The sequence below is a fragment of the Littorina saxatilis genome, linkage group LG1 (genome assembly GCF_037325665.1).
Source record: "Littorina saxatilis isolate snail1 linkage group LG1, US_GU_Lsax_2.0, whole genome shotgun sequence".
Taxonomy (NCBI): domain Eukaryota; kingdom Metazoa; phylum Mollusca; class Gastropoda; order Littorinimorpha; family Littorinidae; genus Littorina; species Littorina saxatilis.
In genome coordinates, this window is record NC_090245.1 from 12,670,426 (window position 1) to 12,958,783 (window position 288,358).

At 42.8% G+C, this 288,358-nt stretch overlaps 7 protein-coding genes across 11 annotated transcripts; 3 read left to right on the forward strand and 4 right to left on the reverse strand.

Moving 5' to 3' along the window:
• Positions 1-3,840: 3,840 nt before the first annotated feature.
• LOC138964990 (uncharacterized) lies at positions 3,841-13,131 on the reverse strand. The gene is made up of 7 exons (XM_070337144.1): positions 10,521-13,131; positions 10,054-10,149; positions 9,704-9,921; positions 8,631-8,731; positions 7,620-7,772; positions 6,433-6,511; positions 3,841-4,777 (listed from the first exon to the last, which is right to left on the reverse strand). Exons 1-7 carry the CDS (start codon positions 13,129-13,131, stop codon positions 4,634-4,636), a joined length of 3,402 nt encoding a protein of 1,133 aa, XP_070193245.1. The 3' UTR covers positions 3,841-4,633.
• Positions 13,132-15,563: 2,432 nt separating this feature from the next.
• LOC138962161 (uncharacterized) lies at positions 15,564-40,661 on the forward strand. Of its 4 annotated transcripts, XR_011454424.1 has the most exons (9): positions 15,564-15,715; positions 20,136-20,393; positions 22,692-22,841; positions 23,243-23,511; positions 25,659-25,679; positions 29,350-29,798; positions 30,860-31,414; positions 34,231-38,315; positions 38,713-40,661. XR_011454424.1 is itself a non-coding variant. In XM_070333890.1 (8 exons), the coding sequence occupies exons 1-8, from the start codon at positions 15,613-15,615 to the stop codon at positions 34,835-34,837; spliced, it is 2,412 nt and encodes an 803-aa protein (XP_070189991.1). In that variant the 5' UTR covers positions 15,564-15,612; the 3' UTR covers positions 34,838-40,661. The 4 variants fall into 4 exon arrangements, 3 of the variants coding, with proteins under 3 accessions (XP_070189991.1, XP_070190001.1, XP_070190006.1); XM_070333890.1 differs by having other exon boundaries at positions 34,231-40,661; XM_070333900.1 differs by having other exon boundaries at positions 30,863-31,414; positions 34,231-40,661.
• Positions 40,662-46,579: 5,918 nt separating this feature from the next.
• On the reverse strand, positions 46,580-71,234 carry LOC138962221 (mRNA (2'-O-methyladenosine-N(6)-)-methyltransferase-like). Its single transcript, XM_070333953.1, has 14 exons — positions 70,974-71,234; positions 66,524-66,729; positions 65,675-66,016; positions 64,876-65,093; positions 64,274-64,428; positions 63,622-63,853; positions 63,259-63,358; positions 61,569-61,731; positions 60,246-60,415; positions 59,088-59,174; positions 58,673-58,854; positions 51,157-51,351; positions 50,534-50,608; positions 46,580-49,818 (listed from the first exon to the last, which is right to left on the reverse strand). The coding sequence occupies exons 3-14, from the start codon at positions 66,014-66,016 to the stop codon at positions 49,683-49,685; spliced, it is 2,055 nt and encodes a 684-aa protein (XP_070190054.1). The 5' UTR covers positions 66,524-66,729; positions 70,974-71,234; the 3' UTR covers positions 46,580-49,682.
• A 5,242-nt stretch (positions 71,235-76,476) lies between these two features.
• LOC138962152 (calcium-transporting ATPase type 2C member 1-like) lies at positions 76,477-144,069 on the forward strand. Its single transcript, XM_070333879.1, has 24 exons — positions 76,477-76,653; positions 92,499-92,693; positions 93,137-93,226; positions 99,940-99,975; positions 101,522-101,583; positions 103,891-103,999; positions 104,764-104,922; positions 106,793-106,861; positions 107,957-108,099; positions 110,478-110,602; positions 114,792-114,889; positions 117,784-117,867; positions 119,733-119,822; positions 120,906-121,010; positions 122,533-122,692; positions 124,717-124,887; positions 125,911-126,059; positions 126,701-126,867; positions 127,837-127,905; positions 128,382-128,498; positions 129,875-130,022; positions 130,384-130,479; positions 132,284-132,425; positions 132,981-144,069. The coding sequence occupies exons 1-24, from the start codon at positions 76,579-76,581 to the stop codon at positions 133,115-133,117; spliced, it is 2,796 nt and encodes a 931-aa protein (XP_070189980.1). The 5' UTR covers positions 76,477-76,578; the 3' UTR covers positions 133,118-144,069.
• Positions 144,070-146,850: 2,781 nt separating this feature from the next.
• LOC138961917 (rotatin-like) lies at positions 146,851-183,758 on the reverse strand. 2 transcript variants are annotated; one of them, XM_070333600.1, is made up of 37 exons: positions 183,691-183,758; positions 180,950-181,059; positions 180,227-180,353; positions 178,395-178,523; positions 177,212-177,462; positions 175,179-175,347; positions 173,447-173,546; positions 172,090-172,190; positions 171,693-171,813; positions 171,146-171,242; positions 170,528-170,587; positions 170,047-170,247; positions 169,370-169,591; positions 168,684-168,911; positions 167,424-167,495; positions 166,930-167,064; positions 165,125-165,200; positions 164,652-164,780; positions 163,768-163,869; positions 163,217-163,375; positions 162,796-162,906; positions 161,487-161,664; positions 160,713-160,801; positions 159,275-159,362; positions 158,326-158,521; positions 157,701-157,924; positions 157,224-157,364; positions 156,495-156,671; positions 154,744-154,950; positions 154,120-154,214; positions 153,456-153,533; positions 152,947-153,073; positions 152,228-152,466; positions 150,875-151,022; positions 150,227-150,355; positions 149,130-149,236; positions 146,851-147,226 (listed from the first exon to the last, which is right to left on the reverse strand). In XM_070333600.1, exons 1-37 carry the CDS (start codon positions 183,730-183,732, stop codon positions 147,086-147,088), a joined length of 5,106 nt encoding a protein of 1,701 aa, XP_070189701.1. In that variant the 5' UTR covers positions 183,733-183,758; the 3' UTR covers positions 146,851-147,085. The 2 variants fall into 2 exon arrangements, with proteins under 2 accessions (XP_070189701.1, XP_070189691.1); XM_070333590.1 differs by lacking the exon at positions 183,691-183,758 and adding an exon at positions 183,611-183,680.
• A 173-nt stretch (positions 183,759-183,931) lies between these two features.
• On the reverse strand, positions 183,932-207,206 carry LOC138965182 (rotatin-like). The gene is made up of 13 exons (XM_070337339.1): positions 207,071-207,206; positions 205,877-206,064; positions 196,677-196,863; positions 195,320-195,502; positions 192,385-192,478; positions 192,025-192,139; positions 191,596-191,740; positions 188,669-188,822; positions 187,584-187,851; positions 186,131-186,310; positions 184,571-184,783; positions 184,331-184,393; positions 183,932-183,955 (listed from the first exon to the last, which is right to left on the reverse strand). The coding sequence occupies exons 1-13, from the start codon at positions 207,120-207,122 to the stop codon at positions 183,932-183,934; spliced, it is 1,866 nt and encodes a 621-aa protein (XP_070193440.1). The 5' UTR covers positions 207,123-207,206.
• A 100-nt stretch (positions 207,207-207,306) lies between these two features.
• Positions 207,307-214,070, forward strand: LOC138961929 (dual specificity protein phosphatase 22-B-like). The gene is made up of 6 exons (XM_070333613.1): positions 207,307-207,471; positions 208,231-208,352; positions 208,820-208,936; positions 209,641-209,765; positions 210,939-211,110; positions 212,217-214,070. Exons 2-6 carry the CDS (start codon positions 208,332-208,334, stop codon positions 212,523-212,525), a joined length of 744 nt encoding a protein of 247 aa, XP_070189714.1. The 5' UTR covers positions 207,307-207,471; positions 208,231-208,331; the 3' UTR covers positions 212,526-214,070.
• Positions 214,071-288,358: the final 74,288 nt, after the last annotated feature.

Below are 288,358 nucleotides of genomic sequence, written 5' to 3' on the forward strand. Positions count from 1 at the left end.
ACACATTTTGTGGCACTATGTAATTGTTAGTGCATCCTCCTGCGGATGCTTCGTGCTAAAAATGCACTTCCATTAAAATATTGTACGCTCATGTCAGTAATATATTTTCAATTGTTTCTCTGTCAATTTCAAGTGTTTGTTTCCAATTACTTCAGTATCTCCCTGTTGCAATTCCAGGTGATTCATTATGCATGTGCCAATTTGAGGTGTTTTATTCTGATTCCTGTATTTACAGTGTAAAATTAAAACTATTGTTTTCAAACATTCCTATGACACCTGGTAATGGTTCTGTGGTTTTGTTTTTAATTTGTATTTTGTTTTTCTGCAATAAATATTTGAAATGGATCTGAGGCCGACTTACTACTTTTAGCACTCTTTTTCACCACATTCCCACGTACAGATATTGCAATATCAACTCTTCCTTTCTACCTGTTTCAAACAAGCTCTATTTTTTAATTAAAAAGTTTTTACTAAATGTCTTAATATAGAGGGGGGAATCGAGACGAGGGTCTTGGTGTATGTGCGTGTGTGTGTGTGTGTGACGTGTGTGTGTGCGTGTGTGTGTGTGTGTGTGTGTGTGTGTGTGTGTGTGTGTCTGTCTGTCTGTGTGTGTGTGTGTGTAGAACGATTCAGACTAAACTACTGGACCGATCTTTATGAAATTTGACATGAGACTTCCTGGGAATGATATTCCAGGACCTTTTTTTTTTTTATAAACGTCTTTTATGACGTCATATCCGGCTTTTTTTTTGTACAAGTTGAGGCTGCACTATCACACCCTCATTTTTCAATCAAATTGATTGAAATTTTGGCCAAGCAATCTTCGACGAAGGCCGGACTTCCGTATTGCATTTCAGTTTGGTGGCTTAAAAATTAATTAATGACTTTGGTCATTAAAAATCTGAAAATTGTAAAAAAATAAATTATAAAACGATCCAAATTTACGTTCATCTTATTTTTCATCATTTTCTGATTCCAAAAACATATAAATATGTTATATTTGGATTAAAACAAGCTCTGAAAATTAAAAATATAAAAATTATGATCAAAATTAAATTTCCGAAATCGTTTTAAAAACTATTTCATCTTATTCCTTGTCGGTTCCTGATTCCAAAAACATATAGATATGATATGTTTGGATTAAAAACACGCTCAGAAAGTTAAAACGAAGAGAGGTACAGTAAAGCGTGCTAGGAAGCACAGCGCAACCGTTACCGCGCCAAACAGGCTCGTCACTTTCACTGCCTTTTGCACAAGCGGCGGACTACGTTCAGTTTCATTCTGTGAGTTCCACAGCTTGACTAAATGTAGTAATTTCGCCTTACGCGACTTGTTTTTTCTTGTGGCTGTTTGATCAATTCATAGCAAGCATTGACTGAAATAAACAATTGATATATCCAGCACAACATGCAATTCATTGACTTTTGACCCTAACCTTTTAACACTTCCCAAAATAAATCTTTGGTGGACATTGCATCGACGCTGTTCATTTTGAATGAACATTTTTCTTGTAAAGATTTTAGTCAAGCAGTATGTAAGAAATGTTAAGTCCTTTGTACTGGAAACTTGCATTCTCCCAGTAAGGTAATACATTGTACTACGTTGCAAGCCCCTGGAGCAAATTTTTGATTAGTGCTTTTGTGAACAAAAAACAATTGACAAGTGCCCGCTCTATCCCATCTCCCCCCTTTCCCCGTCGCGATATAACCTTCGTGGTTGAAAACGACGTTAAACACCAAATAAGAAAGATAGGCATTATATAATATTCCTGTCCCAAATTGCTTTTGTTTAAGTCTATTTGCAACACTTGCATGTCGCAAGTTTACAAGCACACGCCGATGCGGGCTGGCAGCATTACTGATGAACAAACCCAGAATCCATGTTGCCTAGAATAGCGTATTTGGGCGGAACCAGCGGCACATAGGCACTTGACACGGGGTGTTTAGCTATGACGGCATACTATAGCACCAACAGTGAAAATAACCAATATTACTAAAATAGTAATACCTACCACTGTCATAAGTGGCGGCGGGGTGGGGTGTGAGCTCTCCTGTCTGATAGTAGCAGGGCCGGACTAGGCTAAGAGGAGGGGGGGGTTGCCAGTGGGGGTCAGGGGGCGAAGCCCCCTGAAGCTGATGGGTAGGTCATATTCTGAGATAGCAAAATGGTCGCTCCTTGCATGAAACGGCATAAAATAAACAATAATAAAAAATGTTTTAAATAAGTGAGGTACATGTTTAGGCTAGGAGGGGGGGGGGGGTTGCACAACCCCCATAACCCCCCCGCCATGAGTAGTAAGTAGTATAAGGCAGGAGAGCTTACACCTCATCCGCCATTAACTTGTGACCCCCATCAACCCTGTATCACGTGCCTGTGTCAGTGCTTGGCAGTGATTCATCTATCGCCGCTACACCTCTTCTGATACACACAGCAGGAGAATGAATCTATTTCCTACAGTGTCCAGAGGAATATTACGAATTAGATGCACACAACACAGTACCACGGAACTAACCACAGCTTGCAGTGAAATTCCAGGAAAGCAGTCTCACACACACAATTTTCACAACTCTTTCGGCACTGAGAATGAGCAAGTTCCGGCGTCGAGTATGTACGATCTAGGCTACACAGACCGGTCCCGCCCTTCAGAAAGGGCTCCCACAAAACTTTGCTGGAGCGCTGTCTATCGGAGTTTTCGCTCTGCTTCAAGGCTTGTGAGTAGCCTATCTGCAACAATATTTTTTTTACAGCCAACGTAGCAGTGGTCTCTCCAGTTCGGCATCTGCCAATCTGCAGCCTTGTGGAGACTCAATAAGCTTAAAAGGCTATGAGTGTGGTGGGGCAAGTAGGTCAGATGCAGGCACACGGAAGTGTTTTTTTGCCTGTGTTAAAAGGATCAGCTGGCATCACTAACCTCTTGCGCATCCCCCCCCCCCCCCCCCATTCCCTATCGCTCTTTCTTTAATGATCCCTTCCCCTCGCCCGTACCAAAAGCCCCCCTACCCGTTGATCTCTGTGATTATTCAGTGATTGTTCGTGTGTGTGTGTGTGTGTGTGACGGTGTGTGCCAGTGTGTGTGTGTGTGTGTGTTCAAGGACAGATTGTAAGCAAAGGCCTAGCCTTAAATTTTAATCCTTGTTAAATAAATTTCAGTTCAGTTGAGTTCAGTTTGCTCTCTCTCAGTCTCTCTCCCTCTCTCTCTCTCTTTCTCTCTCTCACACTCTCTCTCTCTCTCTCCCCTCTCTCTCTCTCTCTCTCTCGCTCGCTCTCTCTCTCTTCTCTCTTTCTCTCTCTCTCTCTCTCTCTCACACACACACACCCTCCACATAAACTCCTCTCACGCTCTGCCTCTGCACTTCCCTGCTATTTTGTTTCAAAACAGGACAAGTATCGCCGCTTCGTATGTCGTTTTGCTAGTTTATTTTCGTTCACTTTATCAGACGTACAAGCACTCATACTTGCAGCACTGACTTTATATGAAAGTCTATTCGCAAATGTATGTGCGTGCGTACCACGCGTATGTGTGCGCCTGCACTGCGTCCGCCGACTGAGTCAGTGCCGCGCGCATTGTGTACGGTGTGTATGTGTGTGTGTGTGTTGTCACAAACATTTTCAGTTTTACGTGATAGTCACAAAAACCTGTTGTTTCAGTCGACAGCAAACTTTGTGCAACAACAAACTTTAATTTTTTTTTAAACAATTAAAGAAAGAAAGGGACAAAAAGAAAGCCTGGAAGGAACAAATAAAAACAGAACAACTTAAACACACAACAGAAGCTCTTCGGGAACGCGCAAACTGACTGATTTGTGATTGAACTTGAAGCGGCACAATTGACTTCAGGTGCTGACTTTCTTTTGTGCATTGTTGATGGTGAATGCATGTTAATTTATTTTTAATATACTTTCTTATGTGATAACCAATGTACTATATTTTCTCAGGACAAAGAACAAATGTTTATTTTGAATGTTTTATGTATGTTATTATTACGGACACAAACGCTCAGCAATGTAATTTCTCTTTTAGAGATTAATAAAGTTATTGTATTGTATTGTATTGTATTGTATTGTATTGTATTGTATTGTATTGTATTGTATTGTATTGTATTGTATTGTAAAGCACGGAATCACTGACGTCAGGAATGCCATATTTTAAAGTTCTGAAAATAGTTATCGTTTGCCGAATAAGTTTCAGATTCTTATTCTCTGTGTGCTATTCTGGAGGAGAATGATATTAAGTTTGACGCGGCTACGACGGTGCCATCATAGTAAACTCAGTTGCGCTATAAAACTTGATCAGTAAACTAGTGTTTACTCATGTGTGCTACAGAGTGCTAGGAGAAATATGTCACACTGTGTTGGAAATAGGTTCAACATACGTGTGTTCAAAAGTGGTACACTTCAGTTTAGATTTTGGGATCAACAGCTTTGGTAAAATCTCACCTAAACAGACAAACAAACACCCGCATGTCCCTCGTACAAGCTAATACGCTGAATGTTGACGAACCGTCCAACAACTGAACAACAACAACAACAACAACAAAGTAAGCAGCAAAGAAATGAAAGTCTTTCAGAAAATCAAAACGCTTGGGTGTTGTCGAGCCCAAGCCGTAGCCAGTGGTCACTCCGGCGAGCGACGGTCAGTCGCGGGGATGACACCTGAGGTTAAGGGAGGAGACGAAGAGATCTCCGGACACACGGAACTTGGACACCCTGGTCGTGGCCAGATGGAGCGGAGAGGAAGAAAGATCGTATGTCGCATGCACGTCACCCTTCACTTTCACCTGAAGAGAGAAAAAAACAAGTCGCGTAAGGCGAAATTAACATTTAGCCAAGCTGTGGAACTCACAGAATGAAACTGAACGTAGTCCGCCGCTAGTGCAAAAGGCAGTGAAAGTGACGAGCCTGTTTGGCGCGGTAGCGGTTGCGCTGTGCTTCATAGCACGCTTTACTGTACCTCTCTTCGTTTTAACTTTCTGAGCGTGTTTTCAATCCAAACATATCATATCTATATGTTTTTGGAATCAGGAACCGACAAGGAATAAGATGAAAGTGTTTTTAAATTGATTTCGAAAATTTAATTTTGATCATAATGTTTATATTTTTAATTTTCAGAGCTTGTTTTTAATCCAAATATAACATATTTATATGTTTTTGTAATCAGAAGATGATGAAGAATAAGATGAACGTAAATTTGGATCGTTTTATAAACAAATGTTTTTTTTACAATTTTCAGATTTTTAATGACCAAAGTCATTAATTAATTTTTAAGCCACCAAGCTGAAATGCAATACCGAAGTCTGGACTTCGTTGAAGATTGCTTGGCCAAAATTTCAATCAATTTGATTAAAACATGCGGGTGTGACAGTGCCGCCTCAACTTTTACAAAAAGCCGGATATGACGTCATCAAAGGTATTTATCGAAAAAAAGAAAAAAAGGTCAGGGGATATCATTCCCAGGAACTCTCATGTAAAATTTCATAAAGATCGGTCCAGTAGTTTGGTCTGAATCGCTCAACACACACACACGCACACACACACACACACACACACACACACACACACACACACACACACACACACACACACACACACACACACACACATACACCACGACCCTCGTCTCGATTCCCCCTCTATGTTAAAACATTTAGTCAAAACTTGACTAAATGTAAAAACACGTCAATCCCTCCCATTTTAAGCTCTCCAAAAACCGGTGCGGAAGGTTAGGCCGTCTTGAAAGAGACAGAATATTAAAACGGAGGTAAATGTTTCAACCGTATCTTAGAGAAGAGGGTTGTGTGTGCCAGTGTGTGTGTTTAAGTGTGTGTGTGTGTGTGTGTGTGTGTGTGTGTGTGTGTGTGTGTGTGTGTGTGTGTGTGTGTGTGTGTGTGTGGTTTTCAGTTGTGAGTGTGTGTTTTTGTTTACAGAATTTGAGCCTTGCCTTAATTATGCTGTTTTGTCTTAAGTAAACTGTACAGAAACAAGAAATTCCTTCGAGGTAGGAAAAACACCCCCGTTGGTCAAAGGGAAATAACCATTCTCACTGCCACCAACTGAGAAGGTTATTTCCCTTTGACCATTAATATGTCACTCTTAATCTTAATCCACCAATAACTCCCTAACCGTGTGTTTGACTGGTCCCAATTGTTGTAAGGACCGTCTCAGGAATGTATAGAACCTGTTCACCAAGTTTGGTGACGATCGGTCAGTTCATTCTTGAGATCTATATGCGAACACAAACAAACAAACAAACAAACACATCGAGTGAAACCTATACACACCCCTATACCGGGGGTGTAAAAAAAAACGGGGGGGGGGGGGAGGGGGTTGTGGACTTAAAAGGTGAGTTTCACCGTACCATCCGCACGACCATAAGCCGGCTAAGCTAAGAAATCTATCAACTTATTCACCATAACAACTGTAACACTTGACTCACAGTAAATTGAGTTTCGCTGGACGCTGTGATTTCCATGAGGATCTGGTCACCATCTATCGGGAAATTACCGGTGAAATTCCTGTGGATTGACAAAAAATACGGACACTCTGGGAAAACAAGAGAGAGACACTGGACACAGGAAATGTTGAATGACACAGGCCTATAGACCCTATTATTGGGTGAAACATAGAGATAGATGATATACATATAGAGAGAGACACACACACTCACACACTGGCACACTCATACACACGCACGCACGCACACACACAAACACACACACACACCCACACGCACGTGCCCTACACACACACACACACCATGCACACACACACACACACACACACACGCACACAGAGGAAACCGTGGACAGGGAAAAGTCACTGCCTGAAGCATTCAATAAAGCCAGAAAAAAAGAAAGTACGACATGTTCGGTATCTGAGCAGCTCTCGCGAGACACGCTCTTTGTTATGCTTTGAACATCGCGAGAACTTCGAACCTTCGCTTGTGCAGCTCGCACGAGATCGCTGTACCGCATGCTTTGCTATACTCTGAAGCTTGCGAGAGATTACGAGAGCTTGGAATACCGATAGGGTCTAATATATTTTTGCAAAGTGTGTGTTCGTGGCTGCTTTCATGGGGTGCCTGTATCCTCAGGAATTTGAGGATTTCTTTTATCTCTCTTTTTCTGACATCGACACCGTTCATTTAACGTCATTTTTACAGGACAGTTTTTTTTCCTTTCAGTTATACGTTGTGTTAGTTTGACCTTATTGTTTTAGTACAAGAAGAGCTCGTTCACCAGTAGCAAAGACTCACTCAGTCTGTCAGTGTGTCTGAGTGTGTGTCATGGGGGGAGGGCCTCTCCCGTGACCGGCCACCTGCAATGTACGGACAGGTTTGCACTGGCCCTAGGGTGTTCGTTCATGAGAGGGACTGCTGTAGCAGTAAAACTAGTGTGATACATAAGTAATCAATTTATCCACTTGACTATATTTACAACAGGGACTTATCACTCTTCTTTGCATGTTTTTATGCCTACGTATTTTCAAATACTCTGCAACAGTACACATGTAGCCTAACCCAAATACAACATGTGCCCGTACACTACCGCTTCTTTTATGAAAACATTGCTTCGGCCATCTTGATTTTAATCAACCAATTTTCTTGTGGTTCACTGTACTTACTTGTCATAGTCCTTGTAGCTTTTATCATCGGCACGCTTGGATGAAAAGACGGTGGACCAGCACGAAAGATCATCCTCATAATCCGTGTCCACTGTCGTCTTCATGCGCATGAGCGTCGAATTGTCGCTGGCCTTCAAATCTATTCTGAAATGACTGAAAGAAGCGAGTGTACTTCCTTTATTGAAATCGTCATTTTTGTCATTCGACGGTAAGGATAGTCGTGCTGAGGGGCCTGTAACGTACGTTTCCTATTACACTGTATTTCAAAAATAATCAAAACAAATTTTATATAATGCTTAAAGAAGAGAACTTGTTGAGGACGATTGGTAGTGTTCTGAAATTTAAAAAAGAGGGTTAAATGCCGTTCTTATTTGCTATTGTTTCACCCAGGTACATCAGTTATGGAGTCAGTTAAGTAAAAAGATTCACTACACATAAACAGCTCAACCACTATCGCTTAAAACACACACACGCACACACACACGCACACACATACACACACACACACACACACACACACACACACACACACACACCAGGGGCGGATCAGTTAATTTTATGGGGGGGGGGTTCCAAAATTATATTGTGAAGATATGGGTGTGAAGGCGCGAGGCGCCGAGCCGACGGCGCGAAGCGCCTAGCTTGCTAGGGGGGTCCGGGGGCATGCCCCCCCGGAAAATTTGGAAAAAAAGGATGCAAAATGGTGCAATCTGGTGCATTCTGAGGATGATCATTACCAGTTTCAGGCAGCAGATTTTGTCACTGATAAAGACCCCAAAAATTGAAACTCAACCCCAAAAAACACACACAAATATTTTTATTTTTTGGCTGGGGGGGTTTCCGGAAACCCCAGAACCCCCCCCCTCTCGTCCGCCCCTGCACACACACACACACACACACACACACACACACGCACACACACACACATTCCCAAATAAATAGCAAGAATAAAATCCAATGGAAACAAACTTTTGTGTCATTACATAGTGACGAACAAATGGAAGGACTCACATGGTGCTGCTATCTTCCGTCTTGAGGGGCGTGGCGACGACACAAGCTGACCAGCCCGCTTCAGGGGTGAACGGTATCACGTACTCCGGCCCCGGCGCCGCCTGCATGGTCAGTTATAGTCACTACATCATCCATCTGTCATTCATGTCTTTCATCGTCGTCATCTTTGGCATCATCACTATCATCGTTGTTGTCGTAATTGTCGTCGCTGTTGTCATCGTCATCATCCGCACTATTATTATTGTCTTTAGCATTAATACTATCATTTTTGTCATCGTAACCGTCATCGTTGTCTCTCAGTGGAAGCACCATACTATCATCGTTGTCGTCGTCTTTCTCATCGTCGTCATCGTCACTGTCATCATCGCCTTTGGCCGTATCACGTTTACACTAATTCTGATAAGCATCGCTCCACGGCGATTGCCAGTTGTCTCTCTGACCGGACGCTACAACGATCCTACGCGAATCTATCAAAATAAGAATACAGAGTTATCTCCCTTATGTTTTTCGCGAGCACTGATCTAAATTTGAGATCAGTGTTCGCAAGACGAAAATGATTGCAGATTGGCCGAATTCGACAGTGATCTCCGTTCTGTTCTTCACAGTATTGATAAAGACATCGTTCTAAGGTCAAAACAAGTCGAAATTTTGAGACTGCTGCCGGAAGGAGACCGTAATATATGGTTTCATCATTGTCAACTGGTTACAGAAAAAATCGTCTGCTCCAGTGAGCGCCGAAACCAAACGGTTGATTATCACGTGACACTTTTGTCATACTTCGAGTTGTTTGCACAGTAAATACAGCCGCGAAAAATAGCTCGCTTGAAACTGTCTTACACATCAATTCCTTTGTAATTTAAAAATTGCAAAACACCATGAAAAATCATTATCGACGATCGCGAATCTGCTTATATCAATAATACATTACAAAAAGCTCTAAATATGTAAACAAATCGGTTTCCTTGCCAGACAAGGAAACTCAAGGCATCCTGTCAGGGATAGAATGAGCCGAACTCATTTTGACCTGAGCTCAGGATGGTTTACACTTTCAACAAAGATGAGAGCCTTCCTACCGTGAAATTGTACCAGGTAGTCTCGTCACAGTGTCCCTCCATTGCGGTCACCCAGCCTTCTATGCCCGTGTCGTTGCAATAGACGGACGGCTGGTCAGTTCCGCTGTAGTAGGCATCCGGTATGCAGGTGATAGAGCCTCGGTACGATGACCCTGACCCTTCCCACGTCACTTCCGCGTTGAGCACGTCCGGTGCCAGCACCCGATTGCACACTGGGACTGGTGGACAAACAGCCACACTTAGTATTAGCTTAGCTTGTGTGGTCCCGATTGTCCCGGATGTACTATATATGCAACCTCATGTTCTTGGAATAAAATCATGTTTAAACCAAACATGACAACAGTACTCACCACAGACGCTTTCATCATCCCCCGAACACGCCAATCCCTCTGAGCACCTCACGGTCACGTTGCTACAGCTCTCCCCCAGACCCACAATCTCTTGGACTGTTGAATCAACCATACTCATGCTTGAAACAAAGCTATTCGTAAATGGAATTGAGCGCAATGACACGACTGGTACTAACTAGCAACAAAGAATAAGAACATTTTTATTCAACGCTGGAAAGACGGTAAAACGGCATAATTCGAAGAGCTGTGTTTTAGCTTGTTGATGCTTTCGTGTGGTGGGCAGAAGTGACCTTTTAGGATTTGCATCTTGGTTAAACAACAAAAACTTGGATTGGATATGGATTTTACATCTTACTGCTTGTCATCCTAGAATTTAAAACCCCCATCAGAAATATATTTCCACATAAATTATATATATTTAGTCTCATTCGCACAGACAAAATCCCACTGACACAATACAAACTTACGAGCCTTCAGCTCAGCGTATTTTTCTTGGACACGTGCGAATTTGGAGTTAAGTTCGAACCCCTTTTTTTCGCAGGCTGCAATCTTCCGTTCCAGGCTATCTTTTCCGGATATCAGGTCTTCGCATGTCTTCTCCAGGCCAGACTTCTCTTCTCGACATTGTGCGACGTCGCTGCTGAGTTTGGACTTTCCAAGCGTCAGTTCTTGGACCGAGTTCCTCAGGCCGTCCTTATCGGTGTAACATTGTTCAGCCGTCTTCTGCAGTATGAAGCTGTTTTCGTGAGACTCGATCAAAGAGCGATTCAGTTTGACCTTGTCGGTCTCCAGTTGCACAATGACGCTTCTGAGGTCAAGGTTGTCTCGCGCACATTGTGTAGCGGTGCTGTTGAGCTTGCAGTTTTCTTGTTGCAGCAGGGACGCGGAGTTACTGAGGTCTGAAATACGGGTGTTCAGGATCGCAGCTGCGGCCTTGAGCTTGGATTTGTCCACCTGGCATTGCGAAACCGAGGCGTTGAGTTCAGAATTTTCGGATCTTAAATTTGACATCGATGTTTGAAGGGTATGTTTGTCGTTGCTGCACTGTTCCAGGACTTGCTTTTGCTTGGTGCGTTCTCCTTCAGACTGTGCGACAGCTTCGTTTAGAGCGACACCGATGGCAAGCAGTTGAGCGGCCCCTGTCTTCAGCTCCAACGTCTCCTGGCCAAGCTGTTTAACCCTGCTCTCTAGCTGTGTGTTCTGGAAGATAAGTCCTGCAACCGACTTGCTCAGCTCTGCGCCATCTTTTCTACACACTTGGAATGCGTGCTGAAGTATGACGTTCTTGGCGCTCAGATCCTGGATACTGCCGTGTGCCTTCGCAAGGGCGACGTCTTTTTTACTCGCCATTTTGTTCAGGGCTGTTGTGTGTTCTTGTAACTTCTCCACCGATCCGCTGAGGTCAGCGGTGCGAGCTTGGCATCGTTTGAGGGTGTAGTCGTACTGCTCAGAAGCTTTCGCGCACTGGGAGGACATTAGGAGGAGGACTGCGTTTTCGGCGGTCAGTTGTGTGGCCGTCCTGTTAAACTGAGCAATTTCTCCGTTGCAGTAGGAGACAGCAGTAACAAGTGCAGAGTTCTGGGTGAGCAGCTGAGCCGCGGTGGTCTGAAGGGTCGCCCTCTCCTTCTCGCATCGCTTGCTTTTGTTCAACAGTTGACGGCTCACTGCGTACCACTCCTCTAAGGTGTGTTCAAATTTCCAGTCCTTGGTCTCGCTTTCATTTTTGTAGGCTTGTCTCATCTCGGAGTAGTTCTTCATGCATTGTAGGATTTTGCCGTGGTAGTCCAGATTCACTGCGTTGCATGTTTCCAGTGCTTTCTGGATGTCTTCCTTTTGGCTGCTGCACTGTGTGATGCGAAGAGTAATGTTGATGTTGACTTCTTTGAGTTGGTCTTTGGTTTGCAAGAGAGCGTCGTCCCTTTCCTTGACCTGGCTTTTGAGGACAGCGATTTGGTTAATACATTGAGCGTTTGCAGTTAGTGCGACCACGGCATCGTATCTACATGATTGCAGTTCTTTGTTCAGTTCTATCTTTTCCTTTGCATATTGTGCACCTGCGTTGGAAAGAGATGCGCCCTTAGCGGTACAGTTTTGTACTGTTGTGCTTAATTCCTCATTTTTGGCGTCGCTCTGTGACTTCGTTTTCTGGAGGGTCGTTTTCTCACCGTTGCATTGCATGACAGCTTTCTTAAGGTCTTTGTTCTTTGCTTGCAGTTCCTGGATCTTGGTCCCAGCTTGTGTAACTTCAACCTTTCTTTGTTGGGCTTTGTTTGTCACGAGAGTAGAGACCTTGCTGATAAATTGTAAGGCCGTGTGCTTGAGGTCCGAGTACTGTTTTTGGCATTGCGCGTTTGTGTTTACAAGGATCGAGTTTTGTGCTGCACAGGTGTGCAAGGACTCGTTGAGGTGGGCAATCCAACCGCTGCCTTGCCTAACACTTTTCTCAAGGCCAAGTTTCTCGTCTCTGCATTGCGAGACCGTAGCGTTCAGCTGTAAAATTCGAGAGTCTGCTTCTTGCAGTCTTTGCTGTTCAGCCCGAGTTAGTTGAACCTCCTTTAGCTTGCTTGCGTTAGTCAGCGTAGATACCTTCTTGATGCCTTCTTGTAGCTTGATATTAAAATCCTTTATTAGTTCTTCAAATTGCTTCTTGAGCTGGGCCTTCGCGGTCGTGGTTTGTGCAAGTTCTTGTTCTTGTCGTCTGCTTTTGCTCTGAAGCTTGGAGATGATTTCTTTGAGCTCCGCGATAGTCTTGTTGTTTTCGTGGTAGTGTTGCAAGGTACCGTTGACCAGTTCGGATTCTTTGTGCTCCGTGTTGGAGACTTCCTGCTTCAGGTCTTTGTGGGCATCTTCAAGCTGCTGAATCAACTTGATAAGTTCAGTTTTCTGGCCTGAGTCTTCTCCCTTTGCTTTCTTTGTTAGATCCTTTTCCTGTTGCTTGAGAACATCCTTCGCATGCTCTTTGGCAGGCACAGCATCTTGTTTCGTTACGGGAGGTGAGTTTCCACTTTTCTCGGTTCGAAATTCACTGAAACAGCCTAGCAAGAGAAGCAGCAGAGATAGCGGGCGATGAGGCGACATTTTCCTCAACCTTTTTTCAGTCTTGTCTTGATGACACTGACTCAGAAAAACATTTTCTCTTTCCAGGTGTGCAGTTTGACGTATGTATGTATCATCACCTTTCTCTTTCCAGGTGTGCAGTTTGACGTATGTATGTATCATCACCTTTCGTATCTACACCGACTGACAAAAATAACTGTGCAGTGGCTTATTTGACGTAACTGTCTTTTCTTCGCTGACAAAAAATAATCATGCGAGGAGTTATTTGCCAAAAACTATCATGCGAGCAGTTATTTGCCGTGACTGTCTTGTCTTGACTGACAAAAATAATCGTTTAATTAGTTATTTGCCGTGACTGTCTTGTCTTGACGGACACAAATAATCGTGCAATGAGTTATTTGTCGTGACTGTCTAGTTTTTTTTTGGTGAAAACAATAAATATTGTCTACAGAAAACACGTGGACAGATTTTACCAAAACCTTCCACGTCAATTATGTGTAATACCTACACAATTGTTGCATTTGACAACAGACAAGGTTTTATAAGCCCCCAAAACTTGGCTAAGTGCTCAAGAACTTTGATTAACGTCAACAAAACAAAGTACAACAAAATTGTAAGTGTTGTGCCTTTTCTTGAAATGCTGGGAATGGTAAAAACTCACAAGCCATTCGAATTTCTTGTTGATATTAATTCGTGTTTTGTGACCTCCGTTCATGCAGCCCTGTAACTGAGTTTTAGTCCCACAGATGCATTATTTTTTTCGAATCAGAGTTAGCGTTGCATTTGTTGGACAGGGTACTTATGTCTTTGTAGAAGTGTGGATTCATTTAGCGTTAAACATTGATTTTCTACGTTGAGGTGTTTATAATGGGCGTAATATAATTACGGTTGGCATATTCGCGTATGTATGATCTGATGCTGTGGGCAGTTGGCTAATGTCAGGGTGTTCCATGTTAAATGCTTATAATACCATGTTTTGCCGTTCAAATCATTACATTTGAATAATGAAGTATAAAGTGACATAATTATATATCCACAACAGAAGCGTGCAGAATCTCTGTCTGTCTGTCTGTCTGTCTGTCTGTCTGCCTTTCTGCCTGCCTGTCTGTCTGTCTGTCTGTCTAAATTCCTTCCTACACCACCCTCTATCTCCCCCGCCCCCTTTCTCACCACTTCTGTCTCTCTGTCTCTCTCTATCTATCTCTCTCTTTCTGGCTCTTTTCCTGGCTCTCTCTCTCTCTCTCTCTCTCTCTCTCTCTCTTTGTTTCTGTCTGTGTGTGTGTGTGTGTCTCTCTCTCTCTCTCTCTCTCTCCCTCCCTCTCTCTTTCTCTCTCTCTCTCTCTCTCTCACTCTCTCTCTCTCTCTCTCGCTCTCTCTCTCTCTCTCGTCTCTGTCTGTCAGTGTGTGTGTCTCTCTCTCTCTCTCTCTCTCTCTCTCTCTCTCTCTCTCTCTCTCTCTCTCTCTCTCTCTCTTTCCCTCTCAATCTCGTCTCTCTTCGCCAGTATTCCCCTCCCCAGCCCACCATCTATCTCCACCCTTCTCTCCCTGCCCCTCTCCCCCTCCCCGCTCTTTCCCATTAACCGGGCAGCCCGACTAACATTTCGCTGAGCAGTTGTACCAATAAATACACAGTTGGGCCGAATATACAGGTTGATTTTGTTTTACTGTCTTGAATATTTTGTGCCGACAAGTTAACCGCTGTCATCCAGGGTCGTACATTAGCCTTTCATCAGTCCAGGGAGAGAAAAAGAAGAATGTTACGTGGAGCTTTAAAAAAAATTTAATCAGTTTATCGTAATTCGTGAGGGTTTGTTTTTTTGAATGTGTTTTAAATCTATTTCTTCCAAATGGTGTCATTGTTTTTCATTGACGGTACGTGTGTGACTTAAATAATAATAATAATAATAAATAACTTTTCTATAGCGCGAGTCCCATCAATTGGCTCCAGGCGCTTTACAAATTCATTATAGAATAAACTAGCACAAATCAACAAGCATTGAAAGCATCAAGTTCCTCTCACTCTTCTTCTGTAGTCTGGCCCACTCAAAAGATTTACGGTGCGCAAAATATAAGGGGGGAGGGGGGGGGGGGGGGGGGTTTGAGTCTAAAGCAGTGAACGAAAAAACATCGTCGACCAATACCTACCAAGGGGCAATACCTATGATAAGAGCGGGTTCCGATTTGTCTCGGTTACCTCCCGTTATAGTCTTTCTTCGTCGTAATATGCTGCTGTTGTTTTGGGAGAAGAAAAGAAATACTGAAGATATACACACGCACACACGATCATTGTTGCTGTATTTATGCATACAAATAAATTAAACATAGTGGACTACACAGCACCGAAGGCAAACATTGTCCAGTACACAACGCATTCCAACCGCATTGTTACCTGTACGGTGATTCAATGAGCAAGCGATAGCATACCTGTGAAGGGGACACGAAAGTAGGTCAGGTGCGATCAACTTTGCGGCTGTCGCCGAGAGTGCTTTCATACTGGGCAACATGGCGACTGCGTCGGTGACAGCGTCGCTTCCATGTCGCTCAACGTTTGGTTTTCTTGTGATTTTCCTGGGATGTTTTCAACACGTGTCGTGTTATGCTCCATGTAAGTTGACAATTTTCTATCCTTCTGTTCCAATTTATTTCGTCAACTTGGCTTCGATCGTTTGTTATTCGGGGTAGATCGAGACAGGTACTCAAAGCGTCTGCTTGTGTCATTCAGCGTCGTCAGTGTCACAAAACATTTCGTGTTACGGTGAAGGAGTTTTGGAAACAACGAAGCTGCGAAGATGGTGTACATTAATTTATTGTCACCAAATTGTTGATGTACTGCGATTTCGATCTGCTGATTCAGAAGCGCAAAAAATGACGCGTGTGACCAAGTATTACCTGGTCAAAATTCTCGTCTGCTTCAAGTTTAACGAGGCATTCACTTCCGTATTCTATTTTTACGTAATGCTACGGGAGAAGCTTCGATCTCGAGCGTTCGTTGTGTACAAAACAAACTTTAATGTTCGTTACAAGTGTTTCGAAAGAAAAACAATTGTATTTTACGTTTTGAATAGTTTCTTGGGAGTAATAACGCTAGGTGATACGCTTTTTACTCATCGTCATGATTTTAGTCTAAACGGTGATAAAGTGCCATAAAAGCTCAGGTGATGGGATGACATTTGCGATGGCGATTATGTAGGCCGGACTACTGGGGGGGGGGGTGTTACAGGGGTTGCGCAACCCCCCCCCCCCCCCCCGGCTTAAGCATGTACCTCCCAAACGCATTTTTTTGTGTGGGGGAGGGAGGGGGGGTTGCATCTGGATCAATTCTTCTTCCTTGCCTAAACAGCTTACTGTCGAATTTACCTTTTTCGTTCAAGGAGAGGCTTCCTTTCCCTCCAGAAACATCAAAAAACGTTCAGCTGCAAGGGGGCAAAGCCCCCTTGCAACCCCCACCAAGCGGGGGGCTTTGCCCCCTGGACCCCCATCTGTAACCCCCCCCCCCCCCCCCCCATAGTACTTACCTACTCCGACCCTGCTGCTATAGTTCTTCGCATAGTTCTAACTATAATAATTTGATTAGCCTTAATACCGATGTGTGTGTGTGTGTGTGTGTGTGTGTGTGTGTGTGTGTGTGTGTGTGTGTGCCCATGGTGTTTGTTTTGTTTTGTTTGTTTAGTTTGTTTGTTTTGTGTGTTTGTGTCAGTGTTTTTGTCTCCATTTAGTCAACTTTTGACTAAATATTATCAGATAGACTGGAAATCGATACGAGGGTGGTGGCGTGTGTGTAACAGTGTGTGTGTGTGTGTGTGTGTGTGTGAAAAATACTGGACAGATCTCTATCCAAACCTGTTCATATCCCCACCAGGTTTTTTCTCCCTTTCAGTTTTCGTTGTTGCAATAAATGTCACTGATGGCGTCCTAACCTGCTTTTTACATACATTATAAAAGTTGAGGTGGCACTGTCCGGACCTTTTTTCAAAATTAATTGAAATTCAAGTAAACGACTAAAACATTCTTTGACTCCGGACTATGGGATTGCATTTCTGCTCAGACGCTTAATTAAAAAATAATTAATTAGTTTGTTCTTTTAAATTGGGATTAAAATCGATTTTCTGCTAGCAGAGGTAACATGATTACATTGAACACTTTATCATTTCCTGAGCCCCCCGCGGGTTAGGGGGAAGAATTTACCCGATGCTCCCCAGCATGTCGTAAGAGGCGACTAACTGATTCTGTTTCTCCTTTTACCCTTGTTAAGTGTTTCTTGTATAGAATATAGTCCATTTTTGTAAAGATTTTAGTCAAGCAGTATGTAAGAAATGTTAAGTCCTTTGTACTGGAAACTTGCATTCTCCCAGTAAGGTCATATATTGTACTACGTTGCAAGCCCCTGGAGCAAATTTTTGATTAGTGCTTTTGTGAACAAGAAACAATTGACAAGTGGCTCTATCCCCTCTCCCCCCTTTCCCCGTCGCGATATAACCTTCGTGGTTGAAAACGACGTTAAACACCAAATAAAGAAAGAAAAGAAAGATCATTTCCTGAATCCAAAAATGTATACATATGCTGTGTTTGAATTGAAAACAAGCTAACAAATCAAGAAAACGTGTTTTGCAAATAAAGTTTATTTGGCTTGGGTCACCAAGACAATGTGTCGGCGCTGTCTCAGCCGCAAGGTTAAGGCCAGCCTACGATTTACTAGTCTTGCTGGACAATCCGCAGTGCCTTATTAGTTTCATTCTGTAAGGCAAACAGATTGACTAAATGTATTGATTTCGCTTTACGCGACTTGTTTTCTTGGGACACGACGAACTTGAAATGTGGGTTGGTTGCCGGGTAGGTTGGTAAGTCGGTTGGTTCCAGTAATTAGTGAAACTGAAATCGCTCAAAAAATGAAAATTTGATTTTTGATTAAGTACAAAATTAATGTGCTACAGTAAGCTCTAAAAGATTTGATCGCCGATTCCGACGATCGTGGCGAGAATTACTACTATAACTGTTTTTCTTTCACAGCATATCCAAATGTTGAATCTTCTATGCAGCTGCTTAATGTTACTTTTTTTTATCCGGACACACAGACAAGTCTATCATTCGAAGTCGAATCGGTTGAGCAATAAACAGATCATTCAAAATTGTATAGGCATAGATAAAAATGTCCACCAAATACCCGTGAAAGGTGAATGCTCGCCCTAATATATTAGGCTTGAGGTTTGCTGGCCGATGTGAATGCGTGATATATTGTGTAAAAAATTCCATCTCACACGGCAGAAATTATTATGTAAAGCGCTTAGAGAACGTCAAGCGCTATATAAATCTCCCCATACAATACAATCAGAGTATGTACTCTGCAAATGCTTATCTAACTTTTACTCACAGTAAATGGTATGTACAACTAAAGAGGTAGATCTCGAACAGGTGAAAACGATTCTTTTCACAGCAGGCATTAATAATAAAAGCGAAATTGGTAACAGCATTCGACGTTTGATTGAATGGAGTATTCTACACCCGGATATTTCAAGCTGTATTCCAACTGCCATGCACAACTGACGTGTACGTCGCGACGTCGGTTTGACTGACGAAGTTTCGAGTTGTAGGTCCTCGCAGTCCTTTACACAGGTCAAGACATTGACGGGTGATACACTAAATAACGTCGGTCCCATCTACACATGTTTGTATCGAGTCAGGAGGAAAGAATGTTATCATAGCGGTGTCGTGTTTGTGTCGCAACGAGAGAGCCGGATAAAAAGAGGTGTGGGCGTTAAGAAAAAGAGAGAAAGGGGTGGGCGGGGTGGGGAATTATCGTTTTGGAGGCAGGATACTCTCTCTCTCTCTCTCTCTCTCTCTCTCTCTCTCTCTCTCTCTCTCTCTCTCTCTCTCTGTAGATATATTTTATCTATCGGATACTTAAACAATTTTATTTTTAAAGTCACCAAAGAACTGAAGCGCCATATATCTTGGAACATAGTGAAACCAACTGAATCTCAAAGTGCTTTTACTTTTAGGAAATCCAGGTTTCCCAATTGCTTCGTTTCCGGCCGATTGATGTGGAGCACGTGATGCGCACAAAAAAATATTGGCGGTCTAGAAGTGTCGTCTGCGCAATGATCGCGGCGGCTTTCCGCTTGACCGCCAAGGACGACCACGCACGTTGTGAGACGTCATTCGTTAGACCTCAATAGACAAGAAACACGAGAGCGAAATAATTATGTCCAGCCCTCAACTACAGGTTGGCTGTGACTGTAGGAAACACAAGGCCAGGGGCCTACCTTGGCACGTCTGACACATAATCACAAATACCTGTCCTTCAGGGGGAGAAGGGGGGGATGGCCGGGTCACATGGCAGCATAGGACCATCGTTTGTCTTTTTGTTTTCACACTCAGTGACAGTTGACCCTGGAAACAATTGGCCGAGGTCACAGTGAGGTACTAGGTGCCTGTGGGCAGTTATTAGACAAGCGAGGACCCTGCCTGTTGAGACGCTGATAATCAGGTTCCACTGGCACCCAACATCGTACAGTGTAAGCCTTGTGACAAGCGCAATTGACTAACTCCCTGGGAGTTAATGAGTCAGTCTCTGTGCACAGAGTCAGACAGACAGACAGAGAGAGACTCATATGCACACAAACACACACACACACAGAGGCAGAGAGACAGAGACAGACAGACACTCACACACACATAAACGCACACGCACGCGCGCACACACTCACACACATACACACACACACACACGCACACCTCGTTGTACTTTGGAATGTCTTGTAATAATAATAATAATAATAATGGACATTTGCTATAGCGCATAATCATATATATGCTCAATGCGCTTTACAATAACTAGAATTAACATAACTAATAATAAAACCATACACAATGAACAAGACCCACAATCTACATAACATAGCATACTCAGCATACTCCATGCAAGCAAACACAAAAGCTTGTTTTGGTAAACAAAATTAAACGTCCCAGTGATTAACGTGGTTGTTGTTTTGTTGTTACTCATTGCATTCCCTAAAATCCGTCCACAGCCATCGAGGTGACTTGCAAAAGCACGGTGGATCTTGGTAACAACAACTTCGATGCGGGACTAATCGTGTCCATGCTGCCTCCCCGCATCCCTATCTACGCACAGGAGGAGGAGCGATGCGATGTCTACCTCAGTATTCCCACGGGCCACGAGATGATGCTCTACTTTGATTGGCTCGACCTCTACAGCGGTGAACTGTCCAAGTGTGATACCACCAATATCGAGCTTTTCGACGGCTCTGCTAACAACTATGTTAAAGGTAAGATTGTTTAAAGTGAGTAGAACCCGCCTTCAAAGACCCCCCGATTAACGACCCCGTTTTTAGCGTATGAACACTTCATATCCCAAATAGTCACTAGTACTGGGGACATTAATAGTTACTTAGCATGCAGTAAGACCGTGTTTTCTCTGACTTTCTATTCATAAACCCATTAAGATTACCTTCGATGGATTGATTGATTGAGTGTGTGATTGATTGATTTCAACACTTTCAGTTTAAGAGTGTGAACTCAAAGTTGAAAAAATAGTGTCAAGTGATCTTTGTTCCTTTATTACTCATATTTTTTAACTCACGAGGATACAGTGGAATCCCCCCTTTTAAGACCCCCCAATCCAAGACTCCCTCCTGTTTCGGACGTTGTTTTTTCAGACTTTCTGTTCATATCTCTGTAAAATTACCCCCAATCCAAGACTCCCTCCTGTTTCGGACGTTGTTTTTTCAGACTTTCTGTTCATATCTCTGTAAAATTACCCCCAATCCAAGACTCCCTCCTGTTTCGGACGTTGTTTTTTCAGACTTTCTGTTCATATCTCTGTAAAATTACCCCCAATCCAAGACTCCCTCCTGTTTCGGACGTTGTTTTTTCAGACTTTCTGTTCATATCTCTGTAAAATTACCCCCAATCCAAGACTCCCTCCTGTTTCGGACGTTGTTTTTTCAGACTTTCTGTTCATATCTCTGTAAAATTACCCCCAATCCAAGACTCCCTCCTGTTTCGGACGTTGTTTTTTCAGACTTTCTGTTCATATCTCTGTAAAATTACCCCCAATCCAAGACTCCCTCCTGTTTCGGACGTTGTTTTTTCAGACTTTCTGTTCATATCTCTGTAAAATTACCCCCAATCCAAGACTCCCTCCTGTTTCGGACGTTGTTTTTTCAGACTTTCTGTTCATATCTCTGTAAAATTACCCCCAATCCAAGACTCCCTCCTGTTTCGGACGTTGTTTTTTCAGACTTTCTGTTCATATCTCTGTAAAATTACCCCCAATCCAAGACTCCCTCCTGTTTCGGACGTTGTTTTTTCAGACTTTCTGTTCATATCTCTGTAAAATTACCCCCAATCCAAGACTCCCTCCTGTTTCGGACGTTGTTTTTTCAGACTTTCTGTTCATATCTCTGTAAAATTACCCCCAATCCAAGACTCCCTCCTGTTTCGGACGTTGTTTTTTCAGACTTTCTGTTCATATCTCTGTAAAATTACCCCCAATCCAAGACTCCCTCCTGTTTTGGACGTTGTTTTTTCAGACTTTCTGTTCATATCTCTGTAAAATTACCCCCAATCCAAGACTCCCTCCTGTTTCGGACGTTGTTTTTTCAGACTTTCTGTTCATATCTCTGTAAAATTACCCCCAATCCAAGACTCCCTCCTGTTTCGGACGTTGTTTTTTCAGACTTTCTGTTCATATCTCTGTAAAATTACCCCCAATCCAAGACTCCCTCCTGTTTCGGACGTTGTTTTTTCAGACTTTCTGTTCATATCTCTGTAAAATTACCCCCAATCCAAGACTCCCTCCTGTTTCGGACGTTGTTTTTTCAGACTTTCTGTTCATATCTCTGTAAAATTACCCCCAATCCAAGACTCCCTCCTGTTTCGGACGTTGTTTTTTCAGACTTTCTGTTCATATCTCTGTAAAATTACCCCCAATCCAAGACTCCCTCCTGTTTCGGACGTTGTTTTTTCAGACTTTCTGTTCATATCTCTGTAAAATTACCCCCAATCCAAGACTCCCTCCTGTTTCGGACGTTGTTTTCTCAGACTTTCTGTTCATATCTCTGTAAAATTACCCCCAATCCAAGACTCCCTCCTGTTTCGGACGTTGTTTTTTCAGACTTTCTGTTCATATATCTGTAAAATTACCCCCAATTTAAGACTCCCTCCTGTTTCGGACGTTGTTTTTTCAGACTTTCTGTTCATATCTCTGTAAAATTACCCCCAATTTAAGACTTCCTCCTTTTTAAGACCTGATTTTCTCAGATTTTATTCTCAGGTCTTAAAAGGGTGAGTCTTAAATTGTATCATTACTGTGAAGTTCTTTCAGACGTCAAGGGGATGCAGATAACTGACCCGATGTCAATAAGTGTTTACGTTGACATAACAGTGTCCAATAAAATCACAACAATAACAACACTTTCCATGATTGTTCATTAGAAAATAATACATTAAAACGGAAAATTGTCTTGGACACGTCTTACCTGCCTGTCAACGATTATGAAATACACATCGAATTAAGAATTACAAGAATATTTTCCAAAAAACACCGTAAATGACTGTGGCAGGCCTCAATCGTAAGATCTGCGGTCGGGAGGAGCAGATGCCGACCAACGTGTACTTCGTGGAAAACAACTTCCTCGTCATCCGGGTCAACGCGCTGGGAGTCATACAGGGCACGGGATTCCGCATCCACTTCACCATCTCCAGGAGAGCTTGTGAGTTATACAATAGAACATCCCCCTCCCCTCCCCTCGCGGCGTGCGTGGGTGGTGTGCGCGTTGTTGTGTGTATGTTTTGATAGTCGTGGCGCGTGATTCAGACAGTCGGTCTTCGATGACCCCTGGATTCTCGAGACAAGAAACATCAACAACCAACCAACAGTCTCTTGCTTTTCTGTTGGTATTTATAAATATTCTCAAATTAGTATCTAATTTTGTCCGCCATCGCGTTGTTTACTTCTTTTAAGTTTCACCTCGGATTCGTTGATAAAAGCTTTATGCTTGAGTTCGGATCCCCTATGTCATATATTGAATGTCACGATATTCAAATTCAATAAAGTTTTGCTTAAATTAACAATCTTTGTTATGAATCACCGATCTATTTTTTCATTGCACAGTCCCTTGCTCCAACGACGAGTTTGCGTGCGAGACGTTCGGTTCGCGGCGTTGTATCGCCGAGCACCTTGTGTGCGATGACTGGAACGACTGTGGCGACTGGGTGGACGAGGAGCAGAACTGTAACAACATCACTGCTGGGGGCATCGCCGCCATCGTCGTTGCCTCGCTCCTCCTCATCGCCCTCATCGTCGGCCTCATCATCTTCTGCAAGATCCGCCGGCAGCACGAACTGAGGGAGATAAATGAGAAAGAGGCTGCCATCATGAGGGTGAGTTTCCTCCCCTTTGTGTTTTGTGTTATGGGTGATTGTTCTTTGGTTGTTGCTGTTGTGTTGTTGTTGTCATTGTTGACACACACACACACACACACACACACACACACACACACACACACACACACACACGCACACCGGGCCGTGCACAAACCGCCGTGGCCCACACACACACACACACACAAACACACACACACACTTGTTGTTGTTTTTGTTTTGGTTGCACTTACTGAAACAGAATTTGTGTCCGTCAGTCTGCTTTTAACTTTCCAGGTCGGAACATTAAACACAACTTCACAACAAAAAATTTTTTATTAAAAATAACATTTCTTTTTGAATACAAAAGAACGAAGTAACCCATCTCTGACGTACGCAGGTATTGAAAGACTGCTGCACAACTGAGGCACAGGCTGTGAACATAAAGACAAATCAGTAGTTCAACCAACATAACACTATCTACACATCTATTATGTTGTTAAAAGACCTCGTCCGTCTGTTACACTTTTATCGCTTATAACTCCGTTTTTTTATGGACCGACTCAGTGCCTGAAATTTAGCTACACATGTGCCATTATTTTGGCATATTTGTGGGTAAACTTCCTATACAATCGCTACATAATTATGCGATTAAGCACTCACGCGTACTTTCCTTTACTCATGCCTCAAGCGTATCATGACCAATACACGAATTCCGAGAAAAAAAACTCCGTTGGGTTTTTTGTTTTCAAGTTTTGGGAGAGCGCGTTTTCTTGCAAAACCTCTGCCAAACATTGGTGGGGCCAGTGGCACTAGCGAGGGGTCCCGTCCACGTGTTTCGGGCCGACACACACCTCGCTTGTGATTGGCCCCTCCAATGTTTGGCAGAGGTTTTGCAAGAAAAGGTTACTCTTCCTCAACCCATACAAACCCGACGGAGTTATTTCCGAAAATCTTCTATTCGCGCCTAATGGGGTGTGAATGTGGATACATTGATGGTGAATCAGCCGTCTCATACGTGGGCATTAATTTCTGTCCTTCCATCTTTCTTTGTGTGCTTTATTTTGTTTTGTTTTCTTTTGTTATTGTTGTTCCGTGTTACATTTAGTCAATGTTTGACTAAATGTTTTCAGATAGACCAGGAATCAAGACGAGGGTTATTGTGATGTATGTGTGTATGTGTCAGTGTGTTTGTATGTGTTGAACGATTCTAAGAAACACACTGTACCGTACCGATCTTCATGAAACTGTTCATACAAATTCTTCCAGATGATACCCCAGAGTTCTTTTGGATGTTTTCGAGAGATGTCTTTGATGACGTCATATCCGGCTTTCAGTGAAAATTGAGGCGGCACTGTGACGACCTCATTTTTGAACCAAATTGATTTAATTTCTTGTCAAGCCATCTTTGACTCATTCCAGACTAAAGGATTGCATTTCAGTTGGGAAGCTTAAACATTTAAAATAACATCGGTGCAAGTAAATTGGGTACTACGTTCGCATGCTTTTCCGAGACGAGCGCAATCTGTCTCAGAGTCAGTCTTCGGGCTTGGGCTAGCCAAGCCTTACTACATGTAGTCTCCGTGATGACTGGTTTTTGGCTCACGAAGTGTAGCCTATGCGATCGTAACTTTGTCTGTCTGTGCGTGCGTGCGTATGTGCGTATGTGCGTGCGTGCGTGTGTATGTCTGTGGTAGAAACTTTAACATTTCGTCATTTGAAGACGTCACATTATGGCGTAAGAGGGTTAGACGTCACGCGAAGGAATGTCTCGGTCATTGTTATTTTGAGCGGGCCGAGACTATTTGGCAGTCGTGTCTGTAAGTAGGCTACATGCAGACAGACAGATATAGATCTAGTGTCTCGCTTTCTTGCACAGTGTCACCAATGCTTACTGTGTGTATGTGTGTATGTGTGACGGAGTGATTGAGTTTGTGTTACTGTTTGTCGATTTCTTACGTGAGCCTTGAAGGCTTCGCCTCTTGTCAGTGTTGATGTTTTATTTTCAGGTCGACAGATTGGCTAAATGTTTTGATATCGCTTTTTGCGACTCGTTTTGCTTGTGTCTCTGTACTTTTTCAAACATCTCTTGCTTTTCAGATTTGTACATATTATTATTATGCACTTGCTCTATCACATGATCACATTCTTTCACACTTTCTTTCTAGGGTCAGGCTCTTCTGGGACCCGTACGTTCAGTAACGTAGATTTTTTTTCTTTTGTACATGTACATGGTTTTTATTTTAATCAGCGCGCCTCTTTGTTTTCCCTCTGTGTTAACGTGGACAGATGTTACACAAGGTATATTCCTTGACCCCGGTTTTGTCATTTTTGTGGAAGGTATTAACAAAACGACGTTTCATGTTTAACCTATCCTTAACAATGATACAAGCAGCTACACAAGCAGCGCAGTACCTTCAACAGACAAAATCCCCAGTGATAAGCCAAATGTCAATGTAAACCTTTGTTTGTAGTACAGTAACAATATTAAAATGAAAAATTACACTAACGTCTAGACAACGTGTTTGCCATTAAAAAAAATATGACCATGATTTGTGATTCGCTGCAACTGTCTTTGAATTGATACCCTTTTTATTTTTTTTATTTTTTATAAGGTCTTTTGGGTCCGAATGTCGGTGTATAACTGTGTTCACCATTTTATCTGAAAGCTTACATTTCACACACATGTAACGCCCCATCCCCTTTTTAAATAACATGTATCACAAGTGGATCATCTCACAAGTATAGATGACCCATTTGTGCGTGTATGTATTTATATTTCTACTTCGCCGATTGTTGCGGGTCTATTTACGTGTACTTGCACGAAGAGCCAGTTTCATCATTATGGGACATCACTGCATGTGCTCAGTGAATCCCGGCCGCCAGTTTTCGCTCGCGCTTGAGCTAGCCGCTGCCTCAACTATCATTGAGTCAACTGACTCCACGTGACCTCTCTGTCTCTGTCTCTGTCTCTGTCTCTCTCTCTCTAGATAATTTTATCTCATAGTCCTCCTCTCTCTCTCTCTCCTCTCTCTCTCTCTCTCCTCTCTCTCTCCTCTCTCTCTCTCTCATATCCATCCATCCCTATGACTTTCTTTCACCCCCCTCTCTCTCCCGTCTCTCTCTCTCTCTCTCTCTCTCTTTCTCTCTCTCTCTCTCTCTCTCTCTCCCGTCTCTCTCTCTCTCTCTCTCTCTCTCTCTCTCTCTCTCTCTCTCTCTCTCTCTCTCTCAGTCTCTCCGGTTACCTCTCTCTCTTGTTTCGTGCGGCAGCCCTTGATAAAAATGAACATCGATGACTGACACAGCGGTCAGATTCTTCTTGCTCACATGCCATTGCTATAACACGTGTGTCGGCTAGCCAATCTTGCTTTCGTCGTTTTAAAGCCGCCTCACTTCGCACGTAAACGATACTGAGTAATTATCAACCACCATAGATCTAGTCCAGGCTTATTGATATGTAGGGCCGGGGTTAAGGCATCCTTCTACTTTGACAGTTAATTTCTTGGGGCCTTTTTTGGTCCTTTTTGCCTACTTTGTAAAAATACACAACACAAGAACTAATACTTAATTTCAATTTTTTATGTGAAAAAGACAAGTACACTAGAGGACGGAAACAAGCCGTCCTAAATGCCACGAGAAAAAGAGCGGGAAACTGCTGGCTATAGTCCAAGACAGTTAATAACCGATAGGCATTTGATACAGACATTATATTATGGACTGTATAAGTCCAAAGCATAACTGACAGGATCATACCATAAGTCAAGTACCTTGCCTTAGTGCTTTGTGTATAAGTTGGGAACTGTTTTGCATCATTGAATACTGATACGCACCAATCAGTATTGAGTAACGAAATAAATTCAGCAAAACGTTCCCGCTCTGCACAGAAAACAACGAGACTAGATTTGTGACAAGTTATGATAACTGATTAGTTTTAACGTCCTCTTAGAACCATTTGGCCTATCTTGGGACAGGTAGAGTTAATATGCTTTATGTGGGGACAAGACACTGGACAAACATGCAGAGTACACATATGATCGTGTTATATATCTGGAGGTCTGTTGTTGCAATATTTCAAAATGGGGATGGAAGTAATGATTGTGTGCGCGGGATATTGTTGGACTGGAGCGGTTTTGTAGGCTTGTTTTTTTATGTTTGTAGAATATGTTTATATTTTGTGGCTGAATAAGTTTATAAAAAAAAATTATAAAATAAATAAAAATAGATTTGTGTATATATATGTCCAAGTGAATGGATACTGTTATCACACGTAAAAGCCTGGAAGGATTTGTGGTGGTTAACATGATCGCTAGCATGAGAAGGATGAAGGTACCTTTAATAAAGACAACAGGCATCATTCACAACTAACCTTGGGCTGGGTTGCACTTTATGTTGTTGATGGTGAAAGATCTGGTCAGTTAGACCAACAAAAAAAATAGGTGTGGTTACGGTAACATAGCCAAAAAAAATAGGGTAGGAAGGTAGGCAATCACTTTTTTTTTTGTTTACTTTTTTTTCTAATGTGTACAAATTAAACCTACTTGACAGGGAAATAAGTGTGTGACTCGGGCGCTTTCGCTTTCATTGCGTTTTCTGCACTCGTTTTCTTGTGGTTTTTTTTGGTTTTTTTTTTACAAATGTAATAAAAAGTTATAAGGTCGGCCCCTAAAAATAGGGTAGGTCGGGTTACCGTAACCACACCTATTTTTTTTTTTTAGGCCTTACTAACTCATGTCTGTTTCATAAAATAATACTCATTTCTGTCTGTTTTGTTTTGTTTTTGTTGGTAAATGAAATATTGCTTTTGTTCAAACATCGTTCATATTCAGGAGTAAAGGATGCTGTATTTTGATTCACATGAAAACCAAGAATATGTTGTATCAACTCAGGAATAACTTAACAGAAGAATAACAAAGGACAACTCAAACCATATCTAACACTCCTGTTTATAAGAATTCATCTTATATTACCCCAGTATTTATTATACAGTATTTATTAGTATACCTCTTATTTTTAAACTAAACTGCAAGTTCTATTCAGATGTATTAACAGTGGCCTTTTCCTTCTTTTTCATGTGACTATTTCTGTTTTTATTATTTAACGGATCATGTTGAACAAATAAGAATATTTACTTATATTATCTTTGATGCTTTTATTCTCTACCTTTCCAAAACTTGTATTTTTCTGTTTTTCATTCAGTCTTTGTTATAATAGATTAGGTGTATTTTTGCATGTTGGTGACCTTCTGATTTTCATGCATCTTTATTCATGCTTCAAGAGCAGCTTTCATCCATTTAGAATGAACGTGTTTTTACGACAGCCTTGCTCTTTCCTGTCTTTGCATTAAAGCCTTGCAAATTGTTCAAATCCTATTGGAGTTTGCCATCTATCTAGAGCTACACTATCCTTGCACTAGGTAACTCGCCAGAGAGCATGCTCCACACAAAAATGTATAAATGTATCAGTGGCTTTTGTTGTACTTTTCATAATAATGTGGCCTCATTCATTCACACCATTGTGTTTTATTTGGAATCTATTTGAAACGTCTTGCTTTCTCAAAACCTTCCATCTTTAAGAAAAAAAAAATGAATGAAGAAACAAATCAATGACATTTTTCTTAGATTTGAAAAAGACTAGGTTAAGCTTTTTCACGTCAAAGTGACATCGTAATATCCTGAACTAAAATGATGTGTGTGTGTGTGTGTGTGTGTGTGTGTGTGTGTGTGTGTGTGTGTGTGTGTGTGGGTGCGTGTGTGCGTGTGTTCGTGTGTGCGTATGTGTCTGTGCATGCCTTGCGTGTGTGTCTTGCTGCCTGTGTGAATGTGTCCGCCTGCGTCTCTTTGTGTTCGTCCCCCCAAATAGGATCAGTCCATCGCCAGCGGAGGGATGGTGTCCCCGTTCTCAGTGTCCAGCGAGACGATGGAGAAGGCGCCCTACATGCCTCGCTTCTCCACAGGCCGCAACTTGGGCCGCCGTTCTCAGGCCTCGGTCAGGAACATCGGCACGGATGACCGCCCGCCGCCGTATACGGAGAAACCCTCCTTCGACGACAGCCGCAGCGAGGGGGGTCTCTACGAGGACCAGGACGCCCCAAGGACCCGGAGCAAGAGTCGCAACAGGGAGTCCACCCCGGACGATGTTTTCCTGGCTGAGGAGGATGTACCCCGGACACGGCGAGGAAGGAGCAAGAGCCAGGAAAGAGCGCCCTCCCGTGTGGAGGAGGAACCAGTGAGAGAGGAGAGGTACCCGGCCAGAGAGGGCGGCAGGCACCCGTCTAGGAGAGACGACAGGGACTCCCCTCCAGAGGACAGGTACTGTTAGAGTTTCTTGAGTCGGCTTTAGATAATATTCCTTTTCAGAATTCCGTTTGGGGGTCAATAAACACGAATGGTATGTTACTGGAACGTTTAATTTATGACAAAACAAAACATTTCACTGTACCGCAACACAGCAGTCTTTTCAGTTGACAGAGTAGATTGTCTACTTAAAAGATCTATTGGTCGCAGACGTTTTGTTTTGTGATAAATTAAACGTTCCAATAACATACTAATTTGGTTTATGATTCTGAATTTTGGAAAGTTGACAGTCTTTCTGATTCCCGTGTTGGGGCTTACGGCAGGCTAGGTGTGCCAGGTATAGTTATTCATACTAGCATTTTACACTTATACTTACATTTTACGGTTCGTTCCATTGGTCTGTGATCATTTGAAAGCAATCCACATTTTCTTTTTTGCAAGTAAAACTAAGTTGAGGACGTGCATTGAGGTAAAAGGGAAAAAAGGTCATGTTCGATTGTTCCTTTTCTAATTTTTTTAAACCTTTTTTTGTGTGCATATATATATATAGGCCTATGTAACGTGGCTGTGTCTTTAGGGGGATAGACTAGGCTTACCCCAAGGAACAAAATAATGCCTTCTTCTTCTTCAAGCTTTCTAATTTGAACTGAAATCTTGATCTGGCACTTCTTCATAATACCACTGGTATTTTTTCCCTCCCCTTCTTTTTGCTGTAATAAGCAGTCATATTCAGTCTTTCGACACAGAGTTGTGATTGCATTACGTTTTTACATTTCATCAAGTTTAGTTTTAGTTCAGTCGCTTCATAGGACTTGTTCATTTCATTTCATTTACTTTATTATTCCATTTCTGGGAAATTAAGCTACACTTATGGCAGCACTAATGGCAGAATGACTGAGTTCTTTTATGTGGTGACCCGGGGTGGGACATGGATACCATCTCTGAGTCAGTCTGCAAATAAAATTGACCCGTGTCCGCCCCGGGCTGGAATCAAACCCTTGATCCTAGGATCAGAAATCCAGTGCTCTACCAACTGTGCTACCCGGCCCTGAATTCCCAACGCTCTGTTTTCTTAGCAGATACCCACGGGAGAAGGATGGCCGCCTCCCATCTCGACGTGACGACAGGGACTCCCCACGCAGCGACCACTACTCACGGGACAGGGATGATCGCCGAGATGACAACGAAAGCAGGCACAGCCGGGAAGACGATCTGGGGCGAGAAAGGGACCGATACCCCAGCCGTCGGGATGATAGAGACAGAGACGGGGACGGTCGTTACCCCAGACGTCGGGACGACAGAGACAGGGACGAGGATCGCTACCCAAGCCGACGTGATGACCGAGATCGCGACAGAGAAAGAGATCGTGACTCAAGGAGAGACCGACCACGCTCACGTCGAGAACCTTCACCAGACGAGAACGGCGGTGTGCCGGACCAGCTGCACCCACTGCGGGACCTGAAACGTCGCTCCATGCACAGCGATTCCGATCAAGATACATCTCGCGAAGATAGAAGGAGTCGCGAAGACGTTCGCCCTCAGTCTCGCGATGACCGTCACAACAGATCGAGAGACAGGGACAGGGAGAGAGAGGACCGACCAAGAGATGATCGCTATCCTAGGGATGATAGGTAAGTCTGACTCTAGCTTTAGTCTTCGTTGATTTCTTACTGTTTGTTAAAGCATCTCTGGACAGGACACTGCCTGTCTCAGTTCAAGGGAGGAAAAAAAGGGAAGGTGAATACTGAATTCGAAATGCGTACAGATTTAACTCTGACTCGTTCAACACTACCGTACAATCCCTAGCAAACGCCCACCCCCCCCCCCCCCCCTCCGCACAGATTTCGGGTAAAAGTAGGGGGTGGGCGTTTGCTAGGTATACACCCCTTTGCAAGATCGCTGTATAAGATCTTTATTCCTCGCCACTCTTCCCACAGCGTGTTCATCTTCCAAGTATTCCATCACACCGGCTTCAAATTCTTCAGATCTAACTGGCTGTCCTTCAGACAACTTTCTTTTTTACATTTAGTCAAGTTTTGACTAAATGTTTTAACGTAGAGGGGGAATCGAGACGAGGGTCGTGGTGTGTGTGTGTGTGTGTCTGTCTGTCTGTGCGTGTGTGTGTGTGTAGAGCGATTCAGACTAAACTACTGGACCGATCTTTATGTAATTTTACATGAGAGTTCCTGGGAATGATATCCCCGGATTTTTTTGATTTTTTTCGATAAATGTCTTTGATGACGTCATATCCAGCTTTTTGTAAAAGTTGAGGCGGCACTGTCACACCCTCATTTTTCAATCAAATTGATTGAAATTTTGGCCAAGCAATCTTCGACGAAGGCCGGACTTCGGTATTGCATTTCAGCTTGGTGGCTTAAAAATTAATTAATGACTTTGGTCATTAAAAATCTGAAAATTGTAAAAAAAAAATTTTTGTTATAAAACGATCAAAATTTACGTTCATCTTATTCTTCATCATTTCCTGATTCCAAAAACATATAGATATGTTATATTTGGATTAAAAACAAGCTCTGAAAATTAAAAATATAAAAATTATGATCAAAATTAAATTTTCGAAATCAATTTAAAAACACTTTCATCTTATTCCTCGTCGGTTCCTGATTCCAAAAACATATAGATATAATATGTTTGGATTAAAAACACGCTCAGAAAGTTAAAACGAAGAGAGGTACAGTGAAGCGTGCTATGAAGCACAGCGCAACCGCTACCGGCGCCAAACAGGCTCGTCACTTTCACTGCCTTTTGCACTAGCGGCGGACTACGTTCAGTTTCATTCTGTGAGTTCCACAGCTTGACTAAATGTAGTAATTTCACCTTACGCGACTTGTTTTCCTTTTCTTTCCCGTATTGCTGTTCTAATATGTTTCTGTGTTCTCTACACTCTCTAATTCTTTTTCTGTCAAGAGGAATCTCGCGGGCACATACCGAAACATTGCCTGCAGCTTCGTTTTTATATTTAGTCAAGTTTTGACTAAATATTTTAACATCGAGGGGGGAATCGAGACGAGGGTCGTGGTGTATGTGTGTGTGTGTGTGTCTGTCTGTCTGTCTGTGCGTGTCAGTGTGTGTGTAGAGCGATTCAGACCAAACTACTGGACCGATCTTTATGAAATTTTACATGAGAGTTCCTGGGAATGATATCCCCGGACGTTTTTTTCTTTTTTTCGATAAGGCAAAAAAAAAAATTGTATGTTTAGGGTAACATGACCAAAAAAAGTAGGGTCGGTAGGTAGGTAGGTGTTTTTTTTGTTTTGTTTTTTGTTGTTGTTGTTGTAAATGCTATGTTGGCTGAACATTCATTTCTTATATTTGATGAATACATGTTTCAAAACTAACGTATAAATAAAACAGAGAGAAAGGGAGAGAAAGAAACGCCAAATGTCTCTTTTTAGCATTTTTACCTCTTTTTTTTTCTTTTTTTTTTTTTGAAATCAAAAAAAAGTTTTTGGGTCGGCGCCAAATCGATAGGGTCGGTCGGGTTACCCTAAACAGACAATTTTTTTTTTTTGGCCTAAATGTCTTTGATGACGTCATATCCGGCTTTTTGTAAAAGTTGAGGCGGCACAGTCACACCCTCAGTTTTCAATCAAATTGATTGAAATTTTGGCCAAGCAATCTTCGACGAAGGCCGGACTTCGGTATTGCATTTCAGCTTGGTGGCTTAAAAATTAATGAATGATTTTGGTCATTAAAAATCTGAAAATTGTAAAAAAGATATTTTTTTATAAAACGATCCAAATTTACGTTCATCTTATTCTTTATCATTTCCTGATTCCAAAAACATATACATATGTTATATTTGGATTAAAAACAAGCTCTGAAAAATAAAAATATAAAAATTATGATCAAAATTAAATGTTCGAAATCAATTTAAAAACACTTTCATCTTATTCCTTGTCGGTTCTTGATTCCAAAAACATATATATATGATATGTTTGGATTAAAAACACGCTCAGAAAGTTAAAACGAAGAGAGGTACAGAAAAGCGTGCTATCCTTCTCAGCGCAACTACGACAGCTTGACTAAATGTTGTATTTTCGCCTTACGCGACTTGTTAATATATCTCATGGCTTTTAGTTTGTATGTCACTGTATAGGATTTGTACTTCACCATGGCTGAACATAGAAGGCAAGTGCTTGTCAACGCTGAGAGCACGTGTTGAAATATCTCATCGATGAGGTTGTGTCCGGGGTGTAGCTGAATACGGTGTCCAAATTTGAAAAAGATCCACCGAGAACTTTGGCCGTGCATCGCGAACAGACAGACAGACAGACAGACAGACAGACACTAGTCGTATATATATATAGATATATATATATCATTACCCATACGTTTCAGTTTAACACTACCATCTGACACAATCTCTGTAATTAACTTCAGTTTACACCCACAAGCATAGTCTTACCTGTCTCTTATCCTCCTACAGGTACCCGTCCAGAGACCGTGACGACAGACCACCACCCGTCAGAGACGACCGGTCCCCTTCCACCCGTGATGACAGATCCGTCAGGGACGAGCGATCCCCTTCCACTCGTGATGACAGACCCGTCAGGGACGAGCGATCTCCTTCTGCCCGTGATGACAGACCGCCACCTGTCAGAGACGAGCGATCCCCTTCCGCCCGGGATGACCGTCCCGCCTCCACCAGGGCTGACCGACCGGACAGACCACGCGACACTCCCACCTCTCGCAGCAAGGATCCCACCCCTGATGACAGCTACGAGAGCGCGCAGGAGGTTCCTCCCGCCTCCAACAGGGGGCGTCGCGCTCACCCCGACGCACGTGATACACCTCCCGCACCACCGCCGGAAGAGAAGCAACCCGAACTGGCGGCGGAGGAGCTGCCTTCAAGGCGTCGGCGTCGTCGCAGTCGTAGCCGGGACGGTCAGGACCGGCCCCGTTCCAGCCGTCATGGGGAGGAGCCTGAGGAGGGAGGGGGGAGAAGCAAAGCCCCGATGGCGCAGATGGATGACGAGCCTCGTCGACCTGGCGGAAGGCGGTCCAAGGGCGGTTACAAGGAAGAGACAGTTTAAAAACTTTGACCGCTCCTGGCATCACCTTGCTTTGGTCACAGAGGGTTTTATTGTGACTTTTATCAAATAGTGTACTCCGGATCACAAAAACCTGGAGGTACGTCAGTCGCTGTTTAGGCCCATATCTAGACTGATAAGCTCTTATTCGTATTATTCGTATTGTATTTGAATTAAGGAAAACTCGACGTATCTCTTTTTGATGACTGTGACCATTGATGTCAGATCGGTTTGGTCACAGCGTTGGCCGTTGCAGCAGATTTTAGTGTCGCTTAGTACTATTAATATCAAATATTGTACCTGAATCAAAGAAAACTGGAGGTATCTCAGTCGCTGTCTAGGCAAATTTCAAGACACGTTCATATTTGTTTCATTTGTATAAAAAATGATTGGACGTATGTCTATTTGTGACCCTCCACCACGGAATGAGTCGCATGTCACCTTTGCATGATTTTCATATTTTTACATTATCCTAAAGGTTTTTTTATGCTCTATCCAGTGGTGAAAACCGTTTTGAGTTATAAGCCTGTGACTAAGGTGACCCTCACACTGTTACCAGACACTACCCGGACTTATATTAAGCCTAGCGCAGAACCGCGCTAGGTGACATGCGACTCATTTCGTGGTGGAGGGTCACATTTGATGACTGACCGTTTCGGTCATAGCATGGCAGAGGGTTTTATCGTCACGTTTATCAAATATTGTACTCTGAATCAGAACAAAATCTGGAGGTATCTCAGTTGTTGTCTAGGCCCATTTCACAGAGCAAACTGGTTTGGCTGCCTCTGTCATTGCTAAACTGATTCGCACCCGCGCTAACCGCGAAAGACAACGGGATACGTTTCAGCGCAATACATGCACTTATAGTGCATTGTCGTTTCTAAAGGCAACTCTCAGACTTTTCATTGTTTTACTTTTACATATACATGTCGTGCCGAATTCACGGAATTGCCGAATTCGCGGAATCGGCAACATTTTTGCCCATTTCGCGTAATCGGCAAAACGCTGCCCATTACGTGAAATCGGCAGCGTTTTGCCGAAAATGCGGAAAGGCTTCTAGAATTTGCCCATTTCGCAAAAGCGACAGCCAGTCTGTTACTTTTTGTGTCACCAGAACATTGCATTAACATTGCTTTACCTCCCTACTATGTTTAGTATGGTCTATGTTGGTCTGTGTCGAACATAACTCCGGAAATGCACGAAAACTACACTTTCTGCAATAACTTGCCATAACTTATCGATTATTGCGATATCTATCCATTGGAGTATCTATAGTTGTCTAAGTGTGATGATATCCCAGGCATTTGAGAACTTTAAAACCAAAAAGTGGCTGCCGATTTCGCAAAATGGGCAAATTTTAGAAGCCTTTTCGCGATTTCGGCAAAACGCTGCTGATTTCACGTATTGGGCAGCGTTTTGCCGATTAAGCGAAATGGGCAAAAATGTTGCCCATTACGCGGAATCGGCAATTACGTGAATTCGGCACGACATACATATATATACATAGACTTCTAATTAGTCTTGTGATCACTCACAACTTAGTTCTAGTGTTGAAAACTGGGGGCAAAGCCTGCAGTGCCAATATCATTACCAAATTGCCTTTCGTGCCTTTGGACAATTTGCAGATCTGGAACTACATGTATTGTAAAGACAGGTTGTAAGCGATGCAAATTGAAAAGAATGAAGAAGACTGTGCTAAAAACTTTCCGTAAAATCACAGGGTGTCCTCTTTGATAGCTCTATACTGCTTGTGCTAAAACAGCAAATCACTGCAATTGCTACCGAACGAACAAGATTTTTAAGATATGATCATTTTGTCATGTGTCGCTCTATTTTCCCTGTGTGTGTGTGTGTGTGTGTGTGTGTGTGTGTGTGTGTGTGTGTGTGTGTGTGTGTGTGTGTGTGTGTGTGTGTGTGTGTGTGTGTGGTAACATTCCCACCGATGACAGATAATGTGTATAAAGATGTAGATATTTCTCCAAATGTTGTTAATTTCATACATGTATGTGATGTAGTTTTTTTATTATTATTTTTACATTCCTACATTTCTTATCCAGGTCCATTTGTAATGTATCAGCATTTATTGACATGTATGTTTCCTTGCCAGTATGTCTACAGAAGTCGTGTATTTATCTATGTTTTGTGCAAACAGGGCCAAATTGAAAACAAATTGGTAGAAATATTAATACTTTTTGAATATCTCTGCAACAAAACTAAGAAATATAATGCAGTCAGCTGCCTTTTTACATTTAGACATCGTGTTCTGAAAGGTGCACATTTAATCCTGTATTTCTAAAAATATAATGGACAACATTTTCCCAAAAGCTTTTCAAACGCTTCGTTTTTGTTTGACTTTGCAGTTGTGGCCAAACCATGATCAATTACTAGTAACAATGAAAAACAGCTTCTGTGGATTACATGTATATCAGTTTCAACAAGAAATTCCTCCGAGGTAGGAAAAACACCCCCGTCCTTACCATTCTCACTGCCACCAACTGAGAAGGTTATTTCCCTTTGACCATTAATATGTCCCTCTATAAGTCCTTGTAGAATCTTAATCCACCAATAACTCCCTAACCGTGTGTTTGACTGGTCCCAATTTTTGTAAGGACCGTCTCAGGAATGTATAGAACCTGTTCACCAAGTTTGGTGACGATCGGTCCGTTCATTCTTGAGATCTATATGCGAACACAAACACACAAACAAACAAACACATCGACCGAATCCTATACACACCCCTATACCGGGGGTGTAAATATAATAAGGGTCAAATATATGACCACAGGTTAAAAAAGAAGAAAGGTAGGTTGTCGGAACATTTGTTATTGACAAAACAATACATTCACAAATATATCGACCCAACGGTCTTTTAAGTGCACAGACAAACAGTAACGAACACTTATCTGGCTGATTTTTACTTCCGCCTGCCACGAAGCCGCAAGCGAATGAATGATTATATGACGAAATGAGTCTTAAAATTTCTTGTTTTTTGATTCTGAAGTTTGGAACGTTGGCAGTCTCTTTGTTTTTGGATTTGACCACAGGTTACTTAACATGTTTTCCCTATATGTTTAACAAAGGACAGGTACTTGAAGTGGATTGGACCTTTTTTTTAAAAGAAATTTCAAAGCCCAAGATAAAGTTTGTTGCTGTTAGTGTTGTTTTTTTGTGGGTCAAAATCAGCACCAAAAAAAGACAACTTTGCTCACTAATTTCAGTAAAAATGGAAATTTCAGAAGCCCATGTCTGGAAATGCATTCTATTTCTCTGCAGATTTTGTATGAGACATAGGGCATGTTGTAAATGCTAAAATGTCAGTGTTGGAGGGTACTGCTCATTAACTTTTTCTTACAAAAGTTTAAAAATTCCTTACAAAACCAGACCAACAAACGTTTTTGAAGAGGTGACTAAAAGAAATGATAGCTCGATTGAATAAAACAATAGAATACGCTTGTCAAATGATGCAACAAGTTATTATGAGGCAGCAAGGGCGGGGATGTAGCTCAGTCGGTAGCGCGCTGGATTTGTATCCAGTTGGCCGCTGTCAGCGTGAGTTCGTCCCCACGTTCGGCGAGAGATTTATTTCTCAGAGTCAACTTTGTGTGCAGACTCTTCTCGGTGTCCGAACACCCCCCGTGTGTACACGCAAGCACAAGACCAAGTGCGCACGAAAAAGATCCTGTAATCCATGTCAGAGTTCGTTGGGTTATAGAAACACGAAAATACCCAGCATGCTTCCTCCGAAAACGGCGTATGGCTGCCTAAATGGCGGGGTAAAAAACGGTCATACACGTAAAATTCCACTCGTGCAAAAAAAAAACCATGAGTGTACGTGGGAGTTTCAGCCCACGAACGCAGAAGAAGAAGAAGAAGATGAGGCAGCAAAATGTGACTTTAACTGTCGAGTGTTGTAGCGCTGCGTGGCTTATATACACTGGTGTTTTAAATGCTATGCAATCTGTCAATGAAAACAGGCAGATACTGTGAGCTGCTCTTACATCATATTTTATCTGCTAAATGTATCTATGAGCATGAAGATTCAAGGCAGCCGTCTAGTTGATTGTGGATATGGTCGTTTGCCTTATGAACCTATTTTTCCAAGATCAGGGGGTTGTTATAGTTTTCAGGATAAAATGTGCCTGCCTTTGCATCATATTTTGTTGATATTTTCCTCTTGTTACAGCTTAGTTTGTAATCCTACCTCCTGAAAATCACTACTACGTACCTTTCTTAGCATTGTCATACCTGCTACATGCATTGATAGTGTACTTACAAGTATGTTTGTTCATTGTGTTTCTTGGTTTTGCTTGGGCATGTTTTGTTTTTGTATCAGTTCTGTCATCGGTCTTTATTTGATCTCAGGGGTTTATGCTTATTTCTATTGCTGGTACAGTCGACTCCGGTTAATCGGTCACTTTTGGGACTGACTGAACTCTGGCCGATTATCCGAAGTGGCCGATTAACCGAACATTTTAACACATAACTACGTATGAAGAAAAGATTCGGTCCCAGGGAAAATTGGCCGATTATCCGGAATTGGCTGATTAACCGGAGTCGACTGTATGCCACACACCCCCCCCCTCCCCTCTTCAAAGTTCTCCCCAACCCACCAGCTCACCCCCACCCCAACTGTGTGACTCATGACCTCTCTTTTGGAAAACTGTAATGTACAATTAAGGTAAAAATCACACTCTAATCATTTTAAGTCCCTCGCCTTCTTTATACTTCCCTTGTATCAAATTTACTTTTCTTCTTTGTTTTGTTTTGTTAAAGAATGATAGGTACTGTATTTGATACGGTTTTTTTGTTACCTTTTTGTTAAATAAAAAAATGTTATAACTGGATTTGATTTTCTAGTTCTGTTTTTACCATCTTTGACTGGTGCCATTTTAAACGAGTTGCAAGTCATTTCTGTGTGACTTTAACATTTTTGTGGATATCTGTATTTAACATTGTGGTATATATCGTAATATGTATCCATACATTTAATGTTTTGTTATCAGCCTTAATTTCAAAGCGTAACTTAAAGGCACAGTGCAGCTCACAGATAACGGATAGCTGCCTGAGGTATGACTAAAAGCCCCAGGGGCTCCGTGCACCTGGATTTGACAAGTTCAGTACCTTTAATTGCAAAGCTTGAAGGAAACAAAGAAAACAACAGCTGACAGTAAGAACCGCCTGTTTCCAAAACTCAAACCTCTCTCGCATCCCTCATACAAATTTGAGGCTTTGTTTTTTTGCCTTTTTCAGATATATATTGCATTTATTATAAAGATTGATCTTGAATGTTCACAATTCTCTTGAGGTCAGCAGTTTGTTCCTGTGTGTGTTTATTTGTTTGCTTGTTTCTTAGCAATATTAGGATCATCCCAATGTTTACTAAGCTCTGGAAGTAATGTTTAATCAGCTCATTTTCATGTTAGGTGAAATGTATTTTAAGGCGGTATTTTACACATCAGTTTACATTGTTTTGCCTTCTTTTTTTTAAACGGAACATCTCTGTTTGAATACTGTTTAACAGACACAGGGGGAACTCGAGACCCTGATGTTTTATTCTGTGTGAAGAGAAACAAGACTTTATTGTACACAGGAAATGTTTCTGTACAAGGAATTCTATATTTTTTCTTTTTGAACATTTGTCAATGTCGTATAATATTGTACATGTTTCATATTTTGTATATAATTCATTTGTAACATTTTCAATTCTGACAAAACTGATTTGCTTTAAAAATGTAACATATTTTTAGCACAAAGAAAATGAAATGATGCCTGGAAAATGCGTATGTAATGTAACGGAATAAAAAATGGTCTGATTTTGCAAAACAAATTTGCGAATTGAATGGTTTTGTGTGTGTTTATTTTAGCAGCTGGAGGGTTGTTTGAATTTGTTTAAAGCTTTATAAATACAAAATTTGCATGACAGATCAATTCATGCAAGCTAATATCCACGCAGACTATATCCAAACAACTGTTCATGCCTTCAAGCAATATGAAAGACAAACAGTGCACGAAAAAGAAACGCCAGTCATTTAAACAATTATAGAGCATTTTTTAGTTAATCATTGCAGGTACACCTCAGCTACGATACAGGAAATGCCCCTTTAACTGCCACGGATAACTTAACACTTTTTACCCCCGCTATGTTGACCAAGTTTTGTTTTTTTAGCCGAGACCAGCTGTGCAGCAGCAGGTCACTCAGAATTGTAATAACTGTGTAGAAACTGTGTATCAACACGCTGGAATGCAGGTGTTACAGGAAGCGACTGAAGCTAACAGTCTGAGCGGATATATCCGTACCTGGTCAGATAGAGCCATATGAGTGGGTACGGATATATTCGTACCTGGGAGACAATGAGTTAAGTAACCCTGCGCTCGCACATTCTTTCTTTCTTTATTTGGTGTTTAACGTCGTTTTCAACCACGAAGGTTATATCGCGACGGGGAAAGGGGGGAGATGGGATAGAGCCACTAGTCAATTGTTTCTTGTTCACAAAAGCACTAATCAAAAATTTGCTCCAGGGGCTTGCAAGGTAGTACAATATATGACCTTACTGGGAGAATGCAAGTTTCCAGTACAAAGGACTTAACATTTCTTACATACTGCTTGACTAAAATCTTTACAAAAATTGACTATATTCTATACAAGAAACACTTAACAAGGGTAAAAGGAGAAACAGAATCCGTCAGTCGCCTCTTACGACATGCTGGGGAGCATCGGGTAAATTCTTCCCCCTAACCCGCGGGGGGTTCTTCCCCCTAACCCGCGGGGGGAGCGCTCGCACATACAAGCACATTGATATACAGTGGAACCTCCCTTTAAGACCTCCACAAATCTGAGAAAACAGGGTCTTAAAAAGGGAGGGAGTCTTAAATTGGGGGTTCCACTGTATATATATACATACCCTTGTGATCAATCAATACATAAGGAGTTAAACATATTTCATGGAAGAAATAACTGGAACAGACAACGCACCTAACGGTTCTCCAGTAGTAGGCCAAATGTATTGGTGCTTTTGATGCATGTTCTTGATGGCAGGCATCTGCATGAAGCTGATCTCTTCAAAAGGACAGATACGGACAGACAAAAACACACACACACACAACTTACAAGCACACACACACACACACACACACACACTCATCTTGAAATGTTTCTTTAGCTTTCTTTTCATTTAGATCTACATGAATGTGTAAAATCCCAAATCAATAAATATATGATAGGTTCTGAAGTTAATCCCTTCAAACATACCCACACCCACCCCCACACACACACATCCATACACACACAGAGGTCATTTTGAAATGAATAATATTTTTTCTCGTCATTTACATCTACATGTATCTGTACAATTCAAAAACAGTAAAAATTTGATAAAAACATGAAAAGTCTGGTGGAAAGCACACTTAAAAAAGCAAAGAGGACATTGACTCACTGCTGCTGCTGTACAAAGCGTACTAAATGCATGGTTATGTGCAACCAAACATATTGACAGAAACACCACCCCTTTTTTGTACATTTTTACATACATGTACATGTATATAAATAGTGAACAAAACATACTGTACCAACAACATTTTAGTTTGTGACAAATCGGCTGAATAAATGTTATCACCACATGTACATCTTTCAAACGGTCCAGCTTACATGATTGATCACATATAATACAACACATAATTTAGTTTCTTTCAGAATAAGGTTCAACAGCGTACCAATGAAGACACAAATTATACAATAACAACCCAACCAAACCAGAAAACACAGTAACAGCTTTTAAAACTCGGGAAAGAAAATGTATTGCCATTCTTACAACTGCCCTGTGCTTAAATAACAGAAAGAGAATCAAGGGTAGCTCTATATGTTTACATCGAGTCACACCCTGGCATTGACTAGAAGTTTTCAGCTGCTCTGTTGGTTTTCATTTCATTTTCATTTTCATTTCCATTTCATTTTCATTACTTTATTGTTCCATCGCTGGGAAATTCGGGTCGCATCCTCCCAGTGGAAAGCTAGCAGCAACGGAGTCGCGCTACCCAGGTGTCTGCGTGTTTAGGTGTATTCAGCCACCTGCACTTATGGCAGAATGACCAAGGTCTTTTACGTGCCATTGTGATGACACGGGGGTGGGACATGGCTTCCGTCTCTGGGTCTGCACATAAAGTTGACCCGTGTCCGTCCCGGCCCGAATTCGAACCTGCGACCTTCCGATCACAAGTCCAGTGCTCTACCATCTGAGCTACCGGGCCCCCGACCATTTGAGATAGAGAGAGAAGAGAGCGTTGGTGTGTACACATAGGAGCTGTTTCTAGTGCTCAATTTGTTTGTGTATACATGTCGTTGATTTTTTTCATCCTCACATACAATGTAAATTATTTTAATTCATGTCATGAAACCATGTACATACTTAGACTAATTCTGACATCTCCATTTTTGCTGTAATTACTAAAACTAAGCTAAAGTCTTAACTTAAGGCGTTGCAATTTAACGACACTGTTAATTTACATAAAAATGTCATGTCTGCGTGTATCACACCAATTAATTACTGTTAGGCAATAAATTCTGGGGGCAAGTTTTTGGCAGGAGATATATATTATATATGTACCAAACATTCTGATGTACACAGCAGATCTTCCACACTATAGATCAAGGAAATCCACCCTATAATCCACATAATAGCAGCACTGGCTGACTGAGCTGTTTTTATCTGAACTAATACTGTACAAATGTTTTTGAATAAGAAGGTAAAAACACTGCAAAGCTAACACCAACAAACAGTATGTAACAAAAACAACAAAAAAAATTAAAAAGGAGCGAAAGGGGGTGGGGGTGGGCAGATGGAAATAGAGCCAAACAGACAATGTAACAACCACAATCACACACTGCTGTTAAATGAATAAAACAAATGAGTACACAGTGTATGTGTGATTAACCAAGAAGTGAAGGACAACGCAGTCCACAGAATAATCCATAGGTATTCTATAAAGCGTGGAGCTGTCTGGGTTTAGATCTCTTCCTACTGAACTATAAAACACAAAAACAAGACAAAACAAAACTTGAAAATCAAACAAAGTCCCCCGAAACACAGCAATATGTTTTTTACTTATCATTAAACAAATCTACCATCCGCCACATTACTCGTTTGTTTCTAAAAGCACATTTATAAATCTATTTTGCTGTGCTCCTTTCTTCTTACATACACTCCATGGCTTTGTATTTATGTTCCTGAATAAACACTGTTTAAACCAAACAAATCTATGTATAGAACTGGCTGCCTGTTTGTTCTTTCTCCTTGCTTGAATTATTAAATATCCCCTCCCAACCTTGTTCTTACCATCGCTTGTGCACGTTAAAATATTAAGAAGCATAATTAGGCCACACAAAAAAAATAGGCGTGGTTACGGTAACATAGCCCAAAAAAATAGGGTAGGAAGGTAGGCACTCACTTTTTTTTTTTAAACTTTTTTTTCTAATGTGTACAAATTAAACCTACTTGACAGGGAAATAAGTGTGCGACTCGGGCGCTTTCGCTTTCATTGCGTTTTCTGCACTCGTTTACTTGTTTTTGTGTGTGTTGTTTTTGACAAATGTAATAAAAAGTTATAGGGTCGGCCCCAAAAAATAGGGTAGGTCGGGTTACCGTAACCACACCTATTCTTTTTTTAGGCCTTACCTCTAAATTCATCCCAAAGAAAAAGTCAAGAAGAAAAGACAGCACAACAGGATGACCATTGCTTATCGGGGTTAAAATTTCAAACTGATATGCACATGTACCAGAAAATGAAACTACTACAAGAATATCTTACCACTTGAAGGAACATTCATACATTTTTGGCAACACTAATGCACCATATCATTTTCTTAAACATGCAACGTTTGGATACTGTTGAACAGATACAAAAAATAACAGTGACAAAAGTGAATCGCACAACAAACTGCAAAACAACAAACAACACTTACTTAACACGCAGGAGTTAACATGAGATGGACACTGGTGTAACAAAGGTAACAACACGGTAGGATTTTTTCAAACAAAGCAAAATGAAATCTGCATAAAACAGTCAACAGACTATGTTATGAAAACAACATGAAAACCCGAACAATGTTTGTACAGGTACACTCAGACCTTCTTCTTATTGGCTCACGAAAGTGTAGCCTATGCGATGCTAACTTTTGTCTGTCTGTGCGTGCGTGCGTGTGTGATAGAAACTTTAACATTTGACTGAACACCGAAATACTAATTTTACCGGGTTATTATCCAAGCAACAGCTTCAAAGTATTGAAGCAATGATCAACATTTCGTCGGCACGTATACATGTAGTTAAAGTGTGTATCCAAAGAAAACGGGTGGTGGGGGGGTTGGGGGGGGGGTAAAAACAGGTGACTGGTTTGTGTTGTGTGTGGTATGTAGACCAGGTCAGGGGTCAAGGTTAGGTCAGATCGCATGAAGGATTGTGGTATAGATTCACTTTTCAGTTCTAACCGAGCTGCATTCGCCGATTCGGGGAAGACTATTTCACATTGTTCGGTTTCGTAGCGGCTCCAGAAAAATAGATAAAGAAGATACCAAAGGAGATTTCCTACAGGTTGATCTGTACAGCGTGTTTTCAGTGTCTGCGCGAGGAAGCGCTGTCGAAAGCGCAGTGTCGATCTGGCAGTCGTGTCCCCGTAAGTAAGCTACAGACAGATCTAGCGTCTCCCACTCTTGCACCGTGTTACCTATGCTTACTGTGTGTGTGTGTATGTGTGACGGAGTGATTGAGTTTGTGTTACTGTTTGTCGATTTTTTACGTGAGCCTTGAAGGCTTCGCCTCTTGTTTTTTTAATAAAATAGGCAAAGTTGAAAAACAAAAGAAATCGGTACTCACCAACACAAACAAGACAAAGACAGCACAAAGACAAAGTCGAATTTTTGCCTATGGAGGCTTCTTCAGAACAATGAGTTAGTTGTCCCGAAGAAGCCTCCATAGACGAAAAGTCGACTTTGTCTTTGTGCTGTCTTTGTCTTGGTGAGTACCGATTTCTTTTGTTTTTGGCTCACGTAAGTGTAGCCTATGCGATGATAAACTTTGTCTGTCTGTGCGTGTGTGTGTGTGTGTGATAGAAACTTTAACATTTCCGAGTCTATGGATAAAGCTCGCATAAGAAGATTACGTCTCGGTCAAAAGTGTTTGACGTGTGTGATAGAAACTATTTGAAGACATCACATTATGACGTAAGAGGGTTAGACGTCACGCAAAGGAATTACTGAAAGTCTCGGTCATTGTTATTGTGAGCGGACCGAGACTAGTTGGCAGATCCAGTGTCTCGCTTTTTTGCACAGTTTCACCTATGCTTACTGTGTGTGTGTGTGTGTATGTGTGACGGAGTGATTGAGTTTGTGTTACTGTTTGTTGATTTCTTACGTGAGCCTTGAAGGCTTCGCCTCTTGTTCAACTTTGTTTTCACCCAGTCATCTTGTTGTTTAGATTAAAATAGCCAACATAACACAGATCAATGACAACTGACTGTAACGTGATTGGCATAGACAAACTGTGTGACAGTTGCAGAAAAACATTTTGCATCATTCAGTAATGACAGGCCTTCCTTACTAATTCTAGTCACATGAGCACGCAAAGCACTGGCAGGAATTTTACGAATCAGGTTTTATCCAAAAATAAATCAAGAGACCAATTTACTCAGTTATATCATTGCACATGTTAAACACTATGCACACATGCCCACATGCATGCATAATCTTTCATTCTTTGCTAATATTTTTCACATTTTTAAAATTTTACTTGATTCATTATTTCACACATGCACACACACTACACATGTATTTTTCACAATTTAAAATTCACTTGTTTCATAATTTTACAATATTAAATCGTAAAAATATTTACTCATTTGTAGATATATTATATGTGAACAAAATTTTCCACAAAACTAAAAGGCAGAACAAAACCATGTGCTTCAAATTGCTAAAATATAAATAATCTGTAAGAGACATTGGCATATATATCAATATTTAAAAAGGCAATTATTTTGAGTACCTCTGGTACCCTGTCACGACTGCATTAACTGCATCTCAGTTTGATTCTTTACTGTAAAACCACAAGAGAAAAACATTTTCTTCACAAAAAATCAAATTGTCTATCCTTTCCACCCTAAAAATCTCCATGATTCTCTGGTACATGTATACTTATTTACAATTGTTTTCAGATAGCTTGAGACTAGTTTCTTTCTTGCATCAATAACTCATTGCTAAATAAAGTCTTCACGAATGAAATGAGCTTCCTTGCAGATGTTAAATTGTTTCTGGTTGACATGCGCTAAACAAAAATGTGCTTCTTTTTAACTCAATTCTGCAAGCCATCATTTGTAAGCTATGCTTTTGTCAATAACATAAAATTGCAAATCCGAAATCATTCATAAGTCTTCCACCCCACTGCCACCTGTCCACATATGGTGCTATCAGTGATGAAAAGACACCCCTGAAAGCAGCACAAAAATGTACATTTTCTGCAGAAATATGGTTTATGACAGGTGCATTTTGATGAAGTTTATAGACCCAACAGACTGCAAAGGTGCCTTTTATTGGGAGGTAACCTTTTAATCGACTGGATCCTCACGCTACAAGTCGGCAAATCACTCTTGAAATGAAATGATAAAATAAATGCACTAAAAGTAAAACTACTATCAACAGTGACATATGTCAAGACAAAGCAGGTTCTTCTTTACTAGTTTCTGCGCCGTATACCTTCCAAATGGCAACAGCTTCGGCTGGCATATTATATGCTACAGGGTTCGCTCTGAGTGATAACTCCACTTTTCTACTGTTTTAAGCAGACTGAGTCGGTCTGTGTGATTCAGCTGGAGGACACCAAGTTTACCAACAGAAAAGTGTCTTAAATTCAAAAAGCAAGAGGTCAGATAAAATCAATTAAAAACACAGTCAGCTAGATGGGAATAAATTACAATCCTCATGATCAGACATTCGTCAGTGAAATCATGCTAGATGGGAATAAATTACAATCCTCATGATCAGACATTCGTCAGTGAAATCGTGGGACCTGGTAAGTGACTCGTGTGCCTTGAATATGTGCGCGATATATAAATTGCATTAAAAAATTTTTTTTTTTTAAATCCCTGCGCTTAGAACTGTACCCACGGAATACGCGCGATATAAGCCTCATATTGATTGATTGATTGACTTGGCACCAAGAGTCACTTACTAGGTCCCACGATTTCACCGACAAATTGCTCTTAAAATTTAAGAATAAGCGATATTATAACCACTTCTACCTTAGGGGTATTTGCATTGCTTGTTTCTGTCAATTTTTTAAAAAGCCATTAACAGTTTCACTCACAACTTCTCTCTAGATTTTTTTCCCTGGTAAGGCTATTCCATAATTTTACCTCAGTAATAAGTCACTAAGTAATACAAAACCATGTGCACACCCCTTCCCCTCCTCTCACCCACACACACACACACACACACACACACACACACACATAAACACACACGCACGCACACACACACACGCACGCTCACACAATTTATAACAATAAACACTCCTCACAGAAAACGCCAAGCAATCTCTGTGAGCAGGCAACAGACTTGACGCAAGCTCAAGCTGTTGATCATTGGTCGATAAATAGCTGCACCATACGACACTCTCCCTCCTGACTTGTCCTTTCCAATTTGATACCGCCATTAGAAGAGGGAGGTGTGTGTATCAAGAATTACAACCAGGATTGAAACAGCGATATGTTTCCAATCAAATCATAGGCGATGAAATAAAGTAACTGGAAGCAATCGGTTACTTCAAGTAGTTCAAAACGTTGTGTCTGTTGAAGTGTTACACTGTGTAAAACGTTGTGTCTGTTGAAGTGTTACACTGTGTAAAAGTGAGAACTTGACCTCACATGCACACACTCCGAAAAATATTGCACTTTTCCCAAATTCGTGAACACTCTCCAAATCACACACTGTCCACGAAATTTCAGAAACACAGAGCAATTTCACCGCACTGAGATATCTGATAACCGAACATACATACATGAATGCACTTGCTGTAGTTTTGTGTCTTTAAAAAATATAAGTCCAAGGAGTCCTTCTTACATATATACCGATACCTTTCGTCAGACTGTACATTTGCTGATCTTATCTCAGACTGTGCAATGCCACAGTCACAGCTGAGAATAGTAATTTGACCAACTTCATCCATCCCTTTTCCTTTCAATTTCACAAATAGATGCCTGATCCAAAATTCTCACAACAAATTCTTCTGTTGCACAATTATCCTTCACTCCAACTCCATGACACTGAAGTTTCTTCTTTTGCTTCAGTCTTCTTTTTGTTTATCTGATTGTTCAACCAAATGTAACATCAGAAACATTTACGTCATGGGTCTTTTGCCAGGAAAGTTGCATGCCATCAGCACTTGCCATCACATTTCACAATGCCTTGGATTTGCATCACCGACATTCACTGCACTTTTTTTGTATTTCCTCCATAAACTCTGACTGATGGCTGATGCAGTTTATGGCTTTTGCCGTGTCTCTCCTTGACTTGAGCTCTTTCAACAATTATTTAAGCAACATCCAGATCTGTCATCTTCCCCAGATGTTTTGTAAACTGAGATCAGTATTTTAACACAAACATTTCCTGAAGAAACCTTCACAGGCGAACATTTTGACGAATTTGTGGTGTCCTTGTCTTCGTGTTTTTTTAACAAACATTTTCAACAAGTCTTTCAGCTGACAGACAAACTTGGCCCCTCACCAGCAGCCCTCACAGCCATCAGAAAAGTTTCTGTTTCACACAGCGTTTCCTGTGTTAACTGTGTCTATACCGGTGAAAACTCCCTATGAATTTTTAGGCTTGGCAGCCAAGAGAAGTTCTTTGATTTTCTCAGGGGTGGGTCCCCACTTCCTGAAGCCAGCATCGTTTTGAAGGAACACCACCAGCGTGCCGTGCAAAGCCTTAATGTTCACGTCACCCCTGAAACAAATGTAGTGACCGTGTTACAACTTGTTCATCAAACTCAGGATTCTTCGCGTAAAGAAGGAAGCTGGGTAGATAAAGTATTCACAAAGAGGTGTATCTGAACTACCAGTTTTGAACACCAAATGTAGTGTTCACTGGGCTGGGGTCTGAACGTTTTATCTGTGAGCTTGATGTGTGTGATTACTCTTATGTGAACATGTGCCTTTGCAGTAGCTGATGAAAAACAAGCACTAAATTCAGGAGGCATGGTCCAAATAATGTTAATGTACACTTGAGTGAGAGAGAGAGAGAGAGAGAGAGAGAGAGAGAGAGAGAGAGAGAGAGAGAGAGAGAGAGAGAGAGAGAGAGAGAGAGAGAGAGAGAGAGAGAGAGAGAGAGAGAGAGAGAGATAGTGTGTGTGTGATTGAGTATGTGTCCGCGCGCCTGTGTATAATAATAATAATAAATGAGCATTTATATAGCGCAACATCATAACTTTACAATAACACTAAAATTAAAACACAGTTATACAAGCATTTACATCTACATTCATATGTATGTACGCTAGTGCACGCAAGAAGAGGCAAACAAATATGCGAAACAAATTACAATGTATTGAAGATGATCTTCAACAAGCATCTTGCACATGCATCTGGTAACAGCTTTTAACCTCGAGAAACAAGGGTCATAACTGTTTGCTAATGAATGCAGAAGCACCAAAGTTACTCACTGAGGACAGTTGTGCTGGAGGCCATGTCTGTACTCATGCTCTTGTGCTGGCAACACTACCTGTTTCCGACTGTATCTGTTGGAATAAATGGCAATTTCACCATATATATACTGTACATGTACTTGAAAACGGGCAAACCGTAGTTTAAAAAAAGAAAAGGACACACCCAGTTGAAAGCTGAAATGGTATATGTCCAAGTAAATGGCTCAAGGCATCATAGAATCACCTGAAAATGTATGCAGGGTTTTCCCAGTTGCGTCACAACAGATACCACTGCCCGTTTTTCCAATTCGGACCTTGAAACTCCCGTCAACCAATATTTTTATCACTAAACCCCCAACCTATTCATGTAACTACTAAAGAACTCCAATCAAACAATGACTTCCACATGACTGTTATTCCCCAAAAACATCAATTTTTTAGCCCCCGTCACATGGGTAGCTGAGCAAGAGAAACTCTTCTGTCGTCATACGTTATATTCGTCTGCCAAATCAGATATATGGCTTTTAAGAGGACGCTTATAAGCTTACCTTGTCGTGCTACATTTATTTTAGTTATTGTATGTGGCATTGTTGTTTGTCATTAACTGAATAAAACTGTTTAAACCACAAGAGAAACGCTACCTGCTGGTCTCGAGGCGGATGAGAGCTTCGGTGGGGGGATCTCTCCACTCGGGGATGAAGACGATGAAGGAGAGGGGCTCGTTGGACTCAGACAGGAGGTTTTCGAAGTGGTCCACCATGGCCTCCATCAGCTCTTCGCAGAACGGAGGGTTGGCCTCCAGCGAGCCGCTCAGCGGGAAGAAGTCAAGGACAGGCCTGCAGACAAAGCAAACTATGAAAGTCGTTACCCACATGCAACAAGCACACAGTGTCAAATAAACAGGTACAGTAAAACCTCCAAAAATCTGACCTCCAAAAAAATCTTAAACAGGAGGAGGTCTTAAAATGGGGGGGGGGGGGGGGGGGGGGGACATTTCCAGAGGTTATGAACGCTATGAACAGAAAGTCTGAGAAAACAAGGCCTCAAAACATTATGGAACCAACTTCAACTTCATGGCCATCTCTTTGAACAATATTGACATCAAGTTCTCGGATACATCCCATGATCTCGGAGTCTTTTTTGACAAAGATTTTAGCATGAAACAGCATGTAGTCCAAACATGTAAAGCAGCGCGAATGGAGATCCGGCGTATAGGTTCCATTCGACAGTACCTTACTGAAGACGCAACCAAAAGACTAGTCTGTTCCGGCATACTCTTTAGATTAGACTACTGTAATTCACTGCTTGCCGAATGTCCCAAATCTGTCACCAAGCCCCTGCAACTAGTCCAGAACGCTGCCGCTAGACTCGTGTTTCGAACACCTATGAAACAAAGCGTCACGCCTCTACTCAAACAGCTACATTGGCTTCCAGTCGAACAAAGAATTAAATGGAAAATTTCCTAAATAAATTATCATTTAATTAATATACTTACCCGAATCACATTAGCATTGAGTCACCTGAGATGCTTATCACTGAAAAACGCTTACCCGGCTAAAGAATTTAAAGGGAAGCAACCCCATCACCAAAACGAAAGTGAAAGTAGCTTTGGTAATGGGCCAGTACACCGGGAGTTACCTCCCATACGGGTGTATGCCACGTCACTTCCTCTAGGAACACGTGCCTATTATCATACGGCTTTAAAAAATCTTAAAACCATAAGCGGGGCAGGTGGGAGGGAATACAGTATGTGATTCGGGTAAGTATATTAATTAAATGATAATTTATTTAGGAAATTTTCCATTTAATATCATATTCTTACTCCGAATCACATTAGCAGATAACATCAACAAGGCGGTGGGCTAGAAATGAATCAAAACTCACCATCAAGTTCTGGACAGGAACTGGCCTGCTGCTATGAGCGCTGGAAGGCCTCTGGAGCCATCCTGTCGAAGAGCTGTGACGTCCCGAAGATAAAAGTTTATGAAAACATCTTCGGAACGCCAATACGCAGTTGTCAGCACCTCCTCTAGACGTCTGGAGCGCAGAACTGCCAGAGAGGATGCCCACGCCCTTGTCTCATGGGCTCGGGCCGAGTCAAGTGGCAAGGAGGGCATAACCCCCCCCCTCTTTGTGCGCCTCCACTCATAAGCCTGCTTGATGAGCGAGGACACCCACCGGGCCAACGTTACCTTCGACAAATCTTTCTCGCGCCTAGTAAGGAGAGAGATAAACAACAACTTCTGAGAACTAGACCGAATCGGCTGAGTCCGGGCTAAGTACAGACGAAGTGCCCTCACAGGGCAATTGACCGAATCGGGGTCACCCGGGGCCAACGCGCTGGTCAGAGCCTTAACTCTAACCAGCGGAGAGGCCTGCCCCGGAGACTGATTCTTGGCCAGGAAATCAGGCCGGAAACGCAAAGATGCGGAACCGTCCGGCTCAAAGGAGATATCTCCAGGCTGACCCGACAGGGCGTGGACCTCGCTACCCCGTCGGGCCGTAGCCAACAAAAGGAGAAACAGCGCTTTGCGAGTGACATTGAACAGACTGGCCTCGCTTAAAGGCTCAAAATCCGCAGAACGAAGGAATTCCAGGATTAAAAACAAGTCCCACTTGGGAGCGGGCAAACGAGCTTTAGCTTCCTTAAGAGCAGCCCCTTTAATGACTGCAGCTATAACGCCCCCGCCTCGAACAGAACGACCAATCTGCTGAAGAGTCGCCGAGATAGCGGAGCGCCGGACCCTCAACGAGGAGACTGAGGCGCCCTGTGAAGACATGAAAGAGAGGTGGTTAGCGACCTGAATAGAGCGCGGAGCCACCGAACTCACCCCTCTAGCTGAACACCAGGCAGTCCATGCCTTCCAGTGGGAAGCATAAACTGAAGAGGTGGACGCTCTATGCGAGCGAGCCACCAAGTCCAGAGTCAAAGACGACGCCCCAGAGCGCTTCAGCGAGTCCCGAACAACTTCCACACGTGAAGCTTCAGAAGACTGGGCTCCTCGTGTGGAATGCCTGTTCGGGGCTGCACTAGTTCCCCTCGCACTCGCACGAGTGCGATAGGAATGGGGGGCCCTTGGGCAAGCCGAAGAAGATCTGGAAACCAGACCTGCGACGGCCACAGAGGAGCGACCAGAAGAAGAAGGGCCGGCTCCTCCATCTCCGCTTTCCGGATTACTCGGCTGAGTAACGGAAAGGGAGGAGTCTGAAGATCTGTATGTGCCCCCCAACCCTCCCTGGACGCATCTGTAAAGAGGTCCAGGTCGGGGAGGGGCACGACGATCGGAACACCTCTGCAGACCCACTCCGTGTGCAACCACGGAAGGGTCGCAGACTGGAACCATCCCTGCAAAGGGATGAGGGCGTCCCAGTCCACCAGAGGAGAGTCCACAAACGGCTTCAGCGCGAACTGAAGCGGACATTTGTGGACCCGGCCCAGTGAAACCAGAAGAGCCATAGACTCCATCTGCCCCAAGATGGAGGCGAGCGAGCGGATGGAAGCCATCAGGAGAGGTAAAGTGGAGCGAATCTGAGCTTGGAGCTTGTCCACCCTTCTCTGAGAAGGCTGGACAGTCCAAGCGACCGTGTCGAAAGACATCCCCAGATAAGTGAATGTCTGTGACGGGGTCAGCTCCGACTTTACCCGGTTGATCGAGAACCCCAACCAGTTGGATTCTCGAAGAACCGTCAGGGTATCCTGCGAACAGCCGCTCTGGGACTGGTTCATGATGAGCCAGTCGTCCAGATAAGCCCGCAGACGGATACCCTGGGACCTCACCAGTGCACAGACCTGTCTCACCACCATGGTGAAAATCCACGGTGCGAGAGACAGCCCGAAAGGGAGTGCGCGAAACTGGTAGATCTGATCTCCCCACCGGAAACGAAGCCATTTCCGGTCGGTCGGATGCATAAGAATGTGAAAGTATGCGTCCGTGAGATCGATCGAGGTCACCCAGTCTCCTGGGCGGAGAGAGTCTCGGACAGAGGCTGGCGTCTCCATCTTGAATTTTATCTCCCTCAAGAAAGTATTGAGGAGAGATAAATCCAACACGGGACGCCATCCTCCTGATGCTTTGGGAACAGCGACCAGACGCCCGTAAAATCCCAGGGAGCTGTGGACCCGAACTCTCTCCACCGCGCCCTTCTGCTCCAGGGAGGCAATTTCCGACTGCAAGACGGAACGTGCTTCCTGCGAGAAGGGGGGCTTGAACCGCGGAGGCACTCGGGTAAGAGGCGCCTTTTCCTCCCGCCAGAGTAGACGGAAGCCCGAACTCACCACTCCCACAATCCATTGGCAGTCTACTACCGACATCCAACGAGAAAGTGCCCGGGAGGGGCCTCCCGCCATCACCAAGGTGGAGGGCGGGAGGGAGGTGAGATCGGGAGCGCTTCATTGGGGGTGTGGCTTACTTCCAGAGCCGCCACGCCCCCTCCCCGATGCCGTCCTCTTCTTCCCACCACGAGCGGCCGGCGAAGCCTGCCGCTTCTGAGCTGGCTTGGGGTTAGACGATGTCTGAGCCTGCTTCTGTTTAGAAGGCTGAGACTGTTTCACCCCCTTCAGAGTGTAGTCAAGGAACTGACTGTCCTTGTTTGACTGAATCTCCTTCTGTCTGGCATCCAGTGCCAGCGGACAGAAGAGAGACTCCTCTGAGACCGGGGAGACTCTCAAGGTCTCCCTAGTAGCCAGCTCCGTGAATTGGGACTGCGAGAGGAAGAGATCCCTCCTGCAGAGTACCGCTTGGGTGTACTGCAGGGAGGAAAGACGCAATTGTTCCTCATTGACCTTGGCCAATGCGGTCAAAAGCGCAGAGACATCGTCCGCATTCTGTTCTTCACTGAGAGTGAAAGGAACTAGCGAATCGGTCAATGCCCGAGACAGAGCCCGAACGAGAGTCTACGCAATGGAGGACAGTTCGATCTGCCGACGTCCAACCTCCTCAGCAGAGAGGAGGGAAGCCTCGGAAACCGGCAAAACCGAATCACGCTTGATCGGTTTAGTCAGAAGAGGCAGCAATTCCCGGGAAACCGGAAGGGTAGCCCTAGGGAGTGCAAAAGACGCCAGCCAAATCTGGCTCTGATTGGGCATGCCAAGCTTCCTATTGGCCGTAGGCACGAAGGAAGAGGCTTGGGCAGCTGAAGCCACCCACTGCTGAGCTGATTCCGGAACTGGACCAAAAGGAAGCAGTAACGGAACAGGCACTGGCCGAATACCACTCCCCGCATGTGCTGGACGAACCAGTGAATGCGAAAGTTGGTAAGCCACTGACGGAGACTCGGCGAACCGGAAGGAAGAAACATCCTCCTGTGCCGGCCGGAAGTCCGCCATGGCAGAAGGAACGAATGATGCGGAAGAGTCCGCAGCCACCACCCCTTCAGGAAAATAACGAGACGTTACTTCCGCCGCGACGTCAAGAACAGACTTGAGCTTCGACGGAAACACGCCCCGCGACTCCTCGCTGACCACTGATGGAGCATCAGAATAGTCACACGTGGAACCATGACCGAAGTCACCAGTTCCGGAAGCAGAAGCATGCCCTGGCAAACCGGAAACCGGAAAAGCCTGAGCACTAACGTCATCCTGCCGCCCAAAACCCTGTGAAGGTAAAGGGTAAGCAGGACGACCATCCGCAAAAACCGGAGCTGGATGAGCTGACGTCACTCCCCCGACTGAGTGGAGTGATGCCTGCTCAAGCCTAGGCGCTTGAAAGCCGGAAGGCGCACGCTGTAATCCACTATCTGGTATCCGGAAGGAACCACCAGAAGAGGAAGAAGCGTTTCCGGCCGAAACCGGAAGTGTAGTCAACGGAACCGCAAAATGCGGAAGTGAAGACTGCACTGGTTGACTTCGCGATCCGGAAGGACCGGAAGTCAGTGAATACTCCATCCTGCCGCGACCGCCGTAGCGTGCCGGAGCGGACGGATCATCACTTCCGGCAAGTGCCGGAAATGCGGCAGTCGAAACCGACTGCCGCCGCTGTTCGAACAAGTCCGGGGCCTCGTAGGTTATCGCCGGAAATGAAAGATCAGCAAGGTATCGGTCGTGACCCGATGCGAAAGAGCTGTCCCCCGAAGGAGAACGTCCAGGCGCCTCACGAGGGCTATCGGACCAGCTCTGCTTACCAACCGACGCTGAAGAGGGAGGACGCTGCTCCAAGCCGGAAGTGGAGGACAAAGACACGGAAGCCAATGCCCGGACGTCACTGCCAGATGCCGGAAACGCCGAACTGCTGGCGACGGAACGCTGAAATTCTGCCTGCACCAAGCTGCGGATTTCTGGAACCAGTGACTTTAACAGAGAGGAAACCAACGCACCTTGTCCAGGTGCTAACAAAGAAGACGAAGTCTCCGATGTAGAGACAGGTGCAGAAGTAACAGTAGCGCTAGGCGCCGCAAAAGAAGCAGAAGTAGTAACAGCGCTAGGCGCCGAAATTGGTACAGCCAACAAAGTGTTACGCTCTTGGTCTGTAACAAGTAACGTTGCTTTGGAAGAGGAAGCCTTAGCCTTAATTTTCCCCTTGGGGTCCGACTTGCCACGGCGCTTGTCTGAATCAGACATGTTGACAACAACACGTGGCAACGCGAAAAAAATTTACTGAAACATAAGTCTAAACGACTGGAAAATTCAGTAAACACACGCACTAATGCGTTAACAAAATACTATAGCTAAACTTGCCCCACAAGCAGAGGCACGGAGAGCTACAAACAAAGTCACACGAGCTAGAAACCTAACTCACACAACAAAATGGCGACACGCAAGACACTGACACAAACGTCAACAACACGTGGCAAAGTAAAAAGATTTACTGAAACGTAAGTCAAAACGACTGAAAACACAGTAAACACACACGCTTACGCGTCAACAAAATACTAAAGCTACACTTGCCCAAACAGAAAGAGGGCACGCAGAGCTACTAGCAAAGTCACACGAGTTAGCTAACTAACTCACACAACAAAATGGCGAAACACGCAAGTCACTGACACACAAGTCCGTAAAAAACGGACAACGTACAGTAACGAAACAGCGCAAACAACCAACAACAAACGGGAACGAGCTCACCAAACTGTAGGCAAGGCGAGCAGACAAGCTGGGTAACGTGGCCGGCGGGTGTCACTCAAACACACAAGGTCAGCCACAGAGCGTCAAAAAGTGAACCGTCCTCTCCGAGGTGAAAAAGACGTATGATAATAGGCACGTGTTCCTAGAGGAAGTGACGTGGCATACACCCGTATGGGAGGTAACTCCCGGTGTACTGGCCCATTACCAAAGCTACTTTCACTTTCGTTTTGGTGATGGGGTTGCTTCCCTTTAAATTCTTTAGCCGGGTAAGCGTTTTTCAGTGATAAGCATCTCAGGTGACTCAATGCTAATGTGATTCGGAGTAAGAATATGATATTAAATACAAGATCTGCTGCATATTCTATCAAATTGCCGCGGGCACGGCTCCACAGTACCTGTCCGATCTAGTGCAGAAAAACAATCCTGAAAGGGTTGTCCGCTCTGCCTCCCAAAATAAATTTGTCAAAGCTCCTAAGTATCAGAGGGACGATCATGGTGGCCGCTGTCTTTCAGTTGCAGCTGATCATATCTGGAACAAACTCCCTTTGTCTCTACGTCTCAGTCCATCTCTGCCTTCTTTCAAAGCAAATCTCAAGACTCACCTCTTCAGAGAAGCATTCTATGATGATGTAGTTGTCGCGACCCTGTGAATGTGCACTTTCGGATGAACAATGTTTACTCTGTGTGTGTATGTGTGTGTGTGTGTGTGTGTGTGTGTGTGTGTGTGTGTGTGTGTGTGTGTGTGTGTGTGTGTGTGTGTGTGTGTGTGTGTGTGTGTGTGTGTGTGTGTGGACATGTGTGGGTGGGTGGGTGTGTGTGTGTGTGTGAGTGTGTGTGTGTGTGCATTATAATTGTTGTGTGTACTGGGAGTTCGTTCCTGTAAGAGCCTCTGGATTTTTGTAACATTTATGTTTTGTTTTTGGTTTTTGTTGTAAAGTGTTTATGATTGTGTTCTATTCCGTCAATGGCGTCATTCTGGTAATGATGTTATTGCTTTTGTAAAGCGCTTTGTGTGTTCGAAAGCGCTATAGAAATCACCATTATTATTATTATTATTATTATCTATAGAAACTGTCCTTCTCACACTTCAAAGAACCTACCCTCTTGAACCAAAGTATCCATCAGTGTCGGAGAATGCTGAGCAATACTGCTTGAAGTAACAATTCAAGGGTGACGCGAAGCACTCAAAGGTCACACCAAACAAGCGATGGAGACACTCGAAGATGGGGGAAGGTAAAGCCGCCTGCATTCCAAATCCTTCCTGGTCTGTGCCGTAGTAAGTCTGCAAAGAAAATGGGATGATGTGTGAGGATACGCAAGAAAAGGGTATACAATGCGACCACCCATACAAACACAAGTAAGCACATACAAGCAAGCAAGGACACACAGACACACACGGAGACACACAGAGATACTGTCCATAGAAAGAATTGTGCATGCAGTCTGGAATTTAAAAAAAACATTATTTGCTAAATATCGAACACACACACACACACACACACACACACAGCTTACCTGGTATCTTTTCAAGAGACACCAGGCTCTGCTAAGGTAGAGAACCAGCTGAGGGTCATCCCTGCAGTTCATCCTGTACATCTGCTCCTGAAATCACAGCAAACCATACCAACTTGTAGCTCAAGAAAAATAATTAGTAACGAACTCTAATTTCTAAATTTCAATCTGTGCAACAAGTCTGATCACAATAACAATACAGTGATCGCCGCTTAATAAAGCCACTTCTGGACCGACGAAAAATGGCTTTAATAAGCGGCGGTCCAGGAATACGTCATTTTCGAAAGAAAAAAAATCTTCTCTTTTGTTTACGTCACTCAGTCACTTTCTTTCGTCATTTACACTTGTTTGAATCTAAACAAAACTTCACGAAGGATGTTGAACTTTTGTTTTAAATATGTACATGTACGTGTACTTTGATAACTTCGGTACATCGTTAATTTCACTGTCACCGTCACGAATCATTACTCGGCAGAGAAGAACGATTTTATGAGTGTTTGTTTGTTGGTCGTCTTCCACAAGATAATGTGAGTTTTAGTCACAAACTACGTGATATCTCTGAGAAAACTGGCTTTAATAAGCGGCGGGTTGGTTTTATTAACCGGCTTTTTCTATAATACATAAGATATAGTGATAAATCCGGACCGTCTGAAATCGGCTTTTATAAGTGGCTGGCTCTATTAACCGCGGTTTTATTAAGCGGCGTCCACTGTATCACTTCAGACATTCTAAGTAGTAATACATGGAACAGTCAGAGGTTTCACACGTTTCAAATCAGGAAATACAATTACTGCACATTACTGTGCTGTTCAAAATCGGCGCAAAAGAATGCCTCTCAGCAACTTATCTTTCAAACCACTGTTAGCATCTTTTTGTTTTCTCCTGAAAATATTTTTGTTTTTTGTTTGTTTGTTTGCTTAACGCCCAGCCGACCACGAAGGGCCATATCAGGGCGGGCCTGAAAATATATTCACAACATACTTTCAACATCAGCTCTACAAAGTTAATTCCAGGAATGTGCAATTTACTGTATCATGAAATTTCCATGCTGATCCAATGTTGCTGTGAACAAGTACATTCCATTTTCAAGCTTCTTCACTTTTAACAAAACTTGGCTTCAAGGCTCCTGAAAGACTTGTTCATCAAAGTTATATCACTAACCAGTTTTTGGAAGTGTGCAGATGTGACACGAACTGTGTCTTTTTTATAGGTGAGGTTGATGTAGTCATTGTCTGGATGATACTCTACTGTGGGTAAGCGGGGTGTTGGTGTGATGAGATGGATAGCGTAGCAGTTCATCTTCCTCGGCGGCACCACAGGCATGGTTGCCTCTGCAAGTGTAAAAGAGGTTAAACAAGAAGGGCAAAGCCCATACGACTCACATGCTTTACACATTTTTCCTACCAAAATACATGTGACCTTGACCCAAGGTCAAGGTCATCCAAGGTCATGCAACACAAAGCTGTTAATTCAAGACATAGGAAGTACAATGGTGCTTATTGGCTCTTTCTACCATGAGATATGGTCACTTTTAGTGGTTCACTACCTTATTTTGGTCACATTTCATAAGGGTCAAAGTGACCTTGACCTTGATCATATGTGACCAAAAGTGTCTCATGATGAAAGCATAACATGTGCCCCACATAATTTTTAAGTTTGAAACAGTTATCTTCCATAGTTCAGGGTCAAGGTCACTTCAAAATATGTATACAATCCAACTTTGAAGAGCTCCTGTGACCTTGACCTTGAAGCAAGGTAAACCAAACTGGTATCAAAAGATGGGGCTTACTTTGCCCTATATATCATATATAGATGAGGTATTCAATCTCAAAAACTTCAGAGAAAATGGGGAAAATGTGAAAAATAGCTGTTTTTTAGGCAACATTTATGGCCCCTGCGACCTTGACCTTGAAGCAAGGTCAAGATGCTATGTATGTTTTTTGGGGCCTTGTCATCATACACCATCTTGCCAAATTTGGTACTGATAGACTGAATAGTGTCCAAGAAATATCCAACGTTAAAGTTTTCCGGACGGACGGACGGACGGACGGACGACTCGGGTGAGTACATAGACTCACTTTTGCTACGCATGTGAGTCAAAAATGAAAATGAAATGAAATGAAAAAATGAAAAAAAAATTAAGATTCTACCTTGATTGTTCAGATCTTCTGTACACAATGTCTGTAAATTTACACCCATTGTAAGACTCCCTCCTTTTTAAGACCAATTTTCTCATATTATTTTAGGTCTTAAAAGGGAGGTTCACTGTACAGTTATCCTCTTTAAACAAATAATCTTTTGACGAAAATAGAAAACACCTAGCCGAGACCGATTTGACAGATATAAATTAGAGACTGGTTTGACCTAAAAGTCTTTCATCACCACAAAACAAACAAAACAAAATAAAAAGGAAAGGACCTTCTTATCACGATGTTATCGAAAAAAAAACTAACACACATAAACAAAACAAGGAACTGTTCCTACCCGTGATGCCCTGTTCTTTCATAATGGTGGCGCTCAACTCTGCAACCTTGCGAGCGATTTCGCAACAGGTGTGGTACCACTTGAGGCAGATCCCTTCCACAGAGCTCTGGGCCACTTCTGTCAGGTGAGGCTGGCACTGCCGCTTTAAGTGAGCCAGGCGTTCCTGAGTGGGCAAAACAATGAGAACTGTGAAATGTGTCACAGTCACTGGTTTTCTGGGCTGAGGTGCACCAACCAAAAGTGGGTGCCAAAGTGGGTGCCAAAGTGGGTGCAAAAGTGGGTGCCACCCAAACTTCTTCTTCTTCTTCTGCGTTCGTGGGCTGAAACTCCCACGTACACTCGTGTTTTTTGCAAGAGTGGAATTTTACGAGTATGACCGTTTTTTACCCCGCCATTTAGGCAGCCATACGCCGTTTTCAGAGGAAGCATGCTGGGTATTTTCGTGTTTCTATAACCCACCGAACTCTGACATGGATTACAGGATCTTTTTCGTGCGCACTTGGTCTTGTGCTTGCGTGTACACACGGGGGGTGTTCGGACACCGAGGAGAGTCTGCACACAAAGTTGACTCTGAGAAAATTAATAAATCTCTCGCCGAACGTGGGGACGAACTCACGCTGACAGCGGCCAACTGGATACAAATCCAGCGCGCTACCGACTGAGCTACATCCCCGGTGCCACCCAAACAAGAGAGAACAAACTGCAGGTTCTGATTCGGGCTCCAGTTTGGGTGGTAACTTTCTCGTGCACTTATGACTAAGAGCCCATGTTGTGCTGCCTTGACACCAGATCAGAAGGATAGGTGAGAGAGAAAGAGGGTTGGGGAGGGGGGAGAGGGTAGAGGGGGATTACTTTCCCTATGGCAACTGTCACAGCAGTACATATACATGTAGAGGCACTAGGGCTATATTATGTCCAAAGCTGAAACTAACAAGAAATTCCTCCGATAGGAAAAACACCCCCGTCAAGGGAAATAACCTTCTCAGTTGGTGGCAGTGAGAATGGTTATTTCCCTTTGACCAACGGGGGTGTGCCTCTATAAGTCCTTGTATAATTTTAATCCACCAATAACTCCCTAACCGTGTGTTTGACTGGTCCCAATTTTTGTAAGGACCGTCTCAGGAATGTATAGAACCTGTTCACCAAGTTTGGTGACGATCGGTCCGTTCATTCTTGAGATCTACTTGCGAACACAAACACACAAACAAACACACAAACACACAAACAAACACATCGAGTGAAACCTATACACACCCCTATACCGGGGGTGTAAAAATCCTAGGAGCCCTAAACCGGAACATACATTGCTGAAACTTTTAAAACAGAGAGCTATTCTGAGAACTAACTAGAAATTGTTTGGGGTAAAACTTTCCCTAAACCGGAAATCAGGAATAAACCGCAAAATTAGCATACTCTTAAACTAAAGAAGTGCTTTCCTCTGCCTTAGTTTCCCAGTGAGTTAACTGCAAAAACCTAAAATTCCATGAACATTATTGTTGTGAAGGGATGCATTTTTAAGCAAGTGTGACATTCTGTCTGCATGAGAAACATGACGTTCTAGTCAAAAATGCGAAAGTAAGGCTTAAAAGAAACCAATTCTCTGTTAAATTAATGACCAGCAGATTACCATGCATTGGTCACAGTTAACTTTCACCACAAAACGATCATGATTAGAAAGAGACAGACTTACCAAATAATCGTCGTAGCTAGCGGTGCCTTTCTTTCGGAGCCATACAAACGTCTCCTCCACGTTCCACTTCACAACTTTTCGACTCTCGGAGGTTGCGTTCCTGCAAATACAAATTTTACTTCATGAAAACTTGTAAGGTTTACACATTCTGCAATACCAAATTTCCAGGTCTTGGTGGGCAGGACAGTGACAAATACACAGGTGTACAAACCTCAGACAATACAGTAAAATCTGCATTTACAGGGGGAAAAACATGACAATTTAGACAAAATTCCACACCACTTTTGCTTTTCATCCAAAACACAAGCTGCAACAACTTGTATGTAAAACAAACCATTCAGCTATACTCCCGGGACCACCTACCTGGATTCAATCATTTTCTTGGCAGCCTCTGCATATCTGAACAGCAGTTTACGTGCATCACCAGTGTATCTTGGTTTGACCAGTTTCACAGGAATGTCATTCATGATCTCACGGAAAAGAGACATGCATAGTTCTGGAAAGCACTGAGTTGGCAGCAGGGGATCCCTTCCTTTGTCCCGAATTTTGTGTGCCAGCAGTGCTCTGTTGTAGGCATTTGGTGGGGCTCCAATTCCTGACGTAACAGTACAAGTAAAACAGTGTTATTTGAGTGCTTAGTAATTTAGTATCATCATAGTACTAAGATTAAGAAGTCAATTTTAAGCTAAAGAGGTGCATGTCAAAATGGTTAAAGAACTTACCAGCAGGACACAAAAGGCTCAGTTTAAAACTGTTAGCAAACAGATCAAAGAAGGGAAACCCAATGTTCAATAGATGCAGAACTATTAAGCCGCCTGTTAATATCTTCAAGCAACAGACCCATTTATAGCAGCAGGCACTTTCCTATCCAGAGCTGGACTCCAAATGTAAAGGCGACCGACAAGAAGAAGAAGAAGAAGCAACAAACACTTTTATACACTGATCCGACATTCAAAATGAAGAAGACGAAACTTGCAAGTTGTGCAGCACATAATCCACAAGTAAAATGACAAACCTTCTCTGGTCTGTAGGCTGTTTCCAAAACTCAGTCTGGCTTCGTTGGTGAGCTGGGAGCGTAAAAACTCGGTCTCTGGGTGAGGGCAGGGGATGGTCAGAGGCTTTCGCTGGTCAATCATGATGTTGGTTGCAATTGTGAAGTTGAAGAAGCTCCTGAAACATGACACAAGATACATCATGATACTTATCGTAATTAGCACTGCGTGACTCACGACTGAAGGCAATGTGAAAGCATACAACATCAAACAGACTTATCTTGACTTCTTGAACAAAATGTTTTACCTTCTTCCCTCTTTCCTGCCCCTCCCTCGCCATTGCCTTTTTAATCCCTTTCAGTGAACTGATGACACCAACAAGTTAACATCGACTGTCTTCTTAAACTATGCTCGGCCCATTCTTTATACTTTTATCACATCAAAGCATTTTTTGACAACTTTGAAGTAAAACTCACTCAGTGTTCATGGGTATTCCATGTCAAATGAGTCAAATTACTACAAGTGAAAGTAACCAGTTTGACATATCTTATTACAACTTTAAATCCTGCGTTGCCGTTAGGTCATCCCTTGACAAGCAAAACACAAACACAGCCTGGTAACTCACGACAGAGGGAAGGCTATCTTCTTTGCAGGGTTGGCGTCAGGCGTGTCAGTGCTGGCCCGTCGCTTGTCCCCAGCCCCAGGGGTGCGAGGAGGAGGAATGTCAATGCTGGGGCGACTGAGCCGAACGTCCGTGTGGGAGGGGGTGGGGCCCGGAGCCGTATCATCAGGCTTGAGAGACCTGATGCCCAGTGGGTCTTGAAGGCTTGAGTCAAACTCACCCTGGAGATACAACATCATCAGAGATTGAAAGATGGAAGTGTTAGCATTAGGAATCCATTAGTGCTGTGAATGTAGAGTGCGTGTGTGTGGCTTGTCCTACGCCATTTGAGTGAAGGTCTTTTTGTGAGTTGGTATGTCCTGTGTGTACATTATACGCGTTAATGGAATCTTGTACTCTTTATTTCTACTCAACCAATCTTCAAATGTTGATGTACACACAGCCCATGGCCATGCACAGCATAAATGTTTTAGGATTCTCACCTTTACTCATTTACTGTTGTTTTGGAATATGTGGTAGTGTAACTCATAGATCCGTTCAATTTTAAGAAAATTATGATTCTGTTCATACCCATACGAACAATGAAAAACCACGCTGTACAAAACACTGCTATCAGTTAAATGTGAATAATGGGTGAAATACAAGCTGCTCTCTAGCTACAGCCAGTAAAATTTGAAGTACAAACTAACCTTACACTTGAGTTACAACTCCTTGATGTTGACACTAAATGTGATACTACTACTACTGTACTAGAGTAGAGCGAAAAGGGGCAGGGGCGAACAGAAAACCAGGAACACCTTACCTCCAAGTTAGGCTGATCCCACGCTGACTCCCGCGTGAACTTGTTGAAGAAGTAGGGGCGATTCTCTCTCTTGCTCCACAGCTTGCGCCAGCCTTTCACCAGGAGCTGTTCGGGTAGGTCGTGTGACGGATCATTTTCCAGCAGAGGGCTCAAGGGCAGACCACTGTCAGAGGAATTCTGTCGGACACGACCAGACTCCTCCGTCGAGCTGTCGAGCTTTGTGGGTGAAACGGCTAAAGTGCTGGTTGGCTCCTCTTCCTCCTCCTCTGGCTGCTGTGGAGTGGAGTGGACCTCCTCGGTCTTGTTCGGTTCCACCGGTTTGGTCTGAGACCGCAGGTTCATCTGTTTTGCACAAAAGAAAACAACAACAAATATTTAAGTCTTCCTTTTGCCACTTGTAAACCTGTCACATTAACACAAGTGTCCTCTCTTCACTTACTTAGTGACAAGTTTATACACATTTCCCGTTGTCAATACTGATCAATCACCGGTTTAATTAGGCAAGAGTAGTATTAACTGATAGACAGAAAAATATTCTGATGGTTAAAATCTGACAATATTGGAAAGCATCATAATGCTTCATCAAGTGGTTAGACCTGCAGCCTGCAGGTTCCCATTTAGCTCAGGAGAGTTTTTCTTTAAAAATAATAATATCATTATGTTCTTATACATGTTTATTTTGACAGAATAAGATGACTGAATGAACGAATATAATGGAAGCTAAGCTTCTTGGAATCTTGCCCAGCATCAAATAATGTAACAATTCCCAAAGGGTTGAGCATAATCATTGAGTTGTCTTATTTGCAGCAGCAAAAAAATGTATACATGGATTGATGGAGTCAAACTTACTTTGGCTGATGAAGTGAATGCAACACACTGAAATGTTTCTGTATGAATAGTCTCCAGGCCTGGAGATGGAGAAGAATAGACGTCAGCGTTCTACATAAAAACTGCAGCGTTGCTAGTGGTTAAGATGCCAAAGACCCCTGCCAGTGATGCTGAGAGTGGCACCATAAGCTGCAGTTGTACTGTTCTGCTGGTGCCAGGCCAGTCCTCTGCAAAAATCAAGATGAAAGAAATGTTATAAAGATGATTGAGGAACAACAAGTTGACAATCAATTTATACATAAAGCATACCCAAATTCAATTTTATTTCGAAAAAAAAAATTTCCACTTGTGAAAATTCAATAATGTGAACAGCAACTAAGATAGCTTTCTTCCCATGTAAAACAATGTTGTGAATTACCACACACTCTCCTAGGTGTTAGTTTTAAGTCTTGTACATGAAACAAGAGCATCCCTTCCACTGGGGCCTGTGCCAGAAAGTCTGGCTGCTTGCTATGCAGAGTAGGACATTTTTATCTGCTGGCCGATGTGAATGCGTGATGTATTGTGTAAACAAATTCCATCTCACACGGCATAAATAAATCGCATAAAAAAAAATATTAAAAACATAAATAAATCCCTGCGCTTAGAACTGTACCCACGGAATACGCGCGATATAAGCCTCATATTGATTGATTGATTGACATTTTACTGGATCAATTTATCTTTGAAATTCAAATAGGCGTCAGTCACTCAGTGACGTATACAAAAATAATTTAACAAAAATTCCCACTCCACACAAAATGCATCAAGAATAATGATTGTTGGTATGCTTCCAGTTCCATTGAAAGGATGCATGGATTCCATGATATGAATATATCTGGACAAATTTGAACTACTGGTTTGTAAACGTGATAATTTACAAGTTAATTTGTAGTAACTACTACTAGTATGTACAGTGGAAACACCCATTTAAGACCCCCCTCCCCCTTTCAAGACACCACTTTACAGATCTTTTGTACATAATGTCTGTACATTTTCTTCCATTTCAACACTTTCTCCCTTTGAAGAACTAATTTTGTTCATATTTTTGGAAGTCTTAAATGGGGGGTTCAACTGTACTCATAGCACAAGCAGTAGATCTATCTTGTTATTTGAATTGTCACCCAGCATCTTTACATGACTTAGAAGTTAAATTGCTTGGGAGAGCAAAAAGAGAATTGATCATATGAAAAAAGGGGACTTTCAATTTCATGAGGTGCACATGTTTGTTTGTTCGTTCATGGGCTGAAACTACAACGGCTTTTACGTGTATGACCGTTTTTACCCCGCCTTTTAGGCAGCCATACGCCGCTTTCGGAGGAAGCATGCTGGGTATTTTCGTGTTTCTATAACCCACCGAACTCTGACATGGATTACAGGATCTTTTTCGTGCGCACTTGGTCTTGTGCTTGCGTGTACACACGGGGGTGTTCGGACACCGAGGAGAGTCTGCACACAAAGTTGACTCTGAGAAATAAATCTCTCGCCAAACGTGGGGACGAACTCACGCTGACAGCGGCCAACTGGATACAAATCCAGCGCGCTACCGACTGAGCTACATCCCCGCCCGAGAGGAGGTGCACATGTGATTGTGATTGTACAAATAAATGAAAAGCAGTGCACCTGTGATTGTGAAAATAATGGAGGAGCACTGCTTACGTATGAATTTGTATAATAATGCAACAGATAGAATATAGGGCCTTCTGGTACTAGTAGTACTAGCTTAGTAAAGCTGTGTGTAAATATGAAGGGGGATAAGGCACTAGCCGGTCTGCACATAAATTGACCTCGGAGAATGGAAACATCTCCACCCTTAAACCACCAGGCGCGGCTGGAATTTGAACACTCCACCTTCAAAATGGAAGGCTGGCATCTTATCAAGTTTCAAGTTTCAAGTTTTATTTATTCCAATAAAACCCCGTGAGGGTACATGGAAAATTAAAAAACACAATAAAAACACATTTCATTCAACACCAAATAAAAGGAACTAAAACAAAAAGAAATCAGACTATGTACAGAAAAGGGAGTTGAGGGGTGAGGGAGAGCAAAAACAATACAAGAAACAATTCAACAATAATAATAATAAATAATAATAATAATACAAAAAATAATAAAACATTACAAGTGCAAAGTGATTACATACATTTCTTTACTATGGGAAATGGGGGGAAGGGAGAGGGGGGGGGGGGGTGATGGGTGGGTTAAAGGCACAGTTAGCCTCCCGTAAACCATCACAGAGCTCCCCGAGCGTCTAAATACAGTACAAGCATACTTCCATTTGAACGCTCACCGAACGGGAACATCCTGGCTGCTTTCTGTCGAGCGTGAGACATTTTCCAAGAATTTATTTTCGTAGACTTGTTCCGTTAACAACAACGGCGCCTCGTTTTTGCGCTAGACCTAACTTTTAAAATCTAAATAATAAATTGACAGCTTGTTACACAAACATTCTTTTATCATAAAAGAATTCGTTTTTCATCAAGACAAGATCAGAACAATTCGAAGTTGTGAAAGTTTAAAAAAAGAAAAGCCCGGAAGCAGGGTCACGCAAGGGTCGTAGCAGACGACGGCCGGTTTATCAGTGCAAATCGCCGTTCCTCTCAACAGTCAAAAGCCATCGCTAGAGTTCTTGTGAACCACAGCCGTTGTTTCGTGCATAAAAAAACGTGCTATTGTAGATAAGCTCACGTCGAGTCGCATTCAAATGACTAACTATGACGACTGCATTGTGAAAAGGGAAAACTGGATCACACGGGTTCACGATGGCTCAGGGGTAAGATAAACCACGCAAAAATAAATTCTTTGAAAATTGTTCGCTCTTTACTGAGGGCACCTAGGATGTTCTCAATTGGTGAGTGTTTAAATGAAAGGGTGTTTGTACTGTGTGTAAAAGCCTGACCGTATCTGTGATGGTTTACGGGAGGCTTACTCTGCCTTTAACATAAGGACAAAAATACTATTACAAACAACACAAAACAGATAACGGAATATCCACTAGGCCATTGTGCCAGTCCACCCTCTCATTAAATTTTGCTTACAAGGAGAAGGGAGTGGTTTATATGAAGGATGAGATTGAGTGTGATTGAAGACTTGTGACATGTCTAGAAGATAGTACAAGTACATGTACTTGATTTTAAATTTAATACTACTTTTGTCTTATCAACTTCAAATTATATTGGGTAGGAGAAGGGGAGGGGACATGAGTCAGGACTGAACAGTCAACATCATTGAGTTGATAGTGTATCTAATTTATAACCCCCCGCGGGTTAGGGGGAGTCCCATATTGGTTGGGACTAGAAAGAATTTACCCGATGCTACCCAGCATGTCGTAAGAGGCGACTAACGGTTCTGTTTCTTCTCTTCTTTTGTCTTATTTCTGCCTTACCAGTCCTTTCACCTATATTTCCTTCCAAGAAAACTCTCCCTACTATTCCCTGCAGTTTTCCAATTCTTTTCTTGTTGTCTTATTTCTACCTGACTGGATCCATCACCTTTATTTCACTTACCAAAAGTCTTCTTTTCCACATCCTTATTTCTCTGCACCCCGCATGTCGTATGAGGCGACTAACGGATTCTGTTTCTTGTATAGAATATAGTCAATGTTTGTAAAGATTTTAGTCAAGCAGTATGTAAGAAATGTTTAGTCCTTTGTACTGGAAACTTGCATTCTCCCAGTAAGGTCATATATTGTACTACGTTGCAAGCCCCTGGAGCAATTTTTTTATTAGTGCTTTTGTGAACAAGAAACACTTAACAAGTGGCTCTATCCCATCTCCCCCCCCTTTCCCCTATCCCATCTCCCCCCTTTCCCTCGTCGCGATATAACCTTCGTGGTTGAAAACGACGTTAAACACCAAATAAAGAAAGAAAGAAATCTAATTTATAGAAATGATGTTGACGTCTGTCACTGTCAGTGTCACCATGTGGTAATTTGAGCCAGTGTAATGTTAAGTTAGTTGCAGAGTGTATGTGTATATTTCGCTTTCACTTTGGCCAGCTCATATATTCTTTAGTTCATTATTTGATCTCCTCATGGAGTCTATACACCCGTGAGTATTGGAACTGGAAAGAATGGGATCATGTCCAGTATCCAGGTGTGCAGTGTGTGATAAAAAAAAACTGCTACTGCTGGAGCGAGTTTTTCTTATTATGTTTGAAGAAGGGAAGTGGCAAAATGCTTTGAACATGGCAAAATGCTTTGGTAACTGAATTATCGATTGAATTTGACAGCAAAAGTGTACAAGTTTGTAAGTACTTTCAATCCCCGCTGTGACGTACGTACCACTACCACAACCAGATCCTCCCAGTAGAACTCTGATGCCCACACCAACTCCATTTAACAGCACAATCATGTGTGAAACTTGTGCAAAATTTAATATACAGATATTTAGACTGGAGCTTCGAGATGTGATCCATGTGTGTGCATACTCACAATGTTATTCGTGGATCTAGCAAGAAGATCGAGATGTGTTGCACTAGGAAGTGAACCGAACCTCTACCTTCTCAGATCACACTGCATCAATAGTCTAGCTCATTGAGATAGAATTAGCACATGTTCCGCTCAGTAAAAGTCCTCTATTGCTCAAAAAGTCATTACAGGAGATGAATGTACTAAAATAAATGTACGATCAAGCCTTTTTAGCTACACAAAAACAAATGTTCAAGAGGTCGACGAGGACCCGTCTTGCATCGACGCCATCTTGGCTTCTCTAGCGTAGGCCTAAAATGGTGGATTGGAAAAACTACTTTCTTACAGCTATGGCATCTAAAATAAGCTAAAAGTCGATCATAAATGTATTTTATTAATGTTCTAACAAAAATAATACAAATACTATGTGAAAGTTTTCATTTTGTATCAAATACTTTTCTTTCTTTCTAATGAAATTGTAATTTATGCAAGGTGCCCGGATGACACAAATTTGTCACGTGACCTTTGTCCTACGTGTACGCACGCGGACACCTCGTTTGGCTTTTCTGTTCACACTCGACCAAAAAAAGAAATGTCAATGTTTGAAAATGCCTGCTGTAGACAGTGGGATGTTCACGATCATATGTGATTTTGCAATTTGTTTCGGCTGATAATGTTGAAAGAAACTATAGTTTACACTTTTATTTACACCTTGACATGCAAAACAAGGCAACGCCTTCCAATCAGTCATATATCAGAGGCACCCATAAACACTTCTTTTTCATTTAATAAAAGTGGTTTTTTTCCTGTTATCTATTTTTGATTGACCTTTAAATTCAGCTGTACCCCTTCGCCGCGCGTATTCAATATCGGAAAAAATATACGCGAAAGGGTGTGACACGAAAGGGTGTGCGCTTTGGTCAGACTCGATTTGGGTTAAAAAGTAAGCGCCGTCAACCACGAGGCTCGCTTCGAATCGTATCCTTGGCACAAAGGGTCAAAAATCCAAAAAATAAGCCCTTAAAAAAATAAGGCCCTATTTTTGAAAATATGCCCATATTTTTGAAAATAAGCCCTTATTTCTAAAATAAGGCCTTATTTTTCATTACTAAGGCCTTAAATCTTTAAGCCCTTAAAAAAATATGGGCATAACAAAATAAGCCCTTATTTGAAAATAAGGCCTTACGAGAAAAAAGGCCTTCTTTCTGTAAGGCCTTAATGAAAATAAGGGCATAAAAAATAAGGGCATAAAAAAATATGGGCATAAAAAAATAAGGGCATAAAAAAATAAGGCCTTATTTTTTTTACCAATCATGAAGCTGAATAGAATTCGGCTGCACCGCTCATGCGCAGAGATCTCATAAGAAACATGGCGAATGGCGGGTTCAGAGATCGTGATGAATTTTTGAGAAGAATTTGTGCTGAAATTGCAAATTGCGAGAGAATTGGGGTTTTGGCGAGTTTGTGCGCGCTTTCGAATGCGTGAAGCCATGCTGTATCCGCTCGATGTTATGACGGATGTTTTGTACGAGAGGCGAGTTTGTGCATGCTTTCGAATGTCCGGATGCGCAGTAGCGATGCGCAGAAAAATATGAGCATATTTTTTTTAAGGGCTTATTTTTTATGGGCATATTTTTTTAAGGGCTTATTTTTTTAAGGTCATAACAGAAATAAGGCCTTATTTCAGTAAGGCCTTAACAGAAATAAGGCCTTATTTCATTATGCCCTTATTTCCTTATGGCTGTAAATATTTAAGGCCTTATTTCTAAAATAAGGCCTTATTTATAGAAATAAGGGCTTATTTTAAAAAATATGGGCATATTTTCAAAAATATGGGCATATTTTTTTAAGGGCTTATTTTTGGGATTTTTGACCCTTTGTGCCAAGGATAGAATCTTGTCCGGCCAGTAGTGATGGCGATAGGCAGTCATTGCCAAACACACATACAGCGAAGGACTTTAATTGGTCGAGATATGTTTTTTGTTTGTTTGAGTTGAGCTATACCATGGCCACAGTCATAGACTGGGAAAGAGAGTGAGTCGAGAGAGAGAGAGAAATGAGACGAGAAAGATAAATGTCACGTTTTATTCTCAAGGGTAATGGAGTAAGCATTCTAGAGTTTTCTTTTCATCCAGCTATATATCGCCCGACCAGGGACTACTATACATTATACATATACACACTCATACACAGGTAAAACCACAAACAGGTGAAACTGCATCAGTACGACTGAAGAGAGTGGACAACGAGAAAAATGCCAAACGAAACATAATGTGCATTACTGATTCAAGAACGTCCCCCCCCCCCACACACACACACAGGCGGACGTGTGCATTATTACAGTTAGCTTAATGTAACAATCATCATACTCAATACAATTATATGGGCATGCCACATCAAGTTACAACATAGAAATAAGTCGACATGCATCTTTGAATTTCTGCTAATAGAATAGCGAAATAAGGGACTCTGTGAGGGACTTGCAAAGGACGCTACCAGAGTATTGCAGACATGATTGAAAAGATCTATCCTTGGTAGTGGCATGTTGTTTTCTTGCAACTACAGTTTGGTTTTACTTGAAACTTGAGATCACGGTCCGTTGGGGGTGGAGGGGGGAGGGGGGCAGATTCTGAAAGGAGTTTGCACAAATAGAGCTTTATTTAAAGGCACACTCCTTTCTGTGACAGGGGCGGATCAGTTGCTTTGTGAGGGGGGGGGGGGGGGTACGTTGAATCGAAAGTGAATGTGATGGGCGCGAAGCGCCCGAATTTGCTAGGGGGGTCCGGGGGCATGCCCCCCCCGGAAAAAATGTTGGCCCAAAGAAGCAAAATGGTGCCATCTGGTGCCATTTGAACTTAGAAATGGTCATAGAATCAGCTTTCCAATTTTTTTTTTCGGGGGGGGGGGGGGGGGGGCACGTGCCCCCTGTACCCCCCCCTCGTCCGCCCCTGTGTGAAAGCAGTTCGGCTTACAGAAAGAACCATCCCTCCACTTGGTCACATACACAAACAATCAACAGCCAGGGGGCCCATGCAGGCAGCAGAGAAATATGCCCAGCATATGAAAAACATATGACATTGGCATGTGGAAATCATATAGTAAAACCATATGTCAGTCATAGATAAATTGCAAATGGTTTTGGAATGGCTACCATATGGTTTTTAGGTGAAAATGACATGTCAAAAACACTAGTTTGCCACATCACAAGTGACATTGTCAGATGAAAACCTCATTTACACCACATTACAAGTGACACTGAAATATGAAAATCATTTGTTTGCCATATCACAAATGACATTGTCATATGAAAATTACATGGTTGCCATGACAGTGCTCTCTGTGCACAGTGGGATTATATTTAATGAATTATTTGGTAACAGCCACTCTATATCATTATGTGGCTTTTAAAGAAATAAACTGATATTAAAATCAAAATCCAACTCACACCAGCGACCAGCTAGGGCATTGGTGGTTTGTTTGTTTGTCTGTTTGCTTAACGCCCAGCCGACCACGGAGGGCCATATATCGTGCGCCATGCACACACAAGACAGAAGTCGCAGCACAGGCTTCATGTCTCACCCAGTCACATTATTCTGACACCGGACCAACCAGTCCTAGCACTAACCCCATAATGCCAGACGCCAGGTGGAGCAGCCAATTTTAAAGTCTTAGGTATGACCCGGCCGGGGTTCGAACCCACGACCTCTCGATCACGGGGCGGACGCCTTACCAGTAGGCCAACCGTGCTGGTGGCATTGGTGGTGTGTGTCCAAGTTGATGGATAGTCTTATTCCACGAAAAAGCCTGTCCAGATCTGAAATGATGTGCTGAACTGTTGTTGTTGATTTTTATGCCTTTAAACAGAATTTGAACCTGTATGGGGAGGATTTCAAGGTGTTTATAATCATTCTGAACTATGATGGTTTGCTTAAATAAATTGATTTAGAGCACTAGAGTCAATGTTTGCAATTCCAGGACATTGTTTCACTTTGTGAATAAACATCAGTTGTGCTGGGATTAGACGTACTGGAAACTACATTCATTAAACTGGCTTACTACGGAGTGAGAAACGACACCCTCAAGTGGATCTCTGCCTTCCTCAGTCAGCGTCAACAGCAGGTGGCCTTGGAGGGCGTCCTATCGTCTCCAGTCGGAGTGCAGTCCGGAGTTCCGCAGGGGACCGTCCTGGGTCCTCTCCTGTTTTTAGCCTTCATCAACGACCTCCCTGAATCCGTTCAGTTCAGCAGCGTCAAACTCTTTGCAGACGACTCCCTACTCTTCAAACGTATATTCTCTCCAGCGGACAGTCTGCAGCTCCAACAGGACCTATCCAGCCTCGAACAGTGGGAATCAACATGGCAGATGGAGTTCAACCCCAGCAAGTGCACCGTCATCCGCATTGCCCCGAACAAGAAGAAGCCCATCCTGCCAACTTCCTACAGCCTCCATGGACAGACTCTGGAAACAACACCATCCAGCAAGTACCTAGGGGTCTTAATCTCCGATGACCTGTCCTGGAGCAGCCATGTGCAAGCGACTGTCAAAAAGGGCAACAGAACTGTGGGCTTCTTGCGGCGGAACTTCCGGGAGTGCACCACCACCGTCAGAGCTGCTACGTACAAGGCCATGGTCAGACCGGTCCTTGACTACGCCTCGCCAGTCTGGGACCCGATCTCTCAGAAAGACGTCACGGAGCTTGAAAAAGTCCAACGCAGAGCAGCCCGTTACGTCCACAACAACTACAGCGATCGGACCCCAGGCTGTGTGACCAGCATGCTGAAGACCCTCCAATGGGAACCACTCGCCGACAGAAGACTCGCCAACCGCCTCACTATGCTCTACAAGATCAACAACGGCATAGTCGACATCAACAAGGCCGAGTTCTACACCTCTGGCGACAGCCGCACCAGAGGAGCCCAGAGACTGTTCCAGGAGAGGGCATCCCATCCTGTTCTCTTCAACTCCTTTTTCCCCCGAACACTGCGTCAGTGGAACAAGCTCGACCCTAAGACCACAGTTGCTCCTTCACTGGAGTCCTTCCAAACTGGTCTGGGTCGTACCCACGGACTTGCCTCGCTGACACAGTAACCCTGCAGCTCTTCGTGTAAATAGTTTTATACTTTTAACCATCTTCTCGGAGTTATTGGGTCACCCACCACCAGTAACCAATTACTCAGTACTCCGCCGCTGGACTATGTACAGACGTTCGGATGAACCCAGTCCATACCAAGAAAGAAGAAGAAGAAGAAGAAGTAAAGTATAAAACAGCATGAGTTCACATTTTGGGGAGTTGATCAAATGGGTTGTTGCCAACAAAATCTGCCGGCTTTCAAATTGACAAAAATGCGAGCTGTGTTTTGTCCTGGTACAGTAAATTTGGCCGGTTATGTATTTAAAGTTCCTTAGTGTGAACACATCGGAAGATTTCGCAAGTACGTCAGGATAGGTGAATCGAGTTCAACCTTCTCTCACAAAGGGAAACAACTCGAATCGCTCTTTTGTGAAGAGAGCCAGAAAACGAAGTAGGCCAGCATTGCAGACGTAACTAAGAAGGAAAGCTGCGTGTGTGTTCTCTTCCAGGTGTGTCTGTATTTTGCCGAAACTGGATGAATATGCCGAAAAATATAGAATGATCGTGCACTCATCCAAGCCTCCAAGCAGTCAGAGTACACCAACAGAAAAGGCCCAGACTGCTAACGAGAAGGTAAAGTTCCCATTCTATGATTCTAAAAGTTATTAGGGGTACGACTTCGACTCGTAGTACCAGTGCTTACATCTTTAGAGTGAGTTTCTTTGACCTCTTGCTTTTTCTTCTTCTCTCAAAACACCTCAACATATGTATACAGTCTTTTCTTTCAAAGAGTACAACCACATGAGACCTACAACTCTTCTATGATCAAGGTAGTGATGCTGCTTGGCTGGCTGATAATACAATTACACATGCAGACCACTACACTATAAACACACTGCAAGTTCAACACACACCAGGAGCAGGAAAAGATACTTGATGTTCACCGATGAAAATTTAAATTAAGCACCAAAGAAAAAAGTATTACAGAGCAGATCTGTGTTGGTTTCTACAGCCCATGTCTTTCTGTATGATTGACAGTGCTCGATCCTTTTAGCGGCTATTTTCAATCAGGGCTGCAATGGTATGTATTGAACCATGGTGTGGAAATAGATGTCACAATAACAAATTAACATTGGGGAAGTCGATGCAGGATCCTTGATAACTTACTATTACTGGTCCAGGTCCAGAGTCAAGAGTCACCAATGTTACAATAGACCGATTGTTACATCAGATTATGGTAAAGTTTCCTCAGACTCTGAAGGGGGGGGGGGGGGGGGGGGGATTTATCTATATTCTAAGCCAGAAAAGCACATGAGCTGTGAAGTTTGATGATTGCATGCATGAAGCTGAGTTTGAAATGCATGAGCAAGAGAAAAATGTGGATTGCATGGACATGATGGAGACTTGAAAAAGAGGAAATATAAACCACTAGCTCATGACCACTCTAAAGGGAACTGCTAATGATAACAGTGTGAAACTTGGCTGACCAACTTGTTCTGGCTGACCACTCCTACCTTGAGAAGTATCATATTTATGGAACATATATTTGACTTAGGCCAGGAAGAAATTCTGTGTGCATTTTTTGGCTGGAGTGCAACAGTACGGTCAATATAACACTTACCTCGACAGTACTATTCTTGCACATTATCTATTATAGGCCGAAAAAATTGGACAAAACGCTGCGTGGGTACAATTATCTCCCATAACCATGCGCCACCGTGGATCCCAAGCACTGTCTGAGTGCTTCCCCCTTACAGGATGTAGGTGGCGCGTCCTCTTTCTTTTTTCGCGCGTGACAGTAGGCTGTGTTTCTGCTGCGCTCCCGGATTATTTTGGATTCTAGAGTCTTCTTTTCTGTGTGGATTACCACCTGTTGGATTTTTGTGTGTTATTCCACTTCTGGCTTGAGGCTACGTTGTTTTTCTTCCAACTTGTGCCTCCGTTGTTGTGTGGCGGACTCGGCGTGCCTACCGTCCTACTTCGTGGTGACCGGTCGTCTGCTTCTCGTTTCGCCTCATTCACTTGAGTATTGACCTAATTTTCTTTGAATTTTGTTAATTCTCGATTTTTTAAGGGTACGTACAGGGCGAGGTAGGATGTCTCGTCTTGTTTTGGGCTCTGGTTCTACGGAACCAGAGTCTGCCGGGGGCAACCCTTCTCCGAGCGCACAGCGTCATGTTTTGCGCACGGACAGGGGGACCTTTCGGCGCTCCGACTCTCCCTCCCCAAACGTTTTGCGTTTGCGGCGAGGGAGGGCGGAGAAAGCCTGTTTGAGCAAGCTCAATGCGAGCTTGCTCAAACAGGCTGGGCTTGAACCTGGGACTTCGGGCGGGGCTGCGCCGTCGAAGGTTCGGGGAAGGTCGAGGGGAAAGAAAAAGCTTCTTTCTCCTTCTCCTTCCGTGGAACACGCTTCCCCCCCTTCGACGCCGTTGTCCGGCCCTCAGTCTCAGGCTTCAGCTTCTCCCGGTTTCAAGCCTGGGGGGAAGGTTTCCTTCTCCTCCCTGGCTCGAATCCGGGGGCGGGTCGATTCCCAACCCTCTTTGGGGGTTGGTGAATCTGATCTAGGGGCTACGGGAGAGACTCAGGTTTCGACTTCTTTCTTTTCCGGTGCCTCTCCTGTGCCCTCCTCGGTTTCCACCGCTGTGGAAACCAGGAGGGACACGGGTCCTCCTCTGAACTCCCTCGCTGGGTCGTCTACTGCTGTTTCGACAGTAGTCTCGGACTCATGGGGGGGGAGATCGGAGGAGATGACGGGGTCTATGAATTCCCTCCCCGCTGGGGTTGGGATGCGAATTGACCCCGTTCAGGGCGGTCCTGTGGGGGCAGGGGTTTCAGGCTTCGTGCCTACGACCACTGCTACTACGGTTCCCTCTGACGTCCGTGTGACTGGTGGCTGTCCCTCTATGAAACGCTCCGGCCGACTAGTTACTGGACGTGGAGGTGTTCGACAGAACGTGGTACTTCTGTCGAATGGTCAGGGCGACGGGAACATTGTTTCTGTTGCTCAGACCGACACCTCCGACCGGACCGTCTTGACCCCACGCCATTCCTTAGCGTCTGGTGTTCGGGTGACGGATGGTCCGGACCAAGGGTCCGGAACGGTCCAGGCTTACGGGTCGGGATCGAACCGGACCCACGGGTCCCGACTGGACTTGACCTCCGGGTTTGGTCCGGACGGGACCCATGGTACGGGACCGTACCGGACCTTAGGGTCCGGTGCGGGACAGTACCTCTGGCCCTTGCCGGACCCCCGGACCTACGGGTCCGGATGGTACGGTACGGGACCAGTGGTCCGGTCGGGACCGGACCACCCGACCACCTCTGTTGGTCCGGGTGGTCTGGCACCGAACCGGAACACACCGGACCACCGGACCTACGGGTCCGGATGGTACGGTACGGGACCAGTGGTCCGGTCGGGACCGGACCACCCGACCACCTCTGTTGGTCCGGGTGGTCTGGCACCGAACCGGAACACACCGGACCACCGGACCTACGGGTCCGGGTGGTACGGTGTTTCCACGTCCGGACCGAACCACCCGAACACTTTTGTGGGTACGGATGGTTCTGTGCCGAACGGGACCTCCGGATGGTACGGGACCGGACCGGACCACCGGACCGGACCGGATCACCGGAACACCGGACCACCCGACCGGACCGGATCGGCACCCCCGACCGGACCGGACCATTTCTTTTCTGATCAGACCCGATGGGTCCCTGTTCAGTCTATAAATGGCGGGGGTTCGTTGGCTGGACTGACCCAACAGTCGCAGGGTTTTTGTTGTTCTCTCCCTTCGGCTGCTGGAGACGTTTCGTCTTTGGGGCAGGGGTCTTCGCGGCCTCTTGCTTCAGTGGGCGTTTCGTCACAGCCTACTTCATCACTTTCGGCTCCTCCCCCTCAAGCTTCCTACACTCCTGCTGTTGAGGAGTTGTCGGGAAGTGAAGAGGAGAGTGAGTCAGAGGACGATGGGGAGGAAGATCAGGGTCGCCCTGAGGTTAACACTGATCCTCTACCCTTGCCGGTTTCTGATGGAACTTCCGAAGCTATGCTTCGTACTTTCCAACAGTACATGACAGACATCACGCGGCGTCTTGACGCCACGGATGCCTCTCTTAAGCGTCTGTCGTCTAGTGTTCCCAACCCTTCGGTTGACACACAGGACGTGGAGTCTGAGGACGAGAGGCAGGAGGCTCTCCCTCGCACAGCTAGAAGGACGTTTGAACAGTTTCAGGACGTCCTTCCCTCCGACGCCCTCTCGTCCTTGGAGTCCGCTTCGGCCCGGGCGCGGGAGGCACACGCCGCGTCTGCTGGCGGCTCGTTTTATGAACGATCCGGCCGCCAGCAATTCGCGTTCCACCCTAGTCTTAGTGCCACGGTGGAAGCGGCAGCACATCGCCTGAGGAGTACAGATTCACGTGCGAACGCGACCTATGTTCCTCGGGAGGACGCGGATTCAGTGCCGTGCTTTCCTTCGGGAGGCGCACCTCCACTGTTTTCTCGTGTCCAATCTGTTTCGTCCCTCCCTTTTCCCTTTGACTCTCGAACTCTCCCTTTCCAGACTTCGAGTGTTCAGGGTGGGGCTGACGGTGATGTGTTCGTTGGGGAGGTGCCTTCGGTCAAGAAGGTGGAACTGAGCTCTGCTTCGTTCCACAATCTTGAGGCCACCGTTTCTTCCATTGTCGAGGCCCAATCACAGGCCTTGACATGGATGAGCACGCTGTCCACACTGTTGGACCCTCCCGATCGGGCAGAGTCCGATTCCACTCGGGTCCTTGACACGGTTCGAGTGGATCGGGCTTTGCATGCCGTGCGATCGTGCGTGACGACTGCGGCAGAATTGGCCATTGGAACACGGGTCCACTTGTTGGCCCTGTTCCGTGATCATTTTCTGGCTACTTCTTTAGTGCCTCCGGATATGAGGAAGAGTCTGAGGAACACGTTTCCTCAGCCTTCTTCCCTCTTTCATCCGGGCACTGTCCGTTCTGTGGTGGAGTCCACACGCCAGAGGAACACTGATTCTCTGATGGTTGGCCTCGCTGCTTCGGCGACGTCGGCGGGGAGTAAGAGAAGTGCTACAGTCACCTCCAGCTCCCAGCCTCAGAAGAAGAAGAAGAAGCCAGTTTCACTGCCTCCTTCTTCCTCCTCTCAGGCGCCTGTCGCGTTCCCCCCTGCGGCCCCGGCTTCTCGTGCTCCCAAGCGCAAGAAGAAGGGTGCTCAGACAGGTAAGGGTAAGCAGCACCACCAGGGGGGTGGTCGCAAGCCTGCGCCTGCCCGCCAGCAGAATTTTCAGTGAGTCCCGGCCCTACGTTGACGCCCCCTCAAGTTGCCCCTCTTTCGTCCGTCGGTTCCCTTTTTCGGGCCCGCGACATGTGGGGCAGACTGGTCTCCAACCAGTTTATCTTGAGGGTGGTGGGGTCGGGGTTTTCTCTACCGCTGTCGTCACAACCTCCATTGTCCGCTCTACCTTTGACGTTCCCCCCTCCTCGAGACCCTGCCAGATGGCAGGCTCTTCAAGACGAGGTGAACTCGTTGGTCGAGAAGAAGGCTGTCTACCCCCTTTCTCAGCCTTCTCCGGGGTTCTACTCCCGCCTGTTCACCGTCCCCAAAAAGGACGGCAGGTTCAGGCCGGTGTTGGACCTCTCCACCTTGAACTTGTACCTTCGCAGGTGCAAGTTCAAGATGGAAACCCCTTCGTCGGTCCGGTTGGCCATCCGGCCAAACGATTGGGCCACGTCTGTGGACCTCCAGGATGCTTACTTCCACATCCTGGTGGCCCCGGGGTACCGACATCTGCTCCGGTTTGTTTGGGAGGGCACAGTGTTCGAGTTTCGGGCCCTCCCATTCGGCCTGTCCTTGGCCCCGCTGATTTTTACAAAGGTGGTCAAGGAGCTGGCGGCGTTGGTCAGAGCTCAGGGTGTGCGTCTGCGTCAATATTTGGACGATTGGCTCACCCTGGCCCAGTCTCGCGATCAATGCCTCCAACACACCCGGCAGGTCCTGGACCGGACCCATGCCTTGGGGTTCCAGATACAGTGGCACAAGTCGGACCTCGTGCCAGCCCAGCAGTTTTGCTACTTGGGGATGGCGTTCGACACAGTGCTTTACACTGTGTCTCCCTCCCCGGACAGAATCCTCTCCCTGAGGCGAAAGATCCTCTCCATTCAGGCTTGCCGCGCTGTTCCTCACAGACGGCTGGCGGAACTGTTGGGTTCCATGGAGTCTGTCGCTCTGCTGCTGCCCCTTGCAAGGCTACACAAACGTCCCCTGCAACGGGCAGTAGCAGATCGGACTTCCAGGCCTCTCGATTACACCGAGTTGGTCCAGATCGGGCCTTGGTTTCACGAGGCTGTAGTCCAATGGCTGGACCCGATCTGGCTCAACTCTGCGGTGCCTATCCAACCGAGACGGCCGTCTCTCTTCCTGTACACCGACGCTTCTACGCGGGGTTGGGGGGCCCACCTGGACCTGCACGAGGCCCAGGGGGTCTGGACCCAGGAGGAGTCCCTCCTACACATCAACTTTCTAGAGTTGGAGGCGGTTCGTCGGGCTCTGCTGGAGTTTCGCCTCCTGATTCGGGATCAGGATGTGTTGGTCCACGGGGACAACACCACATGCCTAGCTTACCTTCGCCACCAGGGGGGCACCAATTCTCGGTCCCTCTCCCTGTTGGCGGAGGAGATTCTGCTCTGGTGCCAGACCAATCAGGTCCGGATGTCAGTCCAATTCGTTCCGGGGAAACTGAACGCCCTGGCCGACATTCTCAGTCGGGGCGATCAGGTTCTCCCCACAGAATGGACCATCGCTCACAACGTTCTACGGCGTCTGTGGGCAAGGTGGGACCGTCCTCTGATCGATCTGTTCGCAACTCGATTCAGCGCTCGGCTTCCCAGGTACGTCAGCCCCTTTCGAGACACGAATGCGTTCCACGTGGACGCATTCACTCTCTCGTGGAGGCTCCTCGATGCTTACGCCTATCCCCCGACATCTCTGATTCCGAGGGTACTGGCAAAGTATCTGCAGGAACGGCCAAGACTGATTTTGGTCGCGCCTTACTGGCCAACAGCTCCGTGGTTTCCAGATCTTCGCGGTCTCACCCACGTAGACCCTCTACCTCTGAATCTGGACGGGGGAAGTCTGCTCCAGCCTCGATCAGGCCTCCCTCATCCACGTCCAGAGAGTCTGTGCTTGACCGCATGGCTCTTGTGCGCTCCAAACTGCTTGCACTAGGATTGCACAAGAGTTCAGTAGAGTTTTCCTTGAACGCTAAGAGGCGATCAACTAATCAGCTCTACGACTTACGCTGGAGAGCTTGGGCCTCCTTCGCCTTGTCCAAGGGGATAAAGCCGCTTTATCCCTCAACACAAGACTTGGCCAACTTCCTGGTGGAAGTGTATCAAAAGAAGAGTCTTTCTTCTAAGACTCTTCTTGGATACAAATCTGCCATCACTTCCACGATTGCGGCTGCTACTGGTCGCAGACCTGAACACTTGATCAGTTCCTCCCTCATCGCTAATGTCCTTTCGGGTATTAGCAATGCAGCGGTGTCTAAACCTCGGGTTTCATTTCCCAAGTGGGATGTCTTCCTGGTTCTCAAACTCCTGCGTAGCAAGGAGTTTGAACCCCTGGCAGGCATTAGTATCAAGTTCCTGACTTTTAAGACTGTGTTCCTCATCGCTTTAGCCACTTGCCGTAGACTCAGTGGTATTCAAGCTTTGAGTGGCCTGGAATTTGACATTGAGTTCACCACACATCAGGTGACGTTGGCTTTCCTACCAGACTTTCGAGCCAAGAATCAGAATGCCTCGGAGTTGTCCAAACCAGTAGTCATTCAAGCCTTGGCTCCCACTCTTGAACATGATGACCCTGATCGCTTCCTCTGCCCAGTACGTGCCCTTAGAGTGTACCTGGATAGAACACGTAGCTTTCGGTCTTCTAAGCGGTCACTGTTTGTCTCGCTTAATCCGAAGTACCAATCGGATATTTCTAGACAAACTTTAGCTCGTTGGCTGACCTTGCTTATCAAACAGGCTTATGTTCATGCTCAAGTGGATGTGGTCCCTGACATCAGGGCACACGAGATTCGGGCTATCGGCTCCTCGTTGGCGCACGTGCGGGGTGCCTCGCTCCAAAGCATAATGGCGGTCGCGTTCTGGAAGACTCCAGCCACGTTTATTAACCACTATATGCGAGACTTTTCCAGTCTCAGGCTTGACCAGTCGTATGGCATTGCCAAAGCAGTGGTTGCCAGCATGGTCACGTCAGTCTAAGGTATTTTTCTTGGGTATATTTTCTTTTACGGTAGTACTGTTCGAAAATTGCCTGGGTATCTTAATCCTTGGATTTAAGTGATTTTGATTAAGGAGTTTAATACTCTACATATCACCCTCACACCACTCTGGTATTCTGTGCAAGAATAGTACTGTCGAGGTAAGTGTTATATTGACTGTAAGGCTTCTTTTTAAGCCTACTGTCTATATGATACTTACCGAGACAGTACTATTAGAGTTTCCCTCCCGCCTCCCCTCTTGATATGTTATGGGCTTTTTGAGGGTCTGCAGCTCATAAAGAAAGAGGACGCGCCACCTACATCCTGTAAGGGGGAAGCACTCAGACAGTGCTTGGGATCCACGGTGGCGCATGGTTATGGGAGATAATTGTACCCACTCAGCGTTTTGTCCAATTTTTTCGGCCTATAATAGATAATGTGCAAGAATAGTACTGTCTCGGTAAGTATCATATAGACAGTAGGCTTAAAAAGAAGCCTTACATTCTGTTGCTTCATCTAGATGTGAGTAAATGTATGGGAAAAGAATATGTTTTTGAAAGATGTATCAGAAGTTGCCTACAAATAAGAAATGTTAAAAGGGTTGCAAAAGCGTTTTTATGAAAGAAAAATTATTCTGTGGGCAGACTGTGTTGCAATAATTTAAGGTCTGTCTTGACTAACACAAATACACTAGGCTGATTAAATGTCCTGAATTAACACTGACACAAGCACTTGTGTGCAGACTCGCACACACACACACACACACACACACACACACACACACACACACACACACACACACACACACACACACACACACACACACACACATATTATAAATTGTTATCCCTCTAGCCTCAATCATCCACCTGCACATACCTACACAATTTTACTAGCAATGGCATGTATACTATTGTTCTGACTGAATGTGTTTACCAGCTAAAATAATTATGTAAATTATGATACAAAATTGTACCATGTCTTGGTTGAAATGATTTTAACTTGTAATATGTCAATTAGAAATGTTCAAAACAAAATTCTTTGCAGGACCAAACCCCTAGTAACAAGTTAAAATCATTTCAACCAAGACATGGTACAGTGAAAACTGTCAAATACGGTCACTGGACTTAGCGTACACTCGCAGAATACGGACAGTCAGTCTCGGCACGGACTGCTTTACACTGTAAAACACATGTACGTTACGGCCACCTCGGCATTACGGACGCGGACACATATTTTGGGTCCATAATAAGTCATATACATGCTAAATACGGACATCCACAGCAAGCTGGGAAGTTCGATCGACGAAGAAGACGATAAATCGATCAGTTGATATTATTCGGTATCTAAGCAGCTCTCGCGAGACACGCTATTTGTTATGCTTTGAACATCGCGAGAACTTCGAACCTTGGCTTGTGCAGCTTGCACGAGATCGCTGTACCGCATGCTTTGCTATGCTCTGAAGTTTGCGAGAGATTACGAGAGCTTGGAATACCGATAGAGTCTATTCTTGGTGAGTGTTTTAAGTCGACGCATTTGATTGGCTGCTAGAGTTCCAAGGCAGCCAATCCAACGCGTGGAACGTGTTCGGCGGAACGCAAGTGAAAGTGTATGAGTGAATGTATCTTCTCTTCGAAAGAGTGATTCGTGTTTAACAAGATGGCAGCAAGAAATTCAAATTCAAGAAAAGGAAGACTTTAGAACAAAGGATAAATGTTGTCAAACAACTGGAAAGTGGGAAATCATGCCGAACGATTGCAGAAGAGCTTGGGTGTGGGAGAACGCAGATTTCGAAAATCAGCGTCGATCGGGAAAAAATAATGAAGTTGTGGGAATCGGGAGACGGATCACATTGCCATCAATGGTCCACTCAGACAACGCTGGACAAATTCTTTCAAAAGCTGATGAGTGCAGAATGAAGTGAATGTGAATGTGTTGTATGAATGAGATCCAGTAACTTTTTAACAATTTAAATTTATACAGTTGATATGATTAAAAAGCTTTTAAACTTGTTTTACAAGTCAATATTAAATGTTTCTCTATTTAATCTAAACAGCTTCTGTTTTTCTTATAAATGTACATGTACATGTGCAGTACTCTCTCTCTCTCTCAACTTGACTTTGTGGCGTTTACTTGCACCTGTCTAATAAGGACACCTGCAGAATAAGGACACTTTTGTCTGGTCCCAAGGGTGTCCTTATTTGACAGGTTATACTGTACAATTTTGTATCATAATTTACATAATTATTTATATACAGCATGATAAACGGCAGAACATTAATGCCTTTCTCTGTCAAACGAGCCCTGAGTTAAACTTAAACATCAGAACTCAAATTATCTGACACCACACTATTTACTGTCATTGACACTTGAAGGTTGATTACAGTTTTAGTCATAATTAATATTATATCCTGACGTGTCTAAAAAGCATCATTTCTGACTCACCATGCATGGTCAAAAGATTAAACGTTGGGGTTTCCTTAGACGTTATTCAGAAGATAGAGCTTTGAAACTGTGCACACTTGTAATGCTTCATCATCTCCAGACAATATGCCGCAAGTCTGGTTGACCCTCCTCAATTTTCTACCGGCACGGTTGGCCTAGTGGTAAAGGCGTCCGCCCCGTGATCGGGAGGTCGTGGGTTCGAACCCCGGCCGGGTCATACCTAAGACTTTAAAATTGGCAATCTAGTGGCTGCTCCGCCTGGCGTCTGGCATTATGGGGTTAGTGCTAGGACTGGTTGGTCCGGTGTCAGAATAATGTGACTGGGTGAGACATGAAGCCTGTGCTGCGACTTCTGTCTTGTGTGTGGCGCACATTATATGTCAAAGCAGCACCGCCCTGATATGGCCCTTCGCTGTTGATTAGCAGATTACACCGACAACATTATAGAGCTCTCTACTGTTAGGTAATGCACATACGTCAGGAGATTTGGTTGTTCATGGGCCTGTACCTTGTTAAATTGTCAGCAGCTGTTTCAGCTGACAAATTTGCAATATAATAACTTGAAAGCAGCTAGGTGCACACATAGGAAAGTGCGCTGTGTAGACACTTTATCACGCTCACTGGTTTTGTTAATCAGGCAATGGGGGAAGTTATAAAAGTTAACTGCTCTAGTGTTCTTTAAAATCAAAACCGTATGGTACGGCTTAACAGATCTGTGCAGGTACACATGAACCTGCCCTGGCTACCACCTGCCTAATCACAGCTGCCCCAATTAATATATACCTGATGAGGATTTTTTAATGGTTTGTGTAGTTTTTGTCATAAGGCCTAAAAAAAAAATAGGTGTGGTTACGGTAACCCGACCTACCCTATTTTTAGGGGCCGACCCTATAACTTTTTATTACATTTGTCAAAAAAATTTAAAAAAAATAAAAAAAACGAGGGCAGAAAACGCAATGAAAGCGAAAGCGCCCGAGTCGCACACTTATTTCCCTGTCAAGTAGGTTTAATTTGTACACATTAGAAAAAAAAGTAAAAAAAAAAAAAGTGATTGCCTACCTTCCTACCCTATTTTTTTGGCTATGTTACCGTAACCACACCTATTTTTTTTTTGGCCTAATATGTCAGGCCTGGGAATGATACACCTTTCGTCGTAAATACGACAAAGTCCTTTTCTAATTGTGTAAGAAAAGAGCCTCCGTGTGCCCTTAAAAATGCTTAAAACGCAAAATGTTCCCGTCAGTACGCCCAAACCACTTTTACTCATTCCCAGGCCTAATATGTACATTGTTCTTCACAACACAGCGTGTTTTGTTTGAAATTGAATCCTAAATCTTCATTGTCAGAACGTGAAGTCGAATTGTGTGTACATTCTTTATTTCAGTGGAACTATCACCGCCGTTTATAGAACCCCTGATTTATGCCTTGCCCTCTTTCACTGATCCCTACTTTTAGGCACCCCCCAAAAAATAGTCTGTTTACGGTGTCCCAACCGACCCTATTTTTTCGCGCGACCCTAGACTTTTTTTTGGCATTTGGGGGAAGAAAAAAAAGGTCTTTGTTTTTTTGGCAAAATAACTTAAAAATAAGTTTTTTGGGGGAAAAAATAAATCCCGACCTACCGACCCTATTTTTTTTGCCTATGTTACCGTAAACAGACTATATTTCTTTTTTGGCCTTACATACATTTTGTTCATAATGTCTTTAATTTGAAGACCTGATTTTCTCAGGATTTGGGGGTCTTGAAAGAGGGTTGCACTGTACTCAATGCTGATAACTTCTGTTACAAGTTCATGGTCATGATCATTTCAAACAAGTGATCCAACAGCTTTTCAAATACAGTTTTACAGTAAGTAGACAGGAGTCACACTGACTTTGATTAATTTGCTTAGGTTGACTCAAAAACAAGACCTCTTTCGTGCAATGATATGGCTAAAACACATATATGGCACATGAAAATGCAGGATTTACACTAAAGTTTGCAATGAACGCGGCCCTTGATTGGAAATGAGATTCTTAATGATTAAAAATCTTCCTTCCCCCAACCTTCAGTCCCTTTCCTTCCTTTAAGTTTAATTAAATCCCATGGCTTTCCCTTTGTCCTCTTACACAAGGTTACAGCGACTATGAAAAAACAGCAAATCTGTCAACATTTCACAGTACATAGGATTATGGATTTTTGCCACATATGTTGCTCCACGCTTTTCCTATTGCACACTTTCTGTAGCTGGTCATCGGCTCGTGGAAATATGCAACACATGTTCTGTACTAGTTGCGGATAGTGTGTTGTGTTTTCTAACATGCCTATTGTTATTTCATATGACTGTTTGGCACAGACTATCGAAGTACGTGTTATTAATTAAATTTGAGGGAGGAATTGTTGTCGATGAGAGTACCTGATCATTTCCTTTGTCTACATTTTGAAGAATATTCTTCTTCTTCTCCCCTCAGATGTTAGTTTTGGTGGTGTGTTTTTTTTAGTTTGTTTCAAGTTATTCTTTGAAGATTAATGATACAGTGGGTTAGGGGGAAGGATTTACCCCTCCCTGGTCCCCCCGCGGGTTAGGGGGAAGAATTTACCCGATGCTCCCCAGCATGTCGTAAGAGGCGACTAACGGATTCTGTTTCTCCTTTTACCCTTGTTAAGTGTTTCTTGTATAGAATATAGTCAATGTTTGTAAAGATTTTAGTCAAGCAGTATGTAAGAAATAAGTCCTTTGTACTGGAAACTTGCATTCTCCCAGTAAGGTAATACATTGTACTACGTTGCAAGCCCCTGGAGCAATTTTTTGATTAGTGCTTTTGTGAACAAGAAACAATTAACAAGTGGCTCTATCCCATGTATAGATATATATAGATATTTTAGTGAGAGGTAGGGTGGGAGGTCATTCCTACTCTCACCTTAGCTGCAGGGTTCAGCCTGGGGGGAAAAGACTATGGGTCATTTTTGTCCATTGCTCAATCTGTAGCTTAGCAAATGCCACCATATCATGTTACCTAATTGTTCGTGCGTGTGTGTGTGCGTGTGCGCGCGTGTTTGTGTGTGTGTGTGTGTTGATATCAGAGACGAGACTGACAAAGAAATATTCACTGCGCATAGGGTGGCGCAATGGTAAGTACTCTCCAAAGCGCCCTTTGACACGCTACAGGGAATTCGTATGTAGCTGTTATTTTTGTTGTTGTTAAAACCTGAACATCAAAAGTGCATCGACAGGCAAGCTTTACTGTGCTTTGTGCTTCATTGCAGCCAATACAATGTTTTATTGCATGGAGGGCAACATTTAAGCAATCAGCTTTACAGACCAATTGGGTTTTTTTAAATTATGAGAGAGTACTGTACGTATCAAGGGCTCAAGGGTACAGTGGAACTCCCGTTTAAAAACAAAACAAATTAAGAATCCCTCCTTTTTAAGACCGTTTTCTCCGATTTTCTGTGCATAACTTCTTTAAATTTACCCCTATTTTAAGAATCCCTCTTTTTTAATTTTTAAGACATGATTTTCTCAGTTTTTTCAGGTCTTAGAAGGAGGGTTCCACTGTAGCTTGCTTTGGGTTTTGATCTTTAGTATTGTGACACTGTCGCCTCAGGTTGTTCTTGTAAGATGAATTAATTTTCTCCAAGTTGATTTTATATACGTGAAGTGTTGTTATGTTACTGTTAGAGCTAGTGTCATGATTTTCTTCAAGTTCAGCGTTCACAAAGATTGTTGCACTAAAAAAATAATTTTTGAATCAATATAGAAGGTATGTGTGTATATATGTGTGTATGGACATATTCTAATAATACACACACAGCTTTCCAAAGGTAGCTATCTATATGATGTGGATGAAAAAAAGGCAAACAAAAACAAGCAAACAAGGAGGAAAAAACCCACTTAGGCCACACACAAAAAAATAGTCTGTTTACGGTATCCCGACCGACCCTATTTTTTTGCGCGACCCTAGACTTTTTTTTTGGGGGGGGGGGGGTGGGGGGGGGGGGGGGGAGAAAGTCTTTGTTTTTTTGGCAAAATAGCTTAAAAATATGGTGGTTTTTTTGGGGAAAAAAAATATCCCGACCTACCGACCCTATCTTTTTTGCCTATGTTACCGTAAACAGACTATTTTTGGGGGGGGCCTAATGTAACTCAGAAGGAACAAAGGATAGCTCAGCATTACATTTTACAATCAACAAACCAACCAACCAAACAAATAGACAAACATAATTATTTGTAGATAAGAATAAGATTTTATATAGTCCTGTGAGGTAACCCTCATGGAAGTTCGGGCTGCTTTCTCACCTAGGAGAGTCTGCACAAAGTTGACTCTGGGGAATAAATCACTTGCCAGTAACGTGGGGATCGAACTGGTTTTGAAGACAGCGCCGCTACCGACAACTATCTCAAACCAAAGTGGTGAATAAGGCAAGGGAGAGAACCAGAAGTAGAGAATTAAAGAGCAGCTTGTTTCTGTGATACATCACAATGGAACCCATGCAGGCCCTTGTAATAATAATAATAATAACAAGAGGCGAAGCCTTCAAGGCTCACGTAAGAAATCGACAAACACACACACACACACACACACACACACACACACACACACACACACACACATACACACGTACACAGTAAGCATAGGTGAAACTGTGCAAGAAAGCGAGACCCTCGATCTGCCAAGTAGTCTCGGCCCGCTCACAATAACAATGACCGAGACTTTCAGTAACTCCTTTCTCCTTTGCATGACGTCTAACCCTCTTACGTCATAATGTGACGTCTTCAAATAGTTTCTATCACACACGTCAAACACTTTTGACCGAGACGTAATCTTTATGCGAGCTTTATCCATAGACTCGGAAATGTTAAAGTTTCTATCACACACACACGCACGCACGCACGCACGCACGCACGCACGCACGCACAGACAGACAAAGTTTATCATCGCATAGGCTACACTTACGTGAGCCAATAATAATAATAATAACAAATAATAATAATAAATAATAATAATAATAATAATAATAATAATAATAATAAAGTGTATTTATATTGCGCCTATCCCTTACAAAAAACAAAAACATTTGGCTCTAAGCGCATTACAACATTGGATTGGATTGGATTGGATAAGATTTACAGTCCAGTGAGGTTACCCTCATGGAAATTCGGGCTGCTTTCTCCCCGGGGAAAGCGAGCTGCCATACATACGGCGCTACCCATATATTTTTTTTTTCCTGCATGCGTGTATTCATGTGTAGGGACTTGGTACAATCAAGTCTGACAAATACAATAACACAATATACAGTCGGTCTCTTGGGTAAAAATGGGAAAAGCAGCTTCGACATTTAAACACTGCTACTAAAAAATCCTCTAACAATGCATACTGCTTTACAATATACATTTATGTATAAATATAGTTAAAGAACATCGAGTTAATAGGAATTAGAAAAGGTTCTTATGATAAAACTATCTAGCGAACGACGAAGAAGAAGAAAACTATCAATGTCAATGTATAACAAGACCCTTGATATTCCAGATTTGTTTCAATTAATGTCTGAATTTACCTGCATTAGTACCCACCCTTTTAGACCTGCTTTCATTGCCTTTTGTACAACAAACAAATAATAATGATAATAATAATGAATGAATTTTCTGTAGGGCAAATCCCAATAAAGGCTCCATGCTCTAATTAAAGTGATGCAGAAAACTTTTGGCTCTGTCCTTTAGGTGCGCGTGATCTACTCATTTTATTTTTAGGCTAGCTGGTCTAACAGAAAATATTTCTTTGTTTCAGACAGGCGACATGATGGGATCTTTGCGGGTGGACCAGGCAGCGACCTTGACTGTGGATGAGGTGGCTGAGAGATGCCGCACTGATCTCAGAACAGGCCTGTCGTCCGACGAAGCGCGACATCGGCTGTCTGTGCACGGTCCTAACATGTTTGAAATTTCCAAGGAGGATCCTCTGTGGAAGAAATACCTAGTTCAAGTGAGTTAGATCCAGTGATCTTTTCATCACTAACCTCTTTTTTAGAAAATGATTTAGTTTAACCCTTGTCTGACAATTAAATGTACGAACACACATATAGAGTTTGCTGGATAATTATGTTCTTTTTTTAGTTTTAAAAGTCAGTGCTGCTGCAGTCACACCAGTTCGCATGAAATGAAGCGTTAGCCTAGAAATCATGGCTTTTCATTGGTAAAGGTGACACGATATTTCAAGACACAGTGATTATAGAAGCCTTAAACGATTTTGCCTTATGAAATGTTCAAGTTATGATCATTTATACAGGCAGGCTAGGTGTGTCAAAGAAAATGGTCCTTTTTAATGTAATATTTTAATGGACAATGAAGTGTTGTTGTTGTTATTGTTATTTTGTTGAATCTGATGATAAGCGTTGACCAAAACATGGATGCTTGTTCTGTTTTCAGTTCAAAGACCCTTTGATTCTGCTCCTTCTAGCTTCAGCAGCAGTCAGCATTTTCATGCGACAGTTTGACGATGCAATCAGTATTACAGTGGTGAGTCTTTGAGATACCATTTGACATACAATATAATTCCCCTTTGAAGACTGTCTGAGACCCCCCCCCCCCTTTACAGTCCTTGCCTGTCCAGCTTTTCTGTTCATAACGTTTGTAAATTCATGTCCATTTTAAGACTCGGGGGGTCCATTCCTTCCACTAGCATTGTCCCATTACAGATTTAGAGTAGACAAAATAATCAAGCAAATAGATAAGTAACAAGTCGCGTAAGGCGAAATTACTACATTTAGTCAAGCTGTGGAACTCGCAGAATGAAACTGAACGCACTGCATTTTTTCACAATGACCGTAGTCCGCCGCTTGTGCAAAACGGAGTAAAACTGACGAGCCTGTTCAGCGCGGTAGTGCCGTTTCGCTGTGCTGCATAGCACACTTTTCTGTACCTCTCTTCGTTTTAACTTTCTGAGCGTGTTTTTAATCCAAACATATCATATCTATATGTTTTTGGAATCAGGAACCGACAAGGAATAAGATGAAATTCTTTTTAAATCGATTTCGGAAATTTAATTTTGATCATAATTTTTATATTTTTAAAATATAACATATTTATATGTTTTTGGAATCAGGAAATGATGTAGAATAAGATGAACGTAAATTTGGATCGTTTTATATAAAAAAAAAAAAATTATTACAATTTTCAGATTTTTAATGACCAAAGTCATTAATTAATTTTTAAGCCACCAAGCTGAAATGCAATACCGAAGTCCGGCCTTCGTCGAAGATTGCTTTACAAAAGTTTCAATCAATTTGATTGAAAAATGAGGGTGTGACAGTGCTGCTTCAACTTTTACAAAAAGCCGGATATGACGTCATCAAAAGTATTGATCGAGAAAATGAAAAAAAAATTCCGGGGATATCATTTCCAGGAACTCTCATGTCAAATTTCATAAAGATCGGTCCAGTAGTTTGGTCTGAATCGCTCTACACACACATACAGACAGACAGACAGACACACACACATACACCACGATCCTCGTCTCGATTCCCCCTCTATGTTAAAACATTTAGTCAAAACTTGACTAATGTAAAAAGGAGAGAAATAAAGTCCTTGTAGGAAAAGAATCTTCTTTTATTTTGCCTTTTTTCCAGATGATTTTACACTCATTATGCAGTAGCTAATTGGATTAATGAATTATTATTATTTTATTTGTGTGTGTGTGCATCCTATCACCTCTTCCTTATTGCCATTTAAAAAAAGTTCCAATAGTACATGTCAATCAGCAGCATTTATTGACATAATATTGTCTTGAGCTAATAATAAAAGGTGTTTTTACCCGTGTTATTGATCCAGCATCAGCATCTGTACACATGCAAATAAGCGTAAGGATTCAGTTGCCTGTGGTTCAACTGCAATAACTACACAGCTGTTGGTGGCAGTTGAAAAAATTGCAAATTAAGATGGGATGTTATGGTTCTTGATCACATTTTAACGTGATAAAGTGAAGGTTAGGATGGAACGCGTATTAATTAATGGACCTAACTGCAAAGTGTTGTCCCCTCTCTCTCTCTCTCTCTCTCTCTCTCTCTCTCTCTCTCTCTCTCTCTTTATCTCTCTCTCTCTTTCTCTCTCTCCTCTCTCTCTCTCTCTCTTTCTCTCTCTTTCTCTCTCTCTCTCTTTCTCTCTCTCTCTCTCTTTATATAAAAAAGGAGACCCTGACTTGCCAGATAACTATAGAGGCATCTCATTATTGAGTTGTGTTAGCAAAGTGTTTCTTTCTATTTTAAACACGAGACTGACAAAGTGGGCAGAAGAGCATGGCGTCATCACTGACGCACAAGCAGGTTTCCGCAAGGCGTACTCTACGGTAGACCATATTTTTACATTGTACGCGATGATCAAGAAACAGCTTTCCCGCAACTCAAAGCTTTATGTGGCCTTTGTGGACTTTTATAAGTGTTTTGATATGATCAACCATGCTGCGTTGTGGTTTGTTCTTTCAAAATTTGGTGTGAGAGGTGAAATGCTGACTATATGCTTCAGGCTATGTATGCTAATATCAGAGCATGCGTTCGTTCAACTAGCAGCGGCTGGCTCACGGACTTTTTCCAGTGCCTTCAGGGCCTGAAACAAGGATGTATGTGCAGTCCGATTTTGTTCACCCTCTTTATTAATGAACTTGCAAATGACATAATCGGGCAGGGGAGACAGGGCATTCAGTTGCTACCTAACCAGGTAGAAATATTTCTCATGTTGTTTGCAGATGATCTCGCTCTCATGTCATCTACTGTAATAGGACTGCAAGCTCAGCTAACCACACTAATCGAATCGTCAAACAGACTTGGACTGAAAGTTAATGCGTAAAAAACAAAAGTTGTGGTATTCCGTAAAGGTGGCTATTTATCCGAGAAAGAAAAGTGGTATTTAGGTACTGAGAAACTCGAAGTTGTTGGTAGGTATAAATACCTTGGCTTCACCTTTTCTACAATGATGAGTTTCAACATAGGCACGGAGGAATTTGTGTCGAGAGGCAAGAAGGGAACAATAGATATCCTTAGAACGCTGAAAAAGTGTGGTATTTCCTCATGCGAAGTGTTTTTCAAACTGTTTGATGCTCAGATTGTTCCTTCACTGCTCTATGCTTCTGGATTTTGGGGTCACAGCGAAAACAAACAGATTGAAAGGGTGCACCTGTACGCGTGTAAGCTTTTTATGAATGTACCAATGATGACAGCTAACGACATGATTTACAGTGAACTTGGTCGTTACCCACTTTACATCGAGTCCGCTGCAAAGTGTATTTAATATTGGTTCCGTTAAGCAGCCGGACGTTAGATTTTCTAAGATGGCTTACTTGTCCCTATTAAACATGCATGAAAGGGGCCATGACAACTGGGTCACACGTGTTAAGTCTTTGTTGTGTGAGCTTGGTTTTGGCCTCGTGTGGCAGTTCGGAAGCGTGGCACCACACGATGAGAGACTTTTTAATTCCTGCGCACCTTCAAAGAACGATTAAGTGAAAACTTTTGTCTGAAATGGCTCAACCATACGTCACAGAGTCCTCGTTTTGAACTTTATCACAGTCACAAAAGTCTGATAGGACGAGAACATTATTTAGACTATATAAAAGTTAATATCTACAGGACAGCTCTCAGCAAGTTCAGACTGGGCGTCTCCCCATTCAGTGCACACAGGCAACGTTTTTCGCACCCGGAATCAAGCCGGCTATGCCCTTTTTGTACAAATAAAACTGAGGATGAAATACATGTTGTTTTTGTGTGCCCCGTGTATCAGGATATCAGAAACAGATATATTGGCATACCTGTTGACTCCCCACTCGAACTCCAACTGTGTGAACTGTTGAAATGTAGTGACGAAACAAAAGTCATAAGTTTTGCTGAGTATTTATTCCTGGCATGGAAAGCGAGGCAGAAGAGACTTGATTTGTGATTCATGACATGCACAATGCATTCCTCATTGTTACCGTTACCAGGAATTGTTTTTGTTACATTTAGTCAAGTTTTGACTAAATGTTTTAACATAAAGGGGGGAATTGAGACGAGGGTCGTGGTGTATGTGTGTGTGTCTGTCTGTGCGTGTGTGTGTGTAGAGCGATTCAGACCAAACTACTGGACCGATCTTTATGAAATTTGACATGAGAGTTCCTGGGAATGATATCCCCGGACGTTTTTTTCATTTTTTCGATAAATACTTTTGATGACGTCATATCCGGCTTTTTGTAAAAGTTGAGGCGGCACTGTCACACACTCTTTTTTCAATCAAATTGATTGACATTTTTGTAAAGCCATCTTCGACGAAGGCCGGACTTCGGTATTGCATTTCAGCTTGGTGGCTTAAAAGTTAATTAATGAATTGGGCATTAAAAATCTGAAAATTGTAATATTTTTTTTCATATAAAACGATCCAAATTTACGTTCATCTTATTCTACATCATTTCCTGATTCCAAAAACATATAAATATGTTATATTTGGATTAAAGACAAGCTCTGAAAATTAAAAGAATAAAAATTATGATCAAAATTAAATTTCTGAAATCGATTTAAAAAGAATTTCATCTTATTCCTTGTCAGTTCCTGATTCCAAAAACATATGGATATGATATGTTTGGATTAAAAACACGCTCAGAAAGTTAAAACGAAGAGAGGTACAGAAAAGCGCGCTATGCAGCACAGCGAAACCACTACCACGCTGAACAGGCTCGTCAGTTTCACAGGGTTCCACATCACGTAAAATTGGAGGTATTATACCCTCTGACCCCCCAAATCACGTACGAGACGCTCTTTGAGAGGGTGTTGGTAAGTAACAATTATTTTGCCAAGAGGTATAATAACGTACGACTTGAAAGGCAAAAGGGTATAACTTTGATCGTTTTACAAACGGTACGACTGGTTATGCGACGCTCGAGTTTTTTTTGTTTTTTGTTTTTTCGCGGGAGACTAATTTCGGAAAGCTTCACCGGCAATTTCGACACGTGTTTACTGTCTCCAGAAAGTTGGCGCTGACAGCGTGACCAGAATTACTTCCCCTCCGCTATTTTCGGTTCTGTTGGTTCCGCGAAGACCGCGAGCGTGCAAGTTTGGAGACGATCAGCTTTGTCACTGACTTTGTGTTTGAAAATGCCACGACCAAGATCAAGAAAGCCTGCTGCAGTTGATCGAAAACAACGAACTTTGACGTTTGCGATACCTGATTTTAGCATGCTTGGTGAAATTCTCTTGACCATTCCAATCACTTCTGTACCCTGTGAGAGAGGCTTTAGTCAACAGAACAGGGGGAAGTCAAAGCTAAGGAACCGACTCTCAGTGGAGAGACTGGCCAACAAAATGATGATTAAACACGTAGGCACTTACCTAAAGCGTGACATCACTGGAAGGGCATTACAAGTGCACGGAGCCATGAGGAAAAAGAAATTTGTTGACAGTGGCTGTGACTTGCAAAGCAAAACACCAAGACTTCACCCAAAGACTGAGTTACAGAGTAATATTAGAGCCTACAGTTGCAACGCCCTTTCAATGATGCCACGCTTTAGTGTGTTGGAACTTAGATTGAACTGTTGTTGTGGAGAGACACAGTCACAAGTGTGTTGCAGATGTGAATTTCAACAGGCACTTGATAGGTGTGTTGTTAATTTGTAACCAACAACTGAACAGGCAAATGATTTCAAACTTATTGATACTCATAATAATGTTCTTGTTGTTGTGGAACTGAACTGACTTTTCATAGCATTACCCTGAATTTGTTGGGAAAAAACTGTGTGGCACAGCACTGTTGAACTCATAATTGTCAGTTGGTGGCTGGGTTCTGAGTTATTAATAAAAGTTTACTGTTCAGAATTTCAAGCCAGTTTACTTGTTCATTTTGTGAAAGCTCTCAGCCTCTGACTAGTGTTTGATACCCCGGTAATTGCTGTAAATATGTAAGTGTTATTCACTTATTGTAATGCTACAAGCAAGAATTTACACACATGACATTTCACAATGGTCATAAATTATTTCCTTTATTCAAAGCACTCTCAAATTGACAATGCAATTTGCACACATTGACATCATGCACTTGCAAGAACCTGGTAAAACAGCAAAGCAATACACCGAGTCGCCGACAACATATTGCCATACCCTTTGATCAATCAGGAAAGGGTATGAAAACCCTTTACTTTTTTGGTGAAAGGGTATGAATACCCTTGACCTCAGAGCCTGTGTGGAACCCTGGTTTCACTCCGTTTTGCACAAGCGGCGGACTACGGTCATTGTGAAAAAATGCAGTGCGTTCAGTTTCATTCTGTGAGTTCCACAGCTTGACTAAATGCAGTAATTTTGCCTTACGCGACTTGTTTTTTTGTTTTGGTTGATACTCTGTGAGTGCATGCGTGTGCGTGTCTGTCAGCCTGTCTGGCTAGCTGTCTGTATGCCTACTACTACCTTCTGGGAGATGCCGTTTTTCTTGTAGAAGAAAGAATATTTATCTGGGTTTTTTGTTTGCTTTTTGTTTTTTGAATAGGCAAACAAATTTGGGTCTTTTTTGATGATGTGTGCAAATCTGCTTGCTATGGTGTACATGTATATATTTATATGTACGTATTTACGTGCGGCACGCGTGTGTGTGTGCGTGTGTGACTTTGTGCCTGTGTGAGTGTGCCTGTATGCTGACTTTATTAGCAGGCATCTGTCAAAAATTGTTACGATCAATGATCACGTGAGTGTAATGTCATGTATATACTTTTGATTTGATTACGTGAAATGCTGCTTTTGTATATTTACTTTTTTTACCATTGTAAAAACCAATCCACTGGTTATACAATTAAACAATCCATCCATCCATCTCTCTCTCTCTCTCTCTCTCTCTCTCTCTCTCTCTCTCTCTCTCTCTCTCTCTCTCTCTCTCTCTCTCTCTTTCTCTATCTCTCTCTGTCTCTTTCTCTATCTCTCTCTGTCTCTCTTTCTCTCTCTGTCTCTCTGTCTCTTTTTGTGTGTGTGTCTCTCTCTCTCTCTGTCTCTATCTAGGTCTGTCTCTCTGTCTGTTTGTGTCTCTCTCTCTCTCTCTGTCTCTATCTCTCTGTCTCTGTATGTGTGTGTCTCTGTCTCTCTCTCTCTCTCTCTCTCTCTCTCTCTCTCTCTCTCTCTCTCTCTCTCTCTCTCTCTCTCTCTCTCATTGTGTCTCTTGAAGACTGTTGTATTTCCTCATAGATGTACATGTACTGTCATCATTACAGTGAGTTTTGCCCTTTTTGTCCTCAGGCTATCATCATTGTGGTCACAGTGGCATTTGTACAGGTGAGTTATTAGATATGAGGCTTGCCGGTTTGGGTGAGTGATGAAAACCGTGCCTGAAGGATAAAGATGTGGTAGGAAAGGGATTGAGTGTGTTTCTGTGTGTCTGTGTGAGACGGCATTATAGCCTGAAAGAAAAGGCTTAGAAGTAAGACATTAATTAAGCCGATATGTGAGGAAACTGAGTGTTCAGATAGTACAAAGCTACATGCATGCATTGTGAGGCCCCTCCGATGACAGGCCACCTCCGAATATAGGACACCTACTGTTGTCCCTTAGTCACGACGGGCGCAGTGGCGTGGCGGTAAGACGTTGGCCTCCTAATGGGGAGGTCGTGAGTTCGAATCCCGGTCGCTGCCGCCTGGTGGGTTAAGAGTGGAGATTTTTCCGATCTCCCAGGTCAACTATGTGCAGACCTGCTAGTGACTTAACCCCCTTCGTGTGTACACGCAAGCACAAGACCAAGTGCGCACAGAAAAGATCCTGTAATCCATGTCAGAGTTCGGTGGGTTATAAAAACGCGAAAATACCCAGCATGCCTCCCCTGAAATCGGCGTATGCTGCCAGAATGGCGGGGTAAAAACAGTCATCCACGTAAAAATCCACTCTTGCTAAAAACATGAATGAACGTAGGAGTCTAATCCCATTAACGAAGAAGAAGAGAAGTCCCTTAGTCTATTCATTTTAGCATTAAACCATGTTCTGAAAGACCACCTGCAGTGGAGGGACACATGTTTGACTCCCAAAGGGTGTCCTTTCATCACAGGTACCACTGTAGGAAAAAACTGTCAACCTGATTTGCAACGTACTGCCTATCGTTCTTTTCTTGCCCTCAAGCCATATCCTACATCTTTTCTCAGTGAAGATATCCTTTGCTGCTTCTTTACACGCAATGAAAAGAATTCTCCTAAAACTGCTGTCCACCGTAAAGATTTGTATCAGTATCAATGATAATTAGACATCTTGTCACGAGCCTATGCAGAGAATCCGGAAACACATGTTACACGTACTGACTGACTGACCGTTGAAGAAGCGTTTATGGCTATTTTAAGCCTCAGTTATGGTGTCTGGAAACAGCTGTTGCCTCGTATGAAAGATGATAGGAAGATGTAGTAGGTGAAGTGCGTAATGTTATCATTTTACAATTAGATACAAATGAGGGTGACTGTTTGACGTGAGAGAGTGTGGAATGGGGACGGAGGTGGCTTTGATTTATGTGCGTGTGCGTGTGATTGCAATGCCTGTGTGTGTGCATGTTTGTGTGTGTGTGCGTATGTGTGTGCATTAATGTGGAAGGGTAAGGAGGAGACTTTGATATAGAGAGTGTGTTTGTGTGTGTGTGTCTGTGTGTGTGCGCGTGCATCTCTGTGTGCATGCATCTGTGTGTCTGTGTGTATTCGGTATTGCTACAATAGAGGGTTCTCCTAATTGGGTAGCAGAATCAGCAGAGTTTATGATGGATATTTCATGTATTCTTTGACCCAGCTCCCCCAACCCCCTGTGTATTGACATTGTTATTTTAATGGCTGTCTTTTTTCACTGACTACAGGAATACAGGTCGGAACAGTCACTAGAAGCGTTAACTAAACTTGTTCCACCCCAGTGTCATTGGTAAGTTTGTTTTGTTTTTTACCGTTTTCTGTCCTTGTTTGTTTCTCTGTCTTTATATATGTATATATGTAGTTCTTGTTATTTTTAATTGTTCGTGTGTTTAAGGATTGTATCTGATGGTGAATTGCCTTGTGTATATGGCAGATCCGCTTAGATAGGCCTTGTTTTTTTGAGCTGTAGATTTTCTCTCCTATTACACAGTGTCTTGATTATCTGCCAAAGCAGTGGAACGGACCTGTGTCAAATTAGTACAGTGGAACCCGCCTTTTAAGACCTCCAATAATCTGCGAAAAGCAGGTTTTCAAAAGAAGGGAGTCTTGGGGCTAATTTTGCTGAGGTTATGAACGCAAAGTCTGAGAAAACAAGGTCTTTAAAAAGGAGGGAGTCTTGGGGGGTAATTTTACAGAGGTTATGAACGCAAAGTCTGAGAAAACAAGGTCTTTAAACAGGAGGGAGTCTTACAAACTTGGGGGATCTTAAAAGGGGGTTCCACTGCAGTAACTTTTGTTGGATTGTGGATCACACTCTACGTGCTACCATGAGAAGACATTTTTTTAAAGTGAGCTTCATTCAGTTAGAAGAAATTTAAGCTGTGAACTTTCAGTATCACTTTGAGTTCCACCAAATGTCCAGGTCATATCAGAGGTACATGTAGTTGTACTTTGATGGGTACACTTGCCAAGCATTATGTAGAATCAAGTGGTTTGAGTGGATGGATGGTGGTGTGTGTATAAGAACTAGATTTTAGCATTCACACGAGTAGGACAAATAACAGGAACACCATGTGGCCATTACAGGAAGTGTCTATTTACCCAAAACTCCATAGTCTTAATATAGTACACAAACCAAATAACACTACATCTCCCCTAATTAAGAATGGACAAAACTCAGCACAAAAACGCTTTGACTAGAATAAAACTCGAATCGAATATAAAACTAAATAGACGACGCGGAACCGAAAACGAACGCGGAACCGAAAACGAACGCGAAACCAAAATCGAACAGTTTGCACTTCACGGAAGTCCATGTGCATATCTGTTTTCAAAGATCGAGTCTTTCTCGTGGCTTCACAATGCGTCCGGATCTTGTTCGGGCAGCGTCTCCTCCAAAGGCTGGTGTGAGGTCCAGTGGCTCTTGGTCTGGGATGCGTTCCTCGGTAGCAGGGAGAGTGGCAGATGACCTTGGGACGTCACTCTGGTGTTGTTGCTGGCGACTACGGCGACGAAGCTGGTGGCGGTTCCGTCTGGTCATTGTACCGGCACTTGTCTTCACAGGGTAAGAACGGGTTGGTGTTGAAGGTGTTGTCACTTCAGCTGGACAAGGCCTTGGGTGTTTGATCCAGACTTGCTGACCCGGTGGTAGTGGCGACAGGGACCTTGCACGATGACGTCTGTCAAAGTTGGCCTTCTGCTGCATTTTCTGGTGATAGTCAGCTTCACGGAACTTCGTTTGATCCAGGGGTTTCGGTATGTACCGAGAAGGATGTGTTGGGATCCTAGTCCTAAGTTGCCTGCCGTTTAATAGTTCAGCCGGACTTAAGCCTTGTGCCAACGGTGTCGCTCTGTAGTTCATCAGGGCAATGTACGGATCTTTAGCTTTCTTCAGAAGGTTTTTGACAGTCTGTACAGCTCTCTCTGCTTCTCCATTCCCCTCGGGGTGGTAGGGACTGCTCGTCAGATGGGTGAAGCCGTACTCCTGGGAGAAGAGTCTGAACTCCCTGGAGTCATACTGAGGGCCATTGTCGGAAACAACGCACTCAGGTGGTCAAGTGGTTTGAGTGGATGGATGGTGGTGTGTGTATAAGAACTAGATTTTAGCATTCACACGAGTAGGACAAATAACAGGAACACCATGTGGCCATTACAGGAAGTGTCTATTTACCCAAAACTCAATAGTCTTAATATAGTACACAAACCAAATAACACTACACATTATACATCAAATCAAATGGGGGAAATTATGGTTGTGGTGAATTGTACAACAAACACAACTCTTTTGCATTATGTGCATTTGAATACAAAGATATGAAAAGACTATTTTTTTCCACCGAAAACAGAGTACAACTGTCTAAACGGCAGAGGGAAAACGGTCATTTACGTAAAAACCCACTCATGCAAAAACATGGGTGCACGTGGGAGTCGCAACCCATGAATGCAGAAGAAGAAAATACACATCTCAAATACCATCATTCCTGCATAAGATCAAACATTCCGTAAACTTTTTTTTTTTTTTAAATTCTTGATTTGGGATTGTTAACCGTCTATTTGTTCTGAATTAATGACTTGTGTAACAATGTTTATGCCACAGTATGCGCAATGGACAGTTGGAGACATTCCTTGCCCAGGACGTGGTGCCTGGAGACATCATCATTCTCAACATTGGGGACCGCATTCCTGCCGACATCAGACTCTTCGAGGTACCTGCACTATTTCTGTTTAGAATTAAAAAACAAAAATTGTAGGTTTTTGGAACGTTTAATTGTTGTACGAGAAATGTCACGTTTTGTTTTGTCAATGAATAAACGTTCCAATAACCTACAATTCTTGTCTTTTGATTCTGAATTTTGGATCGTTGGCAGTCTATCTGGTTTTCTTATTTCTGTTTCTGTTTAATATTGGTCTCATTTATCCTTGAAATTTGTTTGTGGCTGAGAATATTTTCCTTCTCATTTCCATAGAAGGTAGTGCATTCCTGTGTAACATTGAAGTTTTGTTTTCAGGCTACAGACATAGAACTTCTATCAGTTTTAGCGATGAACTTTTTTGTGGTTTTTTTTGCGCCTTCACAGCCTGCTGACAGTCAAGAGTCATTCGAGTAAACTGACAAGCTGTGTGTTAATGAGGACAACAGTTTAGCAGAATAAGAATTAATTTCACATTGTAAGCAAATATTCAGACGTTCTTTTTTTTTTTTTTTTTTTTTTTGCTGATTAACATACAGGGAAAAAATATGCAATATTATGAGAATACAGTGGAACCCCCCTTTTAAGACCTTAAACAATCTGAGAAAATCAGGTCTTAAAAAGGAGGGAGTCTTAAAATGGAGGTAAATTTACAGAGGTTATGAACAGAAAATCTGAAAAAACAAGGTCTTAAAAAGGAGGAAGTCTTAAATTGGGGGGTCTTATAAGGGGGTTCCACTGTATGAAGAGGACTAAGATTTTTGTGATGTCATTTTCAGGCAGTGGAGCTGGCAGTGGATGAGTCCAGTTTCACTGGGGAGACAAAACCAATGGTCAAATCCACTGAAGCAGAATACAAGAAAGTTTCAAATGGCCGTGTCTCAGATCGGAAGAATGTCGCTTTCATGGGAACTCTGGTCCGATGTGGCAGAGGAAAGGTAACTTTTGAATGTAAAAAGTTGTGTCTGTTGCTGTGTTCTGGTTTTTTTTGACTAACATGCGAAGCAAAAGTGAGTCTATGTACTCACCCGAGTCGTCCGGCCGGCCGGCCGGAAAACTTTAACGTTGGATATTTCTTGGACACTATTCAGTCTATCAGTACCAAATTTGGCAAGATGGTGTATGATGACAAGGCCCCAAAAAACATACATAGCATTTTGACCTTGCTTCAAGGTCAAGGTCGCAGGGGCCATAAATGTTGTCTAAAAAACAGCTATTTTTCCCATTTTCTCTGAAGTTTTTGAGATGTAATACCTCACCTATATATGATATATAGGGCAAAGTAAGCCCCATCTTTTGATACCAGTTTGGTTTACCTTGCTTCAAGGTCAAGGTCACAGGAGCTCTTCAAAGTTGGATTGTATACATATTTTGAAGTGACCTTGACCCTGAACTATGGAAGATAACTGTTTCAAACTTAAAAATTATGTGGGGCACATGTTATGCTTTCATCATGAGACACATTTGGTCACATATGATCAAGGTCAAAGTCACTTTGACCCTTATGAAATGTGACCAAAATAAGGTAGTGAACCACTAAAAGTGACCATATCTCATGGTAGAAAGAGCCAATAAGCACCATTGTACTTCCTATGTCTTGAATTAACAGCTTTGTGTTGCATGACCTTGGATGACCTTGACCTTGGGTCAAGGTCACATGTATTTTGGTAGGAAAAATGTGTAAAGCAGTTCTTAGTGTATGATGTCATTGCTAGGTTTAGCTGAAGGTCAAGGTCATGTAAAGGTCAAGGTCAAGCATGTGAGTCGTATGGGCTTTGCCCTTCTTGTTATTTAAAAAAATGGATTTGGTTGACTAAACAGTGCAGTGTGTTTTCTGACATAAATAATGATTACACATTAACATGCTTCCATTTGAAACTTCGAGGACTTCATCGGGGATTGACGTCGCTTCGTCGGGCTTCAATTAGACTTTGGGAGGGCGTCAATCCACGATGAAGACCGAGAAGTTTCAAATGGAAACATGTTAATGTTATTGTAATTCAATCTGACGACGATCTCTTTCCTGCTTTCATGCGGTTGTAAACAGACAGAATTGGTTCTGTTTTGTTCACACACTACTTTCAGTCCACCTACCTGCAAGGGTCAAGTCCCAAGAAATATGTCTCTGTATTCCTATCGTATCACTCTGCTCCTGTTTTGTTTTCTTTCACACACATTTTCCCTTCCTTTTTGACGGGTTTCTGGACAGCAAACTCTAAAACAAATTCTTTTCATCACAAAAGCGATCTTTGGAATTGACTGACGTAGTCCGGAAGAATTCATGCATCAACTTACGTCACGTATTCGACGTCATCACTTCGCATACCTTATGGTCTCGGTATTTCGTTGGCCTTCATATTTCCTACTTGTAAAATGACCCTCAAAGCTAACCGAGACTAGTTGAGGCTGTATCAATGCGCCTCGCCAGCAGGTTGTTAATGAATTTTTTAGCGAGTGGTTATCGACAATTAATGACCGGTAATTTTCAATGAGTTGGGGCATTCTGACCAATCACAGGATCTGTTTCATTAAAACGCAAACTTGATTGAATTACAATAATAAATATCTTTTCTATAGTGCGAGTCCCATCAATTAGCTCCAGGCGCCTGATAACTCACTGTTGACAACTCAAACTGTTTCAATTTTGAATCATTTAGACTGAGCCTTTGGTTTGGATTCTGTTTATTACTTTTGCATTCCATGCATTCACATTTTTGTTTCGTTGCAATGTCTGGGGGGATGTAGGTATTGTTGTTGCCAGTGTACGTCTGACCGCATGAGAACATTTATTTGTGTTATTTATTTCAGGGTATCGTGATTGGCACTGGCCATGAATCTGAATTTGGTGAAATCTTCAAGATGATGCAAGGGGAAGAGGTAAAATCGTACAATGCAAACATCACACCCCTCACACTGTTACTTTCGAAGAATGAAACTGGTCGTGTGGATTATTGTTTTGTGGTTACGGAGTAAAGATTTTACAGACTTTTCAGACAGTTTACAGACTTACTCATGTCTTATAGACTTATATAATCAATGCAGTAGTTTCAGACAGGCAACACCACAATACATGAAAATAAAAAGAATGTGAGTAATCTTTTGGTGCATGGAAGCAATAATGTTTAACCTTACAAAGCTGCTCTAAGTGATTACAAAACCATCAGCAAATTAAGGGCTGAAAGACACTTAAAATCAACAGCTGCAGAATTGAGGGCCTCACGGGAAGGGAAATTTTAGCTTTCACGATCACAGTTACCTTGATTTTTGTCAATGATCACCGCAGTCAATGATGAAAACAAATCACGATCACGAGACTTGATTTTTTTGTCATCACGGATCACGGGCAAAGTCCCATCACGATCACAGAAATGGAAATTTCGGCAATCACGGTCACAGAAAGGTCAAAAAACGCCAATCACGATCACGATTTTAAACCCTTTGGGTCCCTTAGAATTCTGTAACTCAATAGACAATCTTTGGAAACCCCCTTTTACGACTTTCACAAATCCAAGAAAATCAGGTCTTAAAGGGTGGGGGGTGGGGTGGGGGGTGGGGTGGGGGGGGGGGGGGTGTAGTCTTAAAATAGAGGTAAATATACAGAGGCTATGAACAGCTCGTCTGAGAAAGAAGCAAATGTTGAATTGGGTGTGGGGGGGGGGGGGGTGGGGTGGGGGGGGGGGGGTGTAGTTTTAAAATAGAGGTAAATATACAGAGGCTATGAACAGCTCGTCTGAGACAGAAGGAAATGTTAAATTGGGAGGGGGGGGGGGGGGGGTTGTCTTTAAACAGGGTTTCCACTGTAACTCTGTTAGAGTTTTTTTTATTTTATATTATTTGCTATCAAAGTAAGAGTTGTATAACTTGAAGATTAGGCAACTTGTGATAAATTAAACTCATTGGGAATTTCCATAAAGTTGACATTACATCAAGAAATTCATCAGTTGACACATATTGTGTGTGTGATGTCTGCAGGCCCCAAAGACCCCCCTGCAGAAGAGCATGGACACCCTGGGCAAGCAGCTGTCCTTCTATTCCTTCCTCATCATCGGCCTCATCATGCTGCTGGGCTGGGTGCAGGGCAGGGGCATCCTCGACATGTTCACCATCGGCGTCAGGTATGGCCCGCAACCTTCACCTTGCTTTCTATAGGTTTAAATAATGTTGACATTGTATTCATAACATTTAGATAAATATGAAAACAACAGACAGACGAACACTTATAATACAGAAAAGGAACTTATCTGACAAATTGTCCAGAAGCTTGTTCGGAAGACACAAGCGAGACATAACTTATCTGACAAATTGTCCAGAAGCTTGTTCGGAAGCCACAAGCAAGACATAACTTATCTGACAAATTGTCCAGAAGCTTGTTCGGAAGACACAAGCGAGACATAACTTATCTGACAAATTGTCCAGAAGCTTGTTCGGAAGCCACAAGCGAGACATAACTTATCTGACAAATTGTCCAGAAGCTTGTTCGGAAGACACAAGCGAGACATAACTTATCTGACAAATTGTCCAGAAGCTTGTTCGGAAGACACAAGCAAGACATAACTTATCTGACGAATTGTCCAGAAGCTTGTTCGGAAGACACAAGCGAGACATAACTTATCTGACAAATTGTCCAGAAGCTTGTTCGGAAGACACAAGCGAGACATAACTTATCTGACAAATTGTCCAGAAGCTTGTTCGGAAGACCCAAGCGAGACATTTCATTCATTTCATTTCATTTCATTTCATTTCATTTCATTTCATTTCATTTCATTTCATTTCATTTCATTTCATTTCATTTCATTTCATTACTTTATTGTCCCATCGCTGGGAAATTATGACAAAACTGACATAACTTATCTGGGGGAAGTTCGGAAGACCCAAGCGAGACATAACTTATCTGACAAATTGTCCAGAAGCTTGTTCAGAAGCCACAAGCAAGACATTACTTATCTGACAAATTGTCCAGAAGCTTGTTCGGAAGCCACAAGCAAGACATAACTTATCTGACAAATTGTCCAGAAGCTTGTTCGGAAGACACAAGCAAGACATAACTTATCTGACAAATTGCCCAGAAGCTCGCTCAGAAGACACAAGCGAGACATAACTTATCTGACAAATTGTCCAGAAGCTTGTTCGGAAGACACAAGCGAGACATAACTTATCTGACAAATTGTCCAGAAGCTTGTTCGGAAGACCCAAGCGAGACATTTCATTCATTTCATTTCATTTCATTTCATTTCATTTCATTTCATTTCATTTCATTTCATTACTTTATTGTCCCATCGCTGGGAAATTATGACAAAACTGACATAACTTATCTGGGGGAAGTTCGGAAGACCCAAGCGAGACATAACTTATCTGACAAATTGTCCAGAAGCTTGTTCAGAAGCCACAAGCAAGACATTACTTATCTGACAAATTGTCCAGAAGCTTGTTCGGAAGCCACAAGCAAGACATAACTTATCTGACAAATTGTCCAGAAGCTTGTTCGGAAGACACAAGCGAGACATAACTTATCTGATAAATTGAGCTCGCTCAGAAGACACAAGCGAGACATTGATTGTCTTGCTTCTGTCTGTTCACTTAAAAGACGGCTTGGTTGAAGATCAGTGACCGTAACGTTTTGTTTTGTCATAATTAACAGTTCCTATAAACACACCTATCTTGTTTTTGACTCACATGCGAAGCAAAAGTGAGTCTATGTACTCACCCGAGTCGTCCGTCCGTCCGTCCGTCCGTCCGGAAAACTTTAACGTTGGATATTTCTTGGACACTATTCAGTCTATCAGTACCAAATTTGGCAAGATGGTGTATGATGACAAGGCCCCAAAAAACATACATAGCATCTTGACCTTGCTTCAAGGTCAAGGTCGCAGGGGCCATAAATGTTGCCTAAAAAACAGCTATTTTTCACATTTTTCACATTTTCTCTGAAGTTTTTGAGATTCAATACCTCACCTATATATGATATATAGGGCAAAGTAAGCCCCATCTTTTGATACCAGTTTGGTTTGCCTTGCTTCAAGGTCAAGGTCACAGGAGCTCTTCAAAGTTGGATTGTATACATATTTTGAAGTGACCTTGACCCTGAACTATGGAAGATAACTGTTTCAAACTTAAAAATTATGTGGGGCACATGTTATGCTTTCATCATGAGACACATTTGGTCACATATGATCAAGGTCAAGGTCACTTTGACCCTTATGAAATGTGACCAAAATAAGGTAGTGAACCACTAAAAGTGACCATATCTCATGGTAGAAAGAGCCAATAAGCACCATTGTGCTTCCTATGTCTTGAATTAACAGCTTTGTGTTGCATGACCTTGGATGACCTTGACCTTGGGTCAAGGTCACATGTATTTTGGTAGGAAAAATGTGTAAAGCATGTGAGTCGTATGGGCTTTGCCCTTCTTGTTTGATTCTGAATTGGGGAACGTTGGCAGTCTGTTTTTGGAATTGTATGGACATGATGTTGATATAGTGACCATGTGTTTCAGCCTTGCTGTGGCGGCAATACCGGAGGGTCTGCCGATCGTGGTGACGGTTACGCTGGCCATTGGGGTGATCAGGATGGCCAAGAGGAAAGCCATCATCAAAAAGTTGCCTGTGGTGGAAACACTTGGTCAGTCTCCTTCTTCTTCTTCTGCGTTCATGGGCTGAAACTCCCACGTACACTTGTGTTTTTTGCACGAGTGGGTTTTTATGTGCATGACGGTTTTTACCCCGTCATTCTGGCAGCCATACGCTGCTTTCTGGGGATGCATGCTGGGTATTTTCATGTTTCTATAACCCACCGAACTCTGACATGGATTACAGGATCTTTTCCGTGCACTCTTGGTTTTGTGCTTGTCTGTACACATGAAGGGGGATAAGGCACTAGCAAGTATGGACTTCAGTTGACCTGGGAGATTGGAAAAATCTCGACCCTTAACCCATCAGGTGCGACTGGGGTTTGAACCCACAACCTTCCGATTAGGAGGCCGATGCCTTATCCACTAGGCCACTGTGCCCGTCTAGCAGTCTGGATCTGGATGCCCACTGGATGTTAGTCGTGGAGTATCAATCAATCAATCAATGAGTCTTATATCGCGCATATTCCCTGGGTACAGTTCTAGGCGCTCTGCAGTGATGCCGTGTGAGATGACATTTTATACGGCCAGTAGATTGCAGCCATTTCGGCGCATATTTACCTTTCACGGCGTATTATTCCAAGTCACACGGGTATAGGTAGACAATTATTAACTGTGCCTAAGCAATTTTGCCAGGAAAGACCCTTTTGTCAATCGTGGGATCTTTAATGTGCACACCCAATGTAGTGTACACGGGGGGGAGGTTCGGACACCAAAGAGAGTCTGCACACAAAGTTGACTCTGTGAAATAAATTTCCGCCGAACCTGGGATCGAACTCACGCTGACAGCGGCCAACTGAATACAAATCCAGCGCGCTACCAACTGAGCTATATCCCCCCCCCCCCCCCCCGGGTATACATCACAGGAGCCGACTTTGGCGATACGTGAAGGGTGGTGTGAACATCGCCATTTAAAAAGACCTTAACTCTTACCAGTTCGCTCCCTTGCCCATCGTAAGCAAGCTTACGATGCCCCCCCTGTAGTTTTCCACTGACCAATTATCTAATTATAATTTTTTTTTTTTTTTTTTTTTTACATTGGATGGGTCGGACAGTGGATAAACTCATATTTAAGACACACTTTATGACTGAAACAAGCTGGGTTTTTGTTATAAGTTAGTTATAGAAATGCATTATTAGGCACAAAAAAAGAAAAAGTGTGTTAACGGTAACATAGGCCAAAAAAATAGGGTCGGTAGGTCGGGACTTTTTTTTAATTTTTTTTTTATTTCCCCAAAACATATTTTTACGTTATTTTGCCAAAAAACAAAGCCCCCTTTTTTGACTCACATGCGAAGCAAAAGTGAGTCTATGTACTCACCCGAGTCGTCCGTCCGTCCGTCCGGAAAACTTTAACGTTGGATATTTCTTGGACACTATTCAGTCTATCAGTACCAAATTTGGCAAGATGGTGTATGATGACAAGGCCCCAAAAAACATACATAGCATCTTGACCTTGCTTCAAGGTCAAGGTCGCAGGGGCCATAAATGTTGCCTAAAAAACAGCTATTTTTCATATTTTTCCCATTTTCTCTGAAGTTTTTGAGATTCAATACCTCACCTATATATGATATATAGGGCAAAGTAAGACCCATCTTTTGATACCAGTTTGGTTTACCTTGCTTCAAGGTCAAGGTCACAGGAGCTCTTCAAAGTTGGATTGTATACATATTTTGAAGTGACCTTGACCCTGAACTATGGAAGATAACTGTTTCAAACTTAAAAATTATGTGGGGCACATGTTATGCTTTCATCATGAGACACATTCGGTCACATATGATCAAGGTCAAGGTCACTTTGACCCTTATGAAATGTGACCAAAATAAGGTAGTGAACCACTAAAAGTGACCATATCTCATGGTAGAAAGAGCCAATAAGCACCATTGTACTTCCTATGTCTTGAATTAACAGCTTTGTGTTGCATGACCTTGGATGACCTTGACCTTGGGTCAAGGTCACATGTATTTTGGTAGGAAAAATGTGTAAAGCATGTGAGTCGTATGGGCTTTGCCCTTCTTGTTTTCTTTTTTTTTTTCAAATTTTTTTTCTTCAATTTTTTAATTATTTTTTTTTCGAATTTTTATTTTTTGTTATTTTTATTTTTTTTATTTTATTTATTTATTTATTTATTTTTTTTTTTTTTTACCAAATGCCAAACAAAAGTCTAGGGTCGCGCGAAAAAATAGGGTCAGTCAGGATACTGTAAACAGAATATTTTTTTGGGGGGGGGCCTTAGGCATGAAACGTCCAACTTTGAAATTTGGGTGGGGGTATTCAGGTGACAATAACTTTTTTGTTTATCAGCAAAACTCTATAAAACTTTGCTATGTTATGTAAAATGAATGCCCAAACAGACTAGTTAGCAGCATATCTAAAATAAACTGAACACAAAAAAAATTTCTTCTTTGTGTTTTTCACGTGTTCCAAAAAATGGGCGTACAAATTTCAACAAAAATCATGTTGTCACCCCCATAACATTTTTACCTTTAAAGATAGCACAATTCTCTTTGCAAATATGAAAAGCTTATTCATTTTCCTTTCATTTGATATATAATTTTCTATATTTCATTTAGAATATGACCCCAGATAGCCACTCGGCAAGTAGGCACCAACAGCACTGTAAAATATGCCCTAAAACCCCCGAACTGGTAAGAGTTAAGTCCTAGAAACAGATACTCTTGTTAGTAGCTGTAGGCTGAGAAGTATTGATACCGTTTTGGTATCTTTTTTCCAGTTGCTATCTTATGGGCGGCTTTATTTCAGGGTTACCTGAATACTAGGAAACCTCCAAGAGTCACAGGACGCTTCAGTCATGTGGTCACGATTTATGTGTTGTTGTTGTTTTTCTAGATACATTTAGTTTTCTATGTTATTGTGCAAAACACCAATACAGTTGTACCCACTTTTAAGACCACCAAAATCTGAGAAATGTGGGTCTTAAAAGCTTAACAAGGAGGTCAAATTACAGACGTAAGCAATAGAAAGTCTGAGAGAGCAGCATCTTTAAATGGGGGAAGTCCATCATTAATAATAATAATAATAATAATAATGGACATTTGATATAGCGTATAATCATATATATGCTCAATGCGCTTTACATATTAATTTCTGCCGTGTGAGATGGAATTTTTTACACAATATATCACACAGTCACATCGGCCAGCAAACCTCAAGCCTATTAGGGCGAGCATTCACCTTTCACGGCCTTTATTCCAAGTCACACGGGTATTTGGTGGACATTTTTTTATCTATGCCTATACAATTTTGCCAGGAAAGACCCTTTTGTCAATCGTGGGATCTTTAACGTGCACACCCCAATGTAGTGTACACGAAGGGACCTCGGTTTTTCGTCTCATCCGAAAGACTAGCACTTGAACCCACCACCTAGGTTAGGAAAGGGGGGAGAAAATTGCTAACGCCCTGACCCAGGGTCGAACTCGCAACCTCTCGCTTCCGAGGCAAGTGCGTTTCCCACTCGGCCACCCAGACCACTCTGCACAGGACGCCTCAGCCACAGGACAGCTACCACCTGCTATCCAGACCACAGCAGGTGGTCATCTTCCGCCTGAGAACGGGACACAACAGACTTAACCAGCATCTCCACGGGAAGCTGCATGTTGTGCCCTCCCCCATGTGTTCTTGTGGAGAAGCAGAGCAGGACGCGGCCCACATCCTACGAGACTGCAGGAACCACCAGGTGCTGAGAGAGGAAATCTGGCCATTGCCGGAGTCCCTGCACAACAAGCTGTACGGGCCAGTGGCTGCGCTGCAGAGGACGACTAATTATATCTCAAGATCTGGACTCCAAGTGTGATAGGCGATCGAAAAGAAGAAGAAGAATGGGGGAAGTCTTAAATTGAGAGTGGTGGGGTGTCTTTCAATATCGATTTCACTGAGTGTGATCTTCATCTAAATTCAGCTGCTGTCTTATTTCTTTCTTACACTTCCCTCTCTCTAGCCAACTTTTCTTCTGGGCTGTACAAAATGTAGATACTCTCTCACTGTAATTAGTTTCTCCGTGATGGGTTTTCATAATCGCATTATATTACCTTGGATCAATTTGTATTGACAGCTTGAGCTTGGTGTTCTGATAGAAAGGTTCATGTATTCCCTCTGTGCACGAGCAAGCCATGGTGATGGAAGACTGCACATTTCTTATTGAATGCTTTTTATGTGTTTCAGGGTGCGTAAATGTCATTTGCTCTGACAAGACGGGCACTCTGACGAAGAACGCCATGACAGTGACGCAGATTTATACAGCTGACGGCAAACATGCGGAGGTACGTATGCAGATGTGCCTACCCCCCCCCCCCCCCCCTCCCTCCCTCAAACTGGTCGTCTTACTTTCTCATTAATCATTAGGTTCCGTGATAGTTAGAGGGACAGTAATACCTGTCTTCTTCTGCTTGTTTCTGGACAACATTGTGATGGTTAGATGGACAGTAAAACCTGTCTAGTTCGGCTTGTTTCTGGACATTGTGATGGTTAGATGGACAGTAAAACCTGTCTAGTTCTGCTTGTTTCTGGACATTGTGATGGTTAGATGGACAGTAAAACCTGTCTAGTTCGGCTTGTTTCTGGACATTGTGATGGTTAGATGGACAGTAATACCTGTCTAGTTCGGCTTGTTTCTGGACATTGTGATGGTTAGATGGACAGTAATACCTGTCTAGTTCGGCTTGTTTCTGGACGTTGTGATGGTGAGATGGACAGTAAAACCTGTCTAGTTCTGCTTGTTTCTGGACATTGTGATGGTTAGATGGACAGTAATACCTGTCTAGTTCGGCTTGTTTCTGGACATTGTGATGGTTAGATGGACAGTAATACCTGTCTAGTTCGGCTTGTTTCTGGACATTGTGATGGTTAGATGGACAGTAATACCTGTCTAGTTCTGCTTGTTTCTGGACATTGTGATGGTTAGATGGACAGTAATACCTGTCTAGTTCAGCTTGTTTCTGGACATTGTCATGGTTAGATGGACAGTAATACCTGTCTAGTTCAGCTTGTTTCTGGACATTGTCATGGTTAGATGGACAGTAATACCTGTCTAGTTCAGCTTGTTTCTGGACATTGCCATGGTTAGATGGACAGTAATACCTGTCTAGTTCTGCTTGTTTCTAGACATTGTGATGGTTAGATGGACAGTAAAACCTGTCTAGTTCGGCTTGTTTTGGGACATTGTGATGGTTAAATGGACAGTAATACCTGTCTTGTTCGGCTTGTTTCTGGACATTGTGATGGTTAGATGGACAGTAATACCTGTCTAGTTCTGCTTGTTTCTGGACATTGTGATGGTTAGATGGACAGTAATACCTGTCTAGTTCAGCTTGTTTCTGGACATTGTGATGGTAAGATGGACAGTAATACCTGTCTAGTTCTGCTTGTTTCTGGACATTGTGAATGTGATGGTTAGATGGACAGTAATGCCTGTCTAGTTCAGCTTGTTTCTGGACATTGTGATAGTTAGATGGACAGTAATACCTGTCTAGTTCTGCTTGTTTCTGGACATTGTGATAGTTAGATGGACAGTAATACCTGTCTAGTTCGGCTTGTTTCTGGACATTGTGATGGTAAGATGGACAGTAATACCTGTCTAGTTCTGCTTGTTTCTGGACATTGTGATGGTTAGATGGACAGTAAAACCTGTCTAGTTCAGCTTGTTTCTGGACATTGTGATGGTTAGATAGACAGTAATACCTGTCTAGTTCTGCTTGTTTCTGGACATTGTGATGGTTAGATAGACAGTAATACCTGTCTAGTTCTGCTTGTTTCTGGACATTGTGATGGTTAGATGGACAGTAATACCTGTCTAGTTCAGTTTGTTTCTGGACATTGTGATGGTTAGATGGACAGTAATACCTGTCTAGTTCGGCTTGTTTCTGGACATTGTGATGGTTAGATGGACAGTAATACCTGTCTAGTTCGGCTTGTTTCTGGACATTGTGATGGTAAGATGGACAGTAATACCTGTCTAGTTCGGCTTGTTTCTGGACATTGTGATGGTAAGATGGACAGTAAAACCTGTCTAGTTCGGCTTGTTTCTGGACATTGTGATGGTTAGATGGACAGTAATACCTGTCTAGTTCTGCTTGTTTCTGGACATTGTGATGGTTAGATGGACAGTAATACCTGTCTAGTTCGGCTTGTTTCTGGACATTGTGATGGTTAGATGGACAGTAAGACCTGTCTAGTTCTGCTTGTTTCTGGACATTGTGATGGTTAGATGGACAGTAATACCTGTCTAGTTCGGCTTGTTTCTGGACATTGTGATGGTTAGATGGACAGTAAAACCTGTCTAGTTCGGCTTGTTTCTGGACATTGTGATGGTTAGATGGACAGTAATACCTGTCTAGTTCAGCTTGTTTCTGGACGTTGTGATGGTTAGAGGGACAGTAATACCTGTCTAGTTCTGCTTGTTTCTGGACATTGTGATGGTTAGATGGACAGTAATACCTGTCTAGTTCGGCTTGTTTCTGGACATTGTGATGGTTAGATGGACAGTAATACCTGTCTAGTTCGGCTTGTTTCTGGACATTGTGATGGTTAGATGGACAGTAATACCTGTCTAGTTCTGCTTGTTTCTGGACATTGTGATGGTTAGATGGACAGTAATACCTGTCTAGTTCAGCTTGTTTCTGGACATTGTGATGGTTAGATGGACAGTAATACCTGTCTAGTTTTGCTTGTTTCTGGACGTTGTGATGGTTAGATGGACAGTAATACCTGTCTAGTTCGGCTTGTTTCTGGACATTCTTTGTTTGCTAACTCAACTGTGGTTGAGGTTCTTCAGCTCTGTGCCCACCAGCACTGTCTTACCCCCCCCCCCCCCTCCCCCTTCTTTCCCCCTCTCTAATGTACATAATTATGTTTCTGTGTTGAAATTGAGCAGTTAAAGCCAGGTACACATATTGTGAAGGATTGAGCACAGGGTAGTGGGTTACTTTTGGTTGTTGCTTATAGTAGTTGGTGTTGGATATTATTTTTTTCTGTCTGTCAGTATGTCTGCCTGCCTGTCTGTCTGCCTGGTTGTGTGTGTGCGTGTCTGTCTGTCTGAAAATGAAGATTTACTTGGATGGGGGGAAAGGTACAGAAATGGAATGATCAGGGTTTTTTCTGTTAAATACACATTCCTTTTCTTCTCCCTGGGTTAAACACTTCAAATATTGCGTTGCAGGTAACAGGGGTAGGCTACGACGCACCGGGCACTGTCATTCCAGAGGAAGGGGACGTCACAAACTCCATGTACAAGGTGTTGGAGGTCAGTGCAAGATTATTGTGTTCAAGTCAAATCCATAACTTTCCAGTATCTATCTTATAGACTGCTTCATTTCAGGTGGTACACTGCAACCCCTGTGACCTTGAATAATAGGCCGTGAAAGGTGGATGCAGCGCCTATAGGCAGTCGATCTACTGGCCGATGTGAATGCGTGATATATTGTGTAAAAAATTCCATCTCACACGGCATTATTAGGTAACATGCACCTTGAGTCGCCTTGTGTGGTGAAATACGTGCACGATATAAATCCTCGTAAATAAAAATAAATAAATAAATAAATAAAACCCCTTTTGAGACATGGCTTTTGGAAAATATCTGTTCATGTGTTAGTAAAATATCCGTCTGTTTTAAGACTCCCTACTGTTTATGACCTGTTTTTCTCAATTTTTGTGAGGGTCTTAAAAGGGGAAGGGGGGGGTCCTCTGTACTGTGAAACCTCTAACAGTCACAAGACGTTTGGGCAGGTGAAAAGTTTTGTATTTGTGACGTACATGTGTGTGAACTTACCACTGCTGTCTCTTTGGAGACTTTACAGTTGGTTTGATTTCTTGCGATAGAGGAATTTGTTCAAGTATACATATTTCAACAGCAAAAAAGTGACAGGAATATTGAAACATCAATCTTTGGTGACAGGAAACAGGTTCATGGCACTGATCACCACTTTTCAGTTGCTGAATATTTTAGTTAGATATGTGGGGTTGTTTTTTTGACTCACATGCGAAGCAAAAGTGAGTCTATGTACTCACCCGAGTCGTCCGTCCGTCCATCCGTCCGGACGTCCGTCCGTCCGTCCGTCCGTCCGTCCGTCCGTCCGGAAAACTTTAACGTTGGATATTTCTTGGACACTATTCAGTCTATCAGTACCAAATTTGGCAAGATGGTGTATGATGACAAGGCCCCAAAAAACATACATAGCATCTTGACCTTGCTTCAAGGTCAAGGTCGCAGTGGCCATAAATGTTGTCTAAAAAACAGCTATTTTTCACATTTTCTCTGAAGTTTTTGAGATTGAATACCTCACCTATATATGATATATAGGGCAAAGTAAGCCCCATCTTTTGATACCAGTTTGGTTTACCTTGCTTGAAGGTCAAGGTCACAAGAGCTCTTCAAAGTTGGATTGTATACATATTTTGAAGTGACCTTGACCCTGAACTATGGAAGATAACTGTTTCAAACTTAAAAATTATGTGGGGCACATGTTATGCTTTCATCATGAGACACATTTGGTCACATATGATCAAGGTCAAGGTCACTTTGACCCTTATGAAATGTGACCAAAATAAGGTAGTGAACCCCTAAAAGTGACCATATCTCATGGTAGAAAGAGCCAATAAGCACCATTGTACTTCCTATGACTTGAATTAACAGCTTTGTGTTGCATGACCTTGGATGACCTTGACCTTGGGTCAAGGTCACATGTATTTTGGTAGGAAAAATGTGTAAAGCAGTTCTTAGTGTATGATGTCATTGCTAGGTTTAGTTATTTGACCTTGACCCTGAAGGTCAAGGTCATGTCAAGGTCAAGCATGTGAGTCGTATGGGCTTTGCCCTTCTTGTTCAGAGATGTATTTGAGAGATTTACAGTGGAACCTCCCGATTTAAGACTTCCCCCTTTTTAAGACCTTGATGATTTCTGGCCATAACCAATGTAAATTTACCTACATTTTGAGACTCCCTTCTTTTTAAGACTGATTTTGGAGGTGTTAAAAGTGAGGTTCCACTGTATTCCTGTATTAACGCTACCTTGTCTCACCAGTGTAATATGCTGAACAGATTGGGTGTGAGGTTCGACTGTATTCCTGTATTAACGCTACCTCGTCTCACCAGTGTAATATGCTGAACAGATTGGGTGTGTGTGCAACAACGCACAGATTACGCCAGAGGGACTGCACGGACAACCCACAGAGGGGGCGCTCCTAGCTGCTGGTGCCAAGGTGAGACAATCAGCGTACAGGTATCGCTCACTTAAGGATATACGACACTGATACATGCTCAGCTATAGCGGTGACCTTGCAATTCATTTTCTACTGCTGGTATGTTGAAGTGACCGAGAAGAACGAAACTTCGTTCTTGGGATTCACTTACACTTCCTCGGAAGACATGCAGAAGAAGTAACAGACGTGACGCTCTTTTTCACGTTATGACATCTTTTCGAACATTGCCCTGACGTCAGAGATTTTACTTCAAACGAGAGGGTCAAGAAAAGACGTCTTGTTTTTTTTCGATATTGTATCTTTTTAGGCTGAGCAGGGTACATAAGGCGCCCTGTGCTTCCTCTGCGGCAGATTTTCAAACTGCTCTGGCAACGGTCAAACATTGCTCTAACCCTTACTAAAATATATTTTGATGAAAGGTCTTATCGTGCAAGTTATCAGACAGGCAGACATATCTGACAGTTTTCTATGATAGTACAAACCTAAAAGGTCTCCTCAGTGAATTGCTGTTGGAACTAAAAGATGAGCTAGGAGAGAAAGGTCTAAAAGTTTTAAATTACAAAAATGTCACTGCAAATGCGACCTGATGGTTAACCTTTGGTTTCTGTGGCTACAGGTATGCAGAAACACACAGTCTCAGCTTGATTAAATGTGCTTGATTTTCAAAAGTGTGTGTGTGTGTCGTGTGCGTGCGTGCGTGTGTGTGTGTGTGGGTGTGTCTGTGTGTGTGTATCTGTGTGTGTGTGTCTGTCTGTGTGTGTGTGTGGGTGTGTCTGTGTGTGTGTATCTGTGTGTGTGTGTCTGTCTGTGTGTGTGTGTGTGTCTCTGTGGCTGTGTCTGTGTCTGCATGAAGCACCAAAGTCGTGGGTTAAGGTAGACCAGAAACTGACATTGCGTACAACATTACGAAATATTAGGGGAAAACTGAACAAAGGAAAGGGAGTTTTGTAATGGAGACTACTGACAGGGATTTAAAGAGATGATTTTATAACGTTTCTTCTTTTCACTCACATGATCTCTGGCCACATGAAGCATTCAAGAAAATATTTTTATGTTGAACTTTTATCTGTTTTTCTTTACCAGATGGGATTGCGGAATGTGCGCAGCACCTACACAAGACTGCAGGAATGGCCGTTTAGCTCTGAGACCAAGTTTATGGCTCTCAAGTGTTGTGCCAATCATGGAGTGGTAAACAAATCGTTTATTCTTGTTGTTGGTGGTTTCCGCTTTATTTTTCTTCATTTTGCCACTGGAGACGTGACACACTTTGACCATTTTGACCTGTGCGTGTGTGTGTGTGGTGTGTGTGTGTGTGTGTGTGTTCAAGCACTCCTTAGATTGTTTGTTTCTTTTGAAACTTCTTTCTTCTTCTGAAAATATTTGCTCTTCAAAATTAGCTGATTATAATTTTTCATGGCCTATGTAAATCAGTTTTTACTCCTGTCTTTTTTTTTCACTTCTGCCTTAACACAGGTCTTGATAGTCATTTGTCAACTCAACCACTAGCGTGGTAACTATCTAGGTCAATGTCAAATGTCAGACAGCCAACCCTGCCCTGGCGACCATCACTTAACACTCTCTACCCCACCTATGTTGGCCAAGTTTTTTTTAGCAGAGACCAGCTGTGCTGCAGCAGGTCACTCAGAATTGTAGTAACTGTGTAGTAACTGTGTATCAACAAGCTGAAATGCAGGCGTTAGATCGACGTTACAGGAAGCGACTGAAGCTAACAGTCTGAGCGGATATATCCGTACCTGGTCAGATAGAGCCATATGTATCCGTACCTGGGAGACAATGAGTTAATTAATGACCACCACCTGCTCATTATCACTAGGCCAAAGAAACCCCGACGTGGTTCTTTCCTGTTTAATTCCCCTTTCCATAACAACCACCTGTCCATAACGATTGCTTTGTATGGTCCTTATTGACAGGGTTGACGGTATTTTGTTTAAAAATGATAATAACAAGAAATTCCTCCGAGGTAGGAAAAACACCCCCGTCAAAGGGAAATAACCTTCTCAGTTGGTGGCAGTGACTGAGTGAGAATGGTTATTTCCCTTTGACCATTAAGATGTCCCTCTATAAGTCCTTGTATAATTTTAATCCACCAATAACTCCCTAACCGTGTGTTTGACTGGTCCCAATTTTTGTAAGGATTGTCTCAGGAATGTATAGAACCTGTTCACCAAGTTTGGTGACGATCGGTCCGTTCATTCTTGAGATCTATATGCGAACACAAACAAGCAAACAAACACATCGACCGAATCCTATACACACCAATAACTCCCTAACCGTGTGTTTGACTGGTCCCAATTTTTGTAAGGACCGTCTCAGGAATGTATAGAACCTGTTCACCAAGTTTGGTGACGATCGGTCCGTTCATTCTTGAGATCTATATGCGAACACAAACAAACAAACACATGGACCGAATCCTATACACACCCCTATACCGGGGGTGTAATAATGCATAATATTTATATAGCTCATGTATCCATGGGTTAACCCTGCTCAAAGCGCTGTGCAATCAAAATACAACGACAGCATAACATTACTTGCAGTGCAATCACACACATATCAATGAATAACACATTGCTCTATAAAACATTATCACAAACACACGCACGGACACACACATGCACTGCATAATACAAATTGCACAATATTAGATTATCACAAACTAAATACAAATGACGTGTAGTATTTTCCACAGAACCAGGACGTGGAGTTCTTTGTGAAGGGAGCCCTGGAGAAGGTGTTAGAGCGCTGCACTCACTTCATATCTGCCACCGGCGCGCTGGCCCCCATACAGGATGGTCACCGCAAGGAGTACATCAAACAGGCCGCCCACCTGGGGACCATGGGCCTCAGAGGTGAGACCAGGCTGAGTGTGTGTGTGTGTGTGTGTGTGTGTGTGTGTGTGTGTGTGTGTGTGTGTGTGTGTGTGTGTGGCCCCCATACAGGATGGTCACCGCAAGGAGTACATCGCACAGGCCGCCCACCTGGGGACCGTGGGCCTCGGAGGTGAGACCAGGGCTGAGGGCGGCTGGGATGATGTGCACGACAAAGTTAACAACCGAGTGGGAGCCAACCGCGGTGTTGGATTGGTTGAAATTGAGATTTCTTGTTATTTCAGCGAATCAGGCCCCGCGGTTTGATCTCTCCGGTTTGGGTGGCACCCACTTTCAGTTCGTGCACGCGAAACTGGGTTGGAACAAGCCACGGGGTTGGATTTGTTTAGATCCCAACAAATCTCAATGTTAACCAATTTAACCCCCGCGGCTTCGTACATCCCATTTGGGTGGCACCCAGTGTCTCTTCATGCACCTCGGCCCAGAGGTCAACAGTGCATGTTTTGAAAGATAAATGTGGTTTTTTTCTAGAAGAATCTCTTCTTTATGTGTTCAGAAACAAATGTCGGAAAATCAGCACACACAAAAAGGGTCAATGAAAAATGAAATGCTCCTTATGCTGATTCCTGTAATGTTTATCTTGTGTTAAACCGGCACGGTGGCCTAGTGGTAAGGCGTCTGCCCCATGATCGGGAGGTCGTGGGTTCGAACCCCGGCCGGGTCATACCTAAGACTTTAAAATTGGCAATCTAGTGGCTGCTCCATCTGGCATTATGGGGTTAGTGCTAGGACTGGTTGGTCCGGTGTCAGAATAATGTGACTGGGTGAGACATGAAGCCTGTGCTGCGACTTCTGTCTTGTGTGTGGCGCACGTTATATGTCAAAGCAGCACCGCCCTGATATGGCCCTTCGTGGTCGGCTGGGCGTTAAGCAAACAAATAAAACAAACAAATCTTGTGTTAAGTTCAGATTCTTGTGAATTATTGCAGTCAAAGATGAATATTCTGAATCCAAGTGAAGAAAATGTTGACTTGTATGAATTTCACTCCATGGATTGTTCATCATTGTTGCACACACTTGAACTAAGACCTTAAGAGCTGATTGTTTGGTGATGGTTGCACTCTCTTGTTGAACTAAACTAAACGTGTATAGCTGATTGTTTGGTGATGGTTGCACTCTCTTGTTGAACTAAACTAAACGTGTATAGCTGATTGTTTGGTGATGGTTGCACTCTCTTGTTGAACTAAACTAAACGTGTAGAGCTGATTGTTTGGTGATGGTTGCACTCTCTTGTTGAACTAAACTAAACGTGTAGAGCTGATTGTTTGGTGATGGTTGCACTCTCTGGTTGAACTAAACTAAACGTGTAGAGCTGATTGTTTGGTGATGGTTGCACTCTCTTGTTGAACTAAACTAAACGTGTAGAGCTGATTGTTTGGTGATGGTTGCACTCTCTTGTTGAACTAAACTAAACGTGTAGAGCTGATTGTTTGGTGATGGTTGCACTCTCTTGTTGAACTAAACTAAACGTGTATAGCTGATTGTTTGGTGATGGTTGCACTCTCTTGTTGAACTAAACTAAACGTGTATAGCTGATTGTCTGGTGATGGTGGCACTCTCTTGTTGAACTAAACTAAACGTGTAGAGCTGATTGTTTGGTGATGGTAGCACTCTCTTGTTGAACTAAACTAAACGTGTAGAGCTGATTGTTTGGTGATGGTTGTACTCTCTTGTTGAACTAAACTAAACGTGTATAGCTGATTGTTTGGTGATGGTTGCACTCTCTTGTTGAACTAAACTAAACGTGTAGAGCTGATTGTTTGGTGATGGTTGCACTCTCTTGTTGAACTAAACTAAACGTGTATAGCTGATTGTTTGGTGATGGTTGCACTCTCTTGTTGAACTAAACTAAACGTGTATAGCTGATTGTTTGGTGATGGTAGCACTCTCTTGTTGAACTAAACTAAACGTGTAGAGCTGATTGTGTGGTGATGGTTGCACTCTCTTGTTGAACCAAACTAAACGTGTAGAGCTGATTGTTTCAGTACTGGCCTTGGCCTACGGCAGAGACATGAGCAGTCTGATATTTGCGGGCGTGGTGGGAATTATGGATCCGCCCCGAGAAGGAGTGCGAGAGGCTATCTACACACTCATGGGGTCAGGGGTCAACATCAAAATGGTTACCGGCGACTCTGAACAAACAGCAAAGGCCGTGGGTGAGTTTGTTCAGTGATTTCAGTGAATGGCAGAGAACGGTGATATGAGAAGAAGAACACATTTTTTTAAGTTCATAGTTTGTGTGTGTTGTATTTAAAGTGTTTGTGTGATTGAATTTAGAGAGAAGGCTTGTGATGTTCTTTTTTGTAGAAATGTTGTTACTGAAATCATTCCAGACTTGAAACAAGTAAGAGCTTGGTTTAGAGAGAACTTAACCATACCTTAAAATGTTCTTACCACTTCTAATTTTGCAAACCATTTCATCTTACAAAACTGGGGGATTATGTAGAATTCACTGTTTGTGATCTGATCTTCAAATTAAATTGTGTTTTGATATCGGACAGAGATTGTAACTGAAGGAGACTGGATGTTGACAATAGCTGATTGCTTTCCTGTTTGCTGACGTAGGGGGGGCCTGGTAGCTCAGTTGATAGAGCATTGGACTTGTGATCTGCACGTCAAGGGTTCGAATCCGGGCAGACACAGAGACGGTATCCATGTTCCACCCCCTTGTCGCCACTGTGGCACTTAAAAGACCCGGGTCATTTTGCCATAAGTGGAGGTGGCTGATATCACCTAAACACCCACACACCTGGATAGCAACTCTTTTGCTGTTAGCTTACCACTGGGAAGAAGGAACCCGAAGTAAGGAGAAAGAAAAAAAGTCTGTTTACGGTATCCTGACCGACCCTATTTTTTCGCGTGACCCTAGACTTTTTTTGGCATTTGGGAGTGGGAAAAAAAAGGAAAAAAAAGTTGGGAAAAAATGTTGGGAAAAAAAAGTCTTTGTTTTTTGGCAAAATAACTTAAAGATATGTTTTTTTGTGGGGGAAAAAATCAAAAAAATCCCGACCTACAGACCCTATTTTTTTGGCCTATGTTACCGTAAACAGACTATTTTTTTTTGTTGGCCTAATAAGAAAAATGAAGCCTTTGACTTTCATGTGTGTGTTTTTTTTAACATTTTGTGAAGTTTTCGAAGGTGTGAAGAATTTATTGCAAGATTTGATTGCTATATACAGGTGCCCGACTCGGCCTGTATGCATCGGGAGCCACAGCAATGTCGGGAGATGAGCTGGATGCCTTGGATGTCACTGAGCTTTGCAGAATCATCCCACACATAGGAGTTTTCTACCGTACCACACCCAGGCACAAACTCAAAATTGTCAAAGTAAGTAACACTTCAAAAGGATATGAATAAGGATAACAATACATGAATTCACATATAATTTGCAGTACCTGGCTCGGACTGTCAAATGATAATTGAAATAGGCTATTTCTGTTATGGTGTGAAGAGGACGCAGGGCCTGAGAGATTATATATTTTAATTTCATAAGTTCTGCTAAAGAAGTGGGCTTGTATTCTGTAATTTACTGCACTTTCTCCATGTAATATAATAAAGTTAATTTGATTTGATTCTTCGAGTGAACATGACACCAAGACTTTTCCTCATACATCTCAGGGGATGTTTCAGGTAAGACCAGTTGTAACCAGTTGTGGGGAATTAAAAGGAAACATGTTTAATCTGATACAGTAGTTAAATGTAAGATGTTCCACTCAACCACAATCAGACTTAAATGTTAAAAAGAGTGAATAAAAAACAAACTACTCTTTTTATTTAGTCGATTTTAAAGGAGGTTACTTCCCTTAGTCTCGGTTTGGATCGCAAAATGTACCAAACGTTTTTTGTTTTTTTGAGAAATGAAAAAAAAAGTTTTAGGGTCGGCGAGAAAAAATAGGGTTGGTTGGGTTACCCTAAACCAACATATATTTTTGTTTGGCCTTATCACCAGTGTCTAATTTTTCCCACAGGCTTTGCAGGCCAATGGCATGGTGGTGGGGATGACAGGGGATGGAGTCAACGACGCTGTGGCGCTCAAAAGTGCTGAGATCGGCATCTCCATGGGCTTATCTGGCACCGATGTATCTAAGGAGGCTGCCGACATGATTCTCGTAGATGACGACTTCACTACCATTCTGTGAGTACAGTGGAATCCCGCTTTTAAGAACTTCACAAATTTGAGAAAATCGGGTCTTAAAAAGGAGGTAGTCTTAAAATGGGGGTAATTTTACAGAGGTTATGAACAGAAAGTCTGAGAAAACAAGGTCTTAAAAAGGAGGGAGTCTTAAAATGGGGGTAATTTTACAGAGGTTATGAACAGAAAGTCTGAGAAAACAAGGTCTTAAAAAGGAGGGAGTCTTAAAATGGGGGTAATTTTACAGAGGTTATGAACAGAAAGTCTGAGAAAACAAGGTCTTAAAAAGGAGGGAGTCTTAAAAGGGCGGTTCCACTGTAGATGAGACAGTGACAAAAGGTCATGATTACTGAGATTTAATCATGCAAAAAATATCCACAGGAAAATGATTGTGAAAATTGACTTTAATTTGTAATCTCAGTATCTTCTGCAAACACAGAACATACCACCAAGCTGATAACTAATGCCGATTCAGAAACATTATCTCTTCTTCTTCTTCTTCTGCGTTCGTGGGCTGAAACTCCCACGTACACTACGTGTATTTTTTGCACGAGTGGAATTTTACGTGTATGACCGTTTTTACCCCGCCATTTAGGCAGCCATACGCCGCTTTCGGAGGAAGCATGCTGGGTATGTTCGTGTTTCTATAACCCACCGAACTCTGACATGGATTACAGGATCTTTTTCGTGCGCACTTGGTCTTGTGCTTGCGTGTACACACGGGGGTGTTCGGACACCGAGGAGAGTCTGCACACAAAGTTGACTCTGAGAAATAAATCTCTCGCCGAACGTGGGGACGAACTCACGCTGACAGCGGCCAACTGGATACAAATCCAGCGCGCTACAGACTGAGCTACATCCCCGCCCTGAAATGAATCAACTTTGGTATTCCAATACAAGTAAAAAGCCTTATTGTACTTGTTCCCCTACTATTTATCTCAAGAGTTTAATGATTTGTTTCTTTTGTTTCAGGAGTGCGATAGAGGAAGGAAAAGGAATATTCTATAACATCAGGAATTTTGTCAGATTTCAACTCAGCACGTAAGTCTGTCCTAGATATATCTTGAAATCTGATGATATGAAGTGTGAAGGGAACCTTCAAACTGTTGCTTTCAAAATAGGAATGTATCTGTGAACATATCTTTTATAAAGAAAATGACATTAACGGATATTCAAAAGAGTGATTATTATTTTGTATAGAAAGCGAAAGAAAGTCTGCAGATTTTGAGAATAATCAATGGTGCTGTCAAGGAACAGAAATGTTTGTTGATTCAGTTCATGGGTAGTGGCTCTTCCACACACAGGTGTTTACAGGCACACATTCAAATACACATTTTTACACTCTCAGTCAAGACAACCCAAAAATAGATCTGTTGCAGAGATGAACGTTAGCACATCCTCGCTTACCATAAACACCCCAATCACAGCACACCGTACACATTTTCCTTAACAGCCTCGAAAACATGATCTTGTAGGATAGCAGAGCATAACCATTCCATTGATTTGACATTTTGCAGGAGCATAGCAGCGCTGTCGTTGATAGCCTGTACAACGTTGCTGCGGTTACCCAACCCTCTGAACGCCATGCAGATATTGTGGATCAACATCATCATGGATGGACCTCCTGCTCAGAGGTAACCTTCACCTTCACTTATCCCCAGAAATCTACAGGCATGGGAATTGTCCGCCGAAAGGCAAATTTCCACCGAATTTTTTTTTGTTCCGCCGAATAAGCAAAAGTGTCCGCCGAAAAAATAAATGGGGGAGGCAAAAATGGTTCTAAAAACTGAATTTAATGGCAAACTTGGAGCTTAGATGACACCAAATTGCACCATTTGGGTTCTTTGGAGAAAAAAAATTCCGGGGGGGCATGCCCCCGAACCCCCCTAGCAGGGCTAGGCGCTTCGCGCCGTCGACTTTGCCATTACTTACACATTTTCAGCCTTTTTTACTTTTTTCAATTCCCATGCCTGAATCTAAATTTGGGGTGGATTGGGTTTGGATTGGGGAGGGGGAGGGGGTGTTGGGGTTTGCAGGGGGAGAGAGTGGAAATGGGTATGGGTTTATGTTTTTGTTTCAATGCATATGTTATGAACAAGGTATATGTGGTTGGTGGTACACATTGTGCATGGGGTCAGTCGGTTAGCTCTGACAGTGACACTGTCACTCTTGATAATCTCAGGGAAATTTATTTTTGCTGTCTCAGTATGTGAGTGTTAGCTGCTGATATGAGTGAGTGAAAGAGGAAGTGCTCTACAATAAAAATAACATTTGTCCAGTGGAACCCGCTTTTAAGACTGAGAAATCTGAGAAAATCAGGTCTTAAAAAGGAGGAAGTAAGTGTACAAAGGCTATGAACAGAAAATCTTGGAAAAGAGGGTCTTAAGAGGGAGGTAGTCGTACATTGGGGGATCTCAAAAGGGAGGTTCCACTGTAATATCTGAAATTTCCAAAGCAAATCATTGAGAACTTGAGCAGATTGGGTGGAGGACCCCCTCAAAAATGGCCGAAAAACGTGCCTTTTTTGGCCTCTGAAACGGTTGACCCCTACCGCCTTTGACAAAAGGCTACATAAAGACTAAAGCAGTCAGGTGCATAAAACAAAATGTTCTGAACAGGAATTTGAACGGCCTTTCCAATGGTTGTTAGAAGTGTTTGGTTTGTGCATATTCTGATTTTTTGCAGATTTTAAAATACGGGGCTATGGTTTTTGTCAGGTCGATTTTAGGGGTGACCTTGTTTGACAGGCTGTCACGGAATGCCTATACAAAGTACCATCAATCGGACAAATGATATGTACAGCTGACATGATTACCTTTTCGGGCATATAAAGTTAAAATAAAATAAATTGCGTTTTAATGCTTTTCTTAGCGTGCGAAAATTGTTGCAATAATGTTTTGGCCAACTTTATTAACACACTTGGTATCTGTGTGTTTGACTGTACGTGAGACTGAAACATTGATCTGTGGCACACAAAATTAACACTTTCTTTTTGTTGTATGTGTTGCAGTCTTGGCGTGGAACCAGTGGACCATGACGTGATCAAACAGCCACCTCGGCATGTAGGCGACCCCATCATCACTCGCAAATTGATCGTCAATGTCATTTCCTCCGCCTTCATTATTGTCTGTGGCACCCTGTGGGTGTTTTGGAGAGAGGTGTGTGCTTTTAGCTGGTGGTCAGATAAAAAAGGAAGAAAGAAAATGTAGAAAAGAAAGGAAAAGAAGAAAATGACACAAAAAAGAGAAAAGAGTTAATTGTTGTTTGATTTTCTATTTTGGAAAAAAAATTCGCGTTTATATTGTGTTTTCTGAATGAATTTAGAATGTTTAATTTTTTGACAAAGCAAGACATTCACAAGTACAATGACCAGTTCTATATAGTAAACAGTTAAACAAATAATTATGAGACAAAAGAAATAAATGACAGAAACTTATCTGAAAATGTTTTGGGTGCGATCTGTGGCAAGGAGATGCCATCCGAGTCCAAGTTGACGTGTGATTTGTTTGCCTGTGACAGATGCAGGACGACAAGATAACGCCGCGAGACACCACCATGACCTTCACCTGCTTCGTCTTCTTCGACATGTTCAACGCTCTGGGCAGCAGGTCTCAGGTGGGTGGCAGCTTACCTGTCTGGTTTTGATTTACATGAGTAACCTGGAAGACTTTGTACTGAAATCTTTGCAGAGATTTAAATCTGATAGGCTGTAATGAATAACACAATTTAGGGGAGTTTGACCTAAGAGTTTAGGGTCCTTCATCTGATGTTATAATCACACCATGATCTTTTCTATGCATTGAATTGACTAATCTTGCCTTGAAACAAATACTTTCTTGGAGTTTTTTTTTGTTTTTGTTTGTTGGTAGGCCTTAAGCGTCAGTATATATTAGATTTATTGATGCTTTGGCAGCTAGAGCGCAGGAGCTTCCAACTGTGCTGAACGGCATTTTATGACTGAAAGTCTCTGGTTTCGGGCACCTAAATTTGGGCATTTAACAGGATTAATTCAAAGAGGGGGAGGTATACAGCAGTCCCTGCAATGTACGGACCCCGGCGTGAGCGGCCACCTGACATGTATGGACACATTTGCTCGGCACGGAGTGTTTTCCTTCTATATTTGCCCCCCCTTAAACGGCCACCTGCAAAACGTGGACGCGGACACTCATTTTCGGTCCCAACAGCAGGTCATACCTGCAATGTACGGACAGACCATCGTCAAATTTTCACCACAACAAAATCGATAACAGAGCAGTCCAGCTCTTGGTACAAAGGTCACAGCCGCAAAGGCGTGATGACAGTCATTGACAACTTGAGTGCACGTGTACCCATCAGGAGGGGGGTAGTTTTGGTCAGGAGTGGAGTACATGCGAAGATGCCAACATGAAAATGCACTATGCTCTTTATTCTTGTCTGTTGGACGTAAACAACAGAAGCCACAGTCGATGAAGGTCCTGAGCGAAAGAGAGTGAAAATTCGGCCACAGTTCTCAGCATCGCGTGTCTGTGTGTAACCTCTTTCATTGACAAGATACTCTTGTTTCCCCTCAATCTTGACCAGTGAGTCGGTTGCCTAATCTGTGAACCCTTCAGTTGTCTTGCTTTGTCAAAAGTTAGACACAGTCGCCCTGGTTTTGCTCTGAGTGAACAGTGCAGCTGGCCTCAATTAGCTGACACCTCTCTGGCCACAGCCCCAAACAGTACATGGCTGGGGGAAGGGAGAGAGAGGTGGGGGGGGGGGGGTAGCTGGCTAAACTCAGTGGGGTGTCTGGTGTCACTGTCAGCAGGAAGAGCATTGGAGAGAAATAGAGAGGTGTACTCTTCCACACAATTTCCAAGCATCAGTTGTCACGGCTTAGGGTAGGCAGTGAGGGAGAGGGAGAGTGGTGTTGTGTTCAGTGTATTTCCGACTGAAGAGTGAAAAGTCACTGCCACAAGATCGACATGCAGTCAATAAAGCCAGACAAGAAGAAAATAAATTACATGATTATGACATGCAGCTCTATCTGTTGCTTTTTATTCAAACTTGTTTTCAAGCTTATTTTTGCACAGCCCCTGTGCTGTGTTTGTGTGGCTGCTTTCGTATGTCAGTGCATGGTGAGTGCGTTCGCTGCCGTGAGGATTTTTTTAATCTCTTTTTTTCCAACACCATTCATACAAATCATTTTTTACAGAAAGTTTAAAGAAATATTAGGAGTTTGTTGTTATTGTTTAGTAGCCACTAGAAGTGGTTAACATAGACTCAATCTTGTTGTTTGTGTGTCTGTGTGAGTGTATGGAGGAGGGGGTGGTGTGGTCACCCCTCCCGTGACCGGCCACCTGCAATGTACGGAGAGTTTTGCTATGGCCCAAGGGTGTCCGTTGATGAGAGGGACTGCTGTACTAGCCTTTGTAACCACAGACCATTTCTTGTGTCACAGTCCAAGTCCATTTTCCAAGTGGGTTTTTTCACCAACCGCGTGTTCCTGATTGCGGTGGGGGGATCCCTGATTGGTCAGCTGTTGGTCATCTACTTCGCTCCCCTGCAGGCCATCTTCCAGACGGAGGCGCTCTATGCTTCCGGTCAGTTGACACTTCACTCTCTAATTTCCTTCTACACTGAAACCTTCCCTTTAAGACCCCCAACAATCAGAGAAAATTAGGTTGGAGTTGTAAAATGGAGGTAAAGTTACATTGCTTATGAACAGAAAATCTGAAGAAAAGGGGTAAGTCTTACATTGGAGGGGGGGGAGGATGTAACAAGAGGGGTTCCACTGTATTTTCACTGCTTATGTGATTAAGGGAAATTACTAGAATTAATAGAATGTGATTCACCTCTGTAAAATTAAAAATATGTGGTATGGGTTCTTACTGATAAAAAAAGTACATACTTTAGCACTAGCAGTGACGGGGAAAAAAGAGCATAGCATGATAGAGGGGTGAGATTTGCACTCCCTGATTTATTTCAATTTTTTCTACATCGGCTAGTAGACACCTAGACTTTTTCTTAATGGTTTTAACAAAACTTTATTCAATTTAAAAATTGTGACATCTATACATACAATATCTGGCATTAAGGATTGGTACTGAAGCACATACCTTATATTGACTTTTTCTTGATGTTTCCATGTTTTTCAGATCTGGTTTTCCTGGTGTGTTTGACGTCCACAGTGTTCATCTTCTCTGAGATCAGGAAATGGTTTTCACGAGCTCGACAGCGAGCCAGCACTATGCGTCACGAAAAAGAGTTTGGTGTCGAGGACAGTATAGTATAGTGGTAGCTTCTGTCTTTGGGCTGTCATGTACTTTGTGAAGCTAAAGCTGGGTTTGGGAGCTTGCTTTTGAAGAGTGAATGAGGTGTCGCTGCTAGTTAATGTGTGTATGTGAAGGTTTATGGAGTGTACATATGTGTCAATGTGTGCTGATATATGTGTTGACGAGAGAGAAACTTGGATGAGATAAGAGATGCATATGTGTGTGTTGATGAAGTTACAGGAAAATATGTATGTATATATTGGTAAAGTTTAGTAAGCGAGAGAGAGAGAGAGAGAGGTTAAGAGAGAACACACAAACATGGATATTTAAAAAAATAAATTATAGTATGTAAATGTTTGTTTAGTGACTAGTCTTGTTTTCATGCTCACAAACAAGTTCCATTTTCCACACCTGCTTTGTGTATTGCATATGTTTCATCATGTACAGAATGCATCATGAGTTTTGTTGGTATTGACAAAGTATTTCAGCTGTTACAACATTGAGTAAATACTCTTCATGGACATTTGAATGGTGGGAACATTTGTGATCTTTTTTTGAGACAGAATAGACGATTTTTGAAAATAAATCCGTCTGGTTTGTATGTGTTGTGGAAGAGTGACCTTTTCTTGCAAAACCTCTACCAAACATTGGAGGGGCCAATCACTTGCGAGGGGTGTGTGTGACATCGCATGTGTTTCTGACACTCCCGTCGCTAGTGATTGGCCCCTCCAATGTTTGGCAGAGGTTTTGCAAGAAAAGGTCACTCTCCCGCAACACATACAAACCCGACAGAGTTATTTTAAGCTGATTTTCTGCATGCTTGTGGGAAATAGCCATGAGCCACATACCTCCAGTTTCACAGAGTATTTTCATTGATGAATAAAAATGTGCCTTTTTGGGAGTGTGAAGGTTGATGATAGCTTTACAGGAAAAACAATCATAGTATGCAAACCAGTTTACAAGTAGATTCTGTTCATCACCGATAACTAGCAGGATTTTAGGGAGAACATGGGTTATGTACAGAGGAAAATACCTATTTTGACAAAAACAATCATAGTATGCAAACCAGTTTACAAGTAGATTCTCTTTATCACGGATAACTAGCAGGATTTTAGGGAGAACATAGGTTTTCATGTACAGAGGAAAGTACCTATTTTGACAAAAACAATCATAGTATGCAAACCAGTTTACACATAGATTCTGTTCATCACAGATAACTGGCAGAATTTCAGGAAGGATGTGGGTTATCATGTAATACCCGTTTTCACCAAACTTGCTGTAGTATTCTCAACAGTTTAGAAACCTACACAATGTACAGATTGTATGCAACATGTAGCAGCCCAAATGGGTAGCGCTTGTTTCACTTACAACTGCATGGTGCTCGTTTCACAGAAGCCAGAAAAGCTAGGGAGCTATAGCTGCTTGGCGAGTAGGAGGAAACGTCTACGAAATGATTTTGTGCTCCCCAGGCAAGAATCAAATATGACTGGTTAATATAGAAAGTATTGTCTAATGCATGGGTGTTACTCTTCCGGCTTTTGCCGGATTTCCGGTTTTTGAAAAAATCTGAAGCCGGAAATTCCGGTTTTCCGGTATAAAAAATTTAAAAAAAACTTCGTTTCGCTAAGTTGAAATAACGAGCAGCGGTTCCGATCCGACTTTTGACACCGGTTCGCGTGCTTTCTCGGTTCGCTCCCTTGGATTTGCCGCCATCTTGCTTATTATGATTTGGTTTCGTCGGTGTCCAGAAACTTTCTTTCAAACTTGAGCATTTTGCGGCGGCTGGACCCCTGCCTTTCAGGTTTTTTTATTTTTCCCAGTAACACCCATGCTAATGTGCAGCCGTAACATTCTCTCACATGCAAGTACCTCCAGAAACATGCTTGCCGGTTCTCACAAAAACCTAGCCTTTCTCGCTGTGAGCAGTCCCCAAGAAATGCTGTCACCTAGCTAAGTTGCAAAAACCTAGCCAAGTTGCCATGCATTTACGAGGGACTGAGTCAGTACTTACAGTTAGAATGCTTCTGTGCCTCTCACATGATCCTGCTCGCATTTAGATGTGCAGGGCTAACACGTACTTTCCGGTTCTTGCAGGAAATCCGGTTTTTGAAAACGGTTAGAACCGGAAAATCCGGTTTCTTAAAGTAATACTTTGTTCTTTGTCCCAACAAGATAATAAAAAAAAAGGCTCATGCTTCTGGGGGGCGCCGCCGTGGACCCCGGCCTTTTAGGTTTTTCACTTTTTTTGGGTGTTAGCCCTGGATGTGTCAGGAGGCTGGTTGTCAATACACTTGCTTTTGTCATTAAAGCCATATGTACTCGATGACTATACACGCTAATTGCTTTACCCACAGCTGGAGACATGCTAAATTAAGTTCCCTGCAAGATATTGTGGTCTAGGACCCCTTAAATGTTGAGATATTTGAATTTTTATTTTGATCTAGATCGTCCTATTTATAGATTTGCCAACAGAGGGAACGTTGACGCAAGGGAAATAACTCCGCGTCTTTGTTGACATCCTCACTTTTTCAGAGGCTAGAACAAGCTGTAATGCATGTATATGGTCCGCGCATTGCGTCATATCGTCATTATATGGCCTTATGATGCATTTGACATCGATTGTGGGCAAACTACACTTTGTAAACATGGGAGCGCGTACATATGCCTTTAATTTATTGTAGCGATCACAAAACTTTTGTGGTTGCTGTCTTGCATGTGAAGATGAATTACAGTGGAACCCCCCTTTTGAATTTAAGACCTAAAAAAACCCGAGCAAATCAGGTCTAAGAATGGAGGGGGTAATGGAGGTAAATTTCCAGACATCATGAACAGAATATCTTAAAAAAAAGTAGGATCTTGAAAGGAGGAAGGTGTTAAAATAGGAGGTACGTTTTCATAAAAAAAAATGTGATTAAGGTTACACAAATGAGCAAGGAAGCAAAGGATCATTTTTTTCTGATGCAAATGTTTCTTGCATCATGTTGTTTATCATTCTAATTTACTTTCTACTTGGATCGGCTTTGTGTTCTGCACAAACTGCAATCTTGGTTCTCGTATTATGAGTGAATTAACACTACGTTGCAAGCCCCTGGAGCAATTTTTTGATTAGTGCTTTTGTGAACAAGAAACAATTAATAAGTGGCTCTATCCTCTTTCCTCGTCGCGATATAACCTTCGTGGTTGAAAACGACGTTAAACACCAAATAAAGAAAGAAAGAAAGAGTGAATTAACTTGGTTGTTGGGGGTTTGTTTCTGTTCAAAGACTCATTGTTGCTTACTTTTACTCTAGCTGACCGCGTTGTCCATGGACATTTTTACTTGAATTGTACATTCTGTAGCAATTGCTTGCTTGGGCGGGGACATAGCTCAGTTGGTAGCGCGCTGGATTTGTATTCAGTTGGCCGCTGTCAGCGTGAGTTCAAACCCACGTTCGGCGGAAATTTATTTCTCAGAGTCAACTTTGTGTGCAGACTCTCTTCGGTGTCCGAACACCCCCCGTGTACACTACATTGGGGTGTGCACGTTAAAGATCCCACGATTGACAAAAGGGTCTTTCCTGGCAAAATTGCTTTGGCACAGTTAATAATTGTCTACCTATACCCGTGTGACTTGGAATAATAGGCCGTGAAAGGTAAATATGCGCCGAAATGGCTGCAATCTACTGGCCGTATAAAATTTCATCTCACACGGCATCACTGCAGAGCGCCTAGAACTGTACCCACGGAATATGCGCGATATAAGCGTCCTATTGATTGATTGATTGATTGATTGATTGATTGATTGATATCTCTGTTCTCTTTTCCTTTCCCTTTTTTTGTGTTAGCTCTGAATGTTCTCTCCCCTTTGGCCAAAGGCGTTTGAATTCACAGTTAGACTCTTTTTGTTTGTTAATATATATTCTTTTAGTTTGTTTTTTTGTCAATATTTTGAGAACATGAAAAGTCAGTGTGGTAATTATTTTCACTTCATTTCATTTGAGACTAATTTGAAAGTAATGAAGTAATATTCATCATCACAAATGTAAAATGCTCGGGTTCAACTTGAGTTTGTCAAATCTTTTTTCTTTTGTGATCAAGATAAGTTTGTATGCAAGGGTAACACCTTCTTGTTAATACATGTACAAGGGTGGGATTCTTCCGGTATATGCCGGAAATCCGGATTCGATTATGGCCTTTTTTTTCTCTTTTGTTGTTGTTGTTGTTGTTGTTGTTGTTGTTGTTGTTGGTTCGGTTGAGGTTCAGGATTCATGACATTTTTCAGTCCCACCTATGTGTTAATAAGAAGTTTCACAAGATGAACAGACTGATCAATGTCAAATGAAAATTTTTGTTGTTTTTGCTTTGTTGTTGTTAATCTCTTGTCAATGCTTTGTACACTCATGCAAACTGTGATTGTTACTAGTTCAGGTGGCATTGTATGTAAAAAAAAGTAATTGTTGTACAACGATTTAGTGTTGGTTCAGTGCAGATCTCTCTTTTTCTTTTCTCTTACTTGTGTGTGTTATGCCTGGGGTGGCTGTATTCATCTCCTACAGAAAAAACACAAAAGAATAATTGTTTGTTCATATGATAAAGTGTGAAAGGAATTTTCTTTGTTAAATTAAATATATACAACCAAACAGATGGGTAAACACCTGTAGAACAAATTGCACAGGACGTTAGGCGGTCTGATGGTTTTCTATTTCATTGGATAGTTATTATGCACTGCCAGTGAGTTGGACTTTATTTCTGTGTATATAGATACATGTTTGTTTTTGTTGCTGATGCTAATCGAATTAGCAGTCAACGTTTGACCTATGTAGATGAGCAGGTTGATAATCAAATGGAATCAGTATATATTATGATAGCAGACAGTATATGAGGAAGCACATATTCAGACCATTATTCTTTTTCTTGTTTTTAACTATTTTTTTACCTTTTTTTTTTATAGCACTGTGCTTTGACTTGATCATGAGTATATGCAACTGATATTTATGAGGTGGAAAGTGACAGAGAGGTTGAGGGTTATAATGTGGATGCCAACTAAACTGCCTATATGAAGATGCTATTAAGATTGCTTCTGAGCATTTGGTGAAAAAGTTGCCCCGAAAGCAGTGTATTCTTCTTCTTCTTCTACGTTCGTGGGCTGAAACTCCCACGTACACTACGTGTTTTTTGCACGAGTGGAATTTTACGTGTATGACCGTTTTTACCCAGCCATTTAGGCAGCCATACGCCGCTTTCGGGGAAAGCATGCTGGGTATTTTTGTGTTTCTATAACCCACCGAACTCTGACATGGATTACAGGATCTTTTTCGTGCGCACTTGGTCTTGTGCTTGCGTGTACACACGGGGGTGTTCGGACACCGAGGAGAGTCTGCACACAAAGTTGACTCTGAAAAAAAATCTCTCGCCGAACGTGGGGACGAACTCACGCTGACAGCGGCCAACTGGATACAAATCCAGCGCGCTACCGACTGAGCTATATCCCCGCCCCGAAAGCGGTGTATAGTTGCCTAAATGTTGGGGTAAAAACATCCATACACATGAAAACTGTAGGAGTTTCAGTCCATGAATGAAGAAGAAAAGATAAAAAAGTTCTTAACTGCCTATTCGATTCGTTGATGACACAACCATTTGTCGAGGGTAGCGTAGGCACCCGGTCTGCTCCCCGCCTAAAAAAGGCCAGTGCCGTTCCGTCTTCGAGGGACTGCGTGGGTTTCATTTCGGAGTTTTCCTTCTCCTAGACGAGTTTCCTTCCATGGATGATGAGCCTCCTCTACCCTCGTTTTGAATTCAGAGTGGTCTTCTCTTAGGATAGCTGCCTGCCAGGGTTGACGAGCCTATCCTGCCCGGTTATTTGACCCATAGCTGGACGTTGGTTCGTGGGCACCTGGGCGTTTCCACACACCGGTGGGCCCGCATGCCGCACGTCTAGGGGCCAACCTCCTCCGAGTCCTTGTAGTCTAGCCTGGGGCCTTGCCTTAACTGCCTATGAATATGCTATCAAGATTGCATCTGAGCATTTCGTGAAAAAGTTTTTGTTTCAAAGAGGGAGAGGGAGGAGGGGGGGTATTGCCATCATTAGTGCAACAACAGATGAAGCCTGTGGTCATATAGGTAGGGTGACATCGCCCTTTTTGGGGGCGTTTAACTCATTAAAGGCGCGTCTAAATTTCCCCTGTGTTCCCTGCCAGTGCGCGATTTAGAGCCCTTTTGAAAAAATTATAAAAAATCAACAACACAAGATAACCTTACATACCTTTATATTTTTGCAAAGTTTGGAACTTACTCTTTTAGAAAATATATGAAACATTTGAAAGTACATACCTTTTGTTGTCTTCATATCCAGGCAAAATATCCAATTTGAAGCAAAAAAACAAAACTTTTTTGTTCTTGAATGAAACACCAGTAACTCACTGTTGCAGTACTTTTTCTCACAAAATCATGCTGATATGCACTGTTTCAAATGTCAAGAGTTGTCAAGAGTGTTGCTGGGGAATCAGAAACAAAAATTACTGTTAAATAGACTTGAACTGGTGAGTGTCAAGCATAATCAAGGCGCGTCTAAATTGTCCCTGTGTTCCCTCAAATCGCACGATTTTGACCCATTTAAAAAAAAAAAAATAAAAATCAACAACACAAAATAACCTTACCTACGTTACATTTTTGGCAAAGTTTGAAACTTGCTCTTTTAGAAAATATATGAAACATTTGAAAGAACATACCTTTTGTTGTCTTCACATCCAGTCAAACTACCTCTTTGAAGCAAAAAACAAACAACTTTCTACGTCATGGGTTCATCATACACAATGTCATGATCGACACTTTCATTGTCCGAATCATCACCCAAATTATCGTCCATTGGCACAAACTCGTCACCAGAATCTAAAATATCATCTCCACTATCATCATCACTAAGGTCAAGATCAGAACCGTACTGAATAACAAGTTCTAGCACTCTTTTCAAGTTACTAAGTCTTGTAGCAGAACGGTCCGCCATCTTGGAAAAGTCAAAACACGTGGGTCGCACACCGTCAACAAAATCAAATTAATCCCAACAATTGAAGGGAAGGAACTGTTTACAGTGAATGGTTCCACTGTAGACAGATAGAAGTTTATTGCGGGGGTTGTTTCCCTTGGTCAGCAGGGCTGTTTACACCATTAAAAATTCGTGATATCCGTCGGAACTAAACTACAAATGCGCGGGCAACGCTATACACAGGTGTCGGAATTCCAATTCCGAAGTATATGAAGCTACAGGAACAAAGTATTATGGAAGTACAGTACTATTACCCCCCGTCGCGATATAACCTTCGTGGTTGAAAACAACGTTAAACACCAAATAAATAAAGAAAGTACTATTACCTGGGAGAAAAGGACACCCCTGGGACCAACCCAAACATACCTACATTGCAGGTGTCCCATCATGACAGGTATATTTTAGTCAAGTTAATAGACAAAGGGACAAAGGGACCCTTATTGGGAGGGGCCTCCCATCACAGGCACCATTGTACTTTTGCTAAAAATTGAAACATGGTGAACTGACAAATACCTTGGTTTGATATTGTTGTGTGGTAATACTATGTTTGTGCATGCTAGACGTATTTCTAAGTAGATTGACCAGTAGTGAATAACTGTCATCAACTTATTTGTTTGGAGTTTATTTTTGGTTAAGAACATCAACACTGCTGCTTACTGTGCCTTGTGCTTCTTGTTTGATGTTAAAGTTTATGTTATGTGGCTCAGAATCTGCAATATTTTGTGAGTGCATTCCAATGTTACTGAATCCTTGATATTACTCTTCCTTAAAGCTGTGGTCTATTTATGACTTTCCGGGGCTACGAGGTTGAAAAATTGGGACAAAATCATGTACAGATTTCTGTACAGCAAACACTCCCCAAAACCCCACCTATACGGCGTGTATGACCTTGAGAGCTTCAGTCAACGCTTCCGGTTTGCTCTCTCAGAGCTGAGCATATTTTGTCAAGAAGGATCGAGCAGAAAAAATAAACGACTTGGCAGGGATTCGAACTCAAGGCCTCGGGGCCTCGAAATGTCGGGGCCGATGTCTTAACTGCTAGGCCACTTCACCAGTGTTGTCAAAGATAAAAAAATTGATAATTTTATATAATTCTACGCTTGAATTACCATTCATGTGTTGCAAAAACGTAAAAATTGACATTAAAATTTGCCTTTATTTGCAAACATGTTTTACGGAATCACAGTACATGTTTACACCGTCATGCTACATGACATTCGCGCCATGCAAATAGCTGCGATATCTCTATTTACAACATGCAAGAAAATGACAAGAACAGTAATTGAATCTCTCCAAAGCTCTGTGCAGTTAAAACCAGACATCTAAGAAATAGTTATACATGTATTCACTTCTGAACAATGGGCGGATAGAGATATAAATCATGCTGCTTCAAGAATAACATAACATGAATTCATATCAATGTTTTTCCTTCTTTTTCTCAATTGGCGCAGTAGCCTAGTGGTTAGGACATGAGACACGAAGTCGAGAGGTCGAGAGTTCGAATCTTCACCGGGGCGTTTATTTTTTCCCCTTGATCTCTCTTTTTTTATTTGGTGTTTAACGTCGTTTTCAACCACGAAGGTTATATCGCGACGAGGGAAAGGGGGGAGATGGGATAGGGGAAAGGGGGGAGATGGGATAGAGCCACTTGTTAAGTGTTTCTTGTTCACAAAAGCACTAATCAAAAAATTGCTCCAGGGGCTTGCAACGTAGTACAATATATGACCTTACTGGGAGAATGCAAGTTTCCAGTACAAAGGACTAAACATTTCTTACATACTGCTTGACTAAAATCTTTACAAACATTGACTATATTCTATACAAGAACCACTTAACAAGGGTAATAAGTGAAGAATTTTATGGGTGAGAAAAGGAAAGTAAAAGGACTTTGGGGAGGCAGAAATAGAGAAGAATCAAGAAAAAGATCCTAATTAGGTTCATGGCATCGAGAGTGATGCGACCTTCTCTCAGAAGTTAGTAGAGAAGGCTCCCCCATCCACCACCCGGGGGACGCGCCTCTACGCCAATTATGGGGTGCGAGGTTGATCTCTCTTGAAGATAAAATATGATCAGTCTTGAGAGAGCAAACCGGATGTTATCTCTGCAAAATTATACATGCTTTGAATGTTGACAGACAGGTCTCATGCTAGTGTAAATCACTAATGACTTATCCCTGGCCTTATTTTGACTTATAAATATAGCAGGAAATCAACACATCAAGGATGTATTTAGGTAAAAGGGACAGTGCAGTTAACAATAGATCTGTCATTTTTATGATTCCCGGATTTAAGTGGCAAGCTATTAGTGCCAGCTCTAACACCCCCCCATCCCCACATCCCCCCCCCTCCCTCGAGCCCAGACAGTCTCATCATAGTTTAGCTAAAGGTTGAAATTTAATGTTGTCTGTGGAGTCCAAGACAAAAACTAATTAGAATTTGCAGTTGTTAGAATTTTCAGTTGTTAGAATTTCCAGCTTATCACAAATGTGCAGTTTTTTCATTTTGATAGCTCTTGGTATTTAAATCAAAATGTGCGTTGTTCTGTGATCTGCTTGCCTTTAGCGTACGTTAGAATGTCATCAGTGCTTTATGTGTCCCCCCCAGTTTTGTTCTCCACTGACCTTTTAATCATTGATAAAATTTTTGCAGAAAATGAATGGCATTGGCAAATTTGAGGTTGACCCTTCCTGCGTGTACATGTATTCTGTGCACGGAACCACCATTTTGTTCGTGCAAATACTCTAGTTTGGGGAGTGTACACACATTTCTGGGACGTTGACACAACACACACACACACAAGGAGAAGAAGATGATGAACAGATTTCAGCCCTGAAAGTGGCGAGTATTTTACTCGCCATGGTGAGTAGAAACATGTAACTGGCGAGTAGACATTTTCCATCTACTCACCAAATATTTATAGTTCAGTGCAAACCCCCCTTATAAGACCTCCAAAAATCTGAGAAAATCATGTCTAAAAAAGGAGGGAGTCTTAAAATGGGGTTAGTTATTACAGAGGTCATATGAACAGAAAGTCTGGGAAAACAATTAGGCCTTAAAAAAGGATGGGGCCTTCAATTGGGGGTCTTAAAAGGGGGCTCCACTGTAATTACTTTATTGACTGACTGGGGTGAGAGAATGACTGCTTTCTGAGAGTCATGATTCGTACTTGTACAGAGGTACAGGTTTAGAAAATGACTAGCATGATCACTGGTTCAAACTTGAGCATGGTGTATATTATTTTCTTGTGTTCATCATCTAGCCTTAGGTGTGGTGTGGTGGATCTCCATGCTCCCCCGTCTGAGTGTATAATATATAGTCATTCTGCATTGCTCAGAAGAAGAAGTCGGAAGCAGATTGCAGTGCTTTATTAAAGGCTCCGTCCTTCCCGTGACAACGGTTCAGCTCACTTTCACAGATCTGGCCAGATAGACAATTCAATTCAATACAACTTTATTATCTGAATGTAAGACAAACTGAAATTTTTCTTCAAGGAGATAATAACATCCCTCCATTTGCACACATACCAAAAACCAACATCTTGACTGTGACCTGCCCAGAGAGGTTTTTGTGTGTGATGAATTAATCTCATAAAAAGCAACTAATGCCTGCCAAAAAATTAATTCATAAAAAAATCCCTGCTCTGAGCATAAAAAAATCCCTGCTCTGAGCATAAAAAAATCCCTGCTCTGAGCATAAAAAAATCCCTGCTCTGAGCATGTTGATTTTTGGTATGTGTCCAAGTGGAGGGCTGTTAACCCGTCTAAAAGCCTGGCCAGATCTCAGATGGTGAGTCAAATTGTTCGCACGGAAAAGACTGTGCCAGGGAATACATTGGGTTTTGTAGCTATTTCCTTAACGCAAAGCAATGTTCTCAGACTGACAAATCTGTTGTGTGTGGATATAAATGTACAAGTAACTTATTTACAAATAAACATGAGTTGCTTGATGATGATTCTTTTCAAATTTCCTTTTTTTGTTACGTTGAGAGAGAAAGAGAGAGAGAGAGAGAGAGCTGAACAACATTTTTATTTTACAAGGAAGAAGATTTAAGGCTGGGCCTTTTCTTACAAACTGTCCTTGGGAGGAATACACACAGTACACACACACACCAGTGAGAGAGACTGATAGACAGACAGACAGACAGACAGAGAGATAGACAGACAGACAGACAGAGATATATAGACAGACAGACATAGATAGACAGACAGAGATAGACAGACAGAGAGAGATAGACAGACAGAGAGAGAGAGATAGACAGACAGAGAGAGATAGACAGACAGAGATAGACAGACAGAGATAGACAGACAGACAGAGATAGACAGACAGACAGACAGATAGCAACATACAAGCCACTTACAATTCAATAATATAAATTGTTTATTTGTGTAGACACACACCATCCAATAGCTTTAATTCAATTGCCATTCAGGATATAGACTTCAAATACCGTAAAGTACCTTGTAAGCGCCCACCCCCCCTGTGCACCAATTCTGACCCAAAGTAGGGGGTGGGCGCTTACTAGGTACTACACCCTATGCACGAGCAGTTTTCAGTAAGAAATGTGATATTTGATCACTTCGTAATCATATCTTCTTTCTTTTTTCATCTTCCATTGTTTTTCTTGTTTGTATTGTCATTAGAAGAGCTTGGGGAGACAAATGTCGTCGCATCCTTTTCTTGTCTGCAGAGGTGCCGCTGTCGGCATCACTGTGTCTCTGATTCCTTTGAACAAGGGGTACGTCTTCTGGATATGGGCAGCAGTCTATTTTACTTGGCCAAAGACTGTTTTCGGCAGAAAGAGAGAGACTGAGAGAGAGAGAGGGAGAGAGAGAGAGAGAGAGAGAGAGAGAGAGAGAGAGAGAGAGAGAGAGAGAGAGAGAGAGAGAGAGAGAGAAAGAAAGAAATCAGAGAGAGAGAGATCAGAGAGAGAGAGATCAGAGAGAGAGAGAGCTTCTTCTTTTCCTCTCCGGCCTGGTGACGTAACAGGGTATCGCGATTCTCTCGCCATTCTCGTATCCTTTTTATATTTAGTCAAGTTTTGACTAAATATTTTAACATCGAGGGGGAATCGAAACGAGGGTCGTGGTGTATGTGTGTGTGTGTGTGTGTATGTGTGTGTGTATGTGTGTGTGTGCGTGCGTGTAGAGCGATTCAGACCAAACTACTGGACCGATCTTTATGAAATTTGACATGAGAGTTCCTGGGATTGATATCCCCATACGTTTTTTTCATTTTTTTGATAAATGTCTTTGATGACGTCATATCCGGCTTTTCGTGAAAGTTGAGGCGGCACTGTCACGCCCTCATTTTTCAACCAAATTGGTTGAAATTTTAGTCAAGTAATCTTCGACGAAGCCCGGGGTTCGGTATTGCATTTCAGCTTGGTGGCTTAAAAATTAATTAATGACTTTGGTCATTAAAAATCTGAAAATTGTAAAAAAAAATAAAAATTTATAAAACGATCCAAATTTACGTTTATCTTATTCTCCATCATTTGCTGATTCCAAAAACATATAAATATGTTATATTCGGATTAAAAACAAGCTCTGAAAATTAAATATATAAAAATTATTATCAAAATTTTTTTTTTCGAAATCAATTTAAAAACACTTTCATCTTATTCCTTTTCGGTTCCTGATTCCAAAAATATATAGATATGATATGTTTGGATTAAAAACACGCTCAGAAACTTAAAACGAAGAGAGGTACAGAAAAGCGTGCTATGCAGCATAGCGTAACCACTACCCCGCTCGCGCGCTCTTCTTGTCAATTTCACTGCCTATGCCGTGAGCGGTGGACCACGAGTATACGGTCTTGCTGCGTTGCATTGCGTTCAGTTTCATTCTGTGAGTTCGACAGCTACTTGACTAAATATTGTATTTTCGCCTTACGCGACTTGTTCTATCTACCCCAAACTCACTTGCTGTTTGCGACACATTTCCATTGGCATTATTATCCAAATAGTCAAGAGCTGACAGCTTAAATGCAACGGTGTACGATTTGATCCGCGGCATCTTGTAATCATTGACTTGCAGGCGTTTGATAGGGTTTGCAAGCAAAGGAAATCATTCACAAAACTAGCAGATCAAGTGCGGAATTTTTATTTCCCCTGATTTCAATGGTGTAAAGTGGGGGGTGGGCGCTTACAAGGTACTATACCCTATGCACGGTTTTGGACTAAAAGTGGGGGGTGGGCGCTTACTCGATACTGGGCGCTTACAAGGTACTTTACGGTATATCTTTTATAACACACATAATGATCTGGCAAACAAATAAGAAACACTGGTACGTGTAAAAGGAATATGGCAACAAATTTAAGAACTACTGGCAGTAATGAAACTACAATGACAACTGTAAACTAAATGGAACAATACCATTCAACTTGGAATATTTTCAGATGCAAGTGGAAACAAAATCACTGGACGGAATGCACGTTTGAACCATTAACTGAAACTCATATTTGCCAACCTTGCAGCGAATACAATTATCAGCTGTATGAGGTATGTTCACTAGAAGTCACTTTTAACCTGTCACTTCAAAAGGAATGAGGTTGTTCTTTATTTGACAATCCAACAATTTCAACAATTCATTTTCAACATGTAAAGTGTTTACATGTTCAGGCGTTTTAGTACTCGAGACCACGTACTGAGGAATGATCATATTGTCTGACAGATTGCAGTGTTTTAGATGTTCTTCGACATTTGTGGGCTTTTTACGTGTATGCCATTTAGGCATTCATACTCCAATTCTGGGGAATGCATGCTGGGAGTTTTTGTGTTTTTCTAACCCACCAAACTCTGACATGGATTTTCAAGCGTACTTAGTCTTGTGCCTGCGTGTACACATGAAGGAGGAAAAGGCACTAGCAGGTCTGCACATAAGGCGACCTGGGAGATTGGAAATTGAACCCCGAGCCTTGCATGCGTAAGGCTGAATCCCTCACCACCAGGCTATGCACCAGTTGAAAGCTACGTGCTGACGGTGGAGATGACCGCCTGGATGTTCTCTGAGCACTGCACGTCTTCCATGCTGTGTCCAAGGTTCTGGACGTTCTTCAGACACGCTCGCATCCGTGGGATCACGTTGACGCCTTTCATGGCCATCTTGGCCTAGAACACACACACACACACACACACACACACACACACACACACACACACACACACACACACACACACACACATACATAGATCACATCAACAGTAACGAACTCACACATTCCCAAGTCATCTGAACAGAAAGATTTCATGTGACTGGACCAAGTTGTGTAGCTGCCTAAATACAACCATGCTTGGTCTGAAAACTGCATAACAAAAGTTCAATAAAAACTTTATTTCAAAGTAACATTAACGTAGAGTTAAGGTGCAACAGTAGAAAACAGAGCTCTGGGAGCCATGCAAGGATTTCTGCTCACCCATCCACCCAAACAATCGTATAAAGCTGTTGGGGCTAAAAAAAAGTCTTCTGTGTCAGAAGGGGAATCAACCATTACAAGCAGGATGCTTTTGGGCTGTCCTAAAGCAGCCCTGGAAAGAGAGAATGCTTTATGTCCTACAGGCTAAATATTTCGCCTCTTATAGGACAAGATATGGGTTATATGATTCGAGTTTTACGCCCTCACAGCTTTTGACGAGATACACAAGTGTATGCGTGTTTAGGTGGTATCAGCCATCTGCACTTATGGCAGAATGACCGAGATCTTTTACGTGCCATTATGGTGACATGGGGGTGGGACATGGCTTCTGTCTCTGGGTCTGCATATAAAGTCGACCTGTGTCTGTCCCGGCCCAAATTCGAACCTGCGACCTTCCGATCACAAGTCCAGTGCTCTACCAACTGAGCTACCGGGTCCCCCAAAGCAGCCCTCTCATCAAAGATATTACTTATAGAGCAGACTTCGTTCTGTAAAGACCTTGTTTCTCAGATGTGAGATAGTTGTGCAAAGCGTGTGACTGTGTATATCATAATCTGCGACAAAAAAACAAATCGTTGCTTCAGCAATGCTGTCACTCCTGCACTGCAACTCTTAACGTCCTATACCGCGCGGTTCCGCTTGTGGGCTGTAGTCCTGAACCGCGCGGTACCGCGCGTTCTCTGCTAGTGTCAATAAACAAGAGTTACCAGCCTTCCGATGCTCTCCTGCATTGGAAAACAGCTTTAGTCCTTCGATGCACATGGCATGGCTGCCGGTCGTTTTTTCTCAGGACTTTTGAATGTGATTTCGATTTTTGTGGACGGATTTTGTTCGGATTTTTTGTGTTAGCTTTCAAAATTCAACATGGAGACGAGTGATAGTGATAGTGACACGTCTTTTCACGGGTTTGAGGTAAGAAATGTGGAGAATGACTTCGATGGTGGTGATGATGATAGTGGACAGAGTGATCTATGTTCAAAAAAAATATCAAGTAAATCCATCCATAAACAATAAAAATATGATTTTTTTATTGAACACACCCAAATTGTGTCTCTTTTTCCCAAATCCTTATAGGATTTGCACTGGGACATGCAAAAAACCTTACAGGACGTTAAGAGTTAACATCTGTAAATTGACCTCGATTTTAAGTCTCCCTCCTTTTTAAGGTCTGATTTTCTGAGGTATTTTGGAGGTTTTAAAAGAGAGATTTCACTGTACACACCTCTCCAGCAGGTTTATGTGTGACTACAGCAGTGCCAGGGGGGTATAAAGAAAACAGACAAGTACAGGTATCACTCTTAGGGGGACCCAGGTAGCTCAGGTGGTAGACCACTGGACATGTGATGCTAGGGTTGCAGGTTGAGACTGACACAGGTCAATTTTATGTGCAGACCCAGAGATGGTTTTCAACGTCTTTTACGTGTCACCACAGTGGCACGTAATAGACCTCGGTCATTCTGCCATAAGTGCAACTAGGGGGCTGGTTACACCTAAACACCTGTGTATCTCATCTAAAGTCGGGGTAAAACCTGGGAAGATGCGCCTCATGGCTTTGCCGTGAGGGCATAAAACTTGAATTTCTCTCAGGTGTTGCTCACCTTGTGGTTGTTGTAAGCCAGGGCCCACAACGCTGAGGCGGCCAGGATCTGCAGTCTACTGCTCTCTGCCGACTCCACCAGATCCACACAGCTAGGAATCACGTTCTCTACACACACAGGGGAAACAGTCTCCATGGGATAGTCAACTCTACGCACACTATATGTTTAAAAAAAAAAAAAATTCTAACTAAAATCGATCGATACATAAATGTTATTTTTAACCAAAATATGACATTTTACACAGATCGAGACAGTCGGTGTTTCTCCGAGACTGCGCCAGTCGTCGAGGCAAACAATGACTGTTTCTTGTTGTTCAAAATACTGGGATTATCATTCTTATTTTACAATCTTCCCAGAAACAAACAAGAACAAGAAGAGCAAACGCTCGATCGAGTCACTTTCGCAGTTCTGAATATTATATGAGGCATCAGATGGACAGGAAGAAATTGTTATTCACAACACAATGAGTCACGTTCACATAAAATTTGAGCCCGGTCACTTTTATAGTTTCCGAGAAAAGCCCAACGTTAAGTTGTGTGTTGCCGAACAGAAAAGGCTAGTTATCTCCCTTGTTTTTCTGATAACGTTCGTAAAAGGCTACAGATGTAAATACTTTGATGTAAAGAATAATCCTACAAAGTTTCAATCACATCCGATGAACTTTGTCAAAGATATAAAATGTCTAATTTTTCCTTTGACGCTGACCTGTGACCTTGAAAAAGGTCAAAGGTCAACGAAACCATCGTTAAAGTGTAGAGGTCATTGGAGGTCACGACTAAACAAAATATGAGCCCGATCGCTTTGATAGTTTCCGAGAAAAGTCCAACGTTAAGGTGGTGTCTACGGACGGCCGGCCGGACAGACTAACACTGACCGATTACATAGAGTCACATTTTCTCAAGTGACTCAAAAAGAGAACCACACTGTCCACAGTAAACTTTGATGCACTTTGTACAAATTTACAAATTCATAAGAGAGAGAAAAAACAACACCTCAGGTTTCAGAGATGCAATCTCAATAAAGTGAGGTGGACCTAAAGTGCAATCTTCTTGTTACAATGTGTACTTATTTAAAGTTCTATCCGTTGAAAATCATACCATTGGCAAGGAGTTTTGGCTTGTTGGTAGCGTGACAACACATGTTGCGCAGAACCAGCATGGCATACTCCTGGCAGTGAGGGGACCCCCCACCGTTCTCCACGAAATCCAGCAACACTGTCAGGCACTCTGAAACAATCGTGCTACAGGTCCAGTAAAGGTCACACCCCCACCACCCTCCCTCCTTATCCATTTAAGATTGCCAGGAATCTGAGAATATCAGATCTTGAAGGGGAGGGAATCTTGAAGGGGAGGGAATCTTGAAGGGGGGGGAGTCTTGAAATGGAGGAACATTAACTGAGGTTATGATGTGAAAGTCTGAGCAAGTCAGGTATGAAAAGTGGGGGGGGGGGGGGGGGGGGGGGAAGGGGTCTTAGATGGAAGGGTTTTAAATAACAAGGATTTCAACTGTACTCAGAAAGATGTTTTAATAATTGTACAAACAACAGCATCAAAACTTTGCCAAACCTCAGCGCAAAACACTAAGAAGACGAAGGAGAAGAGAAAAAATTGAAATTAAGGAAATGTACACAAAGTGACTTTTTCAGTCGAACGCAAAAATGTTCCTCGATCTCTGCTAAGGCCCTCACTGTACCATCATGCCTCTCCCCTACCAAAGTCCCCCCCACCCTTCAGTAGCAAACGTACCATTAATGCGAAGAAGCATCTGCTGGCCATCAGAGGAGAACGATAACCCCACGGCCAGCTCAAACCACAGGGCGTCCAGAACCTGCCTGCTGCGTGACTTGCGGCTGCGACTAGGCGACAGCTTGGAGAAATCCTGAAGAAAGGTGCTCTGAAAGAAATAGCAGAATGGCATTATTTGAAGCGACTAAGCGACGGGCGCAGTGGCGAGGTGGTAAGACGTTGGCCTCCTAATCGGGAGGTCGTGAGTTCGAATCCCGGTCGCTGCCGCCTGGTGGGTTAAGAGTGGAGATTTTTCCGATCTCCCAGGTCAACTTATGTGCAGACCTGCTAGTGACTTAACCCCCTTCGTGTGTACACGCAAGCACAAGACCAAATGCGCACGGAAAAGATCCTGTAATCCATGTCAGAGTTCGGTGGGTTATGGAAACACGAAAATAGCCAGCATGCCTACTCAACGAAAGCGGAGTGAAGCTGACTATGCTCTCAGAGTATATATAGTGTGGGGAACCCAAATGGGCAAACGAGCTCACACGTATTAAACCAGACAATTCTGGAACGCTGAAGAAGAAGAAGAAGCGACTAAGCAAATGGCAATGAAAAGAACGAGGGTAGCAATGAGAATGGAGACGACGAAAAAACCTCCACTTTTCTCGAAACCTGTTACATTTAAAAAAAACAAAATAGTGAAAAAAGAAACCCAAGAGTGACACAGAATCAGCAAGCATGATGCTTTTTGAGGAACATTGTAAAGTTATGACTTAACCATTCTAAGCCTGCATTCAGAAGGGGGGGGGGAAAAAAGTGCAGACAGACAGACAGACAGACACACAAACAGACAAGCACACACATACACACACACAGACAAGCACACACACAGACAAGCACACACATACACACAAACAGACAAGCACACACATACACACACACAGACAAGCACACACATACACACACACAGACAAGCACACACACAGACAAGCACACACATACACACAAACAGACAAGCACACACATACACACACACAGACAAGCACACACATACACACACACAGACAAGCACACACATACACACACACAGACAAGCACACACATACACACACACAGACAAGCACACACATACACACACACAAACAAGCACACACATACACACACACAGACAAGCACACACATACACACAAACAGACAAGCACACACATACACACACACAGACAAGCACACACATACACACACACAGACAAGCACACACATACACACACACAGACAAGCACACACATACACACAAACAGACAAGCACACACATACACACACACAGACAAGCACACACAGAGAGACCCACTATCACAAAACTTGACCCACCTTCCACAGAAGTGTGCGACACTCAGATGACAGAGACAAAGAAGTGAGTAAGGAAAACAACAGCTTGAGGTGGGACACTGACGGCCCTGGCCCCACGGCCGACGAAGGCATCATGTCTCTGTCAATCTCTCTCTGCGTTGCCTTGACGATGGCCAGAACCAGAGAACTGCTGATCTGCTGCTGGCGACTGGCGCTCGGTCCCACCGCCCCGGAGACTGTTGATGCTATGGAGGTTGCCGCTGCAGACAGATAAAAGGTGCATGTTTAAAGGTAGTCCCATGACCGTTCTTGGTCACAAGATCTCAACCACTCTCTTACCAGCTTAATGAGGTCCTTTCATGACAGAGACACTTTGGTTATACTCATATCGTTACAACACTGGACAACAGGAGATGTACTCTGTAATGTCACACAACAGATACGTCTTATCGAAAACTTGCGAGAAGTTGGTTATCCATTAGGCACTTGACAGATACAGTGGAACCCCCCTTTTAAGACCCTACCCCCCCCTCCCCTCCAATTTAAGACTTTCCCCTTTTCAGGCCTTACTTTTTTCAGATTTGCTGTTCATAACCTTTGTAAATCTACCTCCATTTTACAACTCCCTCCTTATATTCTCAGATGTTTGGAGGTCTTAAAAGGGAAGTGTCACTGAATCATTAAGTCAACAGCAGTACTTGCAGCAAATGCACACACTCAATCTTAAGGTTGTCGCCTACCTGCAGGACACTTGGCCGTGAAATTAAGGAGAAGAGCCAGGGCGGCGGACATGAGACTATAATCCTGCAGGCACCACGCCCACAGCTTGTGAACCACCCCTGCCAGGCCACTGTGCATGCACGCCAGCTGGGGACAATTGGAAGAAGAAAATAATTCAATGTGAACTGAAACTTGTAGTCCCGTATGGACCATGGCTTTAGCTGAGTAGACGAAACAGAAAAGTAGTATCAAATTGAGGCCTAGTTAAAAGAAAAAGAATTAAATAACACATGAAACACACTTGTACACAGACAGACATGCATACACACACAAACTCTCTCTCTCTCCCACAAGGACAATATACACAGGCACCCACACACTCATACAGACACACTTAGACACACTGTGCACAGATTCACTGTGCAAACACTCTCGGAGTCTCTCTCACACACACAAAACAGACAGCAACAGACAGAAACAGAGAGCAACAGACAGCAACAGATGAGGCTGATGGCCACAGTTGCACTACCTTCACATTCTCATTGCCACACAGCAGGTTGCGCAGAATGTTCATGGTCAGGATGAGCTCCTGCAGCAGTCCCTCGTCCTGCACAAATATCTCACATAAAAGTATCAAGGCTCAATAAAACGACTCAAATATGTGTCTAAATGAAACTTAGTGCCTAAATATTACAGCTCAATGAAACTGCTGCACAAATATCACAGCTTAAGGAAACTACACAAATATTCACATCTTAAAAGAAACTGCTGCACAAATATCACGGGTCAAAGAAACTGCTGCACAAATATCACAGCTCAAAGAAACTGCTGCACAAATATCACAGCTCAAAGAAACTGCTGCACAAATATCACAGCTCAAGGAAAGTACACTAATATCACAGCTCAAAGAAATTGGGGCATGTGAAAAGTATTCTGACTGGAGTGAGCCATGTGTCGCGCAAGAATATAAACATTTAAACACAATTTAATTTTGTAAAAAGAAACATAATGGCAGAGTGTCTGCAGTGCCACTTTTCAGTGCGTACAATGCTTTATGACACAAATTCTGACCGCTACACGAAGTGAGAATCAGAAGAGTACCAGGACTCATGCATGTGTGTCATTATTTGTTTGAGTGTAGCAATTTTAAGCTTGGCATAACAGCGTAGCAATTTGTCTTAAAAGCCACTGACCTTTCTCCTGGAGGTCTTTCCCACTTGCAGGGAGTCCAGGCTGAGGCGGGCGTGCGTTTGTTTCATCGTCTCTAGCAGTGTCTCCACCAAACCCACTGAATAAAGTGCAGTCAAACAAAATTTCAAGAATTGTGAAATACAAAAACTAAATAAAAATTGTTCACAATGTTTTGAAAAGGTTCACAATGTTTAAAGTTAGTCTGTGTTATCATCTCTTATCAGTCTCTCTACCAAACCCATTGAATGGAACATTCAAAGAGGATGTAAGGATATAATGAAAAAAGAAAATTAAATAAAAAAATTTCAATGTTTTCAAATGTTCACAATGTTATAAAAAAAAGAATTATCCACACAGCCGCGGTTAATTGGAAAAAAAATTCTTTTGCAATGGGTAATAAATACACTCTGAAATGACTGCTCTGAATACATGACTTGCCACTTTCAATGGTCAACAATAACAAGAAAACAACTTTCACTCTTCACATAACTGAATTGGAAATGACTTTTCAAAGAGATGACAAGGATAAAAGTCACAGTATACAACTCAGCATCAAAAGTTCAAACGCACAGTTAGCCCACATTTCAGGCAAAGAAAAATAAAATAAAATAAAAAACATAACTCACTGTCAAGTGCAGTGTGTTTTGCTGACTGACTCACAGCCAGCAGTGACTTGAGTGTGTTGATGACCTGTTGGGCATCTCCACTGACCCTGCCCTTTGACCCCACCGTTGACCCGGAGGTCAGCTCGTAAGTGCCAACAAGAACTTTGCTGAGGGAAGAGCCGGTGGTAAACGTCCCAGTGTCTTTTCCTTTTTCCACTGCAGGCTTGTCTGAAAGTAGGCACAAGAAAAATGTGTGTATGTCACACGCTTTCCTTCTTTGCCACTACTAAAGCAAACGTGTGCAAGATTGTATGTTACACGCTTTGGAGCATGTGCAAGAACGGATTCAAACTCGAAATCGTCCCTCCAAAAACCCCAAAATGCACACACGACTTTTATTTCTCCTGCTGTTATCGTTTCTTCTCTTTACAAATTCTTCAACGCTGAGAATACTGAAAACGGCATCCCAGACGACAGTACTGTTTCCATACGCGAATTTAGCTGCCCTTGGAAAGTGGCTCGCTCAGGAGGCCTGTTAGTCTGAATCTAGAAGGACAGAGTTATGAACATAGATGACAAAGATCCCGGAAAGAACAAACATTTCGCGGATGCAGACACAGAAAGACGTCATGAAGATTGCAATGCTTCAAAAGATACAGACTGTGACGATGACTGTGACGTCATTCACATATACCGAGACGTCATTTATAGTTGTTCGGTCACTTTCGTCAAAAAGTACATCTCTCCACAATGGCTGCTCAGGTGTTTAGGTTTATCAAGCGTGAGTACGCAAAATGTGTTTGTTCTCTCCTCTGTTGAAGCTGTGAGACATAATCGCCATTACGAGCTAGTCGTGTGACAGAGAGTTTTCTTGCACACTCGACTGCTGCTGTTTCACTCCGGCTAAAGCCGTCGTGAAACATCTAGTCTCGTGTGCAAGAAAACTCTCTGTCACACGACTAGCTCGTGATAGCGGGTAATATGAAATTAGATCTGAGAAACAAGAGGGACACATGTGCTCTAATTATAGAAAACAACAGTGAGAGAGAGAGTTATGTGGAAGCAGTCTCCTGGCACCAGAGACAATCTTCTTCTTATGCGTTCAAGGGCTGAAACTCCTACATACACTCCTGTTTTTTGCACGAGTTGGTTTTACGTGGATGACTGTTTTTTCCCCACCGCTTAGGCAGCAATACGCTGATTTAGAGGGATAACTGGGGCGGGGATGTAGCTCAGTCGGTAGCGCGCTGGATTTGTGTCCAGTTGGCCGCTGTCAGCGTGAGTTCATCCCCACGTTCGGCGAGAGATTTATTTCTCAGAGTCAACTTTGTGTGCAGACTCTCCTCGGTGTCCGAACACCCCTGTGTGTACACGCAAGCACAAGACCAAGTGCGCACGAAAAAGATCCTGTAATCCATGTCAGAGTTCGGTGGGTTATAGAAACACGAAAATACCCAGCATGCTTCCTCCAAAAACGGCGTATGGCTGCCTAAATGGCGGGGTAAAAAACGGTCATACACGTAAAATTCCACTCGTGCAAAAAAAACACACGAGTGTACGTGGGAGTTTCAGCCCACGAACGCAGAAGAAGAAGAAGAAGAGGGATAACTGATAGACTAAGATCTGAAAAACAAAGGGAAGTAAGCGCTCAAAATGCATACAACATGTGTAATAGAGTAAATGAGAGTTGTGCGGAACCAGTCTCCTGGCATCTAAGAGAATAACAAACAACTTTCATCCTCTGATAGAATAAGAAGTACTGAAGTTCTCACTCTTGGCCTTGCTGACGTCCAGACAGTGTGTGAGAGTGGCCGTGTCGTCGCAGCGCTGGGGGTCTCTGCAAACAAGCTTGGCCTCCTCCGTCAGCAGCAGGGACAAGAAGGAGGTCACGGTGGTGAACAGGGCCTGTGTCTCGCCTGATCGCACCTCCACCAGGTGAACAAGGGCGTCTGTACAAAGAGGTAAACTAGTCAGCACTCTGTCACAACGTTCAGTTATGTCTTCTTCTTCTTCGTTCATGGGCCGAAACTACCACGTTCACTCATGTTTTTGAACGAGTGGAGTTGTATGTGTATAACTGTTTTTACCCATTTATTCAGGCAGCATATGCTGATTTCAGGGGAGTTCAGTTATGTGACACGCTTCTCTCTCATACCAAGATATCCAGCTAAGTTTAAAAACGCTTTTTTTACCCCAATTGAACCACAGAGTTTTTGTTTTTTATCCCTCTCATACAAGCTATGATTTATCAACCTATGTCCCCCCCCCCCCCCCCCCCCATAACCATACCAGGATATCCAGCTAAGCTGAACGTTTTTTTGTGGGTTTTGATAAAAAATAAAATGGGTTGTTTTTCTCTCATACGATGATTTTCAATGAAAATGCATTTGAATCATTTGCCTTTGTGTTGGTCCATTGAGTGATGCGGTGAGAGACAATTTCTCATCTTTATGTTTACAACAACATGGACAATAAGTTTTCTTCTCCATACATAAACTCACCACAGAAATCAATCCAGATGGAAGCCAGGACATCAGTCAGACTCAGCAGAGCGGCCGCACTTTGTGTTTGCAGGAGAGTGCACAGCAACCGTAACACTGACAGCCACAGCTGTCGACACTCCAGTACCAGATCACCGGCACCTGTGACAGTAATATGTATAATATGTACGTAGATCTTGTTATTGGTGAGCAACATTAACACTGACAGCCACAGCTGTCGACACTCCAGTACCAGATCACCGGCACCTGTGACAGTAATATGTATAATATGTACGTAGATCTTGTTATTGGTGAGCAACATTAACACTGACAGCCACAGCTGTCGACACTCCAGTACCAGTGACAGTAATATGTACGTACATTTTGTCACTGTACATTATTCAAAACAGATAGCATTAACTAAGGAAAACCCAAATACAGTTTTATTGGAAATTCGTCAATTCTGTAAAAGTTGTGTATCGTCCAGATCATACATACTGTCACACTGCAGGAGCATGAGTGAAGCGATTGCTTTCAGCGCCACCTTGTTTCCCAGGAGCGCCGCCCTGGTGGGGGAGTTTAACTTGACGCTGGTGGCCACAAGGGAGACAATGGCATTGTACATGCGCAAGAGGTCGCGCAAGGTCAGCATGCTGCCGCTACGATGGGGCCCTGAAGTGAGCTGACGACACAGGTCCTGCAGCAGTGACGTGTCGATCATGCTGCAATGAACAGGAAAGTATCCCGTCATGATTGTTTGTTTCGTTCATGGGCTGAAACTCCCACGGCTTTAACATGTATAACCGTTTTTACCCCGCCATTTAGGCAGCCATATGCGGCTTTCGGGGAAAGCATGCTGAGTATTTTCGTGTTTCCATAACCCACCGATCTCTGACATGGATTCCAAGATCTTTTCCGTGCCCACTTTGTCTTGTGCTTGCGTATACACACTAAGGGGGATAAGGCTCTGGCTGGTCTGCACATGGGGGGGGGGGGGGGGAGGGAGAGAGAGAGAGAGAGAGAGAGAGAGAGAGAGAGAGAGAGAGAGAGACAGACAGACAGACAGACAGACAGAGACAAAAGAGGCGGAGAAAAACAGAAAGAGGGAGAGTGTGCAACTGACTTGAGAAGAGTGTTGATGACATTATGGCTGGCCAGGCTGTTGAAGGTGTCATGTGGCGCCATGACAACCAGGTTTCCTAGCAACTGACTGACAGCAGCAACCAGACACGGGGTCACCACAGTCGTCATCCCTTTCTCGTCACCTCCAGCACCACCATCCTGAGATGAGGGGGCAGCGGAGGAGTCCAACTGAAGACCTGAAGAGGCAATTAAAATATTGTTGTCAGGCACGCAAGAAGAAAGTCACTCATCTTGAACACAAGGCCAGTACTGTAACTGACCTTGATACGGATCGATCCAAGGGGGGCAATCTCAGTCATCTCAAAGAGGGAAATCCAAACGCAATCCGCTTTGTTCGATTTTATGGGCTTGGACGATAGAGAAAAATAAGAAAAGCAAAAGCTGGAGTAAACCTGGACGAAATTGCTATCAAGAACGCAGAATTGATTTTTTCTGAGTTTTTTTTTGCCGTAAGCGCCATGTTTATCGCGTCTCGCACATCTGATGTTGACATGCATCAACAAAGGGGCCTCACTCTGGAAGAGTTTCCTGCTCCGATAACCATGGAAAGTCACTGTGAAGCCGCAGCTGGAGTGCAAAGTTTCTAAATTCATCATTATCTCATTTCTTGTTCTTCTGCGTTCATGAGCTGAAACTCCCACGTACACTTATCTTTTTTGCACAAAATGAAAATGAAAAAAACCACCTGAAAGTGGATTTTTACGTGAATGACTGTTTTTACTCCGCCGATTAGGCACACATACACCGCTTTCGGGGGATCACTTATTTCAAAACATTACGGTGCATGAACTATTACACTATTAGTAGCTACACATTTCAAGATGAAGGAGGTTCATTCTAGCACAAATTTACAACAATGACAAGACTTACCATGGAGAAAAAAAAAGAAAGATACATGGTAAATGGATGAGAGTGAATGGTGCACCAACCTGTTCTTGTGGTCCCTGAACTGCTGCTGGTGACCGAGACCTGGCTGTCCTGCTGGCTGACCCTTGTGTAGTTTGACCGCCCTGTGCTCTGTCACAACAGACACAAACACTAGTCTTTTTAAACTACTGCTAATCAAGGTCTCGCTCTTCTTCTACAGTGCTGTTCACGTGCCCCGACTTTCAGCAGACTTGTGGACGAATTTTTTTAGTACAAAATCGCAGAAAAATTGTAGCCCTGTGAACAGTTTCAGTGGCTTGCCTTCTTCTTCTTCTTCATTCATGGGCTTAGACTCCCACGTTCACTCATGTTTTTAGCACGAGTGGATTTTTATGTGTATGACCGTTTTTACCCTGCCATACGCCAATTTCGAGGGAGGCATGCTGGCATTCTTGTGTTTTTATAACCCACCAAACTCTGACATGGATTACAGGATCTTTTCTGTGCGCACTTGGTCTTGTGCTTGCGTGTACACACGAAGGCGGTTAAGTCACCAGCAGGTCTGCACATAAGTTGACCTGGGAGATCGGAAAAATCTCCACTCTTAACCCACAAGGCGGCAGCGACCGGGATTCGAACTCACAACCTCTCGATTAGGAGGCCGACGTCTTACCACCACGCCACTGCGCCCGTCAGTGGCTTGACAATTTTTGTTGAACTTCTCCTGACCAGGGCAAGAGGCATAACAACGCGAGCTAATGGAAGAAAACGCACTAGGTCAGCTAGATATCGTATTCTGCCGCAAAAGCATGTCAGGAAAAATCACTTCAAAATCAGCTAGGAGGATTTTCCTGCTCTGTTTACCAAAGAACAGCAGTTATTCCTAGTAGAAAACCAAGATCAGTGAATGAGGAAACAAACATGAACTCTGAACAAGCATGGATGGGAAAGTAAGCATGATGAAACTAGAAAGGTACAGCCTTTCTTCAATCCATTTCTGTGATGAACAATAAATTCCTCCGATAGGAAAAACACCCCCTATAAAGGGAAATAACCTTCTCAGTTGGTGGCAGTGAGAATGGTTATTTCCCTTTGACCAACGGGGGTGTGCCTCTATAAGTCCTTGTATAATTTTAATCCACCAATAACTCCCTAACCGTGTGTTTGACTGGTCCCAATTTTTGTAAGGACTGTCTCAGGAATGTATAGAACCTGTTCACCAAGTTTGGTGACGATCGGTCCGTTCATTCTTGAGATCTATATGCGAACACAAACAAACACACAAACAAACACATCGAGTGAAACCTATACACACCCCTATACCAGGGGTGTAAAAAGCTAAGCAAGTAATGCTTGTTCTATTTGCTTCGCCATACCTCCTCTCATATTAGAAACTTAGCAACACTCTGATGACATGACTGTGAGAAATGTCTCCTCTTCTTTTCCAGAAAGTGGCACAGACAGCTATCACTCTGGTATCACAAAAGAAAGGAGAATTACCCTGGCAGAGGTAGCACCCCCTTCCTGGTCTGTGGTGTGCAGTGATGGCTGTCCTAGAAAGTCTCTGCCTCTTGGAGTGGTGCTGCCCTCTGGAATACAACAGCACAGCCCTTCCATAAGAACAGATTTTGTCCATGTTGTTTTTATTAAAACAGTGTCAATAGTAGTTTTGCAGAATGGTGGGGGTACTTGCTGGATGATAATTTTTCTTTTTGCTTTTACTTTCTTCATTGAGAATGAGAAAAGGTAAGGTCACTTGTGGGAAAAATTATTTTCCTGTGAAGATTTTCTGGCATGTAAATCATAAACACTTAACCTTCCCCCATTGACAGGCGCGGCATGCATGTGCATACTCACACTCACAACTGACAAGCACAAGCACAAACACACACACATACACACACACACATACACACACACACACACACACACACACACACACACACACACACACACACACACACACACACACTGTCTCTCTCTCTCTTTATCCTCATATAATCAAGTTCTGAGTTCTGAGTTCTCCCCTGCCCTCTCTTATCTCCCCCTCCTCGCGCCTCCCTCCCTCTCTCTCCCCATTTCACGGTTTGCAATTATTTTTTGTTTTTTTGTCTCTTTGGCTGTCATTTTTTATGTCGTAGTTTTAGCAGGGACAGATTGTAAGACTAGGCATCTCCATCCTCGAGTAATATAAAGAGAATTCATTCTCTCGCCCTCTCTTTCTCTCAGTCTCACACACACGCTGAGACAGTGCAAACACAGCAGAGCATTTACCTGTGGAGGTGACGGTGGTCTGCGAGCTGTCCAGTGAGTGCAGGGGGACCTCAGTGGTGACCAGCACCGGCTGCAGGACGGTGGAGGGGAAGAAGGACGACAACATGGCCGACAGCTGCGGGTAGAAATGACTGTGGTGCAGCAGGGCTAGCAGTGCATTTAGACCCACCAGAGACACCTGAAATTTACGGTACAGTATATGAGTCAGTACAATGACAATGAAAAAAGAAAGATGACAGCATGGCCAACAGCTGCCGGTAGAAAAGACTGTGGTGCAGCAGGGCCAGCAGTGAGGGCCCCAAAGGGGGGGGGTATCATCACGATCACGGGAAGGGAAATTTTAGCTTTCACGATCACAATTACCTTGATTTTTGTTTTCACGATCACAAACACCTTGACAAATAGAGGATCATAGAAAGATACAGCTATGAAAAATGTACGTTGAAAATAAAATGCTTTGCAATAATGCCCATCACGATCACGAAAACAAATGACGATCACGATCACGAGACTTGATTTTTTTGTCATCACGGATCCCGGGCAAAGTCCCATCACGATCACAGAAATGGAAATTTCGGCAATCACGGTCACAGAAAGGTAAAAAACGCCAATCACGATCACGACTTTAAACCCTTTGGGGCCCTCAGCAGTGCATTCAGACCCACCAGAGACACCTGAAATTTGAGAGATACCAAGAATAGCAATTTGAGGTACTGTACATATAAAGAGGGGAGGAGAGAGAGAAAGAATAGCAAACAGCTGCCGGTAGAAATGACTGTGGTGCAGCAGGGCCAGCAGAGCATTCAGGCCCACCAGAGACACCTGAAATTCAGTGACATTTCTGTAAGGTATGGTACCTGTAAACAGTAGAGGAGGAGAAGAAAGATGAGCCAACAGATGTTGGTAAAATTGACTGTAGTGCAGTAAATTAATCATCAGAATACTCAGAGTAGAAAAAAGAATTGAGATTTGTTGTTTGCATGTCCACAAGACCACACAGTCGCAGAATGTTCTGGGGTCTGTTCTAGTTCTGCTGGTCAGTTGAACAGACAAAATGTGTGAACGTTGAATGTGTGCACATCCTCTCAACTCAGTAGACAATGCCAGAAACCCACCCTACCAGTACATACCAAATGAGCCTTTCTGCCACAAATTCTTAAAAAGGAGGGAGTCTTAAAATGGAGGTAAACTGACAGAGGTTATGAACAGAATATCTGAAAAAGCAAGGTCTTAAAAGGGAGGAAGTCCTAAATTGGGGGTGGGGTCTTAAAAGGGGGGTTCCACTGTATAGCCAAAAGAAGCAACCTACGTTGGAGTCCACATCTGTGACAACCGGTCCCTGCCACACAGAGGCCGACGTGGCGTCCCCCGTGGTGCTGGGGATGGTCTCGGACGTCAGGTTGACCAGCAACAGTGCAGCCTGCCCATGAACAAGTCATTTCATCATTCAATACAACATGCAGGGCTTTCAAGGAAGACATGCAAAAATGCCTGAAATTGTGCAGATGTCCGGAAAAATAATTTAAATTTAGATTGAAACTGGTGCAATTTGATGCGGATCTGAGCACATTTAAGCGTTTCTTATTTTACATTTGATAGGTAGCATTGTGTATTGCGAGCTTTTCCAGATTTTGCATACGAGAGGCAATATCGGGCACTCTTGGGGAAAACGGATATTGTTACACTTTGAAATATGGCCCCTTATTTTCCCGTCACCCCAGCACACTCACCTGTTGCCTGACGATGCTGCACTCAGAGGGGTCAAGCAGCACGCTGAAGGCAGCCCCCCAGATGCCCCCAGGTATGTGCTTACAGTTGTTGGTCACCAGCACTCGCCCAACCTCTGTGGATGTCAGTGCTACGGCAATACCCAGTCCTGCCGCACGCACCTGTTCACAGATATTTCATTTTTGTCATTTTCATAACTTTACTGTCCCATTGCTGGAAAGTGGAAAGCTAGCAGCAACAGAGTCGCGCTACCCAGGTGTGTGCGTGATTGGGTGTTATCAGCCACCTGCACTTATTGCACCCATGACCTGCGGATCACAAGTCCAGTGCTCCACCAACTGAGCTACCATAGCATGGCATTGCTCATGTCTTGGCAACCTTAGCATGGGCAGGCAAATGGCAGTGGATTTTTAGGTTTGATGACGTTATGTGAAAACAATGGATACCGAGGGCCACAACTGGGGTATATCTGTGTGAGAAATTGACCCAACAGAAACAGAATTATCTGCACACAGCCTCACATGCTTGGCAATACAGCAAGCATCGTCCTTACCTCAGCATCCCTATAGGCCCAGAGCGTCAGCATCCAGTTGAGACCAGGCTCAGCCACAGCATCTGCCCCTTGACGTGAGTACAACCAGTTCTTGGCCCATTCCTGAAACAAGTAGGCCATCAACACTGAAACACGCAAATACAAGACAAAAAGTTTCATACCAGTAAGTCAGTGATTACAGCTACAAACAATTAATCAAACATGTCTTTCGCCTAATGCAAAGCACAATACCAAATGCCTGAAATGGATGGGATGGGCGACTGTGGTGACACGGAGGTGGGACATGGATACTGTCTCTGAGTAAAGTTAACATGTGTCCATCTCTGCTGGGATTCGCAACCTGTGACCTTAGGATCACAAGTCCAGTGCTCTACCAACTGAACTTCCCATCCCAAATGCCAAATGGAGATAAATTTACAGTATTTGACATCACTTCCACAGTCTATAGAGTATGCATGGCTGCCAACCTTATGACTATGAAAGTCCTGTGGGGGTCCAGGGACCACAGAAGCTGAAGATTTTTTGTAAATGAAGGTGCCAAAATGTTTTATACTGCGGTAAAAACCTCACTTTAGCCTATGATTTGTTCTCTTTTTGGTGTTTTTGGCGGCATTTTTAAAAGGCCAGTACCGGAAAGAAGCACAACTTATTTTCCATACATGCGCACATCGACTTGGCTGGTCTTGGTTAACCAGAGCGACTTTTCACTGGTTTCTTCCCCCCAAAAAGAGGCTGCTTTCACAAATTATTTTAGAACATTTTTTTTCTCGGGAAAATCAAACAATTTTCGGGATTTTGTGACAGATTTGAAACATCGGGAGATTCCCGAAAAATTCGGGAGGGTTGGCAACTATGGAGTACGTTGAAGAAGACATTGAACAAACCTTGTCGTCAGTGCAAGAGACCATTTCATGCGCCAGGTGACGTAGACACAGGGTGGCTGCCTTGGTCACTCCCCTCCCCATGTAGGACATGGAGGTACTGCCACGCCCGATGTGAAAGGCTGACACCACCTGCACAATGTCACATGTACACTGAGAGATTAGAGAGACATGGGTGTATGATTTGAAACCCTGTTTTATGAATAGTCTTGATAGCATTGCGATTTACCTATTATTAGCGGTATTTCAGTGTGTGTGTGTATGTGTGTGTGTGTGTGCAAGTACGTGCATGCAAGCATGTGTGTGTGCATGTGTGTGTGTGTGTGTGCTTGCGTGCGTGTGTTTTGTTCTTGTACATTGTTATGAGAAGGGGCAAACAATAAGTCCTCAGTATCATTATCATTACTCACTGTGTGACAAAAATTAACATTATTAGTCTTATTTTTGGTTATCTGAAACAAAGAAACCATACCAACCTCCAACAAACAGTTGAGGACGTGTGAACACTGCGCAGTTGGTTCCATATCTCCACTCTCTGCGCTCCATCCCGGCCTAGTAGGCACACAGATAATATCTTTATTTCATATACACACAAATTGCTAACATTTTTTACAAATAAATGAACTGTTGTACACATTGTGCAGTGGAACACCCCCCCCCCCCCCCCCCCCATTCATTCTCTGCACTCAATGACTGCCCTGTGGGCATACAAAAATGACATCTTTGTTTCATAATTTATACACTCTCTTTCTGTGAAAAGAGTCCTGCTCACTATCTCAGAGACGGGCGCAGTGACGTGGTGGTAAGATATCGGCCTCCTAATCAGGTCGTGAGTTCGAATCCCGGTCGCTGCCGCCTGGTGGGTTAAGAGTGGAGATTTGTCTGATCTCCCGGGTCAACTTATGTGCAGACCTGCTAGTGACTTAACCCCCTTCGTGTGTACATGCAAGCACAAAACCTAGCGCGCACGGAAAAGATCCTGTAATTGATGTCAGAGTTCGGTGGGTTATAGAAACACGAAAATACCCAGCATGCCTCCCCCGAAATTGGCTTATGCTGCCTGAATGGCGGGGTAAAAACGGTCATACACGTAAAATTCCACTGGTGCTAAAAACATGAGTGAACGTGGGAGTTCAAGCCCATGAACGAAGAAGAAGAAGAAGAACTATCTCGGATCCACCCAGGCTGTTCCATGGAATGAGACCATCCCGCCGCTTGAACACATACCAAAAACCAACAGCCTGGGTGCTCTCTGTGCAGAGCAGCAGGAAGATTTTCATGAAATAATTTCTTAACGGACACTAGTGGCAATTTGTCAAATTAATTCACACACAAAATTTTCACTCCGCACAGGAATCCATCAGGATGTTGATTTATGGTATTTATCACAGTGGAGGGGTGGCCTTATCCCATGCTAAAGCCTGACCAGGAATCCATCAGGATATTGATTTATGGTATTTATCACAGTGGAGGGGTGGCCTTATCCCATGCTAAAGCCTGACCAGGAATCCATCAGGATATTGATTTATGGTATTTATCACAGTGGAGGGGTGGCCTTATCCCATGCTAAAGCCTGACCAGGAATCCATCAGGATATTGATTTATGGTATTTATCACAGTGGAGGGGTGGCCTTATCCCATGCTAAAGCCTGACCAGGAATCCATCAGGATATTGATTTATGGTATTTATCACAGTGGAGGGGTGGCCTTATCCCATGCTAAAGCCGACCAGGACTCCATCAGGACGTTGATTTATGGTATTTATCACAGTGGAGGGGTGGCCTTATCCCATGCTAAAGCCTGACCAGGAATCCATCAGGATATTGATTTATGGTATTTATCACAGTGGAGGGGTGGCCTTATCCCATGCTAAAGCCTGACCAGGACTCCATCAGGACGTTGATTTATGGTATTTATCACAGTGGAGGGGTGGCCTTATCCCATGCTAAAGCCTGACCAGGAATCCATCAGGACGTTGATTTATGGTATTTATCACAGTGGAGGGGTGGCCTTATCCCATGCTAAAAGCCTGACCAGATCTGAGATAATGAGCAGAAATATTTACGCGACAAGGAGAGCGCCTTTAAGCTTCACAGAAGGTGAGTACAGTGGAACCCCCCTTAAGACCTAAAAAAATCTGAGAAAATCAGGTCTTAAAAAGGAGGGAGTCTTAAAATGGGGGTACATTATAGAGGTTATGAACAGAAAGTCTGAGAAAACAAGGTCTTAAAAGGGAGGGGGTCTTAAATTGGGGGGTCTTAAAAGGGAGGTTCCACTGTACCGTGCAGTGAGGTGCATGAGGCAGAGAAGGGTCCCCTCCAGGGCGGCCAGGTTGTAGAAGTGAGGTGCAGCGGAGATGTTCAGACGCAGCAGCAGTCGACGAGCCAGGTCTCCTCGAGACTGTGCCACGCTCAATCTGAGGCAAAACGCAACACAAAAATTATCCCCATGAAATACCCAGCATATCAGTGCATAAATACATTCAATTTACAAAAGGACTCAAAGCACCACGCTCAGCCTGAGGCAAAACGCAACACAACAATTATTCCTATGAAATACCCAGCACATCAATGCATAGGTTCAATCAATGTACAAAAAGGATCAAATCACACATACCCTTTCGCTTTTCTTCTCCAACTTTTTTGTTTAGATCAGTCGTTCTTTAGGTCAAGGGCTGGATGTACAAAACATGTCTATCTGTGTCTATTATAACTGGTAAAGATGAAATGATCTTGCATTCTAACAACACAACAATAACATATTCTTAGTACATACCTGGTGTGAAGTTTGTAAGGCAGGCGTGAGATGAAGGTGGAAATAAACTTTAGCAACACCTTGTCCAGTGACCTAAAAGAAGAAAAAAAACAAAATTAACAAATGTTTCTTTCACAAACAATTATGTGGTAATACGTACATTTCTAAGCTTTACAATGGAGATGCACAAAAACACAGGCAAACATATTAGCACAGACATGCAGACAGAGAGAGGCAGACAGATGTACAGACAGACAGATGCATGCATCAGTAGCTAACCATAATTATTCCAACACAAAGAGAAAGAAATTCAGAGAAGACAATCCTTCTGTTATGTGTGCACACACACACACACACACACACACACACACACACACACACACACACTCATGCACAACCACACTCTACCACACACACACAAACATACAAGCCTCTGCCCACTCACACCTCCACCTGTCCCCTTTTGAACCACAACACACACAAACATACAAGCCTCTGCCCACTCACACCTCCACCTGTCCCCTTTTGAACCACAACACACAAACATACAAGCCTCTGCCCACTCACACCTCCACCTGTCCCCTTTTGAACCACAACACACACAAACATACAAGCCTCTGTCCCCGCACACCTCCACCTGTCCCCTTTTGAACCACAACACACACAAACATACAAGCCTCTGCCCACTCACACCTCCACCTGTCCCCTTTTGAACCACAACACACAAACATACAAGCCTCTGCCCACTCACACCTCCACCTGTCCCCTTTTGAACCACAACACACACAAACATACAAGCCTCTGTCCACTCACACCTCCACCTGTCCCCTTTTGAACCACAAAACACAAACATACAAGCCTCTGCCCACTCACACCTCCACCTGTCCCCTTTTGAACCACAACACACAAACATACAAGCCTCTGCCCACTCACACCTCCACCTGTCCCCTTTTGAACCACACACACACAAACATACAAGCCTCTGTCCACTCACACCTCCACCTGTCCCCTTTTGAACCACAACACACAAACATACAAGCCTCTGCCCACTCACACCTCCACCTGTCCCCTCTTAACCACAACACACACAAACATACAAGCCTCTGCCCACTCACACCTCCACCTGTCCCCTTTTGAACCACAACACACACAAACATACAAGCCTCTGTCCACTCACACCTCCACCTGTCCCCTTTTGAACCACACACACACAAACATACAAGCCTCTGCCCACTCACACCTCCACCTGTCCCCTCTTAACCACCACACACCAATCCTCACCTCTTGACAATGGTGGAGGCGTCAGCCACCTCATCCCCCTCCCCTCCACCAGGTGTGCGATTCAGCAGCCCGACCAAGGGCCCTGTGCCGTCGTAGAGCCGCTGGGCCAACCACTGAGCCATCTCATCAGGAATGGAGGCTGACAGTTGGATGATGCTGTTCATGAAGCGTAGCACTTCCAGAAGTAAACTCTCGTCTTGCGAGGAAGATGGAGTAACCTGCAGAAACCTGCGGCGAAGAACAACAAATTTCGAGTTGGTGTTGCAATTGGAAAGGGGGAGGGGGGGCTTAAAATGGGGGTTCTGCTGAATTGTCAAGTTTATTTAGAAAGGAAATGTCTGCAGAGCTCACTCTGTCAACCTTGATTTTTGACACCTATCAAATAGATCAGTTTGGTCAAGCCGATCTTACAGCTGTGCAGCCCTAACTATACAACCTACCATTTCAACTCCTCACACAGCACACACACATGACCCCCCTACTAATTTAGCACAGCAGTCCAGTTGAGCTGGCTGGCGAGGTCAGCACACACACATACACACCCACACACCCCCCCCCCACCCTCCCACACCAACCCCCCACCTACCTATCGAGCACAGCAGTCCAGTTGAGCTGGCTGACGAGGTTAGCACACACACACATTTACCCCCCCCCCCCCCCCCCCACACACACACACACCCACCAACCTATCGAGCACAGCAGTCCAGTTGAGCTGGTTGACGAGGTCAGCGCACTCGGAAGAAGGAATGGTGGCCGTGACGGACAGAATGCCGGTCAGTCCGGCCACTACGTCGTGGTGAGACGTGGCGTTGGCCACCGCGTACACCCCCTCCTGCAGCCCCCACTGCAGTCCCGTCGCCTTGACCACCGCTCGGTCTGTAGGGGTCAGCACCATTGCCTTGTTGAAGCTGCAAAGAAACGGGCGTAGCTTAGCAATTTGGAGAAATATCTGTGCAAGCTTAGCGAGACCTTTTTCTTTGTACATTTTGTAGTCTTACACTTTAGTAAAAACCTTAGAAACTTGCAGAAAATTCAGCGCTAAATTATCTTTTAGTGAGACCTTTTCCCTTCTACATTTTGTAGTCTGAAACTATAAAAAAAATGTAAAAAGTGCAATAAACACTTCGCCTTCCATCTCATACACACACACACACACGCACACACACACACACACACACACACACACACACACACACACACACACACACACACACACACACACACACACACACACACACACACACACACACACGCACACATGCACGCATGCACACACGTGCACGCACGCACACACACAAACACACAGAAACACACAAATGAAATGAATGTCTTGACAAGAACGAGAAGAAGAAAAGCCACTGACTCTCTGAGCTGATCCAGCTTGGCGCCACCTGCCTTCAACAGCTGCAGCAAGTTGTCCAGCCCCCCACACCACGCCACGTTCCACGCCACTCGCAGCATCTCCTGTGGCGCTGCTGTCTTCAGGATGTCATGCTCAGGCGGTGATAGCACCGAGTTGGGGCTCACTGTGTGGTGAACCGTTGGTCGGAAGGGCAGTCGGTACCTGATAGTCACATATCAGACACAGGTCAGCAGCAGTTGGCTTTTAATATTATGTGTTATTTCTAAAATGCTGACTGTTAGCAAATGATAATAAACATGTTGAGAAAATCTTAATGAGCTGGCAGGTCCCCTAGAATCAGTCCTTATTGATCAAATAGCCATTTTGCACTGAAATGGTAATCATTTTTTTGCTCAAATGATTTTAGCACTAAAACATCTCACTGAACTGCAATGGTAATAACAATCAACAAAACAAACTAATCAATGGGCTTCTTACTTACCTCTTTGTAATAACTGCTGGTAGAGAGAAGTTTCTGTCTGCCTGGTCTTTCTGGGAGGAGCTGAAACAGAAACAACAACAATGATGATGGCTGAATATTGGCCTAGCAACTCCTTGTACATAACAGAAAAAAGAGAGTAAATCCTGTGTTTGAGCTGTACTGCTGAAAAATTATGCTTTAGATATAGTGTCACTGGTGCATGAATTGTTCTACTATGGTTGCAGCTGTACAGGCGCAGTTGCCTAGTGGATAAGACGTCGGCCTCCCAAGTGGAAAGTTGTGGGTTCAAATCCCGGCCGTGCCTGGTGGGTTAAGGGTGGAGATTCTTCCGATCTCCCAGGTCAACTTATGTGCAGACCTGCTTGAGCCTCGCCGCCCCCCCCCCCTTCGTGTGTACAAGCAAGCACAAGACCAAGTGCGCACAGAAAAGATCCTGTGATCCATGTCGGAGTTCGATGGGTTACAGAAACACAAAAATACCAAGCATGCATCCCCCAAAAGCGGTCATATACATAACATCCCACTCGTGAAAAAAGCACGAGTGTACATGGGAGTTCCAGCCCATGAACGCAGAAGAAGATGAAGAAGAAAGTTGCAGCTGTTTCTGTGCAAACTGACCTGATATCAAACTTGGCAACTTCGTCGAAGAGGAGCAGGGTCAGAATATGGGACACCTGGTAGCTTACACTCTCATCTCTCACCAGCATCAAACTCACTGCAACAAAACACAGGTAGAAAACAATGAGCCCATCAAATATCAGCAACAGCGTGTGCATTTAACAAGTCACAAACAGCAAGAGTAACAAAAATGTATCTGAGTGTTCTTGTAAAACAAGTAAAAAGGTAAAAAAATATAATTTGTAAAAAAGCTCAACTAGAAGCTTGTTTAGAAAGAAAGATACGTTACTGTAAAACTTCGTAAAACTTCAAGTTAAAACCCTAGATAGGAGTCATAGAAGGGAGTCAAAGTATCACAGATGAGCAGCACTAAAAACAACAAATACTGTCAGGGGTCACACTGACTTGAGTGATTTGCGTAGGTTGACGTACAACAATTTTTGGGCAGGGATGCACATGGCGAAAATGAAATTTTTACGTAACATTTTGCAATGATCACAACTTCTCACTGTACTGAAGTCCAAATTTCCGTAAAACTGACACTGACCTCTGAGAAGGTCATAGTAGACGTTTGGGTCATGGCTCAAGTTGTGGCGTAGTGTGTAGTCATGATGAAGTAGGTGTCGCAACATGGTCACACACGCTGGCACCACAGGAATATTGGGATTCTGAAAATCAAAGCAACCAATTTTTCTTTAAATTCAAGAACAGGTCAAGTAAAAAAAAAAGACATAACATGAATTTAAATGCATGTACTACTGTCATTTCTCTCTGCTTGACATTGATTCTGAATACCTCACTACATAATGACCATCGCAGGAATTCTTTTCTATAGAATTCACCTTTCAAAGGCGACCACATGTCTATAACGACCACTTTTGGTCGGTCCTTCCTTATAGACAGGTTCAACTGTATTGTACCTGGTGAAGAAATGCACTGCTCACCTGGTGCTCTGTGCGAGACGGAGCATTCATGGACTGACGCAGGGTGGACAGAACCACTTCCAGGCCTCCGCTCTCTCTGAACGCTCCGTGCAAGTGAGGATCTAAAAAGCAACCAAGACAGTCACATGTATATCACACAGCAGATCTACGCTACAGAAACTGTGAGGATCTGAACAGCAAGCAAGACAGTCACATCTATATCACACAGCAGATCTACGCTACAAAAACTGTGAGGATCTGAACAGCAAGCAAGACAGTCACATGTATATCACACAGCAGATCTACGCTACAGAAACTGTGAGGATCTGAACAGCAAGCAAGACAGTCACATGTACATCACACAGCAGATCTACACTACAGAAACTGTGAGGATCTGAACAGCAAGCAAGACAGTCACATGTATATCACACAGCAGATCTACGCTACAGAAACTGTGAGGATCTGAACAGCAAGCAAGACAGTCACATGTATATCACACAGCAGATCTACGCTACAGAAACTGTGAGGATCTGAACAGCAAGCAAGACAGTCACATGTATATCACACAGCAGATCTACGCTACAGAAACTGTGAGGATCTGAACAGCAAGCAAGACAGTCACAAGTATATCACACAGCAGATCTACGCTACAGAAACTGTGAGGATCTGAACAGCAAGCAAGACAGTCACATGTATATCACACAGCAGATCTACGCTACAGAAACTGTGAGGATCTGAACAGCAAGCAAGACAGTCACATGTATATCACACAGCAGATCTACGCTACAGAAACTGTGAGGATCTGAACAGAAAGCAAGACAGTCACATGTATATCACACAGCAGATCTACGCTACAGGAAGTTCTTTCTACTGTCCAAAGGAGTACAGTGGAACTCCCCTTTTAAGATCTTCCCAAATCTGAGAAAATCAGGTTTTCAAAACTCATAACTCATAACTCATAACATTTTATTGATCCAACAAAGGAAATTAAATTGGTCATCAGCACATATAGGTCATTAATTAATAATTATAAAAGAATAAGAGAAGAAAATTCATAAAACCCATGATAACAAAAAAATATCTAAAGTAATATATGTACAACTACAATACCCTTTTTACTTGCACACTTGACACACCGACACACCAACACACATGCATACATACCTACATACATACCTACATACATACATACATACATACATACATACATACATACATACATACATACAAAACGAGGGGGGTCTTAAACTGGGGGTACATTTACAGAGGTTCTGAACAGAAAGTCTGAGACAACATGGTCTTAAAAGGGAGGGAGTCTGAAATTGTGGGTCTTAAAAGAGGGGGTTCCACTGTATACAGGTGTGAACAAATGCGGTACCTTGCAGCATGATGGCCATCTGGTCAGCAGCGGATTTCTTGACCCCAGGATCCACTGGGTCCGCTGTGAAAATGTTGTACACTTGTTTCAGTCCGTCCACCTGCAGCACATCATCAAACTTACACACAACGCCCTCTCCACGTGCAAACAAAACATCTACTTTACACGTAAATAACACAAGAGGCGAAGCCTTCAAGGCTCACGTAAGAAATCGACAAACAGTAACACAAACTCAATCACTCCGTCACACACACACACACACACACACACACACACACAGTAAGCATAGGTGACACTGTGCAAGAAAGCGAGACACTAGATCTAGATCTGTCTGTCTGCATGTGTAGCCTACTTACAGGGACACGACTGCCAACTAGTCTCGGCCCGCTCAAAATAACAATGACCGAGACTTTCAGTAATTCCTTCGCGTGACGTCTAACCCTCTTACGCCATAATGTGACGTCTTCAAATGTTAAAGTTTCTATCACACACACACACACACACACGCACAGACAGACAGAGTTTACCATCGCATAGGCTACACTTACGTGAGCCAAAAACGGGTAGTCCGACAGTCAGGAAAAGACGAATTCCGGAAATAACTCTGTCGGATTAGTATGGGTTGTGAAAGAGTGAATGCCCTTGCTTTTAGTGAGACAAACAATCCACAGGCCAGTCACAACCGAGGGGTGTGTCTTCTTCTTCGTTCGTGGGCTGAACCTCCCACGTACACTCGTGTTTTTTGCACGAGTGGAATTTTACGTGTATGACCGTTTTTTACCCCGCCATTTAGGCAGCCATACGCTGTTTTCGGAGGAAGCATGCTGGGTATTTTCGTGTTTCTATAACCCACCGAACTCTGACATGGATTACAGTATCTTTTTTGTGCGCACTTGGTTTTGGGCTTGCGTGTACACACGGGGGTGTTCGGAAACCGAGGAGAGTCTGCACACAAAGTTGACTCTGAGAAATAAATCTCTCGCCGAACGTGGGGACGAACTCACGCTGACAGCGGCCAACTGGATACAAATCCAGCACGCTACCGACTGAGCTACATCCCCGCCCTAGGGGTGTGTCTGAAACACGTGGACAAGGAGCATGTGTGGATTGTTAGTCTCACTAAAAGCAAGGGTGTTCACTCTTTCACAACCCATACAAATCCGACAGAGTTATTCTGAACATCGCCTCTTGCACTGACCCTGAACAAGAGGAAACACAAACAGGCAACAGCCACATTCACTGCCAGCAGCACGTCTGCAACGCAGCAGTGGGATCTTTCAATCTGGTGCTTTTTGTGTTTTGTTTGTTTGTTTCTGTTTACGTATGGCTGCTTGTTCTTCTTTCTTCTTCTGCGTTCATGGAAACTCCAATGTACACTCGTGTTTTTTTGCACGAGAGGGTTTTCAAGCGTATGATCGATTTTACCCCGCCATTTATGCACCAATACACCACTTTTGGAGGAGGCCTCTTGTTCAAAAGTATGGATACATGCATCCACATGTATAAGCATTCAACACACTTATGAAATCTTAAAGTTCTGACTATGATGCAGTAATTTGCCAACATTTACATCTAACAGAATATGATGCAGTAATTTGCAAACATTTACATCTAACAGAATATGATGCAGTAATTTGCAAACATTTACATCTAACAGGCTATGATGCAGTAATTTGCAAACATTTACATCCATCAGATGACAGACAGCGTCAGCATATCCTAACAAACTGACCTGGAAGACGGATCTAGTGTTGTCCTCATCCAAGAAATGCTGTGTCTCCATGATGAACAGGGACGGCAGCTGACGAGGGTCAAGCTGACCGCTGTTGGGCAGTCGCCCGCTTCCACCAGACTCGTTGGCCAGAAACCAGCACAGCCTCTTCACCGCCTCGTCACGAAGTCTAACAAGAAGAGCAAACGCTCGATCGAGTCACTTTCGCAGTTCTGAATATTATATGAGGCATCAGATGGACAGGAAGAAATTGCTATTCACAACACAATACAGATGTAAATAATTTGATGTAAAGAATAATCCTATAAAGTTTGAATCAAATCCGATGAATAGTTTCAGAGATATGATATTTCAATTTTTTTCCTTCAAGACATACCTGTGACCTTGAAAAAGGTCAAAGGTCACCAAAGCAGACGTCAAAGTGTAGAGGTCACTGGGAGTCACGTTCACATAAAATTTGAGCCCGGTCACTTTTATAGTTTCCGAGAAAAGCCCAACGTTAAGTTGTGTGTTGCCGAACAGAAAAGGCTAGTTATCTCCCTTGTTTTTCTGATAACGTTCGTAAAAGGCTACAGATGTAAATACTTTGATGTAAAGAATAATCCTACAAAGTTTCAATCACATCCGATGAACTTTGTCAAAGATATAAAATGTCTAATTTTTCCTTTGACGCTGACCTGTGACCTTGAAAAAGGTCAAAGGTCAACGAAACCATCGTTAAAGTGTAGAGGTCATTGGAGGTCACGACTAAACAAAATATGAGCCGGATCGCTTTGATAGTTTCCGAGAAAAGTCCAACGTTAAGGTGGTGTCTACGGCCGGCCGGCCGGACGGCCGGCCGGACGGATGGCCGGCCGGACGGCCGGCCGGCCGGACAGACTAACACTGACCGATTACATAGAGTCACTTTTTCTCAAGTGACTCAAAAACAATATCGGAATAGTACTTTTACTTCTTTCACCCCAAAAGAAGTGAAGCTAAGCAACGAAAACCTTTCATAACAACATAGTCTGTTGGTTTTAGTAAGTGGTAAAATTTGAAATTGCACGGAGGTAAATTTACAGACCTTATGGACCAAAGATCTGTAAAACAAAAGAAGTTTTAAACAACAGTGCTGCGCACACCCCAAACCTCACATCAATAGTCACATGTATATTACACAGCAGATCTATGCTACAGTACCTGCTATTCAGACTTGGTCGTGTGACAGACGTTTTCTTCCACACGAGATTACGTTGATGTCTAAAGAAGCCGTGAGGCCGAGTTAGACATCAACTAATCGAGTGTGGAAGAAAACTCTGTCACACGACCAAGTCTGAATAGCATTTATGTCTCACAGCTTCAACAGAGGAGAGAACAAACACGTTTTACATACTCACGCTTTGACAAGCTAACTTTTTCAGCCATGATTGTTGAGAGATCTACTTCTTTCATGAAAGTGACGGAACAACTTTGAATGACGTATGTGCGAATGACGTCACAGTCAGTATTTTTTGAAGCATCGATTTCTTGATGACGTCTTTCTGTGTCTGCATGAGCGAAATGTTTGTTCTTTTCGGTTTGTTTGTCTTATCTGTACACAACTCTGTCCATCATAATTCAGACTGACAGGCCCCATGAGCGAGCTAATTTCCAATGGCAGCTAAACTCGCGTATGGAAACAGTACTGTCGTCTGGGATGCTGTTTGCAGTATTCTCAGTGTTGACGAATTTGTCAAGAGAAGAAATGATAACAGCAGGAGAAATAAAAGCCATGTGTGCATTTTTGGGCTTTTGGAGGGACGATTTTGAGTTTGAATCTGTTCTTGCCATGCTCCAAAGCGTGTAACATACAATCTTGCACACGTTTGCTTTAGTAGTGGCAAAGAAGGAAAGCGTGAGACATAAACTGCTATCTACCAGAAAATGTTTGTCCAAAGGAGTACAGGTGAAGTCAGCACCTGTGAGGGAAACACATAGAACAGCAGCAGTGGAACTTCAGATTCTTGAGATTGAAAAAAGTCAAAGAACATCTACAATTCCGTGTCGCTCACCCAGCCTCAGCAGAGAACATGAGGCGCAGGTTGCCTCGCAGTTTATCCAGCAGACACAGGCTGTCGGAAGCGACAGTGGGGTCCAGCATAGTCCAGACCCGTCGGCCAAACCGGGTTTTCATGTCTGTGTAGGAGTGGAGGATGGGGAGGGACTTGAGCAAGGAGGACATGAGCTCTCCCCACAGAATGTCGCCTAGCAACAGGTGGCTCTGCAGCAGGTGAAAAAGCAGCTCCATCGCCAGATTGGATACCTGCACACAAATTTGAAATATTAGATAAGAAAACTGAAAACAGATAGACTGCTAACGTTCCAAAATTCAGAATAAAAAGGTTATTGGAACTCGTTATTATTGACAAAACAGAACAAAACGTTAACATTCTTTCTTTCTTTTTTTTGTGGTTTTGTAATGTTTTGTTTTGTCAATAATTAAACATTCCAATAACTCACAATTCTTGTTTTTTGATATTACAGACAATCACCAGGGAACCCCTGTTTTGCATTTGGAGTATTCTTAAACAAACTTGGTGTATTTTCGAAAAAATAAGTGTACTCCACAAAACATTTGAACATCGATGATTCAAACATGCTTCGCGCACGTCCGTTGCACCTTTAATTAAGTTTACCAATACCTTTGAAATAAATGCTTCTTTCAATGCGTAATGACAAAGGCTGTACTGTAATCATTGATCAAATGCAGAGTTATAAAGTTATTTTAATCATTACAAGACACAGAAAAAACCAGTCTTACAAATTGTTCTCGTCGTATTTTTTTTCCACCGACCGTACTGATCGTATTTTACACAATCAAGCGTACAAAATACGACGAAATCGTATGGGTTCCCAGGTCTGATATTAGATAAGAAAAATGGCAAATACCTCAGCACTACGCCAACCTGTCAAACTCGTCTAATATGCAGAGATTGCATCACACTCTTTCAAGAAGAATTTCCGGTTGATGTGATCCTTGTAAATCCAATCTGTTTTGTTAAAATGCATCAAAAGTTTGTCTTCTCAGCACAACTTGCTAAATTTGATATCAGAAATTAGCAGTACAAGACAACACATCCAGGAATACAAAATGAAACACACACACACACACACACACACACACACACACACACACACTCATACTCACGCTCACGCACACACACACACATAAAATCAAAAGACTCAGTTGTTTACCTTGTTATCCGGGTCAGCCAGACCAAAGCACGTGATTTCATACAAAATGTCACTGTTGAGGATGAACTTGGCTTCCAGGTGTCCTGTGTAGCTGCCGCTGGCCGCCTCCTTGTCTGCGTTCAGGCATGTCTGCAATCACACACCGTATCACCTCTGTCACGTACAAATATAGTGAAAAACCCCTTTCAAGGCCTAAAAATAAATCTGAGAAAATCAGGTCTTAAAAAAGAGGGAGTCTAGAAATAAAGTTAAATAATCGGACTGGGAGGGGGGGGGAAGGGAGCTTGAAAAGGGGGTTCTTCTGTACTGTAAATCTCCTCCGAAAGCGGCGTATGGCTGCCTAAATAGCGGGGTAAAAACGGTCATACATGTAAAAATCATCTACAGCAGTCCCTGCAATGTACGGCCCCCGGCGTGAGCGGACACCTGACATGTACGGACACATTTGCTCGGCACGGATTGTTTTCCTTCTATATTTGCCCCCCCTTAAACGGACACCTGCAAAACGTGGACGCGGACACTCATTTTCGGTCCCAACAGCAGGTCTTACCTCCAATGTACGGACAGACCATCGTCAAATTTTCACCACAACAAAATCGATAACAGAGCAATCCGGCTCTTGGTACAAAGATCACAGCCGCAATGGCGGGATGACAGTCACTGATAACTTGAGTGCACGTGTACCCATCAGGAGGGGGGTAGTTTTGGTCAGGAGTGGAGTACATGCGAAGACGCCAACATGAAACTGCACTGTGCTCTTTATTCCTGTCTGTTGCACGTAAACAACAGAAACACAGTCGATGAAGGTCCTGAGCGAAAGAGAGTGAAAAACCGGCCACAGTTCTCAGCATCATGTGTCTGTGTGTAACCTCTTTCATTGACAAGATACTCTTGTTTCCCCTCAGCCTTGACCAGTGAGTCGGTTGCCTAATCTGTGAACCCTTCAGTTGTCTTGCTTTGTCAAAAGTTACGACACAGTCAACTGGTTTTGCTCTGAGTGAACAGTGCAGCTGGCCTCTCTGGCCACAGCCCCAAACAGTACATGGCTGGAGGGAGTTAGAGAGAGGGAGGGGGGGGGGTGGAGGGGTAGCTGGCTAACTCTGTGGGGTGTCCGGTGTCACTGCATGTCAGCAGGAAGAGCATTGGAGAGAAATAGAGAGGTGTACTCTTCCACACAATTTCCAAGCATCAGTTGTCACGGCTTGGGGTAGGCATTAGTGAGGGAGAGTGGGAGCTGTGTTATGTACAGTGTATTTCCGACTGAAGAGTGAAAAGTCACTGCCAGACAAGAAGAAAATAAATTACATGATTATGACATGCAGCTCTATCTGCTGCTATTTATTCAAACTGGTTTTCAAGCTTATTCTTGCAAAGCATCTGCACACGCTCTAGATCCTCTGTGCTGTGTTTGTGTGGCTGCTTTCGTATGTCAGTGCATGGTGAGTGTGTTCACTGCCTTGAAGATTTATTTTATCTCTTCTTTTCAACACTTTTCATTCAAATCATTTTTACAGAACATTTAAAGAAGTATTAGGAGTTTATTGTTATTGTTTAGTAGCCACAAGAAGTGATTAGCATAGACTCAATCCTGTTGTTTGTGTGTCTCTGTGTGAGTGTATGAGGGAGGGGGTGGTGTGGTCACCCCTCCCGTGACCGGACACCTGCAATGTACGGACAGTTTTGCTATAATCTGCAGTGCGTCGTCTGTCCTGCTGAAGTTACATAGGTGAGCGCCAGGCCTTAGTGGTACAGTTGAGGCAAAGGAAGACGCTTGAACTAGTAAGACAGAAGTCTAAGCTACACTTAATCACACACGAAGTATCCGTTCTTACCTGTATGGTTGTGAGCAGTGTCTGGTAGGTGTGCTGTCGCACCTCCAACAGCGGGTGGGAGAGAAGCTTAAGCAGCACACCTGCACACCTTGCTTGGATGCTCTTGTCAGAACTCTTTCTGCTGCTTCTGGAAACATGCAAGCCTTGTATCACACGAAGAGAGACATGCAGCTTGACCAAATAAGAAATCAATCACTAGTTAAAGAAAATGAACAATCTTTTTGACGGAAGAATGACTAATTTGACAGAAACGAATCTAAATGACTTAATGGTGCCTATTCATATCAATGACTTTTAACACCGATCACATCTAAATCAACTTTGTAGATCATTACTGCTTCTGCTTTCCCTTATATGTTAGAATACACTTCCCATAAATGCAGACAAAATGTCCCCGGGGCCTCTGCAGCAGAAAGCCTTAAATTCAGGTTTAAATGTTTGGGATCTGTTACAGTGGAACACCCCTTTAAGACACCCCAATTAAAAACTCCCTCCTTTTTAAGACCTTGTTTTTTCAGACTTTCGGTTCATAACCTCTGTAAAATTACCCCCATTTTAAGACTCCCTCCTTTTTAAGACCTTGTTTTTTCTTGGTTCATAACCTCTGTAAAATTACCCCCATTTTAAGACTCCCTCCTTCTTAAGACCTGGTTTTCTCCCCTTTTTGGAGGTCTTAAAAGGGGGTCTCCACTGTACTTTTATTGAAGCATACATTCTGCTTACACGTGAGAGAAGAAGGCGACAAACTGTGTGATCAAATTCAGGTGCAGGTGGTAGGGAAGACTGGTGACAGCACTGTCAGCGAGTGCCAGAACCTCCTCTGGCTGCAAGGCCTGAAACATTGTTTTACACAATATTAAAGTCATTACATCTTGTAAGGTAATTGATCATTATGACCTTAAGCATCTTCTTTTAAATGATAAACCCAGAAAAATTGGTATTAAAAGGTGCATGCTAATGTAAGGCCAAATAATAATATATGTTGGTTTAGGGTAACCTGACCGAAAAAACACAACTTTTGGCACATTTTGCGAACCATACCGAGACTAAGGGAAGTAACCTCTTTTAAAATCAACATTTAAAAAAGATATATATATAAAAAAATAAAGAAAAAAAGCCTACCTACCAACCCTATTTTTTTTGTCACATTACCCTAAACCAGAGCACATGCAAATTTATTTGTCTGAGAAAAAACAAGGGTACCGTAAAAGTCGACCTATAAGCCGCGACTTTTTTTTCCTAAATGGACCCCTGCGGCTTATAAGGCGGTGCGGCTTATGAATGACTTTTTCTGAATCAGTGGCGTGTATCCGACTTCGCTCAGTGACCTAGTTTCCGGAAGTTGGATCGCCGCTGTGTAATGGCCTTGAATCAGCTGTGTTTACCTCAATTCACTCACTCACCTTCTTTCCGGAAGTTTGAAGCATGACAATAACTCACACAGTAATGGGTTGGCATACACCGGTTTTGATCGATCACTTCGCATTGCTACTACAGAGAACAGCAACACGCACATCTCCTAAAACAAAGCAACGTACAACTGACCACGATGCCGAAAACACGGAGGCAGGCCTATGATGCAGCCTACAAACTTGCAGCCATAGACTTGGCTGTTGAAAAAGGCAATCGCGCTGCTGCTCAACAAATCGGCGTCAATGAAAGCATGATTAGGCGTTGGCGAAAGCAACGAGGCGAACTTGTGAAATGCAAGAAATCCACAAAAGCATTCCGTGGTTGCAAGGCACGCTGGCCACAATTAGAAAACGAAATGGAGGACTGGGTCAACACACAACGTGCGGATGGTCGCGGTGTTTCAACTGTTCAGCTTCGTCTGAAAGCACGCACCATTGCAACACGTCTGAAGATAGACGACTTCAAAGGCGGTCAATCTTGGTGTTGCCGATTTTTGAGGCGCAAAGGTCTGTCACTGCGTGCACGTACAACTTTGTGCCAACAGCTGCCGCCAGACTTCCAGGAGAAAATGATGTCATTTCGAAACTACGCACAAGAGCAGGTAGCTGAGAATCTGATTGGCCCACAGAACATCATAAATATGGATGAGGTTCCGTTGACCTTTGACCTTCCATTGACACGCACAGTAAACAAAAAGGGCGAGTCTTCTGTGGCACTGAAAACAACGGGACATGAAAAAACACACTTCACCTGTGTTTTGTCGTGCACGGCTTCGGGTGAAAAGCTTCCGCCGATGGTGATTTTCAAGCGAATCACAATGCCGAAAGAAAAGTTTCCGAGGGGGATCGTCGTGCAGGTTAACAAGAAGGGGTGGATGGATGAGAAGATGATGGACACCTGGCTGACAGAATGCTATGGGAAAAGGCCAGGGGGTTTCTTCCGTCGCACTAAAGCTCTGTTAGTCATGGACAGCATGCGTGCACACATCACTGAGAAGGTCAAAAAGTCAGTCACTGCCACCAACTCCATCATCGCTATCATCCCGGGTGGCACAACAAAGTACCTGCAACCCCTCGATATCAGTGTGAACCGGCCCTTCAAAGTGGTGATGAGGGATGAGTGGGAGAGGTGGATGGTGGATGGCGAGAAATCATTCACAAAGACTGGCCGCATGCGTAGAGCAACCTTTGCAGATGTGTGCCAGTGGGTCCTGAAAGCTTGGGATGCTGTCAAAAAGTCAACGATCATCAACGGCTTCAGAAAGGCTGAGATCATCACTGGAGCAGACGACGCGACAGACAACACGACAGCCACTGACAGTGGGGCCGAGAGTGACACTTCCGGTGACTCTGTGCCAGAAGCCATTCTGAACTTGTTCATCTCCGACACTGAGGAGTCCGACTTCAGCGGATTTTCAGCATCAGATGTTGAGTGATTTACAGAACTAACTACAGGTGCTGTGTGCAGGACGAGAGGACAGTTTGATAGTCCAGAGTTCTGTGAATCACTCAACATCTGATGCTGAAAGTAAAGTGCAAAACTGACAAGTTAGCTGGTTCGTTTTTGTGTGTGTGTGTTTTTTTTCGTTGACTTTCGATGTTTCTTGACTTGAACTTTGCTTCTAGGCGCGGCTTGTATGCCGGAGCGGCTTGTGTATGGATTTTTCTGAATTTTTTTTAAAAATCGGGGGGTGCGGCTTATACCCAGGTGCGTCTTATAGGTCGACTTTTACGGTATTCACTCTTCTACAACCCATACAAACCCGACCGAGTTATTTTTCCAAACATCGTCTATTAAAGACAGCAATAAGCAATGTTTTTTAAGCTAACACAAAAACAATTTCAAAAATCTCATCATGGCAAACCCAGAACTCCGCAACATTTGTGCTTACCTTAGACTGGGTCTGCAGCACGAATCTACACGTGTCCATCATAGACTGACGGATGTGAACAGTCTGACAGAAGTTCTTACCTTAGAATTGGCCTGCAGCACGAATCTACAGGTGTCAACCATGGACTGACGGATGTGAACTGTCTGACAGAAGTGCTTACCTTAGAATTGGCCTGCAGCACGAATCTACAGGTGTCCATCATAGACTGACGGATGTGAACTGTCTGACAGAAGTTCTTACCTTAGAATTGGCATGCAGCACGAATCTACAGGTGTCAACCATGGACTGACGGATGTAAACAGTCCGACAGAAGTTCTTACCTTAGAATTGGCCTGCAGCACGAATCTACAGGTGTCAACCATGGACTGACGGATGTGAACAGTCTGACAGAAGTACTTACCTTAGACTGGGCCTGCAGCACGAATCTACAGGTGTCAACCATGGACTGACGGATGTGAACAGTCTGACAGAAATGCTTACCATAGACTGGGCCTCCAGCACGAATCTACAGGTGTCGTCCATGGACTGACGGATGTGAACAATCTGACTGAAGTGCTTACCTTAGACTGGGCCTCCAGCACGAATCTACAGGTGTCCTCCATGGACTGACGGATGTGAACAGTCTGACAGAAGTGCTTACCTTAGACTGGGCCTGCAGCACGAATCTACAGGTGTCAACCATGGACTGACGGATGTGAACAGTCTGACAGAAGTGCTTACCTTAGACTGGGCCTGCAGCACGAATCTACAGGTGTCCACCATGGACTGACGGATGTGAACAGTCTGACAGAAGTGCTTACCTTAGACTGGGCCTCCAGCACGAATCTACAGGTGTCGTCCATGGACTGACGGATGTGAACAGTCTGACAGAAGTGCTTACCTTAGACTGGGCCTCCAGCATGAATCTACAGGTGTCCTCCATGGACTGACGGATGTGAACAGTCTGACAGAAGTGCTTACCTTAGACTGGGCCTCCAGCACGAATCTACAGGTGTCGTCCATGGACTGACGGATGTGAACAGTCTGACAGAAGTGCTTACCTTAGACTCGGCCTCCAGCACGAATCTACAGGTGTCCACCATGGACTGACGGACGTGGACGGTCTGACAGAAGTTCCGATACTCCTCCAGCTCCAGAAGCTGAGCAAAGTGCATCAGGACTGCATGGCATTGTGGGTAGCTCAGGGCCAGACTCTCGTCAAACAACACCGTGCCGAGGCCAGCGTGAAGCTGATCAGGTATCACCTCTACTGCCTGCCCGTACAAATAAGCAGATTAAACCAACAGGGCGGGGATGTAGCTCAGTCGGTAGCGTGCTGGATTTGTATCCAGTTGGCCGCTGTCAGCGTGAGTTCGTCCCCACGTTCGGCGAGAGATTTATTTCTCAGAGTCAACTTTGTGTGCAGACACTCCTCGGTGTCCGAACCCCTCTTTTAAGACCTCCAAACAACTGAGAAAATCAGGTCTTAAAAAGGAGGGAGTCTTAAATTGGGGGGTCTTAAAATGGGGGTTCCACTGTACAATTTATTTTCACGTCATGTGATTCCATCCACACGGCATGCGAATTTCTTCTGAGCGCTAACAGTTTAGTTGCTGCTGCCAGCTTCCGTGACCCAGGGTTGACCTGACCGAATTCCTCGCCTGCTTCCCCTCTTCACCGCTCCCAGAGTTTGGTTGTAACTGCACAGCTATCTGTTCTTGTGATTGTTCCGCAATTAGTTTGGATACTGCTGGACTGTAGTTTGTGTGGCTGTGATGTGTATGTAGTGTGTGTATGTGGTCCTTGCACTCTCCTCTTCAGTGAAATGAACAGTTTATGTGTGCAATGAATTGACGTGTGTGTTGTCATCATGTATAGTGTACATACATTAGCAGAACACACTTTTCTTCTTGACGGTCTTTGCAGACGCTTTCGAGAAAGAGTGACAAGAGCCTCAGTTGTTAGAGACCAGAAATACACAATCGGGTGTGTTGATATTGTGTAATTCTGATGCAGTAGATGATAACTGGGAGTACTAAGATCACCGCCCCTTGCAGGTCACAGGTAACTGAGGTAGTTCAAATTTGTGCATGGATCTTTAATACACTCATGCAGCCATCATCCCCATCAACTATTTTTTTGGTATTAACACTGTATTGTCTGTCTGTGATTAATTAAAAGTCAAACTTTTTATTGTAATCAACTTTCTTTTTCAGGCTTGATATTGACAAAAATAGTCGTGTTTAGAGTCTACTGAAAGTTCACAGATTCGCAGCCTTGGATTTTTCAAAAGAATTTGGATGTTTTTACTCTAGTCCAGTGCAAGGGCTTTTAATTGTTTTGCGCGGTTGTATAATTAGCGCTGCCAGTGACGCTAAAGGACAGCTACCATAAACAAATCCGTTCCTGATAAGGCCGTGGCACCGACGCCCGTAGCATCAATCTTAGCGCGACCGACGACTGGCACCCTCCTACAGTTCGCTTATCTCACACACTGCCGCTAGCACTCGTCTCCCCCATTGAGGGGTTCAAGAATGTTTCCGCCCCAGCCCCCTTCTGTTCTCCTCACCTCCCACCCTAGACCAACTTAACTGCAGGCTTAATTTGCCGTGTCCACGAACCTGGTGGTATGGAAGGAGGTGCAGGAGGTGTGACAAGAGACTGGCCACCCCAAGATACACCTGGCGATGGTGAGCAAGATCCCCTTGGTCATTGGTTGTGTTGGAGTTGCCGCAACGACTGTGATGGTGGTAGTCCATCAAGGCTGCCGATGTCTCCAAGCAGCTTTTCAGCTTCGATACCTGCAACAAGTCGAAAGGGGTACGATAGATAACGGGATGAAACTGAGGAAAACAGAAAATCATGAGAGAAAAAAAGAAGGGTATAAAAGGCTGCAAGGTATTTGGCGCGGCCAAGGACAAAGAACAGTGCCTGTGTTTCGGTCCAGGGGGCGAACCACTAGAGTATTTCAGTTATTATTTCACTATCTGGAGCCACTACATGCAACCATATGCAAAAAGATGTACACATGATTTCAAACAACTTTCTTCATTGCAATACTGAAACCATTTTCAAATTTAGGAATTTCAGATTTCTGGATGGGAATTTGTTTTGTTTTTTTTGTTTTTGTTTTTTTACTTTTGGGAAGACGCTTAAGCGTGCCCTTCTAATCGATAAACAATAACATTATATAACACACACTTGGTATCTGTATGTTTAACTGTACATTAATCTGTGGCACAGCACATTTAACATTTACTTTTGGCGCGAATTCTTATAATACATAAATGGACAAGAATGTATTAATCTATGCGGTTGTGTCTGCGGTGTCAAAATTTGCGACATCAACATACTCATGAATCCACACACACACATACATATGCATATGCACATTTTCAATTACAAAATACTCAAACGTCTCAACCCAAATTCGCAATTAAACATTACATTTAAATCAATAGGCCTACCATATCTAAACTTACAAATACACAATTTTGCTATCAACAAAATATGATTTATAATTTTGTTTGTTGGGGTATGCATTCCTGGTAAATAACCAAACAACACATCATGTTCTGTTAATATAACATTTTCTTTCGTATTAACAAAAATACATAGATCTAATAACATGTTCCCAAAAACGGGAATTGTTTGTTATACCTGTAGCTAGCAGAACTGTGTCATCTCTTGTTCCCCAATATTTTACCGAACATCTTAAAACCAAGTCATAATCTGTTGCCTATACTCCCTAAAGTGACGTGTTTTGTTCTTAATTCTTCTTCTCTTGGCTTTATTCTATCTGTCCATGAAAGTGTCAGAGTATACAAGCATATGTTAGTCTATACCTGTCTGTTAGAGAACCCACCAAAACCAAATAACAGAAACTGTCTTGATCTGATTTCGTAATTCGGATGGTAATGACATAAATCATGAAAAATTTTCAAGGAAAATGCTAACTTTTCTAAAAAAATATAATAAAAAAAATAAGAAGAAAGATTTTTCTGCATATTTTCATGCTCCCACACACTTGTCAGCAAACCCACTACAACTACAAGATCCGATCCCTAAACTTACCAGCTCCCTGGCAGACTCTGACCCGCTGGTCCACACCTCGTCTCCCATAACCACAGCCAAGATTTTCCAGGATTCGAACCCCAGCCTCAAGAGTTCCGTGGCAACTGCCTGACTCTGAGTGCGCAGCGACTGCAGCGTCTGCTGGAGCAGTGTGGCAGCAAACTGCGGCAGTGTCATCTGCAAGAACTGAAGGTTGTCCATTTCCTCCATGTCAGTTTCCCTGCCTCCACCCCCACCAGCTGGGGACTCGGCTCCTACACTGGAGTCTCTGTGAGAAGAGAACAGGGGTGTGACGTTCACTAAACTTTGTCATGGTTAGAATAAGAGACAGTGCAGTGATAAAGTTTGGTCTCCATGAATGAACATGCAACGGAAGAGTTAACTTTTTGGCGAAAGTGGGGAGAGGCTGGTGTATTTCAACAATAACAACAAAGATACATCTGCATTATAAGTTTCAAAAACAACACTAGGAAATCAAACATGGGTGGAATTAATTGTGGTGACACATTCAAACGCCCAGTGAAAAATATACACAAACATAACACACAGAACTACAGTAAAATGTACAAAAAGAAGGCAACTGTCACAGTGCCTAATGAATTCAACAACAATAATTCCAAGTCAACCAATGAAAGTCAAGCTTACAATAGTCAAGATGTGAGTAAAAACACTGTACACATAGCAGAATCTGTGAACCGTCAAATCTCAGCATTTAAAAAAGAAAGAATTGCCAAAGTGAAAAGTACTCCTTCTTTGTTCATGGGCCTAGACTCCTATGTTCACTCATGGTTTTAACACGAGTGGAACTTTACGTGTATGACCATTTTTACCCCGCCATTTAGGCAGCATACGCTGGGTATTTTCGTGTTCCCACCGAACTCTGACATGGATTACAGGATCTTTTCCGTGAGCGCTTGGTCTTGTGCTTGTGTGTACACACGAAGGGGGTTAAGTCACTAGCAGGTCTGCATATAAGTTGACCTGGGAGATCGGAAAAATCTCCACCCTTAGCCCACCAGGCGGCAGCGACCGGGAATCGAACTCACGACCTTCTGATTAGGAGGCCATCAGTGAAAAGTACTAACCTGCTTGAACTGGAGGAGTCACCATCTCTACCATCACCACGGTGACGTCTACCACTCAAGCCAATCAAAGATGGCCGTGTGTCTGTGGAGTGCACCGATTGGCTGGATGAGCTGCCAGTCAGAGAAAATGTGGATGGAGAAGAGGAGCTGAAGTCTGAATACAGGGGAAAGAACAAAAATGCCATCACTACCAGAAATCACCACCACCTTCTCGGTGCTTACATTAATGTCACGAATTTATAATTCTGTACAACTGCACTGTTACAGATCTATAGTAACAGCCCTGCCGAAGCAGCATTAATAATAATAATAATAATGCAAACTTTTATAGCGCTATTCTAGAAAAATGTCTACTCTTAGCGCTTTACAATACATACATCGACCAAGCATACTATACAAGCACAGGCAGAGAAACCGACCAAACATAACCAACAAACTATACATGCACAGGCAAAGAAAACGACCAAGCATACAATACACGCACAGGCAAAGATAACGACCAAACATAAGCAAACATACTATGACCAAACATAACCAACATACTATACGCATTACTGCCGTATGTAGTTAACTTCACGTGAAACGTGGGTTTCATGTGCGTGTGTGTGAGCTCCTTTTTACTTGCGCTATGTCCAGAGTCTAACTAGTCAGTCTGCTTGTTGTACCTGTTGGGGTTACATCGCTGGATGTTTGATACACAGACTTGAATAGACTAGACCCTTGGACCGAGGACCTTGGTGAGCGAACCGTTTTATTATAGAACGTATATATGTAATTCTTTAGTGTATGCCATCGTTTATAAACCGCTTTACATTTCTGTAACTGTTTATCATTGTTCGGTCACTTAGAAGATGCTTTACGTATGTCCGTGTAAGACTGGGAATAACTTATCAATTTGAGTTATTCATATTGTATTTGTGAGGTCATAGCCTTTTTAGTCTACTAGCTTTGTTTTAGGGTCTGGAGGAGATGACGCAGGCAGCCAGAGGGTTTTGCCACCACTACGCGGGAGACCGGTGCTAGTCTGTGGACAGACCGCCCGGTGGTGTACTTGTTCTGTCAAGTCTATAATCATCCTTCCTCTACATAGTTTTCTTCAGCAGAGTAGCCGTAGGTGTTGTGCAGCGTGAGGTATATTTGTGACCGGACTTTATATTTATTATTATTGTGTAATTGTCATCGACAATTGAAAGAGAATTCTTTCAAGTTTCAAGGAATTTCTGGACATCATCTTCGGACTACTGTGTTTGTGTGTTATGTGCGCCTCGTTGAGGAATTACTAGTCAATAGGCTTATTTAGTACAGGCTTTTTTCAACCAACCACATTCGTTTCGTGCCATATAAGGAAGTGCTACATCACAAATGTTGCGTACAGCCGTACACGTCATTTCCGGTTGGCGGTGAAACGAAGTTCACACCAAAAATACAAACGACTTTCGTTGATTTGGGCGATTCTACGAATCTACTTTCGTGGACTTTGTAATCATGTTTTGGTTATTTCTGTATGGAAACCTTTAATCTATTGGATATAGGTTACCTGATCGTTATTTTAACTGTTCATATCTTCCTACTTTAAGGTCTGGAGTGGACGCTAAAGTCGATCTTTCACTGCATTTCTGTAGCATACATTTGCCTAGGTTGCGCCTCGGAAAATCAAAGATGACGGCTTCACGACTTTAGAGTTCTATTTCTTCCCTAATATAAATAGAATACTTATATTTATAGGGCAGACCTTAATTTGTGAACTGTCTCACTTTGAACAGTTATAAATTGTATGAGTACAGCTTCGGGTTGCAAATTAATCGCACATAACACACATCGCGCTTCTTCTGCGAACAGAACTTCTCTGCTGGCGTCAGTCTAAACCGCGACACTTTTTAACACGCACTGTTGAGTTTCGTTGTGCGCGCGCATCCCAGCGGGCAAGAGAAAATGAGGTGGTGAAGAGAAAGTGGTGGGCTTTGTTCTTGTCTCTAAATCTAGCTAATGTGGATCGTTATGTTTATGAACATTTTGTTTGTTTGTTTGTTCGTTCATGGGCTGAAACTCCCACAGCTTTTACGTGTATGACCGTTTTTACCCCGCCATTTAGGCAGCCATACGCCGCTTTCGGAGGAAGCATGCTGGGTATTTTCGTGTTTCTATAACCCACCGAACTCTGACATGGATTACAGGATCTTTTTCGTGCGCACTCTGTCTTGTGCTTGCGTGTACACACGGGGGTGTTCGGACACCGAGGAGAGTCTGCACACAAAGTTGACTCTGAGAAATAAATCTCTCGCCGAACGTGGGGACGAACTCACGCTGACAGCGGCCAACTGGATACAAATCCAGCGCGCTACCGACTGAGCTACATCCCCGCCCTATGAACATTTGATATGTAGACATTATGGTTGATTGTGTGTGTTCCTGTGATTTGTACCGTAGTTGTTGATCAACATACTTATTTATATATCTATTTCTGTGTTTGGATTGCAATTTCTGTATGAGAGGGAACGAACATGCGGGAGACAGATCGGAGTTAAATGTGTGTATGCTACAGGAATCGAAATTCATGACAATCAACAACTTTTTTCCAGAAAGCTGAAAAAGTATAGTGGTGAAAAAGTTAAGACAAAAAGTATTTTTGTTAAATTCTTTAAAAACACACACACACACAAACAGACAAACACACACACACACACAAACAGACAAACACACACACACACAAACAGACAAACACACACCATACTTATTCAGGTTACTGATTTATGCTAACTCAAGCAAAATCAATCAAGAACAACATGGGGAGGACTAAGATACACAAGAAAGTCATACACCTGAACACAAATCAATAACAACAACAGTTTCATGTTTTCATTATGCAACTTCGCAAAAAGAAAAAACACTCAGGACAACTCGAGTACTACACAGGTGCTCAGTGTCACCTTGTTTTGGTGTGTAAAGCACTGGATCCTGGTAATATCTAATGCGACTCTGCAGACAGCGGCAGAGATCTGACAAAGTTCTGGCAGCACACACAACAAGCCTTGTATCCCCACTCTGACCCAGGCCCACCAGCGACAGGAGACTCTGCAGAAAGAAAAACAAATATTGTATCATTGAAACTACCAAAGCATGCATACAGTTCTGTTCCTTAACATCTAAACCTTTTTAATGATCTCTAGAATTTGGCTGGATTTCATGGAAACTGATATCCCGCATCCACTACACACTCAAACACATTCAATTGTTTGTGGTGAGAGCATTTGAACAAACAAACAAACACACACATGGGTTCAGAACTGCTCAGCACATTAAAAGCCCACCTAAACCTGAACGTCAAATATAAGGCCAACCCAGAACAGATTACTTACGTTGACAATCTGAGGTCGCTGGATGAAAATCTCTGCTGGAAAATCTTGAAAGACGACATCGCTGAGGAACTCACATGCACTTGTGAGCATGGTGATGTCCCTACTCTGGAGAGACCTGCGAAACATATGACCGCAATTCTAATCAATGCTCTGTGAAACGACAACAGCCATACTGTCTGCAATTTCCTATGTACGCTTTGATAACATGCTCATAAATACTGGAGAGACAAACAACGTATTAAGACTGTTCCCTCCAAAACTGACTGAAAAGCTCATTTCATTCTGGTATTTCTCACTTTCCTTTCTAATTCCACACTCTTCTTCAACATAGAATTACTAAAAAATCATAAATGCACAAACCTGTTTGTTGACTGAATAACATGGCGGTCAGTCATTGTGAGTGGCAACCAAGGAAATGTGGACATCTTGAAGCCAACCGTTGTTTGCTCTGGCCCTGCAGACAACATACATCATTATAATAATAATAATAATAATAATAATAATAACGGGCATTTATAAAGCGCCTTATCAGAAGTTCAAAGCGCGTGACAACAATACATGTATACAAAAATCATACAATCACTGTCAGATTCAAACAACACATCATGCACATCTCACATCCCCAGACTCTATACTAAGGAACTATCCGTAATGTTGTTGGAACAAGTGAGTTTTCAAATTGGACTTAAAAGATGAAATGGATGGAGAGTGACGTAATTGAAAGGGGAGTGAATTCCATAACTGAGGTCCATAATACGAAAACGTGCTAATGATGTTAATGATGTACATATCCTTTAGATCATCTGCCTACAATAGATTATAGATACATGTGTACTTATGACACTGCAATTATGACCACTATAAACCTACATGGGTGTAACCTAGAAAAAGTGAATTGACTGAAAAGTACAAGGCAGGGGTCCAGGGGTCGCACAGACCCCACCAGGGTCACCACCAGCCCAAAACAAATTTTGGCATTTTAAAGGTGATTTTGTGGCCTTTCCTGGATTCTAAATACCAAAAACAGTAGCACTTTAATGTCTGTCAAAATAATACCCTGAAAGACTATGATCAAACTGCAGAAGGGGGTAAATAAACCATATTCGTACAAGCCACAGGAGAGGATGTTTGAAGAAGCAAACGAGGAAGAAGAACAAGATTACAGTGATAGTCACCACCACTGAGTGTTTCCTACAGTAAAAACAGTCTTTTCTTTCAATCATTGAACAAAGAGAGGTTTATCCAATACTGTACATATATATGTGTGCGCGTTTACAATACAGTTGTGGCAGTTCTCCTAATTCTACAGCTTACTATGTTGTTGTTTCTAAGCTAATTGCCGGCGAGAACTAGTAAAAGTTGTAAAGAGGAACAGAGAGAGATAAATTTGCCTATATGTTTCTCTCTGCCCAGCGTTGCAGACTAGTGCATGCAGTTGATGTTATTTTTCTTTTATGATGTTACCTCGCGTTGTGTTTTCCCTATCTCCTAGTGCAATGCAAATCTAACCCTAGTCTATTGCTATCTCTTTGCTTTTCCTAAGATTCCGGCTTGACTGGTCAACACTTAATTCTATGAACTGAACAGGAACTCAATCAACTTGAACACCAATCAAACATGAAGGGAGTCCACACATGGGTTGTAATATTTCGAGCAGGTTTATTTATCAAAACGGTCAAACGACCAGCATAAAATGGTAAGTCAAATACAAATTACATGATACCAAATTCACCTTACAGGCACACGCTTTCGCTCAAGTAAGATGTCATCTAAAATACCTATTCTCCCAACCCCCGAATCTATCTAAGATGAGGTTCTGCAGTCTGACGCCTAGCTAACTAATCCTTGATCCCATACAGGATATGTTTGTTCCCTAACTAGCTAAAGTTGGGTGTCTAGAATTTCAACAGGGATGCTACTTATTTTTCCTGGCTGTAAACGGAAGAACAGTTCTTTCCTCACCAGGCTAAAGGTTTATTAAAGGGATAGTCTGAGACTTCCTACTGCTATTTTTGATCCTTGGGAGACCCAGGCCTCGGCCCTTATCTCGTCAACGATATTTTTGGCCCTAATCTCAAAATGCTACTCCTACTTAGGAATGTACAAGACGATGTCCGAACCCGACTGCAATGGGTTTAACCAACGCACATGTACTTCCACTAGGTTTACTGTCGCCTAACTACCTAAGTTTGTCGGACCTACCCGGTCCGATTTGGTTTAGTTTCTATCTGTCTACGATGATTTTTCTCCTAACCTAACTTTTGGATCGCTCGGAACCAGACAATTCGACTGGCCCGAGTGGTAATGATCGTCCTTTGAAACTAATCGTACTCCTACTCTGCCTATTTGAATGAAAGAGAATCTCAAGATTCTTTACTGCTAGCAATTTACCCTACTCTGTCAAATTTATCCTGCAAAACCTAACGACCTTTCTGCGCTCCGATCTTTTATACCCCTTCTAACCTAGTAACTCTAAAATAATGTCCTGATGTTTCGCATTGGCTAAATTAGCAACAATGGCCGACTCTCTCGCGGAATCATCCGCAGTAAAACATAATCCCTCATTATCCCTACTTTCCCTACAATTACGATGTCCGCAGACATCGTTTCATTAACATTTCAATACACTTGCTTGTTCTACAATTTTATTCTATTCAAAAGAGCTTCAATCGCCCACTAGATCAACATCTCGTCTGTTCCGGTCGGCAGACCGTTGTTCGTTAGAACACAACTTTCATCGGTCGCTAAGCCGATCGTGTCTCCTACCGAGCTTTAAAACGGGCTCTAATGACCCGGGAACATATTTATTATAACTTCTCCTACTGCTTAAAACGTTCAACTATTCAACTAACGCTACAATAACAGGTTTGTTAACTTTTCGTCTTATTCCCAGCATCTAACTTGCTGATAAAACAACATGGCGGCCATCGCCCATATCGAAACTAAAACTCATTCCTTACGGAAATCCTAACTACATCATTTTCATGCATTATGACATACGGGGAAAAGCTGGCATTTGCAATGACAATCCAGATTCCATTCTGGATTGCCTTTGCTGCTGCAAACTTTATCGTGTTGACGGCATTCCCGTCACACAGGAATCTCAAAGTGGGACATGGACATCAAAAGTTAACGCTGGAAAGGCATCTTACCTCACTGAACTGATCACACACCTTTAGCTTTGCACTTATTTTGCTATGAAATATATTTGAGAACAAGATATTCAATCAGGGAAATAGTTGAAACTGATAAAACAAATTATTCTGGAAACCTGATCAACTTAAGCCCAACTCACTGAGATCTGGTTGGGGCCCCTGCGGAACCTTCCCCTCTGTTCCGTCCTCAAAATAGCCTTGCTGCACATTGTCATGGTAACCAAGTTTCTCTGCCGTGACGGACGGCAGGCTTGACGCAGCTGCTGTGGAGACACGAGATCTGCTGGCCTCATCGACAGATGTCAGCGTGTTACCCCACAATGCTGTAAACAGAGGAAAAGACAATACAGTGGAACCCCCTTTTAAGACCCTCAAATGAAGACTCCCTCCTTTTTGAGACCTTGTTTTCTCAGACTTTCTGTTCATAACCTCTGTAAAATTACCCCCATTTTAAGACTGGATTTTTTCTGATTTGTGAAGCCAAAGTTCTTAAAACGGGGGTTCCAGTGTAATGAAAAGCGATTTGAATCTGACAGAAAGTAGTTAGATCTCAATTAAAATGTCATCATTTTTACAGTTCTATGGATGCAAAACAGGAGAAAAAACCCACAAGTACCTGTACTACTTTAGAATATATATATACGACTTGTGTCTGTCTCTGTGTGTGTGTGTGTGCGTATGTGTGTGTGTGTGTGTGTGTGTGTGTTTGTGTGTGTGTGTTCGCGATGCACGACCAAAGTTCTCGATGGATCTGCTTCAAATTTGGTGGGCATATTCAGGTAGACCCCGGACACAACCTGGTCGATGAAAATTTTCAACACGTGCTCTCAGCGCGCAGCGCTGAACCGATTTTGGTTTTTCTGTTCATCTTCCCAGATCCATTCCCAGTAACTCTTCCTTATCTTCTCCAGTGTTTTGCGTTTATCTCCCTTCCTTCGTGTGGCGTCAATCCATATTCCCGTTACTATTTTTAGAAGGTCACTGTCCACAACGCTTTCATCCCGGCGAAGCCGGATATTCCCGTTACTATTTTTAGAAGGTCACTGTCCACAACGCTTTCATTCCGGCATCTCTACTTCTTCCCGGCAAAGCCGGGTATTCAGCCCTACTTCTTCCCGGCTAAGCCGGTTCGCCGGGTATCCCGGCAAAGCCGGTACCTGCCGAAGCGGGTAATCATCTAGTGATACATATATATATGCGTTACCATTTTGAAGCTATTTTACTTATGAGTTGTTAGTGTTACACGTTATCCACATGTATATGCATACAGAGAAATTCAGGATGTACTACTTTGAAGAAACACAACTGTTACTGTTACACCTCCTGTTCTGAACATAATTTGATTTTAATTCATCTTTCTTTTCAAGCATAATTCATTTATGTTTCTTGGGCTTTCGGCCATCTCCTACATACATGTAGCGACTAGCATTCACTGATTCAGACAAAACTCAACACATGTTCAATCAATACAGCAGCAGTTGCAAACTAAATACAAACCACTGTCAACTGGTTTATGGTAGATACACTCTGGTGCATGTTCCTGGCCCTTGACCTCTGGAAGGCGCATAACATTCTCCAGGATCTGATCAACGATGGGCTTAAGGCTGCTTCCAACATCCTCCCTGAGTTGAGTCAAGAATTCAATGCCTCTCACACCTTGTATCAACTCTGCCGCTCCCCAGTGCTGCAATATATTTAATTTCTGCAATATATTTAATTTATCATAATCAATATTAATTAATATTGTAATTCAATCAAGTTGGCGTTTTAATGAAACAGATCCTGTGATTGGTCAGAATGCCCCAACTCATTAAAAATTACCAGTCATTAATTGTCGATAACCACTCGCTAAAAAAGCCATTAACCACCTGCCGGCGAGGCGCATTGATACAACCTCAACTAGTCTCGGAGAGCTTTGAGGGTCATTTTAAAAGCAGGAAATATTAAGGCCAACGAAATACCGAGACAATAAGGTATGCGAAGTGATGACGTCGAATACATGACATAAGTTGATGCATGAATTCTTCCGGACTACGTCAGTCAATTCCAAAGATTGCTTTTGTGATGAAAAGAATTTGGTTTAGAGTTTGCTGTCCAGAAACCCGTCAAAAAAGAAGGGAAAATGTATGTGAAGGAAAACAAAACAGGAGCAGAGTGATAATATAGGAATACAGAGACATATTTCTTGGGACTTGACCCTTGCAGGTAGGTGGACTGAAAGTAGTGTGTGAACAGAACAGAACCAATTCTGTCTGTTTACCATCGCATGAAAGCAGGAAAGAGATCGTTGTCAGATTGAATTACAATAACATTAACATGCTTCCATTTGAAACTTCTCGGTCTTCATCGTGGATTGACGCCCTCCCAAAGTCTAATTGAAGCGACGGGGCGTCAATCCACGATGACGACCTCGAAGTTTCACATGGAAGCATGTTAATGTGTAATTATCAACCAAACATTTGCCATTGTTGCTGCTGAATACTTCATTTACTTGCGTTATTGTTTTGGAAAAACTCACCATCAAATGATCAATACAAGCTATAACCAGTACGCTTGATCAGATTGAGAAGTCACATTCAGTGATTCACAATTAACAAAAGAGTAAATAAAGGCAATGCAGATCAAGTTTGATCCCAACAGAAGATTTTCGGAAATAACTCTGTCGGGTTTGCACGGGTTGTGAAAGAGTGAATGCCCTTCAATTTGTGCAGACAAACATTGCCATGTGCTTCCTGTACAGTGAAAACTGTCAAATACGGTCACTGGACTTAGCGGACACTCGCAGAATACGGACAGTCAGTCTCGGCACGGACTGCTTTACACTGTAAAACACCTGTACGTTACGGCCACCTCGGCATTACGGACGCGGACACGTATTTTGGGTCCATAATAAGTGTGTGCGGCCAGATCAAAGGCATTGTGATAGCTGGGTGGCCTTGTTAAAAGACACGACCTTCTTCCCAGGGGTCAATGACCCAGTTTTTGCCATGAGAGGTGGTTCCCCTGTCATATCTGAGAGAGGAAACACTTCCTGCATGGGGGTCAGTGACCGGTCAGTGACCGAGTTTAACAGAGTGGAAATCTGTCTGTGCGGCCAGATCAAAGGCAGGGCAGTAGCCTACCTAGTAGCTGAAACATGCATTATCACAAGTTTTTAAACTCAGGCATGGTACTGAAGGAATGGCAGTTTCAGCTGAAATAAAGCCGGGGGTCCAAGGGGCCGCTCAGGCGACTTTTTACTAATTTAAATGTGTTTAGTGCCCTCTCCTTGAAGCTGAGAGGGATATAAGTGAAAGATAACAAGGCTTGAGTAAGAAAAAATAATCTCAAGTCAATCAGCAGATTTTTTTTTCTTTCTTTTTTTCGTTTTTGAGAGTACCATGCCTGAAACTTGTTTTACAACAGTCAATATTCCAAAATTTTAATAATAAATTTTCATTTAATTAATATACTTACCCAACTCACATATAGCAATTAACTCTAGTTCAGTGCTGGTAACGCTGTACGCGTTCCCCTTGGTAACAAGGGAGACCACCCTAAAAAAGAGTGATCCATCCCATAATATCAGACCGATGTCCGGTCCAACATCCGTATGCGTGCGCATACGCCGCCATTTGTATCATTCGAACGAAGCCCAACTCACTACTTTTTTTAGAACCCAATACCACCACAGCGGGGAGGCGGGAGGGTTTAAACGATGTGAGTTGGGTAAGTATATTAATTAAATGAAAATTTATTATTAAAATTTTGGATTAAATTACATATTATTACCCAACTCACATATAGCAGATTGCTACTATAGGTGGTGGGTACTTACCAAAACTAAGCACGCAGGACTTGTCCCGCCGCTACCATGGCAGGCAGCGCGGAGCTTCCATCCTGTCTGACAGAAGCGACGTCTCTGAGGTAAAAGTTGACGAAAACGTCCTCAGAGCGCCAATACGCAGCTTCCAGTACCTCGGCTAGCTTGCCGGACCGAAGAACTGCCACTGAGGATGCCCAGGCTCTCGCCTCATGGGTTCTAGCCGCGGTGAGAGGCAAAACTGCCCTATCATCACCCGACTGCACTAGCCACCAGGCATATGCTCGTTTGATCAGAGTGGAGATCCATTTGGCCAGAGTCACCTTCGCTATATCCTTACACCTAGCCGTGTTTAAAGATATGAAAAGAAGCTTTTGACTTTCTGACCTAACAGGCCGAGTTCGAGACAGGTAACATCGGAGAGCTCTCACAGGACAATTTGCAATATCGGGATCTCCAGGAGCCAAAATCTTGCTCAAGGGTGGAATGCGCAAGATTGGAGAAAGCTGGCCAGGTTTCTGGTTTTTCGCGAGAAAGCCGGGAACAAATTTGAGAGAAATGGAACCATCCTTCTCGAACGCAATATCCTTGTCTAAACCCGACAACGAATGCACCTCACTACCTCTCCTAGAAGTAGAGAGAAGCGTTAAAAACACAGTCTTACGCGTCAAATCGGCCAAAGTGGCTGACAAAAGAGGCTCGAACTCATCCGAGGCTAAGAAACGTAAGACCAGGAACAAATCCCATGCAGGGAGAAGCGATTTTGAACGAGCTGCTAAAAGGGCAGCCCCCTTAATAACACTAGCGATAACCCCTCCGAGCGAAATTTTGTGGCCTAATTGCGCGAGGGTCGAAGAGATCGCCGACCTCCGGACCCTAATAGAAGAGGGAGAAGCCCCCTGATCAGCCAACCAAGACAGATGGTTGGCTACCTGAATAGACCTAGGAGAAAGAGGTTTAACCCCATTAAGCGCGCACCACCTAGACCAAGAGGCCCAGTGCGATGAGTAAACCGAAGAAGTCGATTTTCTATGCGCATGTCCAACGAATCTCAGAGTAGGGGAAGAGGCCCCTGCCCTACGCAAAGCGCTTCGGACAGAATCCACGCGTGAAGGGCCAGGATCTGTGGGTTCTCATGCTGAACGCCTGACCGAGGCTGCACGAGATCTCCTCTTTTCAGGGCGAGAGGGATTGGGGGCCGAACTGCTAGACGCAGTAGGTCGGGAAACCAGTGCTGGCTTGGCCACAGAGGAGCGACCAGAACCAGCGCTGGTTTCTCCAAGTCCACTTTCCTGAGGACTTTGCCTAAGAGGCAGAACGGAGGGAAGGCATACGCCGGAAGATCTGACCAATCCACTTCCAGAGCATTCACCTTCCAGGCCAGAGGATCCGGGAAGGGGGACACAAAGAGAGGCAGTCTCGCCGAAAACCTCGTCGCAAAGAGATCTATCTTGGGCTTGTCGATCTGCGACCAAAGCCGCTGCAAAGACTGGTGTGTGAGAGTCCACTCTGAATGAACAATCCTGTCCCCTCTGCTCAAAGTGTCTGCAAGGACGTTCAGACTGCCCTTCAAGTACACTGTTGACAACAGAATGTGCTGGGCGTGACACCACTTGAGAATGCGACATGCAATGTCGGAAAGACTGTGACTGTGAGACCGAGTCCCCCCCTGCTTGTTCACATACGACGCCACAGACATGTTGTCGGTGTGAAGACGTACATGACTGCCCTCCAGGAAAGGCTTGAACGCTAGAAGCGCCAGGGAAACGGCCTCCAACTCCAGTACATTGATATGTAGGGAGGCCTGAGAGCAATCCCAAACTCCCGAAACCATGTGCTCGTCCAGATGAGCACCCCACCCCGTCAGAGATGCGTCCGTAAACAACTCTCTCTCCGGCGGTGGACGAACAATGGGAACACCCTGGAACAAATCCGGAAGAAGCCAAACACCTGTGGTCTGCTGAAACCAAGTTCCCAGTGCGATCGGAGCACTCCAGTCCTGGGATGTCTGATCCCACCTTGACTGCAGGGAGGCCTGAAAAGGCCTCTTGTGAACCCTGCCCAACGGAATGAGGGAAGCCATGGATTCCATCTGACCCAGAACCGAAGTCAGAACCCTTGCACTGGCGTGATTCTCTCCGTAGAGAGACCGAATCAGACCCTGAAGCTTGTCGATCCGCCTTTGAGACGGACGGACAGACCACCGAAGCGTGTCGAATTCCATGCCCAGGTAAGTAAACGTCTGGGATGGTTCCAACTCGGATTTTGTCAGGTTGACAGAGAAACCCAGCTGTGCCGCCCGGCTCAGCACCCTGTGCGTATGAGCCTCGCAAAGCCCCCTGTTCTGGTGAAGGATTAACCAATCGTCCAGGTATGCTCTGAGACGGATGCCTTCCTGTCTCACAAGAGCGCAAAGCTGCCTGACCACAATCGTGAAAATCCACGGAGCTAAAGACAGGCCGAACGGCAGAGCCCTGAACTGGTAAGCTTTGCCGCCCCAAGGGAAGCGAAGCCACTTCCTGTCCGCGACATGTATGAGGACGTGAAAGTAAGCGTCTGTAAGATCGATCGACGTAGCCCAATCTCCCGGCCATAAGGCCTCCCGAACCGAAGTTGGAGTTTCCATGGTAAACTTGATTACTCTCAGAAACTTGTTCAAAGGAGAAAGATCTAACACCGGCCTCCACGCCCCCGAGGCTTTCGGCACTACAAAAAGTCTGCCGTAAAACCCCGGGGACCGCGCGTCCAAGACCTCCTCTATAGCTCCCTTGAGCAGCAGAGCCGAGACCTCCTCCTGGACCGCGTTCCGTGCCACCAAATCCTTTGGCGCCCTGCAGGGCGGGATTATCCTGACCAGGGGAGCCTTCTGCCCTGACCAGAGAAGCCGGAACCCCGAACACACTATCCCCGTGACCCACTTGCTGGCCACCAGTTGCAGCCAGGAAGAAAGGGCCCTGGACGGGCCGCCCGCTACAACTAGCGCGGGGGCCACCGGGATGTGTTGTTCGGGGAAGTTTCATTGGGGGTGAGGCTTACGCCCCGACCCCCTGGAACCCCCGAAAGACTGACCCCTCTTAGGGTATGGAGCTCCACGCCCCCTACCCCTGGAGGAGAATGACTGCTTCTGGGCCTTCCCACCACCTGACGAAGACGTCTGAGGCTTAGCAGAAGAAAACGCCTGAGTCTGAGACTTGCCCTGAGGCTTCTGGAAGCCCTGTGAAGCCAAACGCGCGATCGCTACATCCCGCGCGTCCTGCGTCTCTTTCTGGAGTGCATCGAAAGACGCCTGCCCTAAGAGAGACCCCTCAGCAAAAGGGGAGACCTTCAGCCTCTCCACAGTCGCGGTGTCCCGAAATCTGGACCCCGTCAAGAAGGCTGATCTCCTTGAAAGCACCGCGTGAGTATACAGCCGGGCAGACAAAGTAACCTGTTCTCTAGTCACCTTGCCCAGAGTAGCCAGCAGTGTTGAAACATCTGTCGGCGACGCATCAAACCGAAATTCAAAAGGATCAAGAGATGTGGCAATCGATCTGGATAAAGACCTTTGCAGAGACTCCGACACGGACGTGAGCTCCAGCAAAGACCTTCCAACTTCCTCCACAGCTGTGAGAGAACCGTCAGTACATGGGACAACTCTATCCCTATTGTACCCGTCCTCTCTCAAAGCAGCAAGTTCCGGCGTCACCGGAAGTGCCCCTGACGGCAGAGCAAAAGAGTCAATCAGATTCACAGGATAAGGGGTGAGCTTGAACTTCGGAACACCGGAAGCAGCCCGAGCCCCAGGCTGAGCCAGCCAAGAGACAACGTCTTCCGGGGCCTCGCCGTGCTGAACCAACAACGGCACCGCCGGTTTGCGTTTACCACACAAGACGTTAGCCATTTCATAGGCAATAGTTGACGATTCCCGGAAGCGGTAGCGAGGCCGTTGCTCCTGAGCACTCCGGAAATCGTCAAAAGCAGAACGAGGTGGGTGAAGCTGAGCCTTGTCCTTCACCACCCCTTCCGGAAAGTATCTGAACGCCGTTTCCGCCGCCAACGCCACTGCGGCTGACAGCTTCACGGGCAAATTCAGTTGGGAATCCTCTACCACTGAGGCATCCCCGTCTTCCGCCCTACACTCCGACTCGAGATCAAGCTCGGAGCCAGGAGGCAGAACATCAGACAGTTTATCGTCGGCAGAACCGACCACTTCCTGCCCCCCGGGCGGAAGAGGACTAAAACGGTCCCCGATATTCTCATAAAGAGACGTACGGAGGCGTTCGTCCTTTCGCTGCTCGTGGGAACTCTCACGACTACCAACGCCAGAGAGAGCCCCCTGAGCTCGCACACCGGCGAGCGGTGTAGACATACCTTGAACTGGTGTCCCATAAAGGAGAGACACCAACTTGGTACTCCCATCCTGCGAAGCATGGACATCCGCCCGAGTCACAGTCGCCGAAGGCAAAGCGGAAGTCGAAGCCGGAACTGCAGGAGACTGCCGTACCTGTGCTAAGGAGAGAACATCAGAAACACCAGACGGAAGCGCTCGTAATTCCTCCCTAGTGGAAGATAATTCCGACGCAAGTGTCGAAACTTGAGCGCTCAAAGTCAACAATAAAGACGCAACTTCAGTTGGCGCTAACCCAGGGCAGCCATCTGAAGTTGAGGCAGAAGCAGAAGCAGAAGCAGAAGAAGAAGAAGCTTTGCCCGAAACACCACTCTTGCCAGAACGTAAACAAGCCTGACCGGAAGTTAAACTGACGTCTGCTAACACGGGAGATTTAACAGAAGTTGAATCAGAAGAAACAGACGCGGATTTTCCTGCGCCCTTCTCTCTCCTAGAGCTACGTTTTGGAGGCGTATCGTCAGAAACCTGCCTCGAACTAGGCTTCCTTTTGGCGCTATCAACAAGCGCAGCCTCCGCCATAGCGAAAGAACTCACGAAAAATTTCAAAGAAAAACAATTTCAGAAAAATTTCACAAGTACAAAACGAGCGACAAAAAACGTCGCTAAAGTTATAACAAAACGGAAAGATCTCACCACACAGCGTAGGTAAAGGTGAACAGTTAGGCGACGACCAAGGGGAGATGCCAAAGCCAAAGACTAAGACAAAATGCTGAAGACAGCAGGAGCGTACATCAGGAGCGTCCTTCCCAGTTGAACCGCTGAGAGAGAATGATACAAATGGCGGCGTATGCGCACGCATACGGATGTTGGACCGGACATCGGTCTGATATTATGGGATGGATCACTCTTTTTTAGGGTGGTCTCCCTTGTTACCAAGGGGAACGCGTACAGCGTTACCAGCACTGAACTAGAGTTAATTGCTATATGTGAGTTGGGTAATAATATGTAATTTAATAAATGTTTCTCTATTTAATCTTAACAGCTTCTGTTTTTCTTATAAATGTACATGTACATGTGCAGTACTCTCTCTCTCTCTCTCTCTCTCTCTCAACTTGACTTTGTCGCGTTTACTTGCACCTGTCTAATAAGGACACCTGCAGAATAAGGACACTTTTGTCTGGTCCCAAGGGTGTCCTTATTTGACAGGTTTTACTGTACACGTGTTTGACTCTTTGAGACACGCCCTTTCACTAGTGACTAGCCTATATCAATGTCATGTGGGAAATATAATGTCACGTGGGGAAACGTTCCCACGTGACAGTATACTTATAGGCCAGTCACTAGCAAGAGCGCGTGTCTCCAACACATGTACAGGAAGCATATCATGGCAATGTTTGTCTGCGCAAATGTAAGGCCAAGGGTACTCACTCTTTCAGTGTTTCATAACCCATACAAACCAGAGTTATTTCCGGAATTCATCTGTTGGTATAGTACTAGTAGTGTTACAATTGCTTGTGCAATAAAAATATGTAAAACTAAAAGCTAGCCTCTGCCATTAAAATTTTAAATTGACAAAAGCAGCACCCGCACTTCATTAATTGTCTTCAAAGTATTACAGTAGGAGAAAAAGGGGCTGGATTGGACACACCCTTAGGAAACCAACATCCAGCATCACCCGCCAGGCTCTCACTTGGAATCCACAGGGGAAAAGAAAGAGAGGGAGGCCAAGAAACAGCTGGAGGCGGGACACAGAGGCAGAACTGAAGAGGCAAGGCAACAGCTGGGCAGAAGCGGAGAGAACAGCCCAGAACAGGGTGCGATGGAGAAATGTCGTCAATGGCCTATGCTCCGCTGGGAGCAAAGGGCCTAAGTAAGTAAAGTATTACAGTGGAACCCCCTTTTACCAATTTTGAAAGACCTGATTTTCTTTGATTTTTGGAGGTCATAAAAAGAGGGTCCAACTGTACTTTAAGTTTAAGCAGGCATGGGAATTGAAAATTGTAAAAAAGGCGGAAAATTTATAACTGAAGACGCGAAGCGTCAAGTCGACGGCGCAAAGCGCCTAGCCTTACTAGGGGGGTCCGGGGGCATGCCCCCCCGGAAATTTTTTTTCTCCAAAGAACCCAGATGGTGCAATCTGGTGTCATCTGAGCTCCAAGTTTGCCATTAAATTCTGTTTTTAGAATCAGAGTTTTTAGTACAAAAATGTACCAAATTTTGCTTACATGTATTATATATGGTTTAAATTTGTAAAAAAATTTATCTGTTGAGACAAACAGGAAAATGTAACTTGTAACACAATCTGTGCAATCTGGTTTACTTTCAAACATAATAGTTCAATAACTGAGGCGGGCGGTAGCAGTGCGTGAACAAAGTACGGAAAGTTTTCGCGGGCTTTTGCGCAAAGGCCAAAGTAACCGGTGCTTTTTTTGTGTGCCTCCCCCCTTTATTTTTTCGGCGGACACTTTTGCATTTTCGGCGGAACAAAAAAAAAATTCGGACAATTCCCATGCCTGTTTAAGGCAGATATAATATATGACATAACACACAAACTGACAAAGAACCAACCTGAGACAGTCGACAAAGCAAGCCAAGAACTTCTTCTTTCTTGTTGCATGGTGTAAAATTGAACCACTCCAACAGACGAATGATCAGGTGACGTTCATGGACAATATCTTGTTCACAGATCAGATTGTGCTCAAGTTTGGAGTTTATGTTCTCTAGTGCTCGAATTCGAATCTCCTCCAAGTTGTGGCCTGCAAGTTAGCAACAGGTTACCATTATGTATACCATTTCAAAGCAATTAAACTTTGAGACAGCGACCATGCACCCATTTTACATGTCAACTTAACAATGCACGCAGCGAACCGTCAACAAAAAAACTAATAGATGGATGCCGGGGGGTGGATGGGGGGTTTGCAGGACTGAAAAAGTCGCTGAACTTGCTTGCTGGCCGCCGCGCTGCTACTAATGACTTCGGTACTCGCTCTCTCTCGGACTCCCCCTTATCTGTTATCTCATTCCAGATGCTCTCCTTCACTCATCACCTCCCCCCTGCCCTCCAACCCTCTTCCATTCCTCGCATTCGTTCCCACGGGACTTTGCTATCACTTCCCCCTGAATTACCTCTACACCCCCCCCCCCTTTTTCCTGTATATCTGTCTCGTAATAGAGTTCATGGTCGCTAACCGCTCCCTCTAAACTCACACTTAACTTTGCAATGCATGGCAAACCTAATGTGCTAAAACTGAGTCAGTGAATGAAATAAAGTTTTGCCATATCTTTTCTTGAATCCACAATGGAGATCGCGAGCTGCAAAACTGTATCTTGCAAATGCATATCAATTATTATACATGATTGTGGTTGTATACATACATGTATACAGTACAAACTCACTGATGGCACAGTTTCAAACTTCCCAAACCTCCTCATACGGCCGCTTTATGTACAAGCCTGGTATGATCACAACAGATTACAGAGGTATGAGCGTGTCATGTAAAACGCGCAGCATATGTATTCCTTTACTTTCGGTCACACGCACAAGAAGACAGACAGAGAGAGAGAGAGAGAGAGAGAGAGAGAGAGAGAGAGAGAGAGAGAGAGAGAGAGAGAGAGAGAGAGAGAGAGAGAGAGAGAGAGAGAGAGAGAGAGAGAGAGAGAGAGAGAGAGCGAGAGAGAGAGAGAGAGACTCAGAGAGAGATGCTTCACATTTAAATTTTAATATTTTTAACAAAAAAAAAAGAGATACGACGTTTGCATCACCTAATTTTCTGAATAATCCTTGGAAATCTATATCTTGTCGGTACATAGCCATCGCATACAAATCACAATCGCCTCATCAAGTTAGCCGTTTTGCAGAAAGTCGTCTGCCATTCCGTTCTGCCCAAACATGTTTGAAAACTTCCGCTATTCTCAAATGGTACAGGAAGTGGTCGTGACGATTTTTGAGCCATTTTCGAACAAGCTTATTTCTGTAGATTTGTCCATACAAGGACTGATTGAAAGAAGGGTTGGGACGCTGATTTCTCTGGCAGGTCATTAGTCATCGTCGTCATTCTTTTTTGGCATCTTAGTAACTGCAGTTATTGTATATAATATAAACAGAATGATTGACCAGATGAAGTATTCATTGGCTGTCTGTTGTGGTCGGAGTCACTGACGAGGTAAAACATTTATTTCTGATGACAGTGGTTTGTTTACAGACTAACTGTTCTGTCTAACTTTTCTTACTATGTATCTGTGTTCAAAACTTGGAACACGTCTGCCTTGATTTTGCACACACTTAATGTGTGGCAATTATAGTACCTTGCAATTTATTCATGTTATAATACATCTCTGTTTGCAGTAACAAGTAGGCCTAACAACTTTTAGTGAACATTGGATCTTGCAGTTTACCCGAAAAGCTTTTTTTCATGTATTTTTGCTTGCATTTGTAACTTCTTATAATTATAATATAGTTTTAGAGTTTAATATTTTAGTGTTTGTGCCAGGTAATTTGTGATCAGATGCCTGTTTCATGAGGTCCAGAAATGCTTGCGGCTATATATATATCCACTCGTAGACTCTCATGTATGCTATGGATAATAGAATAGGAATCTCGAAAACTACAAGGGGGGTTCCACTATTGAGGTCTAATGAATGACGTCTCACAACGTGCGTGGTCGTCCTTGGCGGTCAAGAAAGCCGCCGCGATCATTGCGCAGACGACACTTCTAGACCGCCAATATTTTTTGTGTGCATCACGTGCTCCCCATAAATCGGCCGGAAACGAAGCAAGTGGGAAACCTGGATAGTACTGTATATGAGGCTACCTCCATCACACTTTCAAAGTGATTCGCACTACATTATCTTGCGCAAAGTCTGGAAAGTATGCTTTATTTTCCTGAATTTAAACCAAAAAATGTGTCTTCTGTGTATTTCAGGTGAATCAGTGAATGCAGGATTCTAGAAAGAGGACTCTTGCTGCAAAAGGGCAAATTCACAAGAGAACAGGAACAACCTAATATATAGCAAAACAGGAGTCATGGGGGGTGCAATGAGTGAGGTCAGTTAATTTCTTACTTTATTATTATCATTTTGGTCCCTCCTTTGTTTGTCAATATCAGAGCTTAAATTTGGCAAGAAAAGGTCACTCTCTCACAACCAATATACAGCAGTACCTGCGATGTATGTACCCTCCCATGAGAGGACACCTCCCTTGAAAGGACACCTTCTCTTGTCCCTTTTTTTTAATATCATTTCATGTCCCTAATAGTAAAAGGACAATTTTCCTGTGAGGACGTTAATGACCCCCTAGTCTCTCACTTTTTATATTATCTCTACCGAAGTATACCTGTTATGAAAGGCCACCTGCAACGTAGGGACACTTTTGGCTGGTCCCAAGGGTGTCCTTTCATCGCAGGTACCACTGTATATCACAAACCCGGCGGTGTTATTTTTGGAATTCGTACATTCACTTAATAGATTGTTTTCTTCTTTTTATATTTTACTTTATTTTTTATTGTGTTTTAGATCCTTCCTGGTCTTTACGTGGGCAACATTCGCGATGCACAGGGCAAGGAAAAGCTTGAGGCCAACAACATCACACATATCCTTTCCATACATGACAATGCAAAGGAACTCATACCTGTAAGTGAAAATGATCGAGTGTTACTGTCTGCTCGCGTCGAAAGAAATATTTTGCGCATGAAAGAGAATACAGTGGAACCACCTTTTTACGACCTCCAAATATCTGAGAAAATCAGGTCTTAAAAAGGAGGGAGTCTTAAAATGGAGGTAAATTTACAGAGATTATGAACAGAAAATCTGAAAAATGAGGTCTGAAAATCCCTTAAATTGTAGGGGGTTCTAAAAATGAGGGGGGGTTCCATTTCTACATTATGCAAACTTAAGTCAAGAAGCCAAGCAAACAAGCTAGCAAGTTGACAACCATGCATCAATCAAACAAGAAAAATAGTTTTGATACAATATGTAGCAAACAAACACAAATGAATGATAACCTCATGTTGTGTAGTGTGAACAAGTCTGGATTTTACCATAAATTTGAGCAGCTGCATTAAAAATAAAGTTTACATGACAAGTTTAATACATATGTGTTTGTATTTTTATGATTCATAGTTTTCTTAATAATTTTCAGTGACGCATCCGTAGCTTTTAAGGTTATTTGTATATTGTGTGTGTGTGCGCAAATGTGAGGTGTTTATTGGAATTGTAATTTGTAAAGCACTTTGAGCTGTGAATTTGGACTTGCGCTTGATTTATTATTATTATTAATATTACTACATATTTGTATGTGTGTACATGTAGTACATGGATGTGTGTGGTGTTTGCAGGACAAAAAGTACTTGTGTATAGTAGCGGGTGACAATCCCCACCAAGACCTGATGCAGTTTTTCCCACAATGCATCGACTTCATCCACCAGGCTCGCCTCAGTGGCGGCAGTGTTCTGGTACACTGGTATGTCATTTGAATACATTAACATTTTAAATTAATTGTCTGCATGTCAGTACAGTGGTACCTGCGATGCGAGGCCGCTCTAATGAGTGGACACCTCCAAGGAAAGGACACCTTTTGGAGTCCCTTTGTTCATTATCTTGATAAAAAAAAGTTACCTGTCATGACAGGCCACCTGCAATGTAGGGACACTCTTTAACTGATCCCAATGGTTTCCTTTCATCCGCTGTAGTTCTGGTTCTCCTCTTTGCATTGTTACTGCTTTTCTGTTAGTTTATTTGTTTGCTTAACGCCCAGCCGACCACGAAGGGCCATATCAGGGCGGTGCTGCTTTGACATATAACGTGCGCCACACACAAGACAGAAGTCGCAGCACAGGCTTCATGTCTCACCCAGTCACATTATTCTGACACCGGACCAACCAGTCCTAGCACTAACCCCACAATGCCAGACGCCAGGCGGAGCAGCCACTAGATTGCCAATTTTAAAGTCTTAGGTATGACCCGGCCGGGGTTCGAACCCATGACCTCCCGATCATGGGGCGGACGCCTTACCACTAGGCCAACCGTGCCGGTTTTTCTGTTAGTAGAAGTAGAATTTTATATCAGTTTTCTGGTCACAAAATGCACTCCGTCTAAATACATAGTATACTGTAAGTGTAACTGCTCTGGCGAATATGCTGCATGATTGTGTTCAAAGGTGTATACTAATACAATAGGAGATCTGTTGCCTTTAAAACTTTGCTTCTTTCCCTTGTGTAATGGATGTAAACAGTGGAACCTCCATTTTAAGACTAGAAAAAAATCTGAGAAAATCAGGTCTATGAAGAGTAATGGAGGTGAATTCATGGAAGAAAAAAACCACCTGGAAAAACAACGTCCTTTATTTGGAGGGGGGGGGGGGTGGGGGGGGTGGTGTCTTATAAGGGGGATTCCACTTACAACATGACTGCTGTTGTTCTTGTTTTCTTTGTGCATTTTTCCTAATTAATTTGCTTTGGTAATTTTTGAGCTAGAGAACATTTTTGCCCATTACTGTAACTCACATTAAGACCGTGACTTTCTTTTACGTCCGGCATTCCGTTCTTTTTGTGATGTACTTTGGCCGGCATGTTGAGAAATGCTACAATTACAGCAATGAACATAATCACGACTTGTTCTCCTTGTCATGTGACAGCTTGGCGGGCGTGTCTCGCAGCGTGACTGTAACGGCAGCATATATGATGACGGCAACTTCGCTGGGTTGGAGAGATGCTATTAACGCAATCCGTGGAGCTCGAAACCAAGCAAACCCAAACTTTGGTTTCCAGAAGCAGCTACAAAGATATGAAAATGAAGAGCTGGAGAAAGTAAGCATTTCATTTAATTTAATTTTATTTACTCTATCTCTATTATCCCAATGCTGGGATATTGGGGTCGCTTCCTCCAAGTGGAAAGCTAGCAGCAACAAGAGCCGCCCTTCCCAGGTGGGTGCGTGTTTAGGTGTAATCAGCCACCTGCACTTTTGGCAGAATGACTGAGGTCTTTTACGTGCCACTGTGGCGACACAGGGGTGAGACATGGATACCTCTGAATCTGCACATTGCCACATAAAGTTGACAAGTGTCAGTCGATCCCTGCCTGGATTCAAACCCATGACCTTAGGATCACAAGTCCAGTGCTCTACCAACTGAGCTACCCGGGACCCTAGGATCACAAGTCCAGTGCTCTACCAACTGAGCTACCCGGCCCCCAAGCATATTACCTTCTTCTTAAATACTTCCTATAGGGAAATGTGTTGTTACAACTAGGACCAGTTTGGGTTTGTTTGTTGTTGTTGTTTTAATTTAACACCAGCTAATAGCCCGGATTGTGCACTGAGCCATGGGTGTATGTGTACTTCTCCAATGCTAATCTGTCATTAAATATTTTGTTGTATAAACATACATGTATCAAATGAACTGCTGCTGTTCTGTTATGATGGCATGTCTGGCAATGAAAACAACTCTTTCACAAAAGTTGGTAGAGCGATGGACTTGTGATCGAAAGGTCGCAGGTTCGAATTCGGGCCGGGACGGACACGGGTCAACTTTATGTGCAGACCCAGAGACGGAAGCCATGTCCCACCCCCGTGTCATCACAATGGCACGTAAAAGACCTTGGTCATTCTGCCATAAGTGCAGGTGGCTGAATACACCCAAACACGCAGACACCTGGGTAGCGCGACTCCGTTGCTGCTAGCTTTCCACTGGGAGGAAGCGACCCAAATTTCCCAGCGATGGGACAATAAAGTAATGAAAATGAAAGAAAATGAAAATGAAAAAATGAAATGAAAACATACAAGAGTCAGTATGGAAAAATTGTTGATCCCCGACGCATTTTTTCCCTGTCGATGCATATATGCCTGAAGATTTTTTTATTTAAGTTTTTTTTTTAAAGCTTGCAGGACTATATTTTCTTGTTTTAATATTTGCAGGCTCGGCAGAAATTCAAAGAAAAGTACCCAGAGAATAAATTCAACGACGAAGCCGACTGCAAACAACTCCTGCGCTGTTTCAAACATTTTGTACAGACTGGGGAATCCACAACAAATGCAACATCTGTTCCAAAAGACGAACACGATGGACTTTACCCACTCCCTCCCAATGCCTACAGCTCTAATAGACACTGTAAGTTGGACCCTGACACTGTACCTGAGTTGAACGCAGCAGGATCAGAAGGAACAGCTTCAGCAGAAGCAGTGACATCTAATGCAGCATCGCCCCAAGCGGGTCAATCTGACTGACAGAAGCAGTGACATCTAATGCAGCATCGCCCCAAGCGGGTCAATCTGACTGACAGAAGCAGTGACATCTAATGCAGCATCGCCCCAAGCGGGTCAATCTGACTGACAGAAGCAGTGACATCTAATGCAGCATCGCCCCAAGGGGGTCAATCTGACTGACAGAAGCTGTATTTCTAGGAAGTGGTTCTGTCTTGTCGTGTGTGTGTGTGTGTGTGTGTGTGTGTGTGTGTGTGTGTGTGTGTTTGTGTGTGTGTGTGTGTGTGTGTGTGTGTGTGTGTGTGTGTGTGTGTGTGTGTGTGTGCTCAATTGTTGTCTATTTGACATTGAATGGCATTTTTTGGCTCACCTGATTAATTAGTGAGTCTTAGTAGTAGTAAAGCGGTTTTTGTCTGTATGTACGGACAGGCGGAATGGTTTTGGTGCATCGATCAGGATGAAATTATCTTTTCTTAAACGTCACGTGTATGGAGCTAAAACAGCCAATAATTTGTGTCTGATTCATATTTGTTATGACGTAGGCAAGTCGTATGAGCATTTTCTCCTCTTGTTCATGCAAATTGTCATGTCCTTGTTAACTAATCATATGCTGGGTGTAAGGCGTCCGCCCCGTGATCGGGAGGTCGTGGGTTCGAACCCCGGCCGGGTCATACCTAAGACTTTAAAATTGGCAATCTAGTGGCTGCTCCGCCTGGCGTCTGGCATTATGGGGTTTGTGCTAGGACTGGTTGGTCCGGTGTCAGAATAATGTGACTGGGTGAGACATGAAGCCTGTTCTGCGACTTCTGTCTTGTGTGTGGCGCACGTTATATGTCAAAGCAACACCGCCCTGATATGGCCCTTCGTGGTCGGCTGGGCGTTAAGCAAACAAACAAACAAACAAACAAACAAACAAACAAAATATGCTGGGTGTACAGTGGGACTCTCCTTTTATGACCAATCATTTTATTCACTCACGCCCCTTTTAAGACCGTTTTCTCATTTGTGACCCTCCACCACGGAATGAGTCACATGTCACCTTTGCATGATTTTCATATTTTTAATTTTTTCTAAAGAAGTTTTTATGTTCTATCCAGTGGTGAAAACCGTTTCAGAAAAGAGCGAAAACTGTTTGAGTTATAAGCCTGTGACTAAGGTGACCCTCACACTGTTACCAGACACTCCCCGGACTTATATTAAGCCTAGCGCAGAACCGCGCGAGGTGACATGCGACTCATTTCGTGGTGGAGGGTCACATTTAGACTGACTCCAGCTCTGTAAACAAAGGATTTTCTCTTTTTGGGGGGGACGGTCTTAACGGGAGGGTTCCACTGTATAGCGTTGAATTACTCAGGGGTGGGACTTTTCCGCGAATCCGCGGATTTCCGTGGACACAACTTACAAATTCCGCTGGAGTAATCTATTTTTCTGCGTCATACTATTGCCAGTATTGGATTATGGATATATGGTTCATTACGTAAATATGCACCATTATGATGCTATCATTGTTGTGTGAAAGTGTGTTTTTGTTTGGTTGAGTTGTGTGGTTGTTGTTGTTGTTGTTTTGGTGGTGTGGGTTTTTTTGGGGTTTTTTTTTTGGGGGGGGGGGGGGGGGGTGAGGAGAATGTCTTTTTTACCTGATCCAAACAAGTATAATTTTACTTTCAGAATGCACCAGATTGCACAGATTTTAATGTACCTTTTTTACATTTAGTCAAGTTTTGACTAAATGTTTTAACATAGAGGGGGAATCGAGACGAGGGTCGTGGTGTGTGTGTGTGTGTGTGTGTGTGTGTGTGTCTGTCTGTCTGTGCGTGTGTGTGTGTGTGTGTAGAGCGATTCAGACCAAACTACTGGACCGATCTTTATGAAATTTGACATGAGAGTTCCTGGGAATGATATCCCTGGACGGTTTTTTTTCTTTTTTTCGATAAATACTTTTGATGACGTCATATCCGGCTTTTTGTAAAAGTTGAGGCGGCACTGTCACACCCTCATTTTTCTATCAAATTGATTGAAATTTTTGTAAAGCAATCTTCGACGAAGGCCGGACTTTGGTATTGCATTTCAGCTTGGTGGCTTAACAATTAATTAATGGCTTTGGTCATTATAAGTCTGAAAATTCTAATTAAAATATTTTTTTTATAAAACGACCCAAAATTACTTTTATCTTATTCTTCATCATGTTTTGATTCCGAAAACATATAAATATGTTATATTCGGATTAAAAACAAGCTCTGAAAATTAAAATTAGAACAATTATGATTAAAATAAAATTTCCGAAATCGTTTTAAAAAATATTTCATCTTATTCCTTGTCGGTTCCTCATTCCAAAAACATTAGATATGATATGTTTGGATTAAAAACACGCTCACAAAGTTAAAATGAAGAGAGGTACAGTAAAGCGTGCTATGAAGCACAGCGCAACCGCTACCGCGCCAAACAGGCTCGTCACTTTCACTGCCTTTTGCACTAGCGGCGGACTACGTTCAGTTTCATTCTGTGAGTTCCACAGTTTGACTAAATGTAGTAATTTCGCCTTACGCGACTTGTTTTTTTTTTAAATCGCCCTAGAAAAAAGGTATTTCCTCTTTTTTTATCACAAGAGAGTCCCACCCCTGATTACTCCTGGCTCTGAGATCCAAGAAGATCCCATCAGTAGGGTTGTTAAGGTGTGGCTTCACTGTGTGATTAGCTTACCTGCCTTGTTCAAGTTGTTGCCATTATCGCACAGTTGATGGAACGTTACTGGCTTTTGTGATGGTAGGTGTTGTTTTACGCTCTCATGGTAAACCTCTTTGGGGCATGTACTGGCTTTTTTTTTATGTGAATGAAATATATGTATGTTTTTCATACTTTCGATATTGTTTTTGAATTGGTGGAATTTTTTGTGCTCAAAGTCACAAAATAGGTCGTTTAGTGTACTTATGACCAGTCTTCCTAGCTGATCCAGTTATCTCAAATGTATGGCATTTTGAACACATAGGTCAGTATAACCTTAATGGATATGCTGAAGCTGATCTCAGGTCTGTTTGGTTTAACATTATCATTTACCAGCATATTCACATGATCCTATATAATGCAGAATTTGTTGCAATATTGGAACGAGTCACAACAGCTGTAACAACTAACAGTTCATTTTACCTTTAAACTGAACTTTTTGTGCACATTGTATCAAATGTTGCGATTTATTACTCACTTGTTTATACATGTATGTGGCATGTTAATTGTTTGTGATTGTTCATTGTATCACTTTGTCGGTGTAGTGCTCATCTTTAATTTAGCTAGTGTTGAATAAATGTGGTTGGTAAATAAAGTTGATGTGCTTGGAATGTCCTCAAAATTATGAATATCAAGACTCAACCACATTTGTCTGTTTCCGTGTTTTCAAACTGTTATTTGAAGCCGTTGCCATTATATCAGAATTACAAAATGATCATATCTATTTACTGGTGACAGATAACAGGATTATACTGATAGTAATTGTTTTTGCCAAGCAAGAATAATTCTTATTAATAGATCAGGTCTGTCTACACTTCAAATCTAATTGCACATTTATATTGGGATACACTGCTCTGTTTGAAGGAATTTCTTCTGTTATTGGCAGGATGTTGATCATTTAAAGAGTGGCTGAGTGGTGATTGTAAATTGTAAAGGTCAAGATGATTAGCACCGTATTCGATTTTATTTTTTTAATAAATTATTTCTTTTTGGAATGGTGTCATTTTAACCTTCACCATGCTTCCTGGTTTATGGACGACCCAGAGCCTCACAGAAGTGTCAGTATTTCTGAAACTATTGGGAAAACGTTTATACCTATTCGGATGGTGTGGGTTATGAACGACCCATACATTTGACATTGAATCCTTCGTTAGAAAGTATTAGTGGTAAATCAACCCACAGCATCCAGACTGTATACAGTGTAGCGCAAAGCATGATCTGATGAAGGTTATGGAAGGTTGGATGTATTTTTATGTGCATTTTAGTGTTTTATAATTTTGTTGCTATTATCAAAGATTAAAATACCCCTTATATGTATGGAGCATTTTTTCTTCTTCTTTTTTTCTTAACTGATGCTAAAACCTTGTGCGCAAACTGCGACAAATATATGCATTCTGCTTTTAAGTCAAGCCTTGTTTACTAATAATGATTTGTGAACAGTGCTGCGTTTATTGTATTATATTTTTTATTGTGCTTTGTTAGAAAGAAATGTATGCTGGTCAATACTGCTGAAATCTGTATACAGTTAACATTTTTAATGAGTTCAGTTGAGGATATTTTTTAACTTTATGATTTTGCTTCTACTTTGAAAAACGCTTGTACTTGTAGCTTTTGCTGTAGATTGCAGTGCATACATTCAAAGCTAGAAGTACACACCTCGACCATTTTACACGGCACAGTTGTTTATCTCATTGTGTAAAAAAAACACCTCCCACACATTGATTACAGGTTTTAAAAAAAGCAAAGAAAAAATAACAACAAACAAACAAGGAACAAACAAACTGATAAGGTGAGAGAGAGAGACAGAGAGAGAGAGAGAGAGAGAGAGAGAGAGAGAGAGAGAGAGAGAGAGAGAGAGAGAGAGAGAGAGAGAGAGAGAGAGAGAGAGAGAGAGAGAGAGAGAGAGAGAGAGAGAGAGAGAGAGAGAGAGAGAGAGAGAGAGAGAGATACAGAGAGAGAGAAAGAGAAAGAGAAAGAGAGAGAGAGAGAGAGAGAGAAAGAGAGAGAGAGAGAGAGACAGAGAGAGAGAGAAAGAGAGAGAAAGAGAAAGAGAGAGAGAAAGAGAGAGAGAGAGAGAGAGAGACAGAGAGAAAGAGAGAGAGAGAGAGAAAGAGAGAAAGAGAGAGAGAGAGAAAGAGAGAGACAGAGAGAGACAGAGAGACAGAGAGAGAGAAAGAGAGAGAGAGAAAGAGAGACAGAGAGAGAGAGAAAGAGAGAGAGAGAGAGATCGAGAGAGAGAGAATTGAATTGAATTGAATTGAATTGAATTGAACTTTATTTAACAATGATTTAAGATATAAGGCTACGCCTTTTACAATCTGTCCTTGGGGGCAGAGAGAGAGAGAGAGAGAGTGTGTGTGTGTGTATTCACTTAAATGCATTTGTGATTTGGGCAATTAGGATTGTTATGTTTCAGGAAGTCCACTATAACTACAGGCAGCGCTAGTCATTGCTTACTTGTCTGTACATCTGCGGTCAGAAATATGCCTTATTAGAAACAATGCTCATTTTGCTCACCCGGTCTGGCTAGCTTTTACATTTACAAATGTTTACAGTCTGTTTATTTATGTCCCGGTCTGTAGACTACTAGGCAAAAGAAATGCGCTACATTCGTGCACACAGTCACCATTTTTTTGTTTTCATTTTTAAACTGTTGCAAATAAAATGTTCCCCCGAAAAGTAGAATATTCTGTTTTTCTTTTGAGACATCTTGATCAACTCGTATTTTACAACAAAGTTTGAAACGTTGATCGAATCACTTATATGACAGTGTGCACGAGTGTAGCACTTTTTTGTGTGCCAAGTACTGCAGGGCCGGACCCAGGGGGTGGTTCCAGGGGTTCCGGAACCCCACCCCTGGAAAAAGCATGTACCTTGCTTTGAGTGTTTTTGTTTGTTTTGTTGGTTTTTTTTTAAATACATTTTGTGTGTGTCTTTAACAAATTTAATTCAATGTGAAATCCGATGAGAAAAAGGTACCCCCCCCCCACCAACTCACACTGACAGGCCTTAACCCTCAAAACAAGGCCCAGAATGCACCAGATTGCACAGATTTTAACCGTTTTTCAAAAATTTTCCGGGGGAGCATGCCCCCGGACTCCCCTAGTTCGCGCGCCTGCAAAGGCAGGCGCGCGCTTGTGGCTTCGCCACTTCGCTGATTTGCCCCCCCCCCAAAAAGGAGGAACCCCCCCCTTACAACTCATTTGGTCCGGCCCTGTACTGTGCATTGGCATTGTTATGCCTCTCTTTTAATCTCTTGAAGTCCATTTTGTTGTTATATTTGCATGTGTTTGTCTTCATGGGCAGTGGTGTATTTTTGCCCATTGGTTTATTTATTTTGTCTTCCAGAGAGAGTAAAGCTCAGATTTATGCACAAAGTACTGAGATTATGAGTACCTGTACTTACTTTTTTAGTAGCGTGGTTTGTCAATTTGCACTTGAAATGATAGTTTGGTCACAAAATGAACATCTTTGTCAGAATTGATGATTTGTTAGTAAAAGTAATGTTCTCAGATTTTGGATCTTTTTTCTTTAATCCCAGAGTTTGAAAGTTATTGATGCAGTTAATTCTGAACTGAAGTGTTATGTATGTTTACTTGTTCTACAATCAGTTACACCTTATTTTGTGTAGTTGCTGTAATAGAATGACCATTTCTTGTTGCCTGTAAAAACAATTTCTTGTTTTTAGGTGTGTTTATCGATTATAATTATCGATTATAATTACGATTACGTATGATTGATTTTTGATGCAAAAAATTCTGTATGCCATCAAGTGTCACATTTTCTTCTGCATTAGTATGAATGAACAAACAGTAGCACATGAACATTCTGTCAGATTGTAGTTCTGTTTTTCTTTTAAATGCATCGCCTTAACATAACGGTAAGGAGTCACCTCACTTACAAATGCCAGACACACACACACACCCTTACACACCTTGTTGTTTGGTGCACAGTGAACTAGAACGTGTCATCCAGACACACACACACACCCTTACACACCTTGTTGTTTGGTGCACAGTGAACTAGAACGTGTCATCCAGACACACACACACACACCCTTACACACCTTGTTTGGTGCACAGTGAACTAGAACGTGTCATCCAGACACACACACACACCCTTACACACCTTGTTGTTTGGTGCACAGTGAACTAGAACGTGTCATCCAGACACACACACACACACACACCCTTACACACCTTGTTGTTTGGTGCACAGTGAACTAGAACGTGTCATCCAGACACACACACACACACCCTTACACACCTTGTTTGGTGCACAGTGAACTAGAACGTGTCATCCAGACACACACACACACCCTTACACACCTTGTTGTTTGGTGCTCAGTGAACCAGAACGTGTCATCCAGACACACACATACACCCTTACACACCTTGTTGTTTGGTGCACAGTGAACTAGAACGTATCATCCAGACACACACACACACACCCTTACACACCTTGTTGTTTGGTGCACAGTGAACTAGAACGTGTCATCCAGACACACACACACACCCTTACACACCTTGTTGTTTGGTGCACAGTGAACCAGAACGTGTCATCCAGACACACACACACACCCTTACACACCTTGTTGTTTGGTGCACAGTGAACTAGAACGTGTCATCCAGACACACACACACACCCTTACACACCTTGTTGTTTGGTGCACAGTGAACTAGAACGTGTCACCCAGACACTCTAAGAATGGTTTATCTTACAATTAACATGCAGGTTTTGGGTAATAGAAAGGTTTACATTTCCGGGCTGGCCAGAGTGGGGGGCCTGGGTAGCTCGGGTGGTGCACGTTAAGAATTGTATTTACCCCCATTTCAGAATCATATGAGCCCATGCAGGAATAAGGGTACCAGCCTTGCTGGTTTACAATCCGTCCAACATGTGTTTGCTCTTTTTAGCAGGTACAGTGGTACCTGCGATGTGTGGCCCCTCCGATGAGAGGACACCTCCCTTAAAAGAACACATTCTGAGGTCCCTGTGTCTATTATCTCTACCAAAATATACCTGTCATGACAGGCCACCTGCAATGTAGGGACACTTCGCTGGTCCCAAGGGTGTCCTTTCATCGCAGGTACCACTGTAGACCATTTCATTTGCAAGGATCAGTGTTGCTCGGGTTAGTGTTACCGATAGTTAAGTACACACAAACTGCCAGCATTTCATGGACACTTTCAGATACATGTACAAACATCTGTTTTAGAATTTAAACAAATATTAAAGGTTGGATATTTTAGGCAAAGGAGATATGTGTGGTCTCAGCCTCCTCATTTTGTGAGCATGTCTCTCTTGTGGGTGTGTAGGTCTTTATGTATCTTCTGTGATCAAAATGTGCCAAGGTGTGAAACAAAATGTGTTTGAGTTGATGTTTTATGCTCGGCACCATGAAAATTAAGATCAATAAGTAAAGAAATCAAGCCAACAGTTCTGTACGTTTGCATATTTTGCGCCACTTTAATTCATTTTCCGAGTGATTCGGAAAGAATGTCAGAATATACTTACTTCCCTTCTCAACTCCTTTTGGCATTGTTTTTGCCTGTACAGCGGTACCTGTGCTATGTCAGGCCCCTGCAATGGGATGACACTGCCAGATAAAGGATACCTTTAGTTGTCCCTTTGCCTGCTATCTGGACCAAAATACAGTGGAACCCCCCTTTTAAGACCCCCAATTTAAGACTTTCCCCTTTATAAGACCTTGCTTTTTCAGATGTTCTGTTCAGTACCTCTGTAAATGTACCTCCCTTTTAAGACTTGATTCTCAGACAGCAGAGCACATCCTGCAGGCTTGTCCATACCACAGTGCTCTGAGGGACACCATCTGGCCAGAGGAGACAGCGCTACAAAAGAAGCTATACGGCCCCAGAGAGGACTTGGAGAGGACAGCACGTTTCACCCTGCAGTCCGGACTGACGATCTAACAGCGAACGACAAGAAGAAGAGACTTGATTTTCTCAGATTCTTTGAGGTCTTAAAATGGGTGTTCCACTGTTTATCTGTTGTCAAAGGTCACCTGCAATGTCGGAACTTTTGGGGCTGGTTCCCAGGCTGCCGTTCTATCGCAGGTGCTTCTGCGTGTCTTTCGCAGTCGATGTGCATGTTTTGGGACCGCATGCTTTCGTTCGACCTCAGTTTGTTTATTTCAAACCTTAACCCACGAGTAGTTACGGGGCTTGATTAAACAAGCAAGAAAACTGTGTGGGTAATTAATTGAATTAGAAAACAGGTTACCATAATCGTTTAAGGAAAGAATAACATTACTTTGTGGGCGGAATCAATCAAAACGCCAATGTCATTCCGGATCATTGACGGACCCAGACATAACAAAACCATCCTCCATAATACGACCCCTCCATAATACGACCGAATTTCGGTTACATTTTCAAAGTCGTTATAGAGAGGTACCACTGTACCAGCCATATTAGTGCACAAGTAAATTGATGGACAAGGACAAAAAATTGTAAACAAATTAGGTACCAAATTTTGTAATTTGGGGTTGCGCTCTCTCGTTTCTGTTGCGACCATAACCTAAAAAGGTTCCTGCAATGTATCGATCCTGATCCTGATGCATTGTATAGGTTAGCAGATGTTCTTAAGTCAAAGCTTTGACGACATCCAAACAAAATTCTGTATTTCTTTTGAAGACTAACAGCAGCATGGGTGCCGTAAAGTAAGCACATGGTAATGGTTTCACACCCCGACCATGCTGACTCAGGGGTAAATCGAAAATTTTATAAGTAAATTTTCATTTGATTAATATACTTACCCGAATCACATATATATCATTGACACAGTCTAGGATGCTAAGGTCTGAAAAGGCTACCCGTCTAAACCAGAAAGGGAAGCAACCCAACCACAAAAAGTGTAAACGTAGCCATGGTAATGACCATACTCCCGGGGAGTTACCTCCCATTGGTGTATGCTACGTCACTACCGCTACTCAACATGTGGTGAATATCATACGGCTTTAAAGAAACTAAAAAAACATAAGCAGGGTTGGTGGGAGGGCATACGATATGAGATTCGGGTAAGTATATTAATCAAATGAAAATTTACTTATAAAATTTTCGATTAAATTACATATTCTTACTCCGAATCACATATATAGCAGATTGCTACAACTGACAAGGCGGTGGGAAAGAAAAATCTAACTCATTCTAAAAATCCTTGCCAGAAACTGGCCCGCTGCCAACAAGTCAGGAAGGGTCCGGTGGGAAAGAAAAATCTAACTCACTCAAAACCCGGCCTTGCCAGGAACTGGCCCGCTGCCAAAAAGGCAGGAAGGGACCCGAGAACCGTCCTGATTGACAGCCGCGATGTCTCTAGTCAGGCAAAAGCTGCGAAAGACAACTTCAGAGAGCCAGTAAGCTGTGCCCAGCACTTCTTCCAATCTCCTAGACCGTAAAAAACGGCCCGGGAAGAGACCCAAGCCTTGGATTAACAAACCCGAGCCGAGCGAGGGAAAGACAAGCCGCCCCCCCCCCCTTTCTATTGGAAGGAAATGCCAATGCCCTGGAACGATCCGTGCGTAAGGTTGTCCACTCAGTGCTGAGAAGGACGAACCCTCGCGGTGACCGTAAGACAATCATGCCAAACTGAGTATGCAAACCTTGGGATGGAGTGAAGCCCGAAAGGACTGTGAGATAGAAGTCAGCTCAAGAGAAGAGTGACCAATCTCCATCAATGAGAGAGAGAGACACCTGAGTACCAAGTACCAGAGTCCATTTCGATGAGAAAATCTCACAAAACTGAGAGACGGTCGCCAGTTATCCTCTACCAGTCCATGCGAACGCATCGGAGAGAGAGGTAGTACAAGGAAGCAGCGACTTACGATTGTGCGTAAGCCACCGGAAGTGCGGAATCACAGTGGTCGAAGACCGGTGTGACTGGTAACCATAAACAAAATGGCTAAAAGCCAGAGTGTTCGCAAAAGACTCCCGAGACAAGTGTTCTCGGGGAAAAACCGGGAGTTAACTTCGCGGCCAAATCAAGAGCCTTCCTGAGTTTGGCCGAAAAACCAGAACGCGTCTGTCTACCTCTGAAAGACTGAGAGTCAGACACGGAGATCAACGGGCAAACGCCGTAGTCAAAGTTGCCTGTGGTAGAAGGGTGACTGTAAAGGAAACCCGACCCAACGGAAGTCGTCCTGACTCACCTCATGCCAGGATGAGGGTGAAGAGAGGAAGAGAAAAAATCCGAAGTCACAGGAACCGAAAATGCCATAGTCGCACCGCGACAGGCAGGAGACTATTGCGCAGGCTAAGGCTGAGAGCCGTGATGCCCGTAGGACAGCCATTGTACCAATTAAAGTACCCACAGTATGCAGGTAAAAGTAAAAAACAGAAGTTTCGACTGCCAAATGAGATGCTAGGCCACAGCAAAGAAACCGGAACATTAGCTAAACCTCTGCCAGAAGGAGATGAGTTGCCAAAACCTGAGAGAGGTGGAAAGCCACAAAGAATGACTCCTGAAACATCCATTGCCAAAGACAATGCCCCCTCAGGAAAATCTGAATGTTACTTCTGAGGCCAACTCAAGCGCACCTTAAGTTTGGACGAAACACCAGAACGCGTCTGATCACTAGAGAAAGACAGAGTCAGACTCGGTGAAAGACAAACAAGGACCATAGTCCAGATGCTTGTGGCAAAAAGTGAGAAAAGGGGTAACCTGAAGACAGAGAACCCCGCCCAAACGGAAATCGTCCTATCTCATCTCCTGCATAAGATGAGAATAAAGGAAAGAATTGGCGAAGTCCGAAGCCACAAGAAACGGGAAAGCAACAACCACCACCGCCGATAGGTGGAATGGCTGTTGCACCAGCCGAGGCTAAAAAACCCGGATGCCCTAAGGTCAGCCGTTGTTCCAAAAACCCTGACGTACCAATGAAACGTCAGGGAGAAAAACAACCTCTCCGGTTAAACCGGAAGTGCGACAGAAGCAGCAGCCCGTGGCTGAAACAACTGTTACGCCGACCGAGGACGGAAACCAGTATACCCGAAGGCCAGCGCTAGATCCGACCAGAAGAGACCGCAGCAGGTGCTCAAGCTGATGGACCTAGATCGCTGTGTAAATATCGGACTGATGCATAAGAAAATATGCACTCATTAGATCGATGGGAGTCGCCCGCCCTCACCACTCCCACAATCCATTGGCTGTGTACAGAGAACCTCCAATGAAAAAGTGCAGGGAGAAGACCCCCCCCCCCCCCCCCCCCCCCGCTCTCACCAAAGTGGAGGGCGGAGAGGGGGTGTGTGAGATTGGGGGCACTTCCTTGGGGGGAGAGGCTTGCTGCTAGAGCTGCCCTTCTCCCTGCCCGACACTGATCTATTTCTCGAAACTCGAGAATCAGTCAGAGGCTGCCTATGGGCTGCCTGCCTAGCTTGGCCAGAGGCATGCTTCTTCTGAGGAGGCAAGCTCTACTTCAACCCTTGTAGAGAAGTCAGAGACCTGGTGATCTCTATTCGACTGGATCTCCTTTCTTCTGGTATTAAACACCAAAGTTTAAAAGGAAATACCTCTACCCCGGGCAAAGCTCAAGTGTCTCTCTTAGTCTGCTCAGTGAACTGAGAATGCGAGAGAAACAAGTCCCTCCGACACATGACTGTAAGAGCGTAGTGAAGGGAGGACAGCCTCATCTGCTCTTCGCTCACCTTAGCGAGGGCTGACCAACAGAGTGGAGAAAGAGGCAAGTTCCAAAAGCTGAAGTCCGATTTCCTCCGACGCGACAAAGGTGTGGTATGGGAACACAACACCCAAGTGCCTCAAACTGCTTCGCCAGCAGAGGAAGAAGTTCCTGCGTCCCCAGAAAGGCGTACGCGGAAGATCAAAGAACGACAACAAGTTCCAACCCGGCTTCGGCAAGGTGAACTTCTTAAGCAAGAAGGAACAAAAGTTGAAGCCTGTGTAGCCGAAGCCAGCCAAGGCTGAGCGTGTTCCAGAACTGAACCGTGAGGAACGAGCAGCAGAACCGGAACACTGGGGATACCACTTCCGGGAGGAGATGGTCTAGCCAAAACCTGCAAAACGTGGTACCCACCAAAGGTGACTAACGAACTGGAAGTAGGAAACATCCTGCCTTCGCGGAACGGAAGTCCGACATCGACGACGGAGCAACCAAAGAGGAAGCCGCCAAAGCCGATGCACCCTACGGGAAATATCTGGAAATACCTGCGTCGCAGCTTCGAGAGCAGCCAAGAGCTTCGACGGAAATCCAGAACGTGTCTGATCGCTGGCTAAAGACTGAGTATCAGAATAGTCCAGCTACGAACACAGACCAAAGTCACAGTTGCTGGTGGTAGACTGATGAACGGGATGACCGGAAACCGGAAACCCATCCAACCGGAAACCGTCCTGACTCATCCCCTACTGTATGAGGGTAAGAGTGAACTGAGGAAACATCCGGAGCCACCAGAACTGAATAGGCAGTAGCCGCAACACCCAACAGGTGGAGTGAAGACTGCCCCGGCCGAGGCTGAAAGCCTAAATGCCCGTAGGCCAGCCGCTGTTCCTCACTCACCGACCTCCGAGAAGAAGCGTCAGGAAGAGGAATAGTGTATCCGGACAGAGCCGGAAATGCAACGGACGAAGCCGCATAATGCGGAAGCGAAGGTTGCGTGGACTGAGGCCGGAAGCCCGAACGCCCGTAGGCCAGTCCTCGGTCAACTCCAGTCAAGACCGCAATGTGTACTTGAAATGGAGGACCTATGCTTCCAGTAAAACCGGAAGCGCAGCGCCAAAAACGGCTGCCGCCCTTGCTCTGAAACACAAATGCCCACGACGGGACAAGGGTGAGACAGAACAGAAGTGGACTGGGGCCGGAAGCCCGAACGCCCGTAGATCAGTCCTCGATCAACCCCGGACAAGCCACTACGTGCACTTGTGACGGAGGACCATATGCTTCCGGTAAAACAGGAAGCGCAGCGCCGAAACGGCTGCCGCCCTTGCTCCGAAACACAGAAGCCTTCGACGAGGCAAGGGTGAGACGGAACAGAAATTTGCGGGTTGTGATCCCGCGCCAAAGAACTGTTTCCCAGCAGGGAATGTCCGGCAGCCTCCAGTTCGACTCACCGGAAGCGCCCACCACAGCGGAAGAGACGATGAGGCAAGTAGATCCGCCCAAAGACGAAGAAGTAAGGGAAACCTTCCCGGAAATCGTCACCGGCGGACGATCGCGCGTCACCCCTGACGGGGGAAACACCGGCAAGCGGCGTGGAACGCTGCATTTCTTCTCTCCCAAGCTGCGGAACTCTGCAATAAAGAGCTAAGCAGTCAAGACACCGGAGAGTCATGCTCCGATGCCTAAAAGAGGGACAACAAGAAGAGAAAGAAGTCAGGCATGCTGAACTGCCCCCCACCACGTGTTCGTTTGGGGCAGAATTAGTAACGGACACGACAGTATTACATGCTTAGTCCGAAACAACAAGTACCAACGGTCTAGTAGATCCCTGACTAAAGCCTTGCCATGTTAAAACACTGTCAGCTATGCTGATCAACAAAATGGCGGCCAACCGATAAGTTACTGGAAAAAAATTTTACAAGTCCAAAACGGACGAAAATTCAGCAACAACGAAATTCCTGTCAAACTAATGACAAAAAGGAAAGAGGTTACCAACTAACAAAGCAGAAGGCAAGTACGAAGGTAAAATTAGGTTTACCTCACCAAAACATAGGCCTAGCCACATTTTATCGCTGTCAGCCAAGCTGAGCAACCAAAAATGGCGGCCACACAATAAGTTACTGGAAACATTTAGAAGTCCAAAACGGACGAAAAGTCAGCAACTACAAAGAAATTACTGTCAAACTAATGACGAAAAAGGAAAAAACTTACCAACTAACAAAGCAGAAGGCAAGTAAGAAGGTAATATTACGTTTACCTCAAAATTACATCGGCCTTGCCACATTTTAACGCTGTCAACCATGCGTGCTGACAACAAAAATGGAGGACAACAATAGTTACTGAAAATTTTACAAGTCCAAGAACGGACGAAAAGTCAGCAACTACAACAACATTCCTGTCAAAATAATGACCAAAAAGGAAAGAGCTCACCAACTACGAAGCAGGAGGCAAGAAAGACAGGTAAGTGGCCAGTGGGTGTCAAACAAACACCAAACAGCACAGTCACGAGAGAGCCAAGAATTCCACAACCTTATCCTAAGGTCTGAAAACAGTCGTATGATATTCACCACGTGTTGAGTAGCGGTAGTGACGTAGCATACATCAATGGGAGGTAACTCCCCGGGAGTATGGTCATTACCATGGCTACGTTTACACTTTTTGTGGTTGGGTTGCTTCCCTTTCTGGTTTAGACGGGTAGCCTTTTCAGACCTTAGCATCCTAGACTGTGTCAATGCTATATATGTGATTCGGAGTAAGAATATGTAATTTAATGAAGGTTTGCAGTGGATCTCAGACCCGTTGTTGCCAGCTAACATGGGCCAGCTTTTGGAGGGATTGAATTTCATGATAAAGCAGTTACCCCCCTAACCATGCTTATCTTCCGCCAATCCGTGCCCAAATCATGCCAAACTTTTACCTATATATCTTTTTATCAGTTTAGTAAAAATGAACTTGACTGATCATAAGCCTTGTCTTTTTATTGATTATCCCCCTTAGTATGAGGGGGGATATTTGTGTTGCATGGTTGTTGGTATTGTCATAAAAGATTGAAAGGCACAATCAGCCTCCCGTAAACCATCACAGACACTGTCAGGCTTTTACACACAGTACAAACACCATTTCGTTTAAACACTCACCGCTTGAGAACATCTTAGGTGCCCTACGTAAAGAGCGAGCAATTTTCAAAGAATTTATTTTTGCGTGGCCAGCCGGATTGTCTGATCAGACCTAATTGGCGCTAGACCTAACTTTTAAAATCTAAATAATAAATTGACAGCGTGTTACACAAACATTCTTAAATCATAAAAGAATTCTTTTTTCATCAAGACAAGATCAGTTCAGCTCGAAGTTTTGAAAGTTTAAAAAAAAGAAAGCCCGGAAGTGTGTCCCGCAAAACGTGGTTTTCGTAGCAGACGAATGTGCTGCATGTCGCCAGTTTCTTTGAACGGTCAACCGCCACCGCTCATTTCGTGTGACTCGCAGCCGTTTGTTGCGTTTTAGATTCAGAGGTACACAATAACGTGCTATTGCAGATACAGCGAGTCGCATTGAAATCACGAACTGACTACTAAATTGTTAGAAAAAAGGAAAGTGGATCACACGGGTTCACGATGGCTCAAGGGTTAGATAAACCACGAAAAAAAACCTCCCCCTCCCCCCGTCCAACACTAGCACACAGCCCAAGGCGCCAGAGAGACAGAGACAACGAAGTCCCAGTACGTCTCCCAGCAGAGACAGAGGTAGTTCTAGGACGACGAAGCCTAAACATATCTCTGGGCAGCGCACCCTGCACGGATTTAGTAAAAGAGACGGCAGCTCAGCGAAGCGACAACGATCACCTCCGGATCTCCACAACAAAACATGAGTCCGACAACGCAGAACACGAGAGAATGGGGTGGAAAAGTGTATCACTCATCACTTACATGTCAAAGAATGGGACAAATGATCCTAATGAAAAAGAGTTACAGTTGTGATGTGGAAATAATGTTTAAAACAGAAAGAATATTATGTGTGAAAATTATTTCGGATAACAATTGTTTTTACGTGGTGAACGTTTATTTACCTGATAATTCTTTGGAAAAAAGTCAATTGTGGAAACAAGTAAATGAGTATTTAGAAAATTTAGATGGTGAGAAAATAATCTGTGGTGATTTTAATTGTGTTTTGAATAACGATTTAGATATTGTAAGTGGAGAAAAGCATAAAATGGTTGATGTGGTAAATTTCCAGCAATTCTTAAATAATAATGTATTAAATGATGTATGGCGCCTGTTTCACACAGATGAAAGGGAGTTTTCCTGGAGTAGGAAGAATCCCTTTATAGCCCGTCGTCTCGATTATATTTTCGTTTCTGATCATTTATTTGATAAAACCCTTTTTTGTAATATTTTGTCAGTACCACACACAGATCATCGTTTGCTTGAACTCAAAATTCAGTTTGTAAATATCAAACGTGCTCCCTCTTATTGGAAATTCAATAACCAATTATTGAGTGACACATTTTTTGTTGATTTGATGAATGATTTGATTGATGCCTTTTTATTAGAAAATATGGATACGAATGCTCACTTAAAACGGAATTATTGAAAGTACGAATGCGTGATTTGTGTACAGCCTATGCAGCAGGAAGGAAACGAAAACAAACTAATTATTGTGTTTCTCTTCAGAGGGAATTAGATGAATCTGATACACTATTAGCCAATAAACCACAGGATGAGACACTTTTGATAAAGAGAGAAAATATTAAATCAGAGCTTTAGGTACTGTCACTGGAAAAAGCCAAAAGTGCCCAAGTTCGTTCCCGTGTCCAGTTTATAGAAGAAGGGGAGAAGAACACCAAATATTTTTTGAATTTGGAAAAAAGTAAAGCCAATATGAAAATTATGGACCGGTTGCAAACAAAAGATGGCAGGATAGTAAATACACAGCAAGAAATTATGAAAGAACAGGTACGTTTTTTTTAAAGATGCATATGAAAAACAATCTGAATTTAACGAAGTGAGCGCACAGGAATTTGTACAAGATTTGAATATACCGTTTCTCTCCAATGACCAAAAAGGCAATCTAGATTCTGATATTACCAAAGAGGAATTAACAGTTGCTCTAAAACTATTAAATAACGATTCAGCCCCAGGTCTAGATGGCCTCACTACCTGTTTTTATAAAGTATTTTGGCTGAAGATTAGGGATGTAGTTCATGCCTCCTTTATATCATCCTTTGCTAATGGCGAGTTATCGACCACTCAAAAACAAGCTGTCTTGACATTAATCCATAAAGGGAAAGAATTACCCAGAGATGATCTCGGGAATTGGAGACCCATATCTCTGACTAACACAGATTACAAGATCCTCGCAAAATGTCTGGCAAGGAGACTTTCAACTGTAGTTGGTGATATTATTCATGAAAATCAGGTTGGTTTTATGAAAGGTAGGAAAATTAGCACAATGATTAGACCTATTGATGACACCATAGATATTATGAATACAATGGATAAACCTGGAGTTTTATTGGCAGTTGATTTTCGACGCGCTTTTGATAGCATATCCAAAGACTTTATTTTGTTTGCTTTTGATAAGTTATGTTTTGGAGACAATTTTAAGAAATGGGCTTCGGTTATCATTAATAACAGTCAAAGTTGTATTAATTATACAGGGTGGATTTCTCAGCATTTCCCTGTGGAATCAGGCATCCGTCAAGGATGTCTATTCTCTCCGATGGCATTTATTATAGCCCTTGAATCGTTAGCAATTAAGATTCGTTCAGATGAAGATGTTGAGGGTATCCGGCTACCCATGTCACCTTTTGAGGTATCACCAATGAGGGTCCTAAAACTGCTCTTATATGCCGATGATGTCACCCTTTTTTTTTTACATGATCAAAGAGATTTAGAAAGAGCATTACATATTTTAAACATGTTTAAAACTGTTTCCAATTTAGAACTGAATGTAAATAAAACTGAAGCCATGTGGATTGGATCAAACAAATACTGTACTGACCAACGGAAAGTAAAAATCGTTGGAATTGTTTTTTCAAACAATATACCTGCGTCATCAATTGAAGACAACTGGTCTAAGAAAATTCAACGTATGCAACAAATAATTTTTAATTGGTCCAAAAGAAACTTAAGTATACAAGGTAAAATTTGCATTGTTAAAACCTTTCTTATATCTCAGTTCGTTTATATTTTCCAGTCTCTAGCAGTGCCTTATCATGTTTTACATCAAATTAATTCCATTTTGTTCAGGTTTATTTGGAAGAAAAAATATTCAAATACACGGGCGTTTGAAAAAGTAAAACGAACAATTATGTGTAAATTAAAAGATAACGGTGGATTAACTATGATAAATGTTGTGGATATGCACAACTCATTTATGATGTCGTGGGCTATTGGTCGGCAGAACTCTACAGACAATTACTGGTCTGTCACTCCTAGATATGTTTTTTTAAGTTTGGGTAATGGTTTGTCTTGTTTTGACTCTAATGCATCCTCCAAGAAGCTGGTTGGCGTTGTTAACTGCAGATCGGTCTTTTGGAGACAGTATTGTTAACCTGGCTAGACAACAAACACATTTTGTATGAAAAGTATGATGCCACACCTGTTCCATTGATGAATCAATGTATATGGAACAACATGAATATACAATAAAAACATAAATGCCTCTTTTTTACATTTAGTCAAGTTTTGACTAACTGTTTTAACATAGAGGGGGAATCGAGACGAGGGTCATGGTGTATGTGTGTGTGTGTGTGTGTGTGTGTGTGTGTGTGTGTGTGTGTGTGTGTGTGTGTGTGTGTGTCTGTCTGTCTGTGTGTGTGTAGAGCGATTCAGACTAAACTACTGGACCGATCTTTATGAAATTTTACATGAGAGTTCCTGGGAATGATATCCCCGGACCTTTTTTTCGATAAATGTCTTTGATGACGTCATATCCGGCTTTTTGTAAAAGTTGAGGCGGCACTGTCTGTCACGATCTAGTGACATGGATCAAGAAAGTGTCACTCGGTGGGGTGCCTTCTCTTGGTCAATTGCGACAGAAAGCGCCTGTTGTAATTTCTGTCAAGGGGTGTCGGTTTTTGCTGACAGCGAGCACGGGAATTTCGTGAGTCAGTGGTTCCGCGTGCGTGATTCTGCTTGCGAGGCAGAATTGTGGATAGCTGAACTTGATATGTGACAAGGTTAATCACGTGTTATTGTCAAGGTTGTCTGTCTGAGACACGATAACTGGACACTTGACAATCAGCGGCAAGAGGAGAAGGGTCGGTGTTTTGCGTCCCTAGAGTTTGATGGTTTTCATCACGACTAGATATTTCACTTCTATCTACGTGCCGTTTCTGCTAGCACAGATAGGGCTCTATTGGAACTTCAACGAGATACCACCTTCTCACAGTTACATGTTTGCTGAGGACGAGTCGTCAATTTCTCTTCGCCGTGCGGGGATGGTCTTCACCGCATAAAGTATTCGGCAAGGGGTTTGGATGGTGTGTCACTGTTGACGAACAGAGGCCATTCCAGGGAGGAAGCGGATTTTGCTTCCATGAGAGTGCTACATTCATAGGCTTTTTGAGGTAATAAATCATTATTTACCGCTGTTGACGAGTCTGTGTTTGTGGAATGAAATACTCTCTGTTGTTCTTTCCAGGTTAGCGCATAATTTGCTCTTTGTGACGCTCAAATACTAATCTGTATATGGTTTTTGCAGATATGGAGAGAAGGACGGAAAATGGCTGATTTGTTGTTGTAAAAAGTCCGTTTGTGCAGGCCCACGTGCTCGATGAGATATGTAAAGATGACATGTTTAAAGGTGGAGGTTGAGGGGTAGCTGGCATGTTTAGTCCACCGATGCTTTCTGTTGCAGCCTTTCTATCTTCTGTTCGGCTGCCTATCCGCGGGACACTGCTAGCTGCAGACGCTGTAACCGGATGTAACCAGCTAACCGGCTAACCAGCAAACCGGCTAACCAGCTAACCAGCGACTGGGTGCGGCGCCTGATGTCTCCACAGTTCCCTGCTTCGTCACCACGCTAACCAGCACTTCATTCGACGGAGCAGTTGTGGAGACTAAAAAGACTAATTACAGGCCGTCCACCCAGTGGCAAAAGAAAGCTAAGTGCACCATGTCTTTGCACCCCGTTGACCACCGTTGTCATTTTTACATTTAGTCAAGTTATGACTAAATGTTTTAACATCGAGGGGGGAATCGAGACGAGGGTCGTGGTGTATGTGTGTGTGTATGTGTGTGTGTGTGTGTGTGTGTGTGTGTGTGTGTGTGCGTGTAGAGCGATTCAGACCAAACTACTGGACCGATCTTTATGAAATTTGACATGAAAGTTCCTGGGTATGATATCCCCATACTTTTTTTCATTTTTTTGATAAATGTCTTTGATGACGTCATATCCGGCTTTTCGTGAAAGTTGAGGCGGCACTGTCACGCCCTCATTTTTCAACCAAATTGGTTGAAATTTTGGTCAAGAATTGTTCGACGAAGCCCGGACTTCGGTATTGCATTTCAGCGTGGTGGCTTAAAAATTAATTAATGTCTTTGGTCATTAAAAATCTGAAAATTGTAAAAACAACATTTCTTTTATAAAACGATCCAAATTTACGTTCATCTTATTCTCCATCATTTGCTGATTCCAAAAACATATAAATATGTTATATTTGGATTAAAAACAAGCTCTGAAAATTAAATATATAAACATTATTTTCAAAATTAAATTGTCGAAATCAATTTAAAAACATTTTCATCTTATTCCTTATTGGTTCCTGATTCCAAAAACATATAGATATGATATGTTTGGATTAAAAACACGCTCAGAAAGTTAAAACGAAGAGAGGTACAGAAAAGCGTGCTATCCTTCTTAGCGCAACTACTACCCCGCTCTTCTTGTCAATTTCACTGCCTTTGCCATGAGCGGTGGACTGACGATGCTACGAGTATACGGTCTTGCTGCGTTGCATTGCGTTCCGTTTCATTCTGTGAGTTCGACAGCTACTTGACTAAATGTTGTATTTTCGCCTTACGCGACTTGTTTCTATCTGTGATTATATTCGAGTAGTGACAACGTGGGGTGTGTGACACCTGCATTAACTAGCACTTTTGAGCAGAACAGTTATATTTTCCTAACTTTACACGGGATCAGCGTGTTACTAAAATTTTCTATATTCTAACTGGCATTTTGTCAGTGACCATTGGTTTTACGTTTTTTTGAACGTAAAAGAACATATTTTGAGTGAAGTCTCGAGGGAGGTGGCGAGTTATTACATAAACAGGCGTCTGAAACTTATACTTCTGTTGTTTCTATTTAATTGTATGACTGCGAGAGTGGATCGTGGTGTGGTTAGTTAGTTAGAAGTAACTAACCGTTTCATAATCACCTTAAGTGATATATTGAAACGTGACACTGTCACACCCTCATTTTTCAATCAAATTGATTGAAATTTTGGCCAAGCAATCTTCGACAAAGGCCAAACTTCGGTATTGCATTTCAGTTTGGTGGCTTAAAAATTAATTAATGACTTTGGTCATTAAAAATCTGAAAATTGTAAAAAAAATAATTTTTTTATAAAACGATCCAAATTTACGTTCATGTTATTCTTTATCATTTTCTGATTCCAAAAACATATAAATATGTTATATTTAGATTAAAAACAAGCTCTGAAAATTAAAAATATAAAAATTATGATCAAAATTAAATTTCCGAAATCGTTTTAAAAACTATTCCATCTTATTCCTTGTCGGTTCCTGATTCCAAAAACATATAGATATGATATGTTTGGATTATAAACACGCTCAGAAAGTTAAAACGAAGAGAGGTACAGCGCAACCGCTACCGCGCCAAACAGGCTCATCACTTTCACTGCCTTTTGCACTGGCGGCGGACTACGTTCAGTTTCATTCTGTGAGTTCCACAGCTTGACTAAATGTAGTAATTTCGCCTTACGCGACTTGTTAAAGATTTTATTAAATGTGATATTTATCATGTAAAGGATGTCGTGAATGAAATCGGTGACATGATTTCATTTGAAGAATTATGTCAAAAGGTTGGTTATAAACCAGCCAGACAATTTGAGTATAATGCGTTATGTACAGCACTTAAAACAAAACTGATTAACGCATTGCCATACCGATATGTTCTGTTGCAGGGTTTGACTCGTATTAGTAATATTACACCAAGGGAAATAAGAACTGTTTTGGTTAATTTCGAGGTACAAACTCCGAGCGCCTGTTCTTTTTGGCAAAGAAAGCATAATGTTGTTCTGGAATCAAGACACTGGCTGTTAGCTGTTAATTGTACAAAAGAAGAACGACTGCGTCTGCTTCATTGGAAAATTTTACACAGAATTTACCCAACGAATATTTTACTCAACAAGATGGGTTTATGTCAAACTAATAATTGTGAAGTTTGTAATGAACTGGATACACTTGAGCACTTCTTTTTTCATTGTCAAGAGGTGAGGAACGTTTGGAAACTATGTAAAGACTTTATTTATAAGCAAATGTATTATACTATAACTTTGAATGAAACAGATATATTATTTGGTTTTTGGAATGAAAATTTTAAAAACGATCAAATTTATTTTTTTTATAAATTATTGTATTTTGATAACAAAAATGACCATAGGAAAATTTAAGTATGGGAAGAAGTTAGACTTACGTATTTTATTGGAATTAGAGTTAAACATTAGACAGAAGTTTATGTTTTGTATAATATGAAGTTGATTATGTTATACAGAAAAAGATCAAGGAAGAAGGATGCTCCCCGCCTTAAAATAAAAAAAATAAAAAAAATCGGACCAAAAATATGGGTTGAAGCATCCTGCATGCAACTGAGGTAAAAAAAAAAAGAAAAAAAAAAGAAAAAGGTGTGTGGTTTACGCAAGCTAAATGGCTATTTAAACGATCTGTGTCATTTAATGCTATTAAATGCTATTGTAAGTGTGTTTGATAAGGTTAGAAGTGCTTTTTTCATGAGAAGATTTAAATCGTTCTGAAAACCATTTGAGACGGACTGGGGCTTAAAAAAAAAGAAGCAATTACTCGAGCAAAATGCAGTTTCGGTCAAGCAGTGTTGAGGCTTTGGCCGACAAATTGTCTAAATGTTTTCATATCGCTTTACGCTACTTGTTTTCACTTGCTCTTTCCCTCGCTGGTATAATTATAGGACCATTTCATTGCCTGTAACGAAGGCGTGTCACCAAAACAAACCTTGGTTGCCTGAGTGGATAGACCGTCCCTGTGCGTGCGTCTGTGTGTGTGTGTGTGTCTGTGTGTGTGTGCGTGCGTCTGTGTGTGTGTATGCGTGCGTCTGTGTGTGTGTCTGCGTGCGTCTGTGTGTGCGTGTGTGTGTGTGCGTGCGTCTGTGTGTGTGTGTGCGTCTGTGTGTGTGTGTATGTGTGTGTGTGTGCGTCTGTGTGTGTGTGTGCGTCTGTGTGTGTGTGTATGTGTGCGTCTGTGTGTGTGTATGTGTGCGTCTGTGTGTGTGTGTGTGTGCGTCTCTGTGTGTGTGTGTGTGTGCGTCTGTGTGTGTGTGTGTGTGTGCGTCTGTGTGTGTGTGTGCGTCTGTGTGTGTGTGTGTGTGTTCGTCTGTGTGTGTGTGTGTGTGTGTGCGCGCGTCTCTGTGTGTGTGTGTGCGTCTGTGTGTGTGTGCGTGCGTCTGTGTGTGTGTGTGTGTGTGTGTGTGTGTGAGTCTGTGTGTGTGCGTGCGTCTGTGTGTGTGTGTGTGTGCGTCTGTGTGTGCGTCTGTGTGTGTGTGTGTGCGTGTGCGTGTGCGTCTGTTTGTGTGTGTGTGTGTGTTCGTGCGTCTGTGTGTGTGTGTGCGTCTGTGTGTGTGTGTGTGTGTGTGTGTGCGTCTGTGTGTGTGTGTGCGTCTGTGTGTGTGTGTGCGTCTGTGTGTGTGTGTGCGTGCGTCTGTGTGTGTGTGTGTGTGTGTGTGTGTGTGTGTGTGTGTAAACAATTACTACGTTGTAAGCTACAAATAACATGTCCTTGATACATATAATTTATATATCTTACCAAAGTCTTTGTGAACTCAAACTCCTTCTTTCTGTTTGTCCGGGAATTTCCCACAAAGATAGTACACGTTAAGGACTCTTAGTCTTAGCAAACAAACTACACTGAGTACACACGGCTAGCTGCACTTATGTGTAAAGGAAAGGCCGCTAGGATTGGAAATCATGACATGTTTTGTACATTTGTAAGATCACGGTTGCTGTAGATAAATTGAACAAAGCAGTGCCAGGGATTGAGTGTGGGGCAACGTCTCCGCTCCCAATTTATTTCCTCGGGAGGGATTCTTTGGGGCGACGGTGATATATCAATATCGAGAGCGCACTTTTGAACTTTACGATTTTTTTTTTACGGGGCGCCGATCACGATAACGCCGCTCAAGTAACCCAGAATCGACTAGACCAAAACTTCGCCTGAATAATGGACAAAAATTCATAATATGCACAGCTCGGTAACTTTTAATACGGAAAGAAAGTCAAATCAAATTTGCATATATTGGTCTTTTAAACACTGTGGCGTGTTTACTTAAACCAATCGTTGGAACAGTTCAAATCGCACTGATTGATCCAAATTCCAATTTAAACCACGGTTAAGTTCAGAGTTGTCTCAATTCGTATACATTTCACATACGCTGTTTTATAAACATCCTATGCATACATGCGGTACAAAAAGCAAGAAATTGTGTTTGAAAACTTAAAATGACAATCAACATTAAAGAACTTAAACCCAAAAATTTTAAATTTTAGTTTTTTGGTGCCTGTATTTCTAGTGGATACTGTCCAAGTTCACCTTAAACCATATGGCTGGGTGTCGACTTGCCCAATTTCTAAATATATATTTATAGAAACGGAATTGTTATTTTGACGCTAACTTTGACATACTAGGGCATCATGATTCGCAACCATACCAAAAAATTGACCATTTATCCAACTAAACAATTCTAACTGCATAATTATGTATTGGTGACAATATTTTTCTAAACATCTTTTTGCAATAACCAAACATAGCTTTTGAGGCTTTAAGTTAATAATGTTTGGGCTACGTTAAATGTATTATTAGAATTAATAATACTAAAAACCCAACACAACTTCAAATTTCTGACCAACGTAATAAAAGATGGGAAATTCCACCACTCTCAATATCCACAGAGTATACCCTTCAAAATAGGTTAAGGACCACTTTTTCAAACGCATGCCATTTAGAAATGACAAGGTTGAATGATTTCATTTTTTCTGTATTGTTTTATTGAAGAACTGAGGACTGTCTCCAGAAAATGTGACGTCAAACATGCCAGCGAAAACAACGCTAGAGCTTGTTACTATAGACAACCCTCTGATTTCAAATTCACAACAGTAGTATTTCTTACAACGAAGAACTGCAAAATCTTATCCCGACAGCGATCATTAGTTAAGTGTGTGTGTGTGTGTGTGTGTGTGTGTGTGTGTGTGTGTGTGTGTGTGTGTGTGTGTGTGTGTATGTGTGTGTGTGTGTGTGTGTGTGTGTGTGTGTGTGTGTGTGTGTACAATGATTGGCATGCTGAAATGAAAAACAAACATGAGCGTATACGGTCAAACGGCACTCAGTTGTAGTCGAGTCCGTTCCACTGAATGAATACGGTGAAATAGGCAACGGAGAAACGAGATACGGAGAAACAAGAAACGGTCAACCGGGAGTACACCAGAGGAACATGTACACACAACTTCAAATGATTTTGACATTGGATTTACAACTGCACTAGTATCTCTGTTGAAAAAAAAGCGTCCTGGTTGAATGCAAGCCCGAACTAGTTTACAAGACGGAGCAAATCTTTCTCACAAAAAGCTCTTTCGGTTTAGGGTCGCGCTTTCGGTTCATAATTCAACATACACATTTTAAGTGATAGACTGAAGTAGTATGAAGAGCCGAGCCGAGCGATTTATCGGAGCAAGTCCAATCACGAAACTGCTCATCGTGCAGTTCTCAAGTTATCGAAACTCTGACTGCCCTTTTCTTTTCCGTGTGAAAATCTCGTTGTATGCCTGAAAATAATGTATTGAATACATGTTCACTGAATAATAATAATAATAATAACTGGTCATTTTTAAGTGCCTAACCTATGGCTCTAGGCCCTTTACAAAAGAACATATATATATATATATACAAAATAGAACAATTAAATGTACTACCTACATAAAACAATTGATCAAACGGACAAAAATCACCACATGTACTGTTCACACAATATTCCCATATGCTACAGGCCACACACTATAATATTATATACACACATACCCAGCGAACACTTTCAACAATCCTACCAACTTTTAAGGGAGAGGAGTACGTGCAGAACTGAATGGAATGGAAAAGACATTAGGCCGGGTTGGTGTAATATTGTGTGAAAAAGAAAGTTTTCCAACTGTTGTTTGAAAGAGCTGAGAGAGGTGCAGCGTCTGACAGACGCTTGACGCTTGACGCTTTGACATTTTATTGTCATTAGCTAGTAAAAGCCTTATAGACAAGGTAAAACAACAATTTCTGCATCATTCATAAAAGGGGTAAAAGGACGAATGAACAAAACATTAATAACAACAAAAACATAGCAAACTAGTTTATGAGTACGAACAAACAAACAGGGACTGGGTGGCCGAGTGGTAACGCACTTGCGCTCGGAAGCGAGAGGTTGCGTGTTCAGGCCTGGGTCAGGTCGCAATTTTCTCCCCCCTTTCCTAACCTAGGTGGTGGGTTCAAGTGCTAGTCTTTCGGATGAGACGAAAAACCGAGGTCCCTTCGTGTACACTACATTGGGGTGTGCACGTTAAAGATCCCACGATTGACAAAAGGGTCTTTCCTGGCAAAATTGTATAGGCATAGATAAAAATGTCCATCAAATACCCGTGGGACTTGAAATAAAGTAAAAAAATTCCATCTCACACGGCATTAAGTCTCAGGAAACATGAATACACGCATGCAGGAAAAAAAAATATGGGTAGCGCCGTATGTATGGCAGCTCGCTTTCCCCAGGGAGAAAGCAGCCCGAATTTCCATGAGGGTAACCTCACTGGACTGTAAATCTTATCCAATCCAATCCAATCCAATCCAAACATACAGACACGAAAGCCTCAGGTAAAAAAAATATCTAAGACTAAGGGTTCAAAGCAAGGTATAGTATGTACACACAAAGAAAAATACTGACCCAATTGTTCGTTCTAGGACAGTTAACACACACTAAAAAAAAACAATCAATATGCAGACCACAAATATTTAAAACCAAGAAACCACCAGTCGGCGTTACCCTCGCGTGACTAATAGGGGAACATGTCTAAATACATATCTATACAAAAACAACAATTGCTGCACACACACACACACACACACACACACACACACACACACACACACACACACACACACACACACACACACACACACTCACACATATACGTTTACATAGACTACACCCGCACACGTGTTAATCCAGGCGTATACATGTAAACGCAACCCGATTTAAATGAGAAGACCATCCAGTCCAACATTTGCGTACGTAAAAATTACATTATACACCATTTCAGCTTGACTCATCTAGTTTCTTTTTGCGCATGTCTAGTGCCTTAGAAATAAATTGTGCAGTTGCTTCGAGTACACTTTCTTCATCCAGGGCTAGGATACGGGTTACATCTTCCATTGAGGCTTGTTCAGGACAACTTTTTAACAAGTTACACTTTGCACGGATATCAGCATAGGCTGTACAGTGAAAAAGAAAGTGTACCTCGTCTTCACAGCCTCCATCACACATCGGGCATGCACTGTCGCGTGCCTGTTGTATTAAAAACCACTGAGCATTGCTCCTCAGTCCACAGGCTCTTAACCGAAATCTAGCAAGCGCATCTCTTTTCCATTTGTTTGCTTTACATACTATGTACTTCTCGGGCTGAAAAACGCCTTTAAAAGAATAAAACCATTGATTCTTTTCGTTTGTCTCCATTTCCCAATGCCAGTTTTGTTTATACATACAAATCAGTCGATCTTTAAACTGGGAATCAAAACCTTTATCGTAGCCAACCCCTTGGCACAGCCAAACCCGTTTTCAGTTAACACGTTCTTGAGTGATCGACAAGAAGAAGAAGAAGAAGTTAACACGTTCTTAACTTTGGAAACCCAGTTGTGCTTGCCAGATTCATGTTGCAAAAGAGCATTTCAAAGGTCTGTTTATAAATTCTGGTTTGCGGAAGTCTTGTTAACTTAAGCCAATATTTCACACATTTGACAACAGTTCTTATGAAAAGTGGGTATCTGCCTATTTCCCCGTACGCCATTGTATTTGAGGAATGCAGCGGAACATTTAAAAACCTTTTGATAGCAAAAGTGTGAACTTGCTCAATTGGCTTGACGTCCTCTAGCCCCCGTAATTTAAAAGTAGGAAAGAGTGCTGGGCCAGATATGATTGTGAGCCAAATTTTAAAGCATGCCAACAGTATTGGTCTTTCTCGTTGATCTGTTCAACATGTTGTTTGACACGGGAACATTTCCTGAAGAGTGGTCAAGATCAATTATCATACCAATTCATAAGAAAGGAGACGTGAATGTACCGGATAATTACCTTGGCATAGCCTTCACCAGTGTTGTAAGCAAGGTTTATGCACACATTCTCAACAAGAGATTGACGAAGTGGGCTGAGAAAGAGGAAAACAAAATTTGAAGAACAAGCCGGCTTCAGGTCAAGTTACAGTACTGTTGATCATATTTTTTTTCGTTTTATGGCATTGTTCAGAAGTATTTATTAAAGAATACTAAACTGTACATAGCTTTTGTAAATTTCAAAAAGGCATTTGACTCTGTGAACAGGAATGCATTATGGGATGTTTTGAGGGAAAGTGGTGTAAACGGGAAAATGTATAAGGCCCTAACAGCCGTTTACACATCAGTGAAAGCATGTGTGCGTGACCGATGTAATTATTCTGATTATTTTGAATGCCCAAGAGGGGTGAAGCAAGGATGTTTATTGAGCCCTTTGACGTTCTCCTTCTTTATCAATGAACTGGCAACAGAAGTGTCCTGTAAGGGAAGACATGGTATACAGTTGATACCTGGTGCGACGGAGATATGCTTGCCACTTTTCGCTGACGATGTGGTTTTGATGTCTAATTCTGTCATGGGTTTACAAAACCAAATGAACAATTTAAAAAGAGAAGCAGATCGCCTGTGCTTATCAGTTACCTTGGATAAAACTGATGTCATGGTGTTCCGTATGGGAGGCCACCTTGCAACTCACGAGAAATGGTTCTATGGTGGCGAGGCAGTCCGAGTTACCAACTCGTACAAATACCTCGGCATGTTGTTTACTAAAAAACTGAGTGTAAATGTTGCTTTGAGGGAGATGTCCAGAAAGGGAAAGAAAGCAGTCATTGAGATACAGAGAACAGTGAAAAAACTGAATGTTGCTGATCCATTGGTGTTTTGGAAGATGTTTGATGTACAGGTAGAACCCATTTTAACATACGCAGTGTCTGACAGAGAAAAGAAGAGAGTTCCAGAGTGGTGGTGCAGCAAAACAGAAGGTTCTTGCTCCGTGCTGCTTCGGAGTGTTGAAGCGCTCAACTTTTAGTAGCCTGGTGTCAGCGGATGATCTGAGTGTGCGTGATGGGGTGTATATGTGCAGGAGTTCAGAAAGCTACTGAGGGGCACTTCCTGAGAAGACCTTGAAACACAGACAAGCGACTTTGTACTTGATACGCTGTTCCACCGGCAGCCAGTAGAGTGTGTATAGCATGGGAGTGACATGCTGTGTTTTCTTTGACCTAAAGATGATGCGGGCTGCAGCATTTTGAACAGTTTGGAGAGGTTGGATAACCAACGAAGGACATCCAGTCAACAGGGCGTTACAATAGTCTAAACGAGACAATATGCAGGAAGTGACAAGGGGTTTTGTGGCTTCTTCAGTGAGAAAGTGGCGGATGGAGCTGATGGGCCTAATTTCAAGGTAGGCTGCCTGACATGTTTTTGTGACATAATGTCTCATAGAGATGTCAGAGTCAAGGTAGAACCCAAGATCTCTGGCCTTCCCTGAGAATGTGACAGATGCTGAGCCTAACTGAATGGCAGATGGAAGACTGTGACGAGAAGAAGAGGTTGAAGAGGCCAACAGACATTGTTTTAATAAGTTATGTACAAATCTGCAAAATTCTCGCGAAATTGGACACATTTTTCCCCCATGGCTCTGCACGGTCGATTGTAAACATCATTATCACACGCCGGTTATTATCACGTTGTTGTTGTCGTTGTTGTTTGTTGTTTGTTGTTGTTGTTGTTGTTGTTCTTTTCAGATATTTGTCATTAACCAATGTCATTCCCTCTGCTTATTGTCAAGCTGTAACATGGTAACACCGGTTCATACCATAGTTTCTGGTGAAACCACCCCCGTTTTGGTCCGAAACTAAACTAAGCTTTTTCTTCTTCTTCTTCGTTCATGGGCTTAGACTCCCACGTTCACTCATGGTTTTTTTTATAGCACGAGTGGATTTTTACGTGTATGACCGTTTTTACCCCGCCATTCAGGCAGCCATACGCCGATTTCGGGGGAGGCATGCTGGATATTTTCGTGTTTTTATAACCCACCGAACTTTGACATGGATTACAGCATCTTTTCCATGCGCACTTGGTCTTGTGCTTGCGTGTACACACGAAGTTACTAGCAGGTCTGCACATAAGTTGACCTGGGAGATCGGAAAAATCTCCATTCTTAACCCACCAGGCGGCAGCGACCGGGATTCGAACTCACGACCTCCCGATTAGGAGGCCGACGTCTTACCACCACACCACTGCGCCCGTCACTAAACTAAGCTACAACACTGTAAAGACTGAACCCCCCCCCCCCCCCTCAAATGCAACCCTCATAAATGCTAATACCTTCTACATCTGTTGGCCGAATCACTTTGTATTTGGGAGACATAAACTTCAGACTATGCACGACTCTACCAGCAAGTGACAACTTTATAGATCAAAATAATGGTCTGACTTTTGTGCAATTTCAGAAAAAGTTTCCAAATTCAGCGATCGACTCAACAAGTTTCTCTGATGCGAATCTCTCAAGGAAAACTGCCGCGTCGACTTCAGAACGTGCACATGTAGTGTTTTGTAGTTCAGGTGCCAGTGTCCCAGACGGCAGTCTTATCTTCTTACCTGTGATAGATCGGTTGGGCCAGCGCTTATCGGAATAGTGCGCACTGGCTGCGCTGGCTTTTTTCATTTTTAAAATGTTATTTATTAAATGTGTTTATCTTATCACAGAGACCTGCACTTTGATTGCATTTGTCCTTCTGTTCACTGTCAGTTAAGTTGTCACCTGTAAGGCGTGTGAGTATGTTACCGGTTTTCTCCAAATTTTGTTTACATTTTCTGGAATGTTTTGAGTTCTTGTATGGGTGTTGGGAACACACACACACACACACACACACACACACACACACACACACACACACACACACACACACACACACACACACACACACACAAGCAAGAACAAATTAACTCCCATTACCAGAAGACTGAAAGTGTTGTTATTGTTACAGTATGTATAATGAACCTTTGAAATTCAAAGCACAATAGTATAAGTGTCCATGCAAAAAGAAACCACTCTGTATCACAGGTGTGCACTGTGACTGTAAAAGACTACAGTACAGAAAATCTCCGCTCCCTCCCGCCCTCCCTCCTTCCCTACTCTGACGTAAGGTTTAAGCCAGGTAAAATGTCGAAGCAAGTCTGAACATGCAAGGCGAAGGGCTATATATATGCACACAATAGAAGCGAAAAGAGGAAGTAAAATAACCGACCCTACCCTAAGTCTACGAAGAAAAACGGTGATGTAATGCGGACGGTAAAAAAGGCATCTGAATACGGATCAGTAAACATTAATAGAAAGATCATAGAATGAGTGAACAGAGAAGCTCCCCCTGGCTTTGAAAGAAGCCAACCAAAATGTCAATGACCACCAAATATTTGTCATTAACTGATGTAATACTCAACAGCTTATTTATCATGCTTCAGCATGCTAACACCGGTTCATGTTACAGTTTTTTTGGGCGAAAATACCCCGTTTCTGGTCTGAAACTGGCCTCAAAACGAATGAAGTAAGTTACCACATTGTACTACAACATAACAAATACATGGACACTAGAGATTGAGAACGCAATTCGGTCATGATAAACAGCCGCGTCGCCTTGGGAGATGGCACCGTCACAGACGAAAATTTATTCGATTTACCTGTGTTTGATTGGTTGAGCCTGCGCTGGCATGAATATTGCACACTGGCTAGCTTTTTTTCTCTCTCCAACGATACCCGCACTTTGACTGCATCTGTCGATTCGCTGACACGTAAGTCTCACCTGCAAGGCCTGTTACCTGTTTGGTGAGTATCTGTCCGCTTTCTTCAAAGTATGCCTCATTTTCTAGAATGTTTGGATTTTTGTAACAAATGATTTACGTAGGCAGAACATTAAAAAAAAGAATAATCTTCTTTTCAGTTTGTGTGTGTGTGTGTGTGTGTGTGTGTGTGTGTGTGTGTATGTGTGCGTTTGAACTGCTCTCATAGTGAGGTCTTAGGTGGTCTTCACACCTACAAACTGAGGTCCTACATAAGTCCTCACACGGTCTGAGGTCATTACAGTAAGTTGACTTTTTTGACGGAAAGAATGTCATAACCATGTTCAAAATGACATTCTTTCCGTCCTCTATAGGCGACGAAATAGGTCAAATTTTGTGCCTTTTTCCCGTTAAGTTGACTTTTTTGACGGAAAGAATGTCAAAACCATGTTCAAAATGAGATTCTTTCCGTCCTCTATAGGCGACGAAATAGGTCAAAGTTTGTGCCTTTTTTAGTGAAAATTCTTCGATGCCGGAGCGGGTACTGCACCCAGTGCCGTTGTAGTGCAAGTGCACTAGAAAGGCACTGCATCCAGTGCCGTTGTAGTGCAAGTGCACTATCCGTGTGTGTATTAGCAAGTCCTCACTATGAGAGCAGTCCAAACATGTGTGTGTGTGTGTGTGTGTGTGTGTGTGTGTGTGAGTGTGTGTGTCTGTGTGTGTGTGTATTGTTTTTAGGTTGTGTATTCGGCTGATTTTTGGGGGATTTTTTTTTTTACATTTAGTCAATACTAACGAGGGCGGAGGGGAGCTTTGTCACCCAATGTATGTGTGGAAAGCATATATCTCAAAAACGACACAATGGATCTTTATGAAAATTGACTTAGACATTCTTGAGGACGTTCGCCAGTGCTTTTTTCTCTCCATATTTAGCGCTTTTTGATGACGTCATTTTTGCGTTAAAAAAAAGTTGAATAGTGAACTGTCACGAAAAATGTTAACAATTAAAAATAGTTTCCAGGAAGACTAAGTTTTGTGTGGGTGTATGTATTCGCACCGAAGAGAGAAGGTTTGAACACACGACGTTTTAGTCTAAGTTATTTTCCGTGACTTTCTCTTCATGCCTTTATTGTTCTATTTATTCACTAACTCTCTAAATGTCAACTGTATCATTTAACCTATTGACCTTTCATGTGCGTATTTTTTTTCTCTCCATTGAATTACTTTACTTTGACTGAGAGACTGCACAGTCTAAGTAGTTTTGGCCGAAATAGTGACTGAATGTTTTCATTTCGCTCATCGCGACTTGATTTATTTCCTTGTCCGACTGAAAAGCATACTGGTGCACAAATGCTTTTCCCCCTATACGAGTATTAGGGAAAAGGATTTATTTCCTTGTCCGATTGAAACGCATACTGGTGCACAAATGCTTCCCCCCCCCCCATACGTGTGTGTGTGTGTGTGTGTGTGTGTGTGTGTGTGTGTGTGTGTGTGTGTGTGTGTGTGTATTGTTTTTAGGTTGTTTATTCGGCTGATGTTTTGGGGAATAGTTTTTTTTTACATTTAGTCAATACTAACGAGGGCGGAGGGGAGCTTTGTCACCCAATGTATGTGTGGAAAGCATATATCTCAAAAACGACACAATGGATCTTTATGAAAATTGACTTAGACATTCTTGAGGACGTTCGCCAGTGCTTTTTTCTCTCCATATTTAGCGCTTTTTGATGACGTCATTTTTGCGTTAAAAAAAAGTTGAATAGTGAACTGTCACGAAAAATGTTAACAATTAAAAATAGTTTCCAGGAAGACTAAGTTTTGTGTGGGTGTATGTATTCGCACCGAAGAGAGAAGGTTTGAACACACGACGTTTTAGTCTAAGTTATTTTCCGTGACTTTCTCTTCATGCCTTTATTGTTCTATTTATTCACTAACTCTCTAAATGTCAACTGTATCATTTAACCTATTGACCTTTCATGTGCGTATTTTTTTTCTCTCCATTGAATTACTTTACTTTGACTGAGAGACTGCACAGTCTAAGTAGTTTTGGCCGAAATAGTGACTGAATGTTTTCATTTCGCTCATCGCGACTTGATTTATTTCCTTGTTCGACTGAAACGCATACTGGTGCACAAATGTTTTTCCCCCTATACAAGTATTAGGGAAAGGGATTTATTGCCTTGTCCGATTGAAACGCATACTGGTGCACAAATGCTTTTTCCCCGATACGAGTATTAGGGAAAGGGATTTATTTCCTTGTCCGATTGAAACGCATACTGGTGCACAAATGCTTTCCCCCCCCCCCCCCCCATACGAGTATTAAGGAAAGGGATTTATTTCCTTGTCCGATTGAAACGCATACTGGTGCACAAATGCTTCCCCCCCCCCCATACAAGTATTAGGGAAAGGGATTTATTTCCTTGTCCGACTGAAACGCATACTGGTGCACAAATGCTTTACCCCCGATACGAGTATTAGGGAAAGAGATTTATTTCCTTGTCCGATTGAAACGCATACTGGTGCAAAAATGCTTTCCCCCCGATACGAGTATTAGGGAAAGGGATCAGGAGACTTACTACTTTGTAACGACAGTCATCGAAACACTTTGTTTGTCTTTAGTTATGAACACAGTGTTTTTTTATGCTATAGTATTTTGTTGTGTTGTTAATGTTCTCTTATCATAATAGATAATTGATTGTCCAGTGGCCTAGTGGGTAAGACGCCGGCCTCCTTAGCGAAATGTTGTGGGTTCGAATCCCGGCCGCGCCTGGTGGTTGTTTGTCATGTTGCTGTTTTAATTTTTGTCTCTTTCCATGAAATGTGAATTGCCACGATTTACCCGATGAGATGCATACGACGGCTGGCAAATGAAGTAATTAGTCTTTATCTTATGTATTTACTACATGTCCTGGATAATACACTGTCGATATTGCCTCTTTATTTTCAAGTCAAAATATGTAAAAGGAGACGTGAGTAATAGATGACTCGTGGTGGCTATTTTTGTCCCAAACTCGTGCAGGTGGAGATTTTTCCGATCTCCCAGGTCAACTTATGTGCAGACCTGCCAGCTAGTGCCTAGGCTTATCTCCCTTCGTGTGTACACGCAAGCACAAGACGAAGTGCGCACGGAAAAGATCCTGTAAACCATGTCAGAGTTCGGTGGGTTATAAAACACGATCATGCCCAGCATACTTCCCCCGAAAGCGGCGTATAGCTGCCTTAATGGCGGGGTAAAAACGGTCATACACGTAAACGCCGTGGGAGTTGCAGCCCATGAACGAGGAAGAAGAAGAATTGACAGTCCCCAATTGTTGAGTTTTAGCTGTACTTATCTATACTCCCAACACTCTAAGACTAAAGGTGTTCTGACAGTATGCATTGGACTGTCCATTAACCGTTGCTAGCCACCAACTCAAGAATATACCAGCGTAAAAAAGACAACTCTTCTGTACACCAAAGGTAAACACCGTAGCTGTATCAGAGACCACCATATTCACCTCCCCCTCCCTCTCACCTTCTCTACTCTGACGCAAGGTCTAAAAAAAGGTAACATATCGAAGCAAGTCTGAACATGCAGAACGGAGGATAATGCACACGAAGGGGAGTTCGTCGCACAGAAAGTAAACATTGACAAACAGCCAGGTACTGTGGAAGGTAAAAAAAATGATAAGCATGCCGATGAATACATGTATAGCTATGCGGTCGGTCGTTCTATTAAGCTGTGCGCCATTCGTGTGGCATGGACCGTAACAAGAAACCAGACGTAAGCACGGGTGGGGAACTGTTCCGCACCATATAAGGCATATTCCACAAACTCTCTATTCAAATGAAATGGGAAATTTGTTTGTTCGTTCATGGGCTGAAACTCCCACGGCTTTTACGTGTATGACCGTTTTTACCCCGCCATTTAGGCAGCCATACGCCGCTTTCGGAGGAAGCATGCTGGGTATTTTTGTGTTTCTATTACCCACCGAACTCTGACATGGGTTACAGGATCTTTTTCGTGCGCACTTGGTCTTGTGCTTGCGTGTATACACGGGGGTGTTCGGACACCGAGGAGAGTCTGCACACAAAGTTGACTCTGAGAAATAAATCTCTCGCCGAACGTGGGGACGAACTCACGCTGACAGCGGCCAACTGGATACAAATTTCCAGCGCGCTACCGACTGAGCTACATCCCCGCCCTGAAATGGGAAATAAAATAAATATAAAAATAAATATAACCTTGTGCATGATTTGTAAGCTTTGAAAGTTGTCAAGTGCAATAATTTCCAGTTTGATTTCAGACAAATGACGTTGAAAAGATTTCAGTACTTTTATATATGTTCCCTGCCAATATCCCTCCTATGTTTCTGACGTGCACATGTCCAATATATGTTTGTTTCGTTTTGTTTACAAAACAGGATTGGACTACTGTGATGCGCATGCTTGCATTATTGACAAATGGTCTCAACACATAACCTGATATTTACATAATTCTGTGTCCGGGTTGGCATACCGTATGGCTTGGCGGGCGGGGGGGGGGGGGGGAGGGGTGCGCACGCTCTCTCACTTTGTTTCACACACACACACACACACACACATACACACAGGTGCTATACAGATTCACAAACACACTGGCACACAAACACACACACACACACACACACACACACACACACACGCATACACACAGGTGCTATACACATTCACACACACACGCATACACACACTCGCAGTCACGCACTGATGTACACACGTTCTGTGTGTGTGTGTGTGTGTGTGTGTGTGTGTGTGTGTGTGTGTGTGTGTGTGTGTGTGTGTGTATGTATATATATACTAGATGAATACCCGCTTCGCCGGGTACTACGGCTTCGCCGGGAAGAAGTAGAGCCGAATACCCGGCTTCGCCGGGGACCCGGCGCACCGTACGAAGGAAGGGACATAAATGCGCAAAACACTGGAGAAGATAAGGAAGAGTAATACCCGGCTTCGCCGGGATGAAAGCGTTGTGGACAGTGACCTTCTAAAAATAGTAACGGGAATATGGATTGAGCGTTGAGGACAGTGACCTTCTAAAAGTAGAAACGGGAATATGGATTGACGCCACACGAAGGAAGGGAGATAAACGCAAAACACTGGAGAAGATAAGGAAGAGTTACTGGGAATGGATCTGGGAAGATGAACAGAAAAACCAAAATCGGTTCAGCACTCCGCGCTGAGAGCATATGTTGAAAATTCTCATCGACCAGGTTGTGTCCGGGGTCTACCTGATTATGCCCACCAAATTTGAAGCAGATCCATCGAGAACTGTGGCCGTGCATCGCGAACACACACACACACACACACCACACACACACAGACACACAGACAGACACAAGTCGTATCTATCTATATATATTCTAGATGAATACCCGCTTCGCCGGGTACGGCTGCGCCGGGAAGAAGTCGATCCGAATACCCGGCTGCGCCGGGGACCCGGCTATGCCGGGTGGCGCACCGCACGGAGGAAGGGAGATAATCGCGGCTGAAAACACTGGAGAAGATAAGGAAGAGTTACTGGTAGTGGATCCAGACCAAAAAAACACAAAATCGGTTGAAATATCTCATCGACCAGGTTGTGTCCCGGGTGTACCTGAATATGCCCACCAAATTTGAAGCAGATCCATCGAGAACTTTGGCCGTGCATCGCGCACAGACACACAGACACACACACTAGTCATATATATATATATAGATACTAGAATGAATACCCGCTTCGCCGGGTAGCCGGCTTCGCCGGGAAGAAGTACTTAGAGCCGTACGCGGGTCCGAACTATGGACCCGTCAAGCTTAGGTCCCTCCCAGATTCGTGGAATGGGAACAGCACGAAAATGATTCAGTGGCCATAATGCCATTCCTGACCATATCGAGTCCCATCCTTGTCGACGAATGTAACCGTGTTAATCACCTTTGGAGGCGAACTCCACTCAAACAGGACTGAGCAAGTTATGGCTTCTCAAAGGAAGGCCAGTACATAAAATTACACAAAAGCCGCCAGACCACATCACAAACAGAACTGAAGAATGCACAGGTGTTGCTTACATAGAGACACACACACTCACACACACACACACACAAACACAGAGAAGCCGTATCTATAGAGAGATAGATGACAGTGTATTTTTCGCGTGGCTATAAATTGATTCGACCTTTGCACTTTTACAGTGAGGATAATTTACGGGTCCAATTTACGTTCTGTACACTGCGTTGACCTTCTAAAAATAGGTAACAGTAACAGAACGCCGGGAATATCCGAAGACGCTCAGCGCAGTGGACAGCGCAGTGTAGTAACTTACAACTGAACGGGAAAGCCACACGAAGGAAGGGAGATAAACGCCAAACACTGGAGAAGATAAGGAAGAGTTACTTATAATGGTGAAATGAACACAAAAACGAAAATGAGTTCAGCGCTGCGCGCTGAGAGCACGTGTTGAAATATCTCATCGATGATATTGTGTCCGGGGTGTAGCTGAATACGGTGTCCAAATTTGAAAAAGATCCACCGAGAACTTTGGCGTTGTGATGTGGTGTAGCGGCTATGGTGTGTCGGTATGGGGGCCCGGGTAAGCTGAGGTGGAACCAAAATAGCTGAGGTGGAACCAAAATCGGTTCCGCGCTGCGCGCTGAGAGCACGTGTTGAAATATCGACCAGGTTGTGTCGTGTCCCGGGTCTACTTGAATATGCCCACCAAATTTGAAGCAGATCCATCGAGAACTTTGGCCGTGCATCGCGCACAGACACACAGACACACAGACAGATACACAGACAGACACACAGACACTAGTCGTATATATATATATTTATAGATATAGATGTTATAGCCCAAGTAGAAAACTCTTTGCTCTATGCTCCTGTTATATTTTCAGTATCCCTACACTGCCTGAGATCGAATTTGGCCATGTGGAAACCCCCACACGGCTTCCTCCATGGGGGGGAATTCATTTGTTTTTTATGTGTTTAGATTGCAGTATACCCACCATATTAAAAACCCAACACGTCTTCCTCCATGTAGACTTCAATGAAGTGCTAAGTGAGGAAAAGCTCTTTCGAGCTAACACATGACGGGGTTCACAGTGTGACTTTTATGTCTAGAAGAAACCAAGTTTTTCAAAATGTAAGTCCTCATCGGACTGGGGGTGTTATTTTTAACTGTGTTTATAACAACAAACAATACAAATATCAACAAACAATACAAATATTAACAAACAATACAAATATTAACAAACAATACAAATATTAACAAACAATAACAACAAACAATACAAATAATAGCAAACAATAACAACAAACACAAGCAATTGTGAACACTTTTTATTTGACTGTCCATTGTACACGAATGTTAGAGCAACCACTATTGATACTCTACCAGATAATAATAACTTGCTGTGTACGGTACTAGTGACAAGTCCTTGGATGAAAACGCAGCGCTGTTTCATCAGATTCAGAAATTTATATTAGACAGCAAACGTTTTTGTTAATACCATATGTTTAGTCATTTTGCTATTAGAGCATTGAATTGATCTATTGTGGATGCAATCTCTCTCTCTCTCTCTCTCTCTCTCTCTCTCTCTCTCTCTCTCTCTCTCTCTCTCTCTCTCTCTCTCTCTCTCTCTCTCTCTCTCTCTCTCTCTCTCTCTCTGATTGTCCTCTGTGTCTCTATGTGTGTGCCTCTATGTGTGTGTGTGTGTGTGTGTGTGTGTGTGTGTATGTGTGTGTATGTGTGTGTATGTGTGTGTGTGTGTGTGTGTGTGTGTGTGTGTGTGTGTGAGATTTCTGTACCACTGTTGCTATAGTTAACGTTGTTGTTCTTGTTTTCATTTGTTTAAATATCATGCATTTATAATATTGTCCGCCACATTACTCGTTTGTTTCTAAGAGCACATTTATAAGTTTATCTCGTTGTTCTCCCCGAATTACAACTTTCAATTACGGCTTTGTATCTATGCAACTGAATAAAAACTGTTTAAACCAAGCAGTAGGATATCCCAGGACCGGGAAGGGATACGTCGTCAAGCCTCTTTTTCTCTGTAGTAGGTTGCTTGTGCAAATTATTCGAGTTTCTGTCTTTGAATTAAAACCCCATTTTAAAAAATTCGTCGTTTCATATTTGTTGCGTTTGTTCACTTTTTAAAACGGGAACTCACCAAAACCACACACTACTTCACACACATTTTATTTTATTTTTTTACTCAGAAAGAGAATGAGAGGTCAGAGAGAGAGCGTGCCGTACTACGCAGCGACTTTATTAATTAGGAGCCGCTTGTTGTCCGCTGACGGCTGGGGTATCGCGAAATAAAATCGAGCTCCCCGTTCGCAGATCGCCTCAGGAGATTAAATAGGTGGTAAGCACAGCTGGTGTTGTTGAAAGTAAATAACCAAGCTATGCGCGACCGTGTACATAGAAATAATGAATAGAGAGAGAGAGAGAGAGAGAGAGAGAGAGAGAGAGAGAGAGAGAGAGAGAGAGAGAGAGAGAGAGAGAGAGAGAGAGAGAGAGAGAGAGAGAGAGAGAGAGAGAGAGAGATTAAAATCAACGCTATTCAGCTCGTCGTTGCCGGCTTGCTTGGCAGAAACATTCGCCGCGCCAGTTGATACCACCAGCCCCGTCCCAACAAATTCTGTCCACTCTTTATTTTCTCCCATTTTCCTTTCCGAACAAGCCACAGCTTAAAACGGGGACATGTTCTCTCGCTCTGAGAATCGCTCTCACCACAGAAACAATATCACCAGCCCCGTCCCAACAAATTCTCGCCACTCTTTATTTTCTCTCATTTTCCTTTCCTTTCCAAGCCACAACTTAAAACGGGGACATGTTCTCTCGCTCTGAGAATCGCTCTCACCACAGAAACAATACCACCAGCCCCGTCCCAACAAATTCTCTCCACTCTTTATTTTCTCCCATTTTCCTTTCCGAACAAGCCACAGCTTAAAACGGGGACATGTTCTCTCGCTCTGAGAATCGCTCTCACCACAGAAACAATATCACCAGCCCCGTCCCAACAAATTCTCTCCACTCTTTATTTTCTCCCATTTTCCTTTCCGAACAAGCCACAGCTTAAAACGGGGACATATTCTCTCGCTCTGAGAATCGCTCTCACCACAGAAACAATATCACCAGCCCGGTCCCAACAAATTCTCGCCACTCTTTATTTTCTCCCATTTTCCTTTCCGAACAAGCCACAGCTTAAAACGGGGACATGTTCTCTCGCTCTGAGAATCGCTCTCACCACAGAAACAATATCACCAGCCCCGTCCCAACAAATTCTCTCCACTCTTTATTTTCTCCCATTTTCCTTTCCGAACAAGCCACAGCTTAAAACGGGGACATGTTCTCTCGCTCTGAGAATCGCTCTCACCACAGAAACAATATCACCAGCCCGGTCCCAACAAATTCTCGCCACTCTTTATTTTCTCCCATTTTCCTTTCCGAACCACAACTTAAAACGGGGACATGTTCTCTCGCTCTGAGAATCGCTCTCACCACAGAAACAATATCACCAGCCCCGTCCCAACAAATTCTCGCCACTCTTTATTTTCTCTCATTTTCCTTTCCAAGCCACAACTTAAAAACGGGGACATGTTCTCTCGCTCTAAGAATCGCTCTTGCTCTCTTTTTTATTTTTCTTTCCAACCACAGACACACATTCTGGTTTATCAACGCTGCTGGTGGTGCTGAGTGCAACAATTAGATGCTTGGGGCGGAGAGAGAGAAAAAAAATTCGTATTAAACGCAACCACTCAAAAAAGAGTGTTCTGAAACTATCTCGTCATAGCTCGTACGACTCAACTTTTGTTGTTTAGTTTTGGATCTCACAAATTTTGGCTCGGAATTGTTACTATTCATTGTGCAATTTTAGTGATAATGTATTACTCAGAGAATGAGAGATTGCCCGTTTTTTTTTAGTTTTTTTTTAGTCATGGTAACACTTTCAAAAGGTATCAACACTACTGGTGCGTGCCACAAGGAAAACAGAATAATAATAATATTTCCAGTTCCTTTTCCACACCAACGGAAACGTATGTTCTCTTTCTTTTCTCTCATCAACAACAAATCACGCTCACATTTCTCCAGGAGTGTTTGGTGTCTATGTAAACTGTGTTCACTAGACTGATATGCGATGAGATCAAGAGCGTTGCAACTGGGAATATTATTTTCAATCTATGAAAAACAACAAATGCAGTGTGTTTCCCCCACAGACTCAAAAAATGGCAGAGTTAAGCATATAAGGCCGCCACCAAATCCTCTAAGTGTCCAGCCAGCTTGGAAAACCGCAGCTGTCGAATTTGACCCACTGCTGGGAGATTAATGACTGGCCCGCACCTGGGCTACTCAGCCCAGCTGGCAGAAATAGCATAGAAGCACTGTACAGCGCTTTGCTGAGGCCTTTTCGTTGTAATCTTAAAAGTGTACACTGTGACTGAGTTTTATAACGATGAGCGAGTCAACATGCACGGCCACTGTCTTTGCTTGTTGCAGAGAAACTGAGCACAAGAGTTTGCGTTCCTTTTTACTGCGAATCATAGATTGTATGGCTCAACTTCTTGTTGAGAGAGAGATCAAATCAAATCAAATCAAATCAAATTTTATTTTACGAGGGTTGTGGCATAAGCAATATAAACGAGCTTCTTTTCAACCAGCCCTCGCCCAGAGAGGGACTATTCTAATCTTGAATACATATATAGAGAGACAGAAAGAGAGAGACAGAAAGAGAGAGACAGAAAGAGAGAGAAAGAAAGAGAGAGAGAGCTCCTACGCCACTAAACTTTTGTTGTTTAGTTGTGTACATCACATCTTACAACTTTTGGCTCGGAATTGTCACCACCATTCATTGTGAAATTTTAGTGGCAATGCATTCATCAGAGAATGAGAGATTGCCCGTTCTTCATTTTTAGTGATAGTAACACTTTCAAAAGGTATCAACACTACGGGTGCGTGCCACAAGGGAAACAGAATAATAATATTTCCAGCTCCTACGACTAAACTTTTGTTGTTTAGTTGTGTACATCACATCTTACAACTTTTGGCTCGGAATTGTTACCACCATTCATTGTGCAATTTTAGTGGCAATGCATTCATCAGAGAATGAGAGATTGCCCGTTCTTCATTTTAGTGATAGTAACACTTTCAAAAGGTATCAACACTACTGGTGCGTGCCACAAGGAAAAACAGAATAATAATAATATTTCCAGTTCCTTTTCCACACCAACGGAAACGTATGTTCCGATCTTTCTTTTCTCTCATCAACAATCACATGTTTTGGGGAGAGAGAAAAAGAGAAAAACAAACACATTCGTAGCAAACGCAACATTTATGTGTGTGTGTGTGTGTGTGCGAATGAATCACAGATTGTCTAAAATCGTAAACAGGGACTTCAGGACTTCAACTTTTTTTGTTTTTCATATCAAACAACTGTTAGCTCAAACACTTTTCCCCCCGTGTGCTGCATTCTCTTTCTTTTTGTTTTAAACTGTGAATTGTGTCAAAATCGTGAAGGTCTCCTCAAACTGCCTTGCACAGATTGTTGTCGAAATCGTAAAGGATTTTAACTTTCTTTTTCCGTGTGTGCTCTTTGTAAAATTGTCTTGTAAATGCTCTCTCTACATTAACTTTTTGTTGTGTCGTTTTATATCTTACAATTTGTAGCGTTGCTCTTTGTATCTGTTAAGGGGTGAAACTAGCTTCGTTTTTTGATTGTCCGGCTCAAACTGTTTCCGTGTGTGCTCTTTGTAAAATTGTCTTGTAAATATGTTCTGTACATAAATTTTTTGTTGTGTCGTTTTATATCTCACAATTTGTAGCTTTGTTCTTTGTATCTGTTAAGGGGTTCAACTCGCTTCGTTATTTGATTAAGTCCCTAAATTTTGGTTGTGGTTTAATTTTTGTTGTGGTTTAATTTTTGTTTTGTTTTTGTTCTTTTTCATTTTGTTTTTGTTGTTGTCTTATATTGGGACTTATTTTTCCACTGCGGTCGTTGGAGATGTTGTCAGTCCAACTGCCACCAGACAACCCCACCCTCTCCCGTGGTTATCTGCTTTATATAGATGTTGAGATAAGATCGATGAGTCCTGTGATTGGTTGATTTGTGTTTTTGGTTATGATTGGTCGGTCGGTTTTCTCTCGGGCGTTTTGATTGGTTGGAACCAAAGCACTGTTCATTATTCCTACGACAAAGAAAAAGTCCACAGTAGCACTAAATTTTAATTGACTGAATAATATTGCTGATATTCCTCCGCGTAGAGAGAGATATCTTTTTCCTCTAAAAAAAAAAGAAGTTCTGTTTGTTGAAGCATATTACTCTTTTTAACATCGTGCTCAAAAGTCACGAACAACACTAACACTAAGACTTTTTGTTGTTAAAATTCTTTGGAAGCGAGTTTGTGGGGGGCCCCAACTATAAAAAAAAAGTAGTTCTCCTTTTTGTGTGGCCAGAATCCTATATTTTATAAGTACTATTTTAGCAAAGTGCTCAAAAGTCACTAACACAAACACCTCCACTACTAACACAAAGACTCGTTGTTGTTGAAATTCTTTCGAAGCGAGTTTTGGGGCCAAATAAACAGAAGTTCTCATTGCCAGAATCATATATTATGTAGTCTATAACAGCACTTTAGCATCGTACTCAAAAGTCACTTACACCACCACTACCACCACAAAGACTTTTTGTTGTTGAAATTCTTTCGAAGCGAGTTTAGGGCCAAATAAACAGAAGTTCTCTTTTGTCAGAATCATATATCTATAAGCCTGCACATCACTTTTTTGTGTGGATCATCGTACTTAAATGTCCTGACACAATATCAACGCAGAAAGGACGGTGAAAGGTTTCCCCCTTCTTTCTTTCTTTCTTTCTTTCTTTTCTCAATCATGAATCTTCTTTTTTTCTTTGGTAATTCCGTTTCAAATTGTGTGAAGTTTTTTTGTTTCCTTCCCTGTCATTCTTGGGTGTGGATGGGTGTTTGGTTTCGAGTCTAGAAATAAAGTTGTACATTATAATTTATGGGAGTGAGAGTAGTACTACGTTGTTCTTCGTCTTCTTCTTTAAAACTTTTTGTTTGAGATGACTGATGATGTGTGGGTAATTTGTTGTGAGCGGCGAAAAGTTACTCCCCTGCAGTATACATTATTAATGCCCAGACACAACTTCGACACAGAAAGGACGGTGAAAGGTTTCCCCCTTCTTTCTTTCTTTCTTTCTTTCTTTTCTCAATCATGAATCTTCTTTTTTTCTTTGGTAATTCCGTTTCAAATTGTGTGAAGTTTTTTTGTTTCCTTCCCTGTCATTTTTGGGTGTGGATGGGTGTTTGGTTTCGAGTCTAGAAATAAAGTTGTACATTATAATTTATGGGAGTGAGAGTAGTACTACGTTGTTCTTCGTCTTCTTCTTTAAAACTTTTTGTTTGAGATGACTGATGATGTGTGGGTAATTTGTTGTGAGCGGCGAAAAGTTACTCCCCAGTATACATTACTAAAAATGCCCAGACACAACTTCGACACAGAAAGGACGGTGAAAGGTTCCCCCCTTCTTTCTTTCTTTCTTTCTTTCTTTCTTTCTTTCTTTCTTTCTTTCTTTCTTTCTTTCTTTCTTTCTTTCTTTCTTCTCTCAATCATGAATCTTCTTTTTTTTTTCTTTGTTAATTCCGTTTCAAATTGTGTGAAGTTTTTTTTGTTTCCTTCCTTGTCATTACCGACCCAAAACCACTGAGACACTTTGAACTCCGTTTTGAATTTTTGTTAGTGTGTAGGGCCATTCACATTCACTGATTTTCTCTGGATCAGTTTTCACTCCATTTTTTTTGTTGTTGGTGTTGTTTCGAAAACGCCGCAAACAACACCAACCCCGAGAGAGAGAGAGAGAGAGAGAGAGAGAGAGGGACAAATGAGAGAGAAAAAAAGGAATCGTGGTAGAAATAGTTATTAGTAGTATAATACGCCGACCCCGCCCACTTCCGTGTGTGGTAAGTTTGTAGGTCTTCCAGCAAGAACAAACAAATCACACAGAACAACAAATCGAAATTGATTGTGAAGGGAAAGAAGAAACCATCCCACCACCACCACCACCGCCTCTTCTTCTGATCATCATTTTGCTACACCCGACACTATTAACAACGACGACAAGTTTGACGATATCCTCAGCTTTATTGCTGATGAAAATGAGTCTGAAGATGATTTCTACTATCAGGATATAGTCTTACGACTGATCCGACAGACGCCCCTATCGACGGTTTTGTTTGATCAGTGAAGGGAGAGAGAGAGAGATGGCCAGCCAACCCTCCCGTTTTTCATTGGTCGCTGTGTCAGTTTAAACTGTGTGTGACTTTTAGTCTTGTTATTTTGCCATAGAGAAAATCTGCAAAAAAAAGGGGGCGCGCCCCTCCTGATTCTCTGAAAAAAAAAAAGAATTCGGATGTAATGTTATCAAATGTATACTGATATGGTATCATTGGTATGGAATCTTTTTTTTCCTTCTCGGTCAGGTTTTAACTCAACCACGACTGACTTTTTGCCCGAAGTATAGTAGCCACAGAGATTGCGTTGTATGATGATGAGGTAGATTTTCTCTGCCGGAGGAATTCTTCCCCACCCACCCAAACCGCCACCTCTTATAACGGCCGCGAAGTTTATCTCACTAGTTGCAGACCTCGTTGGGCTGATGTGTGACTTTTAGTCTTGTTATTTTGCCATAGAGAAAATCTGCAAAAAAAAGGGGGCGCGCCCCTCCTGATTCTCTGAAAAAAAAAAAAGAATTCGGATGTAATGTTATCAAATGTATACTGATATGGTATCATTGGTATGGAATCTTTTTTTTCCTTCTCGGTCAGGTTTTAACTCAACCACGACTGACTTTTTGCCCGAAGTATAGTAGCCACAGAGATTGCGTTGTATGATGATGAGGTAGATTTTCTCTGCCGGAGGAATTCTTCCCCACCCACCCAAACCGCCACCTCTTATAACGGCCGCGAAGTTTATCTCACTAGTTGCAGACCTCGTTGGGCTGATGTGTGACTTTTAGTCTTGTTATTTTGCCATAGAGAAAATCTGCAAAAAAAAGGGGGCGCGCCCCTCCTGATTCTCTGAAAAAAAAAGAAGAAAAAGAATTCGGATGTAATGTTATCAAATGTATACTGATATGGTATCATTGGTATGGAATCTTTTTTTTCCTTCTCGGTCAGGTTTTAACTCAACCACGACTGACTTTTTGCCCGAAGTATAGTAGCCACAGAGATTGCGTTGTATGATGATGAGGTAGATTTTCTCTGCCGGAGGAATTCTTCCCCACCCACCCAAACCGCCACCTCTTATAACGGCCGCGAAGTTTATCTCACTAGTTGCAGACCTCGTTGGGCTGATACTACATACCGTTTTGGACCTGATAACAGGTTTTCTGAGAGATCACACTCTATACGAGAATCAGACTATGTTTAAGAGCAAAACAAGTTGACGGCTTTTTTTTTTTTTTTTTTTGCTTCAAGCTTTTATAAAAAAAATATCACCCGGCCGGCGGTGGTGGTGGTGGTAAAAGACAGACAGCAATTGAACGGCCGTGAAGTCTGTGTGATGGCATTCCAGTCATTGGTGGTATTTGTGTTCTAGGTGCTTTATACAAATACAAACATAAATCACGTACAGTTTTTTTGTTTTTTTTTCATGTGTTGAAGCTAAAAGAAGGCTGAGTCGAAAAGTACTTGGTTGCCTGTAATATTTCAGTGGGATGAATTTTCTCTGGGAGTATCGCGGCGTAATAACAACAGCGTGTCACGCTGCTCTCACAGGCCGCCGCTCAGTAGATTAAGATCCGCAGTAGTACAGCTGGCGTTACTATTATATTATACGCGGCCGTGTGCAGAGAGAAAATGAATATTCTCAGTTCCCCTTCCTTCCGTTATTTTACCCTGAACAGAAACTGTCACACAGCCACCATTTCAAATCCAGGCAGAATATTGAAATGAAATTGGAAGGAGAGAGAGAGAAAGAGAGCCGGCTGGTCTCTCTTGACAAACCGGCAGGGAAATAAAGAAGAGGGAAGGGACAGATTTTGACTTCAACACCGCGACCATGCAGATTTCTCAACAACAAAACAAAAAAAGGAAGGGGAGTTTTCACCACAGATCCTCCCCCGCCCCGGTAGCACAACACATTGCTCTCTTGACTTTAAACCGGCAGAGAGAGAAATAATGTTCTACCCCCCGTTGTCCGCTCTTCTTGTCAATTTCACTACTGCCTTTGTTTGCCATGAGCATGAGCGGTGGACTGACACGGGATGCTATAGTACGAGTATAATATACCATACCCGTCTAGCTGAAAAATTGGCATTGGCGTTCAGTTTCATTCTGTGAGTTCGACAGCTACTTGACTAAATGTTGTATTTTCGTCTTACCCCGCGACTTGTTTTCTTTTTGTTTTCAAGCCGCAACTAAACGGGACATGTTCTCTCTCTCCCCAAACACAGAAACAAGTTAATATATGCTTTATTGACCCCCGGATCTCCACAGCGTTAATCAGGCGCGGTGTTCTTCACGGCAATTCAGTGAGTGATTCGTCGAAAGCTGTAGTCCCCTGCGAGTACTTAGTGATCATCTTCTATCAAAAATCTTACATGCACCACATAACATGATGGGTGTAAGTTAGTCCTTGTTGTTTGAACTCAGAACTCAGAACTCAGAACTCATTTAATTGTCATAAAAACACAGTAAAGGGTTTATCAGACACGAAGTGGATATTTGTAAAGACAAGAAGAAATATCGTCCATGGAGCAGTGATTACAACATTGTTATGTATCTGTAGTTATGTCATTATTCCGTATAATCATGCAGTTGTATACAAATTCAGCAAGTTGTTGCTGTATCGGTACGTCTTGCATCGCGGCCATCAGCTGACTCGGATTTCGAGCATTAACACGTGCATGTTCCATAAGCTGCAAGCGTAGATGATCATGAAATCTTGTACAACTATTCAGGAAATGGAGCTCGTCTTCAATCACGCCACACACGGTGCACTTTCTATCCTCTCTGGGTGTGTTTGTGTATCTCCCCCTTTCGATTTTTAAATCGTGAGCGCTAATATACGCAATCTACACACAGCTTTTCTGTGTCAGTTTGGGGTTGGTTACACATGTCAAGTATGCTTCACAGTCGTAATCGCCGTCAGTAATTGTGTTGTAGTATTGCAGTTTTGAGCCCTCAGTCAGTCTTCTTTCCTTGCCAAAATCGTACGTATTCGTATTCTAGTCAGTCCTCGTCATAGAGTTTTCATCAGCGCGGCATTCTTTTGGACTGCTGACGACTGAAGTATCCAGTTATGGTCCAGTCCGAGGTTACCTATGATTGCCGCCGCTCGAATGAAATGTATCCATTGCGGTGAGCTGTCTTGTAGTCTGTCAGTCGATAATGTCAGCGTAAGCCTGTCGTAAATATGAATTTTCTTCTGACTCAACGATGTGGCCGGTCCAGAAGTTTATTGTTTGTTCAATTAGGCAGGGAGTTGCCCGAGCTCTGCTAGCGTTGGCAAGTTCATTGCTTTACTGTGGACAGCCAAGAAGGCGTTTACTGAATTTTAAATGCAATTGTTCATGGGGTAGATTATTCGATAGACACTTATCGAATATGTCGGGTAGCGATTGTTCGTTTTGGATGTTGATTGCTGATGGGAACCAGACCTCGGCTCCATAAGTGGACACAGGGGCGACTATTAAGGTATAAAATAGTTGCATCATAGTTTGTGTTGTGTGGTGCATGTGGCTGTGCTGGAAGACATCATGTAGAATGCATGCATTATTATAACGGGGCCGCTTAGTGTAAATCACGCTCACATTTCTCTCGGAGTGTTTGGTGTCTATGTAAACTGTGTCGGTTCACTAGACTATATGCGATGAGATCAAGAGCGTTGCAACTGGGAATATTATTTTATCTATGAAAAACAACAAAGGCAGTGTGTTTCCCCCCGCCGTCCCCGCAGACTGAAAAGGAGCAGAGTATAGTATCAGCCTGCCCACTGACGTGGGGGTATCGCGTAATAACAGCGTGTGCTCGCCGCTCGCAGGCCACTCAGGAGAAGTTAAGATCCGCGGTAGTACAGCTGGTGTTACTATTATACGCGGCCGTGTGCAGAGAGAAAATGAATATTCTTCCCCTTCGTTCGTTATTTTACCTGAACAGAAACTGTATAGTTGTGTGGTTTTTTTTTTAAAGAAAGAATCGTCCCCGATCTTTTCACCTGTGTGCGAATTTAAGAATCGTTCCTGCTTTTTCCCTTACCTTTCTTTTCATATCAACTAAACATGCTTGGGATGCGAGAGAGAGAGAGAGAGAAAACATTCGTCTAAATCGTAGTAGGGGTCAACTTCTCTCGTTTAGTGCACATTGCTCAGAGAAAGAGAATGAGAAAGAGAGAATGAGAAGAGAATGAGAGAGAGAAAAGAAATCAACGCTATACACGAATAATTCAATCGCAGCTTGCTCAAGCGGCTTGGGGGAGAAACATTCACCACCACTATACAAAGCCAAACAAGCGGGAGATTTGCCTGTATAGCAGCAACGCGGGGCGTGACTCATCATTACAATTATCGCAAACAAGCAGTGGGTAGCCTTACCAGCCGTAGTAGAATAGTAAAAGCTTGGCCGCTACTGGGGCTGAAAACTAAAAACTCGCAGTTGTGAAATTCCGGAGTTGCAGCTCTTCCTCCCATGACTCGTTGTCATAATTCTAGTTTTTCATGTGTGTGTGGTTTTGTTTTGTTTTGTGTGGGTTGATTTTTGGAAGAAGAAAAAAGAAGAGGGAAGGGACAGATTTTGACTTCAACACCGCGACCATGCACAAACCGGCAGAGAAATAATCTTCTACCCCCGTTGTCCGCTCTTCTTGTCAATTTCACTACTGCCTTTGCCATGAGCATGAGCGGTGGACTGACGATGCTACGAGTATACCGTCTTGCTGAAAAATTGGCATTGGCGTTCAGTTTCATTCTGTGAGTTCGTCCCCGCAGACTGAAAAAAAGAGCAGAGTATAGTATCAGCCCGCTGCCGTGGGGGTATCGCGTAATAACAGCGTGTGCTCGCCGCTCGCAGGCCACTCAGGAGATTAAGATCCGCGGTAGAACAGATGGTGTTACTATTATACGTACGCGGCCGTGTGCAGAGAGAAAATGAATATTCTTCCCCTTCGTTCGTTATTTTACCTGAACAGAAACTGTATAGTTGCGTGGGTTTTTTTTTAAAGAAAGAATCGTCCCCGATCTTTTCACCTGTGTGCGAATTTAAGAATCGTTCCTGCTTTTTCCCCTTACCTTTCTTTTCATAGCAACTAAACATGCTTGGGATGCGAGAGAGAGAAAGAGAGAGAAGAAAAATCAACGCTATGGAACACGAATAATTCAGTCGCAGCTTGCTGGCTTGGGGGAGAAACATTCACCGCGTCAGTTGACACCACCGGCCCCGGTCCAACAAACTATTGTGCTCGATGAGAAAGAAGAGAAATCAACGCCATGGAACACCGACCAATTCAGTCGCAGCTTGCTTGGCGGCTTGGGGGATCGAGAAACATTCGCCGCGTCAGTTGACACCACCGGCCCCCGTTCTAACAAACTATTGTCCTTCCCAGCACAGAAACAGTGAACGGGAAACATCAACGCTGGGGTGTTCTGAAGAAATTGAAAGGTAGCCTCGTCACTGAGGGGACAACCGGCGTATTCAAACCCATAGGCCTATCCTCATCACTTTGTTTCTCGATTGAGAATAATCATTTATAGATGACTATTTTTCATTTCGCGAAGTTACATCCCCGCGTATACATTAATGTCCTGACGCAACAAGAACATCATCGACACAAAAATGAACAGGGAAGGAAGAAAGAATCCCGGCCTTCCTCTTGTGATTTCTTCTTACTCTTTTTGTTTCAAATGTTGTGGGGGTTTTCCCGTTCCGATTCTTGGTTTTCGTTTTTGGTTTCGAGCATTGTTCATCTTTATTTTAAAATTCTTTGAAGCGAGTTTGGCCACCAACACACACACATACACACACACAAAAGAGAAGTCAGAATCATATACACGAGAAATCGACACAAAAAATAAACGGGGAAGAAAGAATTCCGGCCTTCCTCTTGTAATTTATTTCTGTCTCTCTCTCTTCTTTCTCTTTTTTTGTTTCAAATGTTGTGTGGGGTTTTTCCCGTTCATATTCTTGGTTATTTTTCGTTTTTGATTTCGAGTCTAAAATAAAGTTGTTGTAAATTTCTTGAGTGTGAATTGCTCTTCTTCGTCTTTTTAAAACTTTTGTTTGAGATGATGACTGATATGGGTGGTGTTGGGCGGCGAAGTTACCTTCCCTGGTATACATTATTGTCCTGACACAAGAATTCTACTGGTTTTCAACAACAACGACGACGACAACGAGTAGGAGGTGGTTTATTTGTGTTCCACATATCTCACCCGGTTGGCGGGGAGAAGAAAGAAAAGAAAGGGTGGTGGTCCAACAACACAACCACCACTATACAAAGCCAAACAATCGGGAGATTTGCCTGTATAGCAGCAACGCGGGGCGTGACTCATCATTACAATTATCGCAAACAAGCAGTGGGTAGCCTTTCCAGCCGTAGTAGAATAGTAAAAGCTTGGCCGCTACTGGGGCTGAAAACTAAAAACTCGCAGTTGTGAAATTCCGGAGTTGAAAGAGAAAGAGAGAGAAAGAGAAAGAGAAAGAGAGAGAGAGAAAGAGAAGGCGAAGGCGAATTTTTATTGCATCAAACACAATGTGTATGTACAAGGGGGAGAAATAGTTAGCATGTGAACAAAGTGGACTTGACCGTCCGGAAGCAAGGCAACTTAAAATCAACACCTAGCACAAGAAGTAAAAACAGAGAAGAAAACAAATACAGTAAGATGAAGACAAGGGTTTTGGGTTGTACGATCATACCGGTCTATTTCACAATTGATTTTCTCTTTGTCTAAACGCGTAGAACACATAATTTGACAATACAATCAGTCGTAATTTGTTGTCAGTCTGTAAAATACACAACGATGAGTTGGAGAACTGGTCAAGGTCAAAACAAGCACCAATGTACCTTTGACGGATTGCATTGTAAGCTGGGAAGTGGTTTTCATTTTCTTCAGTTGATTTACAAAATGTACAATTTCTGGATTCAGCGCACTCGGGATTATAGCGCAGTTTATTTACCTTCAATGGTGCAATGCCCAGTCTGAACTTTGTGTACATTTTGCGTATGTACTGGTTTTCAATGACACCCAGATACTTTTCCTTTTCAAGTTCTCCTTTAAACATCATGTATACATCAAATCTCACACTTGTATCAAGTTTACAGTGCCAGTTTTGCTCAAAGCGGCAGTCTTGCAGACGTTGCTGTAATGTTCTAATAAACGCACATTCCCTACCTACAGACCCGTTCAACCACACATCTCCAAATCCATTCATGCAAAGGAGGCATTTAACTTGTGAGACTCCCAATTCTGTTTTCCCCTTTCAACTGCGTTTTTTAACATGATGTATGACATCTTTGCATATCTCGAATCCGGCATAGTGTTAAGTCTCAACCAGTACTTTACGCTTCGGATATTTGCTAGGATTGACAAAGTGCATCTTCCAAGTTCCCCATACACCATTCTGGTTTGGACTGTTTGACGCGGAGATCCCGAGTAGTCTTTTACAGGCATACATGAGAACCTTTTCAATCTGTGAACAGTCAAAACATCCCCATAGTTCTGAGCCATAGAGCAAGATGGGAGCAATTTGCGCATCAGAGAGAAAGAGAGATAGAGAGAGAGAGAAAGAGAAAGAGAAAGAGAAAGAGAAAGAGAAAGAGAGAGAGAGAGAGAAAGACTACAGATACACACACTCATACAACGGGAAGTAACCGTTGTTAAACAGAGAAATATTTTCCGACAACGGTTGTCGAACTTGGCATCTTTCTGACAGAGACACAGAATCACGATGATAAAAAAATAAAATTCAAATATCATTCAACAACTCATAAAAAATTATAAATATTTTATTTCATATCAAAACCACGTGGACGATAACAGGCACCGCCCATCTGTTACATACATGTATATTTTACTCACATGGCCTGAAGTTTTCTACTTGGGCTATAACATATCTTACAAAGAATATTCTTTTATTTCGGTGAGACAGTAAATATACCGCGTAGTAAAATATCCTCCCCGACAGTACAACGAGGGGCGTTGTTGTTGTTGTTGTTGGTGGTGGTGGTGGTGGTAGTGGTGTCTAAACGAAGACATTATCACCCGTTCGAATCGGTTCTTGAGACTTAGTTTGTCTCTTCATTTGTCGAGCCTGCCTGCGGAAGTTTTCTTTGACAAACCTTCTGTTGCGTTTTTGCTCCTCCAGACGTTTACATAAGGATAACATCCGCAAATGCGCATTTGTCGAGATGTACGAAGCAGTCGCACTTTTGGCATTATTCTGAGCACGGTTCCAAGCACTGTCCTTCCCCCCTTCCTCCTCCTCCTCCCCCTCGTCCTCCATGTCGCTGCTCCCGTTGGCGGGAGGGTACATCTTTGTTGCCCTGTGTATGATTCCGAGCCTTCTCGATAGATCATCTTTAAGTGACCCGTCTTCATTCGTTATACGCACCGAGGGTCTTATCATGGGTTTGCCAAACATTGCCTCAAAAGGGCTCATGCCAATGCTGGTATGTATTGCGGAATTTGTGGCCATTGTAATCATATCTAAAAGTTGAGTCCAGTCGTCCTCGTTACATTCTCTCATATAATTACGTAAAACGGTCTTTACTTGCTTGTTCGCACCTTCGACCCAGCCTTGCGACTGAGGATGGCGGGGACGAACCCTTCGCTGTTCAATATGGGGGTATATAGACAGTAACTCGTTTACTGCTTTGTTGACGCACTCTCGACCGTTATCCGTATGTAAGATTGCTGGTGCGCCGAAGTTACAAAAGATGCCAGACAAATGATGAACAATTTCGGATTCGTTTTTCGATTTTAAAGCTCTAAGTTGACAGAATTTTGTCAGGTGATCTTGATACGTCATTAACCATTTGTAATTTTGCGGATTTGGCCATTCTTTCATATCTATCAAATCAACTTGAACTCTGTTGTTCAGCATATCCTTTTCGATAATTGGATTGACTACGGGTTTTGTCTGCGTTTTTGGTTTGGTCTCCTGACAATTTCTGCATAGAGACAGATAAAGGTTAACGGCACCTCTGGTGATATTGGCATTTGTTTTTTTTAGTTCGGGAAAAAGACAGTCTCTACCGGGATGACCTAAGATGATGTGCGTTTCGTGGATCTTAGTAAAGATTTCATCCGTTGAAAGAAAGTATTGAAATACGTTACTTTTTCCTTCCAGTTTTGTAATAAGGTGATACTTGCCCGCAGCGTCGGGGAACACATCGTATTTGTCCATCCATTTATAGTGCTTCGGCTCTTTTTCGATTCTACCGGCTTTGATATCCAGAAGCGCTTGGATTTTTTCATTTATTTCTCCTGCTGACATGGATATTCGGTTGCTCCTCTTGGATTCATCCATTTTTCTAAATAATTTGTTGAATCGCCGGGACATGCCCTTGATGTCATCTTCGTCATCGCTGTTCTGATTATTCGTCTCATCTTCGAAATACACATCTGTGTCAGAGGAGTCTTCTCTTTCTTCTTGTTCTTCTTCTTCCCTTTCTTCTTCTTGCTTAACAACAAACAACGGTAAATCGATATCGTCTTCATCATCATCATCATCATCCGTTATAATTACGACGTCTGAATCATCATCATCATCTATTGGTTGAAAATTCTGATCAACGTCATAATCTCGAGTTTTTTTACCGTCTGATAAGTTGTCGTCATCTGCAGTGTCCATGAATCTAACATCGCCACCGTGGGTCCTCTTACCCTGTCCCGCCATCGTGTGTTTACTGCACCTCCTCAATGGTCATATCGGGAAAAACATCAGATTTATACGAAGATCGAAAATGATCAACGGTCCACTTTGGTACTGTGTCTTCTCGAGTCCCGCGCAATTCGATCTGTTTGGTATTATTAGACTGATGATCAAAGTCAAATACTATTAGACGAGACTTCATATCGTTTTTGTCGACAACATTACCCTTAAAGTCTGCGCCAGTTCTGTGATAGGGTATAACGTAAACTTCGCTACTTTCGTGATTGTCAAATTTAACCCCTATACGTAGTAGAGCTGAATCGTTACTCGGAATAGAAATAGTACAGGCATCAGTGAAAAGTAATGTCGAGGACGCCGACCGGCGAACGAGTTTATAACAGAACAAGAAAGATAGAGGAGTTTTCACAATTTTCCAGACAGATCGGTCAACAATTTTGCTGAGTGGTAAACATTTACAAGAAATGACAAAAACTACGATGTGTGGCAGAGTAGTAAGAACGCCGTTCAAAAAATGCAATCGCTCCTTCCAAATAGTTTCTAACACGTCGCGGTGGAACGAGATAACGGCCCATTTTTTTTTATTAAGCGAGGTCTGAGACATTTTTGTTTTGATATGCACATTTTCTTTTTTCTTTTGAGTCTGTTATACGCTCGGATTTCATCTAATGACAAACGCTTCGTAAATGTACACACGTTAATATATCTAGGATCGTAAGTGAAGAAACGCTTAAATGCGTACAGACGAAAAAAAGATTCCTCCAAATGTACGTGTTTAAAACTAGAAAAGATAAAAGATACCTTACAGTCATATTCCTTTTCATCGAGACACTCGGGCCGGATACCGTTCGTACGGTGAGGCCATAGCTGGAAATATTTTTGTAGGTTCGCGATAGCCGGTGTCATCAGTGTAAAGAGAGCCGCCTGTGTTGTAAAAATTGTAGGAATCCAATAATAGAAACGGTGATTGGTCATTGGGATTTTATGTTTTTGCTTTATAGACACTAGCGGTACCCCGACGTTCCCTAAACACACATTTTCTGATGTATGCTCTCGTTGCGAAATAAAAATATCCAGGGCGATTTCTTCCACAATCTGAACGATACAATCTTCAACTTCTGATTTTGACAAGAGGCCACGAAATAACCCAGGTTCGGAACCAGGGAACGGGAACAGCCCCGGGAGGCGGTTCTGTGTTGAAACGGTTCTGATCAGATGGGTATGTTTCAGCACTTTTCTGAAGATTAAATTGCACAAGCTTCGATCTAGAGCGGCCATACAGTTTCTTAATCTGAGTAGGGGCTCGTCTTCGGGAATATACAAAATCAGTTTGTCACCGGGAGGTTTTTCTTCCATCGCGTTATATTCCGCAATTACAACTTTCAAATCTTCCAACTTTTTCAATCTGCTTTTAATGTTAAATAACTGATCTGTTGCTTTTACACCTTCGAATCGTTCACGTATTGAAGACAACATCAATATTTTCTTATGCGCGTGGATTAAACTTAATAAATGAGTCGGAAAAAATGGTTTCTGTGTAATTATGTCGACCCAATCTCGGTGTGTCTGTAAAAGAACCATCCATATACTTTCCTGTCTTCTCCTAAGAGTCTCCACAATCCTTTGTCCCGTTCCCGGAATGCATTGTTTTGCACATAGGGCACTACGGACGCCTCCATACTCATAAACCACGGATACCATGTTTGTGGAGAGACGCTTTATATTTAACTGAACGTGATTACCCAGGTGCGAGACGGCTTTATACCTGATTCTAATACTTGTCTTTTCAGTGCGATTGCTTTTTTTGTTGTATTTTTAAGTTCTGGTTAAATGCTCCGCTATTACGCTTACCAGAAGATTGCTATGGCAATCATTCAATTTATCCAAAATTAGGAGGGTTGGGGGTAAACGATTTAAACCGTACATAGTCAGCCACTGCTTTACCGGATTGTCTTTTCCGATTAAAATGATTACGAACGGAGAGTCGACTTTTTTTTATTCTACCAAGGATAAAAACAAATTGAGTCCAAAGAGGTACTTCGTCAACGCAGACACAAGTGAATCCCGCACGGATGATGGTCCTTTCCACTACACCCACAAAAGTCAAGAACGCAAAAAAAGAAAAGGCGCAAACCTCACAACTCCAGTACTACTTTTCCGCTATTGTTAGCAAACATTGAGTTTCCTGATGAATCAAAGGAGGAGGAAGAAGATCGTGACTTTTGGGCTTTGTTCGGTCGAGAACAACAAAACATAGGAGAGGTACATCAGACATACACGGAGGCGATGGACACGGAAATATCTTGCGCTGAACAGTTTAGGGAGAGAATACAACATGAACATCACGTGCCATTTTTCTTGGATCGATTTCAAAATGAAGGAGGCTTTGTAAACGAATATCTTTTTAACGGTGTGTACGGTCTGAAAATGAACGATTACGTACACATTCTCTGTCATTTTACGAAAGTAATCGTTTGCGAGCGAACGATGGAAGAATTCAACACGCAATACGTTGGTGCGGGGGATGACGAAATGAAGTTCACGGAGGACGTGGAAACGCAGCGGCGGTTATTTTATTTTCGGAAAGTGTACTCGCAGTCTAAAACGAATCGATGACACTGTTCAAAAGTTGTCGGCAGAGCTTTTGCGTGCGCTTGCTCCCGTGACGTGTAGTTACGTCGTTTGGGAACACTTGTTCTTGCTACACATTGCACTCAGGAGTCGACGCTTTACTATGGACACCAGTAAATGGCCCGACAATGACGACATTGAACCTCCTACAGAATTCGATTTAATTCAGCAGTATAATATACTAGCTGATCGTACTTTGGATGATAAGGCTTTATCCATAATTGAAGATGAAGCATTCGGTGTTCTGTTGTCACCATATTTTGAATATATTAAGAGGAAGCGAATATTTAAGGCGCTACATTCTCCCGACGACCTTTCGTGCCGATTTCGACAGTTTCTATTACTGGTCATTAAATTAACAGTAGAAAAGTACGCATTTTTTGAAAATGTTCACATCGTAAAAGCCGATCAAATATTTGCGTATGATGGAAAGTGTCTTCTCGTTCATCCCGGAAATTACATTATCGTGACCTGCGACATTGCCTATCCGTTTTTATGTGTGGAGTACTTTGACGGCAACATCATATTTATAAGAAAATGCCGTTCCTCGTTGGAGTGTTTTGTGTATTGTAGACGGAGGTTGTCCTCAAAACGGTAAAGGTAAAAGGGCGGGCAGTGAGACTCAACTTTTTTTCGTTTCCATTCCTTTTTCTTTTAATATGAATCACAGATTGTCTAAATAATTGTAAGGGCCCAACTGTCCTTCGTTATTTTACTTGAGCTCAAAAGCCTTTTGTCATTTTCTTCATCCGACAACTTTTAGCTGAAAACGTTTTGTCATATTTTCATCTCACAACAACTTTTACGTTTCCATTCCTTTTACTGCGAATCACAGATTGTCTTATTAGCTCAAAACCTTTTTGTCATTGTTTCATCCGACAACTTTTAGCTGGAAACCTTTTGTCATATTTTCATCTCACAACTTTTACGTTTCCATTCTATTTACTGCGAATCACAGATCACAGATTGTCAAAATAATTGTAATGGCTCAAGTTCCTTCGTTATTTTATTTGAGCTCCAAATCTTTTTGTCATATTTCATCCGACGACAACTTTTACGTTTCCATTCCCTTTACAGCGAATCACAGATCACAGATTGTCAAAATAATTGTAAGGGTTCAATGTCATTTTCTTCATCCGACAACTTTTAGCTGAAAACGTTTTGTCATATTTTCATCTCACAACTTTTACGTTTCCATTCCTTTTACTGCGAATCACAGATCACAGATTGTCAAAATAATTGTAAGGGCTCAACTTCCTTCGTTATTTTATTTGAGCTCCAAATCTTTGTGTCAACTTATACGTTTCCATTCCCTTTACAGCGAATCACAGATCACAGATTGTCAAAATAATTGCAATTGCAAGGGCTCAATGTCATTTTCTTCATCCGACAACTTTTAGCTGAAAACGTTTTGTCATATTTTCATCTCACAACTTTTACGTTTCCATTCCTTTTACTGCAAATCACAGATCACAGATTGTCAAACTAATTGTAAGGGCTCAATGTCATTTTCTTCATCCGACAACTTTTAGCTGAAAACGTTTTGTCATATTTTCATCCCACAACTTTTACGTTTCCATTCTTTTTACTGCGAATCACAGATCACAGATTGTCAAAATAATTGTAATGGCTCAAGTTCCTTCGTTATTCTATTTGAGCTCCAAATCTTTTTGTCATATTTCATCCGACGACAACTTTTACGTTTCCATTCCTTTTACTGCAAATCACAGATCACAGATTGTCAAACTAATTGTAAGGGCTCAAGTTCCTTCGTTATTCTATTTGAGCTCCAAATCTTTTTGTCATATTTCATCCGACGACAACTTTTACGTTTCCATTCCTTTTACTGCAAATCACAGATCACAGATTGTCAAACTAATTGTAAGGGCTCAATGTCATTTTCTTCATCCGACAACTTTTAGCTGAAAACGTTTTGTCATATTTTCATCTCACAACTTTTACATTCCTTTTAGTGCAAATCACAGATCACAGATTGTGAAAATAATTGTAAGGGCTCAAGTTCCTTCGTAATTTTTTTTGAGCTCAAAACCTTTTTGTCATTTTCTTCATCCGACAACTTTTAGCTGAAAACCTTTTTGTCATATTTTCATCTCACGTTTCCATTCCTAGTACTGAGAATCAGAGATTGTCTAAATCGAGGCTCCATTTCCTCCGTTTGCAACACAAAGTCCCATGTTTTATCGTTGTTTCATACTTGTTTTTGCCTTTTGTTCGTTGTTTTGTCTTTTTCCACTCTTTGTTGTTGTTGTATTAGTCTTGTTATATTGGGACTTGGTTTTTTTAACTCCGGAGATGTTGTCGGCCTGACGTCTACCAGTCAACCCCACCCGCTCCCGAAGGTATCTGCTTTTTATAGATGTTGTTGAGGTTGGCAGGATGAATGAGGGCCTGTGATTGGTTGTTTTTTTTAAGGCCTGTGATTGGCTCTGGCCTTTTTTGTGTTGTTGGTTTTGATTGGTCGGCTTTCTCTCGGGCGTTTTCATTGGCTGGTTGAACAGACACACAAAAAAGAGAGAGAAGAAGTCCCTTTTGAGCACTTTACTGTTTATAGCATTGTGCTAAAAACGTCACCAACAACACCCAAAAATGACTTTTTCGTTTGAAATTCTGTGAAGCGAGTTAAAAAGAAGTTCCTTTTGAGCACTTTACTGTTTATAGCATTGTGCTATAAAACGTCACCAACACCACCCAAAAATGACTTTTTTGTTTTGAAATTCTTTGAAGTGACTTCTTCTTTTTAAAACTTTTGTTTGAGATGACTGATGGTTGTATCGAGTGAGAAGTTACCCCCTCCAAGTATATACATTAATATCCTGGCGCAAGACATCGACACCAAAGAAATGACGGGGAAAGGATCCTCTTGGTTTTCTTTTTCAACTTCTTTAATTCTGTTTCAAACGTTGTGGGTTTTTCCCCACTTTCATTCTCGTTTTTCGTTTCGAGTCTAAAACTAAAAGTTGTTGCACATCATAATTTCTTGAGTGTAGAGTTGCTCTGACACAAGACATCGACACAAATAATGACGGGAAAAGGGTCCTCTTGGTTTTCTTTTTTCAACTTCTTTAATTTTGTTTCAAACGTTGTGGGTTTTTCCCCAATTTCATTCTCGTTTTTGGTTTCGAGTCTAAAACAAAGTAGCACATCATAATTTCTTGAGTGTAGAGTTGCTCTGACACAAGACATCGACACAAATAATGACGGGAAAAGGGTCCTCTTGGTTTCTCCTTTTTCATTTCTTTAATTTCAAATGTGTTTCAAATGTTGTGGGTTTTTCCCACTTTCATTCTCGTTTTTAGTTTCGAGTCTAAAACAAAGTTGCACATCATATTTTCTTGAGTGTAGAGTTGCTCTGACACAAGACATCGACACAAAAAATGACGGGAAAAGGGTCCTCTTGGTTTCTCCTTTTTCAACTTCTTTAATTTCAAATGTGTTTCAAATGTTGTGGGTTTTTCCCACTTTCATTCTCGTTTTTAGTTTCGAGTCTAAAACAAAGTTGCACATCATATTTTCTTGAGTGTAGAGTTGCTCTGACACAAGACATCGACACAAATAATGACGGGAAAAGGGTCCTCTTGGTTTCTCCTTTTTCATTTCTTTAATTTCAAATGTGTTTCAAATGTTGTGGGTTTTTCTCACTTTCATTCTCGTTTTTAGTTTCGAGTCTAAAACAAAAATTGTTGTAAATTTCTTGAGTGTAGAGTTGCTCTGACACAAGACATCGACACAAATAATGACGGGAAAAGGGTCCTCTTGGTTTCTCCTTTTTCATTTCTTTAATTTCAAATGTGTTTCAAATGTTGTGGGTTTTTCCCACTTTCATTCTCGTTTTTAGTTTCGAGTCTAAAACAAAGTTGCACATCATATTTTCTTGAGTGTAGAGTTGCTCTGACACAAGACATCGACACAAAAAATGACGGGAAAAGGGTCCTCTTGGTTTCTCCTTTTTCAACTTCTTTAATTTCAAATGTGTTTCAAATGTTGTGGGTTTTTCCCACTTTCATTCTCGTTTTTAGTTTCGAGTCTAAAACAAAGTTGCACATCATATTTTCTTGAGTGTAGAGTTGCTCTGACACAAGACATCGACACAAATAATGACGGGAAAAGGGTCCTCTTGGTTTCTCCTTTTTCATTTCTTTAATTTCAAATGTGTTTCAAATGTTGTGGGTTTTTCTCACTTTCATTCTCGTTTTTAGTTTCGAGTCTAAAACAAAAATTGTTGTAAATTTCTTGAGTGTAGAGTTGCTCTGACACAAGACATCGACACAAATAATGACGGGAAAAGGGTCCTCTTGGTTTCTCCTTTTTCATTTCTTTAATTTCAAATGTGTTTCAAATGTTGTGGGTTTTTCCCACTTTCATTCTCGTTTTTAGTTTCGAGTCTAAAACAAAGTTGCACATCATATTTTCTTGAGTGTAGAGTTGCTCTGACACAAGACATCGACACAAATAATGACGGGAAAAGGGTCCTCTTGGTTTCTCCTTTTTCATTTCTTTAATTTCAAATGTGTTTCAAATGTTGTGGGTTTTTCTCACTTTCATTCTCGTTTTTAGTTTCGAGTCTAAAACAAAAATTGTTGTAAATTTCTTGAGTGTAGAGTTGCTCTGACACAAGACATCGACACAAATAATGACGGGAAAAGGGTCCTCTTGGTTTCTCCTTTTTCATTTCTTTAATTTCAAATGTGTTTCAAATGTTGTGGGTTTTTCCCACTTTCATTCTCGTTTTTAGTTTCGAGTCTAAAACAAAAATTGTTGTAAATTTCTTGAGTGTAGAGTTGCTCTGACACAAGACATCGACACAAATAATGACGGGAAAAGGGTCCTCTTGGTTTCTCCTTTTTCATTTCTTTAATTTCAAATGTGTTTCAAATGTTGTGGGTTTTTCCCACTTTCATTCTCGTTTTTAGTTTCGAGTCTAAAACAAAGTTGCACATCATATTTTCTTGAGTGTAGAGTTGCTCTGACACAAGACATCGACACAAAAAATGACGGGAAAAGGGTCCTCTTGGTTTCTCCTTTTTCAACTTCTTTAATTTCAAATGTGTTTCAAATGTTGTGGGTTTTTCCCACTTTCATTCTCGTTTTTAGTTTCGAGTCTAAAACAAAAATTGTTGTAAATTTCTTGAGTGTAGAGTTGCTCTGACACAAGACATCGACACAAATAATGACGGGAAAAGGGTCCTCTTGGTTTCTCCTTTTTCATTTCTTTAATTTCAAATGTGTTTCAAATGTTGTGGGTTTTTCCCACTTTCATTCTCGTTTTTAGTTTCGAGTCTAAAACAAAGTTGCACATCAGTCTTTCTTGAGTGTAGAGTTGCTCTTCTTCTTCTTCTTTTTAAACTTTTGTTTGAGATGACTGATGGTTGTATTGGGTGAGAAGTTACCCCCTCCAAGTATATACATTAATATCCTGTCGCAAGACATCAACACAAAAAATGACGGGAAAAGGGTCCTCTTGGTTTCTCCTTTTTCAACTTCTTTAATTTCAAATGTGTTTCAAACGTTGTGGGTTTTTCCCCCCTTTCATTCTCGTTTTTCGTTTCGAGTCTAAAACAAAGTTGCACATCATATTTTCTTGAGTGTAGAGTTGCTCTTCTTCATCTTTTTCTTCTTCTCCATTTTCAAACTTTTGTTTGAGATGATTGATGGTTGTATTGGGTGAGAAGTTACCCCCTCCAAGTATATACATTAATATCCTGTCGCGAGACATCAACACAAAAAACGACGGGAAAAGGGTCCTCTTGGTTTTTCCTTTTCATTTCTTTAATTTCAAATGTGTTTCAAATGTTGTGGGTTTTTCCCACTTTCATTCTCGTTTTTAGTTTCGAGTCTAAAACAAAGTTGCACATCATAATTTCTTGAGTGTAGAGTTGCTCTGACTTGATTTTCTTTAATTTTGTTTCAAACGTTGTGGGTTTTTCCCCACTTTCATTCTTGTTTGCGAGTTTTTGGTTTGGAGTCTAAAACAAACACTCAGATTTTCTTGAGTGTAGAGTTGTTCTGACACAAGACATCGACACAAATAATGACGGGAAAAGGGTCCTCTTGGTTTCTCCTTTTTCACTTCTTTAATTTTGTTTCAAACGTTGTGGGTTTTTCCCCCCTTTCATTCTCGTTTTTCGTTTGGAGTCTAAAACAAAGTTGCACATCATAATTTCTTGAGTGTAGAGTTGCTTTTCACTTCTTTAATTTTGTTTCAAACGTTGTGGGTTTTTCCCCACTTTCATTCTTGTTTGCGAGTTTTTGGTTTGGAGTCTAAAACAAACACTCATATTTTCTTGAGTGTAGAGTTGCTCTTCTTCATCTTTTTTCTTCTTCTCCATTTTCAAACTTTTGTTTGAGATGACTGATGGTTGTATTGGGTGAGAAGTTACCCCCTCCAAGTATATACATTAATATCCTGTCGCAAGACATCAACACAAAAAAATGACGGAAAAAGGGTCCTCTTGGTTTTCTTTTTTCAACTTCTTTAATTTTGTTTCAAATGTTGTGGGTTTTTCCCCCTTTCATTCTCGTTTTTGGTTTGGACTCTAAAACAAAAGTTGTTGTAAATTTCTTGAGTGTAGAGTTGTTCTGACACAAGACATCGACACAAATAATGACGGGAAAAGGGTCCTCTTGGTTTCTCCTTTTTCACTTCTTTAATTTTGTTTCAAACGTTGTGGGTTTTTCCCCCCTTTCATTCTCGTTTTTCGTTTGGAGTCTAAAACAAAGTTGCACATCATAATTTCTTGAGTGTAGAGTTGCTTTTCACTTCTTTAATTTTGTTTCAAACGTTGTGGGTTTTTCCCCACTTTCATTCTTGTTTGCGAGTTTTTGGTTTGGAGTCTAAAACAAACACTCAGATTTTCTTGAGTGTAGAGTTGCTCTTCTTCATCTTTTTTCTTCTTCTCCATTTTCAAACTTTTGTTTGAGATGACTGATGGTTGTATTGGGTGAGAAGTTACCCCCTCCAAGTATATACATTAATATCCTAACGCAAGACATCGACACAAAAAATGACGGGAAAAGGGTCCTCTTGGTTTTCCTTTTCAACTTCTTTAATTTTGTTTCAAACGTTGTGGGTTTTTCCCCCTTTCATTCTCGTTTTTCGTTTGGAGTCTAAAACAAAGTTGCACATCATAATTTCTTGAGTGTAGAGTTGCTTTTCACTTCTTTAATTTTGTTTCAAACGTTGTGGGTTTTTCCCCACTTTCATTCTTGTTTGCGAGTTTTTGGTTTGGAGTCTAAAACAAACACTCAGATTTTCTTGAGTGTAGAGTTGCTCTTCTTCATCTTTTTTCTTCTTCTCCATTTTCAAACTTTTGTTTGAGATGACTGATGGTTGTATTGGGTGAGAAGTTACCCCCTCCAAGTATATACATTAATATCCTGTCGCAAGACATCAACACAAAAAATGACGGGAAAAGGGTCCTCTTGGTTTTCCTTTTCAACTTCTTTAATTTCAAATGTGTTTCAAACGTTGTGGGTTTTTCCCCCTTTTATTCTCGTTTTTCGTTTCGAGTCTAAAACAAAGTTGCACATCATAATTTCTTGAGTGTAGAGTTGCTCTTCTTCATCTTTTTCTTCTTCTTCTCCATTTTCAAACTTTTGTTTGAGATGACTGATGGTTGTATTGGGTGAGAAGTTACCCCCTCCAAGTATACGTTTATATCCTGTCGCAAGACATCGCCACAAATAAAAGTGACGGGAAAAAGGGATCCTCTTGATTTCTCCTTTTTCATTTCTTTAATTTCAAATGTGTTTCAAATGTTGTGGGTTTTTCCCTTTCATTCTTGTTTGAAGTTTTTCTTTCATATCTTGTTGGGCACGCACGGACTTTTTTCTGGTAGTGTTGACACCGCCAAATGGTATTGCAAGGCTGCCGCGAAGCCCGTCAGGCAGGGAATGTATACCGATTCGGATGCCCGATTTCGGATCAAAGTTAAGTTATATGCGCATAAAGAATCTTCTAAAAAATGACGCATGAAAATACTTGGGTCAATTTGTCTAAACATCCACGAAAACTCTGAGTTGACGCGATAGTTTTGAAGAACTGCAAATAGGGCGTTTATTCTCTTTCCGTACAGCGGCGAAAGTATGTGCTTGCTTAATGCTTTTTCAAACTGTATGAATTCTATTCGAAGTTTCTTGATGCAGCATAGGTTACACAGTTCACACTCGTCCGGCCCCAAAAGAGAAAGTGCCGAATAATGCGGATCCGGTTCTTTTAAACTGTTGAGAACAAAACTTGATGTTCGAATGATCGAGTCGGAGTCACACACACACTTTGAGTAGCCTCTTCCTTAAAATTTAAACTAATTGTAAACCGGTCAGAAGCGCATTGTGGAGCGCAACAATTTGATTCTTTGTTCTTTGTATGATGTGTGTCTCGCATTGTGTAGAATGATTTTCTGTTTGAGATGACTGATAAGTGACCGATCGCGTCGCATTGTTTCCACCAAAGAATAAAACGGATTCATTTCCTCTTCTGATGAGCGAGCGGACTGCCAGGGAAAAAATTGAAAGTCTATTCCAACAAACCTTGCACCACGTTTACGATAATGAATCTGAAATGAACGTGAGTAACGCAGAAGAGCGTGCTGACAAAATTTCAACGTTTGACGTGTTTGATCATATTAACGATAAGCTGGAAACTGTGGGCACGTATATAAGTCTCCTGGCCATCACGGAAAAACTTAAAGGTACCCTCGTGGAAAAGACTAAACAGTGGTTAATTGTCAATCAGGAACACCTTAGCTCGGAAACGATCCTTAGAATTAATAGAACAATTGACAGTGCGATAGGGAATAATAGTCTCGCGAACAATCGGGTCAGTAAAGAGTATTGTCAAGTCATGATCGAGAAGCTTAAATCGCGTGCATTTCTGAACGAAGGAAGCAGGCATATCTACTCGTAGATTTTCCCGAGGGATAAAGGGTCCCTCAAAATTACTTACCATCACCTGACACCGGAACGTCTTTTGGGAAAAACGGGCAGTGTAAACAGATTCGTACCAGACACCGTCGATCGTTTTGCCAAGTGACACAGCATACACTCAAAAGTTAGTGTTACATTAAAATGAAACGTAGCATTTCTTTTGTCTAACAAGAAATCATGAACTGGCGACTCTCTTTTGGTCATATAACCGGCTACTTTAAACGAACAACAGTGTATCCACATCTCAAGATGCGCCGGTGATTTTGTAATGTAATCTATCCTATAAAAGCTGGATGGTAAAAGGCAGTAACAGATGTTGCTAGCCTCCTCCTCGTCATAGGATGAGTGGATGTACTTTCCAAAACATTCGTTCTTGGAGTCGCAAGGATATGTGTATACCAAGTGAAGAATATCTTTTAATATCTCAAGGTGTTTGTATCCGCTTAAAAAAGCAGCCGACAGAATAGTTTCACATACTTTCTTTCTTTTTTTTACAAATAGACGCGTGCAGTTCTTTCCATGTGTAGTTTGAATCTAATCCAAGAGCAGAATGCGAAAATAGTCGACTGATATCGTAGGATGAAACGTTGAACGTGTTGCTGAACCCATGGTGAACGAGCTGGGTTTTGATATTTCTCAACTGCCCTTTATCTTCGATCGGCGTCGCATGTTGCTGCTCTTCTGCCTCCTCCCCCTTTTTTCTGTGGTGTGTGTTTCGCTCTCTCTCGTCGTCGTACACACAGAATGGTGACGATTCTGCACGAATGATTTCGTCTGTAGAGATCGGCGTGTAGACGTGTTTATTAGTGTTTACTGTAACGTCTTGTTCTGCTTGCTGTAATATTCTTTTTCGAAGACCGTAAGGATTTGCGACCACAAACATACCCTTTTGGTCTGTATGCGGTAGAAAGTAACAGGGCGAACCGAGAGCGCATTCTGAGAGTTTTCTAACGATCGACCCAATTTCCGTCTCCATGGTGGTAGCTCAAGAGTATAAAAGCCGCCTGAACTTGTGTATCCTCTTTATATATATATTTCTCTCCCTCGGTGACGATAGGTGAGCTGCTCGCCGCTCCCCTTCTACCGAGTGAAACTATCGTTACTTCAACTCAGGTGACGATGATGGCTGCCGAGAATAATATTTCTGTTTTGACGTCTTGTCACGAGGACGGGCCAGACAAAGACCGACTTGGAGTTGTCGGCAAGCCCATTAGGACTGTGACATCACGGCGTCTACCGGACATATGTATCCTTTTGGGCGACGAGACTATGGTCGGTGGAAGGCTATTTGAAATGTGGCAAGCACTGGCAGAAAATGTGCATGCGATATTAAAATCAAAAATCAAAAGTTTGTGCGGCAGTCTTTTAAGGAGGAAGACGGATCTCGAAGTGGAGCTTGTGGTTGTCAGTTTTTCTGCAAAAGGGTGTTCGAACAGAGTGATTCTCGAAGAGCAGTGGCGACGTCTCATTGACCAAGTGAAGAAGACTTACCCATTCGCTACCATACTGATGACCAGCGTCCTACTACAAGCGAGACACGGACGTAAATGGGAAGTTTTCCTGTAGTCTAACGCGAATTTGAGAAAAGCAGTTTGGAAAGTAAACAACAACTCAAGAGATCATAAGACTACTACAGAATACATCAGCTTGAGGGGTGTGGCGCGTCGTTCGAAAGCCGGCTACAGGTACAGAAATTCACACCGTGCTCCGAATCGGGGTTGTGTGCATCGAATCGTGAATCAGTGAAGTGCGTGCCAGATTTACAAGACCGCGTATTTAAAGCCAGTGTGCCAGCGGTCCGTGTCAGTCTCGCTTGTAGTAGGACCTTATTCAGTTGAACGCCACCCTTCGTCGCCAAACGCCTCGTTCTTCCGTCATCCGTACAGTATGACTTCAACGAAGCCTATGCATCGATATTATGATGTGATTGAAAGGTTGGGTGTCGAACCTTTTTTGATGTGGAAAAACCCACCGTCTGACAACTTGTGTCGTTCGTGGTGGATTGAAAAGGTGGAACCAAACAAACAGATCGCGATCGACCTATTAACACCCCTGGCTTCAAAACTAATGGTGTCACTATTCAACTTAAAATGCTCGACTTTCCCGCAACACCTGACGGAAGCTTTCAGACACCACAGAGGCGAATCCGCGAATAAGGACTGCCCATCATCTACAGCGGTTATCATTTATGACGCTATGAGAAACACATTTTGTCAAACTCACGACTGTGCCACATCAAATTCACAGGAACTCTGCGATCTAAAAAGGATCATTTCCTTGATCAAATCGAGCTTGTATATGTTAGCACAATGTTGTGGGGAACATGAGTCACCAGACCTTGCCAGCGCAATTCATGACTTTTGTCCGCACAAAGGCAAGTGTGCGCGAAGTTGTAAAGCATGCGTATGGTATTTCTCTTTTGTGGATGCGTACAATATTTTAACCGGCCAGTATACTACTCCACCGGTTCCCGTCATCCTGATGAGAATACTTCAAAACCAGAGCGCCCAACAAACAGTAGAATATTGTAAGTATATGCTTGACATGGTCAAAAAACCCAACTTACAAGACGCTGAGAGAAAGAAAGTAGATTATCTGAACAGTCAACTGACATCTTTGTTGTTTTTCGACAGAGAGAGGGAGGCGAGATTTATTTCTTTCCGGGATCTAAAATACTTATCTTCTCACAGTCAAGTTGGAGAACAACTTCGAGGTCACGAACGGATGGTATTACCTCGGATTGATGATCGCATCGTTTTGGAAGTTCTTTCGACTTGGATCTTACACTTTCAGAGGACTCCCCGTATCGACACCAAATCAGTTCCTAAGGAAGGAGAAGAAGATTTGCTCTGTGCTTTTCTCGTTCTCACGGAAGAAGTGTTAGGGTACAATCTGGTAGACATTCACGATGAGCTCGTTCAATGGATTTTGGATACGAGCAATTTGGGTTTGAAAATGACAGAGCAGCTTTTTGCCTATGACGAGGATTTTTTGCTTGGCCAGATTCGAAATAAAAGGCTGGCAAACAAGGGGACAGCTGATTCCCCGATACTACAACTGAAACACAGAATTGTGAATTTCTTGTTGTACGAGCAATACAAAAAAGATCCTCTACACTGTGTATTGGGAGATCAACTCGACCAAAACACAATTGACAATAATGTTAAATGCACCTTCATCGTGAAAAGCATACTCCAAAACGCACCGAAGAAGAACGTCATGCCCGCCGCTTCTTCCGAAATGAAATCTCTGGAAGCGGCGTCGCGAAGATTTGATTCGTTCGATTCTTCTACGGTGTGGAAAAGAGATTATCCAACATTAACCCCAGAGAAAATGGCGGAAGCTGGTTTGTCTCTTCTATCTGTGGACTTTACCAATAAAAAAAAACACAGAGTCAAATGCCAGTATTGTAACATTGTGTTGACCCAGTGGCGACATCACGATGACCCCTTCTTTGAGCACTGGCGCGAGTCTAAATTCTGTTCATTCATCCGCAGTAACCGCGACAGTTTGTGGCAAGACTATGGCTATGATGAGGTTGATACCCAAGAAGTAAAGGCATAATTTTGTTGTTGTTGGTTTTTTTGTCTCACCAGCATGGGCACCCAGCTATAGTAGCTCTGATTGAAGTATATATATCTATCCTGTTCGTATGCATTTTTGCTTGCGTGGACACACACCTCGAGGGAAGACATGGAACCCGCGTTGTCGTTTAAAATCTAGGGCTCGCTATCACGGACTACAACAGATCCCGTGCAACGATTGGTTCAAAAGTATGTAGTATCAGCCCGAGGTCTGCAACTAGTGAGATAAACTTCGCGGCCGTTACTTTTTACAGGTGGTTTAGGTGGTGAGGAAGAATTCGTTCGGCAGACGAGAAAATCCTACCTCATCATCCAACGCAATCTCTGTGGCTACTACTTCGGGCAAAAAGTCACGGTTGAGTTAAACCTGACCGAGAAGGAAAAAGATTCCATACCAATCGTGGAGTGGAACGATTGATCGATTTTCAACCTCTGTTGTATCCGAACAATCAGGAAGCGGAAGAGTATGGTGAGATTTTCATGGATGAGTTGTTCGTATTGCTTCAGAGTTTTCAAATATTTACTGAAGTAGATCTGATTGAAATACTTGAAAAACGTGTCAATAATTCTGCTGTTGATGATGATGAAGATATGTCATGTCCTCCGCGTAAAAGACAACGAATTGATAGCGAGAACTGAGGAAAAGAGAAAGCATGAATGAGTTAATTGCGTAGGACGGCACGAACGACTATAGGGCTCGCTATCACGGACTACAGCAGATCCTGTGTAACGATTGGTCCAAAAGGTATGTAGTATCAGCCCGAGGTCTGCAACTAGTGAGATAAGCTTCGCGGCCGTTGCTTTTTAGAGGTGGTTTGGGTGGATGGGGAAGAATTCCTCCGGCGGAAGAAATCTACCTCATCATCACAACGGCAATCTCTGTGGCTACTTCGGGCAAAGTCACGGTTGAGTTAAACCTGACCGAGAAGGTTGAAAAAGATTCCATACCATTAGCTTTACAAACCTGACAGGGAACTGCATCCCGGCGATTAACCGTGGGGTCGCGGCAGACCGTAGCAAGCGGGAGTACTATTAGCAGCAGAGGAGTATTAGAGCGGAGTCTGTAGTATTAGAGCGAAGTCTGTAGTATCAGTCCGAGGTCTGCACCAGTGAGATAAACTCGGCCGTTGCTTTTTAGAGGTGGTTTGGGTGGATGGGGAATAATTCCTCCGGCGGAAGAAATCTACCTCATCATCACAACGGCAATCTCTGTGGCTACTTCGGGCAAAGTCACGGTTGAGTTAAACCTGACCGAGAAGGTTGAAAAAGATTCCATACCATTAGCTTTACAAATCTGACAGGGAGCTGTATCCCTAGCGATTAACCGTGGGGTCGCGGCAGACCGTAGCAAGCGGGAGTACTATTAGCAGCAGAGGAGTATTAGAGCGGAGTCTGTAGTATTAGAGCGAAGTCTGTAGTATTAGAGCGAAGTCTGCACCAGTGAGATAAACTCGGCCGTTGCTTTTTAGAGGTGGTTTGGGTGGATGGGGAAGAATTCCTCCGGCGGAAGAAATCTACCTCATCATCACAACGGCAATCTCTGTGGCTACTTCGGGCAAAGTCACGGTTGAGTTAAACCTGATCGAGAAGGTTGAAAAAGATTCCATACCAATCGTGGAGTGGAACGATTGATCGATTTTCAACCTCTGTTGTATCCAAGCAATCGAGAAGCGGAAGAGTATGGTGAGATTTTCATGGATGAGTTGTTCGTATTGCTTCAGAGTTTTCAAATATTTACTGAAGTAGATCTGATTGAAATACTTGAAAAACGTGTCAATAATTCTGTTGTTGTTGATGATGATGACACGTCATGTCCTCCGCGTAAAACCGACAACGAATTGATAGCGAGAACTGAGGAAAAGAGGACGCATGAATGAGTTAATTGCGTAGGACGGCACGAACGACTATAGGGCTCGCTATCACGGACTACAGCAGATCCCGTGCAACGATTGGTCCAAAAAGTATGTAGTATCAGCCCCCGAGGTCTGCACTAGTGAGATAAACTTCGCGGCCGTTAGAGGTGGTTTGGGTGGATGAGGTACTACAACAACAACAGCAACAACAAAGAAGAAGCGTGCGTGTGTCAGCTTGAAGTAAAAAGCGTCAACTTGTTTTGCTCTAAACAGTCTGATTCCCGTATAGAGTGTGATCTCTCAGGAGGAAAACCTGTTATCAGGTCCAAAAGGTATGTAGTATCAGCCCCCGAGGTCTGCACTAGTGAGATAAACTTCGCGGCCGTTAGAGGTGGTTTGGGTGGATGAGGAAGAATTCACCCGGCGGGAGAAATCTACCTCATCATTCAACGGCAACTTCTGTGGCTATTTCGGGCAAAGTTATGTGTGTGTGTGTGTGTGTGTGTGTGACGGTATGGATGTGTATCTAGTGTCCTTTTTGTCAGCGTGGAACTTTGTCAGGTTGCTCTTGCTTCACTTAGACTCTCATTCATGCTACAACAACAACAACAGCAACAGCAACAACAAAGAAGAAGCGTGCGTGTGTCAGCTTGAAGTAAAAAGCGTCAACTTGTTTTGCTCTAAACAGTCTGATTCCCGTATAGAGTGTGATCTCTCAGGAGGAAAACCTGTTATCAGGTCCAAAAGGTATGTAGTATCAGCCCCCGAGGTCTGCACCAGTGAGACAAACCTGACAGGGAACTGCATCCCAGCGATTAACCGTGGGGTCGCGGCAGACCGTAGCAAGCGGGAGTACTATTAGCAGCAGAGGAGTACTAGAGCGGAGTCTGTAGTATTTGAGCGGAGTCTGTAGTATCAGTCCAAGGTCTGTAGAATCAGCCCGGGGTCTGTTGTAGTCACGTGATATCGAGCCCCCTATATTAGCCAAGGTAAGACCTTCATTTTGTCACTTAGACGATAGCCTCTTCATAAATAGAACTGCTACAATTATTATGGATCGTGTGCAATCAAAAAACATGGAGCTGGCGCGTTTTGCTGGGGTATCTCCTGGAGTGGCTACGTCCGGGCCCAGAAAACGGTTTGATATACGGCCGGGAGGCAAAAGGAAAACCTTCGTGTGCGTACCACCCGAACTGGCACTCGTGGCCGTGCGGGAAGTGATGGATCTATCCCCAAAGATAACCAAGGCATCTCTAACGCCAGATGTCCCAGGGGGCGTCAATATATTTGTTGGAGAACGGTACCAGGTGTATGAAGACGACCTAAAGGGCGCTTTTGGATGGGTTTTGAAATCTGTAGAGGTAAAATCGGCCGTTACTTTTCGAGGTGGTTTGGGTGATGAGGAAGAATTCGCCCGGCGGGAGAAATCTACCTCATTGCCTGACTTAGTATTGGTTATTGTTTAATTAAAACTATATATCAAAATTGTGTATGTGTGTGTGAAGGGAAGGATGTGTATCTAGTGTCCTTTTTGTCAGCGTGGAACTTTGTCAGGTTGCTCTTGCCTCACTTAGACTCTCATTCATGCTACAACAACAACAACAACAACAACAACAACAACAACAACGACAACAACAACAACAAAGAAGAAGCGGGCGTGTGTCAGCTTGAAGCAAAAAAGCGTCAACTTGTTTGCTCTAAACAGTCTGATTCCCGTAGAGTGTGATCTCTCAGAAAACCTGTTATCAGAAAAACGGGACTTCTCCAAAAACGGGTTTGTACTTTTTTAATCACTCGGTAGTCACTCGGAAAATGTTCGCACTACCGAAGTGTTGTGACTTCTGTCAGGTTCTGGTTTACAGATGACGAAGGAAAATGAATTGCTTACAATGTCAATTATGGAAGATTTTCAACAGTGCGATTCGCAGAGTATTTATAGAAAGACACAACACGAGTTTATCAAAAACTGTCACAGCCACCAGAGTGTTGAAAGACACCAGCCATATTGTGTATCCCGCAATTGTTTCTACCGCTAGTATACAAAACGCGATGGAACTGCGCAATGTCATACAATATGAGAGCGGGACGATGTTTCATCGTTTACCACCCTTAAAGCAAAACGAAACCGAAGAAGAGAGATGTCAAGCTTTAGCCAGTAAAGCGATAGGATTCCTAGAGGGATTTCTCGCCAATAATACGGCAAGCCACATTCGAAGCGTCCCTGCTTTTACAAACGATCAATCACCCACGCATGCTCCC

What these genes read in the sequence shown, in the direction of transcription:
- LOC138965182 (XM_070337339.1), bottom strand. Translation starts at nt 207,122, where the DNA reads ATGGCTATGTACCGACAAGATATAGATTTCCAAGGATTATTCAGAAAA. An exon ending in CCATAAACCAGTTGACAGTG is followed by an intron (nt 195,503 to 196,676) that starts GTTTGTATTTAG and finishes CTCTGTTTACAG; the next exon opens with CATTGTGGGGTAACACGCTG. An exon ending in ACCTCCTTCCATACCACCAG is followed by an intron (nt 184,784 to 186,130) that starts GTTCGTGGACAC and finishes TTGTACGGGCAG; the next exon opens with GCAGTAGAGGTGATACCTGA.
- LOC138961929 (XM_070333613.1), top strand. Translation starts at nt 208,332, where the DNA reads ATGGGGGGTGCAATGAGTGAG. An exon ending in ATGCAAAGGAACTCATACCT is followed by an intron (nt 208,937 to 209,640) that starts GTAAGTGAAAAT and finishes TGGTGTTTGCAG; the next exon opens with GACAAAAAGTACTTGTGTAT. An exon ending in AAAATGAAGAGCTGGAGAAA is followed by an intron (nt 211,111 to 212,216) that starts GTAAGCATTTCA and finishes TAATATTTGCAG; the next exon opens with GCTCGGCAGAAATTCAAAGA.
- LOC138962161 (XM_070333890.1), top strand. Translation starts at nt 15,613, where the DNA reads ATGGCGACTGCGTCGGTGACAGCGTCGCTTCCATGTCGCTCAACGTTT. An exon ending in CGTGTCGTGTTATGCTCCAT is followed by an intron (nt 15,716 to 20,135) that starts GTAAGTTGACAA and finishes ATCCGTCCACAG; the next exon opens with CCATCGAGGTGACTTGCAAA. An exon ending in CGCTATCCTAGGGATGATAG is followed by an intron (nt 31,415 to 34,230) that starts GTAAGTCTGACT and finishes ATCCTCCTACAG; the next exon opens with GTACCCGTCCAGAGACCGTG.
- LOC138964990 (XM_070337144.1), bottom strand. Translation starts at nt 13,131, where the DNA reads ATGTCGCCTCATCGCCCGCTATCTCTGCTGCTTCTCTTGCTAGGCTGT. An exon ending in GGATGATGAAAGCGTCTGTG is followed by an intron (nt 9,922 to 10,053) that starts GTGAGTACTGTT and finishes TTTGTCCACCAG; the next exon opens with TCCCAGTGTGCAATCGGGTG. An exon ending in AGCTACAAGGACTATGACAA is followed by an intron (nt 6,512 to 7,619) that starts GTAAGTACAGTG and finishes GTCAATCCACAG; the next exon opens with GAATTTCACCGGTAATTTCC.
- LOC138962221 (XM_070333953.1), bottom strand. Translation starts at nt 66,016, where the DNA reads ATGAACCTGCGGTCTCAGACCAAACCGGTGGAACCGAACAAGACCGAG. An exon ending in CAGCCTACAGACCAGAGAAG is followed by an intron (nt 63,854 to 64,273) that starts GTTTGTCATTTT and finishes CTGTTACGTCAG; the next exon opens with GAATTGGAGCCCCACCAAAT. An exon ending in CTGCACACTTCCAAAAACTG is followed by an intron (nt 59,175 to 60,245) that starts GTTAGTGATATA and finishes CTGTGATTTCAG; the next exon opens with GAGCAGATGTACAGGATGAA.
- LOC138962152 (XM_070333879.1), top strand. Translation starts at nt 76,579, where the DNA reads ATGATCGTGCACTCATCCAAGCCTCCAAGCAGTCAGAGTACACCAACA. An exon ending in CCGACATCAGACTCTTCGAG is followed by an intron (nt 104,000 to 104,763) that starts GTACCTGCACTA and finishes TGTCATTTTCAG; the next exon opens with GCAGTGGAGCTGGCAGTGGA. An exon ending in GTTGTGCCAATCATGGAGTG is followed by an intron (nt 121,011 to 122,532) that starts GTAAACAAATCG and finishes TATTTTCCACAG; the next exon opens with AACCAGGACGTGGAGTTCTT.
- LOC138961917 (XM_070333600.1), bottom strand. Translation starts at nt 183,732, where the DNA reads ATGATGGACACCTGTAGATTCGTGCTGCAGGCCAATTCTAAG. An exon ending in TGGCTGACCCGGATAACAAG is followed by an intron (nt 177,463 to 178,394) that starts GTAAACAACTGA and finishes ATTTGTGTGCAG; the next exon opens with GTATCCAATCTGGCGATGGA. An exon ending in CCTTACAAACTTCACACCAG is followed by an intron (nt 167,065 to 167,423) that starts GTATGTACTAAG and finishes GTTTTGCCTCAG; the next exon opens with ATTGAGCGTGGCACAGTCTC.